The sequence below is a fragment of the Sphaerodactylus townsendi genome, linkage group LG07 (genome assembly GCF_021028975.2).
Source record: "Sphaerodactylus townsendi isolate TG3544 linkage group LG07, MPM_Stown_v2.3, whole genome shotgun sequence".
NCBI classification, from domain to species: domain Eukaryota; kingdom Metazoa; phylum Chordata; class Lepidosauria; order Squamata; family Sphaerodactylidae; genus Sphaerodactylus; species Sphaerodactylus townsendi.
This window is the reverse complement of record NC_059431.1, coordinates 77,955,205-78,236,553: the sequence shown is the minus strand read 5'-3', so window position 1 is coordinate 78,236,553 and position 281,349 is coordinate 77,955,205. Positions and strand designations below refer to the sequence as shown.

Sequence of the window (281,349 nt, the reverse complement as noted above, 5' to 3'; positions counted from 1 at the left end):
ACTTGAGGTGAAACCAAATTTAATGTGTTTCCAGTGGCAGCTGTAACCCAATAATTCCACTTCTTGTCAAAGATGCCACTCAGTAAATCCCTTCCCAACCTGAAGAGTTAATTGGGGAGGGGATGGGGAATGAAAGCTAAACATTCTTTTTTGGCTTTGATCAGCAAATGCCATTAAGCCCACTCTACAAAGTGTAGGATTAGGATGTGCTGTACCTGTGATGAGAGGCGGGAGACGCAGAGTCATGGCCTCATATGTTGCCTCCTCAGGTAGCCAGTTGGTTGGAGACAGCTGTGCCTCCAGGCAATTCCTCAGCTACTTTAAACATAGGTCAGTGGTGGCGAACCTATGGCACGCGCAAACAGAGTCGTTTCCCCCCCCTCCCGCCACACACATCTAGGCTGGCCTGAGCCACTGGCTCGATTATTAGCATTAAACCAGAGACCTAGTTTTGGGGAAGCAGTGTAGGTAACCCTGTTAAGCGCTGTTAATCCCCACTGATTTTCATGCGAAGAACTAAAGCACGATCCTTTACCTGGGAGTAAGCTTGGTTGCTGGCAGTGGGGCTTGTTTCTGAGTAAACCCTCCTAAGGTCGTGATTCACCCGTTGGGAGAGTTGACGGTTGCTTCAAAGCAAAACCACCTCGGAGTCAACCATTTTTTTTCTAAACTAAAACCACAGTATTCAGGTTAAATTGCCGTGTTGGCACTTCGCGATAAATAAGTGAGTTTTGGGCTGCAATTTGGGCACTTGGTCTCGAAAAGGTTCACCATAACTGACATAGGCTCTTGCAGGCTCCTCTCTGCAAGGGCAGTGTACAAAGCTCTTTCGGGATAGGGGCAAGGATTATACTTTAAATGCATAGAGTTTGTTGTAGGGAACAAGCAGATGTACAAAAAGAATATATACTACTATAAATTTCAGCATTGTGTTATTCTGAATAAGCCACAGTAATGAAAAGAAAATAGCTTCCCAGTTTATAGTTTAATTTCTCTCTTGCATCGCCCTTGCAGCAAATGATTTTAATCTGCAGGAACATCTACTGAGAAATTAAGAATAAAAATATTTAGAGCTGGTCTAAATTTTTCTGGTAGTTATATGAGGATTTTCTGTGCCAAAAGCACCCAAGCTTATCTTTAAAATTGCTTTTAGTTATTTTCTTTTTTCAAAGAAGAAACCATTCTAGCAGGTACCTAAGCAACCTTCAATAATACTGGAGAAAAGAATCCAAGTAGCATTTTCTCCACCTCATAAAGTGGCCATGAAACATTTATTAGTTTAAATGTAAGAGGAAAAGAGTCTTAAAGCAGGTATAAAACTATAAATGAAAGCACATCCTCTACAGAAATTTTGCATTTAAGTCACAGAAAGCAAAGATAAAGAAGAAGAGTTTGGATTTATACTCCACTTTTTTTCAACCATGAGGAGCCTCAAAACAGCTTACAAACTCCTTCCTTTCCTCTTCTCACAACTTGTGAGGTAGGTGGAGCTGAAAGAATTCTGAGAATTGTGACTGGCCCAAGGTGACCCAGCAGGCCTCATGTGGAGGAGTGGGGAACCAAACCCAATTCTCCAAATTATTGTCCACCTGTTCTTAACCACTACACCACTGCAATCCTATGCAGAGTTACTCCAACCTAGACACTGATTTTAGTGAGTATGAACTAGATTGAATCTGCCTAGAACGGTACTGGCAGTTACATATTAATGCTGGCCTAACAAAATCTCAAGAACTGTAACACTGGAAATATCCAAACATTTCTTCTCATACAATGATCCTATAAACGTTTAAGGAAAAATTATGTTATGTTGTAAGTTTATTATTTGAGCATTCATTACTTTTCTTTAGCCCTCTGCTACAGATTTCTCACCACAATCAGCAAACATCTCAGTGTTGCTATCCAAGATAGGGAGAAACAAAGAACAGATATTTCTTTCTTCTCTCTTGGCCCTACTATATGATTCATCTCATTCTTAACTCTTCAGGACATTCATTTTAGCCCCACAAAAGATAAGTTCCATACTACCTAACAGCTCTATCGAGCTCATTCGTGTGCACAATTATTGTCTGGTAACATAAATGGTTTGTCCAACAATATAGGTGACAGTGATCATCCTGCATTGCTAAACCAAGCAATGTAATTTCCCACTATTCCCCTTTTTGATAGGAAGCTACTATTTGGGGCCACTTGACGTCCCACAAGTCATCATTTTAAAAATTACAATCATGCAAGCAAAATGACACCTTATGACTCCCTTTTTTCTATCTCCCCAAATCTGTTTTTAAAAACTGTTCATGTACTCCATTCCCTCCACACACGACATAAACACATACATACACACTCTAGAACAGGGGTGTCAAACACGTGGCCATGCATGTTGAGAGGGCTTATCTGGCCTGCAAGCTTAGTCCAGGTATTCACCTACCCTCATTCTTGATCTGGCCTGGGTAACCCACTGCAGGATTACCAGTTGAGACACCCACCTCTGATCCAGCCTGGCAAGCCTGCTGAGGTATCACTAGTCGAGGCAGCCACCCCCCTGTTCCTGATCTGGAAAAAGAACCTCTGCAAGCTCACCAGTCCAGGCACCCACTCTGCCAGCTGAGGTTGCCACCTCCACCAGTGTCGATTTTGGACTGGTGAGGCCACTGTGGGCCCACCAGTCCTGATAGCCACTTCCCCCTGCTCTAAATCTGACCTGTGAACCACCACCTCAGTGCCAATTTGGGCTGGCATGCCTGCTGAGGGTTCATCAGCCAAGGCAGCCCCACACACACACACACACACACACACACACACGCGCGCGCACACACACACACACACACACACACACACACTGCTGAGGCCTCATCATTAGCTAAGGCAGCCACACACACACCCCATAGGCCTGGCCCAACCAAGCCACATTTATTTCTTATCCAGCCCTCATAACAAATGTTTTGACACCCCTGCTCTAGAATAAATATTCTACTCTTCACAGATACCTGGTGTTCCCAAGATGGATATAATTTTTTTCTTGATATTACATTAGCTTCAAAGCGTAGTCTAACTGAACAGCAGCCAGGTACCGCATGGTTCTCCAAATATCTAAATCTGTATAAAACAAATTACAGTACCATCCTGTTTGGACCCAAAGCTAACCACATCAACCAGACACACAGAGAAATGAATTACCTTCTTCAACACAGAGATAGGCTACAGTCTTGGTTTACAAGCTGGGGAGCAAAGCGTTGCTGTCTGCTCCCTAGTAACAGAAACATAATGGCGTTGTATTGATCTGCTACTGGTGGTTTCTCATTTTAATCCATGAGCCAGAACGTTATATTTACAGAGTCAAAAGACAGATGCAGTTTTAGGATTTAATTGAAACAAGAATGAAGGAATACAGTTGTTACACTCCTTCATCTTAAGTCTAGAAATAGACAAATTGGTCTCACAGGTTCTGAATATGTAAAAGGATAAGCTATTAATTTTATTCAAAACCTCATCCTCATTAAGTCTGATGATGATGATGATGATGATGATGATGAGGGGAGAGAGAGAGAGAGAGAGAGAGAGAGAGAGAGAGAGAGAGAGAGAGAGAGTTCACAGCTGCCAGATCTTTAGCTGGTTGTTGGCCTTTCATTACAATTCAAGCCTCACCCAGAGGCCTAGGAAGTTGTAATGTATCAACAAAGTATTTGTACAGATCCCAGTACGGCTGCATTCTGAATCTGACATATGTTAATTTTGTCAATTCGAAGACTGTCAAAAGACCAGGAGTGTGGAGGGTACACGCCTGGCTTGTAAATCCTGGGTTCTTTTTTCCAGATACTCAAAAACTGCTGAGTCTTTCAGATATTTTATTGAAAAACAGAAAATAAGAAAAAGTTCTAATACATAGATTTCTCAGCTACAGCACTAATTATTATTACTGTTACTGTTATTTGATTTAATAGGCAGTCCTTCCCATTCCCTGCTCTGCTACAGAAAAGTGTAATCACACAGACACACAGTGTCCTACAGTCAATTAACAATATACCATATTGCACATCTTTAAACACATTTCAAAAGACAAACATGTTTTTAGCATATATAACATGAGTACAAAACATAATCGATGGAAAAACACACATTGGAACAACAATACAGTGAATATCAACAGTTGCAAAGCCTGGCTGGATAGTCTTCCCTGGAGAGCATAACACTTCCTATGAAATCACAACATGTCAACCTCTTTCCATTCCTCCTGTTCCAAGTCACTGAACTTTACATTCACCGTCAGCTGTTAGAGTAAGCACGCAGTTTGGAAGAACTTCTGTAGTCCATAAACTGTTAGTGGCTTGAACATCCCAGCTTTCATTAAAAAAAATCTTACTGCTACAGAGGTCATATTGAGAAACATATGTTAAATTAATACTGTTGAAGCTATCAAAAGGGTAACAGGCATGTAGTTGTTTACTTTGCTCCAAAATAACATCTGCCATGCTGTGAATACAATATGCAAACTAAAGAAACCCAATGCAACTTAAAAATGCAGATCAGGCACATCCCTTTGGCTCACAATGTATTCCCTCTGTTGCTCTCAGAACCAAACAAGTTGTTTTTCTTGTACCACTGCTGATTTGCTTCAATTGTATCTAGAGGCAAGATCTGAAGGTGTGAAGGAAACACCAGAATTTGGTCAATGAGTTCTTCCTTTTGAGCTATTCAGAACAATTTTCATGTTTGAGCAAGTCATACTTTCAAAGAAACCCAGGGGTAAAATCCATGTTGACATTAGCAAGTATTCTATTCAGATAGCCTCCTGAATCTTAGCATACATTCCAAGCTATAATCAGACACTTATTCCTCTAAGGTTCAACTCTAAAGGTCAGATTTAATTACCCTGCAGTACTGGACTAAGTCCAGGCCAGACACCACTGCCAAGAATGTGTATATATCTGCAAGAATCTATGTTCTCAATAGTAAACCTACTGAATCAAGATGCCCTTTCTACAAATATTTGTTAAACATTTGTTAGCTCATCCCTCCATATAGTTCACAGAATAAAGGACATAAAGAATCCTTATTGTCCAGTTAGAATTATTTTATTAAAAGGCACTCAACACATTTAAGGTGCTTCTACCATTTCACAAAAGTCCTGTGCCTGCAACAAGCATACCTCATTAATAAGCATCACTGATTTCTATAGAATGGGGGGGACTGCTTAACAGGCATTACAGGGATGCTCTGGTATTTGGGCAAAACCCCTATGGTAGAAGTCATTTTTACTATAGAGTTTTTCCCAAAATAACAGGGTATCCCAAGTCACAGGCGGTATGGGGCTGTGCTGGCAAATTTGCCCATCCTAGCGCACTTATCCCAGCAAATCCTCTAGCTGGCAGCCAAGGCAGCTTTCCAAATCATCCAGACATGGTACTGAATGCCAGAGGCATATGGGGGGGGGGGGAATGGCACCCAGAGACAATTCCTTCTCCGGGTGCCCCGTACCCACCCATGCACCCCCCCATGCTCGGGGGCATGGGGGAGATGGGCCATGGATGAGATGGGCCATGGTCCCGAGACAAGGTCCCGGGGTGGGGAGAGGCAGGGCCACACCCCGAGCCCTTGCCCCCCCAGCATCTGTACAGGAAAGCCCGCTTTTGAAAGCTTTTGAAAGCTGGTTTTCCTCCATAGAGGCTGGGGGGCTCGAGAATGGGGCCATGCCCCTGAGCCACACCCCCAGGTACAGGGAGGCAGGTCCACACCCCGAGCCAGACCCCTGCCTCCATGCAGGAAAGCTGGCTTTTGAAAGCTGGTCTGCATGGAGGTGGGTGGGGCTTGGTGGCGGCAAGTGGCTCAGGCGGGCGCCACGGCCACCGAGCCCCTCCCTGAAGGCCAGCTCGTGGGGGTGGGGCTTGGGGCATGCGCCTGGGGACATGGGTGTCCCCATGTCCCTAGGGCTGTATGCCCCTGCTGAACACTGTGTCAGAACCTCTGTTCTGCTACTGGCCCCCACACACAGCAATCCCCTTCTTTCTGACTTTGTATGGAAGACAAACATTCATTGTTTATTTAATCAGATACATTTCAAAAATTTCTTTTGCCATGCAGTTATAGTTCAAACAGGTATAGTTATTGGGACATTTTCAAACAAAGAGTAATTTTTTTGCCATCATTTTAAAATTATTCTTCCTCACCAAGAAGTTTGCAATGAGATCCAATTCAATAAACCTTTAATTTACAACCATGATTTTCATATAACTACGCTGGATTAGAAGCGAGCCAGATCCGTAGATATCATTATCAGAGAGTTTGAACATTGACTACTTAAAGTATTTTGAATATCTTCCCTAATTTTAAGTATATATTCTGTCTTACAGTGGAATCCTAAAGATAATTACTCTGATATAGGCTTATTAATTTCAATGGGCGTAGACTGGAGTAACTCTGCATAGGATTTCCCTTCTAGTATTTCTTTATTTACCAGAGACTATTCCCCATTCTTTGCAACATTTCAAGTATTACCAAATTAAAATTATTAAGAAATTACATTATAATATAATCTGCATATAAATTTATTACTTACTAGTACCCTTTCATTTGTTTCCTATATCTAATTTTAACTGCCAAAAGGTTCTATACAAATAGAAAATGCACAAGATGAGCATCCTTGTTGCATCCCACAAGTTAATGAGAAGCTATACATTATTTGTCTGCAGGATAACTCAGCTTATTAGAAATGCATTTAACAACATGTAGACACGCAACTCTTACACTAAAACTTTTTGGAGTTTGAAGAAAAAGTTGCACCTCAAGTCAATCAAATACCTTTTTCATATCAATACGGACTAATAAGGATTTTTCTTCCTCTCAAGAATGTTTAATAATAGAAATTACACATCTGGTGTTATTAGTTAATAACCCTTCCTATAAGAAAACTGGTTTCATTTAACTTTAAAACTTGCAAGGTATTTTTGAAAATATTACTGTAAAAATCTTGTAACCTATATTTAATAGTGAGATAATTCAAGGTTAGAAGAATCTTTGTTCCTTCTATTCTAAGTAAAATCCTGCCTTTAACACCATGATCTGGAATAGACAAATTTTGCAAATTTATTACGGCAGATAAACATAGGCTTGATACTTTAATATTGCACTAGTTGTCCATCTGATCCCAGAAAACTATTAGGCTTAAGATTACTTCTTTATTCATCAGATGTCAGACTACTTAAACATCATCAGTACTTTGTGACACGTTAATTTATTTTTAACAACAATGTGTTCTTACGGCAGGACAGCATAGAAGGAAAACAAACTATGAACAAAATTAAATGAGTTGGAAAATGGATGTTATTTCAAACGAACAAGTTTATTAATTCCCTGATATCAAGCTTCCAGGTCTAGGCTCAGTTTTAAATAGCTTTTACCACATGATATGAAGCATGTTATAAAAGGTAATGGTACAGACTTTAGAGATTATTTGACTATGATTCTACTCCACTAAGTTTCTTACCTGCTGTCATCCTACAGCAGCTTGTCTCACCAACTTCTGAAAGCCAGAATTCCCAGGAAAGACAGGACGACAACAGATTATCATACCAAAATCGAGTTCCTATATCTTGAGAACGACAGTACTAACCCTCTTCTAAGTATAGCTAAATGTTATCATATGATAGCTAAAGTAAGCGGGCCTATTAGGAGACACTAACAAGAGCTATTTTCATGAGGCACTCAGAATTCATTTACCTTATGAGAAGCTAAGGCTGGGACAGAAAATAGCAGAGATCAAACCATTTAAAATGTACACTTCTCATTCCCTACCTCCTACTCCAACCTATACAAGATGGGGGTCAACTGCAACATAGCTGAATATAAAAATACTAAAATATTGAATCTAAGATACAGGGCACAGTGTTAATATCCTTCTGATGCATCCAATTACAAAATCTGGTAAAGCAGGATTTCCAGGGGGAAAGTTTTCTACATTATGCAAGGACTCTTTCTACTGAATTAGTGACCAATTCTTTCACATCTGAATGAACCAAATTGACAAACACAGCATCTTGATGTTGTGATGAAGCACATTCTTTTTCCTTCAAGAAGTCCTGAGCCAGTGGATTGACCTTGAGACATTGACATAAGAACTATGAACAAGGGCCGATTCCGCATGGTATACATATACCAGGTTGATGAAGGGAACTATCCCAGTCTAGGCAAGACCTTCAAATGGGCCCCGTCCCTAAAGGAGATCTGTTGTGATACTAGGAGATCTACAAACCCCACCTGGAGGTTAGCAACTAGCAGGAGAGAAGAAACCAGGGAAAGGGGAGAGGCTAAAGGGACTTTCAGGAAAGGAAAAGAGGAAATAGTGGTGGAGGAGGAAATGAGATGCATTCCACAAATCCTTGCAGGTTTTTATTTGTTTTATTTATAATATTTAAAACAAATATTACAAATGAACACAAACATTAGGAGAGGTACAGGAGTCTCATACATCCAGACTCTTTTTACAAAATGTCCAAGAGTTGGTTCCCTCTCTGCTTGTTCAGGTGGAACAACATGATAGAGGTGTCACCACCTGCATATTTTTGCCTTGGATCACATCCATGAAACCTGCTAGAACAAACTTCACTGTTGTCAGTCCTAGAATATTTACATATAGAGTTATTTCTGGAGGGAACCAGGTGCCTCTTACAATGAGGTCCACACAATGAGTTCAACACCTCAGCCAAGAAGCATCTGTTATCACGATAAGACTGGAGGAAACAATCAATGACGGCCCCTGCCATTCCTCTCTGACATCCAACATGAATGAAAGTCTGGAGTGCACTCAGTTTGAGATTTTGTCAGATCATAATTGTTGAAAGTGTCTTGTTAACATTGCAAATGTAGTAGGAATTACAAAAGCCAGTTTTTAAATGTTGAGGACTCTTTAAAAATTATAATGTACCTCTTACAGTCTTTCTTCTAAGAGGAAAAACTACATTTGAATATAATTCAAAACTCCCCCCAGTGTACTTGTTGCGTGGGTAGAAGTTTTAATTTTTGCTTGTTTATTCATACCCCTAAGGCTTGAGCTATGCCTACAACAATTTCTAGGTGCTACAGGTGCAGTCAGTCTGAATTTATGGTTATGAAATATTGTTTCCCAATATAATCCAATATAGTCCTCTTTCCCAATATACCCCTTGGAGAGCTCTCTGTCCATAAAACGATTTGACTGTCCTTGTCCAGAGCCAGGGCTTTTTCAGCCCCGGCCCTGGTCCCATGGAAGGTTCTATCAAATGAGACCAGGTCTCTGAGATCTAGCTCAGTTCCATAGGACCTGCAAGACAAGAGTTGTCCCACAAGGCCTAGGGTTGAGGATAGCAATGGTATTTTTTATCTTAAGCTGAATTTTCCTTTTCAGACCTTTTTCGGTTTTCAGTTTTTAATTATGGCTTAAACGTGCTGCTTCTTGTTTGGTATCTTCTTGCTTTGTTTTGGTTCTGACTGGTGTTAATTACCGTTGATTGGAAGAAATGCTGCTGTCCCAACCCTTGTTGAATGTGTTAGAAAGTTGCCATATTAGAAATTGTTTGCAGGTTGTTTTAATTGTATATTGATGGTTGATCACTGCTCTGAGCATGTTTGTGGAGAGAGTGGTACATAAGCCAAATAAATAAATAAAAAGCCAGTTCTTCAACTATAGGAAGATGATGACAACTGTGAACCTTAGGTGGGCTACAAGAATGACCATAAACTATTAAAATTCTATTATCCAAGACCAAAATAAAAAATCAGATCCAAGAAGAACTGTAGTAATTAAAGCAAGCATGTCAACAATTACCTGTTTCCAAGCAGACAATTTTTCTAGGTAAATATATACTGTACAATATAGGTGTGGAGTTTCTGATTTTTTTTCAGTAGCCTAATAAAGCTATCCCTTCAAAATAAAATACTGTTTTTATGATCTTAAGATAGTACTGATGTATACACATAACTCACTTTTCAAACAAATCAGTATACATCAGCTTGGCTATCCTTCCCCACCCAGTTTCCCAAAACAGGAAGAAACCAGCTCCAAATGCCCAGATTTTGAAGCCAAAGAAATCACTTTGAGAGATAAAGAAACAACCAGTTTCCTGTGAAAATGCAAACACTTACTCCTGCCAACTGCTAACAATTGCTACACAAAATTCTGTTATAGCAGTTAAGCTGTTAAAAGTCAGGACTATGTTCACATCTCATCTAAATTACTTCTCAGCATGATTGCCCTCCCTGATTGCCCATAAAATTTCTAAAAAATACTTTGAATACAAAAACTCTATGTATCGTCAACACACTTTTCTGCAAAAGTTTATCAATTTGCAGTCAAGGAGATGCAATCATTTTTCCATCCTTGGGTGTTAACAGAAAGTCTTCCCAAGGGCAACACCCCTTTCTTCCCATCCAATGATCTTAGTTTCCATTCTGAAATACAGGAAACTGTAGAAATACAGCGTTCTCCCTTTATCTATGCAAAAAACCCTATGCAGTTAGCTGGCATCCAGAGAACCACACAATACACAAAGCTATCTTTATACTGAGTCAAATCACTGAGTCCATTATGTGGCTCAGTACTCTCTACTTTAGAGGAAGTGGTGGCTAGAGTCTTTGGGCAGAAGAAAGTAGCCTCTGGACCTCACCAACAAAGAATCCCTCCTCCCCACTTCCAGGTGCAGGATCTAAGACTACATTTACTGGAAGAATTCCAGGGCAAATTCTAATGGCAGCAGGGCAGCATGAGTGCAACGGTGGCGGCGGGGAGGAGGAGGAGGCGCGGCTGCCAGCAAAGATAACTTGCGGGGCAGTCAGCAGGGGCACTTCCCCCATATTGGGGCCTCCAGATTTCCCACCTTGGGAGGAGGCTTTTGGGAGGTTGGGGCATGCGCAGAGCCAGCAGTGCTGCGGTGGTGGTAGAGGGCATGGGGTAGGGAGCTCAACACAAAAGGGAGGATTGGGGGGAAATTTGGAGATTTGGGGGGTATTTTGGCTGCAAATGGGGGGAAATTTAGGGAGTTGAGGAGTCTTTTGGCTGCAAATGGGGAAATCTGGGGATTTGGGGGGAAATTTGGAGGGAGATTTGGAGAGTCTTTTTGGCTGCAAATGGGGAAATCTGGGGGTTTGGGGGGTCTTTTTGGCTGGGGTGGGTGGGTGGAGGAGGCCTGCTGAGGGAGACCTTTCAATGCAACCCCATGCAAAGTTGCTACTGCCATCCTTTCCCTGAGCAGGCTGAAGTGGGGTTCCGGGAAGACCTCTTTAGGATTGCACAGTTGCTCACAGCTAAGGATGGGGGTCACTCTGCATAGGATGGGGCTGAAAGGGAAAGGGGTCTGAGGGAGGCTCCTGATCAGGAATATGGGGTTGTCCATTCACTGACTTCAAGACCTGGTGCAAAAAAATGCTGTTTGGTCGTGGTGGGGGAGGGCGGTCACCCATTGGTGGGGGACAGAAAGCTCATGTTTTGTACCAGGCTACATTTTCCCAAATACACCTCTGCTGCCATCAGAGGCAGAGCTTGTACCAAGACAGGTGTTGGTGGGGACCATGTTGGAGACTCTGACCAAGTTCATCACTTTAAACATTACAACACTGCTACTCCAAAAATGAGCACTATAACAGTGTTGAGAAGCAGAGGCATGAAGACTTGTATCTATTGTATTGTATTGTATTATTCGATTTATATACCGCCATTCCCCCGAAGGGCTCAGGGCGGTGAACAACTGCATAATAAAAAACATCAGTAATCATAACATCAAGCAACAAAACATCAACAAACACAGCAGAAATAAACCTAGCATCAATAAGCATAGCATTATAACATATCATTATAATCAACAATAAACATAGCATTATAAATATAGCATTATAAACAATAAGAACATCAGTAATCGTAACATCATAAGTTACGATAACATCTATCAGGTAAGTTACATATTTTCTGTAACTTTAAGGGAAGTAATTAAATGTGAATCCCAAAAGTCTGATTACAGGAGAGAAGTGAATGCCTATTTCCTATAATGGTAGCTGAAGGTAATTTTTTGGCAAGAATGCCACAAATTTATAGTATGACAAACTGCTTCTCTAGTGCACACTACAGTACATGTGCAGGGTATTAATTCTAAGTCCACAGTCCTCTGGAGAGGAAGGCATAAAAGTAGGTCTGACTCATGCAAGAGCCAGATCAACAGGTCCTTCTGCTCTTGTCCAATTGCTCCACAAACTCCCACTGTCTGTAACACCTGTTCTGCAGGTTGGCCTTTCATGTTCCTCAACAATATGCTATTTTAGTCAATTCTATGGAAGCCACTTGAAAGTGTATCTCAGTTCTTACCACAAAATAAACTTGCAAAAAGCAGTTAAGCTTGAATAACTCAATTAATACCCTGCTTTAGTTCTCCACATGCCTAAGGAATAGTCCGTGGTGACCTCTACTTCCCTTACTTTCTCCATTATGACTAATTAAGTACAATTATACAGTCATTTATATACAAATGTATAAACATTTTTATTTTGTAATTTTTTTAGCTCAGCACCATTTCTGTGGCTTGCTGTTGAGTGATGAGAAGATAAAAGGACCTCCTGGCACACTTAAGTTCAAACTGATCAAACTGCAATGTGCCAGAGAATCTTGGGTTACACATGAGGCTGAATGTTAGGGCCAACATTATTTAACCCAGTGGCGGAGCAGCAAGGGGGCGGGGTGTGTGTTGCGCACTGGGCGCATGCCTGGGGGTGGAAAATCGCCCCCAGCCCCTCCCCCTTTTCCTTGCGCCCCCTGCCCCCTTCCCACATTTACCTTAGTTCCTTTTCTTTTTCTAGTACTTTTTCAGGCTGAAAAAAGCAGCCTATTTACAGTTCAGGCTCAAAAACGGTCTGAGAAACTACAGTTCCCAGGAGACCTTGGGGCTCACAAGGTCTCCTGGGAAGTATAGTTCCTCAGGCAGTTTTTAGCCTGAACTGTGAAGAGGCCGCTTTTTTCAGCCTGAAAAAGTACTAGAAAAGGAAAAGAAACTAAGGTAAGTGTGGGAAGGGGGAAGAGGGGCGCCGTGGGAGGGGTCATGGGGGGCGGAAAAAACAAACTGTGCACTGGGCACAGTTTGGCCTAGCTACGCCTCTGATTTAACCTTTATATCAATAATCTTTCAAGCTGCTTCAAAGATGAGTTATTATCCCCCATACTAGGTAATAAGTAGATCACATTTCTGCTGCATACCGTTTTGCTTTCTTGAACAGAAACTGGCTTACATCAAGCTCTGTCTTTCTCAACATTTCTCAAGAAAAAAATTAATGATGATAAATCAAAGGTAACAATTTTTACCCACCGTGCAAGCCTTAACAAAGCTAATTGGTCAGTGGATGGGCAGACTTTGGAGCAGGTACAACAATTTAAATATCTAGAGATCCTTTTTTAGGTATAACTTAAGCTGGAAATACTATTCGACACTAGAGAAGGCCAGATTAACAGCTGATTCTATCTCAAGATATTGCTATAAAGGGGGAAGATGTTATGTTCCCTCAGCACTGGCTGTATTTCAGGCTAACTTATAGGGTGAAGATTTGGACTAAGGAAGTGAATAAAAAAACTGATCAACCACTTTGTAAAAAGACTCCTAACTGCTTTTCTAGTACTGTTTAGTGGGAAGAGTTTGTGCTGAGATCATCAGAAGTGCGTGCCTGGCTCCAAGCTATGAATATGAAAATAGAAGTTCTCTTTTCTATAGATGGCTTTGAGTTATTAGCCAGAGTACAGCAAGACCATTAGGGGAATAGATAGTTCCATCTGAAAGGGGGGGGGGGGGGAAGAGAGAGCGAATGCTAGGAATAGAAATGGAAAGCCTGCAGGAGTTAGGTAAAGTTGAAGCACTCTCCCTCCTAAAGAAAGGAATTAGTAGAGTGGATACAAGCTTTTTAAAAACTGTATCATATTAATTATTCCTTATTTCTCCAGATGAGGTTTTTCCCACTTGATGGAAATATTTCATTTATTTATATCCTGCTACCCTTGCCAATGGACGCCATCAAAAGCATACTTGTGCACACAGTGCTCCAACAAGCCAGGTCTACAGTTTAAAAAAGAGAAAAGAATGCTGTTCTTTTGGTCTCCTTAAAAATGAAAGCTCAGGGAAAGGTTTTTTTTAAAATGGAATTTAGAATAAAAATGTTGTGAATTGTTTATTATGAAATTGTGAAAAACTCCTGTAGATAAAGGCACTGAAGAAGATTAATTGAAATAAAGAAGATAACCAGGATTCTGTCTGCCTACAACCATCATGAATGAGCAACTTGTACTATAACAGCCTTATAAGCAATGCTTATAAGACACAACAACTGCATCTTCTCAGGACCACTGAGAACTTTACCATTTCAGCACCACTTATATGAAAAAGGTTGTACAATTTTTCAAATTATTGTATTGTATTGTATTATTTAATTTACAGGGCTCATTTGTAATTTACTGACATTAAGTATGCCTTGTATGTTGTTTATTAATCTTAAAAGAAAAGGGTTCAGGTCTCCATTTCTAGTAGAGAAGCGAGTACTTGTTTAGGTTTTTTGCTTTAGGTTTTTTTGGGAACAATAGTGAGTTTTCTGCTCTCCTATGTAAAATAATCTTTAAATATCCATACTGCCATCTAGTGAATAAAGTTGTTTTCTCTCATACACACATACACAGTAAAAGAAATATTTTTTTCTAAATGGTATGAACTGAACTGATCCTATTGTATGAACAGATCCTATTGATCTGACCAAAACCGCAGAATTTTAACCCTAGTCTGAAATACAAAATATGTAAGAAGAAAAGGCTAAAGAGCAACTTTTAGTATAGTATTTTTAAAAAATTATAAAAACACTTTTTATAAGTACTAATTAAACAAAAAAAGGTGTGTCTGGGAACAGTAGGAAACTCTTCCAACATGAGCAGACCTACAGGAAAAACAGGCAGCCTCTCCCTGGTAGGGTGGAAAATACAGATCTTAGGGTATTATTATGCATTACATCAGTGATTATGGTTAGAGTGACGCCAAAGAACCTCTAACTGTGTGATTGTCATTAGATAAAGCAAACAATATCAAGTGTAGACAGTTATATGCAGAGCAAGAAAAAACAAGCAAGACAGATGCCAGTGCAGCAGGAAATACCACCAGGAGTTCTATCGCTCTGTTCAGACACAGACTGCTTCCACACAAACACTCTAGTCCAGGGGTAGGGAACCTGCGGTTCTCCAGATGTTCAGGAACTACAATTCCCATCAGCCCCTACCAGCATGGCCAATTGGCCATGCTGACAGAGGCTGATGGGAATTGCAGTTCCTGAACATCTGGAGAGCCGCAGGTTCCCTACCCCTGCTCTAGTCTATATTATACTGTATTGTTATTGCATTATAACAGTTGGCAGGGGAACACCACCAGGGGTCCTGTCCCCACCACTAATCAACTGATATCATCACGTTGCCAGTGACATGGTGACACTCTGGTATTTATACCAGATTCTATGGTAAAAATGACCTACAATAGGGTTTTTGCCCAAATATCAGAGCATCCCTATGCTGCTGGCAACGTGGCAAATCACGGTTTGTTGTAATTTATACACAAAACGTACAGAAAGGCCATGGTTTAGAACTGCTTGTGTTTAGTATTCCAGCTTCTAGTTTGGGCCAATTGGTAGTAGAAAAATAGTTGTAAACCATTTTCCTAACTCAGACATCTATCTAGTCAATCAGTGCAATCTCACTTCAAAACATGGTTTCTGGTACAGCTGCAAATGATTTCTTGCAAATTCACAAACCCCAAGCTCTAGTTAATCTTCTTTAATCAAACCTTGGATCTAGCAGAGAGTTTCCACTGACAGAATGATTTCCACCTATGGAGAACAACTTTCTCACCTCTCCTTTCCCCTTGCAGGTCAAAATTTCTCCTGAAATGCTGCTCCCAGCATTTTGGGCTGCAGGGAGAGGCAAGAAAGTCACACACTGCATAGGAAAAATGATTCTGCACATGGGAAACACTCTGGTGTATCCAAGTCATATTGGATTTATTAAAATATCAAATCTGTGTATTCCTAAAATATATCTAAAAGCCTAGTTACATCTTAAAGAAAGAATTAATTTCTGTACACATTTAAATGCAGTTAAACTTTTCTTATAGAATAGAACTGATTGCACTGCCTTGGCTCCTGCTGTTAATTGTGGATCTACCATAGACTCCCCCCAGCAAATAAATAAATACAGATATTTTTATTGTGTTTCAAAACACTATTGCTTTAAAATTTCCTTGGGTCCCAGTCACTGAACCCCTTGATTGGGAGGAGTTCAAACAGAATTCTGAGAATGGCAGTTGAAGACTTCTGACAGTTGACTGTGAGAGAAGTTAACAGAAAGGCTTGGAAACAGTTGTGTGAGCCGCAAGCTGTCTGGTAGAGAATTTTGCTCAGGAATGAAAAGGAATACATTTAGAGTTTTTGGATCAGGACAGAATTCATAATCAGTTATGCAGGGAAAACAGTGATTCCGAAGAGTTTGATGGGAAATCACTCTTGTAAAAATGTGTGATCCCAGGCCTGTTTGAAAGAGAAACTGGGAAGTGTGTTAATATGCCTAACTCCTACTACTCAAGAATTACTGTGAAAAAGAACGAAGCTTAAGTTTAAGACAGTATAGAAGAAGCTTAAGTTTAAGAAACAAACCAGTGACTGCCCAGAGAAATCACTCTCAATAGAAAATAAAAGTTTAAACACTTGTATGTGAACTACCTTGACACATTTGGAAGTCAAAATATCACTTGTATCTCAAAATTCTCAATTCTGGTTTGTGAAACAGCATCCCTGGCTACAGTTTGTTGTAAGGAGGCAGAACACAGCAAGAACTCCACGCCCAGCAAAAAAGTTCAAGCAATGAATGAACTTCGGGTAAGATTTTCAGGTATGGTGTCACTGTAGCTGTCTTCTGTGGCTGCTACCACAAAGAAATCTCTAGCAGGGGTTTGATGCCAGGTCGCAAGGGTGGAATTTTCCCTGAGTAATGGCTGTGGCCTGCTGGTTGCCTTCACAAGAAGTGTACAACTGAACCCCAGGCACCTTTTCTAGAGAAATCCTGCCAGAAAGTGTTTAGAATCTGGAAGAGAAGAACGAGCTTCATTCCTAACCTTCACCTCTGTGTAAGAAAAAAGCCCATTCATCAGTTTCATGGCAGCAAAAAGGAAGAACATAAAGCGAGGTTCAAGGTGAAGAGGGGAGGCAGAACCTGGAGTATTTTGGATGCTGAAAGGAATGAAAGGAACAGGAGAGGTGATGAAGGTGGCATGCTGCTTATAGAAGAGGCATGGAAACATTAAAAAAGGAGCAAGATGAGATGCAGCAGAATATAAAAATGACCAAGGCTCAGCAATGCCAGTTGAAGAGTTTTCACATGTGGTTCCCAACTCTGAACACACACCCTTAAGCAGTAGTGGCAGAGTCACTGTTTCACATTGTCCCAAGACTCAAAATCTCTCCAGGCAGAACAGTGGAATGTAACTGATCTATAAAAAGGGGTTTCAAATACAGAATATATACTGATAAATACAAGATAGACTGACATTTGTGCAATTTCTAGCATTAAAGCCAGTATGGTGTTGTGGTTAAGAGAGGCAGATTCTAATCTGGAAGACAAGGTTCAGTTTCCTAGACCTCCAAATGAAGCCTGCTTGGTGACCTTGGGCCAGTCATAGTTCTCTCAGAACTCTCTCAGCCCATGCACAGCCAGACAATGGCAAACCACCTCTGAATATCTGTTGCCTGGAAGACCCTATGTTAACTGTGACTTGACCACACACACAAACACACAGGGGGGGGAGAGGGAGGGAGGGAGGGAGGGAGGGGGAGAGAGAGAGAGAGAGGGAGAGGGGGGAGAAGGAGAGAGAGGAGGAGAGAGAGGGGGGAGGGAGGGAGGGAGAGAGAGACTGTACACAGGATAGGATGCACAGTACAATTTTAGTGGCTTACTAACAAAAATCCTCAAGCTACACTAGATTCACAAACCAAATTGTACAACTATCTCAGTTTTAGCTATTGGGGGAGAAATGGAGTCAGAGACAAAGAAAAAAGTCTAAATTCTTTGTTCTTAGATGGCAGAAGGGAGAGGACAACTTGGAAAACCTGAAACAGCTAGAAATCACTCTATGCACACTATTAATTAGCAAACAAAGAGTTTGAAAAACCTAATATGACACCCACTTTGATCCATCAAAAACTGAATTGTAATGCTCATAATATAGCATGCTCTTGAAAAATTCCAATATGAGGCCACCAGCATCTGGAGCTCCTAATGAGTCAACAGCTTGAGCATTACATGCGAAAGTAGCCAGATCTGGGCACACTACTAGGATTAATTTTTAAAGCTCCCTTTTAATTTGAAAGTAAAGGGGTATATTAAACTGAATTAATCACAACTGAAGAGTCTCTTGCTGCGGTACTGGCTCTAGGCACTGTACTCCAGCTGAAATGAGAATTTCCCTCAAGATTCGTGAAGCTGATACCTGATCAAGCTGGTTTCTTTTTTCTTTGTTTTCTTTTTAAATTGTGTGTTATTGTTGAAATACTGAATTTACTTTCATTCACTGTAACTCACAAACTGATCTCCTTGAAATATTTCTCTCAAGAGTTTTTGTTTAGGCCCATCTTCTTTGGAGAAAATGTTATTCTTCCATTAAGAAGAAAAATTACTTACGAATAACATTCTTCTAAGCTAGTGGTTCTCAACTTTTTTTTCACTTGCAAACCCCTTTGCACTCCATTTCCCTAAAATGTCACCCCTATTTTACCCATTATATAATTTTTCATGTACCCCAATATGCTCTGGCATGTACCTCTAGGGTACATGTACCTAGGATGGGAACCACTGTTTTAAGATCTGCAAATTGCACTCTACAACAAAATTAAACTGTCTTGATTGTGGCCTTTTCCACATGCATAGCTTAACACAGGCTTTTCCAGTGGTCAAACCTTGTGTCTTGGGAATATTTCTGTCATTCCACAACTTCCTTTCTCCCTGTTGTTTTTGGAGCTTTCTCCCTTGTCAGTCCAGTTGCATTTATTCTACATGCTATTGCTGAAAACATATTATTCCTGATGGTGGTGGATTGTCATGTGTGATGCAGAACAACAACCCTCCCCCTTCTTTTCTTCTGTACAGGCACTCTAGTGCTACTGCGTGGCTGCTTTTTGAAACTATGATTCAAATGTCTCAATCTCCATTTCTATTCCCGAGGAACTACCAACCCAAAATGGAAGTCAAAACAACTCCTGGAGCAGGCACCCTTATCTGACGGAACAGAAAAACATAGCCCATTTTCTCCATACAGAGACCACATTTTAGTCCAATTAAAGATGCTATATCATGAGATCATTACTGTGGCTGTCAATTTCCTCCTGCAAAAGTAACTTTCTTTGTCAATTTCACTCACTCTTAATTGCAGACCCCAGTGTATCTTCCTCTTAACATTACATTGCTAATGCTAGATGAAATTGACAAAGCTGATACAATTGACCTAACTCGTGTCTGTGCCCTAATGTTACATCATTAATGTGATATGACAAAGAGAGAAAAAATCCTTTTCAAAACAGAGGATGAGGGGGAGAAGAAATGACTAAAGGGGAGGCTACGGAACTACTGAGGGGCGTAAATAAGGCTAGAAATAAATACTGTATCAACATAATTGCACGCTCAAGCGGAAGCTGGCTCAGAAGCAGATTAAAAAATATTGCAATAAAGTGTGCAGAAAACAACGGAGAAAAAATGAAGGGGAAACATTTCTGGAACCAAACAGGGAAAATTTTGCCAAATTAAAAGAAAAAGCATAGCATTGGGTAGTGAGATATGTTGTAAAGAATTCGTGTGGAAAATGCCTGAACATCTTCAGAAGAAAGATTTGTCTCAGTTATGCCCTCCTGTGGACATGTTGGTTGGTTGAAGATTCCGCAATTAGCAATAATGACTATGGTAACAATTCTGCAGATTGGTCAGTAATTAAGTATCCTAGCCTCCTTAATTCCACTGTAATCTACCAGCAAACAGCATTGTAGAGCCTGATGGAGTGTTTTCTCCTTTCTGCTCACACAACCAAGATTAAATCCTCAGCTGCTGACTGGTAGACTAGAAGCATGTCACCATCCCATTTTAAGTGTCCCTGAAAACAAGGAGCGATTTGGGGAGAAGTATAGTGTATGCCCAAATGAGATGGCCAGATGACAGAACCATGCGTTTTGAGAAAGCATGAACAGAACCTCCCTTGCTGCAGTGCCCCTGCCATCACATGGCAAATTATTCTGGAAAGTCAGCTAGCCCTTGGCCACAAATTTTTGGGGAGACCAGAAAATAACTTCCATGAACTTGATCCAGATGCAGGTGCAAGTAGCAGATTGGTGCAAAGCACAGGATACCTTAACTACTGAGGAGGGTTCCCATACTGGTTAGAGTACGGAAGCTTGTCGATTGTGAATCACTCACATACTCTCGGTCTAACTTACCACACAAGGTTGTTGTGAGGATAAAATGGAGGAAATAAAAACATCATAAACTATTTTGGATTCTCACTGGGGAGGAAGGCAGGGTATGAAGTAAAAAAATAAATATTCTAAAAGACCTGCATTGCAGAAACAACATCTTTGAGGAGTCACGGTGCTAAATATAAGCCTACAACCTCTTTTACCCAAAAAAGTAAAATGAAGAAGTTAACAGAAAACTCACTGTAAGAATCCTAATCTCATACTGGTGGCTGTGGGTTTTCCGGGCTGCATAGCCGTGGTCTGGTAGTTCTCGCTCCTAACTTTTGCCTGCATCTGCGGCTGGTATCCTCAGAGGTATATCACAGAGGGAAGTCTGTTACACACTGTGTCTCATAGTTCACATATGAAAATTCTATCCTGAGTTAGAATTGGGTTTTTTCCTTGAATACTTCAGAACAGGACTTAGTTCCATAGTAACAGAATGAGTGGTTGACCAACAGGCTGCATTCAGAGGTCACAACAAGCACAGAGACACAGATGAACATGGCCTGAAGCAGAACTCATACAATTTACTCCTTCTCCTCACCCCCTCCTTGCACAGAGTACAATTAAGAATTCCCTCTTGGAAACAAACTTCAATTCTCCAAAACAAATGCATTCGTATGATTGAGTGGTTCATTACAATTCTAAAGCACAGCTTAATCAAGTAATAGAATCCCAGTTTACTGAGGAGGGAAAAATATTAACTCAGCCAAATATCTGCATGTGTTTGTTTCAAATCAAGACTCCTTAATCATGTTCCATGACAGAAGGGAGGGGTAAGAACAAACAGGGTATCAAGTCATGTTCATGCACATCTCAGCTTAATTAAAATTTATGACATCTGAATACAGCCACAGTGTACTCTAAGGTAAAGCAACCAGCCTGGATAATCTGTGTACAGCAAGATTTATTTATTTATTATTTATAAGAATTATAGGTTTCCAACATATATGACACTGCAGCCCAGAGAATGGAGTTTCGAAGGATAACTGTGTTGGTTTGTAATAGAAAAGTTAGATTTGAGTCCAGTACTACCTCAGAGACCAACAAAAGTTTCAGTCTATAAGCTTTCAAGAGTCTTTTCCGTTGGTCTCTAAGGTACTACTGGACTGAAAATCTAACAGAATGGAGACATTAAAAAGCACCTTCTACACTGTGGGTGTGGTGTGGTGTGGTGTGGTGTGGTGTGGTGTGGTGTGGTGTGGTGTGGTGTGGTGTGTGTGTGTGTGTGTGTGTGTGGTATAAAGTGCTGTCAAGTCACAGCTGACTTAGCATCAACTAAAAAAACCTCCTTTAGAACAAGTTACCAAAATTACATATACTGATACAAGTGGAAGATTTACTAGGACACACAGAGGGTGAGGGTGATCTTACTACACTACTCCTTGATAGTGCCTACAAACTCTCCTGTATCCCTCCTTCTCTCCCACTCACCTACCTATTTTATTCTGCCTCCCCAGCAGCTTTTCCCCACTCTCTCCCTCACTCAACTCTTTTGTATGCTTCCCCCATCACCAAGTTTCCCTTTTTACCTTGTCTGCTCGTCCTCTCCTATCACATACTTTATTAATCTGGTTTCTCCCCCACCTCTCACCACAATGAAAACCATCAATACTTAAAACCCTACGCAGTGTTGGAAGTGGGCTGCCTAGCAACCTCCAAAATGGCCAATGATGCCTCAAAACATTACGAAATCTTATTGGTATATTATCATACAGAAATAGATGTTGCTTCTGCTAGTTTGTTCTTTCTCACTCCTGATAGTTTTAACTGAAAGTCTGGGGTTTCCCTACTGTCTGTTCCTGGCCCTGCTGTGCAGATTTTTTTTTTAATCCACACTATTGAATGGTTCAGAATTCCATATATTAACAAGTCTAGGACTGTGGTCCTCATCAGATTTACTTGAAAGTAAATTATGCTGGTTGCACAGTACTTCTTTCAAAACAACAGTATATAGGATTGTTGCCTGACCACAAAGAAGCGTTAGAATGCCAGAATACCAGTACTCTTACACAATTTTAAGACTTTGCCATGTAGTAAAACTTTTCAACATTATCTGTTTTGAAAAGTTTATGACTGAATTTTATAGTTAGATGACACTCCACCCAACAGACACTGCTGGGAGAATGTTGGATGAAGCATGACAAGAAAATTAAAGATGTGCATAGAACAGCTTAAGGTAATATCAACTAATTAGCCACAGTAGGCGTAGCAGCATGTATAATGAGCCAAATATATATATGCATATGGAACAAACAAGGAAAAATCCTTGTTTATTTGGCTGACTACTGGATCAAAGGGTAAGCCACCTAATTTTCATTATGTTCAAAAATCCAGTTTTTGAGATTTTCAGTGTGGCATAAAACTTAACCTTCTGATGGTGAAAAGCTTTAAGACTATTAAAGAATTCTACTCAAAACTGACTTACCGTATATACTCGCGTATAAGTCGACCCGCATATAAGTCGAGGCAACTAATTTTACCACAAAAAACTGGGAAAACTTATTGACTCGCATATAAGTCGAGGGTGGGAAATGCAGCGGCTGCTGGTAAATTTCAAAAATAAAAATAGATGGCAATAAAATTACATCAATTGAGGCATCAGTCGGTTAAATGTTTTTGAATATTTATTTCAAAGAAAAACAGTAAACTGGCTCTGTAAGTGGAAAAGAGGGTCAACAAGAACAATATGGTATCAACAATAACTTTAAAAGTACAAAAACCAAGTACCAGCAACCAAGCTAAAACACAAGAGTTAAAATCCTCCAAAACTGGATTCCTCATCATCATCTGTATGCCCAAATGTATCCCAATTTAGATTTTAAGAGGGAAATTATCAGAAATGGAAAATCTACTATTAGCTTCCATTGTAAACAATGGGGGATGGGGAATCCCCTTTGGGGGTCAATAACTTTGGATCCCCTGACCCAAACCTCACCAAACCTGGCTGGTATCATAAAGAGACTCTCCTGATGAGACCAGCCAGGTTTGGTGAAGTTTGGTTCAGATGGTCCAACGTTATGGACCCTCAAAAGGGTAGCCCCATCTACTAATAGCTCCCATTGAAAACAATGGGGAATGGGGGCACCTCATTTGGGGGTCCATAACTTTGGACCCCCTGAACCAAACTTTACCAAGCTTGGCTGGTATCATCAGGAGTGTCTTCTGAGGGTACCCTGAAATTTTGGTGCCGCTAGCATAAAACCTGCACCCCCTGCTGGCCAGCAAAGTAAAAACACACACAAAAATTTAATGACTCGCATATAAGTCGAGGGGAGCTTTTTCAGCATTAAAAATGTGCTGAAAAATTCGACTTATACATGAGTATATACGGTACTCTGTATAAAATTTTAGGTTCTATTATAGCATGTAATTTGACAGACAGAAGAATGAGAATTCTTATGCTGTAACCTGGGATATTCTTGGTGGCTACCTGCCCTCCATGACATAGGTCTCATTGAGTGTCATGCTAAAAACACTTTCCTGGGAGTAAGAGCCTTACCTGCGTGGGACTCTGACAAGATCTGCTTAGGATTGCTCTCTTGGGCACAGCTAGGTGTGATGGCTTCCTGGGTCAGATCAGGAGATGCCACTGTCATTTTAGAGCTTCATAGGGGCAAATTAAGAAAGGGTCCGATCATGTTTGGGCCTGTAGCATGGTAGGACCATGGCTGTTTCAGCACTTCAAAAGGCACTGGGGAAGAACAAGAGCTACTCCTCCTGCTATGATGCAGCCCCAACAGGATTGGGTTCTTGTGGTATTTTAAAAATGGTGGTGTGCCCAGGTTGGACCAAGAGATGCCATCATATCTGGTTTGTGCGCATAGGGACTTAAAAACTTGTCCTAATATTGAAGCTGGCTCTTTTTTATAATTATCTACAATCCAGCTACCTGTTAAGAATTGCTATAATTCCTTCTGTACAAATTTATATTTCCTTTCCAACTTGGACAGGTTGATAAATCTTAAGCACACATGCAGTCTCCTGTCATCTACAATATAGGTAGCATTATTGAGAACTTTCTATTTTCCCTCAATGTGTGTGTGTACATGCACAGGCAAACAACTCTGCCTTCAGGCTACACTAAGCACGTCTGGATTAGATGTTGCTAATCACACCTGCCTCACACTGTGAGTTCACACCTTTGAATAACTGCAACACATGTAAAAATTAAAAAACGAGAGGTTTAAGAATTAAGAATTAGATCAGCAAAATTAGACTTTTTGCAAGCTTTCATGTACACATTTTTCAAATCCATTTACTTTTTTGACTGATAAGAAGTGTTTACAGTCAGAGTGCTAGCAGACATTCTATGTGAACTTGTGGGGGGTATTACACCCAAGCATTTTAGTAAAAGTAACAAACCATTTACAGCTACTTGCATACCACATTGACACATTTGTGAAAATAAATTAAAACCATCAATGAGACAGACAGAAACTCACTGCTCTGACTCACAAATGCTTATACTGAAATAAAAGGTTGTAGTCTGTAAGGTGAAGCTTGGCTCCTGTGTAATTCTGCTAAAACATTAGCACAGCTTCTTCTTTGGAACCAAACACCTTGATTCTTTGTGTTACTTAAGAATATGTCTGATTAGAAAACCATGGACCATGGATAATTAAATGGCTGTTAATTAAGAAAGACAGCCATAATGATGGACACAAAAACAAGCAGCTAAACTATTGCTAACAGTGACGAAAATGAAGCTATCCTGCTGATTAAAGACTTGATTTAAATGGATGGTAAACTTATTGCCCTGCAAGCAGTGGTCACTTATTTTGCCTGGGTGTTGAGGAGATACCGTGGATGCACAACGCAAGCCCTTGATTAAGGAGTGTGCTTCCTCACCATGAAATGGAATTTTATCACTTTAATCCAAACCAAAATTTTCTGGTTTGAGTAAAGATGGATTCTCCCTATACCTCTGGCTGCACAGGCCCTAGGAGTGTTGAAAGCTCTAGTCGTGGTGGTAATTTTGATATTTCTGTATTGGGGGAAATGGAGATTAGTTCCTAATAAACAGCTATTATATGACTACTGCTTTTGGATTTTTCTGTGGATTAACATATAAACCTAAAATCTCCTAGCGTTCCCCTAGTTAACTACTTACTGGCTCTTATGTGCAAAGTTCTGGATACATACAATCCAACTCAATGCATACTTACACTGAATAAATTCCTTTTACTTTAAATTAGCATGCACACAATTGCAACCTTAGTCTTCCTTGTACTTGCACAGAGTGTGACAGAAGTCTGTCCTTTGCATATAAACACATACAGTTCTGCAATCCAAATGCAATGCCATCACTGTTCCTATTTAATTAAAATTAATATATTTTAATTATTATGACCATCAGCTAGTATGCATGCTTGTTGAAAGAACACATGAATTTCAGTGAGGATATTTCAACAAGTCTAAGATTTAAACTCAATTTTTTGGTAGTTTAAAATCACAGATTTTTTTCAGTATTCAATTCACCTGGTTTGTCAGCAATTCTCATCAAGAAAAGATGACACAAAGCGTGAATTAATGAGTTAAAGCCAGTCATCTCTGGGAAATATTCCTGAAAACGTTACAATAGTGTAGAAGTGGATGGAAGTACGTGCCATTAGAGTGCCATCAGTAGTTAGTAAAGATTACTTTATTACTCATAGCCAAAAGAAAGACCTTCTCTTTTGACTTATTTATATTTACCCTCAGTCTCTGAGAGCCACGCCACAAGGAGTTTAGACTCGGTCAAGAGGTTAAACCCCTAACAGATTAACTGAAGTCTCAACTGAGACACCAGATTTAATTACAGCCATCTTCTTCATGGATCAACAGCCACATCAGCAGAAGAGAACAGACAGTTCCAATGGTGATGGGGTAGAGGAATCTTTAAAGAGTGGCAACTGGACAGCAGTAGAAGTAAAAAGTGACACTGGAGGAGTATCTATTGTTGAGAACAGCAGTGACAAATGATGCTGGAATCCACCCCCAAACAGCATCATTTTCAATGGTGTTTAAACTAGGAAGCCCAGATTCTCCTTTTAAATCCAACTTAAAGGGAGAATCTGGGGGTCTCAGTTTAAACAACATTGAAAGTGATGCTATTTTGGGGTTGATTCTCCCCCACACTGAAACAGCATCACTTTCAATGTTTAAACTGGGGACCTCAGATTCTCCTTTAAATCCATTCCAAAGGGGGGGGGATTTAAAAGGAAAATCTGGGGAAATTTGGGGGGTGCCTGCTGTCAGGGGTGCAATTATTAAGCTAGCAGCACCAAACTTTCAGGGTATCTTTAGGAGACTCTCCTAATGATACCACCCAGGTTTGGTGAAGTTTGGTTCAGGAGATCCAAAGTTATGGACCCTCAAAGGTGTAGCCCCCATCTTCTATTAGCTCCCATTGGAAACAGTGGGGGATGGGGCACCCCTTGTGGGAGTCCATAGCTTTGGACCCCCTGGACCAAACTTCACAAAACCTGGGTGGTATCAGTAAGATACTCTCCTGATGATACCTCCCAGGTTTGGTGAAGTTTGGTTTAGGGGATCCAAAGTTATCGACCCTCAAAGGTGTAGCCCCCATCTCCTATTAGCTCCCATTGGAAACAATGGGGGATGGGGCACCCCCTTTGGGAGTCCATAACTTTGGACTCCCTGAACCAAACCTCACCAAACCTGGGTGATAGCATCAGGAGAGTCTCCCGAAACATCCCTGAAACTGCATCCCCTAGCCTAAAACTGCGTCCCCTGCAGGCCAAAAACGGAAAACCCACTAAAATACAAAAAAACCCACAAACGAACCCTGGATTTTTGGCGCCTGCCACAAGGGAGCGCCCTGGGCAACTGCCCACTTTGCCCAATGGGCATTACGCCACTGCCCCCAAGGTCAGATGGGACTCAACTGGCTAGTGGAGAAGAGGAGATGACAAGTCCAAGTAGAACTATTCTTAATGACGGAACTGGATTAAGGTTTCTAACGTGAATGGATGCAAGAGGAAAGTTCCAAGTTCCAAGAACAAGAAACATGAGAAATGTGAATCAAGGGAAGTTCAAAATTGTAAAATGAGAAACTGAACGTTTAAACTTTGCAATCCTGGGAGTAAATGAACTAAAAAGGACTGGATTGAGATAATCAGAAAATTATGAAGTGTTTTACTCAGGAAATAACGAACACAGAAGAAACAGAATTGTAACGCAGGCAGTCAGGGGCTATAATGCAAATATCAGACTTCATGGAAAGCCATTCATCACAACCATGATTCAAGTTTATGCCCCAATTACAGATGATGAAGAGAAAGAAATTGAAAGCTTTTATGAAAGTGTCCAGGAAGAAGTTAGATCACACATCAAAGAAAGATGTATTGCTAATTATAGGGTGACTAGAACACAAAAGTAGGAAACAAAAGTAAAATCAAATATTGTAGGAAAAATCTGGCTAGCAGCACAAAAAAAGCTGTAGAGTAATTCATAGAATTCTGTCAAAACAACAACTTGTTCATTGCAAACCCACATTTCAGGCAACTGTACAGATAAACACAGAAAAGCAATACAGAAATCCAATAGATTACAAAAACAGAAGCAGAAGATAGAAAACTTCAATTATTTTGGTGAAAACAAGATCAGGAGCTGATTTTACTAGACACAATAAATTATTAATATAAAAAATTAGAATAAAGCTAAAGAAAAACACTAAAACATTCACAATGCCCAAGTACAATCTAAACACAATTACTGAAGAGTTAAAATAAAAATTACATTTACTATTAATCAATAGTTTACAATTAATCAATTATAAAACTCAAAATTATAAAATTCAAAATTATAACTCACAATTATAAAACTCAAAAAATAACATCATATACACAATGCAATTCAGATTCGTATGTTATACACCTGGACTTCCCACTAAACCGTCAAGAGACATACTTTTCAAAAATTGTCCCACTTACCCTAAGTGTAATAATTGAAAAGAGATAATTTTCCCAAGTACAGATGTCTCTTATATAGTCAATCATAATAATATTAATTTTTCTATACCTCTTATCTGTAGTTTTTTCTCTTCTACTCCTTAAAGCTTATCAACATTAATTTGATGTATCGGCATTGGTTTTTACTGTATAATTATTGTGTGGTTTTATTGATGTTTGCCGCCCTGAGCCCTATTAGGAAGGGCAGGATATAAATAATATATATATATATATATATAAATAAATAAATTTATGTCTCTGTATATATTCAAGAAAGTTTTCTGTGTCCATTCATCCTTAATAACATTTTCCCATCAATAATTTTTGTTAATTTTGCCATTTGCCATTCAACAAGCCATTCCCTTACAGTCTGTAATTCTCATGATTTCCATTTTCATGCCCAAACAATTCTAGCAGCTGATGATAAATACCAGAAGACTTCACCAGCTATTTTCTCCATCTTCTTGTCTATGAAACCCAGAAAACATAATTCAAGTTTAAATGGTATTTTCAGTTTAATTTTTTAAAAATTTCATTATATTCATTTTGCCAGAATATTTTTGTTTTTTCCCACAACCACCTCATGTGATACAAAGTTTCCTTTTCTTTGTTACACTTCCAAAATTTATCTGAAAGTCCCTTATTAATTTTTGACATTTTGGTGGGGTCATGTATGTCTTTAATACATTTTATAGAATTTTTCTCTAAGATTGTAACTAGTCATGAACTTTAGTCCTTTTTTCCACATGTATTCCCAATGTTATAATGGTATATTATAATCTACATTTAATGCCCATTTTATCATGAACTGTTCAACTGTCTCAATTGCTGCTGTTAAACAGCAGGTCACAAATTTTACTTATAAGGTGATCTTCACTTTTGCATAATTGTTTTTCAGAATTCATTTGTTCTAGTTCAAATTATGTCTCTTTCTTCCTGCTGTCAAATCTATCTTTTAATTGCCTGTATAGACCCCAGTCACATTGCATATCTTCAAATAACATCTCTGGGGTTTCAATTTATAGTCTTACTTTTGTTCTGTAATTCTCATTTCCAGCATATCATTATTTTTAAACCAATTATGTGAGATAGTAAAATGTGTCTTAAATAAGGCTTTATGTGGGGTATTTTGAATATGATTCTTAAATTGCCTATTTACCTTAACCTTGGCAAATCATAAGGAACCATGTCAACCATATCTTAAATTTGTACCTTCTAAATTTAATCTCTCATTTTTTAAGTTATTCAATCCTTAAGCCAAACTATACATGCAGCTTCTTTCTTTACAGCCCCTTAATATTTTCATTTTAACCCTTGATATTTGTTTTGCCCTGCCTCACAAAATCTGCTAAATCTTTCTGCCATTGCTTAAATGGGTAATTTGTATCTTTTAAAGGTAAATTTTGAAATAGATATAGAACTTTTGTAAGATGTTCATTTTTATAACTGATATTCTTCCTAAGAGGCAGAATTTTAAATTATTCCAATTCCATAACTTACCTGCTTATCTTCTGCCATGTTTTCACATAATTATTTACATATATTTGTATCAGAAAAATATTTACATATATTTGTATCAGAAATTTCTATATCTAAATACTTGACTCTTAAGAATATGAACCCATGATCTTTGTTTTAAACTCATTTGAGTATTCTGATCCATATTCTTAATATTTTTGATTTGGAAAAAAAGTAAAGAACAGATTTTTATTACTATGTTTAAGTGAACATGAACCAGAAGAACTATGGGTTGAAATCGGATAAATTATCAAGGAAAATCACACAAGAAATTAAAAAACCTTAGCGGATCACTGACAAATTAAAATTGCCAAAAATAGTTAAGAAGCAAAAATAAAAGTTGACAGAAATAAATCCATTGTTCCAGTGACTTGCACATAGGGACAAAGAACTAGCAAAATTTTTATTGTAGTTAAATACCAGCAAAGAAAACTATTGCAATAACTAGTGTAAAGAAACAGAAGAGAACAATCAAAAAGGAAGAACAAGAGATCTATCTGTTTCACAAGATCCAAGAAATCAAGAAGAAATTTAATGCATGCTGAAAGATCAACATGGAAATAAATTAATTTAATAGAAGAACATAAAGGAAAGGTGGAAACAACGCACTGAAGAACTACTTGGAAAGGATGACAAATTCTTTCAATGCTTTTGAAGAAGGATCTGCAGTTTTAGAAAGTAAAGTGAACTCTTAATTCAAAGTGATAGGGAGAAACAAGAGTACATGGAATATCGGTATTTCATGCACAGAAACAGAGTCCCTCAAAATCTTATCAAGAATATGTCAACAAATATGGAAAACAAAACAATGGCCCAGAGACTGAAAAGGCTCAAACCTCATTCCAATTTCCCCTTCCCCCCAAAAGATGTCAAAGACAGCAGCAACTATCAAGCCATTACATTAATTTTTTATGCAAGTAAAGTGATGCTCAAAATCCCACAACAAATGCTGTTTTACATATAGAATGAGAAATGCCAGTTGTTCAAAGTGGATTCAGAAAATGAAGAAAAACTAGATACCATATTTCACATGTTGGTTACTGGAGCATGAGAATTTAAGAAGAACATCAGTTTGTGGTGAACAGATTACAGCAAAACCTTTGACTGTGTGGGTCATGAAAAACTGTGGACAATTTTAAAAGAAATGGGTGTGCCACAACATCTGATTGTTTTGATATACAACCTATATCGTGGACAAGAGGCTACTATTAGGACAGAATATGCAAAAACAGAATGGTTTCCAATTGGCAAAGGAATCAGACAAGGATATATTTTATCTCCCTATCTCTTCAATATATATACAGAACATATAATAATGAAAGCTGGAATTCATTTAGATGAAGGTGGAGTGAACTGGTAGAAAGAACATTGAGATATGCAGATAATGCCACATGACTCGGAAGTAATGAAGAATGAAGACCTGAAATGACTACAAATGAAGGTTAAAGCAGAAAGGTCCAAAGCACATCAAGACAAAAATGATGACTGCTGGGAAATTACACAACTTTAAGACAGATGATGAAGAGATTGAAATTGTTCAATATTTTCTGTGCCTTGGCTCTATCAATAACAAAAAGGGAAACTGCAACAAAGAAATATGAATACTGGGAAGGGCTAAAAAAAAGTGTAAGGATGGGTGAAGGAGCTAGAAAAGTATAAGCATGTGTCATTGGCAACCAAGATCAAGGTAATTCATATCACAGTGTTCCCTATTAGTATGTATGGATATGAAAGTGGGACAATGAAAAAAGCTGATAGGAAGCTGACTCATTTGAAATGTGGTATTGGGGGAGAGTTTTACATTTATCATGGTTCAACTAGATCAGCTATACTTTTTCTATAAACGATCAACTATCCATTCAAGAAGAAGCACCAAGAAGCAAAAGCCAACATGTATGGTGCAGAGTTCTTCTCTTTCTTAACTCCCCACACAGCAAAAAATATTCGCTTCATTAATATTCTGCCTGTCTCACACAGACTTGAAGCAGGGGGAGAAATCTAAGATTCTTCTCATAAATATTTGGATTTGAGGTATAATGTGGTGATTGATATATATGAATTAAAACAATGGTACTCACACTGAGGTTCATGGAGAGCCACAAACACAGTGACCATCAACTGAAAGACACACACTATTACAGTATACCATGTGCACCATCCCACTAAGCACACACACATAAGATAATATTTAACTTTTTAAATAACCAAGTATCTCTGAACATGTATGGTTTTCTCTCCCCACTGCTGAACCTTAGGTATCTGAGGGGAAGGGCTTCCCTCTCTGCCTTCTCACTTTTTCCTTTGTACGAAGCACAGTAGATCAGGCAAGATAATGAGATTGCCAAGGCACCCCAAAGAGAGTAAGCTGGCAATGAAGAAAAGGTGTAACATTGCTACTTATGACTAGGTGACTTTTTTCCTGGGTGGCTGCTGTGATGATGAAGAAGAACAAGAAGAAGAAGAGTTTGGATTTATACCCCCGTCCCTTCCTCTCCTGTAAGGAGTCTCAAGGCGGCTTACAAACTCCTTTCTCTTCCTCTCCCCACAATAGACACCTTGAGCAGTAGGTGGGTCTGAAAGAGCTCCAAAGAACTGTGACTAGCCCAAGGCCACCCAGCAGGAATATGTAGGAGTGGGGAAACAAATCTGGTTCACCAGATAAGACTCCACTGCTCATGTGGAGGAGAAGGAATCAAATTCCAGATTAGAGTCCACCTGCTGTTAACCGCTACATCACACTCGCTTTCCTGATGTTGCTTTTACACTATTCTTTGTGACCAGCTATTTCTTCTCCTGACAGTCACCCAGGTGCTGAGATGAGAAAGAGAAAGTTAAGCAGAATTGGGAGGAGGGATAGAAAGAATGTGATCTGACATCCACAACTCAGGGAAGATTGCAGGTTACCCATCTTGCAGGCCCTATAGAGTTCCAACAGGGAAACCAATACTAGGCAATAGTTTTGCCTATTTTCCTAGAACATGGGTACTGCCACATTGGGGAATGGTGCTCGTAAGAGTCACAAGTAGGGTGTCAAGGAGCCTCATGTTCTTCTCAAAACACTGAGTATCACTTAATTACAATATATTAAGAAGGATTACATTTACCATGTAATATTGGGGAGGATCACTTTCTCTGAAACTTAATCTCTCAAGACAGCTGACAGGTTAAAATGACATTCTGCACTCTGGTCCAGAATTAGCTGAATAAAGTAATACTCTCTTTTGTATTGTCAAAGGCTTTCATGGTCGGAATCACTGGGGTGCTGTGTGGTTTCCGGGCTGTATGGCCGTGTTCTAGCAGCATTCTCTCCTGACGTTTCGCCTGCATCTGTGGCTGGCATCTTCAGACGATCTCACAGATGCAGGCGAAACGTCAGAAGAGAACGCTGCTAGAACACGGCCATACAGCCCGGAAACCACACAGCACCCCAATACTCTCTTTTGTCTCCTGTTGCCCATCAATCCACTGGGTGACCCCAGAATTTAGTATCAAGAGACAGGAAGAATTGTGTTTGTTCACTTTCTTCACATAATAAAGACTTATAAAATTACACATGACAGTTACCTTTTCAGTTGGTCTATAAACTGAAAGTCCCAAACACTTTAATCTTTATTAATAAAGAAGGTACTACAAATTCTTGACAAATGGTGCATACGAGAGACTAAGAAGTTAAGGTATGAATTAAAAATCCCCAGGACAAATCTTGCTTCTTCCATGAACTCAACAGATTGCCTTAAGGCCCACCTTTTAAGCCACAGTCTCCCATCTGCAATGTGGGGATTTTCACAGTCCCTACTGGGGTCTTATCAAGTTTATAGCAAAACAATATAAAATACTTTAAAAGGTAGTACAACATATATTTTGACAATTTTGTTTGTGTGCCTGTCACTATCATGATTTCATTAACTGTTTAAACATAATACAAAGACACCTTTGGAGATGGAAGGAGGGGAAATCCAAAGTATGGAACAAATTGCTACATTAACAAATACTTTCATATATTATTCAGAATTACAATACTGTGACAACTGCCACATCTTTCACAGTCCATAAAGATATTTCAATTGCAGAGGATACATCTAAGATTAGCAATGAAGTGTATTGCCAAAGACAACATATCACATGCTGTACTGATACATCTAGGATAACAGCTTTCCTATTTCCAAAAGATTTAATCATTCTTTCAAACTATTCCCGTATCAGCTTCCCCCTTCCACATGGCAAAACTCCTCTCCCTTTCCCAGCCTGAGTTTGACTTAGGGTTATGTATTGTTAAACAGAGAGCCATTAATAAAATTAATTTTCATGCGGATTTAAATTGTGAAAAACATTCTGTATGCTAGCTGAGAGGAGATCTTTTCACATTCGGTTTTGTATTTTTAAATAAGTGATACACGCTGCAACCCTGAAAATTTTTCCACACACTCCAAAATAATCTAACCCCACAGAGAAGCTCATTCAGGCTTGAAGGCTCTCTTCCTCCATACACCATGGGTAAGAAAACATCTGAAACATAGCAAGATCTAAAAGAGAAACACTTCATTTTACCTCGGTCTTTAATTCACTTCATCAAATACAGACTCAAACATCTTTCAGCTGGTTTTATATTGCTCAATACATGTAAAATTTACGCTTACCCGATTAATCTCAACAGGGACACATCTACAGAGGGAACCTCATAAGCACTTCACATCTCAAAGCCAGAACAGTAAGACGTGTTTTTTCACTTCCAACTCTGGCAGACACCACCCTGTTCAAACACCTCAATTTCTAAAGCAACCCTGAGGCATGCATCTCATTACCTCCCTCTGTCATCACAGACACAGAGTTAAATGCTACAAATATTGGCAGAGTAGCCTGTTGTTAGAAAGGAATGATTAGTGCAATTATATCCAACTGTGGAAGAGCCAGGAATGGATCATCAATGACTGAGTGTCACAGAATTTGAGGAAAAGCTGCAAAGCAGATTCATGCCATGGTTCCTACACATGCTCTTATTCTCCATGAAGCACATAAGCACAGAGGACAGAAGTCTCCCTCATTAAGGGATAGAAATTACTCATCAAAGACCAGAAGGACCACCATCCAGGTCAACTCTCATGGATCTTAACTCAGATACGCTGCAGAACAAATTTCTGGTTTCTGTATCCTTCCTGTTCTTGAAAAGTCTTTTTATATGCAAGAGCAAACTGAAGATTTGCCAAGTTTTGTTTAAAAGAACAAACTGTAATCATTATTAGACTATTTAGACAAGTTGATCCATACTGATCAACTGCAAAGTGATCCATTAACAAAGCTCATGGAGTTTTATAACTTCTGAACCAAAGGCAAGGACTTCAGTAGTTCTGCCACGTATTTTGTCATGATGAAGCACAAGGATGTACATTTTGAGGTGGGGACTTGGTGTATATCTCCACTAAGAATGTGTGTTGCACCCAATCCAGCCGCAAGGTGGGAAATCAGTGTTTGGGACCTTTCAAAGTTGTGCACGTCATAAATGAGGAAACTGTGGAGGTGAATTTGCCTAAGACTTAAAAAATGTGCACATGTGTTTCATTTATAACTCCTGAAAAGGGTACCTGCTACCAGTCTGAGACACCTGCAAGTGGAAGTCCCTCGTCCTCTTCTTGTTGATCACCAGGAGCACCATAAAGTTGCTCACATTTTGGACTCTCACTTGTATCGTGGCCACCTACAATATCTAATCGCTTGGAAACACTTCCTTGCTGTAGACACTGAGTGGGTTAATGCCTCTGATGTTTGGGCCCCCTGTTTGGTATCTGAGTTTAACCTAAATATCCTCACCATCCTTGGTGGGGGGGGCAGGGTTGCCTTAAGGGGGGATAGAATGTCGTGATCTGCCCAAGTCTGGTTTGATCCTGCCATTTCTCCTCTTCCCTTCCTCCCTCCTGTCTGCTGCTGCTTTCGTTTTGTTTCCCAGGCAATGCCTAATCTGCTTGTTAGACATCTGCAAGCTGTTGCCCTCCACAGCCCTGGGCAGCGTGGGTTGTTTTGACCTAATTGAAGGCCACACTGTCTCTGGACTGTGGGCCTGGAGGAGGTCCAAACTCCTTGGGAACTGCTGTTCAGGGGTGGTGTTGTGTGACATGATGGGGTATGACGTGGGGTATGATGGAAGGGGTTTTGGTGCTTAACCTTTAGTTCTGGCAACAGAAATCTATATGCTTTTCTCTGGTGCTGTTCCATAATAAAGAAATCATCTGATTAGAGACTCATTATTGACCAGTCCAGGGGGAGAAGAGATTTGTTCTGTATTTCTCGCTAAAATATTGTTAACCTGTACCAAACTTCTCAAAAATATTTAGGAGCAGTTAGTATGTGGTTTGTTCTTCTTTACTTTCTTAAGTTTTTCCTTAAGCACTTCTGCTGAATTCACAATCTTCACTTTACTAAAATAAATAAATCCATTTCAAAGCATTTAAGACTTTATTTAGCACCCACTACTTTCTTATTCCTCAAGAGAACTGTTTAGGTAAGGAGAAACCTGTTAAGGGGTTTACAAAGTCAATATGAAATCATAACTTCTGCATTTTAATCATACATAGCCACTATATTTGATTTACCCTTATAACTCCAAGTAGAAAATGAAAAAAAGAGTTTTGAAGAATGAGTTATTCTTAATGTAAATCTCTAGAAAGCCTCTGTCAATCATGTTAGCTAACTGAGGAAAGGGCTATTCCTGACAGAAACTACACAGCCAGTTTAATTGCTTTGTGACTTATCTTAAAAGTCAGCAAGATAGAGAAAGGTAAAAAGTGAACACTTTGTCTTTAGTAGCTCCTTGGGCAATGCAGCCCCCCCAAAAAGCCACAATGAAGACCTCACATTTCTATACAGATCAGCATCATTTACTCTTGGGAAATGGTTTTGTGACAGTTTCATATAACCATTTGTGGTTGTATAAAAACTACTCAAGTACTATGTCTTGGCTCCTGCAGATATGTTCCACTAATGCTGGAGTTTTTGTCCTGCACAAAAACCCTTTTGCTGAACCTCTTAATTTGGCATAAGAAAAGGTCTACAATTAGTAGAATTAATCCATGTGATTCACGCTGGTGATAGATCTGCATGGCATAGGAAGTTTGAACATTCACTGAAAGAGTGGGAATTTTTGCCCCTTTTTAGAATTACTGTAATAGTGATGTAGGAATATGCCACAGAAATAGACTAAATTATTATTTTCTTCAAAGTGTTGGGTTTTTTTCTCATCTTTCCTCCTTGGAGCTCAGAGAGACCATACGGGTTTCCCTTAACATTTACAAAACCTGCAAAGTAAATTAGGTTCAGAAAGAACAACTTTCCCAAGGTCATCCAGAAAGTTTTATGGCAAGAGATTTGAATCCAAGTTTCCCCACTCCTAGGTATATGGCTTATGACCTGGGTACCTGAAACAGCGCATCCACCACATATTCCTGCCGTGGAGCTGAGATCAGAGGGGGAGGCCGGCCTGGCTGTCCTGCCCTATCACAAAATGCCTTCCCTCCAGAGGCTCATCAGGCACCTACTCTCTTGGGGTTTTGGTGCCTGGCAAAGACCATCTTCTTGTGACAGTTTTCCACCCCCCAAGGTGTTGGTGTTCCCCTCCTTTTTTGCGAGTGGGTGGGTGGGGTGGGTACGGGAGATTTTAGATTGTGTCTTGGTTTTTAGAATGGGTTTTTGTTGTGTTTTTAGAATAGAATAGAATAGAATAATCCAGTCCTCTAGCTACGCCACATTAGCTCCCTTAAGAACACTTGAGATGGCTTCATCTTTATCTTACCAATCCCTTTGAAAAGGAATTTAGACAGACCTGACAGTAATATAATCTTTGCACACAAAAAAATCTCAAGTCAGTAGCTCACGTACTCATACACACTTTCAGTTTTCAAAGCTTGGCGACTTCTTACTAAAGGCAATCAGGACAGTGGCAACTTACAAACATTTTACACAAAGTATCTACTGGGACCCTTTGCACCTTCTGTGCTTGATATTAGGAAAAGTGGAGGGATTTTCCAGGGATCCTGCTGTTTGTTTTCTTTGAAAACAAAATACCGAGGAACTGTATCTTTGTAATAGTAAATTTACAAAACGCTCAAGAACAACATAGTGGAGAGAAGTAAGCAGTATTTGAGAAGAAAACAGATTTCTAGAAGACCGGAACAGTTGGCTCTATAATACTGTCACTGGTCACATGATTTGGAGCCTTAAAATTTAGAACAGCTCCATGAGACGAAGTCACATAAAAGGCTGTTCACTGCTGTATAAGTCACACCACTTGCCTATGGTATGTATATATGTATATAAGACACTAAGGAAAGACCCAAACATTTTATACCCATCTCCTCTTTCTAGCTTGGAATTGAGCTGCAAAGGAAAAGATACAAAACCGCTTTACCTCTTAGAAATTTTCCTGTTATAAGAAGGGGTACAAGGTCCAAAAAACATGATTCAAAAACATGGTACATGCTACACCACTTTCCCTTTAGAACTATCAGTGATTAGTTTTCCTCACTAATTTCTTACTGTTTCCCCAATATGAGGCAAAGTAGCTCAAGTGGAAAGGCGAGTGAGTGAGATGGCTACAGGCCTGAAGGATGGCAAACTGATGTGGAGGAAGGGGAATAAAACCACCCCCAACTCCATTGTAACCAACTTGCTCTTTTCCTAGATGGCTGTCATGGTGGTGATTTTATCATTTTTTCCTGTAGCCAGCTGGCTTGACCTCTGCCCATAGGTTTGTTAACTCTGTGGAGGGGGCTCACAGGGGTGTGATGTGATAAAGTCCACTCTCCAAAGCTGCCATTATCTCCAAGGGAACAGATCTCTATAGTCTAGAGCAGGGGTAGGGAACCTGCGGCTCTCCAGATGTTCAGGAACTACAATTCCCATCAGCCCCTACTAGCATGGCCAATTGGCCATGCTGACAGAGGCTGATGGGAATTGTAGTTCCTGAACATCTGGAGAGCCGCAGGTTCCCTACCCCTGGTCTAGAGATCAGTTGTGATTCCAGGAGAACTCCAGGCTCCACCTGGTGGCTAGCAACCCTATGTTCATGTGCCAGTATGAGAATGCAGAGACTGCAGAGAAGGATGGGTATTACTATAGAGCAGGAGACTGCAACCTGCGGCTCTCCATATGTTTATGGACTACAAATCCAATTTGCCATGCTGACAGGGGCTGATGGGATTTGTAGTTCATGAACATCTGGAGAGCCGCAGGTTGCAGACCCTTGCTATAGAGCATTGGCCCTGAGGCATTCAGTTTAGGAGGGTCACTGCTGCCCAATCTCCAATCCCTTCAGCAACTGCTGATCCAAGATGTGAACCACATGCCAACAACCACAAGCCTTACTAGCACACTTTCCAGAAGAACTGAGAGATGCCTCATTGGACAATAGCCCTCAGGACAGCTTCAAGTGGCATGGCAAAGACTATCACTGGAATGAGAGAAATGGAAATAGCATGAAGCACCCAAATCTTTGGCTGTATAAAAATGTTTTAAGGTTTTGTGGTAAAAAAAATCTGATGTGAAATTTGAAAGTGCTATCACCCTCTAAAAATCTGCTATGGAAAGAGGAGAAAAAGAGAAAGGGAAAAGCAAAACAAACAATCAGCCAGCTGTTGTGTTGACAAGATGAAATAAAGAAAATGTGGAATTTTATTCTACCCTTTATCAATAATGCATGGATGCACACAGAAAATTTATAGCTGTTTCCATCACTGAGTATTGTGCAGTGCTAAATTAAGTCTTCAAAATTCAAGGACAGTCCACCCACACAGCTACTGTTAACCAGGTATACCACTTCTAAATTAACAGTTAAAATACTTCAAAAAAAAGTTTTATTAGCATCTTGTGACATACAACTAGTGAGCATTTTTTGCCTTTAGAAATAACAGTTATCCTCTCTCATAAACAACCAAAAGGAAATTATCTGAAGGATGCATTCAGATGTCACAATAAAGCATATTTTACAAACCATGGGTTGACTAAACTCCAGCTCAGTGTCACATCTGAATGCAAGCTGTCCAACAAACTGGATATTTCACTTTCTCTCCATCTTGTTCAGTTACTAAAATTCCATGCCAGGTATCATACAGAGCCTTTGCTTGTTACTTCCCTAGAAAAAATTTAATGCACCACAATATATAAAGCCTGGTTGTACAAAAAGTTCCTAAGTAGCAGTGATGGAGACCACACCACTTAAGACCGTTACCTAGAAAAACAACATTTAGACAGCCATCCTAAATAAGGTCTACTCAGAATCATTCCCAAATCTATTCAGTGGGGATTACTCTTAAGACAGAAAGGTATTATTAGGACAACACTATTGGTCACTAAATAATCTCTTTAAAAGTCTTAATAGCATATTTCTCAGTTTCAGCTTTCCTTATTTATAATGGGTTCCTTGGCTTTTCCTTAGTAAGTGATGTAGCACTTACAAATATATATATACAAGTTTGACAAATTTTAATAGTGGTATTACTCCAGAACTGCTGGGTTTTAGCTTTGTTTCTTTTCACGAAACTATGTTGTAAGAAATGGAAATAGCTTTCAGGGCCATAGTACACTTGGAGGTTCAACAGCCCATCAGATCAAGGGCCATCTGTTCCATGGGTGCAAACCAGGTCTCATTATACAGCTACAGTGAATAAAGCTAAGTCAGATATTATCCAAGCAGATTTCGACATTATAGAGCAATGATTGCTAATAATATACAATTAAAAAAAAACACACATGGCAAGCAACAATTAGTGATGACAGTGCTTTAACAACAGAATGCATTAACCTGTATTTACATATAACTCCCCCATTTTAAAAAATACACACAGAATCACCAACAATTTCAACCATAATAACAGACTTTGTTTGTCTCTACTTTGCTCATTTATAGAGTCATAGAGTTGAAACATTCATTATGTAGTATCCAACGTAAAACTTTAATGTACTCCTTTAAAAAAACTGCTAAGGATCGCCTAACTTCGCTAAGACTTTATCATGTGTACTGTGTGCCATATCTACAGATCAAGATATATCCCTCGAATTTTCACCTTTTATACTAAAAAAGCAAATTCAAATCACAAAGGAACAGCACAGTATCATTAACACAGCCTAAGAACAAGAGCAATCTAGCTTCAGTAGATCAAAGGGTCACCAGTCAGACACCCTATTTTAACAGTGGCACGCCAGATGCATTGGAGAATGAAATGAGAATGCAGGGAATGAAAGTGACAAGTGTCCCCCACTGCCTGCTCCCCGGTAACTACTATTCAGAGGTGCACGCTTTCCGAATATGAAGAATCAATTTAGCCATCAGGACTAACAGCCATCGATAAACCCATCCCTCCACTGACTGTCCACTTTTAAAAACTATCCAAGTCAGAGGTTTATCACCACAAGTTGTGGCACCAAATTCCATAAATTCACTATGTCTTTTTTTGTCTACCTGGAATCTATTGCCAATAAACTTTACTAAGTGCTATCAAATTCTAGTATTATAAAAGGAGAAAAAGGTCAGTTTATTTTGTACTCATTACGCATAGATTTCATAAACCTCTGTTATGACCTGCACCTCTCCCACAGCATTTTCTTTAAATCAAAACACCTTTGCCCTTTTCCCACAGTGGAAGTGCTTCCATCCCATTATCGTTTTGTTTGCCCTTTTCCTGCATCTTTTTCAAGTTCTATATAACCAGCTGAAAGACAGAGGCACTGAAAACTATAAACATTAATTCAAATGCAACCACAATGTAGAATTATAAAAAAGCATTATAATGGGCTTCAGGAAGAGAAATTAATGAATTGTCTCTGTGTTGCATGTCTTCATTTATGCATAGTTCAGAACTTCTTAAACATCCCATTTATCTTAATAAAGTAGTAGTACAGTAGAGTACTGGACTAGGATCTGAAGGAGCCAGGTTTGAATCTCCATTTCCCCATGGAAGTTTATAGGAAAATCTTAGGGTAGTCACACACTCTTAACCTAACCTACTTCAAGAGTTGTTGTGAGGACAAAATGAAAGCAAGTGGAACAGTGTAAGCCACTTTGGAGGCTCAGTGAGAAAGATGGGATATACATGAACTAAAATAGATAAACTATATCATCATGCCTCGGGGGTTGGTGGAGTCTCCTTTGGAGATTTTTAAACAGAGGTTGGATGACCATCTCTCAAGGGTGCTTTGGTTGTATATTCCTGTATGGCACAGGGTTGGACTTGATGGTCATTATGATTCTATGACAACCATCCCAGGATCTTTCCTGATTAGTCACCACTACCAGGCCAGATTCTTAATTTGTGTTTGTGATATTAGGATTTTTGGTTCTTTTAGACCTATTCACAGTAAACTTCATTTGTTATTGTGTTGCTCATATGAATATTTATATTCAAGGTCCACGCAAGATGGCATAATCAGTCCTCTCTATATATACACACACTGAGAGAAAATCTTAACTAAAAAATTCTTAACTAAAATTTGGATGCTATGGATTTTTTAAACAGTCTTTTCTGATCTTCTCACTTCCTTTTCATGAAAGTATATTTCAAAATGCTGGATTTATTTCAAGTACCATTGAACAGTATTTAAACACTTTTTAAAAAATCTGAAGTGTACTCCTTTACACTGCAACAATATGTCCCTTCCCTTGTAGTTTTTTCATTTGCATGGGGATGTGTGGAGACTCATTCCAATCAAGACACTAACACATACTTGTTGGAAATAAATCGGCCGCAGCCCAAATTTTATTTAACATAACCAAAACCTTGAAGCTGGGCGAGCATAACAGAGCACATCCTGGCCCCCAGGCAGCAAACCGCTGAACCTGGTTATAGGGCGGCGTAGAGCCCCTTAGGCCCTTGGGACAGAACCCACTGTCCGGATATCCCCCCCTGAGGGACTGGAACAGGAAGTTACTAGATGCCACATGGGCGTAAAATCAATTTTGTGTGACACCCCTCCCTGCCGGCAGCGAGCTCTCAGCACGACCCCAAAGGCTTTGCGCAGGAGCTCTGCCAGCCCGCACCGGACCTCATATGGAGGCCCCGAGGTGGGAAGGTCGGCAAGCCCTACCTTCCCAAATAGGATGTGCTCTTACCGCCCAGTGAACTGCGACAAATAACAAAGCCATAAGAAACCCCAAATCGCCAAAAACTGGGGCGGAGGAGGGCTAGCGCTTTCCGGCCTGCGACTCGAAGGCGGACCGCGCCAGCCCATGGGCTGCTCACAAACCCTTGTCGCGATGCCGTTACCCGACCCGCGATGACGAATCAGCGAGGAGAGTTTCATTCCCTCCCCTGTGACTGAAGCCTGGGGCTGATTGTGGGGATGTGGAAACTCATTCCAATCAAGACACTAACACATACTTGTTGGAAATAAATCGGCCGCAGCCCAAATTTTATTTAACATAACCAAAAGCTTGAAGCTGGGCGAGCATAACAGAGCACATCCTGGCCCCAGGCAGCAGGCAGCTGAACCTGGGTTATATAGAGACGTAAGCCGTTGCCAGGCCCGCCGGACAGAACCCTACAGTAAAGGCATATCCTGAGGGACTGGAATTGGGAAGTTACTAGATGCCATGAACAAATCCAATTTGTGACTGCCCCTCCTGCTGGGGCAGCGAGCTCTCCTTGACTGAGCTTTGCTTACCAAAGCTCTATCGCCACCACCGGACCTCATATGGAGGCCCCAGGTGGAAGGTCCGAATTGCCTGCCGCTGCAATGCGGATGTGCTCGCCCTCGCATACCCGACTGTTGAACCACGACAGCTCCCATTGCTTCGGCAGCCCAGAGTCACACACGGCTCAGTCGCGTGCGCATGGCACTGCATCAAAGCAAACGGATTTCAGCCAGCTCAGTCTTGGGGCGTAGGCCACTACGGCAGAGCATAGCGGACATCATGCAACCAGATGTCACAATAGCCCCAATCCGATAAGTGGACTCCATCCCGGGCAAAAGCAATGCTGGCAGAGCATGAGATAGATCAACATGGGGAATAACATCCCCCCCCATACTCAGCACCAACCCCGGACGTAGACCGACACAGTTTAGTTCTGGTTTTGTTAACCCTGGCGAACCAGCTGGTCAAGTCCCTGCGCTTCAGTAAGCCACGACCAGAACAGTTTGGTCTTCCGATCTTACGGTGGAGCAGCATCAAGTCGTATCATGGAGTTCTGCAGCATACCTTTAGAGGCAGGAATGTCATACCTGCCGTAAGTTGAAGCAAAACTGCATCAGGGAAGCCAAATTGCAGGACGGAGTTCGCGGCGGAACGAGCAGGGCCATCAGCGCGCAAAATGCCTCGCCAGCCAGCTTAATATCCACAGAGGTGTCCAGGCCCAGATGTTCTCCCCAGCCAGACATGGCGCGAGTGGACAATACTGTGACCAACCAGCCAAACTTGGTACGATGGGCCACGGAATATAAAGAGAACAAAGTTAAGCAGCGAGGAACGAGGCCGGACATAAACTCGTCAGGCTAGAGACCTCCAGCGCCTTCAAAGCCTGAATCTCAGTTGCAGAGTGTCCTTCCTGAGAGGCCGTGGTTGCCGCTCCGATTAGAGGTGGGGAGCCAAACTGTTCAGCGGGGAGGCCCATAACTGTGAACAATGCCGCCCAGAACCGCTGTAAATTGGTATCTGGACACTGCCAATCAATTACTATGGATGAACAGTGGACCTGCCCAGCGCGCCGGGCGAGCGGCGAAATGCAGCCATGTGTGCCACGGGCAGGGAGACCCTGTTGGGGAAAGGGCCAAAGAGATCACTCTGGTTCCTCGCTGGCCGATGGTCAGTCTTGGACCGCCCAAGCCGCCGGAAGTAAATCCCATCGACCCATGGAAACATCAACTCTTTGTAAAGCCTTAGGGGCCGATGATGAGGTGGGCCGGGCGACTAATTCGCTACACGAAAGGCCCCATAAAAGGCCAGCGTAAATAAGGCTTGAAATAGTGCCGCCTCATAAGCAGAGTCACATACTGTTTCTGTAGCATTAATTAGAGTCCCTAAGAGCTCCCTGGTGATGGGGCCACTGTCATCGTGGCCTGGAAGCGGCACCACCAGAGCACGCTCATCGCGCAGGACGGGGAGTGGTCGGTGATCCCCAGAGCCTGGCTGAAAAGGAAATGGCCGTAAATGGACCTTAATAGTCCTGGCAGCCATTACGACGGTTATTCCACCAGATACGGAGAACCAAATCCTTAGCAAACCGCTTGTAAACAGGGTTGGCGTGGAAGCTGCAAATGCAAAAAAAAGGTGCTCCAGAGCCCCTTCATGGCGAAGGCGGGTGTGGCTGGGGCCAGTGACTGCAAAAGATTTTGCCGATATGGACTGCCTCCAAGGCATACAGATGGTCTGGACACTTCTCCGAAACTGGCTGGCTGGCGGGGCTAGGGAGAAGCGCTGACCTGATGAGCAGGGCGAAACCGTGTTGTTATTGCGCACAGCAGAAAGACAGCTTTAAAAGAGATGTTGTTGAACAGGCAAACCAACCACAATTCATTATAGCAGCATTACCTGCGCTCTGACCGGCTGGACTGCCGGTTTGCCGCCTAACAACAGCCTGGTTGTCACACCAGAACTTAACTGTGTTGATTGTGAAACACATCCTTCCAGATGTGAACCGCAGCCACCAGAGGGAACAACTCCAAGAAAGTCATATCGCGAAATTCCAGTCTGATTCCACGCTGATGGCCATTTCCCTGCACACCACTGGCCCCTAAAATAAATACCAAAACCTATAGAGCCAGCTGCATCGGTGTGAACTTGAAAACTTTCTTGCAGCTCCCAAGGCACCTGCCAAATTGAAACCCCATTGTAGTTTTCCGGAAGAAAACTTGGCAAACCCTAGGTCTTGCCGCCGGCCGAAGTCACCCTGATGTGATGGTGGGGGCAGGTAACCGCTATGGACACTGGCGACGGGAACAAAAGGCCCTTCCTGGGAGGCCACCCTGCATGCAAAATTAAGGTGCCCAAGCAGGGACTGTATTTCCGCAGATGGGCACTTCCTTTTGGCCCTAATCAATCGTATTAGCAACGTCAGCTTATCAAAGGGGCGGGGAAGATGTTCCTGCTATTGTGTCCAACTGAATTCCTAAATAGGTTAAGCAAGACACAGGCCCCTTCGGTCTTGTCGACTCCCAACTTAACTCTGCGCTAAGTCCTGAAATGTTGACAACATCGCTGCACAGTCACCAGTCTGCTAAGCCTCACGAATAAAATCATCAAGGTAATGAGTAACGTGGCTGCGATCTCTGACTGCCCATTCCAAAAGGTGCTAAATTTTTTTCAAAGCTGCGCAAGCTATCGAACAACCCATGGGCATGCATTTATCGACATACCAATAGATCCCGTCAAAATGAAAACCCAAGAGTTCAAGTCCTTGGTGTGTATGGGCAGCCCGAAGGCTGACTGGTATATCACATTTTGCTAACTTTGCTGCTGTTCCCATCCTCGGATGAGACTCACTGCCTCATCCAAGGTGGCGATACCGAACAGAGCAGATGAAGATGGGTAAGGGTGTTTACCGAACCCCCCCCTGCAGGGTAGGACAAGTGCTGTATCATTCTGTACTCCCGGGGTCTTTTGGGGAGACCACCCGATGGGGAAACCCTGAGGTTGGGTAGCAGGAGGCTCAGCAAAAGGGCCTGCAATCCTACCGCCAGGCATTCTTTTGAAATTTTGGCGGCCACCACAGGCAATTCCTGGCTGATTTTAAGTTGGGAGCTGATGTTGCCTCCCTGTTCCCCAAGGAATGTGGAAACCCCATTGGAAGCCCTATGTCGTCTTCCCGACTGGCGGTACCTGTCCAGCCACTGGAAATAAAAGGCGCTTCACGCGACGGGGAGAGACTCTGCCGTCTCTGGGACTTCAAGCCTTCTGGGCGGGGAAGGATCCTCCCACAGCGCCACCGTCCGCTGGCGCCGAACTGGGGTTCCGGCCCGTTGGAAAAGGAGGCAGCGCCAGTTGAGGGCACTGTATCCTGGTGTGAGCAGGCATCTAGAGCAAGAGTGCTCAAACTTGCTTATCGACAAGAGCCTTGATTAAAGGCCCAACAAGTGGTGGCGGGTCGCTGAAAACCTTCTTCGACCTTTCCCCACTCAGCAGGTGACCTTGACCACATTTGTCATCCACGTTTGATAGTGGATTATGTCCCACACACCTCGACTGGGCGATGTACGCGCTGCTTTAATGCTTCATCATATTTCAATGCTGCTGCGTCCCTGAGAGGATCGGGCTTTCAAAAGCGTTGGCCCAGTGAGCAGCCAGGTGCCCCTTAGAGGTAGGCCAATAAGTGCCATACGCAAACCCTTTTGACCAGTTGTCAAAGAGCTTCGGCTCTTTCGAACGCGCCTTTCTGGCGGCGCGGAACCCGGACTCCTCAGGATCCTCTTCCGCCGCATAAAAACCGTGAAGAGGTCCGCGTAGTAGCCGTCCAGGGCTCTTTCTCTCAGTTTTCTCGGTAATGTGGAGCCGGATCTCCAGGATCCCATGCTGAGCAGAAAGCTGCCAGCTCTGGATTCCCCTGCACTGTCGCTACAGCAAGGTCCCCTTTCTCCTTTGAATGATCCACTGAGGGAGAGCTGGCACCTTTCCCCCGCTCCCCAGTAATCCCCTGCCGCTGGAGGCGGACTCCTCATCGTCGACTCACCCGATGAGGATGAACTAGGGGGGGGGGGGAGGCCTTCTTCCCCTGCGTCTTGCTCTGGCACGCAGGCCGATTGGCTTGAAGAGCCTGCCAACTCTGGACCCTGAACTATGGGGCCCGCCCGCTACTGCAGGCCTCCAGAAGGTGGCTGGCAACCCAAGCTCTGCTGGGCTTGAGTCCCCACAAAGGTGGGAGCGAGGAGGAACTCAAGCCCTGCTGAATGTTAGTCCCTGCAAAGGGGAACAGAGGAACCCATGCTCTGCTGGACCTGAGTCCCCTGCCAAAGCAGGCCCGAGGAACACAAGCTCTGCTGTAACTGAGTCCCCGCCAAAGGGGAACAAAGGAACCCAAACCCTGCTGTATCTGAGTTCCTGCAAAAGGGGGGAACAGAGGAACCCAAGCCCTGCTGAATCTGAGGCCCCGTAAGAGGGTGGCTGGGAGAACTGTGTCCTTGAGGAGGCCAAAACCGGGATGCACCTGTTGGCTTCCCCAAACCCCTACCCAATGTCCAAAGCCAGGGCGGGGTTAAATTGCCCTGGCCAGACCATGCCAGGATTCACATTCATGCCCATGCCATATGCCGGGCATAAGGGTAGGGACATGACATGAAAGAACTTGAATTTGTAGGCAACCCACTTTGAGCAACCCGGGCCATGAACCCTGCAGGATTGCTTTCGGCCCGCCAGCGTGGAAGGAGGCAGCGGTGTACCCTGGGGTACCAGAGGCTGGTTGCACTGGCGACACCAGGCTGGGCTCTGCCCCTCTGCCCCCAGCTGGAATTTGTGCCGGTAGGCCAGCGGATGTGCCACACACCCGCCCGAGCTGGACGGGCGGCGAGAACCCCAGCTTGACCAGGAGTGGTGGGCATCCCCAGATTGCCTTGGGGTACTCCCGCATCATCATCCCGGGTTACTCCCAAAGTGGGTCCCGTTGGTTGCTGCTCAAAAGCCCTAATGGCTGCGCCCCGGGCCGCATTCCGTGCCCTCTTTTTGGTACCCTTTGGCTTTGTGGCCATGGCACCGAATGCGCACGGGTATTATGAACTGCAAAGTAAACTTATAAGCTACAAAATAAACTTATTAAAATTAACAAAAGGAATATATATATGTATAATATATATATATATTTAGATAAGCCTGCCCTTCCACACACGAAATTGCCTTAAGTCTGCCGCCGCCAGACTACCCAAACTGACTGCTAGGCCAAATTGACGCCCGCAATGACTCAAATTAGCAGGTAAAAAGAAAAAATAAAATGGCCGTTCGTCTTTCTTGCCCGGCCAGAGCAAAGGGGAAGCCAAAATGGCCGCCGCACTGCGCTCGTGCGACGATAGCCGAAAGTCGCCCTTCGAGCCTGGCCAAACTGCTGGACCGTAGGCGCCTACCTGGACGCACGCCCCCGCAACAAGGAGGGGAGGCGAGGAAGGGGGGGGTGTCCGGAATGGGCTACGCGCCAGCCGCGCGCACTCTGCCCGGCCGCCGCACTCTGCCCGGCCGCCTCCCACCCAAGCAGGAAAAAAGGGGGGGAGGGGGGAAGGGAGTCCTGGCCGAGGCCGCTGCTCTGGGCCCGTCAAAGACGCGACCCGAAGAGACTGTCCCGGAACGGCCGCTCTAACGATCGGTCGCGCGGCCCAGCTGACAGCTGACTCGGCAAGCTCCCCAAAATGCCCTTCCCAGCACGGCCGAACAAGCGCCCGTTGCCGATGCCAAGGACTCGGGAGGGATGGAGGGAGGGGAGACGCGATGGTTCTGCTGTCTCCTCTAAGCACCCCAACGATCCCACCGAGAGTCCCGCCCTTAATCAAGGCCGCCAAAGGAGAGATCAACCAGCCTCCTCCTTTCAACCTGCCGGCCTCGAAAAGAGGCCGGACCCCGCCGGTACCCGGTACCCGGCCACGTGACAGGCTCAGCCGGCCGGCGGGGAGAGAGGTTTCCATTCCTTCCTCCCCCCCTGCAATGTCGTCCCAGGCTGAAGCCTGGGACGCGATTTACAGTTGATTATGAAAACAAAAATGTTTAGAATAATTGTCATTTCCTTGTTTTCTTCATAGAAATGACCACTGCAAAGTTTTTTTTTCCAATATGGCTGTTGATGTTTTTGTGGAAAGCAGAAGAGGAAAAAACACAAATTGGGCTAAACAAAGCAATGTGGGAATAGGTCTAATGAAGTTAGCAAGTGAAACTCAATAACAAATCATGAAAGTTGAGGTTTTAGCTTTAGCCTGATTAGCCAGTAATAATTGTTCAGGAATAATATCAATAATTACCATTAACTAGTGCACAGAGCTGTATGACCTAGCCATACTGGAATGCAAGCAAGATTAAAATTCTTAACAAGTCAGTGGACACTAATGCTTTAAATTGCTGTCCTTGTTTTATAGTTAAGCTCCTATTTATTTTAACATCCCAGAAGTTCAAATATATTTCCCTTCTCTCTAAAAAATGCTTAGGTTAATTCTGTAGGGAACCTGAAAACAAAGTGTGTTAATGTTTTTATTTTGGTGAATCTTCTCATGTGCTCAAATTTCTCTGAGGTGTTGGGTAAGCCAATTCTTCTCCAAAGTAAGAAGAATGAATTCACCAAACTGAAAGGATTACTCACTAGGTCAGAATACTACCAAAAAAAAAGAAAAAGAAGAATCTTTCCATATTTCTTAAAAAGAAAACTGACATTTTAAATAGGAAGTGTTTAACAATGTTACACAGGCACCTTGGTAACTGTGGTAAAAAGTTAGCAGCTCATCAGAAGCACACACACACATATTTGAATAGCATAATTACTGATGTTGGAAAGGACAAACAAATATACAGAGTTTTGAAGAAAGTTTGTGCTTAAAAAGTTCCTAGCTAAGAAATATAGAATCTTTGGCTGATTCCGCGTAGGTCAAAAACAGCAGTGTGAAAACGGTATGAAAATAGTGTTAAAGGGTTTAAAACTGTATAAAAGGGTTTATACTGTTTTCACACCGTTTTCACACTGCTGTTTTTGGCCCATGCGGAATCAGCCATAGAGTTGGAAGAGACCATAAGGGCCATCAAGTCCAACCCCATGCCATGAAGGAATATTTAAAATCAAAGCACCCTTGAGAGACTCTAATCTTGCATATAGAAAGGTACCTTGCCTAACCTATATTATTGAGCAACTAGAAATACCAGAAAAAGGAAAGGAAAGCTTAAACAAGTTGAAAACAAAGTTTGCAGCATCATGGGATGAGTCTCTAAGACAGGGCTTAGCAACCCCCACACAGAAAAAATCATCTGGAGCTGCAAAACATACTTGAGCCTCATAATACACATAGTCTAATAACTCTAAATTAGGGGGCACACCTGTGGCTGTCTGGAGGCGGATTCCCTAATTCCTGTTCTCTGCCAAGGCTTGACAGTGGAGGGAAGGGGGAGTGCCTTGGCTGCTGGCCAAAGCATCGCTCCTTAGAGGTCTCCCTCTCTGCTCATCTTTGTTTTGTGCTCTTTCTCTCCCTTTCTTCCATTCAGGTCTGCTCTGTCCTCTTGTCCTCTCTCTCTTTCACTTTGTCTCTCCCTTGGTTTCTTTCCCCCTCTCATTTATTCTCTCCTACTCCCTCCAGGCCAATACCAACACCACACTCTGAAGCCTCTCAACTGAGTCACTCCAGCCCCCTCCCTCCAAGTGGTTCCCTCTCCCGGACTCTGGCCAGTTCCTCCTGTGTCCCACTATTGGGTTTGGCTCACTGGTGGGATTCAAACAATTTAACAACCGGTTCTGGTGGTGGGATTCAAAAATTTAACAACTGGTTGTTTACAAGCACCATTTTAACAACCAGTTCTGCCGAAGTGGTGCGAACCTGCTGAATCCCACCACTGGTTTGGCCTCTTCATTGGGCCAGGCTGTGCTTTATGCTGCACCCTGTCTCCTCAGCCGTCTGTTCTCTGCCTATTCGGCCTAGTGTCATCAGGACACAGAGTTGCAAGGGCTGGTGGGCCTGTCAGCTGAGGGGCAGTGAAGTGGGCCACAGTGAGCCACTGTGGAGGGGCAAATGAGTCACATACAGCTCTGGAGCAGCAAGTTGTAGACCCTTGCTCTAAGAGATTAATTTTGAAGCACTGTCATCTTCACCTGAACAACTCCATACAGTCTACAGGCTAATATTTCTTCCATTTCCACCTTATCATAAACAGGATTGCTGGTATACAAACTACTGACATTCTTCACAGTGGGTAGCTTGTGCTAGTCTGTAGGAGTAGAAAAGAGCAAAGAATCCAGTAGCACCTTAGACTAACAACATTTCTGGTTGCACATGGGCATTCATGAGTTACCGCTCACTTCTTCAGAAATTCTTGTCTATCACTTCAGCAGATGCCAATTTTTCACCCTTTAAAAAGTGCTGCAAAATACTTTAAACCACAATTTTTCATCATGCCTGTAGAAGTAGCTTTTATAGGGTAGCTCACCTTCAGTAACTTTTAAAACTTGATTTGAAAACTCATTAAGATCTTCAGTCCAACTTCTCATTGACTGAAGGACAAATCTGACAGCCAAACCTGACCAATTAATTCTTCAGTTGTCTGACAGAAAACAGTGGGCATCTTGTGTATAGTTCTCTCCAAGTTCTCTAGAGCACACATACATATTTGGGGACGAAGCCTAGCTGAGCTGGCTTGACTGGCTCACTCTTCTTCTCCTAAAAGACCATGTTGCCATATGTGTATGAAAATTATCAAATAGAAGAACCCATGTAAATATTTAGAGAATTTGTGTGGTCTAAAATCCTAGTTACTCAGTGAGGAAGAGTGATTTTAATCTTGTATTTTTTTGGCTATTTTTATCATGACTAGGAGGGAGACTGGTAATTTACAATTGGCATCTGTGTGTTTTATTTCATTATTATTATAATTGTTCCAAACATTACAGCTACAAAATTAATTATAATAAATCTATTGTAACTAGCAGACAGAAATACTGAAACATATATAAAAATTCCTAAACATGGCTATCAATATTTAAGAAGAAATATTGCCATATCTTATACAATTGGGCCAAATCTTCACCTTTTTAAAGAACATGTAAAGAGACATATAAAAGGTTTTCTGAAGACCTAAATATAAAGATGGAGGCAGTTACTACAGGTTTCAAAAGTGACTAAACCAGGATCAGTCACAAGGTACACCTGGGTCAAGGATTTAGGTTCCAACACACAAAGTTCTTCATAGGAGTCCATTTCCTATATACTAACACTATCAAAACATAAAATTTCTCAATTTCTACACATTTGGAAGATAACAGTAATAGGAACTGGCCCTCTCACATTTGTTATACAAAGTGGTTTAAAAACTTAAGATCAATCCGGGGAGAGGGGGAATCAGCAGCCAGCTAGTTGACCTCCACGAACACCAAACAGGCCCAGCAGAGGCGTAGGTGGGCCATACTGCACCCAGTGCACACTCTGCGTTCCCCTCCCACGCGGCACCCCACCCACCCACCCCACACACACTTATCTTAGTTCAGCCTGAAAGTGCAGGCTGGAAAAAGCGGCCTGTTCACTTGAGGCTGAAAACGGCCTGGTGGAAAATACACTTTCCAGGAGACCTTGGGGCTCGCAAGGTCTCCTGGGAAGTATAGTTCCCACCAGGCCTTTTTCAGCCTCAAGTGAACAGGCCACTTTTTTAGCCTGCACTTTCAGGGTAAACTAAGGTAAGTATGTGGAGGGCAGGGGAGCACTGCGGGGAGGGCGGGGGTGATTTTCCGCACACCCAGGCGTGCTTCTGGGGCAATGCGCACCCCACGCCTCCTGGTAGGTCCGTCTGGACACAGCAGCCAAGGCCTGCCCGATGTTGCCCCCCAGCACTAATATTTCTATGCTGTGAGCTGCTCACAGCAGAGAGTGTGGTATTAAATCAAATATTATTAATAATAATAATAATAATATTCAGAACTTTGCTGTCTGAGCATGGAGGTTCCTTTTACACACTATAGCTAGTAATCATTGATGGGCATTCCTCCATGAACTGTCTAACCTCCTATAATTTTTATTTATTTATTTAGTAAATTTCTATCTCACCCTTCTAATACTTTCCAGGGTGAGTTACATAATATAAAATTGCATTACCATAAAAAACATAATCATAAAAATATAAAATATATCCCCAAAACATACTTATTAAAGTTATGCATACTTGTGCCCAGTGGCAGCGAACCCCTCAGGCCCTTTACTCACAGGCCAATAAAAGTGGGGTAATGACGGTATAAAACCCGTGGAGGGGAGGACCTTCGAAGGGATCCCATTCCTAATGCGAGTCCGTCCTGTGTCCCCTCCCCCAGGCCGGGTTTTCAATAATCGCACTATCTGCAATTCTTTTTTAAAAGCCCAGGGTGCAGCTGCTTCCAAGCGAATAGCCGGGCAGGAGGCACTTGTAATGCAGCTGCGTGTCCTATTTTGTTTTTCTGTCCCACCTGGCATCTGCGTAGCCACAAAGGTTCACAGGATCGTACCATGCAACAGAATGGTGAGGGTCCAACTATGCATGCCTCCAGAGCTACGCATCGGGGGGAGGTAAGGGTGTGAAAAAGACACGCCTCCATGCAAAGGCACGACAGCAACCCACATTGCTTCCATGGGCTCCGTTTGTTGCCTGCACAGAGGCATGCAAACGCTCCAACTGGACAGTGGGTAGCTTTATCCCTGCAACCCACCTAACTTTTGCTGTGCAGAAGGTGCCTCAATTTGTTGAATAAAGCAATATTTTATTTTTTGTCTCTTCTGATTCAATTGCCCATTACCTTCAATGGGTGCCCAAAGGTCAAGTATGTGGGTGGAAGAATTTCCTCTACTTTCCCAATCGCATGCTTAATTTATTAACCGGCAACTTTCTCCCCTCCCCCATCCGGTTGCCTTTTTTTCCAATCTGAAAAGTCCCAGTCTAAGACTTTCCTCGTGGGAATGGTTGCTGACTTCTAAACTTTTTTCCAGCTTTATGGTATTTTCTACAAGAAAGACACTAGTATTCCAAACAGTGGCTGATTCCGCATGGGCCAAAAACAGCAGTGTGAAAACGGTGTGAAAATGGTGTAAAGGGGTTTAAAACGGTGTAAAACGGTTTATACAGTTTTCACACCGCTGTTTTTGGCCCATGCGGAATCAGCCAGTGCTTCAAATAAGGCAAAACCGCAGATCTAACTAGGGACATTACAATATTGGCTATTTAAGTTTCAATCCCTTTCCTAATCCCTGACCTGGAGTTCACCTTTTCTACCACTGCTAAAACCTATCCGCTGCAACCCAAGGATCTCTTCCCCTTTCAGGGCCAAACAAAGGGATGTGGCTGCGGCCATTTTAAAACCTTGTGAGATCAATTTTAAAAAACTGCTACTAACAGGATGAGACTCTATTGCCCAAGGGGACATATGGGGTCAAATGTCCCCAGGCACACACCATCTTGTCACATGAAGGGGGCGGAAAATCGCCCCCACGCCCCTCCTCCTCCATGCTAACTTGGCTCCCATGTTGGTGTGGGGAGGAGGGGATGGCATCCGTGGAGGGGTGCAAGATCGCCTCCCACACCCCTCCTTCCCCACACCAACTTGGCTCGTCCAAGTCAGCAAGAGGGAGGAGGGGATGGTGTCCACGGGAGAGAGGTGCAAAATCGCACCCACACCTCTCCTCCTTTCCCCCTCAGCCAGCCCCAGGAGCTGCCTAGCAGGGCCACCGCAGGGCACCCCTCGGCCCGGCCCCTCGACCTGGCAGAGTCTGCAGCTGAGCACCCCTCGGCCCCACCCCGCCAGGCTGCCCAGGATCGCCACCAGCTCAGGCAAGTAGGGCACGGGGAGTATAGCTACCATGGGGTGGGGGCCCCCACACCATTTTCCCCCACTACACCTCTGGTGTCCATCCCCCTCTCCCTGTGTCTGGCATCTTATCAATTGCCGAACAGGTAGGTGGGGGGGTGAGAGAGATTTTGCTCTCAAGTCACAGCTGACATAACAACCCTGTATGGTTTTCAAGGAAAGAGATGTTCAGAGATGGCTTGCCATTGCCTGCCTCTGTATGGGCTGAGAGAATTCTGAGAGAACTGTGACTGGCCCACGATCGCCCAGCAGGCTTCATGTGAAGGAGTGGGGGATCAAACCAGGTACTCCAGGTTAGAGTCCTGCCACTCTTAGCTATGACACCACACCTGATTTAACTACAAGGATAACAAATATTAAATACTTTTTAAAAAGTAACTACCACCAGTTTCAATATTAGGGTCACAATCCAGCAAAGAGCATGACTTTAGGCATTACCATTCATAGAAGGGCTTTTATCTTCTTTACACAATGCTAGGGTATCTCACAGGGTACAGTCTCTCTGGCAGAAATGTATGCTTTGGGAATTGCCCAAAAAGTTATTTTTGGAAGCAGATGCTTGCAAATCTAAGTTCCTTATTTAAGTTGATTTCTATGCTTTTGTTCTGAATAAGTAGCTGGAAATTGTTTTACCCCAGTAATGTGTCCTAAATTGCACAAGGTTTTATGCCTGCTTTAAATGGCATTGCTGGATTGTATATTTTATGTCTTCAGAATTCCATCTAAAAAACCTGTACAATCTAGGCTACTAAATTCAGTCACTTAGAACACACAACACACTGTTTTATTGTATTCCTGGAGTGGTAACTTGACCTCTCTGGGAAGGTGGGTGGTATTTTACAAACTGAAATACTAGGAAGCCAATGCATAATGAGTTTGGAAATTTTCCTCTTCCTTTGATCCACAAAGTACAATTATAGCATTAATTTCTGTACTTTTGTTCTGAATAAGTAACTGGCAATCAGATTGTTGCAGTACTGTGCCCTAAACTGCCCAAGGCTGTATGTCTGATCTAAATGGCATTGCTGGATTGTATATTTTATGTATATTTTATGTCTTCAGAATTATGGTCTCTTCCAACTCTATGATTCTATGAATAGAAAGTTACATTGACACTTAAGGCTTTACATGCAAAATCCAGATGAATACAAGTGTGTGTTTTAAAAGTTGTACAGAAATTTTCACCCAAAGCAGGGATGGAAACACTCATACTATACCGTCAACATTGCAATTTATTTATTATGCTATTTAACTGAAGATCCATGTAATATTTAGTAGATACAACAAGTAGATGTACTGTATGAAGGGTACAGTAGGGGTACAGTAAGCAACTTAAAACAGAGGTGTTTGAGGTAAAGATCAGTGAGAGAAGTGGGTTTGTCACATTAGCTTTTTGTTGAAACCATCAAGGACAACAGATTTAACAAGAATTGAATTTAAAAAAAACAAAAACACATTGCCCTTTCAAGGAATGGAGTGATAGTACATTTTCCAAGTCAAGTTTCAACATTACACTCTGTCTCTCTGTCTCTGTCTCTGTCTCTCTCTCGTGTGTGTGTGTGTGTGTGTGTGTGTGTGTGTGTGTGTGTGTGTGTGTGTGTGTGTGTTAGAGAGAATAATTCAAAGTCTTTTACACACTCCAATTTATTTGGATTAAGTAGTTTAGCAAATGAAGTTAAGATCTTTGATTCTTAATGGAACTCACTGAGTGTGTGCACTTGCATTCGTTCACTGGAGTCACCCTTCTTATATGGTACCTTGAGGCTTCATAGACATTTTCTGTATTCTAGTGCAAGCCTGGACAACATTATATTGACATGAGCCACACAATAACAAGCTGTAACAGCTCAAGCATCTACATCTGAAGTCCCTGTTTCATAATATTATCACTAACTGACATAGGTGTTATGTTCACAAGACAAAAAAGCAGTGCCAGTGAGATACTTAGGTCCTCAGGCTAAGACTATTAACCTCTATAAATAACTGAAAGTAAACCATCAAGGATACAGATGGTCATTTTAGTTAGTTAAAATCTAAACTGATACCAGATCACCCAATATTGATGACAAATGCACTGATCCCACAATCTCTCTGCACAGATGGCAAGAAAACTTGATCAGCCTGTACACTGAACCACTTGTATATCAGAACACTGATGCTGATGCTGGGTTTTGTCCGCATTCCAGTCACAGTTGTCACTGCTGGTACATGAAGTATAATCACAGCATGGTGGCTGTAAATGTGGAGCAAAGGAATTTTAATGTTCGTTAATGACTATGGATGTCTCCTGAATGACGTGGCACCTGATGAGGTGGAGAAGTCCCAGTTCAATGCTCCAAAGGGTGTTTGTGGTATTAACAAACCAACAATTCCCACTTTTAAAATAAGATAAAGGAAGTTTCTGACTGGAATTAGTTGAAACTGGTAGGCTGAGCTTTCTTTCTGGAAGGCATTCGCTTCCCATATGCAGGGCCAGTTGGGAGGCGAGGGAGAAAGATGGCCGTTTGGCCTGGGTCTGAAACTCAAAGGAGGACTAAAATTTATTTACAATGATTTTGGCATTTGATAAGTTTCACAACTTACTATACACATCATGTGTCACTGATTTTAATAATGTCTAAGAGTCAAAGTACTGGACCTCTGAGGGGGCCCTGTCCTTGTATTCGGCTGGTATATTTGTAAATTAGTCAAGTACTACCAGAGACACCAACAGCCTCTAATGTTTTCTCATTCAGAGGAAACTAAAAGTGGCCATGTTGTCCCAAGAATTTCCAACAGCATGGGAAATTGAGGAAAATTTAACAGTTATGACAATTATCATGGGTATAGTTAATTCATTTCATGGCCACCCATCTGCACACCAACCACAATGCAAAAATGGAAGTTTCCTACCGTTCCCACATTGGAATGGTATTACACACACATAGTCTTCCTCTGTGAAGAACTCATAACAGTGCTAGAGTATAGATATCTGTTATTCCAATTCATTTATACAAAGGGCCAAGAGTTCTTTCCCTAATTTTGATTTTTAATTAAACATAAGACAAGGCATTATTGTATTGAAGTAGTAATATGAATATCCAAATGATATTGAAATTGGCAAAAATAAAAAAGGAAAATAAAAATGACAAATATAATGAGAAGCAATCATACAGCAGATAGAGAAACATTTGCACTTGTTTATGTCGAAGTTATTCAAATCTCTTAATAATCTCTTTTAAGAGATTTTCATAAAGCTTATCTACCATTATGGTCCCAAACATTAGAACTATAGGATTTACCTTCTATAGAGGAGTTTGGAGATATATCACTTAGTGGAAAATACCCAACAGCGTAAGTATAATTAAGAAATGAGAAAAACCTTATGTCCCATAATGGTACTTAGTTTAATTACTTCTTGGAGAAGATCTTTTTAAAAATATCATTAGTCTCCTTTATGGCTCAACTTATCTCTCAAATACTAACTGGATTAACCTCAATGGATTGGTGTATGAAATTAGACCTGTCAGATTTGTGTGAAAGGCAGAAATCACTCTTGTGTCAGGAGCACTGACAGGCCTCATAAATATGTCAGACAATATTTACATTCAGGCCAAAGTTGTGGTTTGGCAGAAGAGTTCATTCACCCCACTAGGGCTTTGATCTTCTGACAAATCATTTCCTGATACAAGTTTAAACAACAGGCAGGACTTTGGATACCGACCAGCTGTCACAGTTGCCCTGGGAATTGGCACTGGGCTCACACAGAGGGGAAAAGTGAAGAGAGACCCAGTCTTCTTACATTCACAGAACAGGATGTAAATCTTTACCAAATCAGTGATTTACTTTATAAATTAAAACAAAAAACCTCCCCAAATATACACATACACTTCTCCGTGACCTTCTTGCAGCGCTGTAAAGAACACATTTCACAGGAAATTGGACACCATTTTCTCCTCAGAGTTACAGGCAGTATGCCAGAAACACTGTTTTCATTAATTGAACAACAGCAGGCAAGCTAGAGACCAGTACTAAAGCAAACGAGATGTATCACTGGTTCTATCAGTTTTGTTTTGTTTTTAATTGTAAGGTTTGCTCTTCAACAGAACATCTCTTGGGATGTGAAAAACTCAATGCATAAAAACTGATCTCATATTCAGTGAAAGATCTCATACAGAACACCAAATAGCTCAACTGATATCTCAATATATTATAAGGTAAAGTAACAGCACTTTTGCCCACTGTACATATATGCATGCACTAATGAAAACTATTCACTTTTTCTTGTCTAAGGCACTGGCTGTTCTTCAGATATTTATTCGAGTGTCCCCATAATATCAATGTCTGCTATCACAATAGCATGTAGGCCAGAGATGTTCTGCAAGACCTATGGTTGAGGGCAGAAGTTTGCCTCTACATTCTGGTCCATATTCTTGTGCTCCACTCTCACTTGCCTCTCCCCATTCAGTCTCCCTTCGTTCCTTTGACCCAGTCTGGTTTCTTGACAGCTCCACCACACAGTTGGACTTTGATTTAATGTATTCACCAGGTTGAGGGGGGGGGGTGGTTGAGCACCATATTTTAAATGTTGTAATTTCCTGAGTTTTATGTTCTATGTTATTATTGCACTGATTATTTTTTAAATCTTGTAAACTGTCCTAAGCCCTGCTTTGTCATAGAGAGGGTGGCATATAAATTAGTACTACTACCTAATCAGAAACCAAAAACAAGGGCAGGAAGAACACAGTGAGAAATTATTATGCCAAGTTACTTTATTTTACTAAATTCTTGTGGAACCTGTAACTGCTCTAAAAACCCAGTTTAAAATTTATAAGCAATTTAGAAGCAGGGAGCTGGTATTGTGGGTTTTAAAAGGAGCTGTTTTAAAATAAATGTGAAAAGGACTTTAATGAAAGAGAGAGATTCATATTTTGGTACAAGCAAAACACTTATTCACTGGATTCTCCCAAACTCCCTTGTTGTGGGTGGCAGAGAACAGCATTCCTTACTCCCACCCACAATATATTTGTTAGCATCCAGCTTTTTCTAATTAAAGAAAAAATGTGCAACTCTAGTGCAACCAGACACCTCCAAGGAAATTATGCAAGATCAGTATAAAAGGCATAAAGTATACAAAGATACTCATATAAACACGATAAGAGAGGAACTAAGCAATGAAGTAATGAAGCAATTGCAGTACATGGAAGGACACCACAAAATGACAGTACGAGATGCTGAATAGATAGAAGATGATATTAGCATGTCACAGAAACATCAAAATGAACTAATCAAACATACATAACTTTGAACAAGGTGGGGCTTCTTGAGCCCAAGGGATATTACTCACTATCTTCTGCAACAATATAAGTCAAGTGCCATACATGTACATATTGTAAAAAGGAACAGACACTATACTTTTCCAATTTGTTTCGCTACAAAAATATTATACTGGGAGGTAGGGTTCAACTCTCCCATACTATCTTATTGCTGTCCCTGTTATGGATATTGTGTTTTTCTGTTAATTTAAAAACTGTATCATTTCTATACACTGTTTTAGGTCCTCACTAGCATAACAATAACACTTGGCACAGACTGCTATTTTTATTTTATTTTTTAAAAGCTCTTTCATCCAGCCAAATTATGTGACCACAGCATCACTGGCAGGCCCAACCAAGAAAAACGGCAACAGTCACCTCACCTGCCTGGCCAACCAGGCTACAACGGCACAGCCTCAGCCAGGAGCAACAAATCATCTAGCCAGGAAATCCCTCCATCAGGGGCTTGGTGGGAAAGAGCACACAACAGGGTCCTTGGGGACAGAACTAGGTAGGCAGTAGGACTGAAGCAGAGCATTCTAGAGCAAAAGACGGCCCAGGAAATGCCGGATGAATTCACCAATCTCCTGAAGTCTTTATCCTGAACAGGGTACAGAAGAACGACTGAATTAATCCAACAGGGCTCTTCCTACGCTCCTCTATCCAGCTACATCAGATGAGAAAGTGAACTATCTTTTATCAACATGCTTGGACCAACATAATTTGGCTCCTCTCATCCCAGAAGTGTCTCTAGCTGTGACTGTTCCATGTGATCACTGTATGGCAGTTGTACAAGTTACCCAATATTTTGTACCCAAGTGTGCTTGTTCTTCCCTTCTCCATATTGCAGACAGTTACAGGAAATGTAAACCAGTTTGAATGCATTTGGTAGAAGAAAAGTGGTACACAAGCAGCTCAAATAGATATTCATCCATCCTTTGCTTCTGCATCCAAAAACAGTTTAAAGGTTAGCGAGATTTCAATTACACAGAATTACTAGAATTAGCCAATAGCTGCTGATATTTAATCTCTTCTATTGATTTGTCAGGTCCCAACTTGACCTTGGTTAATACTGCTGGCAATCATTAGTTTGGAAGCAGTGGATTTCAATCAATTGTGCTGGGTAGCATCTTAATTGAAACCCGCTGTGCACTCAGTTCCAGTTCCTTTGACTCCTGGAATCAGGAAGAGTGATTGAACAGCTATTCTCTATTTGTTGTTTTCCCTAGGCATCCACAATATTCACTTACTCAGTCTTCCTTCTTCTTCTCTTTCCTTGGCTCAAGTGTCCAGCTTCTTATATCCACATGTCAAAGATTCTAGACCTTCATCCCTCGTAAGGTCAAAGAACACTGTATATATTCAGTTCCTTCACTGGTGACTTGCAACGCAATCAAACTTGCTGGTGAATGACTGATTTAAAGCAAGATTATTTAAATTTAAAAAGAAGACTTTTCCAGTTTTTCTAGTTGATATCCTACCAGCTCTTACATTTAATTATACTAACAGTGCAATCCTGAAGAGGAGTTTAGATTTATACGCACACACCTTTCTCTCCTGTAAGAAGACTCAAGGCTGCTTACAACTCCTTTCCTTTCCTCTCCCCACAACAGACACCTTGTAAGGTGGGTGGGGCTGAGAAAGCTTTGAACAAACTGTGACTAGTCCAAGGTCACCCAGCAGGAATGTATGAGTGGGGAAACAAATCTGGTTTACCAGATAAGAGTCTGCTGCTCATGTGGAGGAATAGGAATTCAAGGCTAGTTCTCCAGACTAGAGTCCACCTGCTCTTAACCGCTATACCACGTTGGCTCTTGCTACACCACACTGGCTCAGAAAGAAAGTTACTCCAGTTTAAGTCTACTCATTTCAATGGGTTTGCTTAGGACTGCACTGTAATTCCTAACTAGAACCATAACTGATAGAGCATTGACCCCATCTCAGAGAACTTTACATATTTTAAAAGCTGGACTTTTTTAGTATTTTAGAATTTACCTACAATATGTTGCTCATAACATAATGCCAAGTAGGGATTCTCTCAGCCTGCAACGGTTACAAATTTCTCTTTCTACTTTCCAGCAGCCCTTTTTGTTTTAGCCTTCCTTTTATCTTTTGTTATAACACTGCTCTGGTAATCCCGAAGTACTGAATTGTATCCTATAAACTCTTGAACTGATGAAAGTGGGTGGAAGGCCTTTTTGGCCACTACAAAATCTATACTGGGAACTGTGGAACCCACAGGGATAAAAACCACATGAGGGTTGGGTCTGTAGTGGGAGAGGTTGAATGAAAAAGCTGGAAAGATACAACCACTTTCTTCTTAGCAAGGCAGCAAAGATGGCATCACTTACAGTTAAGTCTACTGATATTTTATTTATGTTATTTATAATCCACTTTTCTTACCAAGGCTCGAGGTGGATTATGCAGAATAAGTCAGTACAATCAACAGAGTGAAACATTTGATAAGCAGTGTAATAGCATCTGACTTGCAGAAATCTGGAAGCAACCAGGGGTGAAGAAACATAAGTCTTAAAGTGACAAATTAAACAAATGAAAAAATTACATAGTAGGAACACTGGGTTTTTCTGCATGGGCTTTTGTTGTTATTGGTTCTGGTCCCATACTGCTTTGATTTATCCCCTGATTTCTACAAACTTTGTTTGTTTGTTTACTTCCCCGCCCCCCGGGGGTTCTGTTTCTTTTGAGACCACTTTTACCTAAAACTTTTTTGGGGAAGCTGATTTTGAGCTGCCATTTTCCTCAAGAGTAATGTTTCTGTTAGTGTTCTGTTTCTCACAAACTCCCATGCAGCTCCAGTTCACTTATCATTACAGCAATATATCAACATGGTGATATCTTAGTGTCATTTTAAAAATAAAGCCATAATACTGATCTTATATAAACCACCAATAATGTCACTGGTGACAACAGCATTTTCCTTGAAAATTCTGATTATTTAAGGCAGGTGCAGAAGAAAATGGACTGACTCCACAACTGTTGATGGGGTGCAGATGAGTGGAAGAAAGCTGACCAAACTAATTCTAATGATTATGGATCAACTGTGAATAAAATCAGGAACAGCAACTTACAGCAACAATTAGTATGAATTACACACAGTGGATAGTCTACAGTCCCTAACCCTTTACTCCTAGCTTCTTTCTGAAACACTTTGTTAACTGTGCAGTCCAAATTCTTGCGCAAAAGGCCCTCTTAAACAATCCAGTTTTGCACAGTTTGTGGAAAGTCATGAGAATGAGAGTCTTCCTAACCTCATCATGCCAGTTATTCCATAAGGTGAGGGCCCAAAAGAAAAAGATACTCTGTCTGGCTCCTGATAATACCCAAGCTGCCACATTCTACCAGCTAGTGTCCCTGATCTGATTCTGAGGGGAGGCCTTTGTAAAGTGCTTTTTTGTAGTCTGGTTTTTAAATTCCCATGTTGCCACATCATCTGTATCAAGGTAGGGGGCTATCTTCTGCAGTAGACTGAGTTGGAAGAAGGCATTTTTTGTGTGTAATTGCACTAATTTGCTTCTCATTCATTATTGTTGGATCCAGGATAACCTTCAAGCTTTTAACTGAATTATCAAGGACCAGATAAACCCCATCATATTAGGGGAGCACAATGTCCTTCAAGCTCTCCACCCTTCTTAGGGCTCTTAAATAAGTCAGCAAGGTCAACTGAACTTCATCAAAAGTGGAAAGCATAATGTCCTTCAAGACTTCTGTCTTCTCAACCAGCACTACCTCTGCTTTTTAAGATTTAGTTTCAGTTTATTCACTCTTAGCCATTTAACCACAACAGCAATTCAAGATATGAGGCTACCACTTTTGCTGCCTTGTTCATTTCCAATGAAGCAAGGAATTTTGTAGTTTATGCATGGTTTTTAGTTCACCCAATGTTCTTATGAGCAACAACTCATTGGAGAAATGCTTTTATAATAACCAAGGATTTATCTGGATTACAGCAACTCCCCTAAAAGGGGTAGGCTAGCTTTGGCTGCAACAGCATAAACTGGAGCATTCCTGGGCACCAGTTCCAATTAAAGTTTGATGATTATCTGAAGAAGCTTTCCTGACCGCCTAAAGAATTTTTTTCTAGCAGAGTATGATGTGGCCAACTTCATTCAAGAGCCGAGTTAACTGCATTCCAACGTTATACATTATACATAAACAAATGGTCATGATTAATGTGTAAGACAATCAAAACAACTCACATTTTCCGCTCTGATGTACATTCCAAAACATGAACAATTTCGCAATACTCCTTTTTAGTGCTCCCCACATTCTTCAGTGTTTCCCAGTCTGAAAAACTGAAAGAACAGGGCTCTTCCCTGGACTGCCACATCTCTAAACACAGCAAGACTAGGGTTCACCAACAGAAACCAGAGAAAAGGCGGTTCTTGTAATATCAAGAAGCAAAACTGAATCTAAATGCATACCCAAATTATAAATGTAACCTCTAACTCTGCACACAGATCCAGAATTGGCTGATTTCCACTAACAAGATATTATGGCCATTCACCTAAATAAACCATTACTACCTCTGAGTACCTGTTCAGGACATCCACAGCTGCACCTGGATTAGATGAAAAGGAGAAATATAGTTATGTTATTGGTATGCAGATAGCATATTCAAGACAAACTTTCTGAAAAATATCTGCCATCAATTTTATGCAGATATAAAACAGCATCAGAGACATGAAAGAAACTTACAAGCCTACATTAAACAAATGCCAAAAAGTTAAGCAGAGTACCCCAGAATCACTTAGAAAAACCAGTCAGGCAGATCAGAACGAAACACCTACACAATAGTGCCCATTATCCTTCTCAACCAGCAGATCATGATACCACATTCATTTAGATATCAAAAGCTATCACAAGTCCAGGGGGACCAACAGATCATTCACACATACCCCAATCTTTCTTCTAACAAAGACTGCCAATCTGAGCAAAGTTCTTCATGTATCTTAAGCAGCAGCAAGTGAACCCCATTCAAGCAAAAGTGATTTAACAATACTAGAAGAACATTTATCAGTGGTACTGCACTAATTACAGAACCAAAGATACTTATCAAGTAGTTTGTACTGACGCTAGAACCTAGGCTAATGAGAGCAAAAGTCCGATTGTGCGTTCACTGATGATACTAAAATCTTTATCTTACGCAACAGAAGTAGTATGGCTCAGATCAAAAGAAAAAAATTTGCAGACATTGCCAATGGAAGGTTTGTTACTATTTGATGCAACTTCATTCAATTATAACCACTGCTTGCATTCATCTCCCAAAAGACAGCCTTGAATCCAGAGTTCTTATTGTGTAAGCAGAAGGTACCTGTTCATGTTGGGGCAAGGATACTCTCAACAGCCCCGATTTCCATATTATGGCACTTAGAGCCCCACAGGCACATTCCATAGAACTTATGGATCCTCAGCCATGTTCCAATTGGATGAGGTATCAGTGCTTTGCTCATTTAGGATTCTGCAACTTTCTAGAAAGTCTTGCTTGCATTATCCCTGAGAAATGGCACAATAAAGAGGCTCATCTCTAAACACAGAACATTCAGAATTAAGTATTCTTCTCATTATTTCTTTCATTTCATTTCATTTCAGCAATTCTGCACATTAGATATTTCCTCAGGGAAAAGGGCAAGGTAGGTATTTTCCTCAGGAAAAAGGGCAAGGAAATGCCATTATTATAATTAAGAAATATAGTTCTCAAATTGAATAAAAAGTTTGACAGGACAAGCTGATGATATAATTCAAAGTTGAACTCTGGCTGTGCACAAAGACAGGGCTTTCTTAGCATTTTCTACTTTTCTGAGTAAACAAAATTGTAAACAGAGTGTGCTTAAAGGAACACCATCTCCCATATAAGTTCTCTAGGTCTGCAAAGAGTGCATTATTTATTCAAGTTATTTCTAATTCACCTTTTCACCTTATGTCCTCAAGGAAGCTCACAGCTACAATGCCACCTACGACAAGCAATACAAAATATAAAATCACAACATTTCAGAACCTAAACAACAGTAGCACCATCCCTGATACTTAGAGCAAAGGCCTTTTAAGAAAGAAAAGTCTTCAGCATGGACCAGAAGAGAGGGCATCAATCTCCTCTCAGGAGTGATTTCCACAAACTGGAGACAACAGCCAAAAAGGATATCCCATAGTTTCTGACAAATCTTCCTTTGGCTAAGGAACACTTCCTGAAACAAGACTAATCACCATACTCATGACTGCTAAGCCATGCACTACAGTATTGATAGCGCAGTTTAATAAATAATTATAAAGTGCAAAAATTGTGCAAAAGTACAAAGGTGATATATGTACATACAAAATTTCTATATCATAACAATAATAGCAGCACAGTTAACATGTATCTGAATTAGTCCATTTAAGGTAAAAAGAGAATACGCGTACTTTCAATCAATGGCTGAGTCCTCTCCACCATATCCACTGCTGCTGTCCTTTTATTCAACCAGTAGAGTTTCCGAAAGCAGAATCCTGGTGCATGTGCACCTTGTATAGATCTTAAAAATCTGGCTAGTCCAATCTGAGAAGAGGACCGGGACTTAAATAATTTTTCCTATTATACAACTGAGATCTACCTATAATGTTCATATATTTATAACATATCCATACCGTAAGGCTCTTTCCACTTTCCATTATCTATGAACTGACAAATGAGCATGTGAGATAGGAAAGTTTGCAGTTGTAAACTGTGAAATTCTCAAAATGAAAGAGTTTCAAAGTACCTTTCAATGAGCAGCAAAAAAAGGTATTTCAGCAGGCATTTGAACATTTCACTTGGGGATTAGCTGATGTTGGCTTTACTCCACTGAGATCTTGTCTTCTACCCTAATTACATGCTTTATTGTGTCAATTAACTATTTTCATTGTCAGTTACCCATGGGGCCTTCCAAAACAGAAAGGCAGATAGAGCTACCAGGACAACAGTCTTATATCAACATTGGTGCCTTACTAATTGTCATATCTTTGTTTTATTACAATACTTAAAAGTTGGATATGTGCTGCTGTGCAGAATTATCTGTTCAATGTCTGGGGAAACTCACGTATATTAATACAAAATATTAAACATGGAAGGAATAAAGCTTTGGATCCATAGTTCAGTAGCATTCTTAATTTTCTCCTCTTGCCACATGGGAAATCTAAATGCTTCTCTCCTTCAGTGCCAATTACTTAAGACACATTATTGACTTCAAGAATTGGATGTGGTATCATAAGAGACAATAACATAGAAAGCTTCATCATAAATAGAAGACTGGGTTAAAGGCAGTGCCTTCTGCAAAGCAAAATGCCAGAAAAGTTGTTGAGTGTTTTTAGATGCAGTGCCAATTCCACAAAGATACTAGGAATTTTTAAAAAAAAATCTTCCACAAATGATCTAATTTTTCAAACAGTTCTAAAATGCTCATTACTTTAAAAGCAGTTCCTCCTGTTTAAAAAATGGCACCATGATTTTTAACAAAGTGGAATGAACTCATCAATTGGCAATGTCATTCCAAAAAGAAGTCCATCCCATGAGATATACACAGGTTTGATTATAAGTTTAGCAATGGGGTCAGCATCAGAAATATGATATATGAGTTGAGGTGCTTTCAATCATTTGCCTCATGAGGTGCCTAGAAGTCACAGTTCACAAATAATTTTATCACAAGTGGCAAGCCAGTTGGATACAGTTCAGTGAAAATTGATAATGCTGTGCCTCTCTAGCTCCGCAGTACTTGCCACGCCCATAAAAACTATCTCAAGTATGATGACTGACAAGAAATGGAGATTTAAAAAATCAAGTTACACAGTTATAAATTAAAATTCACATACATTCAAACAGAGGCATATTTCTGCGATTTACGGGAGGGAGGGGGTTAAAAAACCAAATCCTGCTCTTATGTCAGATCACCTGTTTATATCCTGTTGAAAAAGATAGAGGACAAAATGTACTCATCCCAGCGTTTATTTTTAACATAAAAATAACACTAAATTGATTGAAACTTACAAGAAATTGACCTAAAAAGAGATCTGGAAGTTGAATATCCATTCCCTGGAATTTACATGGCAATTCTGAAAATACTCTTGTGTCCTATCCCCAATTAAAAGACATGGACAAGTACAAATGGCTCATGTCAAAATATATGTGCAGATTTAAAGCTTTCATTAAATACTGCCACTTAATTCCATTAAATAAATTAACTTTATTGAGGGTTGCTGACAGCATAAGTTTGTAAGAATTTCCAATTAACTGATTGTGCTTTTATAGCCAAAGGGATGAACTGCTGCCCATTTCTGACAGCTCCTGTCACACCGCAAACGGCAGGAAAACAGAACCTGCATCAGTTACCAAGCAAACTCTTCATCAGGGAGTTTCATTTCACTTCCTACATCTATTATTTAAGACAGACCATGCACAACAAGATTGGAAAGACCAAGAGGTAATACAGTTTATAAAGCAGAAAGGAAAGCTGACTATATAAGAAGCCATTCATGAAACCTGAAAAAAATCCACAATGGGCACATTTTCTATTTCCTTGTGAGCAAATGTGCATCTGAAAAGAGCCTGTCCTGCCAAAATTTACAGAGCTCCTCTATGCTACAAGCCAAACAATGGTTTTAGCTCTGCAATCTGAAAGGCCAGTATGGTCCCACCATACCGTTATGAACACCCAAGGATGGGAGTTACATGACCACAATTCTACAAATGTGGATCAACACAGAAAACTTTCCCATATCCTAGAGAAAGACTTTCATTTGTACTTTGATATGCTCAGTTTCAAGTTAAAGTCATCATCCTTTCCATCATTCATTTGTTATCTACTTCCATCTTTGCCAAAGCCACCCAGCTTCCTTTCTAACCAGAGCAACTGAGTATACAGTAGCAGTGTATTAGCTCAAGGCACTCTTGGATGAAACAAATTATCCAGATCATTTCAATCTGGTTTCCAGTTGCAATTGAGGATGGAAACCTCCTTCAGTGCCATGACAGATGATCTATACTGGGATAAAGACAGGAAGAGCAGGACCTTATGAATTCTCCCAGATAGCTCAGCAGCTTTTTCTGCCATGGGCCACAATATGCTTCTGGAACACCTGTTGTACATTAACCTGTTCCTATCTTGCAGATGAGTCACAAAAAGATTTACACGGAAACTATGGCTTTTTCTGTAAGGATTCCCTGATATGGTTCCAGCTTGTTTTCCATATTAATACTTCCACAGCAAACCACTGAATGGGCTACTGTTTCATCAGTATGCAGACTATATCAATTCTTCTTCTTTTTCCTGCATCAAGTGCAGGAAGGCTCTTCCTGAATTGCAAATCAAGGTCAGTCAGAAAGGAAGTAAGTAAAATAAATCTCAAAACCATGTAGACAGAGATGCCGGTGATAAGATAGGTGGATTTCACACAGGCCAAATATAACAGGTATAGGATGTTATATAAGCCGGGGGGTGGGGGGGGCTTCGAACAGGTCCAGTTCCCAAAGCACGTTTAGCCCATTTTATTCCCTTCAACCGAGTATTTTTGAAAATTGCTAAACCAATGATACTTTTGCACAATCCCAGGTTGGAGGGGCTCCTGCGTGAACACAACAGGCAGGAAACACTTTATTTCCCTCCCTTCTACCCACTGTAGGTTCCACGCTTCCAACTGTCGGGGAGAATCCAATCTTCCCGTCATTCTGTGCAGGTCGCCCAGCAGGTTGTGGGCAGATTCTCTGACCACCCAACAGTGTACAAATCCCCCAAGTATGTTTCCTCCCAAAGGCAGCAGGTATAACCGATCTACCGCAGCACAATCATTATTGTCTGGCTGTTGCAGGGAGGTCCCTTTTTCTTTCCTTTTTTTTGTGCATTGCACATGCGCAGCTATGTAGGTGCAGTCGATCAGATTATGGAACAACCAGCATGGCTACAGGGGTTCATTTCTATACCTGCGCAGCTACACATGTGTGGCAGGAAACTTTTTAAAAAGAGAAGCGTCTCCATGGGAAGGCAGAAAAACAAGCTGGATTCTTTCCATAGGCTCTGATCACTGCCTGAAAAGGTGAAGGGGACACATGTAAACAGGATAAAAGAAACAGGTTCCTTTGTAACAACTGCAATTCGTTATATGTATGCTGTGCAGAATCCACCTCTGGGTATGGTATTTCAGTGTGGTATATAGTGGTCAGAGTGATGGACCAGGGCAGAGGAGACCCAAGTTCAAATACTCATTCTACCATGAAACTTACCAGGTATCAGAGTAGCCCTTCCTGAAAAGCATCCTGTATTCTGATAGCTTTGAAACTTGAGCCGCAGTAATACACTCTACAAAAAATATCCTTAAACCGTTTTGATCTTCAGCTGGTTCAAAAGGTGTCAGCCTGATTTAGTGCACCTGCTAAACCAGTTCTTTTGAGTTTGTATTGGCTATCAGACTAGTTCCAAGAGAGGCACCATATTGACAAGCAGATTTTGAACAGTCCTGGAAGCAGTGTCTGCACACAATTATCCCAAGCCACACTACCATTGATTAATGAAGTCTTCCTTTCATTCCTACTTCAGCCAAACTTTTCACAACAGCCGCCCAGTCATTCCCAAGACTGGGCTGCATTTCCTTAAGGAGTCACAAGGCAAAATGTAGTCACCAGTTGCTGCTTCTTCAGGAGTCAGTTCTGCCTTGTCTAAAAGATATCACTTCAGCATATGTGAAGCATGCAAGAATCTTTTCAATGATAACCCCAGTGACCACCATAAGATTGCAAATTCCTTTTGCTTGTTAAATACCTGACCAATACCTGAATTGCAAAGCACGCCCCAATCCCAGATCTGAAGTCACAAGCATCACAAAGGCCCCTTCCGCACACACAAAATAATGCATTTTCAAACCACTTTCACAACTGTTTGCAAGTGGATTTTGCCATTCCGCACAGCTTCAAAGAGCACTGAAAGCAGTTTGAAAGTGCATTATTCTGCATGTGCGGAATGAGCCAAACACAAGGTACCATGACTCTTCCTGTATCACCACATCTCAGTGTCCTAGCTGGCCCAAGGGCAGAGCTAAACCATATTTAAAATCCGTCTGGAACATTAGTAGGAAAGCACAGTCAGGATGAACAGATTCATCATTCGTTTTGTATTAAACTCAGGCCACTTAGTAACACTTTGTACCCCTTTTTGTCAATACTCCACTATAGATACTAATTTCAGATGCGGTTAATAAACAGATAATAAACTAATTCTACTGGCATTTTGGAACTGGCAGTAATGATCCTCTTTACCCTTGCCAAGCCATAATCATACTCAAGTACCAAGTACCAACTATTACAAAATGGCAACACAGGAGGAACTAGGGCAATTCTTCTATTTACAAAAATCAATAGAATTTTAGCTTACTTCCCACGCACAGCTTTTATGTGCAGCTTCCTGCAGTACAGCCATATGGGTAGAGCTTCATATGGCCAGGGCTTTTCCTGAGCCATTCCTCACATCATGCGATGTGACCACCCCAGTGCAACACTGCCCCAAAATATGGGGTTGTGCTAATGAACTTAAAACTAGCTTTGTTCAAGCAAGGCTAAGAATGGTTTGCTCTAAAGTGAGTGATCTATTCACTAGCACTCCAAAGTAGATAGTCAAGTGCATGACAAAGTTTTGACTACTTTTCTCAGTGCAAGGATTGCTTCAGAACAAAAAAGGGCACAGCTGTCATGCAATATGCAGCCTCCACAAAAACAGGAGGTGGGTGGGGTCAGGGTAGATGATGAAAAATTATACTTCTTTGCATAGTTGGGGAATAACCATGAACTTTTTGGCAGGAGTGTGAATCCTCAGGTTACAAATACAATAATAAGAAGAATCAAGGTTACCAAAAAAAATTGATAGCCGGAGGAGGCAATTTTCCTGCACGCTCTCAACAGGCTGCTTAAGCCAGACCTCTGAGTAATAACTACAGATCAATAAGCTTCCAGCTATGCATAAAATGCAGCTTCATTAGTGAATTCAGGTGCACAGCAGTAATAGCAGCCGGTATGGAGAGGGGGGGGGGGGTCTGAATCTTTTCCCCTGCACCAGAAGCCAACACAACTGAAATGCTGACAGGCATCATCTTCTGGCCTCCAAAATTACACCCCCTCCCCTTCCCAAATACCTTTGATGTTTCTAGAACAAAAGCTTCCCTCATCCCTGCTGTTCCAAAGAACTGAAGGAAGAGGTGAAGTAGCAAAGGCCAGAGGGAAACAGCAGCCCTCACCTCCTCTCCCGCCCCCTCGACCTGGCTATTGCAATGTCAAGTGAAGGGGAACCAGAGTAAGGGGGGGTGGGGAGAAAAACCAAGAAGGGGGGGGGGGGGCAGCAGTCCTGCAGCCCGAGGCTGTGCAGGCAGTAACAAGACCGGCAAAGCAACAGCCCAGCTCCCCTTCCCGTCCTCTCTTCTCCCTCCCCCTCCCCCCCCTTCCCGCCTTCAAGCCCAACCCAACGCTCACCTCTCGAGCAGCAGAGCTTGACTCACCTCCCTGTTGTCTAACCGGGGGGGGGGGGGGGGCTGATTGCACGTTCCAACGCGTAGAGGCAGCTTAGGCTTCTCCAAGCTGGCGGCTCCAAAGGGAGCAGGCTGTGCCAGGTACCGCTTGCTCAACGCCAGGAAAGCCCACCCCGGCGGCTGCTGCTGCGGCGACTCCAAGGCGACGGGGAGAGCCGCCTCTTTCCAGCGACCCGGGACCGACTCAGAGTTTTCTCCTGCAAACTCCTCTCGTGCCTCTTTGTGGCAGCCGCTCCACTTGCACACACCGGCTTACCCGCACTGCGGCTGCGCGCGGCTGCCCAAAATCAACAATGTAAACTAATCCCCCCCGTCCCTTGCATCCCCGGCTTCCATAGACAAGGAGTTTCGCATCACGTGGTAGCCTGTGCTGCGGGGTCTGGAACTGGCCGGGGGTGAGGACGGAGCAGTGCACCGATGCAAGGAACAGAGTCATTCACTGGCCCGCCCGTTAAATTGCAATGACAACAAAGGCAGAGCAGCTGATAACTGGCACCGAGCAACCCTTTTTGTTCCGGTTAGGTGAAAAGTTCTATGTAACTCAAAAACTGGAATAATTCAGGCTCAGGAAGGTTGGAGGAAACATTAATTGCCTATATGGCAAAAGAATTAGATCTGAGAGGAACGTGTCTGCTATGAAAACAAGTATCAAAAGCTGCTGGGGTGCAGGACTGACCAAGTTTAGGCGTAAGGGTTTCTTGCAATTGTTTCCCACAGAATAGGTAGGGCCCAGCTTTCTGAAAGTGTCTGAATGCATGTCTTCATTTGTTATTCTGAATTCAGTCTGTCTGTTGAATATGGTATGTGAGTGTAAATGAGTGTGTAGTAATTAGTTACATGAAGAAAAATAGGAAGACTTTGCATGAGATTTTCCACCCTTTGGTGTTCTGTTAGCTATGCGCATAAAGTCACAGCCCCCTTTGTGTGACCTTTCTTCAGTGCTTCTGACTGGCTGCAACCTTGATGGAAAGCCACCCTGTTTCTGTGACAACATCAGCACTGTATTCCTGTTTCCACAGGACGCAACAGATGTCAGTGTTTTCCACCAGTCTCAATAACTGACATATTGGAGCTGTTATATATTCCTGGCTGGTACTTTTTGAAACCAGCAAATACTTCAGTTGATCCACTGAGGTCCCCTTTTCAGACTCTTGGAAACACAGAAACTGAATGTTAATTTAATTTTATTTATTTAAAATACTGATAGTCCTGCGCTTCTCCCAATCATAAGGATGTAAGTTATCAACGTTAAGATTAATATATCTAACGACCCTGAACCAGCAAAAAATAAGGGGTGTGTGTGTGCAAGAGATGGTTTTAGCATCGCTTTGCTGGGCTAGGAAAAAAAGAACTTGCCTGAGAAATCTTGGCACGTCATGTAATCCTGGGCTGGATCAGGATTTCAAATATGGTGGAGATCAAGCTTCCCTCCTATTTTGCAACCTTCAAGCAGCGAGGCAAAAACAAACTTACCAGTTAATTATGGGCAGATAACTCAAGTCATGTAGTAACTTGGATAGCCCAGGCTATCCTTTTCTCCTCAGATGTCAGAAGCTCGTATGCTTGATTCTGACAAGTGTTCAGAGGAAGACCTCCACAGAATATTGGGGCTGTGACACAGGGACAGGCAGTGGCAAAACAGAACAGCCTCTGAACATCTCTTGCCTTGAAAAACCCACTAGGGGTTGCCATGTCAGATGTGCCATGATGGGGTGGGGGGGAGCTCAAGTCATTCGGGGGTGGGACAGGTAAATTCGGCACCCTCCCTTGCTAATCATGGGAGATCTTCAAGCTTTTGAGGACCCTTGCCTTCTCTCTATATTCTGTGTCAGTCATTTTTCTCAGTCATAAAGAAATAGACACATATCTTTTCAAAAACCCTCTATATTGGTCAATTGATTTTCATATCTCTGTATGTTAAAATGTCATCCTTTAAAAACAGAAAGAGTTTATACACACACACACAGTCACACTGTTGAGTGATACTGACAGAAGTAGTTGCTGAAGGACTACTAAAGGTTAATGAGACTCGATACAGTAGACATCATTGCAGATTGTGAATTTGACCTGAGTTAGTACTTTTTCCGTGCTGTGATTGGCTGGAGTGATGGACAGATCTTCCAGCCTTATCATTCAACCTATTGATTGGCTTGGGGGCAAACAAATTGAGTCAGTGGGCTATTAATTACCGGTAAATGTGCAAAATAAGAGAGATCCCAGCACTGAAATCAGTGACCCACAAGCCAAAAGAAGGCCATTACTCCTGGTTGTCGGATTCCATTTAACTAAGAAATGTTACTACCTTGGAACACAGTACAGTTTGGTTGTGGTGGGTTTTCCAGGCTGTGTGGTCGTGGTCTGGTGGATCCACCAGACTGTAAGGCTGAACACACTCAAACAAAGTCAACTTTATGGAAAAGGAACGAACTTTATTGATATATGTCGCCCTAGATACAGGGTGCTGGAACTGAGGGTTCTTGCCCTCAGTCCTAGTATATATAGGGTGTGTGGGCGGTCCATAGAAGGGGTGGGTTTAGGGATCAGGAGAAACGAAACTAAAACTTAAAATGGAGACTGGGGTAAAAGTCTGTAGGACCTTGGTCCTGACACCAGACCACAGCCACACAGCCCGGAAAACCCACCACAACCGTTGAATCCGGCTGTGAAAGCCTTCGACAATACATAGTACAGTTTGTCAATCTGGCATTCTTCATGTGTGAGGCCTGTAGCAAGCTCCCACCCCACCTCACCCAAAGGAACTGACAGTCACTGATCCTGGTTTGAGAAAAGCTGTCCTTAAGATAAAAAGGCACAGGATTCTGCCACTGAAAAAGTACAAAAAACCTGGAAAGTAATAACATTTACTTTTCTTTGGCCAGATGTGGGATATAAAGAGAGGTTTACCTTTGTAGAAATCCATGTGGCCTCCATTTCTTAGCCCGTTTACAGACCATTGGCATATCATATGCAAATTAATGTTTCCATGTCAGCATATCTTCCTTCAGGTCATAAACTGCTGCCATTGTAGACCGCATGCAAAGTGAGTTGGCATATGAGTGAATAAATTCTTCAATGTGACAGTGAGTTGCACAACCCCTGCACAGGCAAGTACTGCTTGTGTTCCTCAAATGAGCTGTAGTGCCACAGAGAGAAACACATGTTACCGTGACATTCTTCTGAAGATGCCAGCCATAAACACAGTGGAAACATTAGCAGCAAAAACTACCAGACCACGGCCATGCAGCCTGGAAAACCCACAACAGGCAGATAATTCTGGTCGTAAACGTCTTCGACAATACATTGAGATGTATATTCCTTTAGGGATTTTTCAGGTTCAAACTGCCTCACAGCCCAATGTTCTGATCAAAATCCTGTCTGTTCTGGCATGGGCCAAATGTGCCACAGCCTGGACTTTTTCATTGGTGACTTTGCTCTCTTCAATTTATGCCTGCTTGATTCACCTTCCGCCATGCATATTCCTTGCAACCTGCAAAAATATGTTTTCCTGGATACTAATCTGTTGGCTGTTGTTGAGGAAACAGAAGTGTAGTTTTCATAGTAGTTAGAATATCAGATAAGCATTAGGGAGATTTATGTTTGATCCCCTACTCTGCTACAGAAACTCATTGTATCTTAGGTCAGTCACTCTCTTTTAATCTAATCTAATTCACACAGGATTTTTATTGTGAGAGTAAAATGGAGAAAGGTAAGAACAATGTTGAAATCTGATTTGAATCCCAGGTGTAGAAAATGTGGACTATAGGTACTTACATAAATAAATGCTTACATCCACTTCTTTCAGTATTAGAAGTTGCAAAAATGTATAAATGCAATGTTTCTGTGAAATACCATAGAGTTTTACTTCTGGAAAATCATGCTGATTTATTGCTGAATATTATGAGATCTGTGCTTGTATTTGTAATCCCCTTGCAGTATGATTTGTAATGACAACATCTGCTCATTGAGTGAACAAAGAGAGATTGCTGCCAGTCCATATAAGAAAGGGTATTGCTTTAATGCCAGTTACTACGATATACACGAGAAGAGTCACTGTGTATTTAGTTGCCATTTTGAATTCGTCCTTAGAATTGCCATCCAAAGTCCATCAAAATAAGAAACGTAGAATGAGATTATAAACAGATGCCGCATCTAGTGTCAATACATTGTGTGGGTATAAAGTGCTATTAAGTTGCAACCAATTTATAGCAACGCCTAGTGAAGTTGTCAAGGCAAGTTTGCCTTGGTTTGCCATCATCGCCTTCCTCTGCAGAGTCTTCCTTAGAGGTCTCCCTTCCAATTACTGACACAGCTTCAAAGATCTGACAAGATCACGCTATACTATACCATTTCACATCTTGTCAAAACATTTCCAGTACTTTATTATTTTATTTATTTTATTTTACAAAATTTATATCCCACCTTTCTTTCCTTCCAAAGAACCACCAGTATATTGGTAATGTATTGAATTGTTATTTTTTTTGCAGCTGTGGAGCATTTCTTCTGTTTAATGGGTATTAATATTAAATAAGGAACCAGTGACAAGTCTATTCCCTTGCTTCCTAAGCATCATTGTTTCTGAATGGAAGCTTGATGGCTAAGATAATTGCCTTTCCATGTCTGGAATCTACAAACCCATTGAGCAGTTGCATTAGGAAGTAGTTAACAAGTGAATTTACAGGCGTCGAACAAGTGATTCACAATTGGACCCAACAAATGTCAGCAGAGCGACAAGGCTTACAGTCTTTTTTCCTGAATTGGGTGCATAATGTTGTTTATTGATCAGGCAGCACACATTGTTCCATTGCTCACAAAGCCACAACTGTTATACATAGAATCTCTCTCATCTCCCTGTTCATTTCTCCACTTTACTGTCAGTCTCTGGCTTCTTGAGACTTTCTTAACTGTTCATTGTTTTCTCATTTTCATTGCTGCAGGAGATTTCTCCTGTAACTCCAATTGTTCAGCATTTTTTGCCATGAAGTAACAGCTGACTTGTGGCGACCCCATAGGGTTTTCAAGATAAGGAACATTCAGAAATTGTTTGCCATTGTCTGCCTCAGGGTAAAACACCAGCATTCCTTGGAGGTCTCTCATCCAAATACATGGCAGAGTCGAGACTGAGAGCGTGTGACTGGCCCTAGGTCACCCAGCAAATTTCCATGGCAGAGTGGCGATTTGAACCTGGGTTTCTCAGATCCAACATCTTAACCACTAAACCACACTGTCTCTCACAACTTCTATTATACCTGCAACAATTAAAACACACAAAAAACTAATTTTCCTCCCTAGTGGGAAAATTCTGGTACAAATAACCCAATTTTAATTTGAGTAACCATTCCTGCACCAGAGCTGTGGACCTAAATATATGCATCACACAATGGAAATATTTTACTGTGCTTATAGACTCAACTTTCAGCCTTTCTTGAATAGGTAGTATTAGAAATTTCTGATCCAGAAATATAGTATCAAAAACAGGCCATCATGAGTTTTTCATCCTCAGTTTAAGTTTTTTTAAAAAAAGAGATCACATTAAAGATCTGCTTACACTATACATTTTTAAAACCAAGTGATTATGAAGCTGTTGAGACATAAGGCATGCTGCTGTATGACCTGTTATGTATTTTTGGCTTTTATTTAAGATCTATAAGTGTCACAGGAAATACATTTATACTTTTTAAATCAAGAGCTCATATTTTTAGAAACCTTATGAGATGGGCTGCCATTTGTAACACTTACATTATTAGCTTTTATTATTAAATATTTAAACTCGGAGCATCCTAATGTTTTATGCATGAGTTTTCAACTGCTAAGATGAGGAAGCACCATAGCTATAAATGTCCTTAGAGCAACTGGAAGCCAGCTATATATGTGATGCTATTCAGTTTGGTCACATTCAGACTTCAAAACAAACTTCTGCTTGTTTGAGAGAGATACAGGCACAGTTGGTTTGCTATGCTCATGTGCTCCCTCTCTCTTCTTTTCAACCTCCTCCCTCATGCTTTGAGAGAGATTGACAGCTTCCTGGTTTGGTTCAATCCAACTTGTTCTAATGTCCAAAAGCACATTGGTATCTGAGGAAACAGGAGATTGTTTTCTCTCCCTAGACTGAGGCTCATTCCGCACATGCAGAATAATGCACTTTCAAACTGCTTTCAGTGCTCCTTGAAGCTGTGCGGAATAGCAAAATCCACTTGCAAACAGTTGTGAAAGTGGTTTGAAAACACATTATTTTGCATGTGCGGAAGGGGCCTGAGGGCGAATCCCCACTGAAAAAATAAACTCCCCCCCTGCTCAATAAGATACTGCACCTTTTTATCATGGTTTCTCCCTCCCCACCACAGCATGCATCTATTGAGAGGCTGGAAGTTAATCCCTGTATCAATGCAACTATTTACCACGAACCCGCAATCTGCTCTGCGGCTCTTTTGTTCTTCATTCTGTTTAGCTTTTGTGTTGTGTTGGGGCGGGAACAATACCCCTCCTCTCTACTTTTTTTTAAATTTCACGCAGCTTTGTAGAAGCGCAGGTAGTCTTTTTTACCGCTGCACCTGCGCAGTTTCGTAGAAGTGGTGACAGTCCCTGAACGTCATCCACTGGTGTCCTAGAAGAGGAGCTTTGGCAAGGACAGCTTTTCACCAAAAAAATCCTCTATGCACGCAGCTCTATACATGTAGCCATGACCAGTACACACACATACACACACAAACAGCTTCGCATGCTCTGTACCTAGTCCACTGTGTTCTGATTGGCTGGAACCAGTGGTGGGATCCAAAAATTTTAATAACAGGTTCTGATGGTGGTGGGATTCAAACAGTGGCGGCGGCGCACACATGCACCTCCAGTCCCTATTGGGCAGGGAGGTTGCTTTAGTAACCCCTTCTCAGCCCTCAGAAAAAATTAGTAACCACTTCTAGAGAAGTGGTGAGAACTGGTTGGATCCCACCTCTGCCTGGAATGTTTCACATCTCTCCCTAGGACGGGAAAAATAAACCAATTGTTTTCCCTGTGTCTCCCCACCGATCCAGCCTCAGCTCGTGTTTTTCAAAAAGGTGCACCTTCCTGCCGGTTTTTGAAAAACACAGGATGAGGGGGAGAGCACACGCCAGGGCTGAGATGGAGCCAAGTTGGGCACTGAAGCTGTGGGGACTCCATGCCCAAACCGGAATTTTTATCATATCACAGGATTTTTTTACCATGGGAAATTGCCCTGAGATTCAAACCTGAGATTATGGTTTAGAATCCCAGTTTGGATAAAAGAAATGAACCCCAGTTGACATCTGAATATACGCTTGATTTTAAGAGCTAAACCTAGATTTGTCTCCAAAATGCTACTGACCTTTACCTTATATTTAGTAATCTGGACAATTTTATACCATTGCTTCCGCTCTAAAAAGGTGCCCAATTCAGCTTCTGGATTATAAGAAGACAATAGTAAAGCTAAATAAAACCATCAATAAAAAGTTATAGTAGAACATCCATAAACCAATTGGTAATTTAAAAAGAACACCTTAAAAAGCAATAGAAGATCTAAAAGATAATAAAGACAGCCAATAATGATAATGGAGAATTCGCAAAATGAAATATTAAGTAAAACTTTTAATTAAGCTTACTTTGAAGTAAGCAGTCCTAAAAACACACGCTAGGAAATAAATCCCACCAACGGCATTGAAATTTATTTCCAAACAAAGGATTGGTCTGGGGCTGTGCTTAGGAGGGGATGCAGGCATCAAATGATCACTGAGAGGATTAATGCAATCACTCACCTGAATAAGGGCTGCCCTTGCAAGTAAGGAGGGTACAAAGGTCAAGCCCTAAGACTAATAAATAAACAAATGAGCTCTGTGCATTGAAAAGAGCCAAACAAGGCAAACAAAGCATCCTCTCTCTTTTTGGTTATGTCCTCTCATTCAGAAGCTTCCAACTATACCCTGTTCCACATGGAGACCTAAGTAAAATTGTAACTTCATCTGCTATTCTCTCCTCTCCTCTCCTGTCAATGGGAGGGGACAACAGACAACTGGAGGAACAGTATGTTGGAGGGATACTACACTATCTTTCATAGGTCACTAACAGCATAGTCAATAAAATTATACCAGTTTAAGCCCACTTCCTTCACTTAGGAGATTGTAAAAGTCTGCTTAAGACTGCATACTATTAATGAAACAGATATGAGTGGATTGAAGATACGCTGCTAAAGTCTGATACTGCATCCTGCGCCCCTGCCACACCCCAGAATGCTCCCCACTGGCTTATTGTAACATTTAGACTGACCTTTTAAATACATGCTGTCCCTATTCTCTGTTACCTTGTAGATTCCTTCTTCTCTTTTCTTCCTCTGTAGTTTTCTCAGTGAATTACAGTGTCATCTCCTTGTATGTTTCAAAGCTAAATTTTACACATGTAAGACTCTGAATGAAGGAAAGAGCAGGTCTATGCTTTCTACCCTTGTATACACAACCATTCCTGTTCTGATTACATTTGACAAGAAAATAAAATAGATACATTGCCTACAGTGATGGACTGGATTTTTTAAACAGCCCCAGCGAAAAGGAGTCAAATGGCAGTCCATATGTTTGTAATCTTATCCAAGGAAACAAACCACAATATGTGCTATCTATGGTCAAACATTATTTTTCACATCAGCAATGTGAAGTGTCTTACAGAAGTCGTTTGTACTTCATGACTGTACACCAACAACAAGGCTACCCACCCTTCACCGCAATAATTTTTGCTGCCACCTTCAGTGCTGTTGTGACACATGCTCCTGTTGTGCACTTTGAGGGCCACACCACATGTTCGTTACAATTTTGGATGTGTTGTTTCAGTGTGTGTTTATTTTTCCCAAGCTTATTTTGAATCAGTCAATAACATGTCAGCTGCAAGTTTCCAGCTGGGAATTCATTTCCCAAGAACGTGGAGCCCAAATTTGGCAGTGATGAACTCTGCAGTACCAGAATTTTCCCTTTTCAAAATCAAAATCCCTTTTCAAAATCAAAGACATAAAATAGCTTGCTTTGTTTTGCATGACTCTAAGATGGCCCACCTCTTCCCTGCATGTCCTCGTAGATTCCAGATCTGTTCTCCCCTATTACCAAAAAAAAAAAAATCCCAACACACACACCCACACACACCAGCAACTAAGGACTTCTTAGTTTCCCACAATCATGCCCCTTGTCTGCCTGCTTCTACCTGTGAGCAGCAAGATATAATAATCCAAGAACAGTATAAATATATGACACAGTTATGAATTATTGCACAGGGTGCTGTAAATCCAAGAGGAAAATTTTAAGATGACTACTTGTATTTTTAGAAATGGAAATTCTGAAGCTTTGCTCCTTCTGTTCTAACATTTCTGCTTAATTTTTAATGTCACTATTTTTCCTCCTTGTTTTGTAGGAAATAGGTGACTTCTGAAAGCACGTTCTTTGTGTTCCAGCCACAATGCAGGACTCTTCCAGTAATTTACTCTTCAAGGTTTATGTTTCCAAATGAGAACTCAATAGGCTAGATTTTCCAAGAACAAAAGATGGCAGTGTATTCCTGCTGTACTCTTTCAAAATTTGCATCTGTGACTAACATGAATGGGTTACATGTGTCTGCCAGCCAGTAGAGTTAAAATGATGAAAAGTTATCTACAAGGTTACTGACTTTCTCTTATGTGCCTTTTTGCTACTTGTGGGAAAAGGTTGGTCTGCATGCTCCATTTTATCTGAGATCCCACCAATAGTCCAGTATGCTTCAACAACTTGCTGGATTTGTGCATGAATGAACAAGGATGTCATTCTAGAAATTATTAACTAGATAGAAATTATTAACTAGAAATTATTAACTAGATAGCTGTGTTTAGATATTTGAAGGGATGTCATGTCGAAGAGGGAGCAACCTTGTTTTCTGCTGCCTCAGAGACTAGGGCCGTTTCCGCACGGCCCATTTATGACGGCCTGGGGGCGCCAAAAAAGGCGCCCCCAGGCCGCCGTTCGCACAGGCGCCGCTGCTGCAACGCAGCAGCGGTGACCTGACTCTTCTTCCCTCCCCCCAGGGCGGCGTCAAGCCACCCTAAACAACAACCCTTTAAAGGGTTGTTGTTGGGGAGGGAGCGTCTTCCGTCTCCGCCCCACTCACGGTGTCCTCCTCGTCACCTGCTGGGCGTCGCAGCCCCGCCCACACTGTCCTCCGACCTCCAGGGGTCGGAGGGCAGCGTGGGCGGGGCTGCGACGCCCCGCAGGCGGCGAGGAGGACACCGTGAGTAAAGGCGGCCAGGGCGCAGAGGCGGCTCCGTGCGGAGCTGCCTGCCGTCTGCCGGCCTCCGCTTCTCCCGTTCGCATGCAAGCATGCGAACGGGCTTGCGCCCCCACGTCGCCCGCACTCTTGGCGGCGTGGGGGCGCAAGGAGGCCGTGCGGAAACGGCCTAGGACATGGAGTTATGGGCCCCTTCTGCACACGCAAAATAATGTGTTTTCAAACCACTTTCACAACTGCTTGCAAGTGGATTTTGCTATTCCGCACAGCTTCAAAGAGCACTGAAAGCAGTTTGAAAGTGCATTATTCTGCGTGTGCGGAATGAGCTATGGATTCAAGGTGCAGGAAAGAGATTCCATCTAAACATTAGGAAGAACTTTCTGTCAGGGCTATTCGGCAGTAAAATTCATTGCCTCAGAGAGTGGTGGAGTCTCCTTCTTTGGGGGGTTTTTAAACAGAGACTTGATGAACATATGTCGAAAGTGCTTTGTGTGCTCCTGCATGGCAGGGGGTTGGACTTGATGGTCCTTGTGGTCTCCTTCAACTCTATGATTCTATGTTTCTAGAATGTAACTCTTTCCTTACAATACATAACCACACCTTGCCTAGACTTTAGGTCCCCACATTCCTGGAGTCTGATAATGGTTATGATGCTTTGTTATTACAATTGTGACTCACAAATGCAACTCCAATACAGCTGTTGAGACACTCAAAAATGGCTATAATTCCTTTCTATAAAAAGTAATATAATAAAGAGAAAGCCCTCTAGGAGAACATAATCTATATTATTTTCAAAAGGTATAATTTGATGGTTATATTAGTAAGAACATTTTTCTTCTGCTTCACAGAATTTGGTGGATGACAGTGGCAAAATGCATATATGAGTCAGCACAGGAATGTCCAGCTGTCCGATTCAAAGTTCATGGCAGGGAAACTAAACTTCCATCCAAAATAAATTATTAATTATTTTAATGCAAAAATGTTTTTACCGTACAATACCTCTCCCCATTTTGCCATTGTTATTTATTTATTATTATTTATTTATAACAGTTATAAACTGACTTTCTGCCCCCACAGTGGCCACTAAGACAGCTAACAATTTAAAATATACATGATCAAATCACATTTTAAAAGCATTAAAATTAACTACCCCAACATATATCACTAAAACAAATAAAACCAGAGTTGAAATACATACAACCATTAATGCATTTGTGGTCTGCTCTGAAGTGAGCATACATTTCCTTTGGGTCAGATTCTTGCTTGTGCAAATGTTTTTCCCCTCCAAAAATCACCACACCGCAGATCAGAGAAGCCCTATACATTTTGAAACCTGACAAAATGCAAAATTTCCCCCTCCCTTTTATCATTGAAAGCAAAGAGAAGTAGCACATGTTTTGTTTTTTTATGTGTTTCCTCACCCCTCCAGCTTTCCCAGCCACACAACAGCAGATCTTCCTCACACAGATAGAATAATGAAGTGGAGAGCAGGCAAAAAGACAGACCAGCTTGGCTGTGTTCACTTCTCAGCTGCGTGCAGAAATGGCCAAGGACATACAAAAAAATGGCCAAGGACAAAAGCAATTAAAACATTGATCAGGAAGGAGGGATCACGTACTGGTAGAAGATAGCAACAGAATGGAACAGACAAATTTCCCTGGGGAAAGGGTACCAGAGTTCTAGTTGCCAAGACTGAAAAGGGCCTCTGAAGATGACAATAGTGGTTGGGCCAGTTCATAGGGGAGTAGGGAATCCTGCAGGCATGTTGGTGCCAAACCATATGTGGTTTTGAAAGTCAAACCAGCACCTTGAATTGTGTTGATGGCAACAACAACATAGCTTTGCAGATGCTAGAGAATGATGGCTTCTATGCAAAACAGCTGAGGCTGCCTGAGTTCTGGTGGAATGAGCAGAGACTGGAAACAAGCAAGGAATCATAGAGGAGCTTAACAGTGGAGACCACCCAACATCACTTTCTTCAGAGAGCTGACAGTGTATTTATGAACTTGAATCTGAGTGCAGCCACCATTTGCGTTTAATGTTAAAAGAAAAGAAAGAAATCCTCAAGGTGATAACCAAGAACAATTGACTGCTGTCCTGCTGATAGGGTTGCTACCTGGTCTCTAGATACAGATACTTAATAGGATGCTGTTTACCAGTTTATATTATTTACTTCCATACATAATGTCTCTTTTAAAGGGACAAGATGTTTTTCTCCAGTCCAGTTGGCAGCCCTATATATACTAGTTTTCATCCAGGAGAGATCAAGAAGATCAGCTTTATTCTATCCCCAGATGCATCTTCTGTCAGCTTCAGAAAGACATTGCTTATAAGTGAATGGAAACCAAGTGTGTCCTAATATATACAAGAGACAGTCTACTTTGGTTGGTTGGTTTCCCTAGAGAAAAGGCCTTATTTCTAAATCAACCCAGGCTTGGTAGACAGGCAGGCTGGTAGCAGCAAGGAAGCAATAGTCCTTACTGTTACATGTCGCAATGGTTTTGGGCTGGCTGTTTTACTCCCACATAAACACATCTAGGCATTTAAAAGCAGTAAAAAGCAGCAGAAGTTTTAAAAAAGTCCTTCATAGCTAATATGTTTGGTTTACAATTTGTTTGGTTATTTTATTATTATTATTATTATTATTATTATTATATTTTGCTGCAGTAAATTGGATAGTATCAGTTTTACTTTACTGAAAACAGAAACATTAGCTACATCTTTTCTGTTCTTTTCTCAAAAAAAATATTACTCTGAAAGTAAAGCATGTTCTTCAGACTGCTGGGATTTCCACCACTGCCACGCACTTCAATCAGTTTTGAGTAACTGCAGTCAGTTCACCAGACTCATCAAAAGTATTGCCATTTATCTTTGTACTCCAGGACTCCACAGGTTTGCTCTCTTTGCCTGTCTTTCCCTTGGCTTTAGATCAGCAAGTGTACTTTGAGCTGTTGACATAATTATATTTTGATCTAAACTGTGATTGACTGCAAAAGGCCTTCGCCAGCAAAACTGAAATGATGTCCAAATGCATACCCAGCCTTCTAAATTCAAAGATATCATAACATATAATTAAAGTGATTTATTAAAATTGTGCAGGAATAACAATAAAAGAGCAGTGAATAAGTAGAATAAAATAATAAAGCTAAAAGATCTAACCAAGCACTTTTACAAGCATTAGTTCCTAACCAAGTGCTACCAAAAAGCTGAGTCCACCTAGGTTTCAAAGTTCATGACAGGACTTCCTATCCATAAGACCCAACAGGAACAAAGACAAGGTTAGAAGTGTTGGCCAGAAGCCATGACTAGAAAGAAAACTAGAATGAAAGATCTGAGCAATATGTTCAGTGACCTGTATTGACCTGATTCTTATGGGACAATTACAAGTGTGGTCATTGATGTCACTTGACCAACTAAATTTGTTGCTAACCATGTGACCTAAGTGAGCAGAGGAATTTTCCAATTAAGCCAGATGTTCTGCAACTGTTCCAAGCCCACTTGGTAAACCTCTGCTCCTACTTATGATCTCAGACATTAATGAGATGGAATGTACCCTTCCATCTTCTATGTCATTGAAGCTGTTATGATCAGTGGTGTGAACTGGACCTGGATTTTCCTCCCATCTGTCTTACCTGATTCTCTGAAGCTACAAATGACAAATTTTCGCTAAAAGAAACATCTATTTTTTTCCAGGGCTTAGCCTGTAGAATTGTTTGAATAAGAAATTGCTTAAAGGAACTACTTCTTTTCTATGGGTTCATCACATGATGCTGCTACATCATTGAAGGCCCTTGATCCCAATAGCAGAACTAGTTGCGTGGGAAGATTCCCAGTCAAAAGTGTCTTTTCCACCAAACCTGGAGGGTCGTGTCACATAAAGTTGTCTATGTACCGGTAATGTAAAAGAGTAATATGACTGTAAGTCTTTAAACAATAATTCATCTTTCCTTCACTGCTCTGGTCTCTGGGTTCCCTGTTCTCAGTTTTCATATTACCTAGGACCTCTTCCCAGTCCTATTTCATAAAATGATTCCCAGCCAAACTAACCACTTTCCTTTCATTCAAAGAAAGTGGATTGCAAACTTGCTGACATCTGTTTCCGGAGTGGTCAAGAGTGTTCATAAACATTCCAAGCCAACAAACCATCTCTGCCAGAGTACAATATAGACTGTGGCTAGACACAATAGCAAAAATTCTTAACATCAGAGAGGCATTTTCTCAGTCCCAGCAGTAATAAGGCTATCTTTCCTTTCCTCAGACTACAATGGATGATGACAATTTCTTTCTGGTTAATTTCATATATCACTGCACTGCATTTTCACAAGACATTAAATTCCCTGTTGGTTATTCTGCAAAGGCTTGAGAACCAGCAGTAAGTAGTCAGCTTATAGATGGCATAGTTCCAGACTACTGAAAGTTTTGCAACCTTCGCAACGAGGTACATCAGCTCATAAAGATTGTATGGCTGTTTACCCTACCAATTCCTCTCAGTCTCCTTGTATAATTCATCGAGGGGAAATGCTACTTTGTTTAGAATGGAGGAATGGATGTGTTAAACCAAGAAGCACTATGTACACCTGCAGGGAATATTTCCAGACAACACCTGACTGAAGGTTCTTTAGCTTTGACCAAAGGTGTCCTCCGAAAAAAAGTTTGCTTTGTGTTTTTATTACTGTTTTTGCAGCAATGAAAATGCATATTTATTTTGAGATAGTCTTCTAACTTTCAAATAATTAGGAATTTTAACCCATGAGGCTTCCACAAGAGCAAACCAGACAGAATATTCTAAACGGTCAAAATGAAATTTTGGATGTTCACATTACGACAAGTTTTTAAGGTTGCTATGCAACAACAGCCGCCAAATATTGTCCTAATCCCCAACCGTGACTGGGGGAGGACAATAAGAGATTGGCTGAGACGAAGCACCTTATCACTTACCACAGAAGTGATCTTCATAGATGAACAAGGCTTTCAGTTGAGATTTGTACTGCAACATCCCAGCCCCTGGTTTCTATTGCACCACACTAATTCTTTTCCAAGTTGGAGGCTTAAAAAAAAAATCTGTATTTATGTTAAAACTGATGCTGTCATTCAGTGCCTAATGATAAAAACGAGTCCATGACAGCTGGTTTGGTATAGTGGCTACTCTGCTATCCCTACTCTGCTATGAAGTTTGCTGGGTGACCTTGGACCAGTCATACTCTCTCAGTTTACCCTACCTTAGAGGACTGTTGTAAGAATAATATGTAAGAGAGGCTGCTTTGGTATCCTTTGGGCAGAAAAATGGATATAAATGAAGTGAATAAGTAAGTAAATAAATGAGGCACATCCATGCAACTCCAAATTTTGACCTGAATCTATAGGCAATGTGTTCCATCCCACACTGATCTCTAAGGAATCACAGTGTGATCTGAACAGGCTATGCACTGTATGCCTGATTAGAATGTCCAGGGAGAAAAGGGATTTTCTGGATCCAAAGATCATACTTTTCATGATTAATGTAGTATACATTGATCCTAGAAAGCAGTCATGTGCTTCAAGGCTCAGTTGTCTTGGAGGAAAAAGTGTTCCCCTTTTCAAACACCCTCATTTGTTCCTTCTAAGAACCCCACAGTGTGCCAAAGTGTACAATGAGGGATACAATGAACAATCACTCATTTTAATTCCCCCAATGACTTTATGCCTGAAGGCCTTTGAAGATGTTGAGCTGGTTCTTGCTTTAGAAGATTCTGCTGCAAGCAAGAATACTTTCATGTGAGCCATGAGCTTCACAAAGAAGGAAAAGTCCTCAATATGACTTGCAATTTCTTGTGTTCTTTGAAGACATTATGAAGATTTTTGGAGAAACTCTTATCCCCCTTCCCAAGTGCTTCCACCTGCACTTCTATATGCAGATACCTGAGAGTAGACCTCATTGTACTATGTCACTTAAAAATAATGTACTTAAAATAATTTACTTAAAAATAATATGCATAGGTTCAGGATGTACATCTTTTCAAAAAACAAATACAAGGATTGTGGCTCCTTATGATACAGAAGCATTCAACCTGCTCTTAGCATACCACATGGAAACAATTGCTTGATTGGAGGATTTGATTTTTAGTAAATGTATGTACCAAATTTAATTTGTGAGGACAGTTTGTTCTAAATATTTTTATTTTTTTTCCTTTGCAATCTGATGTAGTATTCACCATAATTCACTTCAGAACTTGCAGTGGTGAACAGGAAACTTTTTGGGATTTTAGATCGCCACTTCTTTTTTCCTTGCAAATTACAGACAATAGAGCAGAATTCTCCTATATACAAGAGCAGCAGTGGCGGACTGGCTAAGAGCAGGTGCATTCTAATCTGGAGGAACTGGGTTTGATTCCCCGCTCTGCCGCTTGAGCTGTGGAGGCTTATCTGGGGAATTCAGATTAGCCTGTGCACTCCCACACATGCCAGCTGGGTGACCTTGGGCTAGTCACAGCTTTTCGGAGCTCTCTCAGCCCACCCACCTCACAGCGTGTTTGTTGTGAGGGGGGAAGGGCAAGGAGATTGCAACCCTTTTGAGTCTCCTACAGGAGAGAAAGGGGAGATATAAAGCCAAACTCTTCTTCTTCTTCTTCTAAATTATTCACGTGGCTCCACACTTGTTGGCAGTAAATTTTTCAATCAGAAATATACTAGTCTCTCTTTCTTGATCCTAATGAAAGTTTTTCACTTTTATAGTATGCTTCCAATTTATTAATTCCAACTTAAATTATTTTCCTCCCATGGAAAACGGAAAAGTTTTGGACTGAACATATTATTATTGTTGTTGTGGTGGTGGTGGTGTTTGTTTATTTGACTTGATAAACAGCTCTACCCCCAAGGGCTCAGTAGGACAATTATTTACCATCTTCACACCTTGCTAGAATGTCACACCTGAAAGGACAGAAAGAGAGACAGCCAAATGGCTAGAAAGTAATCTCAAATGGCATGAAGATCTGAACAAACCCAAGGATGGGGGAATTGACTCTGCCAAGGGGAGATTATAAATTCTTTGAACATAGATAAGAAGCTCTTGTCTTATGGTTTCTGTTGGGGGAAACAAAAGCCACGTAGGATTTAGGCTTAACTAAGGACCTCATCTTGTCCTCATGGTGAAGAACAATTGGGGTAAGTGCCAGCCATGGGAATTAAGGTATACTTTAGGTATGCTGAACTAATGCTGAAATTTAACTTTTACTACTTCAAGAAATACTAGATTATTCTACTTTATCATTTGATTAGGATAATTTTTAAGTGAAGGGAAAGAGGATTTGTACCGTTGCTCAATCCCAAATCTTGAGCAGACCATGGGTATTCTTTTTATTGGTTTATTAAACTTCCTTATATTTAGAATTCTCTAAGATCGATCCTTGTAAACACACCATGCTGATTTGGTCTTGCTATCTGAAGTGTGGTGATGGAGAGAGACAGTGGGTAAGCTCGCCCTCTGTAGAGTCCAATAGCTCAACAGTGAGAATCTGCAACAGATGGTTCCCATGCTAACTTGGGAGGAGCAAATTGGGAGATGTGACAGACTAAGGTACAGAGTGCTAAACATGCAACTCTGCTTAGCAGGAGATACTCAGAGAGTTTCTGGTGACAGTAATTGTTATGAAGTTTGTTTTGGTGCCTACTAGGAGTCAAGGAAAGGGGTCTCTCAGGATGGCTGCAGGATTTTTTTTAACTCCCAGGGAGCAGCCTGAAGAACAGGAAGAGCTTTGTGAAGCCATTCCTTCACAAATGCCACTGGAGATAGAAATTTGTAACTAAACAACCTCTATTTAATGTTGAGTGCTGATCTCAAATGGCTACTTAGGTTTTAGCTGTCTCCTAGTGTTGAAGTACCGTACTTCCCTCCTCATGTTCACTCAACAAACTCTTTTTGTATAGTGGTTCTATCATGCTTGCTGCTTACACTTAGGCAGGGCTTTGTGATGCTAATCACAGGTATTGAGAACTGGCACTGTTTTTCATGGCTCTCCTAAAGCCTGGCCCTTGCATGCCAGCCAGTCCCTCAGCCAGAGGAAGACAGAGTGGACCCTCCCGGAACAGTCTAATGGGAATCTGCAGAGGGAGGGTGGAATTGGTGCAACCTGATACATGAATCAGCACATTTTCTTTCTTTCTTTCTTTCTTTCTTTCTTTCTTTCTTTCTTTCTTTCTTTCTTTCTTTCTTTCTTTCTTTCTTTCTTTCTTTCTTTCTTTCTTTCTTTCTTTCTTTCTAAGAGCATCACACCTATAGGGACATAAAGGCGGGTGGAAAAAGTTGTATTAAAATATTTTAAATAAAATAGAATAAAATATACTGGCTACTCCCAGCTGCTTAGAAAGTAAGAAGTCAACAATTTGGTTTAAGTTGATTATTAGATTGTGTGCAAAATTTTACCCTGCTCCTTCACTCAGTATGACTATTTGGTCCCGGCGCTCAATCACTTAGGCACTTACTTTTCTTTTGTTACTAGCTTAAGGTTGCCTGTTGCTGTCTGCAAGAGATAAATATATATACACATAGCAAAGCTAAACAGAGGATGGCTCATACTGGAACATATCCTTTAAGATACTCCAATAATCTATCAAGAGATGCACAGTGCTGAGGCATGTTAAGACTCCACTGAAGTACTGGGCTAGAGGAAATTAGGTTTGTTTGGTTTATCAAGGTCTTTTCTGAAAGGCGTGCCACTTGGAAGAGGCTTCTGTTGGCTTTTAATTAGCTTGTTTGCTGTTGTGCTTTAGTTCACAAGCAGTTGGTCCAGTGTAGCAATTCCTGAATGATACAATTGTACTTGTATCAAAACAAAAGCATGAGTTGGCTAAACCCTGGCTGAATCCAGATGCCTGACCAACTGCTATGAGGTACTCATACTCAACGCTAAGTCCTAGTTCAGTTAATTAATTTGCCATTTCTATTAGATTCAATGTGCAATACATTTCTGGCTCCAAATCCCCTGCTCTATTCAACTGGGATGGGATTTTCAAGGATTGTTAACTCTCAACCAAGGTCCCCACTCTGTCAATGTCAGGCAAAGAAGAGAAAGCATTCTTGCTTTATAGGCAGAAGGTGACATTTGAAAAGGTAACCTAAGAAAGCAGATAATGGGGTAGAGTGGACACAAGATAATACCTATAAAAGGCACTCTGTTTAGCAGGAGCGTGAAGCCCTCTGGCATATAGGGAATGGGACCAGGTGAGGATGCAGAACCATCACTCAACATTTCTGTGAAGTTCTATGCCATTAGTGTCTGAGTTTTTACTTTAAGGCAGAGCTATATGTTGTATGACTATATCAACATGTTTTTTTTTTAAAAAAACAGAACTGAGTCCTTTAGGTGGTAGAATTCAATCTGGACCAATTCATGTTACCTCCTGAATGTATGTGTTTGTCATATACTCCCATGGCCTTTGTCCATGCATCTGCTGACTGGCCCCAGTGATTCAACTTTAGAGTGCCCAGTGTCCCCATTCCCACATTTCTTGTAAATCCCTGGCAACACCGTGTTCCCCTTATACCACTGTACTTATGCCTTCCTCTGGATTCTTGGCCCCACCAGAAGTCCTGTCAGCAAGACCTCCTCTTGCTTGTTTTGGATCCCCTCTTCTGCCTCCCTTTCCAGTATATTCAAGCCTTGATAACCTGCTCAGGTCTGGAAGTCTGCCTTCTGTCACAGGTGCCTCCCTGGCCTCCTCCCCTCCACCAGGGCCCTCTGGAAGGCTGCTTCCCTTCTCTCCCCACTTCCCACCAAGTGCCACAGTATTGCAGCAATTTGGTTCCCAGCACAGATGACGGATGTTTCCCTGGAACTGTCTGTATTGCTGCTGCACTGCCTCACTGCCTTTCTGGGCATCTCCTGTCCCCACCTTTCTGGCTTTGGAGGGCACTGTACATTGGCTGTCTCAGCTTCCTCATGGCTCACGTAACTCCTCCTGACCTGCATAGCCTCCCCACCACCTCCTATGCCACCCTCCCTTCCAGGTGGCCCACGGCCGCCTTTTGACAGCCCGGGCATCATGAGCAGGCCCCAATGTTCTGGTGGCACCCAGTGTCCCTTCTAGCCTAACTGTCTTTTCTTTCGCAAGACCACAAGGAGCACCCTTGCGCCATCTGGACCTCCAGGGCTGCTCAGATGGTCACAGTTCAGTTCATACATCTACAAACGTCCATCTGACAAATGAAACTAGGGACCATTAACTGGATAAATGTGCAGTTTCAACCACACATTCAGTTGTATATGTGTTGAATATAACACAGTTTCTCTGCATATGTGTAAAAAAAATCAAGTGGAGACTATTCTTGGATTGTGTGTTCACTGTAATTTGTGAACAGGGTTCTGTATTACTCATTGTAGTGCGCACACACACTGTTGAGAGCAGGCATCAGATATTGCTTTGGGGTCTCCCACCCTCCCATCACTTGCTGACATTTGCCCTTCCTCCAGCAGGCCACTCTCAAAGTGGGGGTGCTGTATGGGGCCATGGACAGAAAGTCCTGAAGGGGGCAGTGGGACAGCCAGTGCCCCACAAAGCCAGGAACCAGCCCTAGGCACTAGGGAAGGGGGGCCTTCTGCCACTATGGCCAACCCATCTCCCCTGGGAGTTGGTTGTATACAATCCCAGTACCCAATGGTCCAAGCATCTATCACATTGAGCTGGGAAGAAATGGAGTCCAGTGAGAGGGAGATGGATAAATATGTAAAAGGAAATTGAGCAAGATAGACTGTGCTGATAGTATTCTGGGGTACTGTGTGGCTGTATGGCCGTGTTCTAGCAGCATTCTCTCCTGACGTTTCGCCTGCATCTGTGGCTCGCATCCTCAGAGGATCAGATAGTTGGAAAGGAAAGCAAGTGGAGTATATATATATATCTGTGAGTAAAGGTCAATAGGTGAGGGCATCTGAATAGGAGTGGCCTGGCAACTGAGTAACAATGAAGTGTAGCATGTAAGTAACAATGGAGATAGCAAGGTCAATAGGTGAGGCATCTGAATAGAAGTAGTCTGGCCTTTGTTCCCTTTGATTGTCTACAGCCGTGGTGGCGAACCTTTGGCACTCCAGATGTTATGGACTACAATTCCCATCAGCCCCTGCCAGCATGGCCAATTGGAGTGCCAAAGGTTCGCCACCACTGGTCTATACTCATGTGTCTGTGACTCTAGTCTTGACTCTAGTGTTTTTCAAAACTGGCAGCCAAATTCTGTTCATTTTTATGGTTTCTTCCTTTCTGTTGAAACACGGCCATACAGCCCGGAAACCACATAGCACCCCAGTGATTCCGGCCGTGAAAGCCTTTGACAATATATTGATAGTATTCTTTTTTCAACTTTTCAGCTGCTGTATAATATATTTAAAAAGCAAGAAATAACATTGGTCTTTTCTATTAATATAGCATTTTATTGAGCATTTAAAAATGCCCTAACATTAGTTTAATCCTTTTAGTACATATGTATATATAAAAACTCCTACCCATCAAGTGCTTAAATTTCCACTGGCCCTTTAAGCTCCCCCTCCCCGAGCAGGGACATTTCCCATTGCCATGTACTGCTATATTTACAGGTGTGGCTACTGAATACCACTGTGATTGCCTTTCAACAGAATCAGACAGAACCAATCAGTTGCCAAAAATGCAAGTCAGGCTGTCAGGATGTAAACCTAATTTCAAAGAAGTAAAAGTTCAGACAATATAACACAATCTTAAAACAGTAATAAAAATAAAAAAAACTTTCAACTAGAATGAATCCCTGTAGTCTCGAAGAAGAAGTAATAGCTTCAATAATAAAACGCTGGTTTATATTTGAAGGCCTCAGTTGTTGTAGCCTCCATTTTTTGCTCAGATGCCTATCTCTAGCCAGGTCTGCATAAATACTATGCACTGCTTTTCTATCCTTATGTAAACTAATCCTCAGTGTTTGAGGATGTCTTCATGAACTTCCATGAGAAAAGCTCTTATCAGGTTCATTGTAATGGCTCTCCTCAAGAGATAGGATTATTCCTCTCTAAGCACTAAAGCTATCTTATTTAAGATAGAGGCCCCTTCCACACACATCTTTTAAAATGTTTCCAGGCACTAAATGAAACATTTTCTCTGTGGAGTACCACACTGTTTCGAAGGGGTGAGGGCAGACAAATATTATGGCAAAAAGGGGATCAAAAACATTCTGCAAACATTTAAGATTACTTGTGCGGAAAGGCCCAGAATTACACATGTTCTTAACTGTCCCACAGAAATGCTGAACTTTGTCTGGATCATGTTCAATGTTTTAAAATCTACTAAACTTCTATATCTGTGGCTTGGAGAATGTGCTCTTGTAGCATACAAATCCGTGATTGAGCAGACAGTTCTTCAGAATAATTCAGGAATACTTCCAGGAAATGTTTATGATCAAAGTTTGACAGCAGAGGTTTCAAAATTAAACAAACATGCACATATAGGAAGTATTTTGTCGATGTATGCAAATATCCAAAAAAAAATTTTCAGATAAATTTCCCACTTTTTTCTTGAGTCTTGCACAGGATGTAGTAATGTGGAATTCTGGGAGAAGTTTCTTGCTGGTACAAAATTTGCACTGGATCCACTGTAACAGTTTAGTTGACTCTTATAGGGCGACTTATGTATTCTGCGGAGGCAGATTTTCATATTTCCTAAAGCTAGAATTACGGAAAGAACCCCTAAAATGAAAAATCAAGAACAAGAAACAGGAGAATATAAAGGACTAAACTTGCTCCAGACACAGAATTTAACATAAATTGTTGAGTCTTGCAAAAAACAGCGCCCTAGGAACGGAAAAAAACACTGGGGTGCTGTGCAGGCCCCCCAAATGGCGGAAAGATGCCATTTTCAAAACTCGCTCAGGAGCGAGTTTTTCCAAAAGCGGCATCTTCCTGCTGATGCAGTGCAAACCCCCTGGGGTCGGAGGGCAGCGTGGGCGTGTCTTTATAGCCATCCAGAGCTGCACAGGAAGGAAAGGTAAGTGCCTTGCAAACACCCTGGCCGGCTCTGTGTGGAGCTGCCCCTGTGGGCAGCGGTGGCAGGACTGCCTGCACGGGACTGTGCAAGCAGTCCAATGCTTCACCGGCTTTATTTAAGTCGGTGGGAAGCCGCTGCTCTGGCTGTGCTGAAACGGCCTTAGTGTTACTGCAACAGTTTAAGAAAGAAAAAGAACAGCTTTTCTTTCCTGACACAACGTGGGAGCTGGATAGAGGGAAAAAATGTTGTGGTGTTTCTCCTTGGTTAACTCGTCAATAAACAGTTTCCTGATGATTATTACATAATGTATAATTTACTATAAATCTATAATTTCTGTTGAATATGAATGTACATTACATATGAATGCCCATTCTCTTTTATAAAGGCAGCATATAGGTGACATCCAGAGCATATAAAGTAAAATATCAAGCATTCAGTGTAGTCAATAAGAAAGGCTTCTCACTGGTGCAATAAAATACACAAAGAATTTTTAAGTTGGAGCAAAAATCTGCCTTTCTGTGTTTTTTCCTGATGAACAATGAATTTCAAGACACTTATCTGTACCTAATTTGGAACAATAAGGTATAAAATTAAATTTTAAAAAGAATAAAAGTTATTTCATGTGCTTTACAATATAGCGGCTTGAGTTCTATATCTACTCTGCCACCATTTTAAGTTCTGGTTCAGGAAGTATAAGGTGAAATGAATGTGTCATCACTTCAATAATCAGGAATAGCATGGCTTCTATGCTGTCTTGGATTTTAATGCAATGACTGTATTAGAGGTTTCTGACCATCTTGGATGCAGACCCTCTGTATTAATTGGACTAATGGCCTGTTGATTTTAAACCAGAGTAGACATAACTGAGTATTCAACTCTTTGAAGATCTGACACGATAGTCCTCACTCAGCACTGTTCTACCCTTCTAAATCAACTGAAGTCAATGCTCTTAGAAAATAAAGCTGTTGCAACGCAAGTCGCTTACATACACTAGCTTAAAAGACGCTGCAACATACTGATGGTGGTTTAGAAATTGTAGAAAATGGGTGGGTGGGCTTTTGTATTACCTTGTCACACTATTCACTTTCACAATGGGTTTATACAGCTCTGGAATTTTCCGCTCAATCATTGGTCTGAGGTTCTCTTTCAACTTATTATAATTTTTTTTCAGTTCAAGTTGATATTCCCGTTGGTCAGCAGTAATCAGGCGCTTGTTTTTCTCCACAGCTTCTCCACACCTGTTCCCAAAATAATGCAAACTGATGAAGTCTACAAATTGCAGTGCATGTAAGGATGTGATGTATGTTTGAATATATCATTGAGAGGGCAAAGAAATGTCTTAACCATTGTTATTATTGTATGTGGCAGTGATCTCAACCTGTAAGGCTTTAAAGAAACATTCTGAAGCAGGAGAAAGTAGAAGGATGGTTAAAAGGCACTTTTAGGGGCAAACTTTGGAGGCCCCCCCCCAATGCCATTTTCTTAAGCTGGGGGGAGTAATATGCCCATCTTTGGAGCTGAGGGTGCACAGAATACTCCATGTGCTGCTCCATGGGAAAATTACACACCCGCCTGCCATTTTAGCTCAGGAAAATTGTACTAGGAAGGAAGCAGCCCCTCCTCCTCTGCCTTTGTCATTGTCTCAAGCTCAAGGGCTCCTAGGGACTTTTGAAATAACTTTCCTCACAGCTGTCCCAACATCAAAAAACAAAACATGTAATTTGGCCCTCAGTGTTGGTGTTACTTGGGAAAGAACTAGATGGTTGCACAAAGCAGAAATTCAATAATGTGACCATCACTAGCTGCCTATCCCACTTCCTCTCATAACCGTCTCATTTTCCTGCTGCCTCTCATTTCCTGGGGTCAGACCATTCTTCACCAGGAACCAGAACTCTTAATATGCTCGTTGCCTCCTGATTCCCCAACATTGGTTCTCATGTTGATGGTGGAGGCAGGGCTGAAGACTGCCCCCCCCTCCTGAGATAACTGGCCACTTTGTAGATGTAGTCATGGTTGCACATCTATTAAGCTAGCTTAGGGTAAAACCAGATGAGTCTATGGGAGTTATGTGTTCGTTTTTTAAAAAAAATAGCCAACAAGTGGGATCCACATTTAGAATGGCATCATAGTACAAGGCCAGGGAGTTTAAGTCTTTCTTGCACGCCATTTCCCTTATTTGAAACAGTCTTCTGGAGAGGATATTGGAGCCTGCAAGTTTACATGAACATGGAAAAATACCAACTCTATGGGCTGTTTCAGGCAAATAGCATGATAGAGACTTACAGCAAAATCCAGAGCTAGTGGGCAGGGACAGCACCGCTTGAGCACCACTCTGCCCACTCCAAAGGGCTTTCCCAAGGAGAGGGAAGACCAAAAAGGTTTTTAAAAATCCTATCTGAAACTCCACCGAAGGGGAGAATAGAGATGTGCCATGAAAATTGTGGCATATCTCAGCTGGCAGCCCCGCCAGCATACGAGGGTCGAGAAGGCTCTGGAGCACGACTGAGGTTGACCCCAACCCCTCCGGAATGCCCCTGGGACACTGGCATATATCTGAGCAGCACAGGTGTGTCAGCAGGGAGCTGTGTGCTGCAGCCAGGTGCCCAAGGACTCCGCTGTGGCTGGGCGCCAGCAGGTTTGACCCTCCACCAGTGTAAGTGCCCCGGAGAGGGCAAATCCACCGGCGTAAACCTGCACCTCTCCCCTCCAGATTGCACTATTAATATCCTCCCACCCTTCTCCTTGCACAAAATCCCAATCTGAATTTGGATCTCACACAATAGCTGTTTAAAAGGGAAAAACCAAGGAAACACTTGGCACATACCGACTTCTTGTCTGGTTTGCCACTCTCCCCATTAAAGAGTGCCAGTGCTGATGCTATCCAATGGCTTGGAATTGGTTTTGAGAGAGATAGAGAGAGAGAGACGTGTGTTTCTTCATCTGCTTACCTCATTATGAACTCTTTGAAGCATAGCCTCAGCTTGTTGTGATGTCGATAAAGTTTTGGATCTGCTGGAATTTCAGCCAGGAACACTTGGGCTACCTCTAGTGGCCCCTTATGAAAATGACATATTATTGTATAACACCAAGTATAAAGGAGCAGTAAAGACAGAAGAATGATGACACAAGATTGGAATTGGTTCTTGTGAACCAATCTTACAGGCTTGGCCGAAATGTGGAAAGTCAGAGACTGTGTGATAAGAATGTTTCTTAATGGGCTTTGGGAAATTGGTCTATCCAAGCACCCAGTGAGAACTGGAAAAAGTAACACTTCAGGTGAGTGGAAAGGGCAGATGCATGCCTGTGTGTGAAGAAACAGCAGTATAGAAACTGGAAGAGACAGACAGAGAAGAGGGCAGAGCTGTTGTAAACTGCCTGCAGCACACTGGCAGTACAAGATGCTTTTCTCTGGGACCTGATGTGAGCTAATGGATTTGCTTTGCTGTAGGAGAATATCTTGACCTTCATTTATACATAAAAATTACAAAACATAATAAGCCCATAAAGGTCTCAACCCATGCAAGTGCTACCACTGAAACTTATCACAACTCAGAGAAGTAGGAAGATTTTAACAATTTGACTGGGCATCTTCTCTAGCTTGACGATTAGAATAACAATGTAAAGCTCAACGAATGGAATACAATTACACCTGCCAAACACAGGGAAGATATAGAATCTCAATAGACAGAGCATTCCAGCTACAACAGGAAAAAGAACGCAAGACATCTGTATGGCCATCCTCAGAGGGCCTTTCCCCACTTACCTTAATCCCCCCTATGCCGCGCGCCCAGGCATCCCCACGATCCCGCGCTCTGCGCGGGGTCATCACAAGGCGCCGCTTAAAAGAGCGCCAGGGATGCCGCACGCTGAGGGGGCGTGACAGCAGCAGCATCGGGGCGGCTGCGCTGTCGCCGCCCCTGTCGTGGGGAGTGCCGGAGAACCCCGCACTACTTGAGGGGAGTAGCGCGGGGCTTAAGGTAAGTGGGGAAAGGCCCAGAGTCAGACATTACTTTATAATCAGCAGCAGCCTTTTGAAACCTATAGGACAGAGGGTCACCAAAACGAGAAGTGATGCTGTATAAACAAATGTCAGTGGGTTGATGAGATTGACTGCTAATCTTTTTGGATCTGGGAATCAATGGGGTGAGAAGAGCTAGGAGGGGATGACCCTCCATGACTAAATCACATGCTTGTGTGTGTGTGTGTGTGTGTGTGTGTGTGTGTGTGTGTGTGTGTGTGTGTGTTATGTGTGTGCATGCACTAATTTGCTATTTTGCCCAGGGTGTTAAAATGGCTGAGTGGAAGGAAGCAGAGAAGGAGGAAATAACCCACTGCCCTAGAGAGGCAAAACTTTTGTCACTTCACCCTCCCTGAATACCTGATTTACTGTTGTTCCAACAGAACCTTGAAGCACCATCTGGAGCATTTTGGCATCAGGAGGCACCTGGCTGGTGGCCACAGCTAGTTCCTGTGTTTTCTTTTGCATGTCTTCAATAGCCACTTCAATTGGCATCAAAACAAACTGAAAACAGAGAGACAACAGGCCTGTCCTAATCCCTTCACAATAAAAACACGAAGAGCAGCTGACACAAGGAAAATAGGCATTTTGGTCTCAGAAGACAAACGAGGCCTTCATTCCTGCTATCCTTTGCTTTTAGATCCAGAAATGGGTGCACATGCTTCCCAGGCAAAAATGATGTAATTTATTGCATCCCACAAATGTAACAAAAACCAAATTGGGGGGGTGGGGAGGAGGAAGGAGGTGAGTGCCTACTATCCCCATTTCAACAAAAAGAACTAAGCAGGATTGTAACTTCATCCTCCACATGCTGAATAGTCTTGGTTTTAGAATGCACTGCTTGGGTTCTAGTGCCTATCTAACAGAACAGGGTAGGGACTAGGACCCAAGCAGAGCATTCAAAAATAAAGACACTCCAGCACGTCGTGGATGAAGTTACAATTCTACAAAGATCTTTTTGTTGAAAAGGGTGCAGCAAAGATAACCAGTTCAGGATAACCAGAGAGTTACTGTTAGATATTACTAACATATCAACTGAAGGGGTACGAGGACCCTACATAATAGAAGGGTCCTAAAAATAACTTTGGGTTCATCTAATAACTTCAGTGGTGATCCTTTTAACTACTGTATGACAACCACATATTTATATTTAATTCCATCGTTTTAGAAGCATTCATTACCTCTTCCTTTTGAATAACATTGATTCTTGTTTTGATGTAAGGAAAAGCATGCATTGTGGTCAAAACAGTCTTTCTCTTGTACTGCTCACTCAGTTCTCCTCGTGGGCGTCCATCCTGAGTGAAAGGGGTTGTATACATGAATCGCCGGAGGTGGAAGTTTTTTTCAAAGTGGGTCACTCTGTCTTTCATCTCATAATCATCAAAGTAGGGCTCCACAAAGGTAATTTGTATATAGGCCTGAGGTGGAAGGAAAATGGACAGTGATGAGTGACCACTCACTAGCAAGCAGTACGTGTAAAATAGGACTTGAACCTGAGAGCCTGGCTAAATGTTACATGACTTAGGTGACATGGTACTGAGTTCTATAGGCTCCATCTACAAAATACTCCCACAGGCATGGAAGAAGCTTGAGGAAAGCTTACCCCCTTGCCTCTTCCTGTCAATAAACAAGGGGATTCTACAGTGTCAACTTCACAGAAGCAGTTCCTGCCAGGTTTGTTTTTTAAAAAGTTTCCAGTGTTTATCAGGAGAGAGATAGGGAAGATTAGCTGCTTGAGATAAATACTAGGAAGGGTGGGTGGAACTTGGCCAAAAGCAACAAGAGAGCTGCTTTTGCTTTGGGGGACAGCTGAAAGAAGAGATTTGTGTTATGTGTGTACAAGCAGAGCAGTGTTGATTGCCACATCAGCAGCAACATGTACAGCTAACCCCTTGAGAGCTATATATGCACCTTTATTATTAGTTCTGGTAAGCTGTGTACATCATAAAACAAAATCCTACAAGGGCTTTTGAGACAGTGTCTTCACAGAAAATATTTCAGTTTTTCAGAAATGAAATTGTATTTGAAAATAGGTGGATAACATACCATAACATTTTAGACTTTTCACAAGGGGAATGTACAATGAACTCAAGAGATCAATTATTAGTAGAAGGAAATTCTCATAATTGGTTTTCTACGCACAACTACTAGAAAGATTTAAAATAGATAAAACATTTTATGGTATTGATGAATTGGAAGTGGAACAATGCATAAATGACAATAATATTATTGCTAAAATGTATAAATGCTTGTTGAGATTTGACATGGAAAGAGTGAAAGACCATGATGAAATGGGCTATCAACTTTGGTTATAATATACAAATGGAACAATAGGAGAATATATGGTTAAAGCGCTTAAATTTACATTAAGTGCCAGTCTTAAAATGAACTTTTACAAAATGATGTGTCATTGGTACCTGTTGCTGAAGAAATTGGCAGAGATGTATAAAATGTTTCAAATATGTGATGGAAATGTGATCATCATGAAGAGACTTTTTACCATTTATGGTAGACTTGTAACAAAGCTAAAAAAAACCTGGATATAAATACATTCAATAATTCAAAAGATTTTAAAGACTAACATACAAAAGAAACTGGAGGCTTTCCTTTCAGATCTTACATATGACAATACCAGCAAGAATATTATATGCGCAGAAGCTGAGAACTTCATCTACACCTACAACAGAAGAATGGCTTCTGAAGTTGGTGGAGAAGACAACGCTTATTTCTTTGGTTAGAGAAAATAATTCATTGATAAAAAGCCCACAGACTTTTGCAAAACACGGGGGGGGGGGGGATGAATTGATAAGTTGTGGATTTGAGGAATACAAGAACAAGAAAATAGATATAACAGGGAGAAGTGTAAAGCTTATTAGTAATAATAATAAAGAATTAATTTTACAATTGTAACTAGAGAGCAAGGAGTAAATGTTTGTTTAAGTGTGTTCATATCCAGTGCAGATGAAATCAGGAACCAACTTTTACACATTTTATGCATTCTTGTGTTTCTCTTTTTTGTTTGTGTGACATGTTTTTAAAGTCTTAATAAAAAAGAAATGTTAAAAAACAGGAAAAAAATGCTTCAGTTTTTGTCTCTCTTTTTTATATATCTTACCTTCTTATGGCCCAATCATGTGTGTGTGTGCGCGTGCGTGTGCATGCAATCAGGCTGATGGAAGAGGTACGGGGTCTCGCCAGTGCAAATCTCTCCCCGCCGGCATAATCTCTCCCCTGTCAGCAGAGAAGGCAAAGGCACTGGTGGTCGGACGCCCCTCAGCTCCATGGCAGCGAAATCCAGAAATGGTCACTGCTGTGGAGGAACACTGGCATCTAATTGGATGCCAGCGAGGGAAGGGGGGGCAAACACCAGGGCATTCCCAGCGTAAAACCAACATCAGTCAGATTTAGGGCCAGGAATGCAGTGGCTGGGGCCTTGGACTTATACCACATAAAAGGGTGACATAACTCCATTTAGAAAATAGCTAGGTTTCTTAGTATAGTTATAAGAAAGTGCTCTTAATCAAATTTTTGCCTGGTCATTGTAAGTTCATGTTTGGTTACTGTACTGTGTATGTTTTCTTTTATTTGAATATATGCCATTAAAGGTTCTTGACTTGAACTCCATTTAGCCTTATGGAGGGCTTTCAGGTGGCTGGGTTTTTTGTTTGTTTGTTTGAGTCACTTCCCTACACTACCTAAAAGCCCTCTGGAGGCAGTGAGCCAGGGTGGCAGTGGTGACCCAGCTGCCTTGAACTTTGGATTGGATAGTTACTACCACTGGTTACCCCCACTTGGTCTCTTTCTCCCACTTGGACTATTATTCCCACTAGTTACTCCCACTTGGTCCAACAAAGACAAAAACGGCCTGTTTCTTACTGTCTTCTCAGCAAAGGTAGTGGTGGGTTTCACTTAGTTCACAATATCTTTCATCCATAGCAATCAATTATTAGCAAGCAATATGCCACCCAGTACCATCCATGAATTAAGTGCAATGGACTGAATGCCAAATCCAAGCTGACTGCAGTGAGTGGTAGCAACTTCTTATGGCAGCCTTGAATGACGCTGAAGTGACCATGAGAATAAGGATTTCAGCCTACTGCCTTCCCTCAGTGGGTCAGAATTGAACTTGTTTTGACTTACATTCATAGGACTCCAACTAAATGGTGTGTTAGTCATATCCTTGTGGTAAAAATATTATTGAATCCCTTCAAGGTACATATGAAAGAGTGAAGAATTTTCCTGTTTAATTCTCTAATTCAAAGTAGTCAAATTAAATCTTTATAAACATCATTATGCAGTTTTCCAAATGCGTAAAACTCACTGCAGGTTCAGACTTGGGTTTTTTTGGTGACAGTACTAGAGTTGGTTACAGCATCCCAAAGTCCCTGGTATCAACTGAGAACATGTCTCTACCATACCTTATTAGGATTTAGTTTATTCTTGTCTACAGGAGTAGAGTCTTTAATCACTACGACGCAATCCTCCCCAAAGCACTGACCATAAAAACCCTGAAAAGAAAACAGTGTTTATGTATAAGAGTTTTACAAGGTTTAAAAAATTTGTAGTCTGAGTCAGGTATAGAGCGTTGATAATGACACAGCCGTAGTATGAAGGATACTGTCTAGATAAATTTCTGCCTTTCCAGCCAAGTTCTATGCATGTTTATTCAAAAGTAGGTTCCACTGTGTACAACAAGATCTACTCTGAATTGGATCAGCATTGAATTGTAGACTTCATATCTAGAGGCATATGATCCAAGCAATTTAGTCTGGTCTTTGCCTGGCTGGGATACCTCCTGGGAACTTCACATGCACTGTCTTCAGTTCAATAAAAGGTGAAGTATAATATGGAAAACTTTCAGTGACATTTTCTCTGTGGCAGGGATTCTGACCACTGGTTTTCTGATCCTTTCAAAACCAGATTTGGTCTGACCAGCATACTATTCCCCATCTCTCAACCCCAGTTTGATATATGACGGTCTATAGCCAGAGCACCAGTGGCATAGTGGTTAAGAGCTACTTGGGCTAGTCACAGTACTCTAGTCTGGAAGAACTGGATTTGATTCCCTGCTCTGCTGCTTGAGCTGTGGAGGCTTATCTGGGGAATTCAGATTAGCCTGTGCACTCCAACACACACCAGCTGGGGGATCTTGGGCTAGTCACAGCTTTTCTGAGCTCTCTCAGCCCCACCTACCTCACAGGGTTTTTGTTGTGAGGGGGGAAGGGAAAGGAGATTGTAAGCCCCTTTGAATCTCCTTACAGGAGAAAAAAGGGGGATATAAATCCAACTCTTCTTCAGATACAAGGGGCATCTCCCATTGACCAACTTCTTTCATGGAAAGGGTTAGGATCAGTTATACTCCTCCATTTATAGATCTTTATAGTGCAAATATAACCACTTACCTCCAGTCTGTGAGAAATCTCAGGAAGTTTAGTAATGGCAGGTTCTTTGTATACAAATTCCTGTTCATCTAAATCTCCAAATTTAGCTCCATAAAAGCCAACACGGAAGTAAGTGCCAAACATTCTCTTCTGGCCCTGATTGATAAATATGAAATTATTTGTCCTACCTATAAAATATGCTCCTTATGTGCAGTAATAAAATTATAAAATCTATATGGTTATTTGAAATACTAATATAACAGCTGTTTTTCACCTTAGTAGGTAACTGTAACTCAATGTAAAGCTACTCCAATCACGCCCACTGAAATCAACAAGCTTAGAGTGGAATAACTTTGCCCAGGATTACATTGTTTATTAAAAAGCATTATGTAGCATTTTCAAAGAACTTCCCAGTAAATTATGTTGTATACTCTTAGTTGTATGGGTTGTCCATGATTTCAGCATATTTCAGTTTTATTCCTACCATGGAATACATGCTACATTGATTTTGTTCTGGCTAGTGAATATTTTCTTGAAACCGAAGCCTCCATATCCTCCTCAGAGAGGAATCCATCATTGGAGGGTTCGTTCCCTCAGAAGGGCTTGCTGCCATTTCCTGTTAAACACACGTGGCTACAACAAAACTCCTGCTTCACCCTCTCTCACTCCTGCTCAGCCTCTTAGATAGACTCCTAAATGGATCGATCAATAGATAAGAAAGACAAAAAGATATAGATATGTGAGGAAGTATAAGACAGAAGAAAAGAGAAAATAAATTGATTAAATTTCAGCTCAGGCAATTTGGCTTTATGGCTCTCCCTGGAAAGAACTGGGGAAAAGAGGGGTGGTCTGCCCTGTAACAGGAAGCAAAAACTCCTTGATAAAACAGCAGGAATCACCCAAATGTTCTATGGCTCAGACATGGCAGACATGATTAACACTTAATACACTGTGTGATTGCTATAAACGAAAACAGGGCTGCATTTCCTTGTAACTGTTGTTCATCAAGTGGTATTCTGTGCAGGTACACATGGGACTGCACAGGTGCAGGCCAGCCATAGAGAAGACTAATGAGCATTCAAGAAGATTTGAAGTGCTTGGACTGCTCCCTCTTCTCTCCACCTTGCGCCAACATTTCCTGCCCAAATGGGCACATGGCAGAGGTGGGGACAGCACTCCTTCCTCAAATCTCCCTTCACCACCATGGAGCACTGCAGACCCTCTTCAGGGAAAAGAGCCCACAGCAGGGAAAGGAGGGAGAGATTTGTGCCTGTACAGAAGATTCACTTGATGAATCAGAGGCCGCTTCCACACGGCCATGCTGGGGTATGTGTCAGCGTATATGACGCCGACCCCCCCCCCCCCGGACCGTTCGCACAAACAGTCCCGGTAAAGATAGGGAAGACGGCGCAGCGCTGCACCGTTGCCCGATTGACTTACCTTCCCTGCGACCTTCCAATGCGTCGCCGAGGCCTGGGGACACGCCCCCCTGCCCTGCGCGACCGCTCCGGAGTCGCAGGGCCGGGGGGGCGTGTCCCCAGGCCTCAGCGACGCATTGGAAGGTCACAGGGAAGGTAAGTCGATCGGAAAAGGGGGGGTGGCACCTTCCAGCCGCTGCCATTCGCACAGCAGTGGCTGGAAACCGCTGTTTCCAGAAAACCTCACTCGGGGAACGAGATTTGGAAAAAGTGGCTTCGTGCCGCTGGGGAGGAGCGAGGTGCTGCCGCGATGCAGATGCACCCATAGCGAACAGCTCCTTTAGACGCGCGTTTTTTGCCGTCCCCTTAGGCTGCGCGCCCGTCTTGGAAAGGGTCATAGTTCCAGGTAAGAGTCATGTTTATCGTTGTGATAAGGAAACCTTCAAAAGATGTCCTTTCTCCATGGCAACAAAGAAAGATTTGAGGAAGGAGTGATCTTCCTGCCTCCATCATGTGCCTATTTGAATGGGAAACATTAGCATGAGGTGGAGCGGGAGCTCTCTGACCGCTTCAGATGTTCTGGAAAGTTTGTTGGTCTTCTCTTTGTCTGGCCTGTGCCTGAGCAGGCCCATGTGAGTCTGCTCACAAGGCACAAAAATGAACATCCAGTTCTCCATGGGGTCATAGTCTCTCCATTAAATGTTTTTCAGTCATCTGCTTTACCATACATAGCCAACAGGCAAGATCCAAAGCCCCGTGTGTACAAGTGTTCCTGATCTCTTCTATGAAGGGAAGCACTTTGAAGCATGGATAGTATTCTTTATTGTGATGTGGAGCATTTTCCTTCTTGTAGCTGAAAATGGGTAACCATACTTGAGCACGTAGCAGGACATAGAGGTTAGAATTTAGTGATATCTGAGAATAGTGCCCTGTGTGGGCAAATATAGTTCTCAAATATACTTCCATTTTTTTACACCAAGCAGAAGGAAGTTCCATTCTTGCACAGGACTCTCTATTACAACCAGTTTCTAAGTTACACCATAAATTCCAAATGGGAATTTAAAACAGAGAACAGAAATGAAGCAATTGTGTACATTCGCATAAGACCTTATCTACGAACAGTCATGATCCACAAACTGCTTTTGTAGCACTGTAACAGAAGCTGCTGAAGGGTACCTTATTAATGATGCTTTCAAAGGCTTTCTGAAGTTTATTGTGAGTGGAAGAAAGCTTCCTGAAATCTCGATGTGCCTCTAAGATGGGAATGACAATCTTGTAGACTTCGTTTACAGTTTCCCACAATCCTCCCTTGCAAAAAAAGAACAAATTCAAAACCAAAGTGTAAATTCCCTTATCGTTTATCAGACAGGTATACCACATGTGTTTCAGTGTTGATGCATGGTGGCTTCTTAATACAAGCTCAACACTCATTGCAAACAAAGAAAATCTGAACTTTGCAAAAAAATTATTTTAGATAATGGCACAGTATTGAGTAGATAAAGTCTTGACACATGACCTTCTCTATTTCTATTTAACTGTAATCCAAGTAGTTCAGAATGACACATTAAATGTAAATTAAGTACAAGAAAACTCAGATGGCCTCTGTCTGTGCTGGAAAGGAGCTCTGAGACAAGGCAAGTTTCACCTCATGTGATGGGAATGGAATGCCTCATCTTTATTCTACCTCCTGATTTATTTCTGCTACAATTCTCCCTCACCACCACTGATCACACCTCAGGGTGCATGTTTACTCTGCCAAGAAAGAAGCAGGCAATTGTATGTGAATGTGTGGAATATGTAAGCAATTTAATAGAATGTGTAGTTTGACTCTAACCGTGTTGTTCCAAGTGAATTCCTCTATCATCTTCCACAATCATTGCAACTGCACTAAGATGAGAAAGGGCACAGAGTGACTCAGGGAACAACTATTTTGGCCTTGTATCACCTCAAACAATGGCTCATTATACATAGAACAGTTACCTCGGGTGTCAAAGCTGCACAGTGGAGCTGTAGTGAGGTCTCCTCGCATTTTTCTGTTTACAAGCTGCCTACAGCCTGCAGCGCAGCTTTCTTGCTGTACTCTGCTAGGCCTTTGGTTCTCCCGGTTCTCTTAACTCTGCCCATCACCAGCTTTAAAGGCATATTTTAAAACAGCTTTAAAGGCTTATTTTAAAACAGAGTCTAGTCTGAAATAAAGTTTTTAAAGCCCTCCAGATCATTGGGCAGGGTGGAAGCAGAGCAGGGGAGATAAGATGGGGCCAAGAAAATGCCCTGCTTGTACAGTTCCTTGAAAAACCCCTTTCTGTTATTATATTGAGACAGCAATCTCTCAATATGTACACTTAGAGAAGCAGAAAGGAGCTGGCAGCATGAAGGTGATGGGGGTGGTGGTGGTGGTGAGGGGAAAGCGTGCAAAGCAACCTGAGGAAGTGGAAGGCTGGCTGTGGGCAGAGGGAAGATGTCCAAGGAATAGCTGTGCTCACTGGCAAATCTGCCTGCTCTGGCAGTGGCTCAAATTAAAAGTCTTACTAAAAGTGGTGTCGCTTGCCATGGAGAGAATGGAAAGTGAAAGCGGGGCTCCAGGAAACAGGTCCATACAAGAAATCTTGCTGTGACTGACATTCATCTCCATCGTGCAGCAAGCACATTGTATGTAATTGGTCAATGTGGAGAGGCAGAATTAGATGTTTTAAACCATCAGTAGAGACCCTCTAATTTTACTCACTGTGCTAAAAAGCTCTGCAGCTTGTTCTAGCAGTCCCACCAAACCATTCTCTGAGAAATACATTCCAGAGCATACTCCATCTTCATCTGGAGACAGAACATCATCAGAAATGGCAGACTCCTCCAACACATTGGAAGAAATATTCTGAAAGAAAATAATGGCCGCAATGAAGCAACTTCGTATACAAATCATGTTCTTTGGCACACCAGAAAGATCCCTTGCACCAATATACCATTTCTGATTTTCCGAGCTTGTGGAATATCATGAACCATTCATAGTTCAGCATTTAATCTGGTGATCTCTTTTTAAAATTCATTTACTTCTTATTCATGACATTTTTTAAACAGGGCAATCCTTCAATAGAAGAGTAGAATTTTGCCAAGGTCTGGACACTCAGTTTGTCTTTCTTCAAAAAGCACACAAGGTGGGTCTGTTCTGTTGTATTTACCAACCCTGATATGTTTAGTAATAAATTTCATCTAAATTCTGGATGAGAATTATTCTTTGCTCAAATGCTGAAATGTACGCAGATAAATCACATAACTGTTTAATTTGATTGGCCTCATTCATTTTAACATGTTAGCATATTGCTTTGTGAAGCACACCGTGGCTTGTGTGATTGTGGAAAAATCAAGGAATCAACAAATGTCAGCAGACTAGAGAGATACCATGAACAACAGACTCAACAAAACTGAGGCAAGAATGAAGAAGCCCACAACAGATGCAGACTAGAATATCTATACAACAAAATCCCCATACAGAAAGGATCTAATCAGTATATATAAAAGGCTAGCCATGGTGGCAACAACTCACTCAGTGGTGGGATTCAACAGGTTCGCACCACTTCAGCACAACTGGTTGTTAAAATGGTGCTTGTAAACAACTAGTTATTAAATTATTTTAATCCCACCACCGGACCAGGTTGTTAAATTATTTGAATCTCACCACTGAACTCACTTCCATCAAATCACAACCAACACATGGCTTGGGGCAGAGCTTTCACAGAACAGATAAAAAATAACACAAACAAAACAGTAGAATTAGGTGGTTACTCATTCTCTCGGAGGCTGAGTGCTTGCATCTGGCCGAGTCGCTGAGGCAGTAAACTGCCTACTTCCAGAAGTGCTCACTGGTGCAGGGCAAAATCACTGAGGCAGCAATGCCCCCGGCAACCGCCATAGCACCTCCCTGAGGCCCGCCCTTCCACACTGACCCGTCCCCGTCGACGCTTTGCAAACCGGGGGGGGGGGGTGCCTACGGAGATGGGGAGAACTCTCCCCCATCTTCCCAAGCACCCAGCTGCCTCCTGTCCCCTTTGCAAAGCTGGCATCCAGCTTTCCAAATGGTGTGTGTTTGGGTGGATGCTCATGGCGATGGGGAGAACTCTCCACATTTTCACAGGCACCCTGCTCCCCCTTCCTTTTACACAGCTGAGATCCAGGTGGGGTATGCCTATGACAGGGGTCTGCAACCTGCGGCTCTCCAGATGTTTATGGACTAAAATTCCCACCAGTCCCTGCCAGCATGGCCAATTGGCCATGCTGGCAAGGGTTGATGGGATTTGTAATCCACGAACATCTGGAGAGCTGCAGGTTGCAGACCCCTGGCCTATGAAGATGGGGCAGACTCTTCCCATCTTCACAGGCACCCTGCTCCTCCTCCTGGCAAAGTGGGGATATTTCAAGGGGCACAATTTCAGTGTTTGCGCCACATACCATTTTCTGTAGATACCCTCGACATCTCTTGCCCTGGGAGGATTAGTTTTCTAAGCCTTTGTATTTTTTCACACTATGGGCTTTATTGTTAGGGAAAAATAATGTTACCATAATATTCTGTTCAAAAGTCAATCAAGAAAATCAAGAACTTTCTACCAGAGATGCAGTTTTCTTTTCCTTTCATTCCTTTATCCCCATTTTCTGATTGTAGAGAATTATACTCTCTACCATCTGTTATAGAGTTTTTCCTACAGAATTCAGTTCAGTGAACTTTGTACAATTGAAGAAGGTAAAAATAAATAAATAAATATCCCAGCCATTCAAAGACCCTCTTTTACTTTCAAGTAGTTAGGCATACAGGACTAAGAACACTCAAAGAAGTTAGTCAAACTTAACAGCTCCTTCACATTCCTGGAGAAATAAAATCTACAGAAAAGCGTCTCTCCTCTTCCTCCATTTCAAGCTATGTTTATACCTTGGTGGCTTGTTTTATTTGAAACAATATGTCTACCTTATTCAGTTTTGTTCTTCACCAATTCTTGTGGTTCACCAATTCTTGTTTCGCAAATCATTCACTAATTCTAGACCAGTATTTTACTGATTTTTTAAAAAAGTATTCAGGCATCAACTCTGGCAACAAATATTAAGCCCTGTACGCAGAAAAATAGTTGATGATCTGACAGACAATAGTAACTGCTGAAGACATGTTTGTAACTAACTCTAATGTCCTTAGGTGAAAAATATTATCATAATTATTCTTGAGCAAACCTGAGGCATAAATTCTGTTTTTAAAAGTGGTTACTTATGAAACCTGAATTCTTGCAGGAATGTAAACATGAATATTTGGGTATTACTCATCTTCTATAAAACCTGTTATTACTTAAGAATCTGATTTAAAACATGTACAGGCAACAGTGTTTTGATGTGACAAGCCAGTACAAAATATGAAATATTCCAAAACAGCTTTAAACATTTGATATACTTTTTACCCAACTGGTAAGAAATGTTTTCCTATAACTTTAAATACCTCAAATGATTATAAAATGGGAAGCAATCCACACAGAACTGAGTGAACGCAAACTCAGCTGTAGGACTGGAGATTAGTTCATCATATTTTGGTTTGGAGATCTACATTCAAATACCACCACAGCTGAAGGCTTGACAAAACTGCCATTTTACAGTCTCACATCTCCATTTGTAGAATGGAAATAATACTGTATCACAGGGTTCTTATGGGAGAACATAATAGCATCACTTCCAGAACAGCTACAAGGTGCTTTCTATCTTCATTCAAATACTGCTTGTGAACCTACCATTCTTTAAAGCCTTTCACATAACTTCTACCCCTGTCCTCAGTTGTATGTGTAATTCTTGACCCAGATTTTTCCTTGCCTTTTTTTTTTTCATTCCTTCCACTCTTCCTTATCTCTCCTAGGATTGGCAGGCTCTGAAGAGTATTCCAAACCCTGAGTGATCTTATAACATCACTGAAAATAACAGTACTAGTGTACTTCCATACAGAACAGTACTTCCATACACTACTAAGTATTGAATGATGATCTCTGTAACTGTGGGTAGTTACATGGTTTTGAAGAGATATGACTATTTACCATATACAACCACATAGACAAACATGGAGATTAATCCTGTGAACTAAAAGTAAAACATAGTTATCAGTAAGAAGAGTAGCACAGAAAATTAAAAGTGCTAGGGTGGTGGTCTCCTTGCCTGAGGTATCACCAGAACAGGTTAGAGACTGTAGAGTTTGAGAGGAAAATGATGGGGTATAAATTGAATCAACAAAATAAGATGAATAAGAGATACAAGGCTCAGGCCACATCATGGTACCTTTAAACTGTCCACTTTCTGCTGATGAGCTGGATATCATGGCCACATCTCAGATATGACTGTTTTTGTTCTGCAGTTGGTTGGAACAAGCTAGGTGCTACCCCTTGTAGCTGGCCAATCTCTACTGGACAACAGTATCTGACCAGAGATTCTGACTAAGTTCCCACTGACATGGTAAATGACCTTGTCTATTTCAGACCAGAAGATAGTAACTTACATGGCTGGATATTCCTCCACTTGCACAAAAAACTTGTACACAGGTTCTAGTCTAGTCTTCTTGAGAGTCAGTTTTTTCAGTATCATATATAATGTATGTTTTGTATGAAGCAGCAATCATTGAGTCTCCACCTGCTATCTGAAGTACTGTATGCCAGGCACAGGTCTACCACCTTAGAGAGAATAAGGCCTCTGTCTCTTTTCCTGCACTACCCCCCTTTTTCTGCTCCTGCTAAATTTCATCAATCTAGCCAAACTTCAGTGACTTTGCCCAGTACCTGAGGGACCAAAATGGCCCCAAAATGAAATTACCACAAAAACTCCACATAAAGTCCAGAAATCCACTCTTACCTGAAAGCTGACGCTGCCTACGGGCAAGTAGCTGTGATCCTCCAGCATGCTCAGATATTCTGCAACTAGCGCGGCAGCATGAACTAGACACATGGCAGCCTCTGTATAACACTTTTTCTTGGCATGCTTTTCTGCCATGTTCTGGAGCCAGGTCAACCTTAAGTCTGGCGAGGTTTGATATCCTTTTGCAATTCTAACAGTGGAACATGATTAAATGTATATTAAACTTGCTCTAGGCAAAATAAAGAGGTCTTCTGCCAAAGTTTGCTAGAAGAAATCGGTTTCATTAAATTCTTACAGGAGAAAATGTGGATTTGGAGGTGACAGATGTCTGGCAAAACCAATAATCTCTAGACATGTGGAGAACATCTTGATTGCACCAGCTTGTTTAACTGCATTCAAATGTAGCTATCAAGAGATGTATTTGCCTTTTAGACTCTTCTGCCCAACGCTAGACTTTAAAAAGTATTCTGAAAACCTTTTCAGATCAGTTAAGGTTTTTGTTTCCTATTTTTTTTTACGTCAAGTCACAGTTGACCTATGGCAATCCCATAGAGTTTTCAAGGCAAGTGACATTAGGAGATCACTTGCCATTGCCTGCCTCTGCGATCTGACTCTGATATTCTCTGGAGATCTCCCATCCAAATACTAGCCAGGGTCAGGGGGTTGAGAGTATGTGACTGGTCCAAGGTCATCCAGCAAGCTTTCATGGCATGAGCAGGAATCTGAACCTGGGTTTCCAACATCCTAGTCCAACACCTTAACCACGACACATTCTCTTGAGTCTGAACAGTGCTTCCACAGAAACTGATTAGAGAAAATAATTAATTCAAAGCAACAGCACTAAATTAACATTATTCTTTGCTTCTCATTCTCAGGACAGATCTCCACTGACTTTTGCCCCATTCACATCCGAGAAGTCTCATTTGGCAATTGAATGCCTGTATGCTAGACAGGAAATCAATTCAATAATAAAAGCAAGCCTCAGGCAGTGGGGCCAACAGGGCCAGGTGGGGTGCGATGCCCCGGGTGGAGCAGTGGGGGGGCATGGCTGGGCCACAGAGGGGGCGTGGCAGGGTGTTCCGGAGCGGACGCTGCCACCGCAGGGGCACAGAGCACGCTGGCACCTGGTGCACAGCTCCCTCGCTCTGCCTCTCTGGTTTCAGATCTCCCTATAATTAATATTTAATAATTTAATTAATACTTAAATATTCGTGATTTATAGCATCCCCCATAGGATACAAGTCACATAGAAAACAGTTTGTTTAAAACAGATTTAAACCTCAGCACCCCAGAACTTTCAGCCTAAATTCTCAAGAGAAAAATTAGAAATTCTCACCTGTACATAAGATCCATGAGCATCTCTGGATCTTCCTGGAACTCTCGCATTTTCACTGTGTCAGACAATATGCTGTTCAAATTACGCAGTAGTTCATCCACCTAAACAAAAATATATTTGTTAAAAAAATCCAACTTTGTCATGCGTTCTGCTCTTCCATCAACTAAAATGAACAAAACTGCTGAAAAACAACAAAAAATTATCTAATTTGTTACAGAGAAGACTCAACAGTCCTGTTCAGAACAGAACACGATGTTCAGTTTACACATTTATGTCTTTTAGATAACTGTGCATGCAGTTGCTTGACTTTAATGTTTCTCAGTTTACAGATGGGGCTGTACTACAACATGGTTTCTGGAGAGTTTGTTATAATTAGGAATATTTTAAAGGAAAATGGATTCTGCATAGGAAATTGACACAATTATTAACTTTGAGGTTCCAAGGCTGAGTTGTTCATCATCAAGGTTGTGATGGGGCAAAGCTGGGCTGCAGTGCCACTTACTGGCAGAGCTTCAGTGCCAGCCATTCCTTAAATAAGTTGAGTTAGCAAACAATAGAGCAAAATTGAACCTTTGCAGTACCTGGGGGAAAAGATAGATTTGCTTGTATCTTTTCCAGACCATTTCTTCACCCAAGAGGAGGTGAGGAAAATTCCTGCACCTGAACCAAGCTTCTTAGGAGGTGAATCCGAGGAACTAGCAGTGGTAGACAAGGAAGAAGTTCTGGCAGCCATTGATAAACTAAATGCTACCAAATCCCCTGGCCCAGATTGCATTCATCCAAGAGTTCTTAAAGAGCTCAAGCATGAAATTGCTGATGTTCTCACATTAATATGCAACTTATCCCTGAAATCAGGCTCCATCCCTGAAGACTGGAAGATGGCCAATGTCACACCAATCTTTAAGAAAGGGTCTAGGGGGGACCCAGGAAATTACAGGCCAGTCAGTTTGACATCTGTTCCTGGTAAATTAGTAGAATCTATCATTAAAGATAAAATTATTAAACATGTAGAAAAGCAAGACCTGCTGAGGAAGAGTCAGCATGGCTTTTGTAGAGGCAAGTCCTGTCTTACAAACTTACTAGAGTTCTTTGAGGGTGTAAACAGACATGTGGATAAGGAAGAACCAGTGGACACTGTCTACTTGGATTTCCAAAAGGCTTTTGACAAAGTTCCTCATCAGAGACTATTGAGAAAACTCAGCAATGAAGGAATAAGAGGGGAAGTCCTCCTATGGATTAAAAACTGGTTGAGAAACAGGAAACAAAGGGTGGGTATAAATGGGAAGTTCTCACAATGGAGAGATGTAGGGAGTGGTGTCCCCCAAGGATCCGTATTGGGACCAGTGCTCTTTAACTTATTCATAAAATGACCTGGAAGTAGGGGTGGGTAGCGTGGTGGCCAAGTTTGCAGATGATACCAAACTATGTAGGGTGGTGAGAACCACAAAGGATTGCGAAGAGCTCCAAGCGGACCTTGATAAATTAGGTGAGTGGGCTAAAAAATGGCAAATGCAGTTCAATGTAGCTAAATGTAAAGTGATGCACATAGGGGCAAAAAATCCAAACTTCACATACACGCTACAGGGGTCAGTGCTATCAGTCACAGACCAGGAAGGGATTTAGGCGTCTTAGTTGATAGTTCCATGGGAATGTCAACTCAATGCATGGCAGCTGTGAAAAAAGGCAAACTCTATGCTGGGGATAATTAGGAAAAGGAGTTGATAATAAAACTGCAAGGATTGTCATGCCCTTATATAAAGCAGTGGTGCTGCACCGCGACTTGGAGTAACTGTGTTCAGTTCTTGGTCGCCACATCTCAAAAAAAGGATATCAAGAGATAGAAAAGTGCAGAGAAGGGCAACGAGGATGATTGAAGGACTTGAGCACCTTCCTTATGAGGAGAGGCTGCAGCTTTGGGACTCTTTCGCTTTGGAGAGGAGACGGCAGGAGGGGGGGATATGATTGAAGTCTATAAAATTATGCATAGGATAGAAAATGTTGACAGAGAGAAATTTTTCTCTCTATCTCACTATAATGGAACCAGGGGCATTCATTGAAAATGCTGGGGAAGAATTAGGACTAATAAAAGAAAACACTTCTTCACGCAACGTGTGATTGGTGTTTGGAATATGCTGCCACAGGAGGTGGTGATGGCCACTAACCTGGATAGCTTTAAAAAGGGCTTGGACAGATTTATGGAGGAGAAGTCAATCTATGGCTACCAATCTTGATCCTCCTTGATCTGAGATTGCAAATGCCTTAGCAGACCAGGTGCTCAGGAGCAGCAGCAGCAGCAGAAGGCCATTGCTTTCACATCCTGCCTGTGAGCTCCCAAAGGCACCTGGTGGGCCACTGCGAGTAGCAGAATGCTGGACTAGATGGACTCTGGTCTGATCCAGCTGGCTTGTTCTTATGTTCTTATGTTCTTATTATCAGCAGTGGCGTAGGAGGTTAAGAGCTTGTGTATCTAATCTGGAGGAACCGGGTTTGATTCCCCGCTCTGCCGCCTGAGCTGTGGAGGCTTATCTGGGGAATTCAGATTAGCCTGTACAGTCCCACACACACCTTGGGCTAGTCACAGCTTCTTGGAGCTCTCTCAGCCCCACCCACCTCACAGGGTGTTTGTTGTGAGGGGGGAAGGGAAAGGAGATTGTAAGCCCCTTTGAGTCTCCTGCAGGAGAGAAAGGGGGGATATAAATCCAAACTCTTCTTCTTCATCATCAACAACGAGCTGCCAGGGATACTCCATCATAAGCTGTGAAGTACTGGCTTGGGTGGAGAAAAAGGAAAATCTGGCCTTTTTCATTTTGAAAACAGAGACTAACTATAGAGGCTCATCCTGGCAATGGTTGCTTGCTGTGGGAAAGAATGACATAAACAATTGTTTAAAAATGTTTCCCATTTAAGACCTAGGTTGTTATTTCTAAGCAACCTGACCAACACATAGTGAAGCTTGTGAAACTTTGAGGTCTCATCTGGTCATCACAGACTTTACATGACTTCTCGTAGCATTGTGGATGTACATTATTTAGGTTTTGTTGGATAAGTAAGGGTGTGCATTTGGATATGCCAAACTGAAGAAAAGGTAGCAATCTGGATAGAGCTGAAAAGCTGAAAACAATGGGGGTGAGGGCCTTTCAGCCTTCCCTTTTAAGGGCACAAGGAAAAAAAATTCTGAGGTGGCTGATTGGTCTTTGAATCCTGCACTCTTTAAACTTACCTTGGCTGATGCTCTGCTCAGTTGGCAAAGGTGGTTTCCCCTTTGCTGGATTGCTCTGGAAGGAGCAATCTTTTGTTGCCTTTTTCCTGCCCTATGGTTGGTTTCCAGGGCAACGGGGGAGGGGGATGAAAGGCATTGTCCGAGGATGGGGGCAAGTGCTACGCTGGACTCTCCCAGCCACCCAGGACCTGCTACCTCTTCAACCATTGCCCAGAGTTCTTCCCCCCGCCCCCTTACCTCAAGCCCTGGAATGGCCTGGGGCAGCAAAACTGAGCAGTGGGAGGTTGCCATGGCTGGCTCACCTCCAGTGAAGACCCCAGCAGCTGTGGCAAGCAGAGAGGGGCAGTGGACGGGCCAGTGAGAGCCCATTGCAGCAGGATCCAACACCCAGGACCCTTGGTGGTAAGTCAGCTGTGCCCACGCTGTCCTTGGCAAGGCAAGGGGAGGCAACCTACACCCGGCTTAAAGAGGAAAATAGGACCATGGGCCAGGCAACCAACAGGGGACCCCGCCAGGTCAGAGTGATGGCCTGTTGCCCAATGAGGAACTGGGGGAAGGGACTCAGGTGGAAGGACTTGGAGGGGGGAGGGAATAAGGAGGAGGAGGGAGCCCAAGTCAGGGGGAAAGAGAAAGGTGAGGAGATAGAAAAAGAGAAGCAGAATTGCAGAAAACAAGACACACACAGAGAGAAGGGCCTGAACCCAGAAAGACCACCCAGTCCAGGCCAAGGAATTCAGTGCCACCCTAAGCAGCCCTCCCGGGCTAGTGACCCCTGGCCGCTCACCATAGCAGGACCACTAACAGGGCCAGGTCCTGGAGCCCAAGAGGAGTACGTCATTTCAACATGAGGGGACCACTACATAGGCATTTTGAAGGGACTATTAGGAGAACTCACTGGAGCTTTTCTATTTGGCCAATGGCTGCAACGCATTTTGCTCTGAACCTTTGCCAAGCTGCTACAGACCTAAGAAAGATTGCAACAACCTATAGAGAGATGAGGGTGGAAGTGGGGACAAGAAGTTAGAGTGACCAATAGGATTTCAGGTTGGGGACAACACTGCTCTTTGGCCAATCATACAATTTTGCCTGAATTTATTCCAAATTTTTCTGCGCATGGCAAAAAAAAACCATAAAAAGGAGGTCTGGTTCCAGCAAACCACAGATTTAAGAGAGTTAAGTGCAAAGCTTGGCTTTAGCTGCTGCTCCTTTCTCTGAGTTTCTGGTGCTTTGACCATCTCTTGGGTTATGTCTGCCTGCACTGAATTCCTGTTGCCTCCCTGATGCCTGGAAAAGAAGACATGGAACAGCTTTAAATAATTGGTTTATTGTTGAATAACTTGCCTTCATGTGTGCGTGTGCACGCGCGCGCACAGTGTACCTGTTGGTGGATTGGGGAAGGCCTTAGAGCCCAGCAAGACCTAAAGGCCCTCCAATTGCCTTGAGTCTGTTTATTATAAGTTAAGTGGGTTTTTTTGTATTTTTAGGGCCTTGTGTGCAGGTGGCTCTAATGTGGTTTCTTACTAAGCTGTTCTCCTTGTGGGGGGTCTTCTTTCATCCCTTCTATCCTTTAATTGGAAATCCTTGTCTTCTGATGAAGGACAGAAGGAAGACAGCCAAAAATACTTGTGAGGCCTGAAGGATTAGTTGTCATCTTCTGTTTGATTGTGAGGTTCTTGGAAAAAATTTTTTTGATTTTTCTTTTGCAGTTTAGTTGGTTGGTTGCAGAGGATTTTTTTGGGGGGGGGGTTGCGTTTCTCACTCCAGCTTTAGGGTTTTTTTCTTTGGGCTTCTTTCTCTGGGCTTCAGGGTTTGGGGGAGAGAATATTTCAGTTTTTTAATGTCAATTCTTCCTCCCCCATGTTTCTCTTCAATTTCTGGTGCTTGCTTCTCTGTTGTGCTGAGGTGTTGTGTTCCCTATTTCTACCTCATTTGTTTAAAAAACTGGTTGTGGGGGTGTGGTTCTATTCATTTTTGCTCTGCTGGGTTGGTGGAATTTACTGTCGTTCCTTCTTGCATGTTTCATCTGAGCCATTTTCATAATAGTTGAGATTTAAAATTTTAGCACAGTTAATGTCACTATTTAAATTTTTTTGACATTCCTTCTCCAGGATAGTTGCAGGTTAACTTTAGACAGGCTGTAGAACAGCAAGTCACTGGGTAGTTGGTCTTTAAACAATGCCCCCTCCCCACCCAAAGGAAAACCACACTTTGAAGCATAACCATGTTTGGTTGAATTTTTACCAAACACCCCCCCGGCCCACACACACATACACTTTTCCTGGTGGAGGATTCTTAAAAAGCTTTCAGGCTCTGTTGGGCTGCAGTGCAAGACAGACAACTAGGTACTTAACTTCCCTGCATTAGTTAGCTAGAGTTTGGTCTGGGGGAAACAATGAGTGATGGGAAGAAAATGCAGCTGAAGAGGTGAAGAAAAAGACTAAAGAGGTGGAGGGGAGGGCTGCAACTTTCCCCCCACCAGTATGGAGACCTGCTCCTGAGCCACCTTCCAGCTCCCCTACCTCTGGCTGGAGTGGTGCAATGAAGAAGCGCCAAAAGGTACGCTTTGTTGATGCACCTGCTAGAGGAGTGCTGCCTGCATAAGTGATTACAGGTCTGGGCAAGAGTCTACTGCTCAGACTGCCCTTCCTGTAGTTGCTGAACTTTCAGCAACAGGAGGGGCTGCCTGAGCTGTCCTTTGGGTTGAGCTTTGAGGAGAAGAGTGTTGCATATCTGAAGCTTACCCCAGGTACCAAGAGGATGCTGGAGGAGATAGAGGAGGGGCTTTGTGCACCATCTCCTCCTTTGGTTCCTCCAGAGTCCAGCAGGCCTTCTAACGGGAGACAGGAGAAAAGGCCAGAGGTGGCACAAGAGGAAGAGATGAAGGAGTACCCTAAGGTGCTGCCATCTCAACTTTCCCCCCTCCATCCATCTCTTCTTCTGCCCCTAGACACAGCAAGTCTGCCCAAAGTTCCTCACAAGAGATGCCTCCAAGGGTCCCTGCATCTGCTGGTCAGCATAGGTGTCCCTTCACATCCTCAATCTGGAAGTACTTCCAGGTGACAGAGGATCCATGTTTTGTACAGTGCCAGCTGTGTAGGGCCCAGATCAGTTAAGGGAAAAACTGTTGACTTCTGGACTCCGGAACCACCTGACTAAACACCACCAGGAAATGCTTATTTGGGGGTAAATAGGCTGGTGAGGTGGCCAAGTGCCAATTCTATGAGCACCTAAATATAGAAACACCAAGTTTGGTGACGTTTGGGTCAGGAGATACAGAGGATTTTATGTACCCCCAAAGGGGGGTTCCCTCAGCTTCCATTGAAAACAACTGAAAATTCCATTGTTTGGATGGGGTTCCTCAACTGCAGCTATGTTGCAAATGTAGTGCCTCTACTTTGTAAAACAACCCCTCCCCTGAGCCTCAAAAATTCCCCATAGACTTAAACATTTTTTGGATATCCCTGGATATGGATATTTCACTCAATAAACCTGATTTTTAAAAAACACTGAAAAAAATAGTGCACTTGCCTTCTGATAAGCTTTTAAAATAATGTATAATGTGTAAATAGACCCTAAGGCAACAGTAACAAAATGTCTTACCTGTACAGGGAACAAAGTTGGCTGCATCTCTGCATCTTCCTCTGCATATGCCAAAATGGTTCGCAAAGATTTTCTGAGATACTCCTCATTGAAATCTGATGATTTACCAACTAGAGAAGCCAGCGACATCGTCACTTGCATTTTCACTCTTGCGAAATTCTTTGATAAAACAGAGAATTTAATCCTCAGATGATACAAGTCAATTGCACTGATTTTCAATTATCAGTGGCTTCTACATTCATGGGCTTTGAATCTTCACATATTTCCAACTGCATTAAGTACAGTTTGTTACAACCACCCATGGAATCCACAGTCCGAAATCCCATACATATTTACTTGGGAGTTAATACCATTGAAATAAGAACAGATACAATTGGGCTGCACAAAAGTTACCGTATATACTCACATATAAGTTGAATTTTTAGCATACTTTTTGTGCTGAAAAAGCCCCCCTCGACTCATACGCAAGTCAGGTGTATTTTAAAAAATATTTTAGGGTTTTTACTTTGTCGGCCACCAGGGGGCGCAGTTTTTAGGCTAGCGGCAGCAAAATTTCAGAGATTTTTCAATAGACTCTCCTGATGATACAACCCAAGTTTGGTAAAGTTTGGTTCAGGGGGTCCAAAGTTATGGACTCCCAAAGGGGGTGCCCCCATCCCGCATTGTTTCCAATGGGAGCTAATAGTAGATGGGGCTACATTTTGAGGGTCCATAACTTTGGACCCCTTGAACCAAACTTCACCAAACCTGGGTGGTATCATCAGGAAAAACTCTTGCTGATACAACCAAAGTTCGGTTCAGGGGGTCCAAAGTTATGGACTCCCAAAGGGGGTGCCCCATCCCCATTGTTTCCAAGAGGAGCTAATAGTAGATGGGGCTACATTTTGAGGGTCCATAACTTTGGACCCCCTGAACCAAACTTCACCAAACCTGGGTGGTATCATCAGGAGGGTCTCCTAAAGATACTCTGAAATGTTGGTACTGCTAACATAAACATTCCTCCCCTGACCAAAAATCCAGTTTTGAAGGATTTTAACTCTTATGTTTTAGCTTGGTTGCTGGTTGAGCTAAGATTTTTGTACTTTTACAGTTATTGTTGAGACCATATTGTTTTTGTTGACCCTCTTTTCCACTTATAGAGCTAGTTTACTGTTTTTCTTTGAAATAAATATTCAAAAACATTTAACTTACTGATGCCTCAATTAATGTAATTTTATTGGTATCTATTTTTATTTTTGAAATTTACCAGTAGCTGCTGCATTTCCCACCCTCAAGTTATACATGAGTCAATAAGTTTTCCTAGTTTTTTGTGGTAAAATTAGGTGCCTCGACTTATATGTGGGTCGACTTATACACGAGTATATATGGTACTTTCCTTTTCCAAAATAAAATATCTTTTTCCATATTACAGGCCTTTGAAATCCCAAATAAACTAGTTTTCAAAAACACAGTAGCAGAAATAAGGAATAAATATATTTTAAAATGATATTTAAAAAATGAAATTACACTATTTCAGTGTGATATCCTCTCAAATAATCAAACAACCCTGGTTAGAAATGCAATTACTTTCCCCTCTCTTTTGTATTCAAATTATCAAATTCAAATTAAATAACCCTTGATGGCATACAAAGTGGTTTAAATTAATGTTACGATTCTGTGTAAAGGAGGATAGCAAGACCATTTCCAGATAGAAAAAAAAATTGCTGCAAGCAGGAGTAATTATATCAGGCTCAAAGATCTTGAAGAATAATTGCAGCACTAGAAGTCCAACTAATTGTCTGACAGGAAAACAAGAAAAGCACAACACACAGGCGATGTAGCCAAAGTCTGAGACTGGTCCCAATGAGGATATCTTACGCTGGTGGAGCTGAAACTATATCTCATGAGAAGATATAGGGTGGCACAAGCTTGAATACGAGTGGTGTCTATGCTACTACTGCAGTGCTGTAGAACTCTCTGGCAGACATCAGCACACTGCTCCACTTCCTCTTCAAACAGCAAGTCTCCAAACTAAAAGAAAACAGAAAAAAGATACTGTGCATAGGGTCTAAAGTGTCAAGCTGCACATAATGCTGTAGTTCTGAGATTAGAACTCCACATACATTATTTTGTTCTAAAAAACAGCAACGTAGCTCCCAATATGGATAAAATAATACTTCTTTCACTATTCATCATCCTTCATTGCAATGAACCAATGCACCCATTCTGCCCTTTGTTTGCATCTTGTTATTTCATTAACACTGCCAGCTCTTTTCTGGAGTTCACTGGCAAAATGACTTGCATGTACATATGATGCTTAGCGATATCATCATAAAATGCAATGTCAAGATATTTGATTGGGCAGATACTATTCAACTGGTGCTGATTGTTTCAAAAAGTAAATCACTTGAATGGGGAAAGAGGCTATATAGACAACTCAAAGTAAGACCTTAATTATGAATTTCACAACAACTCTTGGGACTGCTGTATAATTAAACTTCCCAATCAAGCTACACTTCGTGCAATGTAAGAATTTACTTGGAAAGGCCATCCTGTATTTTAGTATATTATATATCATCTGTATACACACACAATGTGCTCAGAATATATATGGCTCCTCTTTTTGACAACTGGAACTTTTTTTTACAATGAAACAGCATTGCTTTTTGGGACAGTAACTTTATTTAATGGGGCGTCTCTCCTACACCTCTATTAGATGACAAGCAACAGTCTGTTGGGACTTATTTAAATAAACCATTATACAAAAATGTTGTTCTATTTTTTAACCTGGTTTGTTGCTTCATTAACATTGGTCCATATCAAACAAAATGCTAAGAATTCTGTGTATAGCAATGCCGTGTTTGTGTGTGTGTGTGTGTGTGTGTGTGTGTGCGCGCGCGCGTCTTTTAATAGTGGGTATGCAGTGCACTGGTTCAGCTCGGACATATGGTGAGGGCAGTGAGCCTTTTCCCCCTTTCCATTTTCTTGACCTGAAATGTTCTGTGAGCTGCTTGCTGTCTTACAAAAAATGTTTGGGTGCTCCATACATGGAACTCCTAGGATACTGTCTGGTTTGGCCCTGAAGAAGCATTCAGATCCTGTTGCAAATTGACAGGTTTTTCCAGTCTGTTCTATTTTGAATGTGAACAAAATCTAACAAACAATCATAGGTCTTATCTCTTCTACTCTTCTTCATTGTCAGCAACCTTTCGAGATTTTTGAAATGGAAGTCTCCACTTAATTATGGTATATGCCTGAAAAATTCTATGTGAATGGTTATTTTTATGGCAGTAGAACATGGATGAAGACACCGAGTTCTGTGGGAATGGGAGCAGATTTGTGTTCTGGTAATATGCCCCTAAGAAACAGAACAACAAAACTGAAAACAAAAATAAAGCAAGGTAAGAGTTTATGATAAATTGAGGAGCACGACATGAGTCAGCCTGTTCAGCCCTGCCTGGGACAGATCCTCCCTGTTGGTTTGCCTGCCTGCCTGCCAGCCAAGCAGAAGTCCACCTGGTGAGCTGCCACCTGCTGCCCATGGGAAGGAGTGAGAGTCCTTCCCCACCCACCCACTGGAAACACCTGCAGGGGGTGGGGTCTGGCAGCTACAACAGGAGTTCCACCAGCAGCCCAAGGCCACTGACTTGGGCAGCGGCCGAAGGGCACCACCCGTTCAGGGACTGTTTGGGAGGGTTGATGGAGCAGACTCTATGCTAGTTCAATGTATTTTAGTTTTTGTAGTTGTGGGAACTGTGATTTGGGGGTTAGCTGATATAATTGGTTATTGTTTATAGTATATCATTGTGATGCATTATTATGCTGTTGATATTGTTGTATTATGATTTATTGTTGTTGCTGTTTATTGTCTGTTCACTACTGTTGTTTGCCGCCCTGAGCCCTCCAGGGGAGGGCGGGATATAAATTAAATGTGAAATGAAATGAAATGATTTGAAGGCACATGATGCAGCAACCTTGCCGAAACAAAGTAGTTCTGGGAGACCAACCAGCATCGTGAAAGTACCATTGAACCAATAATTCGTAACTAAAGAAATAGTTTACCTTGACAATTAATGTTCGGAGAGAAGCAAAACAATGAGTCAAGAATGTTGTGCTCTGATCACAGCTCAGAGAATTGACTAGGACCTTCAGCACGCCACCCAAGAGGTTATCTCTGCAGTCCATAGATGAACTTGCCTACATCAGATAACAGCAACATTGTTAACAGCTTTGAAGATGACTCCAAAAATCAGATTTTATTTCTAAATGCCATACCATCATTAGCCTTGATTCAATGTTACAGCTTCACATAATGGTGCTGATAAAAATGCCTACTTTTGGCAGCCCCATAGGATTTTTAAGGCAAGAGACATTCAGAAGTAGTATGCCACTGCCTACCTCTGTGTGTGGTGACTCTGGGCTTTCTTGGTGATCTCCTATCCTGACACTAAGCAGGTCTTACCCTGCTTAGCTTCCAAAATCTGATAAGATCAGGCTACCTTGGGCTATCCAGGTCAGAGAAGGTAGAAATAACCTTGTTGTGTACGAGAGGAGAAAGAACATACAGTCAGGAGGAAAAGTTTTGAGTGGGGGGGGGGTCAAGTATTTATTTCAGTAATGATGAGAAGCTGTAAACTGCAGATAGAACTAAGTTGTTCAACTGAAATTTTAAAAAGTTGACTAAGAAATATTCTAGCACTGATTGACTGTTTGGCACTGCACTAGCACAGATGCTACAGTACATAAGGCACTGAAGACACAAAAATAATCATGGAAAGAAAACCAAAGTAAAAACTGATGCAGACATGGAGGCAAATATAAGTGTCAAAATCACAAATGACACTATTCACAATACTCAGGGTGGCTGTACCATGGTTGTAGCCATATTACATGAAGAATCACAAATAATAGATTTACAAGTCCAGTGGAAGAAACACACCTTAACTAATAAAAATAATGTAGAACCACAAAACATTGTGCTTGGAAAATGTGCAAAAACAGAGAAATATGAAGGGAAAATATTTAGACTTTGTGCAGTAAGTAACAACTGTACATTTATTGCACTTAAAAGTGATCATCCTTGAACACCCTCAACAGACAATCCAACCTCTAAATGAGAGGACAAAGAAGAAGCCTCTTAGAACAGAAGACCAAATGTTGACCTCTCACAAAGGAAGGCAAACTTGTATCTGAGCTATCCTGCTTCAGATTACAGGCTTCCACTCTGCCTAGAAAAATCTATGTGGAGACAATTCAGCCATTCAAGCCCTTACCTGGAGTCTGTGGTATGCCCAGATACACTTCAGTGAGAAGAATGCTAACTGACAGAACCAAGACTCCTAATCCAGCAGACTACAGTCTGTCCAAACACACCTGATATAACTTGGGATAATTGTAAGGCAGGGCTTCCAAATGAACACTTTTGCAGGTGATCAATCTGCTCTCTCTTAGTATGCCAAATGTCTGCAATTCCCATACAAACTTCTGCCAGTCCAGATATCCAAGTAGAATCAGCTGGTGGCACAGCGACTGTGGTTCTCAAAGTATGTTGGTTGCTCCAGTTCTCCACACTATTTAATAGTTCAACACTGGAAGTACGCTTATTTTTATCTGGTGTTAGTGTTACTACTGAAAGCAAAATATGGAATACCTCCTGTACACTAAAACTATTTTTAAACTAGCTGCATGGCTTCCCTAAAGCACAAGGAACTGCAGCTTTATGATGAATTCTATTATCCACCCTTAGATTCCTAACAAAATTATAGAGTTTCATTAGGAGGAAACCATTTAAACTAAGTATGTGGTGCTGTTCTCTGCCAACCTCACAGAGCTACACTGGAAATAACAGTAATGGCTTTGAAGGATGAGAACCCATGTACAGTGTGATTCTCAAGAGCACTAAAGAAGATTTGTACTAATGTAATAGTTCGGGATTCATTCCCCTAAACAGTAAACTGAAAGGCAAAGGCTCTTATTTTCTTCTATCACCACAAAAAGGACACAGTAAGTGCGTAATGAGGGAGCAATTTGCTGTTTTTTTCTGAACATGCAGCAAGGATTCAAATCACCACTCAACATGAAGCTCACTGGATGACTAATGAAGGCTAATTGCTGGACCCCTTTATAGTTCCAAACAGATCTCATTGGATGACAGGCAGTATAGTGCAGTGGTTAGTGTCAGACTAGGTTCTGGGAGGGATTCCCACTCTGCCACAGAAGCTTGCTGGGTGACCTTGAATCCGTCACAGCATAACCTATTTCACAAGGTTGTTGTGAGAATGGGAGCAAGAAGAATGATGTCTAACAGCTTCTAGGAGAAAACTGGCATAAAAATGAAGTAAATGAAAAGATAAAATAAATAAATAAATGACTTTGAGAGCCAATCATTTCATCTCAGTCCCAGAGGGTTGTTGTGAGGATCACAGGGGATAAAAGCACTGTGTCCCACGGCCCTGAGTTACCTGGGAGAAATAATAGGATTGAGATGTAAGAAGAATATATTTGAGGGATAGCTGATCATTCTTCCCCCTAAAAATATAAATCTGTCACAATCTAAATATTTTGCAATGCAATCAAGACAGACAGAGATGAATACAAATTTTCTCCATTTCCATGGTTGGAGGAACTGGCATAAAACCAGATGTGCAGTTTCTCACCTGGATGATGTTCTCTTGCATATCTAGGATGACCAGATTAGCTTCCGTAGCCAGGTTACCACTGAGTAGAGCCTCCTGATCAAACTCAGCTTTTGTCCTAGCAATAAGCAAACACCCACAGATTAGTTAATCAAGCTTCCTTTTTCTTACAGAGCAGAGGAGCAGCCTTTAAAACTGGAACACATCTTGGCCTCAAACTGCAACTTGGGACTCGATTTTAATTTCCTATCATAAAAATCCATCTTTATTTTTCTTTCTTTGCCTCAATTCAGATATACACTGAAACATGCTAAAGAAGCTTCACTGTAGTTTGATATGGCATTTGACTTGAGAAGTAAGCTTTTGTGAATAAACGAATATGGTGGCGTGTAGGTTTACAAAGTATAGTTTGGTACAGTAAGTGCCATTGCTCCACTCATGGAGGCCTCATGAATCATAGAAAAATAGAACTTCTGAAAAGATGGAAGTATACCAGCAACTCTGCTCTAAGTATTCCCTGTGTACTTGGAACTTCGAGCCCTTGTTTGGGTTCTAAACTGTGGTTAACACAAGTCCTGGTTTAGTGAAATCCCTGAAATGAGCTGAGGCTTATTAGTACTTTAGCCTTCTGTATGTCTTCGGTAGATTCCACACAGCATAATAATAGTGGGTGACATCCATTATTTTTAATCTGGGTCTGTTTTATTCCATTTTTGTCTTTCACATGGGTGCCCATTTTCCGTGAAGGAAACAATCCATTTTCTTCCTGCCCCTTTGCACGAACCAGCTATATATATTTTTTTACAATGCAAATGCGCAGGCGCAAACATTCTGTTCTTCCTGCTTACTGATTGGCTTTTCCATCACCACAGTCCCCCTTCTGCCCTCTGCTGCCCTCTGCTAAGAGAACGTTTCCAATTGGTGGAGAATCTAACGCAACCCTGAGAGCCCAAGCAAGACCTTCCCCTTCCATTTGTACAACACGGGGAAAAAGTTTAGCTTTTTGAAACCATGACACATGTAAACATGAAGCATGCAACACCCGCCCTTAACGTTGTGATATACAAAATATAAAATCTGTCCAAAAAGGAAGCCAAGCAATTATGTCCCAGCCACAATGGCCCCGTTCGTTGTGAATCCACTGCTGTTCACACTTGGGTGAGATGGCGCTCACAGTTGCTGCCAAGGGGGGAAAACATACTTGGGGAACGATCCTGAAATGGTGGGCTATCACACCAGTTGGCAGCTCAGGAGAAACTAAACTAACATGATGTAAAGTGGGTGGGGCAGGAAAAATAAAGTTGTGGGTGCCTGTGCCATTCCCTTGGTAGCAGGTTCAACCCAGGATCTTCCAAAAACCTCGCAATTTTGGCGTTTTCTTTTAAAAACCGGATTGAGGGAAATATAGCAGGTCAATCCAGCTTTGGGGAAGGGACCCATGCAAAGTTCTTCCCCAAACCAGAATGCTTCCCTAAGTCAAACTGTTATATTTCTACTGTGCAGAATCCACTTTTGTCTCTTTCCTTTAACACAAATTTCAAAAAGAAAATAGTTGTGTTTCTCCTGCTGTGACTAATTCTAGGTTGGATCATAAGCTAGTTTTAGTCAATGACATACCAAATGGAGATCAAGGAATACATCAAAACAACAAATGCAGAAAAACATCACTAACAGCTGCTTTCTTAAATGACCAATTGGGAGGCATCATTAATTCACTAATTCCCAGATATTGTCTTGCAACAATTTCATGACCATTGTGCTTGTGATGATCCTCAAAAATCTGAATTTCCCAAAGGTGGAAGAGATCCAGTCATACAATAGAATTCTTTGCTGTTCCAATCAGATCTCATCACAGAGACAAATCACAATAGAGAGGAAAAATTGTCCCTTGTCACCCTTGTGTCTTTCAATAAACACATACAAATACATGTACATTCTGCCAAAGTGTCTTCTACTATTACAGGTATCATCTGACTTTTATGACATTATTTTATATCTTGCAATTCCACATTCTGCTTTGTGTACATGATACCTTGCATTAGTCCATTTACTATTCTCACTGAATTTCATATTTCTTGTCCTACTATAGAAGAAGAAGAGTTTGGATTTATATCCCCCTTTCTCTCCTGCAAGGAGACTCAAAGGGGCTTACAATCTCCCTTCCCGCCCCCGCCCCCATCCCAACAAACACCCTGTGAGGTGGGTGGGGCTGAAAGAACTCCAAAGAACTGTGACTAGCCCAAGGTCACCCAGCTGGAATGTGGGAGTGCACAAATTAATCTGGTTCAATCAGATAAGCCTCCTCAGCTCAAGTGGCAGAGCGGGGAATCAAATCCTGTTCTCCAGATTAGAGTGCACCTGCTCTTAACCACTATACCACACTGTTTTTATGCTGTATGATTCATTTTTTAACTTTCCATCGTTACTTTGTAATCCGCCTTGAGACTCAGTGAGAAAGACAGGCTATGAATAAGCTAAGCAAATACTGTTCATGTCTCATTCAGCAAGTATACAGTACACAGCAAAATAAAAATCACCCCCACACTCACTCTTTTGAGACCTGTTTAGCAATCACAACTGCATTTTTTAAAAAAAATCTATGCTAGCTCATCAGACTGAAGGGGTTTTCCTTCTATTTTTTACATGACACACACTGATCAAAATCTCAGATCTATGTGGCAGGGTGTGTGCACTGAGAGAAGAACGAGTGCTGATAAGGGCTGAAAATCTTGTTCTGTAAATGGCTCCCATTCCCACAAAAAGGACTTGTTTAGCACAGCAATCACACAGCAGCAGCTTTTACTTTTTTAATTAAAATGGCCACCCTTTAAAAATGGAGCAGTCACTTTTCCTAGTCATTTTACCTTTGCTCATTCATTTACACAAACACACATTTGAAATGGATCCCTGATCAGCACCAGTGATAAATGTAAATAAAGTTGTCAAAATCATGAAAGTAATACTGCTCCAACAGAACCATCTGAACATAGCTGTAACAAACCATTTTTGAGACGGTTTATGAACTGAAATAAAAAATAAATTGAAATGAACTAGACAACCAGAAATACATAAACAATGACACATGCACTGATATTTAACATATGGTCTGTGATATACAGACCATAAAGCAAGAAGGAGAAACCTAAATGCAAACATGCAGTGAACTCACTGGGAAGACTCAGCAGCACTTCCATGTTCACTGAGCATTTATGAATGCAGGTGTTTGCTCTGTCTTGCACAGTATCACTAAAATCAACATACACATGGAAAACACTCATGCCACGTACACTCTAACCTTGGCACCAATAACATAATACAACCACTTTGCAACAGGCAAAAACTCAGCCCAAATTGGCTCACTCCAGAATTCTTACTATGCCAGTCATGCCAGTACCACTCAACATAAACAGCTTGGCATGCAGAGTTAAAGCTGTTAACCCCATGGAAGTTTTCCCTGCATGAAACGATCTCTAAGCTGGACTCTGAACTCCCCCTTTTGCTGCTGGGCATGTTGTTGGTTTTTACATAACGATAAAAAAAAGAGAAACAGGAATCCAGATAATATTTAATTGATCAAATAATGCATTCATATTTTTGTTGTATGCTTCACTGATAAAAATGTTTACAGATAAAAATGTTTACAAATGTTTGAACAATCAATTCATTTAAAGCTAACTTCTCATAAATATTTACCTCCTAGTGGGAATAGAAGGATTTAAGTAACTTTGGTATGAGGATTCTAGAAAGTGACAAGATATCTATGTATCCTGGATACCTTAGAGAGAGTTTCTTGGTACAGGGAGGGGAAGTAGATGGCCCCCAAGAGAAGCTGTTCAGGGGAAGGTGATAGAAATTCATTACATTACTTACTTATCTAGTCTCTCATTTGCTTGCCGCCAGTGTGTCTGCTCTCTCTTCCATCGTAAGTTCTCATTCATCCCTGAGAACCGATCGTTCCCTACAAGGGAACATTCAGATTGAAACTTTAATAGTTACATTTCTGAGGGATATTTGTTTCTGCAAGAAGCTACATCCATTGTGATATCAACAAGGAAAACTGTAACATTTTATGCCCAGAAGAAAACAACCATGTGCGATATGGAATTACTGAACTACTCCAGAACAGTACACCCTCAAGATCAGCAAGGCATGGATGGGGTCAGGGAGTGAATCAGTCCAGAAGTACAGATAGGGCACAGACAAAGCTGCAAATTCTGGACCCAACTGAAGTTGGCACACCATGGGATCAGCAACCAGGAGAAGGTCCTGACTAATATGCATTTTCACATATTCCCATTACCCCAGTTATCTCTTCTGACTCCAGGAAATATGGTTGCTGGAGTAGTGGGACCCCCCTGGACAGAAAGCAGAGTGAGTGGGTGGAGAACTGCTATGTGGAGAAGTTGTGGCCCAATTTGCTCCCCTCACAACCACCCCTGACTAGGGTGTCTTTTTATCTATGTGGATCCGATGACCCCAGGCATGGGAAAAATGCATGTTCATCAGTGCTTTCCATTTGCACTGCATTGGCAATTGATTAGGTACAGCCCACTCACCTCTAAATGAGAGAATGTATGGAACAGATTCATTTCTAAGTGCACTAATCAGAGGCCTTTGCCGCATGAGTCATTTACAGTGTATCCTGCCACCAAATACTATGTTTTTCCCCTTTGAATTCCATGTTTTTTCCTCCTTTTGGTTCCAGAAACATTACCCCTTCAAATTTCATCCACTGCTTTCCCAATGGTAAATTGTGCATGCAAAAAGGGTCAGAGGTTCCTTTAGACCAGGGGTCGGGAACGTGCGGCTCGGGAGCCGCATGCGGCTCCCCCGCCCCTGCACAGTGGCTCCGGACACAACACAGCTGTCCGGGAGCAGGGACTCTCCCCTCCCCGGACCTCACTGAGGTCATCCCCCGACTGCGGGCGCTCCGGCAAGTGAGAGCGCCATGGAGACGGCTGGCGGCAGCCCTCCTCCTTCTGCTAAGGTCGACAGCAGCAGGGAGCGGCAGGCAGCTACCGAGCCTGGCCCCAGCCAGCTGGCTGGGACCAGAGGGAGGACAGGGCCGCTGGCGGCGGCATGGTGTGGAGCCTGTAGACTTGGCCGAATCGGCCAGGGCGGTGGGCAGCAAGGAGAGCGGCGCCCGCTCAGCGGGACGACGGCCACAGCCGCAGAGGGCACCAGCAGGCACTGGAACTGACGCCCAGACAGGCGAGGAGGAGGGAGGGAAGCAGGAGGAGGAACCCAACGCCCAGATGGGGCCAAGGTGACAGCGGCGTGGCGTGGAGGCAGCAGACTTGGCCGAATCGGCCAGGGCGGTGAGCGGCAAGGGGAGTCGTGCCCGCTCAGCGGGACGACGGCCACAGCCGCAGAGGGCACCAGCAGGCACCGGAACCGATGCCTGGACAGGCGAGGAGGAGGGAGGGAAGCAGGAGGAGGAACCCAACACCCAGACGGGGCCGAGGTGGAGAGGACTTGGCAAGCTCTGGAGGGGATAAAAGGTGGAGGGCTGCACGTGGAAGAGGTCAGTGTGCTGAGTAGCGAGACGAAGAGGGAGAAGGACATGAGAAACCGGGAGAAAGAAAAAGGACGAGGTGGGGAAAACGGAGGAGAAGGTGGTGCCAGGGAAAGTCAGAAAGAGGGGAGCACTCCGTGCCAGACAACTCAGAGGTCCTGGTGTCCCAAGTCTCACCCCAACTGCCCAGGCAAGCTGTGGCCACAATGACTGCCACAGCAGGCATGCAGCTGCCGCCACTGAGCCATCCACTACAAAAAAGGGTTCCCTCCACATCTTCTCTCCCTCCAGTGCACGCGCCCACGAGGCTCCACCCTTTCCCCACACACCCCCACAGAAAATGTTCAAAATGTCTTCTCTACACAAATAAAATACAATTTTCTCTGTAGCACCTCATGGACTCCACAAGCAACACACTACAACTGTCTACTCTATAGAAAGTGTACAGGCAAAAAAACAACAACCCATATACAGGGCTATCCTCATTTCAAATGTCAAAAAGTATCTGCGGCTCCAAGTGCCCTCCCCTCTGTGGAAAATGGGTCCAAATGGCTCCCTGGGTGACAAAGGTTCCCGACCCCTGCTTTAGACAATATATAATCCTGACCCGAATAATTAAAAATCATTTCCATTATTGCTTCATGCATGGCTTGCTTTCCAAAGGTTATTTTAGTTGTTTTTATATTAACATTTTGCTTGTGGGCTCATTGATAAAAATGGAGAAACAGCATACCAGCTGGCATCCTGCAACGTCTCATCATTTCGCCCCTTGCTCCCTCTCCTCTCAATAAAGCCTCTTCCAGACGGGCTTTTACATCTCTTGACTTCTGGAGGACTTGAGTACTGACTTTGTCAGAACTCTGCTTACCCTGAATGGACATAAGGAAATAAAGTTAAGGAGCTAAATTCTCAAATTGATGTATCCTTTAGCATTCCTTTAAACACACATATACACACACAAAATCGCCAATCTAAACCCAGTTATGTGGAACCAGAATTTTGCAGAAGAAGACAACAGAAGAAATACACTTGAACTTAGCAAGCCTTTATTGGCATAGAAAGAAATACACTTGCGGAATGGATTTCCATGCTAGAAATTCAGTACCAGGCAAAATGAAATTCAAAATGAGCAAAAACCTTGACTGGATGACAGTCCACTTACCTTGTACTCAAAGGCTGAGACGCAGATGAACAGAAGGTCTAAAATTCGGTTGAGCTGCACAGATGGCAAATCTAAGATCCACTTCTTGATAAGATTCTGATCAGCATTTTTCATGATCCACAGAAAACAGATCAACAGGCAGCGGGTAGTTTCTGGACTTAAAATGTTGGATTGTTTGTATGGCTAGGAAAAGAGAAATTAAGATGTCATATAGAAGGAAACCACAAAGATAAGTGTATTTAAATAAGCTCAATCAAGAGTAAAGAGAGTAAATATTAACAGCATCATCAGACATCATAAATAACAGCACAGGCTTTTTCCTTCAACTTCCTCTAGTCTTAGTTTGATGGAGAAAAATTTCTTCAATGGAGAAAGACTTCTATTGATGCAGAAAGGATTCCATTCTTTATTGAAGTCTTTTTCCCCCTGGAATAACACTTGGTGAAAGAGAATCATATGGAGAGCTGCTGCTGCTAGTGCTGTTTGGGTTCCTGATTGCTTGGAACACCCTTTCAAGTTGCCAAATATGCAGTTGCTATGCAGATCTTTCAGCTGGGAAAGAGTCTGTATCTAGGGTCAAGCTACAGCCCCTACAGAGCAGGTTGCTTACTTATGACATGTGCCAGCAGAGAGGACTCGTCACTTCCTGTCTGAAACACAGTCATTCCCAAATGATGAAGGGCTGCAGTAAATCTGCCATCTAGAGAAGGCTCTTTTCAGGTTGAAGGCTTAAACTCTCCTGGATACATTCCTTCTTCAGGCAGGGAAGATCCCAACCTATCACTTGGTGTGGCTTCCAGCAATAGATCTGTTAGCTGGAGAGGGCTCCATTCTGAGCAGATCTGCTCATGGTCAGCTGCTTCACAACAGTTATCCCAACATGGAGCCTGTGGGTGCCATGGCTCCCACTGCCACCTTTCCTGCTGTTTTTACAAACTGGGTGGGCCAAGTGGGGCTTTTGCCCTGCAAGGCTTTTGACTGGCTGTGCAGATTTTAAAGACTTTTTTTACAGCAACAGATTCCACCACAGTACAAGGATCTTCACTGTGTGATTGAAGGAAAACTGCAGCATCCATTGCACAGCTGGCTCTGACTCATGTGGCAGCCATTTTGTGGTTGTCCCCATCATGCTGTGTCAAACTTCCAAAGGCTCAAAACTTCCAAAACAGGCTCAAAAAGGTTGGGGACCCCTGGTCTAAACTATGACTTATGAGCATTTTTGCTGCTCTTTGCAGGTGAAAACTGCAGAGCTGAAAAGAACAGTTGCAAAACATTCAGGAAGAGGATAAAAACAAAGTAATTTGTTGTTCCTTCTCTCAGAAAATTATTTCAGGTGTGAATATAACCTTGATTTCAAGCCAACCAGAAAATCAAGATGAATCCTAAAAACTGGCTCTTGTAAGACAGACCATTAAATAGAGTGCCATAAAAAGGATGTTTTTGCAAAAATGCTCTGTCAAACTTACCACAGTGGACACAGATGGGCTAGAGGTCCGTAGGACATTAAATTGGTTCCCAGCAATAGCAAGGGCAATATTCTGGTTAATTGGGTTTGAACCCTCTTGTTCTTCATCTTGAGTTCCAGTGCGTCCTTTCCCACCACGACCATCTGAAACTACATTATAAACATCTTACCACTATGCACCACCTGTAGCTTGAGATTAATTTCAGCTAATTTGTTGGGAAAATACTATGTTAAAATGTTTCCAAAAATATTTCAAACCCTTTTAAAAAGCCAGAGATAGGAGATATCTACATATTGTTGCAGCTATTTAAAGAACATTAGATAAAAACACTAGAGGATATATAAAACAGGTTTGCAAAATAATTTCTGAAGGACTATAGTCACCCATCCACCAAATCCATATCTTGATAGAATACCCACTATCCATCAAAGAATGGCAATGAATGAACAGACAAAACTCTGGCGTATTCCACACAGGCCAAAAACAGTGCCCCAGGGATGGTAAAAACACCGTCCCTGGGGTGCTGTTCGCATGGCTGCCACCTCCACAACAAGGCAGCGCCATGCTTTCCCCCGCATACCGGGGCTGAAACGCTGTTTTCCTGCCTTGCTCAATGAGCCATTTGCACAGCACCATGTTAGAAGTGCCGCTTTTCGGTGCCTCTATTTTTCCCTGTGGTGAGAAGATAAGTGTGGGGGGAAAAAGCTCTGGGGCCACTTGCACCTCAGAGTGCAAACAGCCCCAGGGCTCCACCAGCATCATATATGCTGGTGGGAAGCCGCTGTAGTGGCCCGTGCGGAATCCGCATCTGAGAAGCATCCAAGATGGAATTTCACCTCTATAGAACTAATCTAGGAAGAAAGGTGAAATGAAATGGGAAAAGATGATCTCGCTAGAGGTGAGTCTGTCTCCTTAGGGGATTCATTAACAGAGAAGCTTAGCAACTAATAAACATCTCTCTCTCTCACCCTACAGAACAGCCACAAAGGCTCTGGATAGTTAGAGAAGGAAGATAGTTTTCCCAGTGAGTATGAAGGCTACCCATCTTTTAAAGAATGTGTCTAACAGAAATATGTACAAAATTCATTAATTTGCAGCTCAAAATCAAGCTGTTCATAAAACCTGCATATATTACAAGGAAAGCTGACATAACCAAAGAAAGGTCTTTTGCTCATAGTTTTAAAATTGCCATTATCTGATCAGTTTTCACATCTGTGCAGTCTCTTTGGCAATAAAAGTTGTCAACAACAAGCCTACGATGGAGATGGAGTGGGGAGCAGGGAGTAACAGAAGGAAAGGACTTTAAACTAGGGTTTATCCTTCTTCCAAGAAATCTGGCTTTCACTAATGTAATCAGAGAGATTTTTCAATGAGAGGTAGGAACTGCAGTCCCATAAATAACACAGTGGGACTCACTTCTGGCAATACATGCATGGTATCAGTCTGCCTAGGGGTGGAGAGCAGAAAGAAAGGCAACTGAATTAATGCTTGTATTTCTACCGTGCCGTTAAAGTGCTCATTGATCAGCATAATCGGTTTCTGGTTCTGACGCAAGAGCTCAGATTGTTCATATTTCACTCCAAGGAGAACTGAGGGGAGCTTGCTCATCTCTAGAAGCCCTGGAGACATCAGCCCTGGGGCCCTGAGGTAGATTGTGGAGGTGACCAGTCAAGCTTCCTAGAGGCAAGAAGGTATTTCCAAAAAGTAAAGCAGCCCTGTATCACTGCACACAAGATTTAATGTTGGCAGCCAGTTGCAACCCAGAGAATATTTGTTTCCTTTAGTGCATGGATCAAGCAAGAGATGCGATAGCTCCAGCTCCTACTGCTCACTCTTCATGGCCACTCTTTTCCTCCTCCTGATGTAGTATACTTGCTCTATTGCAGGCAGAAAGTGGGGTCACATGGCCAAGGAACCTCAGCTCCAATCTATTCATGCATCCCTCATCCGTCTTGTCTTTACATTGCTACTTAGATAAGAACACCAACAAAATCACAACATCGTATCTTGCCTGTAAAATCGTGTAACTGTGGAAGGGCATCCAAAATTATCCCAGTCAAAGGCAGGTAAAGGGCAGCAACTTTCCTTTTCATTTCTGGTTTCATGCAGAATTTGTCCAAGTCATGAGAATTCAGTAGACTGTGGATAGCACTGACAGCTTTCCGCTGTACCTTACTTATTCTGTCGGCACAAAAAACGAACGTTTATTATTAAGACATGAGGAGGGTTATGAATAAGGCTATATTCACAAGTTCACTGTTTCCAGGGTATCCTTAGCTTCTGTCTGACTAAACATGCAGTGAAAATTCTATGTTCAGGCCTCCCAGTGATTTTTGAAACTTAATTTTCAGATGCTTGATGACTCAATTCTAACTATGGCACATGGGCAGGGAAGACACACAACCATTTCCTGACTTTGAATGATCCTGAGCAGCCACTATTTGCCCCTCACTACACAGATGTTTTCGCAGTAAGGCAAACAGCAACTCACTAATGCCACTTAAGGTCAGAAAAATGGCCCTCTGCCTTCATACAGTGGTCACAGTCCAAATCAGGCTGCCACATGCCTGAGAGTTAAAATTCAAAAATGGCTGTGAGTTCTGAATACAAAACTCCCAGGAAGTGTCTGATTTGACACAACTGGTTGGACCTGGAAACAGAGTAATGCATTCTTGCACATATTTATTTGCAGAAAGTTCCACGATCAGGCCTTGAGGTCTTGAACCACAAATCTGAGGGTCTGAAGCTGTACTCTAGCCTCATGAGCTCTCTGAAAGCCTCGGGTACAGAATAGAACATGGATGTACACTTTAAGCCTCTATGCTTAACAGGCAGTATGAAGACTCTTCACTGGCTATACTGGTACCAATATTAGGAACCGCTAGAGGAGTACTTTCTACACTTCAGGCCAAAAATTAAACAGTGCACCATCTAGGCCTGGGTTTGAGCATCGCCATCAACGGTTCAGGTGCACAGCAAATATTTTTAAGACACTTGACTGGGAATTCAGTGCACATCTTTCCCCTAATGTATCAGCAATAAGCACACAGCAAATCCTTTAGGAAAATCTAATCCTACCCTTCTGCTTCTGTATCCAGAGCAGCTGCCAACTCGGTGAAGAGAAGGCCAGTTAGAAAGTGCTGCTGTCGATAATCTGCTGTTAGGTCAAACATGCTGGCAATTTTTTGATCCTGAAAACTTGAGCAGGAGCTTGAATTCTGCAAAAGAAACAGAAGGTGGGGATGGAATAGTGATTACATTGCAAATTAAAGCATGGATTTCGCAGAACAGCACTGTTATTAGGAAGCTGTGCATCCTACCTCATCATTCTCTCTCTCTCATTATCTCAGGTCTGTCCTGAGAGGTCCCCATTCAGGGGAGGAATCACAGTGCTATATTAGAGTACAGAAAGGATTAGATTTAATTTCTAGTTTCTCCATTTAAAGGACCTTAGAGCTAAAACAACATGATACGTTTTTAAACAACCCTAGGTCCAAGTTCCCAGACATAACTTGCTTTTCCCTCAGCTAGTGGTGTTTTTAAAGCTGTGGCATTCAATATGGCTAGGGTCCACAGCATGCAGGGAGAAAAGACTCTTGCTTTCTCCCCTGCTTTTCCTGAACCAAAATGGCTCCAGATGGGAGTTATTCATCCTAGTTTGGAGCTGCACAAACAAGGAAAACTCCATGAGCTACAACAGTGTTATGCAAATAATCCCCCTGAAGGTCATTTCATAGAGATATCAGCCTCCAGTTGGGACCTGGGGTCCCCTGGAAATGCAGCTCATCTCTGGGTAGCCCTGTTCCCAGAGGTCCCAGAGATCTTTTCTCCTGGGGAAAAAATGGATGCTTTAGAGAGTGGACTTTATGACATTGTACCCCTGAGGTCCCTGTCATCCCCAGACTCCATCCTCAAATCTCCAGTTTCCCAACCTGGATCTAGCAACCCTACACTCCCCCCCAATCCATTTCCAGTGGCAGGAGCCCCCCTCCCGCTTCCCCCCTCACTGCTGCAGTCCTCAGCCATATTGAGCTCCCCAAAGATGTAAAACCAATGCTCCTTGCAGCTACTGTATGACTGCAAGGAATGAAAGTTTGCTACAAAATGTATGATAGACTTTGGTTCTCCGTTAGAAGGAACTGGGAGAAACCTTTTTCTTTCCAAGACCTTGGAGAAGAAATAGCTGACTATATGTATTGGTGATCTGATTAGCAATTCAACACTTTTTGCTGTTTTCATTGCAATCAACTAACACTACTACAAATATAAGAGACAGACACATGATTTTATATAAACCACGGGTTGTTCTCTTCCCTCCAAAGCATGAATCCTGGTATGCAGGAAAAAGAGCAAGCCGTTGTCTGCACACACTTAAAAACAATAATTTCTGTATCTCAACCACAAAGGGAGCAAAAGGGGAGGAAATGTGTGAGTCTGAAGATTCTGAAGGTTGGTTTCTGTAACCAGAAATCACAGTTTGCTGCTCCATGTGATTCAAATCATAGTGAATAATATTGTGTAAACCTTGATCCTTCCTATTGGTTTTCACTTAGGGGATGCTCTCTCTTGCCTACTTCTTGAACCAGTATGATGGGCAAGAGATAGTCCTGTTGTATATATCCTTCTCAGGAGGCTGTTAGTGTTTCATTTGACACTAGCCCTCTACAACAATCAAGAGAAATTCTACATGTCCATGTTGGAAACTTCAGGCCACAGTGGGATTTTCTGCAGACCACTTCATATCCCAAGGCAACTCTGACACACAAGATCTGCATTTTTACAAAGGCCCAACTGTTTTTGGTGAAAACAAACATGAACATGGTGTGCAACAGCTGCTTGCCAAATGATACAAAAAACTAGAGAAGAGAAAGGAATTGCTAGGGGCAAGCAAGTACTTTGAATTTGTGCAGCTGCAAATCTGCAGCTGATCCACAGGTAAGCACTATTCAGGGCTAAAGCCTGTTCCCTCTTCCTGATTCATAGAAACCGCTGTGGTTACTCAAGAAGAAAAAGACACTCTGCATGTGCTCCAAATATTCATATTATTATATTCATATTACAATAGCTCCTCATGTCCTTGAAATAAAAAAATGTACAAGTTGAAGCATTATGAGATGCAATTTGCACTGGACTCCACAAATAACCAATGGATTATTACTCAGCAACCCCCAACAGCCAACCTTGCACCAGGAAAGAATTACCTTTATTGCATGCCCAGCTTTTAGTTGGCAAATGTTCTGCAAGGGGAACCAGAATTGCTCATTGAATATCCAGAGGCAGTATTAAATTGTGCAACACAAGCAAAAGACACTGCTGACTTCAGTAAGTCTACTTTTGCAGGTTATCCTTCAGTGTAAAAGGAGATGATGCTCTTACCTAGCATTGGGATGTTCCTGTCTTGAATACAATCTCTTAGTTCTAAACTACTGGACTGCATCCCAGTGGAGTGTCAGGCCAGTGCCTGTCAGTTGATGGGTGGCGGGCATTGCAAAGGGGAATGGTTTGGTTTTGTACTCTGCAGGTGTCCAGTGCTCCCTCCTCCCTCTCTACTTTCCGTAGACGGCCTTGGCAGCCCTGGAAGACCTGATATGGGCTGAATCCCCACTGGGAAATTTAATCTAGATCAAACCAAGTTTGAAAATAAACTGCACCTTTTCATCAAGGTTTCAACCTCCCCACCGCAGAATGTTTCCAGTGAAGACATCTAGGCCTATCTCGGATTCATGAAATGTAACAATCCCCACTACCATGTGATTGGCTCGGCAGGTCTCTCCTGATTGGCTGTCGTGCCATGTTAGGGCGGAACCTTTTTTCCTCCCGCAAAAACATGCTCATGTTACGACGTCAGCACATCATCATGTCAGCACATCTCCCCCACCCAAGTTTCTGGTTGGCTATCGTTCTCTCGCGCTCTCGCAAGAACAGGACTGCACACACTGATTGGTTGTAAGGCATTTGTGTCATGCTCCACAGCGGGAAATCTGAACCAGGATTAGACCCCCGATCCTCCCCTCCAAGCTGGATCGAAGGTGTGTTTTTTGAAAAAGTAGTACTTTCAAGCAGGTTCAGCAAAGACACGGGATAAGGGGAAGAATGAGCGCCAGAACCGGGATGACTCCTTGTTCGTCGATCAAGCAGTGCAGAGTTCTTCCTGAATCATTGATATTTTGTGTGAGTATCACATGAGTAATTGACTGTGAGTATCGGCTTTTATCATGTGGGAAGCGTGTGCTGTTCCCAGGCTTGTAGTGCTTTATAGTGAGAATCATAAAAGCCATTTGGCTAAGGGGGGCGGGGGGCTTTGGGGAATATAGGCAGTAGGTTTGGCGGGGATCTCAGATTCGTCTTTGCTTCATGTTGTCCTTTAGTATGGAAATAAAAACTTTAGAACAAATCTACAGGTTCGATTATTTCTGGACCTGAGATCTGACAGGAGGTGCTAAGTTGCTTTTAAAGGGTAAAATCTAGTTTCCAAATCCTTGTGCCAAGAATCAGCAGTGAATAAGCAATTTTACAAAAAGCCTCAAGACATATTTCAAGTATTAGAAAGACAGTTTCAAGACAAGCCTTCAAAAATGGATCTCTTCACAGAAAGGTTTACAGGTTTGCAACCATCAGGAGCAACCTTTACAACTCTTGCTGACAACTTTAGGACTGAATCCATCATTAGGCATTGTAACTCAAATGGGTTTCATTAAACAGCTGAAAATTGTAATTTTTAAATTATTTTTATAATTATTTAATAATATGTGTCAGAATGATTATATGGGTGCCATATGGATTTTCTGAATCTAGCTGAAAAACATCTTAGGATGACTCTTGACAAAGGCATTTTGCACTGAGGATACTTACCGTATATACTCGCATATAAGTCGACCCGCATATAAGTCGAGGCACCTAATTTTACCACAAAAAACTGGGAAAACTTATTGACTCGCGTATAAGTCGAGGGTGGGAAATGCAGCGGCTGCTGGTAAATTTCAAAAATAAAAATAGATGCCAATAAAATTACATCAATTGAGGCATCAGTAGGTTAAATGTTTTTGAATATTTATTTCAAAGAAAAACAGTAAACTGGCTCTGTAAGTGGAAAAGTGGGTCAACAAGAACAATATGGTATCAACAATAACTTTAAAAGTACAAAAACCTTAGCTCAACCAGCAACCAAGCAAAAACACAAGAGTTAAAATCCTCCAAAACTGGATTCCTCCTCATCATCTGTATGTCCAAATGTAACCCAACTTAGATTTTAAGAGGGATATTATCAGAAATGGAAAATCTACTATTAGCTTCCATTGTAAACAATGGGGGATGGGGCATCCCCTTTGGGGGTCAATAACTTTGTATCCCCTGACCCAAACTTCACCAAACCTGGCTGGTATCATAAAGAGACTCTCCTGATGAGACCAGACAGGTTTGGTGAAGTTTGGTTCAGAGGGTCCAAAGTTATGGACCCTCAAAAGGGTAGCCCCATCTACTAATAGCTCCCATTGAAAACAATGGGGAATGGGGGCACCTCATTTGGGGGTCCATAACTTTGGACCCCCCTGAACCAAACTTTACCAAGCTTGGCTGGTATCATCAGGAGTGTCTTCTGAGGGTACCCTGAAATTTTGGTGCTGCTAGCATAAAAACTGCGCCCCCTGCTGGCCGGCAAAGTAAAAACACACAACAAATTTTAATGACCCGCATATGAGTCAAGGGGAGCTTTTTCAGCATTAAAAATGTGCTGAAAAATTCGACTTATACATGAGCATATACGGTAAATTAACCTTTCATAGCCTCTCTGTCTACACATGAAGCTGCCCTATACTGAATCAGACCAAGGTCATTATTATCTGCTGAGACTTGCAGTGATTCATCAGGGAGCAGAGATTATTCACATCACCTACCACCCAATTCTGCTAAGTGGAGATGCTAGGAACTGAATGTGGGATGTTCTACATGCCAAGCAGATGTTCTATCACTAAGTCACACAACACTTCCCAAATGCTATTAAGGCAGAACAGAATATGGAAAAGCCAATTTTGATACAGTTTTGCAGAGCGCATCAATCCCATCCCTCAGAGCACATAAAGAAGAAAGTTCTCTCTCTCTTTCTCTCCCTCTGAGAGGAGAGGCACAAACATGCTTCCAGAAGGTTCCAGAAATTGCTATGCACAATTGTGGCTCAAGGAGGACCACAAAGTCAAATTGAAGTACTTCTACCCAAATTGCTGAGGGTGAATGACAATACAGGGAAGAGAGTCAGCCTAAAATATTCTGATGCTAGCTTGATGCTGGAAATTCAAATGGCAATCCAATCCCTCAACATAGCACACAGCACAATCTAATCAACTGCATCCTCAACAGAGAGCACCTTTAAAATGCCACTCACAAAAAAGGCGGGGGGAGAGGGGAGGGAGGAGAGGAGATGGCCTTGGAAAATAGATAAATCAGGGCACAATCCAAGTACACCTTGTGCTGTCCTCTATAAAGGCAGCTTGCCAAGGGAAAGTTAATATTGTGCAGAATTTCTCTCTCTCAGCAGATATCCAGTTCAAACATCAATCTGACAGAATACAAAAGCTCCAGTCACACTACCGTACTCTTGGGATATACACATTTTGGCTCTCCCATATAAGCAATGAACTCAGAAAATCTGCTGCTTATTTTGTTTGCCATGACCTTCTAAGGTCTACCAGTTCCAGCACAGTAGACAACAAGGAAGGATAAGAAACATTTTGGTTGGAATTACTAGGTCGGCCTAGTGGCTACTGCAACTTTCTTTTATTGACTGACTGGGCTGATGGATCGACATACTCTGGTGAACAAAGAATATGACTCTCCAGTGTTTGGAAGGACTCGTCTATCATTTCTGAAAAATGCTGCAGTTTTTATGTGTTATTTGGCTAATTTCAATTCATTAGGGTAAACTTGTATGAACTATTACTCATGTAATAACTGCAAGTGTTATGTGCAAGACAGTTGCCATGAGATAACTGCAAACCAGATGTCCTAGTACATCAGTGAAGAAGGAATTCCTAAATGTAACTGAGATCAGATCTTCAGTTTATTATGGTCAGTATTGTCTACTCTCTCTGGTAGCAGCACCCCGGTGTCCAGAATAGAGATCTTTCACATTACTAAAATTATTGCTTTAATTCATTATTGTAAGTTAAAAGATAAAGTATATCAGTTTTAGGAATTCTTTGAAATGTCAATGCTGTATTGTGAAGACTGTCAGGTTTCATTTCCATTAAAATCAGATTTCTGCCCATTGTTTTCCATACAGGGAAATGAAAGATTTTCCTGAATGGACGGTTTTTCACCAAATAGTATTGAAATAACAGGGAATCTAGGTCACTCCCTCTTCTAAAGCATTCTCCCGTTTCAAGTGAATAGGGCAAAGGGGATCTGATTTTAGAGACCCTTGAATAAGGTGTCCCCAGTCATCTTCTCTGCATAGTGGGAAAAAATGCAAAAACAGCTGCAGGTTTTCCTGGATTGCCTTAAAAAACCCTTGGAACTACAAGTAAAGGTTGACCTTCCATAGCTGCTACACTCTTTCTCACCAAAAGATCTCAGATTTTTTAATTCATCCACCACCACTTCATGGACCTCCTTCCTTGTATAATGCTCCTGCTGGGTCCTAGTGCCTAGTGTTCTCCTCCCCGAACACCAAGCCGGGCTAGCTGGACAATGGCAGCAAGCTGCTGATCTCCCGCTAGACCTAGCAACAGCCCCCCATTTCCCCCTCCTCCAGCCCAAACACCAAGCAAGCCACTGCTCTCCCTCTGGGCCAGGCAACAGTCTCCCAATGGCCCCCATCCTCCCCTGGCCCAAATACTAAGCTGCTCTGAGTGCTTGTGAGGAGGGTGGTGCACAAATTGAATTAAATAAATAAATACAAATAAATAAAGTTGGACTTGGTGGGACAGCAATGGCAAGCCGCCATGCTCCCACTGACCCGGGCAACAACCTCCCCACACCCCCTCCCCCCAGCTCAAACACCAAGCCAGGTCCAGCATGACAGTGGTGGCAAGATGTTGCCCTCCCACTAGGCCTGGCAACAGCCTCCCCATTCCCCCCTTTCCCCAGTCCAAATACCAAACCCACCTCCCCCCACAACTCACCACTTGCTCGTTACCTGCTCATAGTCCTTCAAGACTATTTTCTACTGCAGAAGCACGTACTACAGTAGCATCACTAATGACCGCACTATTATCTTTCTGTGAGACAGAGTATAGGAAGGCACCCATGCACCCCAACAATCATGTTATGGAGGAATAACAATCTTCTGGTTTGTTGGGAGTAAAAAGGAGGTAGACTGCATGGTCTGTCTTTGCAGAGAAACCATTAAAAGCAAAGGCAGCCTACCAATTCAAACGTAAGCAAAAGGAAAGGCAGAATATCAAAACAAATAAGATATTAGTTTACACAGAATCAAAACAGCCGCAAAAATAATACCTCTCCAAAACTAACCCCCCTTAGTGACCAAATGGTACCTCTCCCTTACTACCTCTCCTGGGGGCGAAGGTTAAAGGAAAGGCTAGGTAGTAGCAATAAATTAATGATTGAAATGAATCAAACCAATCTTTCAAGAAAAGAGCTCAGCACAGTCCAGCCAAGCCAGGTGTGGCATCTCAGGCACAGTGAAACACACACATGATGCCCAATGGTCAAGGTAACTAATGGCTGCTGTTTAAAAATGTTCCTCCTCTTGAAGAAAAGACTGTTTGATTGAACGCCATGTTGCCAACTGTGGATAGCAGGCTAACCAGAAGTTTGCAAGTAAACCATTAAGCAACAGGTTTCTCTGATTATTTGTCTCCTAGCAGCTGAAACTACACTACTATTTAATTGCTATTGTGCATAATAGCCTTGAAAGACCTGTTGCCCATACAGCTGGTAATACTCCTATATTTCTTTACAGAGTTGTGCATTTCTGAGAATCTTCAGAAAGATTTTCCTTCATCACCTTATAGGTACATCTAGTTCCTATATATTTGGGATTACACAACTTTATCTGTGATGGCTTCGTTGTTTAAAGCTGTTATCACAGATCAGCTATTATACAACATTTCCTCATATCACTCCTAGGAGTGATGCCAACAGGAAGGTGCATCAAGCCACTCATGTGCAGTCTTGGTATACAAAGATAACAAAGATCACGCAACCTGATGCATGATAAATTTAATATCTGTCACTTGTGCATATTGGATGCTATCAGTTAAAGGTGGTTGGATTTCTATGCAAATTCTACACCAGCTTTCTCTATACAGAAGAGTTGGAAGAAATTTACCTGAGATGACAGGGAAGGGGAGGGAGATACTGGAGCAGATCCTGATGGCAAGAAGAAGAGATTCAAATTGAGGTAATGTTCATGACTGCAGAGAATTTGCAAAAACTCCAGCCTTATGGCAATCAGTGTTGGAAGAATATTGAGTTTATTTGACAACTAAAAAATAAACATTCAAAAGAGGTGCATAAGAAGAAAACATAATTTTTCAGAGAAAATCCCAGTCTCCAGCAATAAACTTGAACAATAAAGCAGTAAACTTAAAAATTGCTTTTTGTAATTCTTGCATTTAGTAAATTTGCATCTACTAGCCACTCTCTGCTAGTAGTAACATTTAATGACATTTCAGGAAAGAACCAATACAATGCTTTAGCAAATTTATATGGGAAATATTTATTTGTTTAAAATATTTCTATGCCATGTTTCTACCCAAATAGGGCTCTCAAGATAGCAAACATCCAAACATTAAAACAGTTAAAATATTTAAATGTAAATATTAATTTTTAACAATAATAATGATAATAATAATAATCTTAACAGTGTGTTTTCTAGATTGTCCTATTCAAATTTACTCCTATTCAAATTCAAAATTGTTATTTATGACAACAAACAGATTCACACTAATTATGTGTTGTGCAAACTGCATTTGATAACTGGTAATGATCACTCTTTATGGTAGTCCCTGGTATCAGGACTACCAAAAGCCTCAGTTTTCTCCTAGTAAAGTTTTCTCCTAGTCAATTTGTAAAATGGAATATTTGAATCAAAGAAAAAAGATTAGGGATTCTGTTTTATCCAAGAAGGCAAAATACAATGTGAAATGCCTACCACTTGCAGCAAAGATTCAGCTAATTCTTTCCCCTCATGACTTTTAAAGGAAACATCTCGGCTTAGGCATTCTGTTTATATTCAGACCTCATGAAGTAACTGAATTTTTCTTGCAATAAGCATGAACCTGGTGTATTTTGGATCTCACATGTGAATTGTCTCCTCTCATGTTCAAAGCTGCAATTGAATACTCTCTGGTTTAGGAAATCTTCAAAATAATTCAATATAATATAATATACTTAATATAATTCCAATTTTTGGTGATGTCCAAACAGAGTCATTGTAATATACTATTAGTTTCTTTCCCAGTAATCAAAGACGTGAACTGAAACAAAGTAAAAGTTATGTTTTAAATGAGGCTTACTTGATTGCAGTAGTGTTTGATGAGGTTAAACACAAATCCACGATCCATTAGAGAAAGAAGATCATACAAGAAAAATGCTAAGCTAATGTTGATTTTTTCTGCTTGCTCATTTTCCTTTCAAATGAAACAAAAAGATATTAATAAATAAACTCAGCTGTATTTTTATCAGTTTAATAGGAAAGTATAAAATGGGAACTGGGTGGTGATGAAAGGAGAGTGGAGAAACAAATCTGGGGGTCTCAAGATCCAATCATGGGAAGATACAATTTTGTGAATCTCATTTTTAATATTTCACCTAGGATTCTGAACAAATATTTACCTATTTTAAGTACTTTTGTTGGACTGTTCACAAAATAAAATTAAACAAAACATGAATCAGAGTGGAAGGTTACATTCAGAAATCGCTTGTTCCCCCCACCCTCCTTTATTCCATACCAGGATTGAAGACTTCCGAATTTAGAACTAACCACAATTTTGATGACTTCTGAATTATGTGCCTTAACACACTGCAGTTCATTCTGAGTCTATAGACCCAAATTATAAACAAAGATGAAACTGATTAAACTCTGGTTTAGAATCCCAATTTGAATCCAACTGCAATTTGTTACAGTACCCAATTCATACGTCACAACAAATCAAGGTTCATCAGGAGTTGGATCCAGACTAAATTAGCATTTTTTACCAATTCTCCCTTCCCACTGCAGATAATTCTTATGTCATTCTTTGGGGTCCCCTCTGTTCCAGGAGAAGCATTTTGTGGGAATCAGTGGCTGTAGTGAAAAGAGGGAGATAGGAAGTTCCCCTTTTAATATTGGAAAATTTAGTTTGGATCCAGTCCTAGGATCAATATCTGGTGCTGGTAGTATGTCCTCAATAAATGCATAAGTGAGAGACAATTATTTATCCTAGACTGGGAAATTACCTTTTGTGGCTTGACTAAAAGTGCTGCAACTTCTGAAGTGACCACATTAACTATAGTGGTGATATCATCCTTGAAACGATCAGAAAATCGACTTCTGCGGGGAATATCCTGTTTGTCCATGTTATGAACATGCTGAGCCATGCTCTTGATCTTGAGAAAAACAGATGTTGTTTATTAAAAGTGAGACTTTAAGGCATGGGTACATGGGGAATTTGATGGGTATAAATGTTCGGGAGCCTCTATCTTCATTGTATCAAAGCTGAGACAAAGAGCTTTCAATACCATGCTAATAAAATTAAGAATGCAACATAAGTGAATGAATACATTTTCTCAGAACATTTCATTACCCCTATATACTATAACAGTGTGTGAAGTTGCCAGAGGCACTGATACAATTGGAGAGCCTGGAGCAACTGGGAAAGATCTGCTAAGCATTCTCCTCTCCCTTTTTCAGGTATTTTCAAAAGACCAGCGCTCACCAGAGGTGTGACCTATTGCCTGAAGTTGAAGGGCAAAAGCCACAGGGTTCTTAGTCTTTGACTCATTACCTGTGACTCACTGCTTGTGGCTCATTTTGAGATGCTTTCTCAGGAACTTGAGTTGTCAAGACAACACAAATTAATGACCCAATCCAGAAGAGAGACGGAATGGGGCATGGGAGCAGTGTGGGGCTGTGCCAATGTGTTTTGCCCACCCTGCTGACATAAGGGGCACCTACGCCAGTGGAAAGAGCAAACACATCAGCAGGTAGGCACCGTGGAGCTGTGCAACACCCAAACCTAGAAAGGCCCATCACTCAGAGCTGCACAAGTGTCTGGAGCATGCCAGCATGGAGGGGGGAGGCTGGGGGGGGGGTGTTCCCAGGGCTTTAGTTGGCTTCCACCGGCTTTTCAGTTTGGGAATGCAACCGTGCAGCTTTCTGACAACCCCAAAGAAACACATGAAGTAAGTCATTTGCTCCAATGGAGCTTTTCTAGGTGGAAGGAGGGGTGGTCCCCCAGTGATTGCTGCACCACCCAAAGCACTATTGGAGATGGTGCACCACTGCTTCCCCCATGCCGTCTCCAGATACTGTGGAGTCCCCCACACCATTTGGACTGGGCTGTAAGCCAACTTTTCATCAAGATGTTACTCCTAAGATCTTTGGCTGCCCTGTAGGTCTCACTTATAAGGGAACAGAGCAAAGTACTGCTCTGGGCATAACCATGCACCACCAATAAGCTGAATTCTGAGGGAGTGGGAAGACTATCTAGACATTTATAAAAGAGGGTGATGACCATTATAATTTTACTCTTCCATCATTATCCTGTGGTTTTGAATTTTTTTGTATTCTTGTCGCACTTCTTGGGTCACACATTGGGATGAGAAAAGTGGAATATAAATGTTTAAATAATAAACAAATTCCATGGCTCAATTTAAAAAAATGATGCTGAATGTGGTTTCCAAAAAACCCTTACCCATATGGATTCCATTTGAGTACTCAGCCATTGCCTATACAGCAATGGGGCATATTCTTGTAAAAGTAATGCACCCTGCACTACAGACTTCATTTAAACATGCCATGTGGATCCCTATTTCTTTGTTTAGTTTTATTTATTTATTTTTTTTATTATTTTATTTATATGCTACCCTTTCCCATGGTGAGATCAGGGTGGCTTGGAGTGGACCACATGGCTGCCTTGCAGATGTCTGATAGATCAACATTAGATCAACATTGACGATAATGCAATTGACAATGTCTGCAACCTGGTGAACTTTTGCAGACAAGTAAGCTAATTGAATAGCTCTAGAAGCCCATCTAGACAGGGATTGTGTGGAAACAACCTTCCCTTTGTTATGGCTTCAAAAACACACAAAGAGATTGTTGTCAACTCTAAACAGAGCTGTTTGTTGAATGCAGAGCAATAAAATTATTTAAACATCCAATGCATGGAGTGTTCTTTCTGCCTCCACAGTGGGGTGAGGAAAAAACACAGGCAAAATGATGTCTAGGGACAGGTGGAATTGCAATACAACTTTTGGAAGGTATTCCAAACTGGAACGTAGGACTACCCTATCATTATGAAATTTAGTAAAGCGGGGTCTACCCTCAATGCCCTCAGATCCCCCACCCTCCAGGGTGATGTTATAGCCACTAGGAAAGCAGCCTTTTAGGACAGCAAACACAAATCACACTTAAACACAGGCTGAAAAGGTTTCCCTGTTAGTTTAGGTAACATCAGAGATAAGCTCCACAAGGACTTGTTGCAGAGGGCAGACAATGGGAAACATATTGTTAAGTCCTTTCAAAAATCTCTTTGCAAAAGAATGGGAAAACATAGTCAATACCAATGAAGAAATAGTCACTAAATGCAGTTTAATAGATGAGTTGTCAAGGCCACTCTCTTTCAGAGTCAACAATTATTCAAACACAGATGATATGTCACAAGTTCCCGGATTTGACACCTGCACATTCAGCCCAGGTGTACTTGGTTAGAATAGAAAGTGTAAGCGACACTCGGGTAGACAAAGCTGTCTCCAACTCAGCCACCAAGAGCCAGTCATTGAGGTAAGGATATATTTGGTAATCCTGCAGTTTAAGGTAAGCCACTACTACCGATAGGCACTTGGTGAAAACCTGAGGAGCAGTCACTAACCCAAAGTGCAGAACTGAGCACTTGTAGGAAACTTCACCACAGTGAAACCTAAGGTACTTCCTGTGAGAGTCATGGACCAAAATGTTAAGTCTTTTCAAAAATCTCTTTGCAAAAGAATGGGAAAACATGTCTAAGACAGCTAACCACATACTGCTGTTAAGGAGGGCTGAACTGCCACGGGAACATGCGGGGTCACATGTCCCTGGGCAGTGGCCATTTTGTCACATGGGGTGGAAAATCAACCTCCCACCCCTCCTCCTTCCCACCGCCCAAGAGCTTCAAAGCGGTAACGTGAGGCTGGGAGGGACACCAAAGCCAGGCAAGCCTTCCCCTCCCTCCCCCACCAGGCAGCCTGCTCCTCTCAGACAGGGTGGGGACTGGAGTCCCGCTGACCAGGCACAAAGCACGAAGCTGCTGGGGACACAGGCTCTGGAAGCCCTATGTTATCCCTGGAGCGAAGCACTCTCTAGGGGGTGTATTTACAGAAGCGGCCCTGCAGATATGTTTTTAATACACCCAGTATCATGTTTTTTACTGGCCCACCTCCTTTCAAAAAATATCCATGTTTTTTATACCTTAATTATGTTGATAAGCAACCATCAACTAACTTGACTCACTTTTCCTTCCTAGGACCTCTTACTGATAACAGCTTAAATGTATTCCTGCATTGCAGGGGGTTGGACTTGATAGCCCTTGAGGTCTCTTCCAACTCTATGATTCTATGACTGAGTCTGAAGCCAGGTGCCAAGACTCAATTTTACTCTTAGAGAACAGCTACTGATTTTTTGAAATTCAATTAATTAATCTGTTGTCATTTATTATTTGCTAGCACTTCACATTTATGTAGGCCAGCTCCCATAAAAGCACTGGGGTTAATGGTGTCTTCATGTATTTTCATTTTCACTCTACCTAAACATTATACTCAGAAAGTGCACTTCCCCTGTTGCTCAAAGCAAAATGTCATTATGGAAACTTACCAGCAGCTCAAAGAAGAACCAAGCATACTTGAAGACTGATTCTCTCACCATGCCAGTGCTCACCACCATCTGAAGTGCCAACTCTTCATGGAAATGCTATATAGAAACACTGCATATGAAAATACAAGCTGGCTTTCAACACCAGAGCTACAATCCTAACACAGAGAGGGGTAAATTTAAAATGACATCTCTTTAAGTCAGCCCAAGCATGCACATGTTGATATGCATGTGCATACAGATATACTAACACCCAATTAAGTTGAATAAAGAGGATAAGTAGAGACAAAAACCACAGCTGCCTTTAAGGACAGCATGCAGACTAACAGGGGATGGGTTGGTCACGGTCACACAAGGTTAATGGCAGCCGAAACACATATAAGACCAGTTCTAGCAAAACAAGTTAATAGCATCTGCTAAACAAGAAATGCAAAACAATATATAACTTTGTTTCTTCAAGGCTGCATTAATTAATTAATTACAATGTCATTGTTAATAGATGTACACTGTTTAAACTGGCATTGACCAAGGCCTAATGCAGACCGGAGGCGTAGCTCTAAGGGAGAAGGGGGGCAACACACACCCGGTGCACGCCCTTGTGGGGGTGTGGCGAAGGCATTCCAGGGCGTGGCAGGGGCGTTCCAGGGCAGGGTGGAGGACGCACGACTGCACTGGGCGCTTTCCCCCCTTGCTATGCCTCTGATGCAGACCATGCCTGAACTGGTTTTTGTCCAAAAAAGTCTGTCTCTGGAAATCAGGCAGAATGGCTTAGTTACTGATTCTACGATTAAAACCATGCACAAAAGGAGACTGACACATATAGCAAAACAGGAGCTCTTTAGCAGTAGTTAAAGGTTGAATTAGGTGAGCACCATATTTGAAAATAACTTTTAAGTATGGTTTAATTGAATGCATAATTCTGAGCTGGCCTCATTTACCTTTCCATAAAATGCCAACATTATAAAAACAGTCAGTTTTGCTCATCTACGGCCTGGGTGGGCTGTTTTTTGGCTTCCCTAAAACACCAAGCGTTTTATCCTGCTGTTCCTAAGCCTCAGTAACATATAGAAGTTCTACACTATTAATAAGTACTTCCTTAGAGCCTGCTCAGGATCCTCAGCCATTTAATATCTGCCTTTTCACACCTTTTCTACTACACTGGAGAAAATGACCACTAGCAGACAAAATATTAATTTAAGTCATTTAGTTATATAGAACAGCTTACTCAGAATCAAAAATCAGAAATCAAAAAATTACTTTTTAAAACTTTAGATACCTCCATTCTGATTCCAATGGGCCTTCAGAGCAACTTATTCCAGGAAGATGACCAACCCAGATATTCAGTGACTGAAACCCTGAGCTTCCACTGAAAGTTCATTTGCTTCTCATTAGTATGTCTTCTTTCCTGAAATCAAGCTTCCTCCCCTCCCATTCACACCACAGGAAAGTTTGGCATTCAAAATGGCCTGCTCACAGTGTTTACGCTAATTTGCTGAGTTTTTTGTGAATGAGCAGTGTTGCATTGTATGGCAGTCTACCTTTTTAGTGGATGGCCGCGGGCTTGTGCAGCTGCTTGATATATTACTGCTGGGTTCACTATAATATGACATCCGGCTGTAGCATCGATCAGCAACCTGGAAGCAGGAGTCAGAAACCACATGTAAAAATGTGTATATTAACAGAATGGAAGATGAAAGACAGAGCAAGACAGTCACATTACATTTCACAAGTTGAACCCAGGACTGCCATCATGTGTTTGAATTTAGTACAGCATTTCCCAGTTTTAATCCTCTCTCTCTCTCCTCTCTTTCTCTCTGAATTGCAACGCAGATCTAAACATACAGCAACTGTTTGGAAAGGAACACGCTCTTCTCTCTTGGGACATTATGTGGTCAGCGTTTATCCCCTTGGGATACAAAACAAAGCCATAAACGTTTTTAGAAGGGCATTATAAGTCAGATACAAATGTCAACTTTGGAAGATGTAACATAGAGGTAATTGACGATTTCTTTCCTGTTTGGCTGTTTGCCCTTCTGTTTCTGAAACCAGGTGAAAATGGTTTTTTTTAATTAATATAGGACATTATGTTTATAAGAGAGCATTCTTTTTTATAATATAGTCAGTAATCTTCTACACAATTTATTCCCAACAATGCTACACAATTTCTACTTTGTTCACAATGCAACAGGTTTTGAGATATCCTGCGCAGGTGCAAATGCTTCTGGGAAATGGAACTTTGTGTATCACAAAATGAAACGTGACCCTAAATATTGTAGTGTTTCCTCTTGCCTTTGAGGACATGATGTTTCTGACTTCCTCATCAGTAGCAGACTGGATCCCAGCAATATCTGGATTACTACAGCTAGTTGCCCGGCTTTGCAAGAGTCTGGAGCCCACTGAGACAGCTGAGGTACGTCCATATGTATAATAACGAGATTCAGGAAGATTAGCACTACTTGCACCACCTGCCAAGAGGAAAATGTTATTTTCACAACTAAGCATCACATATCATCAAAACAAAATTGTACAACCTTCTGAGAGGAGACCACACAGTTTAAGGTTTAGAATTAGCTTGCACTCATAACAGTTTCAGCTACTATATTTTTTCCTGGACTATGCCACCTAAGGGAAAGAGTGTTTCATGTCTAGACAATTCCACTGTGTATTGGAAAGAGGGGGAGCATCACTGGGCAGCTATGAATATCCTGGAGCCATTCCTGTACATCAGTAGTCATCACTGCTATCAGTAGCCCCAATTTGGTGGCACTGAAGGATTGGGCTCTTAGCACATGGAAAAAGCATAGGCAGGTGGCTGGTTACACAGAACCTTTCTCTCTGATTTGCTAGTTGTGTATTGCTAAGGAATCTTTTCCACAGGAGAGCATTCAAACAAATAACAAGTCAGCTGCTGTGGTTTGGTTCCCTCCCACTCTCTTGCTTGGCTCTTGGGGGTGCCCAGTAGAGAAAAAGTTGATCACCACCTTGTAAGAGTGGCTAGGTGAGGCACCTTCCACTCGGGCCAATAAATACAGATGCAGGACACTAAATAACTCATTTTTAGTGGGGGCTTCACACAGATCCTGCCCCCAAAGCAAGCCTGCCCCATGTTATTTCCCCCAACCCATGTTTTTTGAAAATCTCTAAACAAGTGATCCTTTTCAAAAATCCAGGGTTGCAGCTGCTCACAAGCAGATGGCCAGGCAGAAGGCTTCCCTTTTCCTTTTTAAAAATTTTGCGGTTTGCATCTGTATAGCTACGCAGGTGCAGCTGGTCATATTGTGGGGCATCGGCATGACTGTGGGGGTTCATTTGTGCATGCCTGCGTAGCTATGCATGTTTGGGAAGTAATTTTTTTTAAATAGATGCGTCTCCGTGTGAAGGCACAACAGCTTCCAGGGGCTCCAATCCCTGCCTGCACAGATGCATGTGAATGTAAAAACAGGAAAATATGTTCCTTTATCATGACTGCAACCCATTATACATTTGCCATAAGGAAGGGGCCTGAGTGTAACCATAGCCCATTGGAGCCAATACATTATACAATTAGTCCTTTGCAAGAAGGTGAAACAATCCCTGTTCTCTCTGATGCCATCTTAAATAATACTGGTAGCATTTTGCTTTTTGTGGGCACCTCTCAAGGCATACTCTCTTCTCTACTGATCTTGTTCTTCTTCAGCAAATGAATGAGGAAGACTGGGACCTTTACTTTCTACCCACAGCGAGAAGTTCGTCAGTGCAGTGCAGGAAGCTAAGTGACAATACCTAGTTTGACAATATCTCGTTGAACTTCTGGAAGGCGGAAGACATAGTAAACATATGATGCTAAGAGGCAGTTTCTCCCATGAGGGTCCTTGCTCAGATCTTGGCTGTTGTGGAGGCTATTCACTATTGCAACCACTGATTCAAAAGCAAATTGGGAGAAGTTGGCTGGAAGTCAAAAGAAAAGCATTCATTTCATTATTAACTGGATGCACAAAACATTTGTGAAATGTCTCAAGTTCATTTTATCACAGGTGTTGCCTTTAAAAAACCCAGCTTTCAATCATCTGATGAAGTCAGTGTAGCCCACAAAAGCTTATGCAACAATACAATTGTTGGGGGGGGGGGGGGGCACAGGACTATTCTTTGGTTTTGCAGCAAGACCAAACACAACTACCAACATGACACAGTGGAAATATGCTATTGGAAAACAAGTGGGAATAGAGAATGCTTTTCAGTTTGCCCCAACAGAATGCTTCCCATTTTTACTAGAGTAGGCAAGAGGAAGAGATGGTTCAAAAGAAGCAAAATGGCTCTGGCAGAGGGCAAAATCAAGACTTGTCATGAGCAAGCCCTTATAAACCACAGCATGGTAGATGCAATAAACTGGACAGTGAAAAGTTTTTAGATCTGTTTTCTGTGGGAAAGGAAGGCACTTTCTTTCTTGCATAATCTGAGAACAAATTATAATGTAACGCCCCCCCCCCCCCCCGGCCCCCAAATAAACTACCATTAGGCCATTGTATCTCTGATTATTCTGGCATCTACAGAAGAATTAATTGCAACCTTGTCAGTACCTGTCTGGCCTGCAATAACCATGGGCTGCACAGCCAGCTGGAAGAGCTTATCCAGCACCAAGTGTAAAAACAACACCAGTGGCTCAAGGCGAGAGGAATTCAAGCAAATAATGCTGAGTTTCAACTCATGTTCCAGCGTAGCTTCTGTGATCTTTTCATTCATCACTCTAATAGGGAAGGCAACTTGGCTTTCTAGAGCATGGCAAAGGGTGAAGAATTTCTCCAGATGATTGTCCTGTAAATATAAGACAGTTTGATGTCTGAGATGCGGAATATTTGTTACACATAGCATCATGTACATTGATGGTACTGCATAAGAAGATAAATTTCACACTTTCAGCTCAGCTACTAAACTGTTTTTGTTCTTGAATATAAATTGAATTTCTGTCCAAACAGTAGTTTTGAAATCATCAATGTTCACATCAACCCTATAGGTTTCTCCAGTCTATGTCCAAAACTGCCACACACTAGACTGAGAGAGGTGGGTGACCCTTCAAACCATGTGGGTCCCTTTGTTGGTGCTACTTTGATTGCCATATTCAGGTGAGTATAATATTTATTTCCTCAGGAGCTAAAATTCAATATATTTGATGGTAAAACAGAACCCCAAACTTCATTTTCTATAAAAGATTATAACAGTCATATAAATTCCAAGAGACAGAGGTCCATTATGCAGAAGGCATTTGCTGTGCGACGGGGGCAAACATCCACCACAGCAAGATTTCTTGTACAGACATATTTCTTCAAGCCCTGCTTCCACTTTTCATTCTCTCTGCAGCAAGCAAGACCACTTCTAGACAATTTTAATTTTGCTTCACCACCAGAACAGGCAGATTTACCAGTGAGCACAGCTATGCCCTGGACATCCTTCCTCCACCCACAATCAGTCTTCCCACTCCCTCCCACTACCACCCATACCTTCCCCCTTGCCCCCCTTCCATTTTGCCAGTTCTTTCAAGTGAAAAAAGAAGCTCACTCACCCTCTGCATTGATATATAGATATCTTGACATAATAACAGAGAGTGCTTGAAAATAACAAGCCTCTCTGTCCTCCAGTGGCAACAGCAACAGCAGGGAGTGGAGGGGGGGAATATTGGCTGAAAGGCATGGTCCCTTTCTTTAGCAGTGTGTGGTTAAGGGAACTGCTTTGATCTTTCATGGGGGGTTATTCTTGGAACAGTAATATTGATAAAAGTGCAGTTTGAAGACTAAGCCAGCAATCTGGGCTACCAAGTATAATGAAATCTGTACCTTTAGGAATAAGTGCCTTTAAGATATGTACTTTCAAGAATAAGTGCCTTTAAAGATCTATACCTTTAAAGATCTATAAACTGATTGGAAGAGTTAAGAGAACCAGGCCCGGAGAGTTCCCTGCAGAAAAACTGTGGCCTGGGAGGGAATGCCTCCTTGCATGTAAACAGAAAAATGCAAGAAGACCCCACTGCAAGCCCACTGCACAGAGAAGAGTCCCAAGGTAAGCGTTCCATGCATAATGGGCCCGAGAAGAGTAGAAGAATTTAAAGGCACAGAAAATATAAAGTCTGGTCTGATATAAATTACATATTCCTAGACTGGGGCATCATTATACATACTTTCAAGTAATTTGATGACATTACATCATATGCATATTTTAGTTTGTTTCTAAAGCTCTCCTTTAGAAACAAACAAATTGCTTCTCCTTTAGAAGCAATCCTAAGCAGGCCTAGTCAGAAGTAAGTTCCATTTTATTTATTTTGAGGAAAGTAATCTGACAACTGCAGTAGAGTCCTGAACAATTACAGCTTTCTAAACTCACTGATTTCTTTGTGCTTTGATTTTTATTAAAGATTTAATTGGTTTTATGCTCTAAACAATTATCAGGACAATCCTAAATCAAGTCACACTCTTCTAAGCCTTCCAAATTTAAGACTTCAGCAGACTTAAAAGGTGAAATTCTACCTACAATTGCACTGTAAACCTTTGTAGTGTGTAATACTATTAAGACTCCTTGCGCATTTAAATAGGAAACTGATGGTAGCTCTAACAAAGTTTAAGGGTATTTAAATAGCCATCACAACCAAATGCTGAGTTTGAAGGGAGATTTCTCCCCAAGACTTCCATGGAAGTTTAGGACTGGGATGACAGGTTGCCATTTTAAATCGCTTACCTGTGTGTGAACAGATGAGACAGCTTGCACTTCAACAGTAAACACTCCTTTGTGTCCTTCGACCCACTTAACTTGAGCAGACTGTGGAGGAACTTTCTGTATTGAAGATAAAATAACTTGGTGATAATTTTTTTTTATAATGTTAAAAATAATATGTTCCATTTAGTACATATAAATACTATGTGATATCAATTTACATTTAACACACAATCTATACCAAAACATTTCTACCTTGTCCAGCTGGTGTAATCAAGGCTCATCTTTTTCCGTAGTGAACAAGAAACAAAAAAATGACTTGCGCCTTGAGAAGTATTTCAATACCGGAATACCAACTAAGAAAGAGCCTCTGAGAAGGCCAAAGCTGCTGCTGGCCAATAACCATAAACATTCATGTATAATAATTGCTCATGCAAATATATTCTTGGAGACTGTTGGGACGTATGCAATGTTTGTACATGCACAGACCTCAGATACATTGGGTGAGGGAGTTTCCAACTACAGATTAGTTTTTAAAAACGTATTTGAATTTTTTCCTGAAAATGTGCAGAATCCATGGTGCGTGCAGAACTGTCAACGAGGGTCCAGACTAGCCCTGTTGAGTCGAGCTCTTATATATGCTCTATTCATGTGCTCAAAACAACCTCTATTTCAATTTTGTAATCAAGATGGGAAGATGGCAATAAGCCTTTGCATCATTCTGGAAAACCAGATTACATACTCCCCCAAACACACCCGTACATATTCAAAATCCCATGTAGGCTCAGACTTCTCTAAGGTTTGTAGCTGAAAAGTGCAGCTGTTCCTATTGTGAACCTCCATGAATGGGGGGGGGGGGGAAGGGGGAGGATGGTGTTCTAAAGTGTACAAACACTATTTAATGTATATATTGTATGCAGATATGTGTGTACACCTTATCTATGTATATACCATTTCTATGACAGGAAAGCAAATAACAGAATACTGGGGGCTGTGGGACTCAGTCACATCTCTTTAGCTGGCCTAACAATTTCTTCAAGTTCGTTTCCCTGTTACCTCTGCTGAGTGCATTGAATAGTTTGCAGGCAGTTTATCCAAGGCAACAGGAAGACAGTAATGACCTGTTTGGAGACGGTCATTTAACAGAATTGGCAGCCACTGAAAAAGGAACAATAGAACGTTATATCATTACTTGCATACAATAGTGTGTATTGATCTGACTTAATTGCATTCCAAAGTAAACAGGTCATATATCAGTTGTGGTATTCCCTTCATAGCAATTACTGTAAAGACCTGCCTATGTAATGCGACTTGTAGCTACTCTGTAGACATATCCTCCTGGATCTCTGCCAGATCTCCTTGCCTGCTGTAAAAACCATATTCTCTTAACTATCGTATCATGGATATTTTGAGATCCCAGCCAACTATATATAGACTACTCTTCTTGGCAAATTACATAGTTTTATTTTAGCTCTAGTGGAACTAATCCGTAGCCTAGCTGACAGACAATTTATATATAAGACATGTGAAAGATGTGTTCCTTTAAAAGCTTGCATTTAGGGATAAGGTGTTATAATAATGTGCACTATAATCAACTGCATGCTTTAGGAAATAAAATTGCTGTATCCAGTGACTTTGCTGTTTTGATAGAGAATGCTGTGAAGAAAATGCTATTTATTGATTCCCGCATGAAACTGGGATGAATCAGAAGTGACTTACCGAATACCCCAGGAGAGTTTCTACACAAGCTTCTTGTTTGGGCTGACAACTAATATGATAGAATGTGAACAACAAGTGGTGTTTTTCTGTGAGTTTAGCTGGCAACTTAATCTTTACTTCTTCATAGAAGTCAGGAGACCTGTTTTGTTTAACAAACAAATATACTCATTTTAAAATATGAACTGGAAGTGCAAATTGACCTATGTAGCTCTTTTGAAACCTCATCGTTATGTACCACCTATAACTGCTAGAAGGCAATGATCTCTTCTAGAGAAAATATCAGCGTTTTGTGGATTAGGTTTAAGACAGAAAACCAAGAGGATCTTTTGTGGATTGGGTTTAAGACAGAAAACCAAGAGGACACTTTCCATCTCCTTTCTAGAGCACAAATTCCTCCTGTCAAACCTAACGATAGATTTGGATCACATCAGCACTGATATTAGCCATGGTTACAGCAAACCATGTTTCTGATCCTTAATGAAGTATAAATCCTGTCTAATCAATAAACATTGCTGCTAGCCCAGCAATTAACTGTAATGAGGTCCAGGAAAAGAATCCTCACACCACAAGGGTTGGGGCAGCAATTCTGCAATCTACATCCAATAAACTTGGGAACTATTTCACCTCTAACAAAGGTGATTCAGTCTGCTTATCCCACCCCCTTCTGTATTTGCACTAGTCTCCTCTTGGAATTTCACATTCTTATTTGGTCAGCAAAGTACATTAAATAGATACCACAGGTAAACGTTGCGGGTGTTAGGAAAAGTAGCTCCAGTATTTCATCACAACCATAATCAAAAACATTGTCGGTTACAGTTTTGCAATCTCATTATAAATCCTTTTCCAAATGTGGGCTATCTACCTTCGATTGTTTTTCACATCTTTCTCTGCTCCAAACTCATCCCACTAGAGAGTGTGATACTTTAAAAAATTAAATACTTTAAAAATAAAATGAGCAGAACAGATCCATTGTAGATGTCAGCCTTGAAGACTGCTACCTCTCTGGCTCCCTTGTAATTTGTGATCTATTGCTCATCATGGCAGCTAAATCCACACATCAGATATGTAGAATGGTATAGGAGATTTCAGTAGCACAATGAAAGTTATTGTAGCCCCAAGCCTTTATTGGCATATAAACAAAAGTTATAAGCTTACTTGTTATGGTATGTAACAGGTGTGTAAACCTCTGAAACAAATTCTGGGCCACTTGATTTTCCAAAGATTACCTACATGATAAAACATAATAAATTAAACAAAACAATATTTTAAAAGTGACAGTGCTTTAAAGTTTATTCAATGTTACTACAATATAAACACTGTGATCAGGCTCCCATATATAACTAAAATAAATACTCAAATTAAACCATTGGTCACAGAAAATAAAGGCGTACTAAAAATGTAAAGGACCATCTTCATTGTACAAGATGTTACTGTAGAAGCTTGCAAGCTTCCAGGTTATACAGAGATCTCCATGGGGCAAAAAGGAAAGCGGCCGGTTTGTATATAACTTGAGAATTTGCTACTATTCCACTCTGCCTGGTGAAGAATTCTGTGGTGATTCTAAAGTTATTATCACCAACACAGTTATTCACTTCAGCCAAGCTGGTTCAAATCTTGCTGTCACCCTCACTACACTATATTAAATAGCGTTCAAAAACAGTCTTGTGACAGCAAAGACAGCATGACAATTCATGCACTACCTTGTTACCTGGCTTCACTGTGGTCCAAGGAGGATCAGATACTATATTCTAGAATGCTAACTCAGGATCAACAACTCAGGTTTCAGACCATTTCAAATGTAAAAAAGAACTCCTTTTTATGTATTAAAAGCCGGTTCATTGCTGAATAGCTGAAGAGCTAGCATGAATTGTTTAGTTTCAATGTTGTTGTAGCTGATATTCAGTTTTTTAAGTTACAGTCTGAAATCAAAGATCGGTCTTTCAAAGTTGAAGTCAAAGTTCAACCTTCGCCATCTAATAGATTAGATTCAGCTTCTCTGAAGAATTTCATTATATTGTTTGTAATTTTGTATATCTAGATTGATTTTAACCTTTAAACTCATTTGGAATCCACCTACTTTTCTGTTTACTTTTCCATATCAAATTAACTATACCTGCTTTTTATTATATTGATTATTTTTCATGGTCCTCCTTCTTTCTCCCAAAAACAGGCTTGCTGGACATAGATGGAGACTTTGAGAGGAAGCAGCAACCCCAGATTCACCCAAGGCTGCTTTTGCAGCTGGGAAGAGAATGAAGATTTAAGGAGTTGCTGCCAGGGCGCATATCAGTCTGAACTAGCTTTCCTGCCCACCCTCTCCTTGGTTTTGGCATTTTGTGGTGGTGGGGCTCTTGATGTATGGTATGTTCATGTCACAGGTTTTCATAAGCAATTTGGGCATCAGACCAGATCAAATCTTGGCAGGAGGCTGAACCTGCTTGCCTGCCTCCCATGGTCTGTAGAAAAATCAGAAAAAAATAAGATCTTAGAATAATAAGCTAACATTCTTTGACTTTGGTTATAAGGGAGGAAGGAGTTTTTACCTCTCGTGATCCCCTGCCTTCACAGCAATACAGCAATTTTCTGAATAAATAAATGCCATTCCTGGTTGCACTCTGGAAATATCTCAAGTGGGGAACCTAATCTGCATACTTTTACATGAATTAATATATGCAAGCAGTCTTACAGGCATTGCACAAGTAGGGTCTTCTCCACACATAAATTGTATCTTAATGGTAATGTTGCGTGCTGAGGCCAGACGGTTTGCAAAATTCAATCGCTGGGGGTACACGTAGAGAAGATTTCTGAAAGAAAATGAAACGAAAGGCAAATAATTACATTTGTTCAAGTTGAACACCTTCTCCACTGAAGCTCTGTATGACAACTTGTTTCTAACAAACAAACTGGGTGAAGCAAAGCAAAGCACAGATTTTCACTGTTCTATCTGGCACGCAAAAATCTGGCATGACTGAAATACAGAGAAGTTAACATCTCAATGAAATTCCTACTATGGAATAAGATTTTCCAGCTGCATAAAAATAATTCAGTTGGCACTCAGAAGGCCCTCTGTGTTTTTGTGAAAAAAACTATGTACTGAAACAGAAACGACAGATAGTTGGAAGAGAAAAGGAAAAAGAGAGCAGCCAGAGGTCCTTATGACCCATTTCCAGTACAGAGTCCTATAGATTGGTCCACTTTAGATGTTTCAACTATTTCTGATAAGTAGATTCAAGTTTAGTAGCATCTTAGAGACCAACAAGAGTTTCAGGGTATAAGCTTTTGAGAGTCAAAGATCCTTTGTCAGTCACAAGTAGGGTGATGGAAGCTTTGACAGTTGGAAGCGTGTACCCTGAAAATCTTGTTGATCTCTAAGGTGCTACTGGACTTGAATCTACTGTTCTACTGCACACTAACCCAGCAATTATATGACTGGCTAAGGCTGCCCCTGCTGAAGCAAGCAGTGGTTTGATCTTGCCACAGTAACCCAGTATCCCTCCGCCAGAGGTTTCCCAGCCAATGCGACTAGCAGGGGAGTGTGGGGGTTCCCTCGGAAGATCTGGGGTGGTCAGGAGGGCAACGCCAGAGACATCACTTGAATTATGTATTTACTATTCATAGATGTGAGTCACACCAGATATTTGCTTCTGTTTACTTCTTGTCAAAAGACCATTTGAATATCAAGCACGAGTCATTTCATTTCTTCTTTTTTGTCCAAGAAAATAGGACTTCCCTAGCACAACTATTGCCTGTCCTCAATTTTCTGTTCATGTAAATCCAGCTCCCTGCCACCTCCCTCCCTGTTGTGCTTTGGGTGGGAACAGAGAAGCAGCAGCAAGGCATGGGCAACTGCACCATATGCAGGTTCTTGCCTGGGATTCCCATGCTGCCACTTATAGTCTTTCCTTATTCTTCCCTCTGATCTGTGTTGGGCATCTAAAGAGAGATGGCCAAGCACCAGTTCTCTTTCCTTAATTATCCACAGGCCAGGGGATCAGCTGTCTGCAGCACAGACGGTTCCGTGCTCAAATTGTGGCAGGACCCAAGGAATCTGTAGTTAATAAAGTTGCAGCCTGATTGTCCCCACTCCTATGTGTCTGTGTTTTCCTTCTCTTCCACCCCTACTTGGTTAGTTCTTGATCAGATCACAAAGTACATACCAGCAAGAGCTACCTTTGATGCCAAGACTAATCCTCTGGTAATCCTTCAACCCCCTGGACTCAGTAAAGCAACTATGAACCACATTTATTTGGTAAAAATGAACCTCAGAAAAAATCCAAGTTCTAATTAATTGTGTGTGGAGGGGGGGGGGGCACACAGTTTGCTGCCACAATCTCGCTTCCCACTCCCAACATGCATTCATTTTATTATCTTTAATGACTGAAAAAGGCTATTGTGAGATGATTATGACTTGATTAGTTTAACCTGTAGTTGCATGTTGCCTCTTGCAATTGGGTTCTTGCTAAATTGTGAAATTCAGGAGACTACACAGAAATACATTTACCTGATCTGTTCTCTTCCTTTCCCCTTCAAAGCACACCCCTTTCTGGGCAAGTTAATTCCAACTGGGTTAAAACCAACATATTTATCAGGCACAATGTTTAACTGCTTGGATTGAATTACAACAGGGCATGGATGTTAATCTATGGAATCTGGAAGACCTTTTATTCTTCTAACTTGCTTGCTTTCATTTTTTTTTCTGCGTTTGCTCAAGAGCCTTCAAATTGATTTGTACGAACTTTTCTTAAGGCAAATGGTAAGCAAGACAGGTTGCAACGCATATGGTTTCTGTTCTTGGGGTTCCATTAACCCAGGGGTCTGCAACCTGTGGCTCTCCAGATGTTCATGGACTACAAATCCCATCAGCCCCTGCCAGCATGGTCAATTGGCCATGCTGGCAGGGACTGCTGGGATTTGTAGTCCATGAACATCTGGAGAGCCGCAGGTTGCAGACCCCTGCACTAAACTATTTGCATCTCACAAATACAGCATACAAAAATAACTTGGATTCCAGGTTTTCCATATTCTGCCCAGGAAATGCATTTGCTCTCCCAAGACTTTCTGCAGATTGGGGCTGAGCTGAAGGGACATGTGGACAAGACCAAGCATCAGATCACTCACACCTTCCAAGAGCTGAACAATTTTAATCAAAAAGTACGTTTTGGTTTTAATATTTTTTATCCTATCTTTCGAAACCAGGGTGTATTATGACAACACTGCAACATACGTAGTAAGCGTATGGTTTGCATCCATTAATTTCAGCTAGGCTCTTTCCTTGAAGGCAGACGTGTGGTGCTGACAGCATCACTGTAAACATTCTGCATGTATGCTTTTTTGTTAATGCACAGATCTCAAGAGATTTAGTCTTGCTAATAGCTAAAGGGCCCCAATTAGTCAACTAGCAGATTAATTTAAAAAAATATTAACAATCAATTATTATTACTAGTCATTTTAAAAAAACTTGTGGGGACAGGTGCCCTCTTAGAAGAGGCATTCCTTCATATCTTCTTGAGTGTGGTCATAATTGAAAAATACAACTGAAGTTGTATTGTTTTATTCATGTGAAAGCTTGAGCAAATTAAATCCACCCAGTACAATCATGTGATTTATCAGCTAAAGTTTCTTCAAATGGGTGACAGCAAAATGCTGTCATATATTAACATTTCCCTTCATAATGGGAAATAGCTCATAATATAGTTAGTCAGTTTCCGAGCTGATTGCTTCTGCAGCTACTACCATCCTACCATAATTCTCACCACTTCTTTATTATATCATTACCGTACCTTAGATGTGGTGAATCAGCTGAAAGTGCTGCAGTAAACAAGCAGTTCAAAGGTGGGAGTTTTGTTTCCTATGCTTTGCATTATGCTAAGCAGGGTTTGATAGAACATGTTGGGGTTTCTTTTTAATTAAAGTAACAAATAGTATCAGATCTGTTTTTCTCTGGAAACACACACACAAACATAAGAGTCAAAGAAGTCCCTGGCTGTGTACCCAGAACTCCATTCTAAGTGTCAAATATCCATTCATAATAATAGTGTTGGGCAGCAGGGATGGGGCCTTGTCCTGACTTTTACCTGATGTCTTGTCTCCAGGTCTCTTGTGTCTCTTGAAGAGGTAGGGGATTTACAAGAATACACTGATCCTCCTTCTCTCTCCAGTCCTGTTGCATTCAGGGATGAAGATCTGGCACCTTTTCTGTGGCCAGCTCCCTGTTCCTCTTAAGTAGTCCTCCACTGGCAACACAATCTCCATCAAAGGGGAGGCACATCTATCCCAACATGAGGTTATTTCCTGGTTCCCTTGATCCTGCCTCTCTGAAGACTGGCTGGTTCAGCTCTTGGGTAAGGCCTCCCCCCAGGCTGTTTCTACCCTGCCAAACAGCTGACTGGCAGGGCAGGCATTGCAGGGCCTGGTGCCACTGCTTTGCAGCCCAACTGTGGCCAAAGCTACCCAGGTAAGTCTTGTCCCCTGTGGTTCCATGGCCAACCTGCCAGATGTGGGGTGGAGTCACTAGTTGCTGCCACTGAGGGGATCATGCCCGGGCCCTCAAAAGACAGCTAAACATACATTTTTGATCCAGTACAGTTGTGCAGAATTAGTCAAAGGCAGCTAACTGACATGTACAAGAATACTCTAAAAGATGGATCCAGACAATTCAATATGACTTAGAGGAGCACCAGGACATAAATGTATATGCATCTTGCTTTCATCTGTTGAAGGCTGCTTCTATGTACAGATTTTCCTTGCTGAATCACCATGATACTTCTTCACAATGACTAAAACTTGTCCAGTTCAGTTCAGTCAATTTTATTTAGTCATTTGACCAACTTGTAAACTTGACTAACTAAAATAATTAACTAAACAATGACACTTGTATTGTCCCGTTTTCTAAGATTTATTAAAAAATGGATACAGCCACCCCTCTAAATATCACGTTGACATTTAGTCAGACTAAAAAGGGTATTGACACATGAATGTAAACAAAGATGTGCATCCCACCAACAGCCAAGTGCTATAAATATAAAAGACCCCCAGTGAGATGCACATTGGATTTCTGCCCATGCTTCCTAATACAGAAAGAGTTAAAGCAGTGAAAATGTTTCACTTACCTATATGCAGTATGGGGGACATAGACTTCTCGAACTGAAAACTCCAGAATCTCTTTATGAGGACGGCTGCGGTTTTCAGGGAATGGTTTCACTTGTAATAGCTCTGTGTTCAGACAACAAGGGAGAGCTTCCAGAACAGGCGAGATCTCCAATTTAAGTAACCCTTTAATACAAAATACAATTAAAACTGAATATCACATCAAAAAGAAGGAAGTAAAAAAAAATCCCAAAGAGGCAGAAAAAGCTCTAGCCTACACACAACCTGAAGAAGGTGCACAAGTGATCCTTGCTATAGCACAGTGGTGGCGAACCTATGGCATGGGTGCCAAAGGTGGCACTCAGAGCCCTCTCTGTAGGCACGTGTGCACAGAGTTCATCATATGATAATAGTGTAATTATTTCAGGGAGATTATTAGCATTAAACCGAAGACCTAGTTTTGGGGAAGCAGTGTAGGTAACCCTGTTAAGCACTGTTAAACCCTACTGATTTTCATGGGAAGAACGAAAGCGTGATCCTTTACCTGGGAGTAAGCTCGGTTGCTGGCAATGGGGCTTGCTTCTGAGTAAACCCTCCTAGGGTCATGATTCACCCGTTCGAAGAGTTGAACGGTAGCTTCAAAGCAAAGTCACCGACTACCACCAAACTTACTCCCGAGTAACGTGCACCCTGGGGAGCCAACCGTTTTTTCTAAACTAAAACCTCAGTATTCGGGTTAAATTGCCATGTTGGCGCTTTGCGATAAATGAGTGGATTTTGGGCACTTAGTCTTGAAAAGCATGTGAGTGGGCCCTTTCTGCTTGGTTTAGTGGGAAAGAGTTAAACCAATAAAATGCTGGCAAGGGAAATGACAGCTGAAGTATTGTAATGAGGGGCGGTGCGAGGAGGCTGGAGTCCTGGGCACCTTTTAGTAGATTATGTGGAGGATGTGTTGCTGAGCCACCCCCCTCTCCTCACAACTGTGTCCCTGTCTCCTCACAACTGTGGAGTTAGGAAGCAAGGGGTGCAGTTGAATGCTGGGCCAGCCAGTGCCAACTAGTCCTGCCCCAAGCAGGTGGGCTGTTTGATGCTGGGTTTGGCTTGGGCCAGGGCCAGGTTCAAAATGCAGACTTCTAGCTTGACCCAAGTCATACTGAGCCCAGGATCAAACTAAGCAGTCAGGCTGACTGGCTCCAGTTTTATACTGTTGGCTCCGCCCACCAAGCTTTCAAGCCTGAAAGCTTGCAGTTTAAAGCTGGACCACATCAAGCCAAGCCCAGGATCAAACAGCCCCACCCTGCTCTAACCTTCATATGGAGTTTGGGGTAGGGTGGGGTGAGTCAGTGCTGGCCAGCTCAGTGTTCAACCATGTCCCTGTTCCCAAACTCCACCTGCAGTTCAGGTGGGGGAACAGTTGTGAGCAGGTGCCGCCAGCACATGATCCCCACATGGTGCCTGTGACAAGCCAAGTGGTGCCTGTGGCAAGCCAAACCATTGTGCTTGCCCCAGGTGCTATTTTAGGCAGTTACGCCCCTGGCCAGCTAGAATAAAGTGATAATGGGGGCTTCAGAGATTAGGGCAAAAACAGCAACTTTAGCCCAACAGCAGAAGAAAGAAATCCCTGAAAAAGCATCCCAAGAAAATGCTCCAGCATCACTCTGATGGAAAAGTTTTGCCTGCTGCAATGTCAATGTCCCCAGAAACCTGGTCTATTGGCCACACCTGGTATAGACTTCACTCTTCTCTGCAAGGAGGAAGATCTCTTGTAGTCAGCTAGAAACTTCAGTAAGTCTTCATCACTAAGTCTATCTCCTTCCTATGAAAGGAAAACATTTGATAAAGGATATTTGTTAACTTCCCCCGCTCTCAAGTACATTACAGACTACTGAAGTAATCTGCCAGGGTTACTCTGGTGACTTCTGTTTTGTAGGCATGAACATTCCTTGCTCATTCTTTTGTTGTATACAACATTCTCAAATGAAACCCAATTTATGCCACATGTTTGCGAGCAAAAACATTCACTAACAAAAACATTGCACAAATTTTACAAAAAGTAACTCATAGAAAGGTACACCAGTAAGGTAAATTATAATGCATTTATAAACTTATCGTATTTGAAAACTATTTCTAATATTATCAGCTAAAACAGCAATCGAACACACTTAATGCAGTGAGAAAACACCATTGAACTCAGTGGGAGTTACTTCTGAGTAGGATTGTACATAGGATTGTACATGGCATAATTTTAACTAACTTCAGATCTGAACAGGGAATGGTTGGAAGGCACACAACTCTATTGGTCTGATCTATGTCTGTCTGAGAGTCTTCCTGGGACCCCTGTCAATGCTGAGTTGGGTTTTGTGATGGAATAAAAGTAAGGAAACAAATGAAGGAATAAAAACTAAGAAGGCTACACCTGTATTAATGAGGCTGACTATATGTTATTAGGCAAAATGTCCATCTTTATTTTCCAAAAAAAATCTCTATTCTGTACTTTAAGTTACTGTTAAGTATTTCTCCTTAGTGCTATTTTGCATTCTGTAGAGAGGGCTTGTTAGAGATTATGAAGGAGAAAAAAGCAAAACCTAAGAATGCTCTAAGTGTCACTGCACCTTAATGTACCTGTTTAAAAAATGTGTTGATTGTCATAGTTGTAATTTTGAAGGTGGGTGTAGCAGGAGCATTTTCTGAACCAAGGCTTCTTTCAGAAAGTCTCCTTGTTTGCATCGTCATTGATCTTCGGTCGCCAGCAGAACCTCTGCCTTCAGGAGTGAAAATTGCAAATGCATCTTACTTTTGTATTTAAACAAAGTCTGTCAGCAGGCACAACACACATGGCTGCTATGTTGCACATTTTCAGAAAATTGATTACTACATCTCTTGATTTAACTTAATGTAAGATATTTATTTATTTGATTTATTTTTAGGCTGCCCTTCCCCAACAGGCTCAGAACAGCTTACAATGACGTGGTCACTATAAGATAAGACAACAAAATCCATAAAACATTCCAATAGTACCTTAACACATAAAATTCAAGAGGTATAAAATACTCAGTATCATCCTTGGCACTAATACATTTATCAAACATGTTGTGGGGAGGGAAAGGAGAAGAAGGAAGGGAAAAGGGAGGCCAGCAAGATGGAAACTGTTGCAGTCCTCAGCCATAGGCCAGGTGCAACAATTCCATCTTAGAGACCTTGCGAAATTGCAGTAAGTCACACAGGGCCCTAATACAGTGGTGGGATTCAAGTATTTTAACAACTGGTTGTTTACAAGGACCATTTTAACAACCGGCTCTGCCGAAGTGATGCGAACCTGCTGAATCCCACCACTGCCCTAATATCACTCAGCAGAGAATTCCATCAGGCTGAACCAGTGCTGAGAAGGCCCTGGCACTAGTTGAAGACAGCTGGACTGTTCTGGGGTCAGGGATTTCCAGTAAGTTGTTATTTGCCAAGTGCAAGGCTCTTTGGTGAACATATAGGAAGAGGTGGTCTCACAGGTATGAAAGACCCAGTATTTTTAGGGTTCTGAAAGTTTAAGCAGCTGTATTTTGCATCAGCTGAAGTTTCCAGAGCAGTCTCACAGGCAACCCTGTGTATAGCAAATGTTATTTACTGGATTTACAGCCAACATCAGGAGAAGTGTCAACCCCTCCATGTCTCATTCATTCTCACAAAAACCTTGCAAGATATGGAAGTATTTCACAGAAGGCAATCTGGGGCAGCCTGTGAGTTGACGACTTATCTGACACAAATGTGAAGTGCGAGCTTTTGAGGTCATCAGGACCTTTCATCAGACAGATGTTGGCACAATAAGGAATTAAGGAAGAAAAGGAAAGATTTTATGCCAGGTTGGATGATGTTAGATGCTGTCAGGCTCACAGATTAGTTCAACTGCTATAGGTGCTGGATTCCAGCATTTGCTTTCTGGCAACAAGAAGTAAACAATGGAGTAACCTCTCACTGCTACTGCTGCTGAAAAATAAAGGGCTGGTAAAAATAGAGGGCTGCCATATGTTTCTTGAGAGAGCTGGAGCTGCCATGGAGACACCCCTTGAGATCAAGAAGTAGAATTTATTGAGCCATACTGCACAGTACAATGATGATGGAGAGAAATCATCACAATACAGCCTACACATTACATTACAGAAAAGGCCATTTTCTTGATTACATGATATATCAAAACACTGTTGTGAAACTCAATTCTTAAGCTTACCATTTAAAACGTCTAACTCTGCTACATCTCTTTCAAGTGTAGAAATATTGAAGAAATTTGCTAAGTTTATTGGGACCCAAGCAAAAGGCATACGGTATTTTCCCAAACGTTGACAAAAGGACTCAGCTTGTATCTTCAGTTTCTCAACTTTGTCTTTATTCTAAAACATAAGGAAGAGGAGGTTAGTAAGAATATTTTAAGGCACGGATGCAATATTCAAAACAAAACTTCTCTTGAAAGTCAGTTTCCAGTGTTTCTTAGAAATGAATAATGGTTAATTTCTTTGTAAATGCACCAAATGAATATAATTATTGTACTAAGTAGTACTAGTACTGTTGTACTAAGTCTCCTTTGGCAGCTTCTGCTCCAAATCCATTTTCTTTTTCTGGATAGGTTTCATCAATCTGCAAAGAGGGCTGGCATAAGATTTATGTTCTGCTAAAGTTTTCCATCATCTACAGTGCCTAGTTTGAACTCCATGACCCAAATATTCACCCCAAGCTTAACTGGCTCCTTCCTGTGCCAAGTCAACAAAAATGGAAACATGAACTGATATCAAAGTACACTATTAAACAGAAGTAAGCAAGAAAAAAAGCCTATACTGGAGAGATGGAGGAGACTGTTGTCCTACAGCTGAACTTGTATCTACTATGTCACAAGGAAAGCCTAGAAAGCTAACTGAGTCGAAGGCTCAGTTCAGATGTAACACAGAGCCATGATTTAATTAACCTAATGATGGTAAATGTGCTCAGCGACACAGGCCACATGACCTTCCACCCCACCTATGTGACATCACCTGCAAGAGATGGCTGCAGAAACTCTACCCCCTGCTCCTACCCTTCTGGAAAGCCAATCCACCCCTGTCCCCATCCTGCTGGGAAGCCAACTCAAACCACTGGCATTGACCAGCTCACAGGCTTCTCCCTTCTGGCTGCCCAGCCCTGCTCAACAAACTTGGCCCCAGCAAGTCCAGTGCTTGTTCAGGCAAACCAGGATGTTAAGAGATCATAAGCAAGTCAAATAATGTTTTCACAAACTAAGCATAACCATGGTTGTGCAGTATGCCTGAACTGAGCCAACAATGTAATGCCACGATTCTACACACCCATGCAGACAGAGGCCTCTAGCCTGCTTAATACTACATCGGATAACACCTTTTAAGGGGCTGCTATTCCTACAGTAGATTCCTTTGGGAGGAAAATACACAATTAAACTCAGTTTGCAGCAATTTGAGAGATCTCTTTCAACAGTAACATACTAATGTGTTTGCAGACTCTTCTCTCTTTCTTACAGCTGGATCTTGTGCGTTTATGCAAAGAAAATCCCATGGAATTCAATGGGACCTCCATAGTGCTTTGTTTGGAAAAAATAACAGAATTTTGCACCAACTGAAAAACTAAATAAGACTTATTTTGGCATAAACCTGTTATTCAGTGCATGGTGTTATTGGTGTATGTGTTTTCACTGAAAAACTCTCATTGCATCATACCTACCTTTCCACCTTCACTTTCTTTTAGAACCATGTAGGGTTCTGCACAGTCTCCAATTTCTCCTTGTTGAAGGACTTTTTCAATCTACCAAAAATTCACAATCCAAATAACAAAATAATATATAAAATTTTGGTTGAACAATACTACAATAATCAATGTTATATTTAACAAACACAGTAAAAAAAACAGAAAATGCTGTGACTTATACTGTCTTGGTTATTTCTACAGAAGGTAGAATAAACAAATATTATAGGTTGACACCTTTAACCTAAAAGATTCACATCTTGTGCAAATATATAGCCTGATATTGATTTCATACAATGCTGGATGTAAGTGCAGCTTGATAAACATCTAAATTTGACTGGGGGAAAATTTATGCTACACATATCAGAGTTTCAAAACAAACTGAACAGCAGATGAAATAAATCTGAAGAAATACAGTGTACAGTTCTAATACTATAATTCTCAACACTATGATTCCAGCAATTTCCAGTAGCACACAGAGGGTTTGGTGGCCCTTAGAGATTTCCTACCTGTATGCTAAAGGGCCCCCATTATGAAGCTGTGAGAAACATGCTCAGTGTAGTCAAAAGCACAGACAGGAGCTCTGTGCACATGAGACTCTGAATCAAAGTTATTGGCCACAATCCATATGGGCACCTCTGACATCATTTAAAGTGCAGCAAGCTTCTTTTTAAATTCAGTGGAGTTTTCAAAATATGAACATGAGAATGATAGTGCCTTGCTAAGCTTTTCAATTTGATATTTTTCCAGCACCAGGCATTAAACATTTTTAAATGTACAAGAAAATCTCAGAACAACAAGAATTAACCTGGAGTATCAGCTATTTCAAATTATATGATTAGAAAAAATAGAAAAATATTCTGTTTATAGAAGTTTTCCCCAGTAAATTGGAGAATCTAGAAATATCCCACGGACAGGGTAATCCAAGGGGGAGGAATCCCCCTCTGGACGCTGAGCGGGCTTCTGCCTGCATAAATGCCCGCTCTGGGGCAGTTACACAGGCAGAGAAGCAAATCCATCAGTGCCTGGCTGCTGCAGTGCCCCATGATGCTTGCGGTGATGCCTGGCCTTGCACCAGAGCTTGATTACCACCCTAGATTATGCTGGTGGAGATATTTGCAGCATATCTCTATTCTCCTGCATGAGGAAATTGGAAGGGTTTTTTTTTTAAAAAAAATGTTGGGCTTCCTGCCCTGCAGAAAAGCCCTGTGGAGCAGGCGGAGCAGCACTCAAGCAACACCATCCCCATCTGTCTCAGTCCTGGACTGCACTGTTAGTATTTGGCATAAATTAGGAAAATAGTGGCTTTGCACTTTTAACTGTATTTACTCTAAGCAGACAATGTACAATTTCCTGAAACAGATATAGCATCATGTAAAATTTCAATCACTCTGAATTCCAGTCAAACTAATATGCAAGTGACAAAAAACCTCACACATCAATAAAGTAAACACTGTCAGCTGGGCTAATTGAAACACTGCTTTTAAAATGGATATGTTGTATAAAAATGCACAACTGGTTGGACCCAGCTCAACATTTCCACCTGTGCTAGAGCTCTTGCAGTAGTGTAAACACAAAAAAGACAGAAGTAGCTGCTTGCACTAAGTCAAACTTATTGTACCCCACTTTTTCATGCTTGCACAAAATCTTGTGCAACTAACTTCTGGGCACTACAATATACAGGGAGGAAAGCACTAAATAAATATTATGCAAGCAGAACTGTGCCAAGTCTGTTATGTTTCTGCACGTGCATTGCTGGATCCAAGCCACCACACACAATTCTATTACCAGCTATGCAAATTGAAGGAACCTCTTCCAATCACAGATTTTTATGTCCCACAGACATAAATGGAAGGCCTGTATCTGTGTACCAGTAGAAATATAAGTAATAGGGGGATTTACCCTATGTATTTATTTCCCCCAAATAAAGGAAAATATTCCTCTTTTTCTAAAGTGAGTCCACTCTTAATTCATATTCTGCCAGATTTTGGATCATTATCTACCCCTGCACTAGGTGCATTTAGAAGAACCAAGAGAATCATGTGAATATCCTTCCATTATGTTGATATACATCTTGTTGCTTACCCATCATAATCACCAATCCTGGTTAGAAAATATGACTAAGAAATTGTTAGGGTGACATACCTTCAGAACTAGGTAGATATCTGGAGAGGGATACGTTATGGAAAACACAGAAGACCTTGCCTGGCTAGAGGAGTCAATGCAAGGTGTATGTGTTCGCAAGAATCCTTTGAATTGCTCAGAGTTCAAGTCACAATGAAAATTTTCTGAGATCTTAGAGAAATTAAAAATAATATTTCATAATCGATGTATGAAATGGTATGCAACCTATATATAGTCACATCTGTGATTATACTTGCATCTATGTACACGTTCATTAAAGCAGAAATGTAGAACTAGTGACTTCATGGAGATGGTACAGAGTCTAGCTTCATTATGGCTATACTTGATAAAGCAAGAATTATCTCCCACTCATTTATATACCTCATGTTTTATCTATGGCATAAGAAATAGCTAAAAAGGGAACATTTAGAAAATACTATAAGAATCATATGTATGCTGATCTCTGCCTAATAAAGAAAACATTTCACTATGATTAACAAATAGTAGATCGTTGGGGTGGTATAGAAATCTAAGTAATAAATAATAAATAAATAAAAATAAGTAGCTGGAAAAAGGTAGAAAGGCTCTGATGACCAAAAAGGCTATGCTGGAGATCATAGCCCTTGCATGGACAAAAGCTCCACGGCAGGGGTGGTGGTAAGGAGAATTGGGCAAGATGGAGCAAAAACCAGCTGTATTCTATCCAATCAGGATCTGGTGCTAATCAGTTACAATGAGGGAGCCATTTGTAAATGTACCGCAGGATGCATTTAACTACCATGTGACCACATGGTGAGGCAAACTGTACAATGCTTTTGCTATCATGATTTCCCAAATGCTAAGACACAGAGAAGTTTAGTTCACCATGTGGTCAGAGCTTAAGTTGGCTGGTTTTCCTCATGGTTGTATGTCTCCAGCAACCCTGTATATCTACCCACAGTATGAGGTCTAAAGTGCTAACAATTAAAAAATGAGTAATAAATAGAACTGCCGTTGTCAGCCAATGCATTGTGTGTATAGTTTTATACTGACTTATATTTTATTCATCACCATGCTTACCTTTTTCCTTTCTTTTATATCATAGAGGGCTAAGGTTACAAATAATGGTTCTATTTCTATCTCAAATCTGTAAAGAAGATGACAGGAAACTGCTTAATATTAACATGCAAACAAAAGGAAACAAACATCAGTATCGACTACATGAATTCTTCCTAAAACATTTGTCTGAGATATTCAGCTGCAAGACAATCAGTATTGACCAATGGCAAAGACCTCATTTTAAGTAGGGTTTCAGATGATTCCCAACTGTAGCCTCTCTATGCTGAGACAGATTATCTGAACACAATCCATTTTCAGCCTGGTTTTGGGACTGAACTGTCTTGTCATCCTGGATGACAACAATGCCTGAGAAAGAGACAGAGCAGTGCAACCCTATTGATTCTCCTGTGTGCCTCATCAGCTTTCTATGCTATTGACCAGGGTATTGTACCGACAGCACTCAAGTGGGTATTGGAAGAACTGCACTCCATTAGTTCTATTCCTACTGGTTGATTAATTATAGAAGGTAGACTACAGTGTCATCAATATGTGATGGCACCTATCTCTACTTTTCAGCTGAGTCAAGCTAAGGATGGACATCTTGAAATGGAGTCGAAAGGGGGTAATAGGCTGAATGATAGAGTGAAACTCAGTTGAGACGTTTGTTAATATTAAGGCCACCATATGAACTACAGAGTCAGCCTATCACAGATACGTTGTGCTTCCTCAAAGAGCAGGTTTACACCTTGGGGTGCTTTTCAATCTGAATGAATAGATGAAGGCTTAGACCTCCTTTGTAGTACATAGTACCCTTTTACCAGATTTAGTTGGTTTTTCCAACTCCAGCCATTCTTGGAAAGATAAAATTTGGCTACAGTTACATAGGTTCTGAGTACGTTTTGGTTACCTGGGCTACCTTTGAAGACTGTTTAGAAGCTCCAAATAGTTCAAAATTTGGTTACCTGGGCTACCTTTGAAGACTGTTTAGAAGCTCCAAATAGTTCAAAATTTGGCAGCCAGATGGCTAGCAGACACAAGTGATACAGAACATATTAAAATAAAGATAGTACCCTGTGCAAGCATCAGGTCACTACTGACCCATGGGATAATGTCACATCATAACAATTATTAGGCAGATTATGTCTGGTCTGCCATTGCCTTCCCCAGTTATCTGGGATTGAACTCAGGTCTTGAGCAGAACTTTGACTGCAGAACCACAGCTTACCATTCTGCACCAAAGGAGTCTATCATATTATGTCACTTTTAAAGAGTTACACTGACTTCTAGTATGTTTCCAAGCAAAATTCAATTTGCTACACATTAGTTTTAAAGCCCTGCATGGTGTGGAACCGGGGTATCTAAAGGAATACCTTCTCATCTATGAACCTAAACAGCAACTTATATTTCCATCCAAGGATCTAACATTACATGGCTTCATAGTCTAAAATTTTAGTACACCTCCTCAAGCAAATGAGAGTCTGTAACCCAAACCAAACTTGGAAGAATGTATTTTTCACAGTACAATCTTATGCATAGCTACCCTACTTGAAGCTCTTTGAAATTAATGATTTTAGAATGGAGTAACTCTGCACAGGATTGCTCTATTCAAAATTTAACGCATGGACTAACATTACAAAATTCAAATAGAAAACACATTTCAGGAAGTTAGCATGGTAGGTAATTTGCTGATGGTAAAAGGAACTGTTTCCAATATCACCACAGTTTGAGGGACCTGTACCTAGACTGTAAATAGGCTCCAGTTGGAACTATAGTGGAAGTCACATAGAGACTTACTTCAGGGTCTGTACTTTCACCAATATCCTATTGCCCAGATGTTCCTTGGGGCATTCAGGCACTGGTCGTATTTCCACAGCATCCTCCTATTGTTAAACATATTATTGAGTAGTTATTTCAGCATTTGGGATGATTCCATATTATTGGAAGCAACATATATTAATGCATCAGGCCACAAAAACAGCAAGACATTCATGTACTGCTTCTTCTAAACCTTGCAAGTTACTTCATTTTCAGTATAGGATGAAATATTCCAGTTTTGAATGTGGATTGTATTTGATCATGTGATCTTCTGAGCTCTCCAATAAAACCCAGGACTGGGTTTTAAACAGTCCATGCCCCTGGACTGTTCAATAATGAGACTCTGTATTCTGATGATTTCTTTATTATGAAACAGCATCAGGGAAAAGCATTTAGACTTCTATTGCCAGAACGAAAGGTTAAGTGCCAAAACACCTTCCATTATACCCTTCGTCATGCCCCATCACATCACACAACACTACCCCTGAACTCCAGTTCCCAAGGAGGCTTGGACCTCTTCCAATCCCATGGTCCAGAGACAGCATGGCCTTCAATTAGGTCAAAACAACCAACACTCCCCAGGGCTGTGGAGGGCAACAGCTTGCAGGTGTCTAATGAGAACATTAGGCTTTGATTGGAAAATGAAACTTGGAAAATGAAACTTAAGCAAAATATATATTCTGCTATATATATAATTATATATATATATAATTTCCTGTGGAATTCTGTAAGCATAGCAATATACTGAATTGGATGATTTTAGGTATATATATATATATGATCTATAGATATATAGATGATTTTAGATATATATATATATCTAAATCTCTCTCTCTCTCTCTCTCTCTCTAAAATCATCCAATTCAGTATATTGCTATGCTTACAGAATTCCACAGGAAATATATTGCTATGCTTACAGAATTCCACAGGAAATTAATTAGATGCACTCTGGCACATCTCCAGCCTATGGAATCCATACTGCATCATGTACTGGTCACATATAGTCATGGTCATCTAATGTCCATGTTAAAGGAACAGGCAGAGTTTGTTCTACTTTAAATATAATAGAAAATATACACCCACAGACCCTGTTTATGACCAGAAAATTATTATTCTTCCTTTCAGGGGAGGGGCAAAGTTTCCTTCCAGCATTAACCCCATGTTACTTGCAGCGTGGCACTACAGTGGGACCCCCAACTTTAGACATAGGGGCTGCTACTACAGCAAGAGAAAGTGATGCATAAAACCAACTGTGTGCAACCAGAGAATCAGTGGGGAATATAAACATTCCATTTCAGAGAAATTCTAATTTAACTGAAATAGAAACATGATAGCATCATCAGTGTAAACAAAGACTAGTTTGCCATGTAACAATGAGCTCAACAAAAAGAACGCAAGCCCAAGAGGAGCAATGTGGTGGTCTGAAGGAGAAGATTACACTTCTGGGGCAAGCTCACAAAGGTCATCTTCTTCTAAGCCTAGTTTTTTTCACCGTCTTATTCCAAACTGAATTATTTCTTCATAAAATGTGTACACTTTGACATTTACAGCTCACCTCATCCATACTCGGGTACAGAGCCAACAGCTCTGCCGGTCTGTTGCTTCTTCGTGCCTCCTCATTTTGCCTTTCAAAGTCTTCCGCGTTAACATGCTTTAGCAGATTTACCAGACGAGGATCAGGCTGCAAGCTGCGCAAGTCAAAGTCTCCAGAAGTCAGTGTGGTTCTACCAGATTCATCACAGAGGATCCTTAAACATGTGGGAGCTGCCTGCTTGAGAAGACATGGAGGACAGAATGAATTGCTTTAATGTACAGAAGCTAAAGACATTCTGTATTACTGTGCTAATGAAAACTTTCCTGGAACTAAGTTCTACAACCAGAAAATGTTCATTATTGGCAGATAACAAAATTTGACCTGTAGGCATGGTGGCAAGGAACTTACATGAAAAGAAAAAAATGATACCTTAGAGCAGTGATGGCGAACCTTTTCGAGACCAAGTGCCCAAATTGCAACCCAAAACCCACTTATTTATTGCAAAGTGCCAAAACGGCAATTTAACCTGAATACTGAGGTTTTAATTTAGAAAAAACGGTTGGCTCCGAGGCACATGTTACTTGGGAGTAAGCTTGGTGGTAGTTGGTGGCTTTGCTTTGAAGCAACTGTGCTTCAATGGGTGAATCACAACCCTAGGAGGGTTAACTCAGAAACAAGCCCCATTACCAGCAACCGAACTTACTCCCAAGTAAAGGGTCGCACTTTAGTTCTTCCCATGAAAATCAGTGGGATTTAACAGTGCTTAACAGGGTTACCTACACTGCTTCCCCAAAACTAGGTCTTAGGTTTGATGCTAATAATCTCCCTGAAATATTTACACTATTATCACACTGGGGGCCTGGTGGGGGGAAGGGGGAGGGGTGGGGGGGAGCGGGAAGTAAAACTTTTGCTTTCCGAAACCCAATAAACTCCCCACACAAAACAGAAATAAAAAGGCAGTCAATGAAGGCAGTCCTAAGCAAGAATGCTGTGCGAGGGGTGGGATAACTTCAGGAAAGCTAAATTGGTGGAGCAGCCATCTGATCTGTGGTTTTTCCTTCACATGTCTTCACAGCACTTGACTTCCCACAAAAATGCAACAGGAACAGAAAAAAAAGCAGTTCTAGCAAAGACCTTGGTGTGCTTTTTAAAAAATCCTAAATGCATCTCGGTTCCTCCTCCCTAGGCTTGATCTGCCCAGGAAATCGGCAAAAAACTTGTGTCTGAGCATTTCCCTGGTGTTTGGAAAGGGACACGTTTTGTTTGTTCAACCCCTCGAGCAGCTGCAGGCAGCCTGCTCCAGCCTCCAACAGGTCCTACATGCACCCGCTGCTCTGTCCTGCGATGCTCCAGTGCCTCCACCCCACCCCCTCAAGCAGAGGCCAGCCTGCTGTAGCCTCCAGCAAGTCCCCCACGCGCCACCTCCTCTGCCCTCCCCTCGAGCAGCAGCCACCCGGAGCACAGGCACCAGGCCCGCCAACCGAGTCCTCCCTGCTTGCTGTGATGCCCGCACATCGAGCCCAGCGGCCCAGGCCAGCCTAGATGTGTCTGGGAGGGGGATTTTCCCCCCACATGATTAACTCTGTGTGTGTGTGTCCACAGAGAGGGCTCTGAGTGCCACCTCTGGCACCCGTGCCATAGGTTCGCCACCACTGCCTTAGATGTAACTGAGTAAACCCACCATATTCAGAATAAAATCACACTGTAATTCTCCAGTCACAATTACTATGTCACATTAAAATCCTCATTTTGTCCATAAGCATTCATCGAAAGGAATACCTCTCACCTCTCTTACTATATTCCATAATAAAGGACAGTTGAAAGGATAATTTATTTTGTGATCTTTCTGCATTACATTGTATGCTACATCAATCACTAAAATCATTTCAGTACAATTTAGTACAATTTATTGTATGTATAATTGCCATCCACTTAATTTTCTAGTCTCTCTACCTTTCTCTTGCCTTCTTCCTGGTGAAGTGAGCTTGAGGATTTCCTTGAAGGTACCATGATACGTGCATGTTAAAATGTGAAAGGTTTCTTGCATCACAACTACAGGGAGATGCACCATCCAACAAGCGCATGGTATGTAGAGGGCATGCTAGTAAACTCAAAGGCAGTTAGTCCCACCCCTCCCTTGTTCATTGCCAACTTCTTCAATATTCCAAAGGAAAATACCTGACAATTATAATCCGAAATGTCTGATTCAAATGTTTGCTTTTGAAGACTCTTATGGAAGTCTCTTCTGGATCCTTTTTTCTTTAAGGTGAATGTCTTGTTATTTCCTTGGTTTCTTTTTTTAATATAAATATTTTATTTTTACAGATATAAACAACATAAAAAGAGAGAAAAAAACCATATTAAAACAAGTTAAAATTATATCAAAAGACAAAATAAAGAATATACATATAATATAATAAACAGACAATAAGCAATAGACAATAAATTATTATTATTATTATTATTACTACTACTACTACTACTATTATTATTATGGTTTTTTAATGTTGGTTTCTACTGAAAACATTCTAAAAATATATTCCAAACAATGGTAATTAAATTAGCATATTATTAATATCTATTCATAATAAATTTAAATATCCCCCCTGATTTTGACACCTTTTCAATACAACTTTCCTTGGTTTCTAGACAGACAGACAGACAGACAGACAGACAGACAGACAGACAGACAGACAGACAGACAGACAAAGAAATCCTTCCCCAAATCTGCACTCAAAATAAACTAAGAAACTGATGTGCAGACAATCTATATTTAGAGTCAATAAGTTGCAGTGGTTAAAATGCCCTGTCCAGGATCCGGACAATCCAGCTTCAAATCCCCAACCCTCATGACATTCAGAGTGCCTCTTAATCCAAGTTACTTTAAAGCCATGTATATGCTTTGATTTTCTTGGAGAAAAGATAAAGTAAAAATGGACTACATTCAGTTTTTGGAAATGATATTTTAGAAGAGCCAGGCATGAGGTGATCAGTCACACAGAAAACATACAAGAAGTGCCTAAACATTCTTCACCATTAAACTGTTACGTAAATGGCCCAAATGTAAATGTGCCTTAACCAAAGGAATGACATTCCTCTAAGGGAGTCATACGCCTATACACATCTGTGCTTATGGCACATCTGTGCTTACGACTGAACTGACTGAAACCCAGTGGTCTCCACAGAATGTGCAACACTCTGATTCAGAAGCATTCACTTAGAAGAGTTTAAATTTGTGAAATGGTGCCTCTATGTAGGGATTATTGGCTTGGGCTCTGAAAGCTGTATGATCTTAGCAGCTCAAAATGGAGCCACGATCCTCACAGAAATCACGATTGCCACACAGACTTACCCAAATGTTTCCTATTCGGGAGCAGAAGAGTACCAAAAGCATTTTCATGAGGCAAATTAATCCCAAAAGAAACCTCGTGGTTATAAAAGCAGCCAAATATCACACAATATGTTGTCAAAATGGATCAACCATTTGACGGAACTAGATAGCGCAGGCTAGCCAAATTCCTACCTCATCAAATCTTGGAAGTTAAACAGAGTTGGACCTGGTTAGTATTTGGATGGGAGGCCACCAAGAAGCACCAGGGCCACTATGCAGAGGCAGGCAATGACAAACCACTTCTGAACATCTCTTGACTTGAAAACCTTATGGGGCTGTCATAAGTTGGCTGTGACAAGACGGCAACCCCCCCCCCCCCACAACAACAACAACAACCTGTGAATTACAATAATCTTTAGGGACCCTGTTTCAGGGGCTGTCTGAATCTAAATGGGTGGCAACTTGAGAAAGGGTCTTCCTGTGGCACCAACACGATGGAATTCCTTTCCCTAGGGAAATTCATTTGTCCTCTTCTATCATTGTCTTCTGACAGTGGATGAAGAATTCTCCGTTTTGTTTGTCATTCCCTCAGCAATTCTCACTGCCCCTCCTTCCCATTGATGAGGCCAATGGTATAGCGCCAACGGGGCAGGGAGGGGGGCAACGCCCCGGGCACATGCCAGTGCAGGGGTATTCTGGAGGCATTCCGGGGCGGGGAGGGCGTGGCAGGGGCGCAGGGTGCGCATGTGCCCCGGGCGCAGTTCCCCCTTGCTCCGCCCTGGATGAGGCAGTGTGTTTTGGTTTTGTTTTATAAATACCTGTATATATTATTAAACTTAATGTTTTATAATTCACTGCCCTTGAAACCTATGTTGGGTAGAAAGGAGGCTTTGAAAAGTTTTAAATAAATAATAAACTGATTTACTTAATTTATACTCTGCCTTTCTACCCCAATGGGGACCCAAAGCAGCTTACTTGGTTCTTCTCTCCTCCATTTTATCCTCAGAACCACCCTGTGAGGCAAGTCAGGCTGAAAGTGTGTGACTGGCCAAAGGCACCCAGCAAACTTTCCATGACAGAGTGGGGATTCAAATGTGGGTCTCCCAGATCTTAGCCCAGTGGTGGCGAACCTATGGCACGGGTGCCAGAGGTGGCACTCAGAGCCCTCTTTGTGGGCACTCGCGCACTGAGTTCATCATGTGGGAGGGGGGTGGAAAATCACCCCCCACACACATCTAGGCTGGACTGGGCATGATCCTTTACCTGGGAGTAAGCTAAGTTGCTGGCAATGGGGCTTGCTTCTGAGTAAACCCTCCTAGGATCGTGATTCGCCCATTTGAAGCGTTGCACAGTTGCTTCACTAAGCTTACTCCAGAGTAACGCGTGCCTCAGAGCCAACCGTTTTTTCTAAACTAAAACCTCAGTATTTGGGTTAAATTGCTGTGTTGGCACTTTGTGATAAATAAGTGGGTTTTGGGTTGCAATTTGGACACTCGGTCTCGAAAAGGTTCGCCATCACTGTCTTTGCCCAACAGTTTTACCACTATACCACACTGGATAGCTAGCATCTCCCTCCAGGGGGAAACAGTTTGCAGGAGAAGAAGCACCTCTGGACAGTCCTGCAGTCCTGTCAAGCAAGCAGCCAAAATTCCCAGACAGTCTTGCTAGATCTGTCTAGCTGGTCTGTTCCAGTATTTACAACCTCAAACCAGATCCAGCAGTCATTAGAAAAAATTGTCACCCTTGGAGCTATCCAAGGTTCTGCAGTTTGCCTTCAGCTAAGCATGACTCCTTGAAGACCAGGGCCCTTTCCCCACTTACCCTTGTCGGAGGGTTGCTGCGCGCAATTCACAGCGCGCCATTCCTGGCGCGCACCCCGGCTTCCCCACGACCCCACGCTCCACGCGGGGTCATCAAAAGGCACCATTTGAAAAGGCGCCAGGAATTACGCACGCTGAGGAGGCGCGAGAGAGGCAGCGTTGGGGCGGCTGCGTTCTCGCCGTCCCTGAAGTGGAGAGTGCAGCTGGACCCCGCACTACTTTAGGAGAGTAGCACGGGGCTTAAGGTAAGTGGGGAAAGGGCCCAGGTCCAACCTGAAAAAGCTGCTTCCCTCCCAATTTAAACATTTTTTCCCATCTAACCTAATGAAGAGATATAGTGATTTCAAAACCTTGCATACATTTTTATATTATCTATGTAACAAAAGGTATTACAAGGATTGTGGTGGGGTTGGGAGGCATTTTACATAGACCAGATACTTCTGGTTACTTCTTTTCTGTACTTCAAAAATACTTGATTTCAGCTGAGAGTCGAGGGATTTGTCAACAGGAGTAAGCCCAAGAAAAGACTTTGCTTACACAAGGCAAAACTACTTCATTTAGCTTCAGTCAGCTTATACCTTGTACACCATCTTAAACTTATCTCAAACATTGTTAATTTAAAGACTACCATGTGCTTCCTCCTGCACCCAGTTTCAGAGGGATCTGTGCTTCTTGCCTGACTTTTAAGAGACATTTGACCTTTGCTGGCCATTATTTTTCCAATGAGATTACACTTTACTTCTTCCCTGGATGCAAGTGCTGCAATCTGACTCTAACAGCAATTCCAAATGATATGCCTGGTCAGTATCTCGTAAAGAATGTGAGCAAGACTAAGGCCCCTTCCACACATGCAGAATAATGCATTTTCAATCCACTTTCAATCCATTTTGCAGCTGTGCAGAATAGCAAAATCCACTTGCAAACAATTGTGAAAGTGGATTGCAAGTGCATTATTCTGCATGTGCAGAAGGGCCCCGAGTCTATGTCAGGTTCTGCTGCTGTCGGGTCTGAGTCCAGGGCTGTCGCAACCTCCAACTCCAGTGTTCCTTTTAGTTGAAAAAGTGCCTCAGGATAGAGACTTGGAATAGAGCAAGAGGAAGGGGATCCTCTTCACCCAAATTTCCCACTCTGCTCTGCCATTTACCTATTCTCAGCAGCCTTGGATTGGGTCTAGCTAGTCCTCCTTGGCTGCTCCTGGAACACACTTTAAATGCTTCCCCAAGGGATGGCGAACCCTGGGCTCAGCCAAGTCTCCCTTTCCAATCCAGCCCTGGAGACAAGCCCCTGGGTAGTGGATACTTGGCTTGGAGTAGTGAGCACACTGGCCCTAGCCCCTGGACTTCTTTAAATAGCTGGTTGTCCTGCCCAACATCCTCTAAGAAGGTCAATGCTGCTGAACTTGCTGATGAGAGGTGGCTGGGCTCCTTCAAGCTGGATAACTCTCAAGTAGACTCTGTCAAGGATAGGCTCTGCTATAACCTGACAAGCAACTAATTGCCCCAGCTGCAAAGACTGCTGACACTGTGTGTTTTTAGTGGGGCTTGCAATGCCCTGCAGTAAGTGTAGGGGATGCATTGCCCCAGACAGTCGAAAGATTTCCTGAAAAATCTGCTGTCCCTCTCCTTATTTTTAAAATTTTTGTAACATTTAGCCTAATAAAGAGTTTCGGTGAATGTGAAAACTTGTGGAATGCTTTACGTTACTTTAAAAGGTATCTGCACCTTCTGGGGTTCATGCATCAACATGATCCTGTCCAGCAGGACCCCAGCCAGGACTGGGAAGTAAGCTAAATATATTGTTTTAGTAAACTGAAATAAACATATCTCTACACTGAAGTATACATTTTACATCAAAATACCAACCATTTTTTTGCATTCTTGTCCCTATCCTACTTCACTGTATTAAAAGATTTGTTAATAACCAAGTTTGCCTCAAAATACAAGAATCATCACTGTGCAACAAGAAATAAACGCACAAATATGCAATAATACTGAAAAGCTAAATAGAATCTAAATAATTCAATGAAAGTACCATTACAATCAGCAACCCAAGCAAATGGAAAACAGAGAAAACTAGGATATTTTGCCTACTGGCAGTCTGGAAAACTTCTGTAAGTAAAGAACTTCAGAGATGTGGAGCTACCATTGAGAAAGTCCTACCTACAGTGAAATGGATTTTATAATACACAGATAAGACACTAGGAGCAATGACCCCTAAGACTGATTGTCTTTTGCCTGCCAATCAGATACTTTTCACAGACGTGCACTGCCATTAGTAAATATATAGTTCCTTCAATCCAGACTGGAGGATATGCATGGACAGAGCTACTGTTCCATATGTACAAACCTACAATGGACCCTGTTATGCACAGGTAAAGAAGTGGGTGCTATCACTGTATATTGAAAAACAAGGTCTAGCACACATCAATGTCCATCTCTACTGTTAACTGTATATTGTTAACCTATTGGAACCAAAGATGAGGGAAGATATGATATCAAATTATGGTACATAGTACTAATTGAACATAGCACTTATAAACTGAGCCTAGTAATTCAGAAAATAACAATGCAATCCTAAACAGAAATATACCCCTTTAAGGCCATTGAAGTCAATGGGTTTAGAAGGGTGCAATTCTGCTTAGGATGGCACTGTAGGTACCCTACCTATTAACTAGGTACAGTTTGTAGGACTAGTTAAAGTAACATTTTAATATTCAATTGCCAAGAAAAAATAAAAATGAATGTAAACTTACTTTCGATTCACAACCAGCCAGTCACGGATATAGATCTGTACACAATCCCGGACATGTGGATCCAACTCAGCACTAGGGAGGGGACAAAAATATTAATAATAAGCAACCAATGGTAATTCGTATATCTAATCTGAAAAATAATAGCAAAATAAGTTTTTTTAAAAAAAAAATCTGGGAAAAGCTTTGGACATAGAACAGAATTACACATTTCAACCACACACGAAGAAGTGTTTTGTGAAGTACTGATTTTTATAAGTAGTATAATGGCTGCTTCACAAAATACCTTTCTGTGTGTGGTTGACACTTACAATTCTGTGTTAACGTTGAAACCTGTTTGTTTTTTTAAATCTTATTAGAAATAACCAAAGAGAACCAGAACAATTGTTAAAAATTAAAATAATAAAAATTTAAGAGTTACACTCTGACGCAGCAGCAAAGAAGGCAAATGCAATCTTAGAGTGTCTCAATGGTGCCTAGTGGTTATGTCATGAAATGTAATAGTACCACTGTATACTGCACTGATTGAGTCACACCTGGAATACTGTATCCGGTTTCAAAGGCTGCACGTTAGGAAGGAATGCAGGTACTTTGGAGCATGTGCAGAGGACAGCTATAAGGATAATTAGGGAGTCTGGAGAATAAGCCCTATGAAGTGAGGCTGGGGGAACTGTGGATGCTCAGTCTGAAGAAGAAGGTTGGGGCCATGATTAAAATTATTAGTTTTAATATTATTATTGGTTTTATATTGTTCTACTGAATATTATCTGTTTTAAATTTTATACACCACCCAGAGCTTGACTGTGGATAGGAGTGAGCTGAATATAAATTCAATAAAATAATAAATAAAGAAATGATCAGTTTTTAAAGTATTTGATGCACTGTTTTGGGGAGGGCAGGCGTTGCAATGATGGGTTTAAATTGTGGGTGGAAAGATATTTGTGGGATATTAGGAAACACTTTTTAACAAAAAGGGCAGTTCAGTGTTGTAATCAATTGCACAGGAACATGGAGGCTTCTCCATCCTTGGTGGTTTTTAAGTGAAGACAGGATGACTACTTGTCAAGAATGTTTAGGTTATCCTGCAATGTGCAAGGGTTGGACTGGATGGTCTGTAGGCCCCATCATCTTTTAATTTCAAGAAGTGTATTCACTAGGCTCTCCAAAAAAAAGTTCATACAGTAACTAATAAACATAAAGGACAGGGGATCTTTAAAAAATATTATGTTAGGAATATGGAACAAAGCTATTTCAAACTTTTTTTTCCTCATTAGAAGGCTGGTTATATTCAGAGGTGAAGCAGCAGAGTTCCAGGAGTGACACCAGCCTGGAATTCCTCACTTCCTGACACTTACCCAGCAGTTAGGCCCTCAACAAACAGCTTATTCCTATGAAAGATGGAACAGAGTTCTAATCAGAGGTGGGATCCAGCACGTTCTCACTGGTTCCCGAGAGTAGGTTACTAATTATTTGTGTGTGCCGAGAGGGGGTTACTAATTGGTGATTTTGCCACATGATTTTTGCCTCAGCAGTAGCGCGCAGAACTTGAAACAGTCTAGCAGGAGGTGCACCGGTGTGCGTGGCAGTCTGCGCCTGCGTCCATTCGTTTCCCCGCCAAGGATCGGCGCAGCGGCTTTGTTCTTGCCACAGCCCCGCCCAGGAATGCCCCACCCCTGGAATGCCCAGCCACGCCTCCTTAGTGCCCCGCCCAGCCCCATTGGCGCTACGCCACAGTTTGAATCCCACCACCATGGGAACCTGTTACTAAAATTTTTGGATCCCACCACTGGTTCTAATATGGCCTCAGGTCTTTTAGCAGCCTTAACTATATCTGGGATTTAGTTAACTGGGATGTATCTGAGATATGTTTATTGAAATCTCATTCAGACAATGTTCTACCTGCCAAATATAGTGAGCCTTTGGTGTCTGGATCAATGGATAACAGATAAAATTATTAAAGATGGTCATTCCTTCTTCTGCAGAACATCTCTAAAATCTGACTCCCAAACATTGAGACTTTTTTCTTCCAGGAATGGAATTCAAATATGGTGAGGAGGAGTAGTAAGATCTTTCATAGATTTAGTCAGATCAATGCAAATTAAAAAACGGCTGTGGCAATTACATGTGCAGCTCCTGTCCACTAGCAACTACAAGAAAAAGCAAATTGCTGATAGAAATTATCTCCTTGCATTAAGTTCAAGGGACTCCAAAGTCACAAAAAATGCATAACAGGAACAGTTCACATCTGAAAATAATTCTTCTAGCAAGAAGCACTTATAGAGGAAAACATTATCCTTAAAGCAGCTTTTAATATGGTATTAGAAAAATTCAAAACTCGTGTAGCCAGAGATAGTATATTATTCACAGTGCAAACATATACAATCACTCCAGTGCACCCATTGAGAGTAGTGAAAAACTGAAGTAACTCTGGGACATCAAGGTCTGAGAACCTGCACCATGTGTGGTTCTGGTGAACTCATGGTGTATTTTTACACCTGTGTGAAGGATGTTACTCCGATATTTGAAATGTTATTACTAAATTCATACAATCCTTCTAACTAATCACGCTTGGATCTTGCATGCCAATGATCTATCAGACAAATCCCATAATGGAGAGTAAATTATCTTCTTCAGAACCAACTTTAATAGGTTCTAAAATTGTACAGTTAATGTAGGTGTATCACAACATTTTTGTTGGAACTTCCAGCCCAACATTTACCCTATAATGGTGTCTGCTGGCTCCAGGCTAAGAAAGGATTGCAAACCCACCTTGAGCCCTCCTGGGAGTTAAGGAACATTTAGAAATTCTTTACTAAGGAATGAGTAAATTCTTGCATATTATGGGACAGGAAAAACAACTGATGTAACAGGATAAGATTGTAAGACCTTGGGGACTGGGCGATCTATCAAATTTAATTAACAACAACAATAAAGTACTGACAAACTGGTTCTGGTGGGTTTTCCAGGCTGTGTAGCCGTGGTCTGGTGGATCTTGTTCCTAACATTTCACCTGCATCTGTGGCTGGCATCTTCAGAGGTGTATCACAGAGGGAAGTCTGTTACACACTGTGTGTAACAGTGAAAGCCTTCACAATACAATTACCACCTAACTTCTCTTTTTCTCTCTCACACACAGATATAAACTTACCGGTAATTGCAAAAGAACAAGATAGGCTTAATTAGTCATAAACAAGGTCATAGTCCTTTACGTTATCTGCCCCTGTCCTACAGTATATTAAATTACATCTAAATAGCTACATCCTATTCAGTGTAGTGTTAGGAAATTTTATAAATAAATAGAATAGTGGCAGCAAAACACCACAAGATGTCAGCAAAGAGTTAAATTTCTGATGGCAACCATATTAAAATGTGCTAGTTTGCTGTGGATGCTATCTCCCCAGGGTCAAGACAGTGGGGACAATTCATATAGCATCTGGAATAAACAAGTTTCAGCCGCAAACCTCGACTCTGATATGGAATCCTAATCTACCAAGAAGTAAAGAAACTCTCAGATTCAAGGTTTTGAGAAATTATAAACTGAATAGCCTAGATTATCTTCTGAGCTATGACAAGTTCAGAAGCTAAACAGGATTGGCCATGGTTAGTATTTGGGTGGCAGACCATAAAGGAAGACCAAGATAGCTAAACAGTGGAAGGCTATCACAAACCACCTCCACTCACCTCTTGCCTTAAAAATGCCATGAGGGGCTATTTTGAGGCCCCTTCTGCACACGCAGAATAATGCGCTTTCAATCCACTTTCACAATTGTTTGCAGTGAATTTTGCTATTTCGCACAGTAAAATCCAGCAGCAAAGTGCATTGAAAGTGAATTGAAAGTGCATTATTCTGCATATGCGGAAGGGGCCTAAGTAGCTTGCAACTTGACAATACTTAATTATCATTATTATATCTTATTTTAAGGTTAGGTGGTATTATTATGAGAGACCTCCCGTTTAAGTGGGATGTGATGGACCAGCTTCCAGTAAATCAGTCTTCAACATACATTCTCTGCTTTATAAACCTGGATGGGATGATCCTCACTGAGTTTTGTGCAGGTCCTTGGAATTTGGCACCACATAACAGGCATCCAGGTTTCTAATTCTGATACTAGGCAAGTGCTGTGTGAGAACTCTCGGAAGATTTGGTGAGCCATACTACAACAGCAGTTTGGGGATTGTGATCCTCTGCTTGTTCTAAGAGGTTTTTTTGCCATCAAGTCACAACTGACTTATAGCAACCCCATGCAGTTTCCAAGGCAAGGAATGTTCAGGAATACCAGTATTCCTTAGAGATCTTCCATCCAAATACGAGCCAGAGTCAGGGCTGAGAGAATGTGGCTGGCCCAAGGTCATCCAGCAACCTTCCACAGTGTGAGTGCAGATTTGAACCTGGATTTCTAAAATTCTGGTCTGCCACCTTAACCCAGTGCAAATCTCTGTGCCTTTGGTTCTCCAGGTAACTCAGCTTGTCTCTGGGTAACTTTCAGCTTCTGAGCTTGTGCTTGTACTTAATTTTGCAACCATATCACAGTATCAAGCACACAGTATGATGTTTCCTCCACTCAAGGCATGTTTTGATTCAGAGCAGAGGGGCTGCAACTTCATAGTCTGGCAGCACAATCCAGGGTGTGTGTGAATCCCTCTCTGGATGTGGCATGGGCTTCCGCCAGTGGAGGGCCAAATTCAGTGGTACTAGGCAACAATGCCTGGCCTCACACTATGCCGGCATTCCAGGGGCATTCTGGTAGGGGGCATGGCTAACCTTAGTCAACCACCTCCTGACCCCTCTCTGCCCCCATATGCCAGCAGAGGTGCCACAGAGATATGCCACATTTTTCCAGTGTATATCTGTTCTCCCCTATGGGAGAACTGGAAAGGGTTTTTTTTTAATTCAAGCTTCCTACACCAGAGGAAAATCTGTGGAGCAGGTGGACTGGTGCTCAAGCAACACCATCCCCATCTACCTCAGCTCTGGATTGAGCTGTAAGACAGTTTTTATCTGCAAGAGGATTTCAATAGCAATGAGAATTTCTCTAAAAGTGTTAAATAATACAAGTAGGCCATATATGCACTTCATAATCTCATGGTTATGGTGTAATACTTAGAGTTTGTAACTTAAGAATGTACACAGTTGAACAGAACAAGGGCAAGGGCGGAACAGAAAAGAAACCTCCCTTGAGTGCAACCAGAAGAGAAATTCACATGGGCATTCCACATAATAAATTGACAAATAATTAAAATAACACTAAAATCACATCATATTTTCAGCAGGGAACAATTAAGTAGATTGTTAAGGTGGCAGATTTAAAAGGCCAAGTATCACTTTGCTAAGAGGCTTAATGATGGCTTTTGACCAAGCATAGCCACATCTGTTTTAGCTTCTCACTTGCCCTGTGCCTCTAGCCTAACAACATTTTTAAATACTACTCAAGGTGAAGAAGAGAAAATTAGAGAAAAGCAACAGCTGGAGGCAGCAGCCAGCTAGTGTTGTGCATAACCCTTCATAGTATCAGCTGTCTAGTTGAACAGTGGGAGCTTGCACTTTCTACAACAGAAGTCTTTTATGTCCATGTCCATTCTTAACTTATGCAGTGGTATTTAAAAGTGGATTAGCCAAATGGAGGTTAAGTCCATCAATAGCTACTAGCCAAGATGGCTTAAGGCAGTGGTGGCAAACCTTTGGCACTCCAGATGTTATGGACTACAATTCCTATCAGCCTCTGCCAGCATGGCCAATTTGCCATGCTGGAAGGGGCTGATGGGAATTGTAGTCCAGAACATCTGGAGTGCCAAAGGTTCGCCACCACGGGCTTAAGGGAACCTCCATGTCCAGAGGTTGTAAACCTCAGATTACCAGTGTCAGAAGGCAATATCAGAGGGAGGCCTTGGTCTCTACATGCTGTTGGTTGTTTCTTCAGGGCAACTGATTGGCCACTGTATGAAATAGGAAGCTGGATGAGATGAAGTACCAGTATGAACCAAAACCTCTCATGTTCTTAGGTAGTCCTCCAGATATCCTAGACATAGAATGAGGATGTAGAATGTTACAGTATAGCCTGATCTCATCAGATCCTGGAAACTAAGCAGGGTCAGTACTTGGATGGGACATCACCAAGGAAGACTTTGCAAAGGAAAGCAATGGCAAAACACCTCCGCCTACTCACTTGCCCTGAAAACCCTATGGGATCACCATAAGTCAGCTGAAGCTTAAGAGTACTTTACATACAAATACACACACACACTAATAGAGCATTATGTATGTCAAAAACAGCACTTTGGACTATGAAACCCAACAGGGAGCCAGTGAAGCTGATAAACTATAAGGTGGATGGGGTTGCCTCTATTTCAATGAGGAACTTATCATTGTCCAAGCCTACTTTTGGTAGGTTTCCCAATGGGCCTGAAGAAAAATATCCTGTCCCTTTAATAAAGGCCTGATGTATGGAATTAGGCAGTTGATGCTCTTCATGGCATAGAGATAACTTGGCAAGAACATCCCATTAAAGCTCTATTAAAAGGACAGGATATTTTTCTCCAGGCCTGTTGCCAGCCCTACCCTCTCCTAGTCAACAATGGCAAAAGTTAAACATACAGTGGATATACTGTACTCATCCAAAAACTGTGTCCTCAGACTACAGCTGAACCTAATCTAAATAGGATAAGATGGGTCCCTTGTAATGCACCATATCAGAAGATGAATCTCAACTCTTTGTGTTTCCGGATTTTTGTTGGTAAAATACTTGACAAATAAAGTCATAGAAATAATTTTGATCACACTGAGGATCTCCACTTTAAAAATACATATGAAACATGACAGAGAAATACTCTTTTTTGCTGCCTCCCACCACAGAGTAGGCTTGAAAATGTGCTCTAACTTTCATCAGATTCAGCTTTTTCCCCCACTTTCTTTTCAGCTGTCATCTCTCCTGTTTTATTGCATCAAGTTGTTCCTTAAGGAACTATCCTAAACAGGTATACTCAGAATCCCACTCAGTCCCATTCAATGGTGCTTACTCCCAGGAAAGCCATAGAATCAGAGAGTTGGAAGGGGCCATACATGGGGTCTAGTCCAACCCCTGGTCCATACAGGATCAGCATAAAGCAAGTATTTGTCCAGCTGCTGCTTGAAGACCACCAGTGACAGAGAGGTCACCACTCCCCAATGCAGCTTAATATACAAAAAAAATCCTAATATGCACCCAGTACCTTTTCGTTTGTAATTTATACCCATTACTGCGAGTCTTAGCCTCCTCTGCCCTCCTCTAAGTGACTGACTTTCAAATACTCAAAGAGAACAATCATGTCCCCCTCAGCCTCCTCTTTTCTGAATGTGCTGACAACACACTTACTGTTATTCTGTGGTGGCCACTGGGAACTGCAGTGGGCTTGGCAATAGAGCTCAGGGGCCATAGTAGGCCCAGCAGTAAGTGCAAGAAGCTGCTCCAGGCTCAGCGCATGTCCCAGACACTGTCACTGCTGTAACCAAGCTCCAAGGTGTGGGGAGAGGCCTGGAGTCATGCCAGGCTCAGTGATGTTGGAAAGATAGGATTCCCTGTCATGAGTTTTGCAGGCCCTCTACTTGACGTATACTGTCCATTAAGTTTCAACCTTTTGTTGTTTTTAAAGAAATTTACCACTGTTCCCTTACCCTTCCTCAGGCAATGATGGTTGTAAGGTTCTGTGTTCCTTAGGAACAAAGGCCACATCCAAATCATCTTCTGGAAAATCGCCAATTTCTTGCAAGAGATCCAAATCTAAATTATTCAGCTGCATCATTAGGAAACCTTCAAAATCCACTGGATCTACTGCATCATAGAACTGAGGCTGGATAACAAAAACAAAAAAGTGGTTGGTAATTAATCTACAAGCATATTTGTTTATTACTAGATGATATTACTATCATTATTATTATTATATAAAAAGCTCTTTTAATGGATTGGGAACTTTGGACATAAAATAGACATACTACTCAGATATAATATAAATGGCATTGATACAGCATGACCCCTACGCCAGCGTCTGTGCCATCAGCACGGCTCAAAGAGGCATAGGTAGCAGTGCTGGGGCACTTAGACTGGCATGTGGCTCCACAGTGCTGGAACCCAAAAGTTTTCTTACACCTCATGAGTCACAGGAAGCTGCACTGGCATGGCAGAGGGGCATTCCCAGGGAAGTTTCGGACCAGGAACGCTCCCTTTCAATGACAGACATTTGCCACCAAAAAGCGTGATGCTTTTCTCCTTCTCCCCCAGTACCCGTGCTGCCAATTGCCTCTTTGGAGGAAGCTCCGTGGGATCGTCCCTGGCTGCTGCTCTACCCTGCCCACCATCTCCCCCCAGATTGGGCTGCTTAGCTGCCTAAGTAACAGTTCTTCAACAGATTGGTCTCTAGTACATCATTGAAAGTGCTTAACAATAAAAAGGAATGTTTCAGATGTAACTCCTAAGCTATGTCTGTATGATCAGGGTTATCCTCCAAAAACACCAAAGAAGCCTTTCAACAGCATACTTTTTTAACATCACATTCTCTCAATCAGATTCAGAGACTGAAATATATTTACCTTACTTTGCATGGATTTTAATGTCATTCATGAGATGTGACCAAGAGAAAGGATATGCAAAGAAAAGGTTCTTGTATGCCTTGGCACTGCTTGCCAAAAACCTTGTGATCACAGCCTTTCTTCAAAAGCAAGAACAATCTTGTCCAAGGGTTTTATCCAACTTCAGATAACTGAAGGAACAATCCTGCAAACAGCTGGGCTGCTTAACTCCCACTGGTTAATAAGACTTAGACTAAGAGATCATGTATAGCACTGCTCAGATGACGAGAACACAGCCCGTTACACTGATGTTTAAACTGCTTTTGGTACAATCACAGAGATCAATCTGAGATGTCCTTACTTTGAAAACTTCATCTACTTCGGTTTTTTAGTTCCCTCGAAATTCACTATGCATTACTGAAAGCAGGCTTATGTCCATCTCCATTAGCAAAACACCACACACTAATAGATATACATTTGCACAGCAGAGTCATGCTGATCTTAATCAGAGCTGTTGGGATTCAAAACAGCATAGTAAGGGCATATCACTTTAGTTTGCAAACTTAGTGCATAACAGTTAAATATGCATGTAAACGGATAAACAAAGGCCATGCTGTGTTTACATGCTGGAAAAACAAACTAATGCTTTCACTTTAAAAAATCCAAAAAAATCAATTAGAATAGATTATGGAATGTTCAAGCATTAGGACTGCCTAAATGAACTGTGCACAACTTGTACTTTAAGATTTTGCGCTTTTCACTTCTACAGTTTCACAGGCCTCCTAAGGAAGAATAATAAATTTGTGCAAAGGTTGACAATGTTTATTAATAAACTAGAGGTGAAGAACTGTTATATAAACTTAAACAATAAGGTTTGCCCTGTTAAAAGCAAACTAAGCATCATGCAAAAACAACCACAAATCACCAACATTAAACATACCTTTTCCATACAGTACAGTCAGCAACAAGGGTACATTTCGGCAGCAAGAAAATGGCGGATACTGGAACTAAGACACAACTTTTGCAAGTTGAAGACAAGCATTTTTTAGGACAAAAATGTCCCCTCCCCCTCCAATGAATAACCCACAAAGAACAAGTTAAACACCACAACTGTTCAGATTGAGGAAATGAGTAAAACATGATGGTGGTTAGCTTTGACAGACAGGAAATGAACACCCTTTTAGTGTTCCCATTTCCAAAACTGCAGCTTTCCAAATACCTGCCATCACTGAACTGTACTTATCTTTAACAAGTACCAAAACCAAAAAAGTATAATTAAACTATGAGGGCTATCAGGCTATTCTGGTACAAATTAAGACTGTTGCTATTCTGAAAGACTGTACCTTATTTCAAACCAGCAAAAGCAAAACTCTGCGAATTTATTTGGAACAATATTACTCTGTGGAGTTCCACAGAACAAATGGAGCACAACAACATCATAATATAAGACTGAAAACTGGGGTAAAAATATTCTAGCATGTCTTTAATTAAAAGAATTGAAATTTACACTCCTGATTTCCAATTGCTCAAAATACAATCTTCAAGTTAAATAGTGCATTTTTAAATCCTAAATGTTCTTTGCCTCCTGATTGTACAATGCTTGCAGGATACATCTATCTACAGCACCTACACCTTATTTCACACATGACTATGATATTAAATGTTCTTTGCCTCCTGATTGTACAATGCTTGCAGGATACATCTGTCTACAGCACCTACACTTTATTTCACACATGACTATGATATTATAGTTCACTGGCTTTACCACGGCACTTTTGCTTGATATTTCAAATCTGGTAATATTATTTTTGGTTACTTTAGGTGAAACTAACATTACCTGAGGTAATAACATTTTATAGATGTGCTGTATATGATAAAAACAATGAGCCACTTCTAACAATTTTAATCAATTTGTTCTGTACAATAAATCTGCAGGCCTCTGCCAAATTTCATATGCTTAACAAGGGTACATTAAAAATGATTAGTTTTTAATTAAAAAAATGATTGGATTTTTTAAATTAAAATTTTAATTGGATTTTAAAATTTAAATTGGATTTTTAATCAAATATTTTTGAGAAATCTATCTTAAAGATAGTTTTCTAAGATGCATCATAGTTCAGAGGTTATTCACTGATAAACAAGGATTAATTTTTCATTATGAAGCATGAGGCTGAATATTCATGCAATGTTTACATTTTTTGGTAAATGGATTCCATTAATCCATTCAAAACATCATGCTCTTTCAGAGGCTTCTATAAGATTATTTTGGGTAATTTTTTCTATCTAGAAGATGTTACCACAGATGCTTGGTTTTGCAATTCTCAAAATTGTGAATTTGTACCTGCAGGGATAACACGACTCTTTTTCACAGCAAAAAATGTTATAAAATAAGCACACAGAGGTGACAAAATGACCTTAATCCCATTGTTCTTTTGCAAATCTATGCACACGAAATCAACTCCCTACCTCTTAAGTGCTGAGTTTCAAGAAGTGCAATAAATAGAAGATTGTTTGGAGTAGAATAGATCTGCGCAAGAAGCAAAGTGTGAGAACAGAAGGGCAAACAGTAAAAATGAAAGTGAAACTTTTTGAGCAGACTACCCCACAAGTCTTGGGATCTTTGTACATAAAGCCTGAGGTTTATCATATTTTTCTCTCCCTGGAGGAGAAAATCTACAATGACAGCAGACCATAAAAGAGACCAGTTTGGGACTATTTATTTATTTGATTTTTATCCCGCTCTCCTCACAGCAGTGGACTTACAGCAGCTCAGGTTCCTCCACCTATGGGTAAGGAAGGCAGGCAGGCATGGAAAATGTAAACTCTGCTTCAAAGATATGCAAGGCCTAGTGGCCCAAATGAAACTAGTTTCTTCAGTTAATTTCATAATTATCTATTTCTAATAGTATAATCAAATCTGTAATTTTTGCTATAACTGTAAAACTAATCTGAAAAGTTATTATTCTTAAAATGAAAGCTTCATCTGATTGCAAATATTAAGATTATGCTAGCAAGAATGAATCTAAGTAGAAAACCATTGTAACCCTTTCAGTTATAAAAGGGCCAGATTAGTGGCCACAGGCGTTTAGCTGCCCTAATCAGAGCCTTAAGACACTTAAAGTAGTGTTTATTAAAAGAGGAAGAAAATAATAAGGTCAAGCTGGGAGGGTTAATAATAAATAAAAATTATAATGGCAGTGCCAAACTTAGAACAAGAAAAGAGAAGAAAGTCTTCTAGCCAGTCCCTCTAAAATCAGTGGTGGATTCTGCACAGGGCAAATATAGGGTGGAGGGCACAATATAAAGTGTTGAGGGGGGGACGACTTTGTATGGGTCCTGTCCCCATTTTATTTCCATCAACCCAGGATTTTCGAAAATCACTAAACCAGCTATTCTTTCGCAAAATCCCAAGTTGAAGCGACTCCCCTGCTAATGGCCTGACAGGGGACACTTTATTTCCCGCCCTTCCACCCGTTCACTGTAGGTTTCATTATACAAAGTCCTCCAGACACGTTTCCCCATGACCAATCTACAGCAACATGTTCATCATTGCCTGACTGTTGCAAGGAGGCCCCTTTTTCTTTTCTGTTTCCTTTGAGTGTTGTACTCCTCTGCAAACTGCCTTTTTTCTCCCCACTGTCTGTTCCCCTTCAGAGCTTCCCCTTGAATTCTCCACACCATCATTACAAGCAAAAAATGGCTTGGTTTCTTCTCTGGTTGCTTCTCCCTCTTGGAGTTCCCTCCTCATCCCCTTGCCCTGTTGGCAGGAAACCACTCACCCTGCCTCCTCTTCAGGAAGCACCCCTCTCAATAGGGCAGTGTTTCCAGGCTAGGGACAACAATGCAGGTGAAAACATGCAATACAGATTTTTATTAATAAAGAAAAATTTTACAAGGCTCACACCATGATTTAAATCTAGTCTTACTGACTTTGATTTAAATCAATTTAAATCATGATTTAAATCAATTTGATTTAAATCAAATTTTCTCTCCTTTTAAATTAATTTGATTTAAATCAAACCAACTCTGTGATTAACCCAGTTACATATATTGGGTGCTAAGCACTGGTTTCATGCAAAATGCCTTAACAGAACCTTGAAACAGTTTAAAAGAAGTCGCTTCCACATAAAAGATTTTAGGATGGAAAAGATACTGAAGGAGGTAATTAACCCTTGGCCCACCCAGCATCTCTTGACTCCAGATTTCACATGCACATCAACTTTCATCAGGTTTCAAATGTGTGTGCGCTGTACTTCATTAATGAAAACTAAGCTCATATCATTTGGCACAGAAAAAATATACAACCATCTTTATACTTACTAGAGAACTAGAAGAGAAGCCAGGGGTACTGATACTTCTTTGAGGGAACTGTCCAGTTGGATTCACAAACTGCCTTCTTATTTCTGCAGAAGAATGCCTTTAACATCAAAAAGGAGAAGTCATTCATTAGTGAGAAGGTAGCAACTGAACACCTTTAAGTATTTTGACATGGATTGCTATACTGGATTGGAGGCATGAAATACCGTCCAGTGGGAACAAGAAACATTATCTTTAGAAGTGTCAACCATATTTTGCTATGTGACAATGTAATTGAAGGTAACCAAAGCCAATATCTTGACCAAATGGATCAATGGTGCCTTTCATTCTTTAGGACCAAACACATTTTCACTCAAAGCACACTTTCATATAGACAAAGAATTCCTGCCATCCCTACGTTTTGTTTGTTTGTATCTCAGTTCTACATTTATAGCAATAATGTGAAGCATCATTTCTGTCAGATTTCACAGATCTTTGCATAAGTAGCACATTTGTGCTACATTTTGTTACATTATATTGAAATCCAACAATCATATGCTCATTATCCTTTGACAGAGAAATAATAGATATTTTCATAGCGTATTCTGGTTGGATTAACTATTTTGGCCCCACTTGTTCCTGCTAAACATAATTATGACTACTTCATTTCTGGATTAGAGCTTCTATACTGATAAATAATATAGCTTGAAATAAATTTTGATACAAGGCAGAAAAATGGTATTGCAATAACACAGCATCTTAGTTTCTACAACCTATCATTAAAGTAATAAGGTACAATGATCACTTTGTTCACCTTAGGGTTCATTTTCCCCTTACATGGTAAAAAAGAAAATGAATGGGGCCAAGGAATAAAAGTGAGAGACGTAAGTAGAACGTAAGTAATTAGCCCATTATGCATGGAACATTTACCTTGGGGCTCTTTGCTGCATAGTAGGATTGTAGTGGGGTCTCCTTGCGTTTCTTGTTTACACGCAAGGAGGCACTCACTGCACAGCTTGTCTGCTGAACTCTCCTGGGTCTACTTTTTTTGGTTCTCTTAACTCCACCCATTAACTCACTCCTAAAATCACAGATCTCATCACATCTTGTAATCTCAAGATTGCTGGCATTTTTAAAGCCCTTTAAATTACTGTTATATTGATATTGCTGTTATTGCAGTTATATCGATATTCTAGCCCATTTCTACAAATAATCTCACCCCCCCACCCCCATGAAAGAGGCAAAGCAGTTCTTTGGATCACATGCTGCGGAAGAAAGGGTCCATGTCTTAGAACTGATATTCTCTTTCTTCCTCCACAGACACATACTTCCTGCTGCTGCTGCCACAAGAGGAGAGAGAGGCTTGTTATTAAATGGTGAACCCACCATTCATTATTCAACCAACAGACATCTCCCCACCCCCAATCTGCTATTAACTGCGATGGCTCTGAAAGTGAGAGAATGAGGGAAATGGGTAATCTGCCAATTGGAGGTTTTCCAATGCAATAAAAGACAGTGATTTTGCAGTGATTCTGTTTATAGTGATATATTGATATATCAATATAATAAATAAGAAAAATTGAAGTAATAAATCTGCAAGGGGAAGGGGGAAAGTGTCACGGGAGTGCAAGGGAGTGGGAGGGGCCATTAGTGGGCAGAGGAAAGATGTCCAGGGCAAAGCTGTGCTCACTGGCAAATCTCACCATCTCTGACAATGAAGAAAATTGAAGTTGTGCTCAAAGGACTGTTGCTTGATACAAGGAGAATGGACACTGAAAGTGGGGCTTGGGGAAATACATCTACACAAGAAAACTTGATGTGACAGACATTTGCCCCTGCCGCAAGCAGATACCTTGTACATAATGGGCCACTGTTTACCAACTACCATCTTCCTCTGAGTTGAGGGACCTTTCCTCCCTTTCTACATTAACTTTCTTTATAGTTTGCACCTGTGGAAGAATACACACAGTGACAGAATAGGCCTTAGTGGCTGCAATTACATCAGAATCACTTCAGAAAATACAAGGACCCACAAGAGCTCATCAGCTCTTATATGAATAAACAGCAGGAACTGGAAGAAATGACTTGTACTTTACCTCTTCCTCTCTTTTAAGGATTCGCTAGAAGAGGCATAGTTCCTGTTGCAATTTCATGATACAAAAGTTACATCCTGACATGTTTAGAAACATTTAGAATTGCGACAAAAAATGAGATTTTTTATTTTTTGAAAAAATGCTCTTTCTTCTCAATGGCCATAATTTTAATGTGTACAATGTTCATGGAAGAGAGTCTTGTATGATGCCTACACAATGTCACACTGAATGTGTATGACTGTGCCTGTGAGAGCAATCCTGACAAGGTCTATACAAAATCCAATTCAGGTATATTCAGTGGAAAGTGTTTCTGGGATAGTACTGAATATTCATGCAGTACATTTCTGTGTGCCCTGTGCATGGATATATATTTATTTAAAATATTTATATCTTACCTTTTTAGTTTGCCCAAGGCAGCTTAAAATATAAACACGTGCAGTTAAAAGCATAGCTAAACCACATAGACCAAGTTAAAACTGCAACTCCTGCCAACAAATATCACCACCAGCTGCCAACTGCTACCCTCTCTACTTCACAGGCTCCCTATCAGTAAAATCAGTGCTCCCAGTGAAATGCTTTACTTTTTCCCAGAGGCATGAATAGAAACTGTGCTGAACAGGTGGGCAAATTTAGCTCCCTTTGAATTGTGACCCAAATAGGACAAGAGGATGAAGGCGTGCTGGAAATAGAGATTGCAACAAGTTGAGGACTTGTATAAGGTTGCCAACTTCCAGGTAGTGATGCGAGTAGAATTACAGTAGATCGCCAGACTACAGAGATCAGGTCCACTGGAGAAAATTATTGCTTTGGAAGATGGTATCTATAGCATCACTTCCTTGCTGATCTCACTACCAACCTCAGACTCCACCATCCATTCCCATAATAACAACAGCATGAGCAGGGTAAGCAATACAAGTTGATTCTTGCTCACTAAAGCATCTAGCACTATTGCTTGCTCTCTGGCACTGACTGATGAGGCCTGAAATTTAAGTGAGCAAAAGTGATATAGCACAGGAGAAGGTGTTGTATTTTAATAACTTTAGCTTGTTTCATGGTTGATATGTCTCTTTAGGCAAATCCTGGTCTACTGCTGGGCAGACCGAAATGAAAAGGGGCAGAGTAGGAGGGCCAAAGAAAGATGGACGGAAAAGTAAAGGAGCGGCTGGATAGAAGAATATGAATTTGTGTTCATAATCCCGCTTTGTCTTCTTACCTGCAACAAACTACACAATAAAGGGAGATATTGACATCTGCCTTTCTGCGAGGTATTGTGGGAGTAAGGAGAGAACTGGTGTTTGGAGATATTTATGCTGTTTAATTTCCTTGTACAATTTTCCTATTGTCTTATGCAGTTATGAGTGTTTCTGCCAGGAGCATATTTATGCAGAGAGAAATTTCACATTTTTTCAAGCATCAAAGCACAATATTTTGTACTTCAGAAAATAAAATACCACCTCCGGGTAACACATTCATTGCTGTTGTGATTGACACATGGAATATGGTTGTGTAACTGCAGTAAAAGCTACTGGGTGTTGTTTGTGACATAATGTGCGATGAATGAGAAACAATTCCAAATCCCAAAATGGCCATGCCACGTGGTGAATTGTGGAGAAATCATGGTATAGAGCAGTGGTTCTCAACCTTCCTATTGCCACGACTCTTTAATACAGTTCCTCATGTTGCGGTGACCCCCAACCATAAAATTGGTATATATAAAATATATAAAAAAGTTTTCTGATGGTCTTAGGTAACCCCTGTGAAAGAGTCATTTGACCCCCAAAGGGGTCACGACCCCCAGGTTGAGAGCTACTGGTATAGAGCATCCTTCAGTGTGTGGGAGCAAACAAAATAGCCACATTTTTTTCCAGTACTGAACAACAACAAAACTAACTTTGATCATCAATTATGGCCAAGTATTTTATGACCCTCACATCAAGGTTTTTAAAATGTTGTTGCAAGTTTGTTAACATGAGTACCATTTTAAGTCCTGGTAGCATGTATGCTGGGAGGAATGGAGACACAGCAGACATGATTTCAAGACTTGCTCTGGCTATGTTTCAGATTATATTGTAGGGGGCAGGGTAGATCTATTTTGGCAACACTTGCTGAGAAGGGTTTTTGTATATTTGAGTAACTCATGCTGAAGCTGTAACTACTCCATGGTAGCCAGAGGTAGAAGTGCTCCTGAAAAATTAGTGCTCCTAAAATATGAAGCTTCCTATGACTTATGCTCCTGCTGTCTGCTCATCTATCACTTCTGCTTGAAATCAACACAGTAGCATAGTTCCATCACTCCCCAGCTCTGAATATATTTCAAACAGACCATCATCTAATCGAAAAGTCATCTGCTGGAGTTAATGGTCAAGTTACAATTGTGTCACTTTTACTTAAAGTTATTCTGCAGAGATGTTCATATATTTAGTAAATCAGCTAACATATCAACCAGAAAGCCACATAGTTCGTTCCCATGATGTGTCAGTGTAACTAAGTTTTATCAGTAGAGTTACATCTGTCAGTGGTGCCTGAAGCAAATGCCAAATGAAAAGCCCAACCAACCCATTTTCATTTCAAAACTAGTCTATCCTTTCAAAAAGTCACAGCTTAACTTCAGTAACACATGTAGATTCTTGTGCCATGGTGGCAGCTGCTGCCAAAGGTATATTTTTAAAAACTCTGCCATTCAAAGCTCAGCTATCTCCAATAGTCAACCAGAAGCCTTGCTAAACAAAAGCTCTTCCTGGCCCAAACCACTTTCTAAAAACACTTGGTGGGTGCCAGAAAAGATGGCACCATGGCACCCACAGGCACCATCCAGCATGCCACCACAACTTAATTCCTGACCCCAGATTGTAGCGCACCTGGTGTTTTTAGCACGCACGCACACACACACACACACACAGCTAAAAATATTTCTGTAGTATCTTTGCTTTTCCAAAGGTTGTTAGTCCCTAGGCTTTTCCATCAATGATGACCTATCTTGATGAACCAATACATTCCCTCTTGAAATCCAGTCCTATGCATGTCCACTCCCCCATTACTACTGAGATTAGCAGTTCATGTTGAAAACTGAATAAGAGCTTGATCTTGTGTCCCCAATGACTGTGCTTTTCCTCTTTGCCACCCCACCCCCCCAGCAGCAGTGCTTTATCTCCTCCCATTCTCTCTAACCCACCTACCCACTTTTTTTCCTCCCCCTCTACCCTCCTCACTTACGCACTCCCTCCTCAATTACAATCTGAGGAGCTTTGAATCTTCAGTAATGGTGGTTGCCTGTCATTTAGCAACACCAAAATTTCCCAATGTAGTCTTGCAAGATCTCAGCAACATATTTTTCTTACAGAAACTGGCATTGCTTCTAGGTTTCTTGGCTTTTTCTAACCCCCCACATATTTTTTTTTACATTTCATATTTTTCTGCAAACCTAGTGCTTCCCTCAGGCCTGTAGAAAATTCCCCATCTGTCACCAGCCCCAATTTGTGCATTTATTTTGATCCACATTCTATGGCCTAGTTCAGGATTATGTATAATTATTTTTAAACTGCATACTTTGCAAGCTTTTGTTTTAAATGCATTAAAAATAACTAGTCAAACACTATCATGGATTAGAATTACTACCTCATACAGTAAGCACTGAAAGGGAACATCACTTCAATCAATTTTATTTGACAGATGTAGAAAAAACTTTTCAATAAGCTTGAATAGGCATGCTCAAGAACCATTTTAGAACATTCTCTTGTTAGACTGTGGGCTCCTGGTTTCCTTCTCCACACTTGCTCAGTTTTAGAAAAAAAATTAAAAGTGGTGCCATCTCTCAAAGACTGAAACTTTGGTTGGGTACATATTTCTATACAAGAATAGATTAGAAAATTCCTCTGTTAGTTCTAGAGTTACTGTGGAGTAGCAGTTCGAGTGAGATGGACTAGTATTGTAGAGACTTGGGAACTCCCATTCTCTTTCAACCTAACCTTTCTCACAATATTGTTATAAGGTAAAAATAGGGTGGGGAACTGTGTACATTCCTAAGAACTCACTGGAGGAAGGGTGAAATTAAAATATGAGTGATAGACTTGAAAGGAACCACTCCAGAATTTGAGAACTCAAACCATGTCTAAAAACAGCAATGCTAAACAAATATTTTTCCATGATGCTATGTAGGCTATGTCTCAGTATCATTTGCATAACAAAATGACAAAAGAATTAGATTCACACAGTTGAAAGTTAAAATGATGTGAGTGATGTATTCAAATATTAAATTGATTTATTATCCATCAATACTGTGGATATGGCAACAAAATAAAATCATATATACTAAAATGGCAGGCAAAATGAAAAGATGGGTACAAAAAATTACCATACCTTTTCTTTCTTAGGAAACATTTATCCATTATATGTTCCACTGAAATTAACAGGACTTTCAAGTAAATGAGCTCAGGACTGCAATACCAGATAATACATTAAGACCTAATCTGAACAGAACATTTTGGTAACTTTTGGTTCCCAAACCTCAACTGTGGGTTCAAGCCTTAACTATGTGACATTAAAGTATATTGCAGATGGGTCTGCAGCCATCAGCGCATTGCACCTTGGGGGAAGCTGTGTCTGCTGAATGTATGGGTGAGAGGCAGTTTAACACATTCAAACTGCCACCTACAAAACATTTCTAGACTTGGTTGCACTTTAATTGATCACATTCACTTCAAAGGGATTTTAGTAAGTGAAGTATGTCAGTTTTGTGGATTGCCACGCACTGCAATTCAGAACAACAACCAAGACAGGCTTCTCCAGAGGAATTTGTTTGCATTCACAATCCCTTATAAAGGAGGAGGGAATCTTACAGCTACCTGTTAATCATAAAACGCCTGACGTTTGTTGCCTTTTATAAAAGAACTCAGAACAAGTTCTGACTAAGCACTTGCCAGACTCATAAAAAGAACTCCACTGAAAAAATACCGTCCTATGCAAATAATGCGTCTATCGGGAGATCATTCTTTTTCAGCACACACACACACAACTAATATCTGGTCACAGTTTCATTCTATCAGTTGGAAAACCGTCAAGAGTTAATAACGTTTCCTTCCAGCGGAGGGCCTTTGACCTCTAAGGGGTTGCCTGGTGTCGAACATTCAAGTTTTGGGCCAGGATCTGTTTCAATCGAGATGAACGGGACTACACATCCCAGGGACGTACCATCCTCCACACAACCCAATGGTGGGCTAAAATCGAAGCCAAACTCAATGAGCTGGGTATTTCCTTAGAGGACCTGCAGATGCTAACAGAGCAGGAGGTCTATGGGGCTATCAAGAAGAGACTTTTTGATAGAGAGTTCCAACAGATGCTAGAGGAAGCCAATAAAACCTGTTCCCCGATCTCTCTGGGAATACCGGTGGATAGGTTAATTGCAGCCCGGTACCTCTACCTCCTGGTTGAAATGGTGAAGCAGAAACAATCACTATAGCTAAGGTGTAATGCTTTGCCCTCTTCAGCACAACCAGGACACGTCATCTTGGTATTCCACACAAAGAAAGGAAATGCCCCTGTGGCATGGGTTCTGTGGAAACAGTATCTCATATGCTGTTGAATTGTTCCCTTTATGAGAAAGATAGGAAGAAGCATATAATCCCCTCCCTGTACGGAAGTGAAGGCATAACAGATGATCAGAAGGTTATATATCTTTTAAATAGCCACAACCTTGATCTGTTGGAAGCGGTGGCTAAATTTTTAATCGGTGTTATTTCAATGCGCTTGAAATTGTAAAACTTGTTTTAAATTTGTGATGTATATGCGGTTTATATGCCATTAAAGGTATTCGAAATCGAAATCGAATCAAACCTCTAAGGGGTTCGCAGCCCACCAACCCCGCCCGCTTGTTCGTACCTGTTGAGTTTCAGCGCAAAAGCCCTCCGGTCCGAGCTGGGCAAAGTGGCCATGCGTGCGCATCGGGTGGCAGATCCGGCGGGGGGCGATGTGGGTGGGTTTCCACTAAGGTTGGAGGTTATTCGTGCAATCCTGCCCAAAGCAGCGAGGCTGGTCTGGCCATTCGGGGTAGAAACTTCCGCATTTTCCCCCCACCTTCCTCGCAGAAACCAGCTCTAAGGGAGGAACCAGCTCCTGTGTGTTGCTGCCGGTCGCCTTCCCTGCTGAAGGCAAATCACGAGCGCCGCCGTCCCAGGCTTAACACACCCCGGACGGAGCCTGGGCTGCAGCCACGCGTGGAACAGAACCAGATGATACAGTCCTGAGATCCTGTAGTACCGCCGAGGGAAATCGTTTTGGGTTTTTTTTAATGGTGATTCATTAGCAACATGACCTCCGTGCGGAAAACCCGCATAGCGGCTGGGATAAATACTTTCTCTCCGTGGTGCTAATTTTCTACGTTAAGGGACTTTTTGTTTACATACCGAGGGGGGCGTCTAACAAATGCTGACCAACTCCTTAGTCCGGGGCTCTACCACTTCATTGGACCGCATGCGTACCTGTCGTCTGTGGTTGTTTCATGTCAAGATACCCGTGCTCCTCGCTACCTGCCAAAACACACAAAACAGTTCTGAAAGACCGCGCCCATCCCCGCGCCTAATTTGTAGCTCTCTTTGAAAAAGCGTTGTTTCGGGGGGGGGGGGGATGCTCCAGTCCAATATTTGCAAACAAAGATGAGATCTGCCCTGGTAACCTGAGTTGTGTAAACACCCGTTTCAAAGCTGTTTGGAAAGTTCTGATAACATGTCAGTTCCTTGCACAAGCTGAGTTTTTGCAAGCCCCGTTTTCAGGAGGTGTCCCTCTCGCGGCGCTGGGAGCGAGCAAGCGCCAGCAAGTCTCGGCGCCTGCAGCAAAACCCGTTCCTTAACACTGATCGGCCGAGCGACAGCAAACCAGTTTCACGTCATCTCCCGGAGAGCTACATGTCAAGCGAAGAGAATCGCTCGGCTTCTTGGCTGGAGGGAGAATCAGCGGGACGTCGTGTTTGCCAACACATACTGCCAGAGGAATAGCTGGCCAAGGCGAGGTCCTTCCACCGCGGATGGAAGCGACAGATCGACATCGATTACCCGTGGTTTGCAAAGACTGCTTGTCGGTTTCTCTGCCTCAGGGGGGCATCTAAAGGCAACTAGAGAGGGGAAATATCAGACAGATAGAAGTCAATTAAATGAAAACAAATGTGAACATGTTGTGAGTAAAATATTGCAGGCAATTTGTACAGGGGATGGGAGTACAGGGAAAGAAGACATGGGCCCCTTCCGCACACGCAAAATAATGTGTTTTCAAACCACTTTCACAACTGTTTGCAAGTGGATTTTGCTATTCTGCACAGCTTCAAAGAGCACTGAAAGCAGTTTGAAAGTGCATTATTTTGCATGTGCGGAATGAGCCATGGAGAGCAGCTGTGTGATTTGATTGTGGTGTCTTTTACTCCAGATGAGCAAAAGACAGAATATTTTTTAAAACATTATGCTTGCACCAGCATTTGCACAACCTGCCACGGAAACCAACATGAGGTGGACGCTTATCCTGTTTTCCCTCAATGCACCACTTTCTGCCTTGGTTCTGATGGAGGAGCTTCGAGTGATGGAGCAAATCCAACCCAAAGGCAACCTTGCTTAACACGGAAAAACAAAATGCTATTTAAAAAACTATTAAAACTTGCAGCCTCTTGATGTTTTTGCACTGTGGACAGAATTTCCAACTCTGTCCTACAGAAGTATTTGTAGATGCCATAAAAGCAATCAATATTACACACTTTACTCCCAAATCTTTCCCAGCAATGATAAACATCTCTGTGTGTGCCATCCAGTCAGAGCAGATTTAGACCCCCTAGAGTTTTCTAGGCAAGAGAAGTTTTAAGGTTGTTTGCCATTGCCTGCCTCCATTTGGGCTGAGAGAGTTTTGAGAGAACTGTGACTGGCCCAAGATCACCCATTAGGCTTCATGTGGAGGAATGGGGAATCAAACCTTGTCTCTGGATTAAGAGTCGCCACTCACTTTAGAATTGATTGAAGCACTCCTTTTTCTGTCCTAGTGATATTACTTTACAATGGACTTCAGTAAGTAACTCTTACTATCTTTAATTTTAATCCATGGTGTATGGTGATTTTTACGAGAAACACAAAACATCCAATAGTAAGCAGGAATTGTAAACCAAAAATAAAACTCTGTCTTTCATAATTGAAGAAGGCATTGTCAGTCTGAAGTGCCATCTAGTGGGTTCTTAGACAATCTCACAAATTTGCTTTTATTTTTAGGCATAAATATTAGGAACTGCCATTATAACTCCCTAGTGAACTACATGCTCTCTGCAAAGCTAAACAACCTTATAAATACTATTTATGTAATATATGCAGTAAAATTGTAAGAATACTATAGCTTTTACATTAATTTTATATTATGTAAAATCTCTTTTTATTGTAAGTTTGACTCTCTTAGTTGTAATGTCATAAACTACACTGCAAAACAGCAATTAATAAATATTTTAAATAATAAATCCTTTAATTACATGTACCCAGAATTATCAATTTAATATGATTCCCCTCAGGTATATCTGCTGCTTTTATTTAATTTCCCCTATAAGGACTGCAATCCTAAACAAGCTGAGAAAAGAGTCTAGACTGAAAATGTAAGTTTTCTGATGTGTACCCAACTATCCATAGAGTGGGATTTGTATTTTTGTGTGTGTGTGTCCCTCCTGCTGCAGCCCACTAAACCCTCCCAACATTTTATTCGTGGGGGTCAACAGGTCCTCATGAACACCATTGGGGGCAAGGTGGAGATCTGCAGTAGGATTGGGGAATCAGTGGGAATCACCATCCCTTTTTCAAAAACTTCAGTAACCCTGTGCCTTTGGAGCTCCATTGTTGGGTACACATTTCCATCTGTTGTTCCTTCTACTAAACATGGCCTGTAAAATTTCAAGCAATGTAATGAGCAGAATATGGAGGTGAGCAAGAAAAGAAATCATCCACCTAATTTATTAAGCATATCTAGAAAGCCAGCTTGTATTGTAATCTGCTGATGCTATAGATGCCCATTTCTGGCCCTTGAAGTGTATGTTCTAGTACTTCTATCTATTCAACAAACTCTGCAGATGGGCTTTCCCATCTTTTCTCAGTTTCCCCTTCCCTACTCTTTTTTAAAACTGAACTCAAAGTTCTGGGGAATTCAAATGCTTGTTCACTACTTTCTGATGCTTTCTGTCTATGCAAAAATACTGTCAAATCTCAGCCAATTTATGGTGACCCTATAGGGTTTTCAAGGCAAGAGACTTCAGAGATGGTTTGCTGTTGCCTTTCTGCATAGCAATCCTCTTAATGATCTCCCATCCAAATACTAACCAGGACTGATCCTACTTAGCATCTGAGATTCAAAGAAATCAGGCTAGCCTGGGCCATTAAGGCCCATAATGCTTTAGCTGGTCCTAATAAAGACAACACACTATTGCTGCTTGCAGATTTAGAACTGGTTCATATTTTGTTTTCTTTGGTGAACAATATCAAATAGAAAAGCATATCAGGCAAGAATGTGGTTATCAGGTGCTAAAGAACTGCATCTGGATGTGACTTCTTAGTCCTTGTCTGTGCCACATTATAGAAATACCTGTTTATGGTATTTGGGATGCCTTGGAAAGTACATGAACCTACATGCACAACAAAGCAGGCAACACTTTCATCCCCCAGTCAAATTTAAGCAGTTAAGTCTGTGTGGTCAGGATCTTCAGTATATCAGGGACAGCGTGAAAATAACTTAGGCCGTTTCCGCACGGCCAAAAGCAGCGACGCGATTGGCGTGCGCCAAGTGCGGCGCGCATCCCAAAAGCGTTCACACAGACGAAGCGGAGCTGCGGTGATCACGCCCAGCCCCGCTTGAAATGTAAGCGGTTCGCACGGAAGCGGCTCGCGGAAGCGGCGTCACCGGCGATCATTGCGCCCTGCGCGCGAAACCGTGCAGGCCCGGCGCCATTTTTGGCGACAGCTCCGTGGCGGCTGTTACATACCCGAAGTGCTTGGCGTCGATGCGTCACATGGGGAAAAAGAGTGGTTTTAAAGCGTTTTCTGAATACCACCGTCTTGGCGCCCGGTTTAGCGTTTTCAGCGGCGAATGCGCGACTCCGCCGCTGCGCATGCGAGCAGCTCACCCGCTCTGACGCTTCTTTTTCCGTTGCGACGACGTCATATTTTGCCCGTGCGGAAACGGCCTTAGCATTTTTTTAAAGCATGGGTTGAAGCAGAAGACAGTCACTTTCCTACCAGTACTCTGTATAGCCTTACTTTCAGTACTGCTCAGGGAACAATTGGTCTTCTACCCTGCAGTTGTCAACCCTGGGTTGCGAAATTTCTTGAGCTTCTCAGGGTAGAGCCAAGGTAGGGTGGTGTTTGGAGAAGGAAGGGAACTCAGTAGGGTATTATACCATAGAGTCCACCCCCCACCCACCCCCATCCCCATAGCCATCATTTTCTTCAGGGAAACCAATCTCTATCATCTGGAGATAGTTGTAATTTCTGGAGACACTGAGGCTCCATCTGAAGGTCAGCAACCCTATCCTACTCAGACATAAGACATTGTTAGCCTTTGTTGCATTGGCCATCAGTTTGGCAGTGCTTGATAAATAGGAGAGGGGGGGGGTTCCTAAACTCTTGAACTCCCTTACCCTTTAGATCAGGTTGACATACTCTTCTTCAAAACAACAACATATCTATTTTATTGTTTCTTCTCCCTTCGATATTTTCTGATAATTGTGTGACTTTGCCTGTGTTGTTTTTATCTGATATTTGTTATTGTTGTTTTGTTGTGTTACTGCTAATTGTAATTTTAAATTATTGTTTTAATTGTGTTATTATTGTAAATTGTTTTGAGATCCATTATGATTGAAAAGCAAGAAATAAATGCTGACAAAGGGAAAAATGGATTAAAATTGATTCTAGCATTTACTGTTTTCTTTCTAGTCTCTGGAATCACTATGCAATATTCAAACAATAAAGCCATAAGTCACAGACTATGAGCAACTAATTACACAGCAGTCCTGCTATGGTTTCAAAATCAACTATTTTTGTATCAAGAAACACAACCAAAATCCGTACAGCTCATAGCTCATAGTAATGGGATTGCTTATACATTTTAACACGTAAAATATTTTATGCGTTTTAACAGCATTTAAAAACTATAGAAAAAAGAGGAACTAAGCTAATTTTGTAACTATTTGGCTTCCTTCCCTTTTTGTGCATGAACACAACAGATGGTTACACTAATGGACAGAAAACGTTTATTTCTTAAAATAAATAGGAAGAAAGAAGACAAAAACAAATGGCATGTGGTTGTCAGTCTGACTTTTTAAAGGCTCGTGCTACTGACAAAAGTCGTTTTACTAGTTGAAAGCGGGAGGCGGGGGGAGAGACAAGTGTATTTTTATGTCTGTGCTTATTCTGGTGCACTTGCAATTTCCAGAAGTATGTGGAGCTGGTATCTTGTTTGGCTGTGCTCAAAAAGAGGAACTATATGGAAGAAGCAGCATCTTCATGTGGAAGATATCTGGTAACTATGGTTTACCAGGACTCCCCAACCTTCCTGAGCTTTCAGGCACTTGTGAAATTTGCAGAAAGAGTAGTGGGTACCACATAATGGCTTCTGTGGTCCGCAGGTCTAATCACAAAACATTGAGGGGTTTCAAGGAAAGCATGCCCAGGCAGCTGATTCCCTATGGGGTTGCTCTGTGGTGGGTGCTTCTTGGAATCCTCTGAAGAATCTGCTGCACCAAATAGATGGAGGAGGACTTGGATTAGCTGTTTGCTTGGGGGGGGGGGGGGGGCGCTGTTTAGTTTTTTGGGTTTTTTTAATTACTCCAAAATGAGAGTGCACAGCTGTGATGTACCTGCATGGGTGGAGTTTAGTGTTTCACAAAATAGCCAGCTAGGAAGTGATCTGCAGCTCCCTGTTTTTTTATTCCACTCAACAGCCTTTAGACTTTAGCTCCCAAGGCCCCTTTCACACATGCAGAACAATCCATTTTCAATCCACTTTCAATGCACTTTGAAGCTGGACTTTACTGTGCGCAATAGCAAAATCCACTTTTGAACAATTGTGAAAGTGGATTGAATGTGTATTATTCTGCATGTATGGAAGGGGCCTGAGACTCAAGAAATAAGCTTCTACCTCTCCTGGTACAGCAGTGCATATATGACATTCCACCCAAACTGCATTATCCCCTCCTCATTCCCATCAATTTATATTCAATCTCACTCCCCTGACTTCCAGCAATAGGATGGTCAATGCAATGGCAGACAGTGTGCCTTTTATTTGCTTCTTCTAGGCTGCTGGTGTTTTTTACCATTCCAAGGAAAGGGGAGCAAGCTGAAGAAACTCTGCTTTACTTTCCAGTCCAAACCCTTGGAACTGCCAGCCCTTCCTCACCACTGAAATGTGAAAGCAGCCTTCTGTTCACAAACCACTTGCTGGATCAGAAACTGTGGATGTAAATCTGATGCAAATATTTGTGGATGCTATTTGTCTATAGTGCAGTTCTTTTAATGGGATGTTTCTTTGGCCGTTTCCGCACGGCCAAAAGCAGCTTAATGCTGGCTGACGCTGTAAATTGCGACGATATCAAAAAAAAAAAGCTGCCACAGACAGGCGGAGCTGCTACGTCCGGGCAGCCCCGCAGAAATGTGACGGTTCGCATCGAAGCGCCGCGGAAGCGGCGCGTCTTCGCGATGTTGCGCCTATGCGACTTCATAAGCCGCAGAAAATTGGACGCCCATTTGTGACGACAGCTCCCTTTATGGGTTGTTCGCGACGAAAAGGGCGCCGATGCGCCACAGGGGAAAAAGAGTGGGTTTTGCTGCCAATACAATCATTCGCCGTTTAGCTGACGGCGCTGACTAAGCGCACGCCATGCGCGAACGCTTCCTCATTTGACGCTTCTTCCGCTATGCATTTCCATGGCCATATTCTTACGTCTTCTTGATAACAATTTACTGACTTGCATTTATCTCGCTATATGGGTCCATGGGACTGGCTTATAGAACACCTCTGAGCCAGAAGGTACATGATTGTATTAAAAGAGTGGCAGGGTTGGTCTGAGTTGGTATATGGAGATACTTATGGAGATAACCTCCACTTCAACCACCCCTCAACAGCAATTGGGAATTGGAGAAGAGTAGCTACAGAATTATCAGCCCAGCAGCTCTGAATGACATTAGTGATGGAAGAGTATACTTTGCGATTTTGTTCTCGCAATTTGTTCCAAAGCCATTTGAGTTCTTCTCTTTGGTCCAGATGCTGAAGAGAATATTAGGCATTTGATTCAAGGTATTCTAGCCTTTGCAACCATATCCAAGTTCAAGTCTTTGTACCACATTTGTTCACTTCCTTGGTTTGCTTGCTACCCACCATTTCTGTCTCTTATTCCTTGGTTGTCTTCCTTACTGCCAACCTGCCTGCTTATTAATTTCAAAACTCTGTGAAACGTGATGCACTTTAACAGTAGAATATCCAACAGGTATTAACAATATTTTCAGTTTGAAGAGAAGTTTTGGAGACTGAAAAACAACTACTTACTGCCACATATGAAGCTTGCATTTCTTTACACTAGTGATTTTATTAGCAGGCATATTGATTTTACCATGGAAATATGTTAATTGCTTGTTGGATTCCTGATTTAAACATTTTTTGTAATCCACTGTTTTAAAGCTGTGCTCTATTGCAATAAAAATATTTTGGTGTAAAGGTAGATGGAGAAAGACAGTGATGGTTTGCTTCCCTGAATAATATGTTAACTGCTTATTCTTCACTCACATATTCCTCTTTGTTGATCTTGAGTGGAAAAAGGTAAAAGGCGGATCACACGGATCCTCTTGGATCTTCCACGTTTTAATGGAGGAACCCCCCCCCCCCCGAAACAAGTATCAAATCACATGTGGAAATCAGAGCTATGGGATGAACCATAAAAACATGGATCCAACACTTTGTGGCACTTAAAAACATCTGTGGCTGTGGTCCTGTGATTTGATCATGAATTTGGGGTGACCTGGTGCAAAAATAATGAGGACCCATGCTTTCCAACCACGTTTTTGTGCCACTGCGGCACTACGCAGCATTGGATGTGTAATTTTTGTGGTTCTGCCCGTAGACTAAGACATGTATCATGGAGCTTCCATTTCATTCCCATCATATGAATTCACGAGGATCCGTTTAAAATCATCTGGATCCAGCTTTTACCCTGTCCCTTCTTCAGTTACTGTCAGTCATGGACTTGAAGAACAGTCCGAAGAGAATCGTATGCAGGCGCGCCTCCACCTCCTGTATCAGCTGATTGCAAAAATAGAGAGCGGGCAATTGCATGCTACTGAATTGGCTTCAAACTCTGTTCTTGTTTCCCCCCCTCTCTCTCTTGTAACGCTCCTTCATAGCACCGCCTTTCACTTACGTTAGCATGGTGTCACTAAAACCGCGTCATTGCGGCGCATGAGACTGAAACATTGTGATGCCCTCAGAGTACAGTACGCCGGGAAAAGCAGTTCCCGGCTTCAGAAGTTGATACGCGCATGCGCATGGGAGGGTCGTGGTATAAGGAGGAGGATCAAAAGGGAGTGGGATTCATTGCTTCTAGGTAAGTACGTGCTGCTGGGTAGTAGGAAAATAGGTTGGAAAGTAGTAGGTTGGAAAATAGCTGCGGTAAATTGCAGAGTGTGTGGCCTAATCAGTCTTAACATTTAATATTGTACTTAACCAGTTATAGTTCGACCGTATGCATGTTTCTTCTAAAATAAGAATAGGATGGTAGCCCCAGAGCGGTGCCTTGGAATCAGAAACGTACTTCAGAATCCCTTTTCTGTTTTTGTACGTAAGACTCCTTTGGGTCGCTTGTTCGCAGCAGCATTCTTATAAAGTTAAGGGAGAGGAAATACCTCTATTCCTACTGTCTCCCTGCTGTGTGGTTTCTGACACATCTTCATTTAATCCAGTTTAAGAAATTGAAAGCCAACAGTTTTTGTATGAGTAGGGCCTGGTTTTCCTCAGTATAAATTTCTCCCTCTCCAGTCACTGAATTTCTACTTTATGCAAAGCCAGGCCTGCTGAGTGTGTGCATCTCATGTTGTTATTAAAAGTGGTGAGCACTTTGTGCAACAAGAAAAGATGGCAGGTCTAATTCCAACCATATTTTGACCTTTACATCTCATGTTTTTCTTGTTAGGAATGCACGTTTTGTTTACTGTGGCATTACTTAGAGTATGATGAATGACTTACAAGCTGTTGCTTTCAAGGATTGTTGTCAGTGAGTGTCGAGGAAAAGTTTTTCCCTCACTGCAGTATGCAATGTTTGCTCCTTAGCACAGAAGTGGCAGGTATTCAGTAATAGGAAAGGAAGGAAAAGGGTGCATTTGTGGATGCCAAACTCCACTCCTAGGGATCCCAACAATTGAAAATTGCCCCTGAGATCTAAGTCTGCTCCTGAATGCTGTGTCAAATCCAGGACTCTTGGCTATCTAGGACTTCCATTATGTGTATGTTTAGGTTAGGTTTTCAGTGACCCCTGCTTGCCATTCTCCAATTTATACTGTGTTTATAATGTTTTCTCGGTAAGTTCTAAGTTCTTCCAAAAATATTTTAAACTGTTCACTTTGGTTTACCAGATGAGTCAAATATGGAAGAAACTTTTATGGATGAAGAAGAGGATTGCCCACAATTGATTCCCATAAAGGAGCAGGAATTTAAAGACAGTACAAGGAGAGATGTTCAGTCCAATGAGGCTGCTAAAATTCCTGTTACTATTATCACTGGATATTTAGGTAATGTTGTAATAATAAATGGTCACAGTAAACATCAAAGTAACCCTATTACATTTTATATGAGGTGTTGCTTGGTTTTGTTCAAAATACTATTACATCAAGAATTTGTACATTTATCTCTCTGGCATACTGAGTACACAAGATGAAATAGTTCAGAATTCATGTAAGACTATTAGGCTGACATGAAGGCCTTTTGCAAATGCCTATGTGGCTTTGCCATCAGAAGCAATTACAAAAATTGGGTTGTTAACTAAATGCAAATAGAGAACTATCCCATTTTCACTTGTAGATGATATGAAGAAGAAGAGTTGGATTTATATCCCCCTTTCTCTTCTGTGAGGAGACTCAAAGGGGCTTACAAACTCCTTTACCTTCCCCCCTCACAACAAACATCCTGTGAGGTGGGTGGGGCTGAGAGAGCTCAAAAGAACTGTGACTAGCCCAAGATCACCCAGCTGGTGTGTGTTGGAGTGCACAGGCTAATCTGAATTCCCCAGATAAGCCTCCACAGCTCAGGCGGCAGAGTGGGGAATCAAACCCAATTCCTCCAGATTAGAATGCACCTGCTCTTAACCACTATGCCACTGCTGAAAATATTCTGTCTACTGAGTATTCCAAAGAAGATCTGTGTCCCATCGAGGCCTGAAGGATGTTGGCAGATACCTTACTTCTTTTTGGGCTTTATCCCCATGACCTGTTGATGTGGGATATTATAAGAGCACACAATCCTTGGCAATTATCATGACATTTTAGCTTTTTCTGGAGAAGGGAAATCTACAAGAGTCTTTATCAAGACTTATGTGGCTGTTATATGATATGATATCTGGAAAAAGCGCTTCCTTTTTATTAGAAGTGCTCAAGTCAAAGACATAATGGAAGCTTGATCACCTCTTCTGTGCCAATCTTATGTGCTTTGCCCAGTTTTATGTCCTGTTTTAACACCCGCTCTGTCCTGTATTTTGTATTTTTCCCTATATGCTTAATAAAGGTCAGTTGAAGTTGATATGATATTTCAAGACTGTGCTGACCTGCTCTCTTGCTAGTGGTAGGCCCACCCAATTCCCGCATAATGCTTGAATTTTGTATTTCACATTTGCAGAGGGTCTATATGTGTCGAGACCCACGCATGCTGCCCCCTCCCTTTCAAATGTGAAGTCCAGGATTCTGACATAATAGCTTAAATCGTACTTATGTTTAATGTAGTATTAAAGGATGTCTAATTTTTTAAAAAGTATAAAATGTAGGTCCCTGAGAAGCTGGAAATTTTCCTCTCCTCCAACCCTTAGCTCCCATTCCAGGATACTATCATTTTCAAAGGGCTTCAGCAAACTAAGCCTTTGACAATACATTAAATCATTTTAATTCACATTCTACAGCCTGTTTCAGAACTGGATATAATGATAATGATTAAACCTTCTTGGGAGGGGCGGGAATATGCTCCAAGTGCACGACAGTTTCTTTTCTTGTTTTGAAGCTGAACTTGTTTCACATAGCTTGTAAGATGTATTATCTTACAAGTGTTTTATTGTCTTTTGTTTTAAACTGATCATAAAGTTTGAAGCCATAATAATAATAATAGTAGTAGTAGTAACGGCAGAGTCATTTGTGCAGTTCATTATGCATAATTATATTATAGAAGAGTTGGAAGAAACCACAAGGGCCATCAAGTCCAACCCCCTGCAATGCAGGAACACACAATCAAAGCACTCCCAACATAGGCTCATCCAGCCTCTGTTTAAAAGAAGGAGACTCCACCACTCTACAAGGCAGTGAATGTTTAGGTAGAATCTGTTTTCCTTCATCTTAAATCCATTACTCCGTGTCCTAGTCTCTGAGCCAGCAGAAAACAAGCTTGCTCCCTCTTTGACATGACATCCCTTCATGGCTATCATGTCACCCCTTAACCTATGCTTCTCCAGACTAAACATCCCCAGCTCCCTAAACCTCTCTTCGTAGGGCATGGACTCCAGACTCTTTACCATTTTAGTTGCCCTCCTCTGGACCCGCTCCAGCCGGTCAATATCCCTCCCGAACTGCGGTGCCCAGAACTGTACACAATATTCCAGGTGAGGTTTAACCAATGTAGAATAGAGAGGTACAATTACATCCCTCAATCTTGACACTATACTCCTATTGATACAACCCAGAATCACATTGGCTTTCTTGGTTAAATACTTTCTTGGTTAAATACTTTAATACTTTGGTTAAATACTTGGTTAAATACTTTCTTGGTTAAATACTTTAATGAGTGTTTACTTCATATTATTATAATATATAATTAATAAATTAATTCTGATAGAATAATAAAAATAAAAGCAATGGTTGTTAAAAATCATGCATTAAACAAACAAGACACATAAATTCCTAAATGATGGCTGTATCACTAGCAATTCTGGTGTTATATAAAATGCAATAATTTTGAATGGCTCAATATGGTAAAAATTTTCTAAAAATGCAGTATAAAAGTTTGTTTTTATCTCTGTATTAAAAATCTTTAGCATAATAAAACTCATTTTTTTAGGTGCTGGAAAAACTACTCTTCTTAACTATATTCTGACAGAACAACATAACAAGAGAATAGCTGTTATCCTGAATGAATTTGGTGAAGGTAGGTAAAGACAGAAACATGCAAAATAAAAAAGCCTAAATATTAAAAAAATGAAATTTTTAAAATTTTTCTTTTTAGTAAAAGTCTGTAACTTGTAAAGCATGATGTTAGAGCAGTGATGGCGAACCTATGGCACGGGTGCCAGAGGTGGCACTCAGAGCCCTCTCTGTGGGCACGCACAGAGTTTAAATCATGTAGCAGGGGAAATGGCCCCCACATCTGAGGCTGGCCTGGGAGCCCACTGGAGGCTCGATTAATAGCATTAAACCTAAGACCTAGTTTTGGGGAAGCAGTGTAAGAGTAACCCTGTTAAGTGCTATTAAGCCCCACTGATTTTCATCGCGAAGAACTAAAGCCGCGATCCTTTACCTGGGAATGGCTTCGGTTGCTGGCAATGGGGCTTGCTTCTGAGAAAACCCACCTAGCATCGTGATTCCCCCATTGGAAGAGTTGCATGGTTGCTTCAAAGCAAAGCCACCGACTACCACTGAGCTTACTCCTGAGTAACGCACGCCTCGGAGCCAACCGTTTTTTCTAAACGAAAACCTCAGCATTCAGGTTAAATTGCCGTGTTGGCACTTTGCGATAAATAAGTGGGTTTTGGGTTGCAGTTTGGGCACTCGGCCTCGAAAAGGTTCGCCATCACTGTGTTAGAGGTTTCAGATTTGTATTTAGAAGTTATTTGGGCAAATATATATATATATTTCTTAAGTGTGGGCAGATCTGTAGATACCTAAATCCATGGATTGGGTCCACACTGATAGAAAGTAGATTTTTTTTTCCAAACTTGGGAAAACCTCCATGTTTGCAGAAAAACCTTAAAACATAAAAAAGCATTGGCAGGATTAAATCCATTCAGAATAAAAACATTCCATGTACAAGTGCAGAGCACTTACCAGAAGGGGGCCCTAGAGCTGGTGTAGTGACTCTCAGAGGCCCTGCCATAGGTGCTACTGCCACAGCTCTCGGTGGCCCTGCAGCTGCAGCCTCTGGAAGGCTGTCTGCCTGGGGCCTGACCACTACTGCTGGGGCAGGTGGGTGGCTGGGATAGCTGCTGGTGCTAGGAGGGGGGGAGAAGAAGGCATCTGGGAGATCTGATGCTGCTGGGGCTGTGAGGAGGGAGAAGCAAGTGGATTCCAACTACAGAGGCATGTGAGTGATTGAGGAGGCTTTTTCTCCAGTCATCTCTATAGCTACCAGCTCAGCTGTCCTTTTAAAACTTTCTCTTGGCTTCTAATCAGACTGAAGGGAGAAGTAGTATTGGAGGCGAGGGCAGGTCAAAGAGGATTCTTCACACACACCCTGCCTGCCTGCCCGGCCCAACCCAACCCAGCTCAGCCCATAGCTCCAGCACAGGTTCTCTCTGCAGTTTGACTTATTAAAAGCTGGGGACAACTGAGCCTGCAGCAACAGAGATGGGGGTGAGAAGGAGCCTCCTCAGCCACTCACTGGCCTTTGTGGTTGCTGGCTCAGCTGTCCTATAACCCCAGTCCCACCCCACAGTTTCTATCTAGTTAAAAGGGGGAGGGAAAGAAGGAATTGGGGGAATATTGACTGAGAAGGATAGCAGGGAAGAGAACAGGGTAAATTGTCAGAGAAGGGGAGAAATATAGGGGGGAGATGATGGAGTGGTGGGTAAGATTGTTAGCGGAGGAAGAGAAAAAGGGAGTGGAGGATCATTTGAGAGGGAAGGGAGCAGAGGTGGGAGTGGGTAGGATGCACCATCCTCACAAGTGTCTCTTGACTGAAAGAAATATGGATTCTTTCCCCTTCGTAACAATTTTGTCTGGAACCATCCTTTTTGCTTTTCTTTAAGACCCTAATTTTCTTTGGCCCTAATTTCTCTCGCCTTAAAGGAGAAACTGTGGTTAAGAGTAGATTTCAGATGTATTTTTACATTTTGTCTGGAAAGTGGACTTCAAAGAAAATGGGAATGTTTTATCTCCTGATGTCTTCCTGGTTTACCTGCTTAACAATGAATTTATCTTCAAAAGGTTAATGATATACAGCAGTGATGCCGAACCTATGGCACAGGTGCCAGAGGTGGCACTCAGAGCCCTCTCTGTGGGCACATGCAATCAGAGTGCCCCCCCCCCCCATCTAGGCTGGCCTGGGCCTCTGGGCTCGATTATTAGCATTAAACCTAAGACCTAGTTTTGGGGAAGCAGTGTAGGTAACCCTGTTAAGCACTATTAAACCCCACTGATTTTCATGCGAAGAACTAAAGCGCAATCCTTTACCTGGGAGTAAGCTCGGTTGCTCGCAATGAGGCTTGCTTCTGAGTAAACCCTCCTAGGGTCGTGATTCGCCCTTTGGAAGAGTTGCATGGTTGCTTCAAAGCAAAGCCATTGTCTACCACCAAGCTTACTCCTGAGTAACGCACGCGTCGGAGCCAACCGTTTTTTCTAAATGAAAACCTCAGTATTCGGGTTAAATTACCGTGTTGGCACTTTGTGATAAATAAGTGGGTTTTGGGTTGCAATTTGGGCACTCAGTCTCAAAAAGGTTCGCCATGGCTGATATACAGAGTACGTAGCCCTGACATTTTGAAATTCCCAAAGAATATTACTACAAGTGTAGAGAATTATTATTTATTATTTACTCCATGTATACCCCATGATTCTCCCCAGTGGGGATGCAAAACAATTTCCATCTCCTCCATTTTATCTTCAGAACAATCCTATGAGGAAGGTGAGTCTCAGAGTGTGTGACAGGCCAAGGCTCATCCATTACACTTGTACAGCAGAGCAGGAGTTTTTAACCTGGGCCTCCAAGATCTTAGAAGTATCACATATCAGTAACTTTTTCATATAATGTCTAATGAAGGACACAACAAAGCAACTGTGTGTTCTTTGATACGTGACTGATTTGGCACTATTTGCTAGTGACGTAGATTGTGTCTGAGTCCTCATCTGGGAGATTTGCAACAGGATGCACCACTGTATTTTTCTGTTGCTTGTGTTGGGCACCCTGATCCAGATTGCTTTTTTTCTGACATGAGAAGCAAAATTGCGTGTTACTGAGATTATCCTTCTGTCTTATAAAAAGGCAAGCAGTATGCTTCGTGCTGCTGCTGTCTTCACTTGGTTTAGGGGAGAAGTTCAGTAGTGGAGGGCAGAGGCAGAGCGATCACAGGGGAATGTGGGCGTCACATGTCCCCGGGCGTACGCCAGCAGGTCACATGGGTGGAGAATTTCCCCTCACACCCCTCCCCTTGGACCTGCCCTGCCAGGCTACTCTTTCAGCTGGTGGAGCCTCTGGCCAAAGGAGCAGGTTGGCTGGGCCGCCACCAGGCGCCCCTTGGCCCTGTCTGCCAGGAGGCTCCACCAGCTGAAGGAGCAGCCTGATGGGGCTGGGCTAAGGGGTGGCCTGCAGCAGGCTCTCACTAGGTAAGGTGAGTGGGGGGCAGGGAGGCAGCCAGAGCAGGTGTTTCCTCGGGCGTCATCCCCCCCCCCATGCCTCTGATGGAGGACATCTTATAGTGTCAGACTAGGATCTGGGAGAGCCAGGTTCAAATCCCTGCTCTGCTATGGAAATTTGCTGGGTGACCCTGGTCCAATTAGGCACTCTCAGCCTAACCTATCTTGCAAGCTTGTTATGAGGATAAAATGGAGAGTATGGCAATGTAAACTCCTTTGAGTCTCTATTAAGAAGAAAGCTGGGGCACAAACAAAGTAAATACGTTTCTTTTGCCTATCTGTTCTTGCAATAAGTTGTTTTCTTATCAGTAAGTTGTAATATCTGAAATACATGCATTAGCTGCAAGGTTCTGTGCTTGAAGTAGAGTTTGGACTTGAGCTGAGAAATTTTCAACCTTACCTAATAATTGAGCTCCAGGTATAAAGTCTTGAATTGAAATGGGTCTGATTCTGTTGAAGACCAGTTGACAAGCTCTTTTGACTATCTTAATAGCTGTGGAGAATAAACAGTCTAATCTAAACAATCCTCCTGTCTTTTTAACAATTAAATTCACAGTTTAAGATTCAATTTTACTGTTACATTCTTGTTTTTAGGAAGTGCAGTGGAAAAATCTTTGGCTGTAAGTCAAGGTGGAGAACTCTACGAAGAATGGCTGGAGCTCAGAAATGGTTGCCTCTGTTGTTCTGTAAAGTAAGGGTTTTTTAAACATAGAACTGGCCTCTGTACATCAGTTATCAGTTATCATGGTTTCTGTTCTGCCTGATCATTCATAAAAATTAGAAAAAAGGAAACAAAAACACTTACTTTGAATGTATTTTTTGTTGTGGTTGGTATTGCTGTTATGAAAAATGACTAGCCACCTTTTTAAAAAAAAATTCCTGTCAAGTCATAACATTGTGTCCCCCTGGTGGGGTTTTCAGGGTACGAACTGTTTGGAGGTGGTTTGCCATTGCCTACCTCTGCGTCACAATCCTAGAATTTCTTGGAGGGCTGTCATCCAAATATGAGCCAGGTTCAGGGCTGAGAGTGTGTGATTGGTCCAAGATCACCCAACAAGCTTGCATGGCATGAGTAGGGATTTGAACCCAGTTTTCCCAGGTCCTATTTCGACATCTTAATTACTACACCATCCTGGCTTTCTTGGCGATTGACTAGCTCAGTAAAAACTTTGCATAATATGTTGGGCTAAATCAAGTTGGATGCTGGATCATCTTAATTAAGATTACCACTAAAAGCGACCTTTCTTATTAATTATTTTGTTTTGAAACAACCAAACATTCTGGAGAAGATGCAAGAAAAGGGAGATTGTATTGGTCCTATGGAAGTAAAATCTTAAAATTGAGCTCACCTGTTCAAAAAGGTTTGCGGTTCAAAGAAAGAAGGGAAGTCAATGAACCTTTTTAATATACACACAGGTCTTCCCACATTTCTTGGAATAGAGTTTAAGCAACTTTCAGGATGTGACTGAGTTTGTTTAGAATATTGCCAGCATATAAATGAAAACAAATAATTGGTTGGATCCTCTGATCCATTTGTGTAAGGTGCAGTCATTGGCACTTTCTGCTCCCCCATCCCTGGCACCATGCTTTCTTTTCCCAGGAACAGTTATTCCTAAGATTTATCTTTAAAACGTGTCTCTCTTTCATTCAGGGACAATGGCTTGAAGGCTATTGAAAATCTAATGCAGAAGAAAGGAAAATTTGACTATATTCTTCTAGAGACTACTGGGTTGGCTGATCCAGGTAAGTATAATTATTGATGCCCAAATGAGAATATAGGATGGCAAAATGAAACTATTCTGTACATCTAAAGACTCCTAGAGAGGTGTGACATCACTTCCAGGTTTTTCCAAAAGTGAAATCATGCTTTTGCTGATGGCTGTTCCTCCACTCCCTCCTGGGCAGTCTCCAGCTGGTTGCCAGGCAAAACTTGGCAGAGCATACAGTTGAATATACTTCATAAGTAGGACTGGATTGTGAATATGCCTGCTTCCTTATAGAGGAATGTTTGGTGCATGAAGACCAGCTACAGATTTTACCTCAAATGTTTCAGATTTAAATATGTGTATTGGGAGCCTGGACGTAGAGGTGTAAAGGCCCAGGAAACCTTTTGGGAGTGGGATTTTTCTAACACTTTCCTGAACATTTGGGCAGGGGAAAACTCTTACAAAACATTTCCTGTGTAATGACAGAGTATTAGTCAATATGTGCAGTCTGAAGATTTTTGTGTAAGACAATCTATAGTGTAACCAGGCAACAATTCCAGTATATACTGTAGAATGCTCAGTGTTTTCAAGGAAGTAGTTCTTATATAAATGCAGCTATTTTTCCACAATTATTATGCTAATGTGCATAATATACTATTGAAGACTTAATTGTTTTCAATGTTATAACGTGTCTTAATATGCAGATATGCTTCACATCCTATTGTGACTTTATAAGACTTTACTACAAAAATTGTATTTTCTTTCGACTTTTGTTTCCTATGGCTCATTCCGCACATGCAGAATAAAGCACTTTCAAACTTCTTTCAGTGCTCTTTGAAGCTGTGCGAAATGGCAAAATCCACTTGCAAACAGTTGTAAAAGTGGTTTGAAAATGCATTATTTTACATGTGCGGAAGGGGCCTATCTGTGAAGTGGAAAAAACTAAGATGCATGTAACATAAGATGCACCATTTTGCAGCTTTAATATTGAGTATATTCATAATTTTGCTTGTAAAAAACTGAGTTTTCCCAATCTAAATGTGTTGACTTTAGTGGACTTAAATCAGTTTATCTTTTTGTACACTGTTTGACATTTATATTTTTCTATTTCATAAATATGTTAAGTAGTACTATTTCATATGCTATCTTATTTATAACAGTACATACCATGTTGTCAATGCAGTAAAATAAGTTTAGATTCTTTAAGAAAGTGTTGCATATATTTTAATTTTTTCCTGCGTGTTTTTTGGGAGGATGTGGGGACATCAGGATTTCCAGAAATTTTAATCTCTACTTGTGTGCAATCAGGATTATAATATTACAGTTAAATGGTTAGAAAAAATGTTACTATTGAATATGTCAATTTATTTTTTTAGTATGTCAGTAAATATGTTTAAATAATACGACCAATGAATTGACTTCAAAGCTGTGTAAAATATTTCCTAGACACTTTAAATTAAATTTCTGTTTTTATGAAAAGGCAATTCCCTTTGACCATTCAGTTGTTTCCTGTTAAGGAGACAAACACTGCTGTTCAAAGTTCAATAATTGTCATGGTAAAGTAATTTTCTGTAAAAGAAAGGACATTGATTCAGCACTGTTACACACCAATCCTATTTCAGTTAGCTTGGAAAACTATTAAGGCATTTTTGGAGGAAAATCAATAAATATCTTGAAACCATTAGATTTTGTCGCCCTTTCTCTACCTTGCATGGGTAATCTCTATAAATTGCTGACAGGTATTTCTGTCCTGACACCAGGCAATGTGGAAACCTCATCTTGTCAGTTCAGGTAGACAGTTTCAGACACTGGAATAGCTTTCACTATCATTGTTTTTGCCTGTGTGTGTCATTCTTTTGGACAGCCCAGACATCAACTAGATGTGTGAGTCTTTGAAAAATAAAATATTTTAATAGCTGTCAGTTTCTTACATCCTTCTTGTTGTCGCTTTTGTGCCTGTTAAATCATCTCATGTCAAAACTAATTTTGATTTCTTATTTTTCAAAATATAGTATCCTGTAGTCGTTTGGCTTTTTTATTACTTTTCACTGATAACAGTTAGTGTTAATATTTTTCAGCACCAAGCAAATATAAAGGCTGCTACAAGAAAGCAGGCAGAATAGTGTGATTGTCTCACAGTATTTTTTTAATGATAGTTCTCTTGAAAGAGGTATTCCAGTATAGTTTTAAAAACTGTAGTAATAATAAATAGAGGAGTGTCGACATCATTACAGAATGTTATAATACGAATTTTCTTCTCATATTAATAGGATTTAATTATTGACTTTAGTGGGATTCTTGGGGTTTAACCCAAGAATTTATCCCCTCTTGAAACTGGTGCTGTTTTCAATGCAGGAATATTGTGTCTGAGCATATAGACAACATAGACCAGGGGTCTGCAACCTGTGGCTTTCCAGATGCCAGTTGGCCATGCTGGCAGGGGCTGATGGGAATTGTAGTCCATGAACATCTGGAGAGCCACAGGTTGCAGACCCCTGATATAGACAATGAAAATCAAGTATTTTTCACTATCTCATGGTAAACAGTGTGGTTAGACAGAAATATATATTTAAGTTCCTGTTTTTCTTGTTATGTTTTAACTTTTAAGAACATAGAAATTGCACACTGTAATCGGCAGTTTTTAAAATCTGCTTGGTTTGACTTATAAATATGAATTTTATTTGCTAGGTGCTGTTGCCTCCATGTTCTGGGTTGATGCTGAATTAGGAAGTGACATTTATCTTGATGGTAAGAAAAATTATTCATATTGTTTATCTGTGTGTGTGTGCGTGTGTTCAATAAGTTCCACAAATTCAATAAAGAGACACAGGTAATGAAGGCTACTAAACTCAGATTTTAGTCATGAATGTGGGTTTATTTGTTTGTTTGTTCATTTACTGCTATCAACCTGTAGCCATCTTGTAGGGTTTTCAACACAAGGGTAGTTTGCCACTGCCTGCCTTTTCATAGTGATTCCAGTATTCCTTGGCGGTCTCCCATCCAAAGACTTACCAGGGTCAATCCTGCTTAGCTTCTAAGATCTGGCAAGATCAGGCTACCCTGATCTTGTATTAATATACAAGGTCAGGGCTATGGATAAATGTGCCTGGTGATACTGATTAATTTCTTGCTTGAGGATAGCTTGAGGATAAGTTATCTTCAAGCTTTGGTTTTTATTGTCACTATAATTTGCTTACTAATAATTATGCTAAATCCAAAATAATATCCATCGGAAATATCCATCACGATGAAAAGTAAATCCCTGGATTCTGGAAGGACATAAAATTGAGTAAGCACTGAATTTCAACTACCTAGGGTTTCATTTTGCCTCTTCCAATAAGTGAAAATTTCATTATTTTTATCTGTACAATTAACTGCCACTATGAGATTCTTTTATCATTCTGGAGGGCAATTTGTTCCTTTTGCTCCAGAAGTTTATAGGGCAAAAATTAAATTCGTTCTTCTTTATGGAGCTCCAATTTGGTTTCCTCTATAGTTGAAACACTGCAATCAAAATTTTCTATGTGCCATTGTTCAAGTGCTAATTGTATTTCGAGTTCCAACTAATATTTACAGGATGGTCTTCCATCTCCTTTTTGGCATGGAAAACTGTGGTAAAATTCAGATCCTGATCTTTTAAAATGGATTGAGCTTGACCCTTTTGTGTCTTCTTGGAAAAAGACAGATGAAAAACTTCCAAGCTTATAGATTTCCTGACAAAGTTTACCCTCAGGCCTACCTTTAGTTATGAGTAAGATACTTACGGATTTAGAATGGGGACCCTCTCAAATTATTTAGTAATGCCAAAAGGAACTGCGCAACATCTTTCAGGTGACTGAGCATTCCATCTATCTAGTGCTTCCAGATTATTTTAAAATTCTTAACTATTTTAACCTTTTGAAGATTTTTCTCCTTGGCCAGACATAATGCTTTACCCCTCAATGAATTAATTAGCAGATTCTCAGATGGTTTAGTTAGACAGTCTGCCCACATCGAAAGGCAAACACAAATACTTCCCCATTTTTATTTGCTTGTGATTTATAATCTTCTATAGGATCTTCCTTTATTACTCCATTAATCTCACATTTTCCCACAAGTTTACATGATTGTCATTTAATTTATTTGCTGTCTGGTAAAGATAAAGCTGTTACTCTATCTCTAGCTCATTATGTAATGGCTGGTTTGAAGATACACTCAAAGCTATAATCAATCTACTATAATCCTGCATACACTTATTTTGCACTAGAACAGGAATATAGAGTGGTAATGGCATTTGCACTCACCCTGTAGGGCAAAGCAAGTGTGGTCTGTATTATTAAGTGTCTCTTAGTCATACTTTGTTCATATACATATCTTTTTTTCAGGTATTGTCTCTGTGGTTGATGCAAAATATGGACTACAGGTAAAATAATAATAAAATATGGACTACAGGTAAAATAATAATAAAATATGGACTACAGGTAAAATAGCCTATGGCCATTAAACATAAAATACTTGACTTAATCATCATTTAGACAGCAGGTCTCCTTAGAATCCTACTCCTATGGGGATTCATTTGGGCTTACTCCCACAAAAGTGTTCTCAGTACTGCAATATTAGTATTCTGGCATGCTTAGCTAGATGTGACTCTTGTAACATAACCTTCTATATTTGCTATGCCCTGCTGATTTCTTCCATCATAAAATTTTCAACTTCTAATTTCTTATCGGATTTCTTTTTCAAAAGACGCAAGACTTTTTGAAAAATGGATTTGACCCTCAATTCTTGGAATGCTGTGGCTCACTATCTGAGCATCTGCTTAGCATGCAAAAGGCCTCAGGTTCAGTCCCCAGCATCTCCAGTTAAGTATAACGAGTAGGTGATGTGAACAACCTCTGCTGCTATCAACCTTGGTGGGCTAAGGGTCTGATTCAGTATAAGGCAGCTTCGTGTGCGTTGCCCATATTACTTCATCCCATAATGGTAATTGTTGTTCACTTTGAATCCCAACCAAGAAATGTTGAGTTTATGCTCCAACTAACAAAATACCTATCATTATCAATGATGGGAAATGTGTGAAGGACGAGGTTGTATATTGTGAGAGTTCCTGTGGGTGATAGGTTTGCACATTCCTTTGGGACTCTCATTGAGCGAGGGCCACACACTGACAGCTGTCCTCACCACAGAATTGTCCCAAGCACAATGCTTGACAAGTTCCAATAGAGAAAAGTACATATTTCATGTATATGGGAGAAAGGAAACCGGGTGCACCTTTGAAGGAGGACTAAATCTGCTTTTTGGTGGTCAGCCATTGGGAGCCATACTCCTTCCTTTCTGTATCCTGGGCTCTTCTGTTTCTTGATCTATCTAGGGTGGGCAACGGGGTTGCCAACAAGGAGGTACTGGAGGGAAAAAATTTGGGGGCTGGGGGACCCTTGAAAATAACGTCATGTTTTAGTCAAGAGATGCAGTACAAAAGAAATTCTAGTGCAGTTCTGACTACAGCCACTAGGTCACAAGGAAGACAAAGTAAACTAAAGAGAGGTGTCTGATCTGGGACTCACCAAGTCTTTCTGCAAAGTTCCTGTGAGGTTGACTTAGATTCTGGTAGATCCCTCAGCAAAACCAGCATGGAGCAAAGCAAGACCCACCAGGATGAGTTACAGACAATGCCAGGATGCAACCTTCTAATTCGGTCTATGCATTTCTTATTCCATTAGTTCCCCCCAGTTCCTGCACAGCCAGATCTTGCAAAGATGCAGCCTGGTTAGTGGGTGGTAGCAATTTCTTTTTTAAAAAAACCCCTTTCATTTCCTTTTTGAACAGTTCTCTAACATTTTGATCCTTTTCTCCTCTTTCACTCTGCTCTCTTCCTTTCATAATCTACCATTCATCTATCCCCAAGTCTAATTTTATTCCCTCCACCCCTTTATTTTTCAATTTCCACTGCTTCTCAACCATCCTGGTTGCCAACTTAGAATGAATTTATTAGAAATATAGCAGCAAAACGTTAATAATATGAACAGGAGGATGTTGATATTTCGCCATAATCTTATCAAAGTAGTAAAAGGATGTATTTCCTGCCCCCCTCCACCCTTAATATGCATGATAAGAAATGTTAAGCTCCCTCAGTGGTAACAAATTAGTGACAGAATTTAAAACTTGTTTATTTACTCTATTCATATCCTATTTTTCTTCCCAAAGAAGGTAGCCTATATTGTTCTCGTCTTCTTTTATTTATGTTCACAACAACCCTGTGAAGTAGGTTAGGCTGACAGTGTGAAATGGGCCCAGGGACTGCCAGCAAGCTTCCATGGCAGAGTGGGGATTCGAACCTGGGTTTCCAAGATTCTGGTCCAACACTTTAACCACTACATAAGTTCCACTGCACATAGCATGGGGTGTGTGGAAATAACCTGGGCCAGGATATTCTAATTCCTCTCAATTTTTTGCCCTGGATCATGATCATCCTGGTCCTGGTGGTCAATATTAAGATTCCGTGATTTATTTTCTGAGTTATGCCTGCCACAAATGGACAGATAGATAGACATAATGATCCTTTTATTATTATAGGTGTATGACAACAACCAGCCAAGTGATTTTTTCTGTTACGAAATTTGGTTTGGATCAGGATCATATGAGGGGAGGCCTTAGGTGGAATCATAGTCTGAAAGTCCTGGTGGCAGAGTAGTGTGAGATTGAAATAAAATGCTGGCAACTGCTCTTTATATTTAATGACAATTAGCTGGCAAAACCCTGAGCAAAAGAAGGCAAGGTCCTTTTCTTCATCACTGGTATGTGTAGCAGTAGTGCAGATATTTAGTACTGCTTGGTTGGTCCAAGGCAATAGGAGTTGGATGTTAGGACATAAAACCCCGAGTGCTGATTATTTCAGTTCCTTGGCCATTGCACCATATGCCAAATAGCCAAAATTTTACTGAGAGGTGCCATGTTTTGTATATATTTTGGCTAACAGTCTACTTTCTCATTGGCAATCAATTGTTAATGGTGCCAGATATTCATATAAGATGATAATGTATTACCATTGAATTAATTTCATCTTAGGGCATGTCGAATTTGAAAGCCCGTTTAACCATCAGCACTATCCATCATACTTTGATCAAGATTAAATCCCTCCATTGTCACAGCTAAGCCCACCCCACACCCCTTCACAACATAATTGGTGGACAGGTCACATCCTTTCAATGGACTTAGAAGGGCTTACCTCCGTTCGGGATTGCACTGTTAACTAAGCAATCAGAGGACTTTAACTTGCCCATATGTTTAATTATTTCATACAGTCGAAATTTGCACAACAGTTTGTCCCACTGCACTTCTTTTGTTCATTTCAAGCATATTTTCTGTCTTAATTTTTGTAAGCCACTACATGAAGAGCAGCTAATGCAAACCTATAGAATGATGTTATGAGCACCTTAGTATGTAGTAGCTGTTGATGGTGGTGGATAATGTTTTGCAGTCAGCTAAGAGGTTGCAAACAAAATCCTGCCAAAACTTTTTGAAGTGATAAATACATAATGTTCAATATTTTCAAGGCAACTTTTATATTATTAAATCAATAAACGTTGTGAAGCTTGACATGCTGTCAGTACAATAGAAGCTTTTAAGTGTTCTCAGTCGTATGCCAAATAAATAACTTTTGCTTTGTATAGAAAATTTGCGAACTTGTTCCATTCCCTGGATTTCAAAGCTTGACCTCCTTCTCTGCCTGTGAATTAAATAATTCTAGAGGCAATACAAGTTGTGACACTGGGATAATAGGCAGCAATTTCGGGGTGTCACGCTTCAAGAATCCTACCTAGTCTATGGAAAACTGAGAGAATGTGGCTAGCAAGCCAAATTGAAACTGAAGTGGTAATTGATATCATGGACTATCACTCTAATGGGATTGTCACCGAGCAGTCTGAAATATTCATGTTTTAATCAAAAGGCAAACGATTGGACAACTTGCAATGACAGGACAGAAGTCTGCGGATCTAAACTGAGGCCACTGACACTGTTCTTTGCAAATCTACAAAGCTTGACAGCATCTCATGCAACAGAATCGATGAATGCTGAGTTACAGAGAGAAGGTCAAAAGAGAGGGCTCTTTCAAGTCCTCCTGTTATTACACAAGCTCTTCAAACCATTTAGGGTCAGAAAAGGATTTTGACTGAAGAAGTCCAATAAATAAATAGACATTGAGCAATGAAATATTCTACCACACACCCCAGGACCTTTTAGTGGTACACATGCTGAACAGTTGGTATTAGTCAAAAAAGGTTTGCTGTTTTACATGTTACAGGCATATGGAATAGTCTGTATCCGTACTTTAACCATATGTATAGCCCAATACTGAAACTGAAATAATTGATACAAATTATTTATGCCTTACTTAAAGAGAGAAATCTGTTAAGTTACAACCTGCAGGTTTCTTGTTTCAAAATCTTTTTTAAAAAAAATTCTGAGAAAGAAATTGCAATCAGTTGGTGAGTTGAACTTGCTTTATTAAGCATTAGTAGGAATTGCCAAGCTGATGGAATATCAGTGCTGAGCCAAATCTCTGTTGAAAAGGGTTGAAGTAGATGCAAAATCCCAAACTACATTCATTGTTAGGGACTATTGATAATTATGTGTATGAAACATTACTAAACTATGAAATATTTAAATAATTGAAGCTACTTAGATTTTTTGCATTAACACCCAAACCACCCATGGATTCCTTAACAAAAATTGTCTACAGACTTTATATTCTCAAGTTAAGAAGTTAGTAACGTACCAATTTTTGGTGTGTGTTTATAATCATTATGGAAGCTGGATGTCTGGAGTTTTTTTTATCCAGCATGTGGTACTGTAAACTTTGAAGCAACTTTGTTTTGTGTGATCTTTTTTGTGTGGAAGTATATTGTTATAGCTCAAATGTTACTTTTTAATGCATTTTTTAATTTCCGTGTATGGGCTCTGAATTTGGAACATTTAGAACAAGTAAATGATAATCTTGGTATGTGCCATGTAAAGCCCCTTCATTTTTGCATTAATGATGTAAACAGGTGTCCTCTGTTTTTTTTTCAGCATCTGAAAGAAGAAAAACCCAGCGGACTTATCAATGAAGCTGCAAGGTATCAGTGCAAAGTTTGGTTTTCTCTGTGTTAGTTTATTGGAAAGAACAGCACTGAGCATATTAAGAAAGCCTTTTCCAAAAAGCAACTTTGCCCATTTCAATTTTAATCCATAAATCAGTATTGCTTATTGCATCCACTTCAGTTTTGCAGACTAGTTGTGTGTATCTTTTTTATTATTATTATTATTATTATTATTATTATTATTATTATTATTATTATTATTATTATTATTATTACTATTACTATTACTATTACTATTACTATTACTACTATTACTATTACTTCTATTACTATTACTATTACTATTACTATTGCTATTAATTCGATTTGATAAACTGCCCTACCCCCAAAGGGCTCAGGGTGGTGTACAATAGCAAATGACAAGACAATAAAACAAATCGAATAGCCCCAATTAAAAACAATACAAAACCTTAAAACTATAGCAGCACTACCCTGTGGTAGTCCATTGGGTTAATGTTGGGTTGCTTGAATTTTACACCCTAACATTTAAAAGGAGAAAATGTCGTTGGAAAGTTCAGTACACATCTAAAGTAGCCCTTTATAAGCTTAAAAAAAATAATTCCAGAACCCAAAGGACAGATGATGTGGGAATTTTTTTGCTGTCTTATTTGTACATTTTGCAGATGAATGTGAAGTTTTAGTCATGGACACAGAGTAAGTTTTTTAAAAAAATGGTAATTAGATGTTCTGTGAACTCTGAACATAATCTTGTTAAATATTTGTCAAGATATCTCATCTGTAAGAATTATATAAATGATTAGTGTGACGGATTAGGCCCAGGTAAAAGGGTTAATTTTTAGAAGGGGCAGAAAAGCTGGCCTTAGCAACACTTAATGTAAATGTAGACACCTCCTGATTGGCTGGCAGAGACGCAGTTAGCCTAGAGCCACAGGTGGGGGGAGCTAGATGCTAGGAAAGCAGGAAGAAGCCTGTCAGAAAGGAATTGGGGAATTGAGACTGTGTGAAGATAGAGAGACAGTTTTGAGTAGTCAGACACAGATCGATCGTGTCAGCCCACAGATCCTTCAGTCTGAGATCTTGTCTAGTGGCAGTGAGGTCAGTGAGAGACAGAGAGAGGAAGGCTAGGTGGCCAGATCTCTGAGAGACTGAGAGGAAGGATCAGAGTTCACCAGAGGCGACAGGCCTAGGTGGTGGGAGACAAAAGGGAAACTTATTACACAGAGACCCTCCTAAGCCAGTGTAAAATCCTTCTGGAGATAAGGGTGGGCATTTTAGGAGTGGGTTCGGGACCATGTGTGGAAGGTTTGCCCTTACAGAGTCACCTGTGCGTGTTAACACTAAAGTTTGTTCTGAAAGCCATCTTACTGAAACTGCTTACTCTGTAACCACTAAGTATCTGCCTAAAGTAACGTTATGTGCCTCTCTGAACCATCCTCCTGAGAAGAGAAGTATGTTAAAATAAAATCTAGTTTTTGTGTTTTAAACTTTCCAGAGCCTCTCTTTAAGGTTCAGTTATTTTGCTTCAGCTTATGGTGGCAGCATTTATAACTATAGATTGGTTTGCCTTGACAGGATCCCTGTTTTAAAGGCCTTTGTGTGCGTGAGTTGAGGGGAGTGCCTTAGGCCAACAAAGTCAGCTATCCAAATATCCACCCTCAGTAACAGGCTTTCCTCCCTTTTGGGGGCTGCTGTCTTCCCTCAGGGAGTGGGTGCTGTTACAATTAGCATTTGAACTCTGCTATTTTTTTCCTAGCTTAGTATAAGCAGTGTTGGGGAGAGGAGAAATAACATCCTCGCTACTTAAACAGAATTTCAGTCAGAAAGGGGGCAAAAAAATCAAACCTATACTGATAGTCAAGTCAAGTCTTTCCATTAATTTATCTTTTCTTTCATTGTGTAGACAGATTGCACTAGCAGATCTTATTATCATCAATAAGACTGATTTGGTTCCACAGGAAGGACTGATGAAACTGAGAAAAGCTGTCAGGTGAGCATAAATAAATTATAGAGGCCGGCAGATTTTTGTTTAAATATTTACTACAGCTGGAAGCTGCTGGAATTGCATATAGCATGTTAGGATTCAAAATAAAGAATATCTGTTTGGTTTGGAAAGTGGTTGGCTGTTGTGTTGAGCTTGATGATTTGCTTGTGACAAGCAAACTTCACCAAGTCTGTGTAGTAGCTGTTCAGCCCTTTCTTAATTCTAATAGTTGCCCTCAATCTGAGTATCTCAAGAAGAAGAAATGATCAGTTGTCAGTTTAGTCTGAGACATTTATTTATTTTATTTGACTTGATACCTTGCCTTCCCCAGCAAAGGCCAGGCTCAGGGCAGCTAACGCACATCTATATATATAAAAAGCTAACAGTGACTTTGTTAGTTATGCTCTAACGCTGTAACGGCTGGATGGATTGCCCCCAAATGTTCACATGACGTCCCTCCTTGTTGCGGGCAGGTAATCGGACCTTCAAATCGCCCAAAGTCCATACCTGAGCCAGGTAAAACATCTTTTTCCTGGCGCACCAGGCCATGAAGCTGGCTGTGTTTAACTGTCACCCTTAGAATGTTTGTGCAGCATGTCTGTGGCCTGAGGGCTTGGTATGCCCTTAGAATGTTCGCGCAGATGGCCAGAGATGAGCAGTGAAAACAGTAAATAGGTAATACTGTTAGGTAATACGAGTGGAAGTGAAACACATACACACTTTGCCGTGTGAGACGTCAGGTGGTGTTCCCCGCCCCCACACGCAGGTAACTTTCACTCTCTGTGCCTCACCCACTGCTACCACATAACACACATACTCTCATACACACCCAGCTCATCCTCACACACCTCACTCTGCCCTCCCTCACATCCAACCACCACTTACCCACTTCCTCACCCATATTCGCCACAGCTCTCTTTTACTAAAAGCAAGCTGGAGTTTGCCTTTTTCTTCTAGGAAAATCCGCGGGGTGGGGGCAAACCAACACTACTGGCTCCGCTTCTTTAGCAAATGGCCCTTTAAGAACCCAGGGAGTTGGCCTTGATCTGAGCGCCTCACCACCCTGCCTCTGCTGCCTGACTGGGATAGCCTCCTTGCCCCAGTTCTGCCTTACCCAAGCCAGGACTGTGCGTGTCAACCAGCCTCATGGATAGCGGGATTCGCACTCTGGACAGTTCTGTTGTGGAATGGAAAGGGTTACCTTATACTAAAAAAAAAAGACACTACTACATAACAATGTGAATTGAAAAGGGAAAGAGGGATTCCATTTGACCACCCCAAAAGGCTATGCTGCGGATCATTGGACCTGCATGGACATCTATGTGGGTTGCGGACTATGATGAGAAGGACAATTGCCACAGCAACGTGTGGCTGGGCCCCGTTAGTAATTAAGATATAATCTTAAAACTCTGTATGAATAATTAATAATTAAAACATTCCAATATAATAATTACACAGATGGTGATTTAACAGGACCTTACCCACATATCACCAATTCTCACCCTGGTTTTATCAAATCTTATGGGTGGAAGAGGAGGGGGCACAAACTCGGCGTGGGGGGGCAGGGGGGCAAGATGACACTATTTTGGACTAGCACTTTCAGTTATAGGCCCAGTGGGATAATTCAGTCTTGCATGCCCTGCAGAATTGATTTATATCCTGCAAGCCCTGAATGTCTGCTGGGAGTGAGTTCCACCAGAAGGAGCCGGTGCTGAAAAAGCCCTGGCTCTGGTGGAAGACAGCTAGATGTCCTTGGGACAAGGAACCACCAGTAAATTACTCTTGGAGGAACAAAGTGTCCTTTGTGGGTGAAATTGGGAGATGTGGTCCCGAAGAGCATGCAGGTTTTGGTTTAATGATAAAATGGTAATCCTAAACAGTTATACCCTTTTGAGACCATTCAGTGGATTTAGAAGGGCTTAGAAAGGTGTAACATATTTAGGATTGTACTGTTGGGCACAGTCTGTTGTTCCACTATGTACCATGATGCACAACACAGTAAAATCTGGTTCTGCAACTGCTTCTTTCTATTTATAATCTTGTCTTAGGTTCTGGAGTTCCCTGAAGGCCTGTGTTGTGGCTATAACTAACTGGAAACTTGAAGCAAAGCTGCAAAACTGGGTACAGTCAGTGGACTGTAAACCAATGTCATCCGAGTTGTTCCCTCAGTGGCTGGCATAACTGTTTCATCCTCACCTGAGAGAAGAGGCAATTCTTGGACCTGGCTTCTTTGGGGTCCAGTCTTTTGTCTGCAGATTAGGATAAGGCTATGCAGCTTAGCTGCAGTCCTGGGAAGGTGTTGAAAAGAAATATGGGAAAGTGGTTAGAAGTTACACCTAGATTAAATGATTAGTGTAAGCTACAAAGTCCTCAAGCCATGATGTTTTGGCATTCTGGTCACTTCGATCAACGTCAACCTTTATACTTCACCCAGGCTTGATTCTAATGGGAAATGAAGCACTGTGCACAAGAATTTCTCCAGACCAGAATCTCTGCTACCAAACAGGACAAACTTTTAACCTCTTGTTTCATATTACAGCAGAGATCCTTCCAGCTCTCCAAGAACACATTTTGTTGGGAATCTCCCCACTGGAGCCTATGAAATGCAGAAATACTATTTTGCTGAGGGATCAAAAAAATAGAAATGTTGTCACCTTCAGGACAGTAATTCTATTTACCTATTTATAGGGTTCACATCCTTACAAGCTGTAGATTTTTTTAAGTGCATACTAAGAATTTTGACAAGAGTTATGTTTAGTACAAAGTCTTTTAAGTAGAAAAATCATCTGGATTTTCCACTTCTATCTTTGTTAATTTTATGAACGAGAGTGCTTCATATCTATGTGTTTGAGTGAATACAATGGTTTTTCCATATCTTAAGTTTTTAATTTTTCTTCTCCTCTTTGATCCTAGGTCAATAAATGGACTCACCAAAATTATAGAAACTCAAAGATCAAGGTAATAGTATTATGACAAAATTGGTTATTGCAACTCCTATACAGTCTTCTCAAATACTACTATATTTTACCAAGGAGGGCTCTTTATGACCCACAGATCATATGTGGTCGGTTTATGCTTTGCTCTGGGTTCTTCCTGCCTTTCTTCTCCTAGGTTGCAGAATAGGGGTTATGGGCAGAAACCCATGGAATCTGCAATCTGTCTTTCTTTAGCAATGACCTCAGCTGTGCCAGTGCTGCTTATTGGGTATATGTGGCCCAATTCATTCATTCATTCATTCATTCATTCATTCATTCATTCATTCATTCATTCATTCATTCATTCATTCATTCATTCACTCTACGTTCCATTAGGCTAAGCCATGGAATTCACTACAAATTGGATTCTATTAAATGTCAGTCATACTGAACATCCAACCTGGTAGAGTTCTAAGAACTTGCAAATTTAATCACTGCGTCATTTTGTGGTCTGGTAATAAAAAGATATTACAATACTACTGGGAAGGGAAGGGATCTGTAGGTCAACATGGCTACCTCCGGTCTATGTCTCTTAAACATACAATATATCTCAAGCATTTTGAAATACTGTGTTTGGTTCCTTTGCCTGGATTTCAGTTCCATTTCACGATAATTTGAATAAAGCCCAGTGCGTGAATTAGAAAAGCTAGAAGATAAGAGAGCCGAGATAGCAACTGACTGAAAGTACATTTCTTATGTGCCTTCATGCTTTTCCTACATCAAGGGCATTAATTGCCAGGCAGGGTTGAAAATAACTCAAGCCCCCTTGCACTTATATTGCCATATATTCCTTCTGATTACTTGGCTAAAATCATGTAATTGAATCAAAGAGAGTTTTATTGATTCAAACTGAAAGAAGCCAATAGAGTTCACTTCGTTCAATAGGCAGATCCCAGTCTGTGTAGCTGTCAATGTTGGAAGTCTTTGCAACATTACTTGTTTTAGACTGAAACTTCCCAAAAAAGCAGCATAGGACTGATGAAAAAGAAAGCTTCTTGTTAGCTAGTGATTTATTGTTCATTTCCTGACTTGTTTAAAAGGAAGTTTGTATCTATTTCTATCTGTTTACTAATTTAAAACATTTATATGCCACCTGTTCAGAGACCAGGTCAGGGAGGCTCACAAAATAAATTGGGATAAATCATAATAAAGCAAAATCTTGAACATTAGCAACCATCAAAAATATCCTGAAGCAGAAATCATTTGCTATATTTTTTAATGACTTGTTTTCAAGTATTAGTCTTGGAACCAACTTGAATAAATGGATATATTGGTATAACTTAGGGGTAAACCTTTCGGCTATGTAAAGCTTATGGGTATAAAGTATCAAGAGATTAGGCAAAAACACAACCAGACTTGTTCACATAATATATTAGAACAGTTATCCTGTTGCTGACTGTGTAATCAGTTCAGAGGTGTAAGTGGGGACCCTTAACCTCTTGGCACCTCCTGCTTATCTCAATCAATTACTCATGTGCATGATAAGTGACATTTTTCATATCTGCTCTCTTATTTGCTCTGGGAAGTCTGTTCCCTCCTGTGCTACTAGCAGTGCTGTTATGGAGCTCACTGTTACTGTTGAACCCTTCTTGAGTTAGAAATGTGGCCAATACAATCTTGCTTCCCTCCTTCATTGTAAAGTAGAACCACATGATGTATTTTTATGACTATTCTTCGGTAGAGAAGCAGGACAGTATCATCTTATGTGCAAGAGTTTTATGTTTTACCTGGCAGCAACATAAAAATGTAGTGAAGCACACTTTTCTGTTTGCATGTCAGGCTTTAAGAAGGTCAAATACGAAAAGGTCACCAGCTGAGTACTTTCCATTTCCAATTTATTTACACCAAATAAAATGATTTTATACTCAGAAGTAGTAGAAATGAGACAGTGTAGCGTAGTGGTTAAGAGCAGTGGACGCTAAATCTGGAGAACTGGGTTTGATTCCCCACTCTTCCACAGGCAGCCTGCTGGGTGACCTTGGACCAGTCACAGGTTTCTCAGAACTGTCTTAGCCCGCTCAGAGGGAGGCAGTGGCAACCCACTTCTGAGCATCTCTTGCCTTGAAAACTCTATGTTTTCACCACATCACCATGAGTCAGCTTTGACTTGATCACACACACACACGGAGAAATGGATACAAATCACCTAGCAGAGCTCAGGATCTGTCTTTGTTGTTCAGGTGTCCAGAAAGCATTACCATATATACTTGTGTATAAGCTGACCCGTGTATAAGCCGAGGCACCTAATTTTACTGCCCAAACCTGGGAAAACTTATTGACTCGCATATAAGCCGAGGGTGGGAAGCCGGGAGGCAGAGGGAGCCCCTTATTTGGGCAGTGACATCAGGGGGAGTCACTGCCCAAATAAGGAGCTCCCTCTGCCCCCGGGGTTTGAGGAAGCCCAGCCAGCCAGGGTGCCTTTGGGTTCCCCCTTCACCCTCCGGGAGGGCAGCAACAAGCGGCTTTGCGCTGCAGGGAGGTTCTCCTGGCCCTGCCCCTGGCCTCGTTAGAGGCCTGAAGACCCTGCCGGCTGTGGAGGTTCCCCCGTTCGCCCTCCAGGAGGGCAGCAACAAGCGGTTTCGCGACTGCAGGGAGGTTGTCCTGCCCCTGGCCTCGTTACAGGCCTGAAGACCCTGCTGGCTGCGGGGGTTCCTCCGTTCGCCCTGCAGGCGGGCAGCAACAAGTGGCTTCGCAGCCACAGAGAGGTTGTCCCGGCTCCACCCCCGGCCTCCTTAGAGCCTGCCGGCTGCGGCTTGTGATTGCTAGAGAATGGTGACTCATGTATAAGCCGAGGGGGCTTTTCTCAGCCTTTAAACAGGGCTGAAAAACTCTACCTCTACGTAGTCTCCTCTGAGTGCCCCATGAGAGACCTGCAGAACTTGTGTGTTGGACCAATGTTTTTTTTAAAAATCTAGTCCATGATATAATTTTCATATATATACAGATGCTTGAGGAATTGTCTTCAGCATTTGTCCTTTAAAAGTCAAAAGACAACAAGAATCAGAGCAAGAAAACAGCATGTGGCACCTTCGCTTCAGTTGCCCTAACGTGAAAGAGTGTAGAGTCATAGTGGACTGAGACAGGCAACTAGTTCAGTGCTGGGGAAAGGAACAGGAGAAGGGAACGGGGGCTTACTTCTCCCCACAGATATTCACAAGTTATGTGTTCCAAACAATGGCATGCCTTTCTGGCTCCTGTATTCCATCTTCATACTGTGTTTGCTTCTAGAGTACTGCAGAGAGCAGACAATTCAAACTCAGCTGGTCATAAATTAAAGAGGAGATTTGCCTACACCATTCCTGAGCATTAAAATGTTTCCTCTTGGAAACAAAGCTTTGGCAGACTTCTTGAAGGATATAAAAGGACTTTCATAGGACTTTCTCCATGTTTTGCAGCACTGGTTTTTAAAAAAATTCTAAGGTATATGCACACTTTTTGCTACTTATCTTTAATAACTGAACAAATTTATTAATGCTATCATTACTGGCATCAACACCCACATTTGAACCCTTACTTCATATTTTGAATAAACAGAAAAAAGTGATTTGAATGAAAGTATCCAAGGTGTGGTCCTGTGCACGCTCACCTGGGAAATAAACCCTGTTGAATAGAAGTTGATTTTGCTTATGAATAAATATGCATATGATCATGCATAACTTCAATGGGTCTAGTCTTAATACATATATTCCAGATAGCTATCGCTCTTGATTTCTCATCATCTAGGTAGCAAAAACAATACATACCTTGATCAGTGTCCTTCATACTTTGACGTAGAAAACCTGCTCAAAACTATCAGCATCCTTCTAAACAAATACTTCTGTTTAACCAGAAGACATTTCCCATGACTGATCTTCAGTGTCAAGATGTTCCAGTACCAGCAGCTTCCTAACAAATTCCATGTAGAGGGTAATTCACAAGCAAAAAGCAGGATTAAAGGTACTGCATCTAGATGCACCTGCAACACAAAGAATAAGCAAAAAACACAGATTATCCGAGCAGGTCAGTTCAGTCATACCTTAAGGTGGTAATGCAAGGATGCTGTCCTAGGGGAAAAAATTGCTGTCATTTGGCAATGCATGAAAGAATTGGAAATAGTTTCCTTGTCTCCCTTACAGACTGGACATCTACTGAGAGTCTGTTCTCAGAATTTAATTCCCAATCTGGATCCAGGACCATTGCATGTGAGGAGAAGCTTAAGCTTTCCTTCCCTCCCTCCCTCCCTCCCACACACACACACAGAGCTGCTATTTGCCCCTTTGGGGAACTTTTTTGTATACTGATAGGCTACAAATGAATTGGCCCAGTTGAGGCAGATGGCAGATGTTCAAGGGAAGACCCACGCATGCCTGGGGATTAAGGCCAGAGCACAGAACTTCCAAAAGATGTCTGTCTGCAGGACACATGGTGAACACAATTACTTTGTAACATGTGAATTTGCCTTTAGTAAGTACAAGGAAAATGTTGCTGTTCATTAATCTTATGTCCTATGCTGGTAAAATGAGCACTTTCTATTAGATTACCTGTTATTACTTTTACCAGCGTGTACTAAAAACTAGGGTCAGACTAAATTCTAGAAGTGCTGGAATTCTTTTTTATCTTTTTATGGAGATCCGTCTCTGGGTACACCATGCCATGTTCAAATGATAATTTGACTTTAATCTTAAGGATTGATATGGTAATTAAATTTAGTACTAAGCATCTTTGCTTTCTGATTTCCATTTTGTATTCTAAGATTTTGTAATTGTAATTCTAAGATTTTGTAATTGACAAATCCAGGGTTGCTGATGCAAACAGGTCCATTTTTATTGAAACTGAATCAGTTGGTTGGTCCTCGCTTAATACTGGAGACCTCATGAAAAAAGTTAGTGGGTGCAGGTCAGCATTCTGTTTTGAAGTGTCTGTCCAGTTTAAGAAAAAGCTGCATATATTCAGCCAATCTTCAGCTCATTTTCTTCACAATCTAGACATCTGTAAATTTAGTTTTAAAATTGTTGCAATGTGGAAAATGGGAAATACTTATGAAAGCAGCTAAAAACATTACAAACAACTTGCCTGTTTTTGGTGTTTAGAATGGTTGAATTGACCTAGATTTTAAGTTCTACAAAATACACATTGCCTCTAGGTGAGACACCGATTGCACGTATTTAAAAATAATATTATTTTCCTTTTTCACAGAGTTGATCTTTCTGATGTGTTAGACCTGCATGCTTTTGACAGTGTCTCCGGAAAAAGGTAACATTCAGTTTTACAACATTCTTTATAATAATTAGCATAGTGTAACTATTTCTGTAGGACCTAGGCAGATTAGCCTTGCATTACTGTCTATTACATGGCTAATCAAAGCCATTGCCATAATTACCTGTGTTCCTAGCACTTTCAAACACTCAGTGGTCAGAAAAACCTAGATAATCATATTAAATCAATTTTACTACAACCCAGAATCAGCAACAAAATACATATGCAAGGCAGATAAAAATATCCAGTGACTAGCCTTCGCAGGGGGACGGGGGACAAAGGGTTTTCATCGCCATCTGAGTTTTATTCTGTTTTTATTTTAATATTGCATTGCTATAGATTTTAATACAGTGGAACCTCGGTTTTCATTGGTAATATGTCTGAAAAGAATCTATGAAAACCGAAACCGATTAAAACCGAGGCAAACTTTTCCATAGGAATCAATGTAAATCCAATTAATCTGTTCTAGGCACTCCAAAAAACATACCAAAAACACATTTTTTTGGTGAATAAACATAGTGTTTAATGCTGAAAACAGTAACAAACACTAACACTAGGACCAGCTTCAGAGCCAGTGGACCAATGTTGCACCAGAAAGCTGTCCAAAGAGGTCTGTTTCTGACGCCTCTTTAAGATTTGTCTGAAATGGGGCAAGACATTGTCATTAAACAAGTTGCAGACATGGCCTGCAACAGCTTTGTCCGGGTGATTTTTCTCCACAAACCCCTGCACCTTACTGCAAATCGATGAAAACCGAGGCAAATCAATGAAAACCGAGACAAATTTTTTACTGAAAAAATCAATGAAAACAAAAACCGATGAAAACTGAAGGCAATGAAAACCGAGGTTCCACTGTATTGTTCTTATTATATTATTATATTATGTTGTAAGCTGCCCTGAGCCCTTTGGGGGAGGGTGGCTAATAAGCCCAAAGAATAAAAAATAAAATAAATCTGTAAAGGACTCCATGAAAAGCTCATACTCAGGGAGCAGGGGGTTATACCTTGTTATCAGTTATTTCATAGCAACTAACCAATAGTGACAGTTGAATAATCACCTTATAGGTAATAATCTTAACAGCAAAGGAGTTTGAAAAGAATTGCATCTGACCAGAATTGCATCTAAGAATTGCATCTATATATGGAGCCACGTTTTACTGGGCATTATATTCTACCCCCCACAATCAGTTCTAGATTCCCTGCAGTTTAAATGGATGTAACTCACTCAGGGACGTAGGCATAGATTTTTTATGGGGGGGTTCGGGGGTGGGGCCACACTCCCACCTGCCCCTAGCGCATGGCCACGCCTCCCCAAGCCCCGCCCCTGGCCTAGCGCTTATAAAAGCAGCTCTCCAAGGTCGGGGATGGCTGACTCCCCTGCCCTGCCCCCCTGCCCCTCCCCTCTGGGCAGAGGCATAGAGGGAAAATGGAACCTAGTGCAAAATCTGAGTTTTGCGCCCCCCCCCCCCCCGGGCAGCTGCTGTGATGCTGGAATCCACCCCCAAACAGCATCACTTTCAATGGCATTTAAACTAGAGAGCCCAAATTCTCCTTTTAAATCCACCTTAAAGGGAGAATCTGGGGCCCCTAGTTAAACAACATTGAAAGTGATGCTGTTTTGGGGTGGACTATCCCCCACCCTGAAACAGCATCATTTCAATGTGGCGTGGTGGTTAAGAGCAGGTGCATTCTAATCTGGAGGAACCACTTGAACTGTGAAGACTTATCTGTGAAGACTTATCTGGGGAATTCAGATTAGCCTGTGCACTCCCACACATGCCAGCTGGGTGACCTTGGGCTAGTCACAGCTTTTCGGAGCTCTCTCAGCCCCACCCACCTCACAGGGTGTTTGTTGTGAGGGAGCAAGGGCAAGGAGATTGTAAGCCCCTTTGAGTCTCCTACAGGAGAGAAAGGGGGGCTATAAATCCAAACTCTTCTTCTTCTAAACTGGGGACCTCAGATTCTCCCTTTAAATCCATGCCGAAGAGGGTGGATTTAAAACAAGAATCTGGAAAAAATTGGCGGGTGCCTGCTGTCAGGGGTGCAATTGTTAAGCTAGAAGCACCAAACTTTCAGGGTATCTTTAGGAGTCTCTCCAGTAATGTAATTACCCACCAGGTTTGGTGAATTGTTTGGTTCCAGGGGTCTAAAGAGTTTATGGACCCATGAGGTGTAGCCCCCATCTTCTATTAGCTCCCATTGAAAACAATGGAGGGATGGGGCACTCCTTTGGGAGTCCCATAGCTTTGGACCCTCTGGATAAACTTCTAAAACCTGAGGTAATTATCGAAAGACTCCCCTGATAATACATCCCAAGGTTTGGTGAGAGAGTTTGGTCCAGGGGGGCCACAGTTATGGACCATCAAAGGTGAATCCCCCATCTTCTATTAGCTCCTATTGGAAACAATGGAGGATGGGGGCACCCCCTTTGGGAGTCCATAACTTTGGACCCCCTGAACCAAACCTCACCAAACCTGGGTAGTATCATCAGGAGAGTCCCCCAAACAATCCCTGAAAGTTTGGTGCAGCTAGCTAGCCCAAACAATGCGCCCCCTGCAGGCCAAAAACCTAAAAAGCACAAAAATGTTTTTAAAACCCACAAACGGGTGGGCAGAGCTTCGGACATGAATGGGGGGGGGGTTCAAACCCGAGAACCCCCCCCTTACCTACGTGCATGAACTCGCTGTACGCTGGCCTGCCTTTGACTGTGATCTGGAAGTTAAAACTCGATCAACACATGGCAGCCTTACAGGGACACCTCCACTGGCTGCCCATCGAGTTCCAGGTCATGTTCAAGGTGATGGTTTTAACCTTTAAGGGTATAAGCAGGCCTTGGGACTGCATCTTCCCATATTGCCCCATTAGGACCCTCCGATCTTCGGAGGAGTACCTATTAGAGGTCCTTGGCCCAAAACACATTTGGCTGACCTCCACTAGGGCCAGGGCCTTTATGGTCCTGGTCCCCCTCTGGTGGAACAGGCTCCCTAAAGAGACCAGGGCCCTGCGGGACTTGTGAAGTATCCGCAGGGCCTGTAAAAACGGACCTGTTCCGCCAGGCATTTGGCAGCCAGGTTGAGAGTGATTCCATCATTCAGGCCTCTGGTTGTGTGTGTGTGTGGGGGGGGTGTCATCGCCATTTGAATTATCTGGTTTTAAACTCTAAAATATGTATTTTATGGTTTTAATAATGTTTTATTATATTTAATTATTGTATTAAATGTTCGCCGCCCTGAGCCCTTCGGGGGATGGTGGCCAATGAATGAATGAATGAATGAATGAATGAATGAATGAATGAATGAATGAATGAATGAATGAATGAATGAATGAATGAATGAAATTTTAAAAAGACTTTAAAAATGACACTTATGCGTAACCATAGCATTAACAAGCTATTTTTCTTCATGCATTTTTTTTAATGGAGCACATTAACTGGAATCATGACACTATATGTTCTGGCTATGGTTGGTACTTTCGGTATGCTATACAGAAAATTATTGTTTAAAATATATTCTAAAAACATCTATCTGCTTATATTTTTCTTTATCCATTGTAAGTGATAGAGACTGTATAATCCAATCCAAAAACCTTTATTAGGCATAAAGATAGAGACTATATATGGAGCCACGTTTTACTGGGCATTATATTCTACCCCCCACAATTATTTTATGATGCGTGGTAAATTATTATTTCATGATTTGATCAGAGGTGTGTGGGAGCCAAATGGTGCCCAGAGTCGAAATCCCCTCCAGGTGCCCCCCACACCGTGCAGGCCCCCATCCCCCTTACCTGAGCTGGTGGCGGTCTCAAGCAGCCTGGCAGGCTGGTGCCAAGGGGTGCCCGGCAAGCCTGTGGAAGGCTGCTGCCCCGCCCCCCACCTTTGAGCTGGCACCTTCTTAGAGCAGGCTCCAATGGAACTGGAGTGGGGTGGGATGGTCTGGCCACAGCCTGCTGCGCCCTGGCTGGGCATTCCTCAACCCCACTTCCATTGTACCCTGCTCCAAGAAGGCACCAGCTAGAAGGTTGGTGGCAGCCTCCCCAAGCTGCTGCTCGATCTCCAGCTGACTGGAGGCCAAGCAGCTTGCTCTCGAGTTGGGCTCTAGGAAGCGGCACGGCGGTGAATGGAGCACTACAGCCATCACTGCGCCACTTCCTGGAGCCTGACTTGTGAGTAAGCTGCTCGGCCTTTGGCCATCCAGAGACCAAGCAGCTACTTGGGGAAGATATCATCCACCCTACCTCAGAGCTCATGCTTTCTCTTCCTGGAGCCTCCACCATGGCTCCAGTGCCTAGTCCCTATGGAGCAGGGCGCTGCCTTGTCTATCTTCGGCTTCTAATCCTCGGCCCCACCCACATTGTCCTGCTCAGCTTCCTTGTCTCTTTTTAGCCTCTCTTGGATGATGTGGGCAGGGCCAAGGGACGGAGGCCAAAGAGAGACGAGCAGGGAGGCAGTTGGCTGCTGGCTCAGCTGTGCTGATGGAGTTTGGGCAGGGAGACCAAGAGAGGGGTGGGGTGTTGGCTGCGGGCACACATCTTTGGTCATGTAGGGGGCCTTCCACGCCCCCCCCCCCACATGTCTGAAAGGCATGTGTGCCTAGGGACAAGGGGATGCCCATGTCCCTAGGTTGGTACGCCTCTGGATTTGTGCATTCTCTATGCAAAGAGAGAATATGCTTTGCATAGAGAATGCACACAATTTATGATGTGTGCATTCTCTATGCAAAACAGATAACATTTTCAGTTCCTCTGTTGTTCTATGATCAAGCTTTCGTTTTGTTTTGCTTCCTTACATTTTCAACAGTTGTATGATGTATAAAAATACAGGTGTATTTCATTCATTCATTCATTTGATGACACTTCTCACATCCCCAGCCACAGCATGATTAAAATAAAGTGCTCTTGGATGCCAAAAGCCCAAACTGCAATAAAATGTCTGCTGTTTAGAACTAATTGCACAAACTGTACAAACGATCCATGGATAAGCAATTGTATGTTGCAAAAACACATGTACTATCAAGTGTACAGTGCTGAACAATAACAAAGGCACAGAACAATCTTATAATTCTGCAGTTCACTAAGATGTTTCATCACAGCACGGTAGATAACTTAGTGTTTCTGCTTAATGTAATGCTACATTTATTATATTTGTTCTAAGTTTGCAACAGATGCTGCAGCTTCAAGATGCACCAAAGCCACACCTAGATAAGGTAACTATTTTAGTTTCTAGCTGTGAAGTGGTTCCATGATCTGCTAGACAGACATCTTTTGTGGCTTGCACATTGTATAGTAATACTTTTGTATCACACATTTCATTTGTTCCCACTTACGTTGATCAGTCTTCCTCACAGTGCCTTGTACCCTACTTTAAAAAAGCTGATAGTATGCTAGGCAAGGTTGCTTTCATTAAAATACTTTACAGTTCTGTGGAACTTCTCACTACATGTTCACAATGTGCATATTAGCCCTCAGGCTTAAGTTTAAAAGACTGATATCTATTAGTAGCTTCATGTTCTCCTGGACAGGGAAGTGGAAATAAACCTGAAGAAAGTTATTTGCAAAGATTGTAAGGCTTGATTAGATAGCTGCTATCAAACCAATTATATAGATATCAGTCTTTTAAACTTAAGCAGTATGTTAATTCCTACAGCTAGCATGTTGTACTTCAAGAAAAAGTCTGTCTAAAAACATTTATGATTTTAAAATGAAATGTCATAATTGACAGCACTGGTCACATCATGGCATCCAGGGTTGCATCGGCACATCTGGGTTTGCTCAGCACCATCACTCTTGGATTAGCTACAGTCATCTTGATAGAAATGCGTAAGAATGGAATTCAAGCTAACATAAAAGCACAGCGCAGTGGAGCTGCTACATTAGGTCATGTACAGATAGCCCATTTTGTATTGTGTTTGTGTTCTTTATGATTTGAACAAATTCAATTGTGGGGTTGTGAAGGAGTGTTCAGATTGTTGCAAATACAACATGAATTATTCAGGATGTCAAGAGAAAACACAACTGATTTTCAAATAAGACATATTTGTTCCAATCAAAGAGCTGATAATAGCCCTTTATGTGTTTATTTCAGAGTATTGTCACATCTACAGTTGAAGTACAAGGAAGCACAACTGAAGAAGACTTAAATGAGTTTGTTCAAGTAAGTGTTTCATACTTTGTATCTAAAGCCCAGTTCCCTACAAGGTAAGACAGCTGGAAAGGGATCTGTATGCCTATCATTTTTGGTGGATTGAACTTTCCCCATGGGAACAGTGATTGGAGTTTTAATATTTTCTTAAGGAAAATATTCTATTTTCCATCCGTCATTCTTAAAAACCTCTTGTTTTCTGTTCATAGAACTTGCTGTGGGAGAAGACTTTGAAAGACCAGAGGGGTAACCCCATGGAAGTCTTAAGACTCAAGGTTCAGTACTCAGTTTCAGCAAGTTTTGTTATCAGAAGCATTTTGCTTGACATGATATGTCTGCATATGTGGCAAAAAGAAGCCTAATCCACCAGCATTCATTTGAAGCATATAGCTCTGGCAATGACACATGAAATGTCACATAGAGCCCATTCTGAGCTTATCTTCATAGGATGGGCAATGTTTAAGATGTTTTTTCCTTTGCTTCCAAACTCCCAATCTCTTTAGAAGGATTCCATAATGCAACTGCATCTCAAGCCATTGTATCCCACGTAAAACCAGAGCAGTTAGTATAGGAGAAGAAGCGACTCCATGAATTCCCTCCCTTACAGTTCAGAGCTTTTGATGTTGTGTGTCATACTCAGTGGCTCACACGCCTCATATTGGGCCTATGTAACAAACAGTTGTGTAATGATAAATTGTCTCAGTCATAGAACCTTGAGTGACAGGAGGTTTCAAAAGAAAAAAATGGAGAGTTCTACAAGTGGCAGTTAGGAGAGGCCGTCAAAGAAACTGACAGTTAATGACTAACTGTTGAAGCTGATAGCAGCTGGAGTGAGAGAAATAAATTTATTTAGGAAAAAGAAGGATGCTATGTGTGGAGGAAGTGATTAGAGTATCCTTCCCTAAGGGAAATATCTCCTAAGTCAAAGAAGTGATTCCTAACCAGTGTTAAGGAAAATAGCTCTTGAGTAGAGGGGTGATCTCTAAACAGTTCCAAGGAAGAAAACTGAGAAATCATATTTGTTCCTAACTTCTCCAACTTAAGAAATTTTGATTCAAGAAATTTATGTTTATAAACTAAGTACCAACTACTCACTGTGCTACAGCACAAAACCCATCCTACTGTAATGAACCTCTGAAAAGATGCAGGCAAAATGTTAGGCACTAAAACTACCAGGCCATGGCCATACAGCCCAGAAAACCCATAACATGAGAAAGATCCACTCAGCAGCGGTCGTGGTACCAGCAGAAGCAGTTAAGGAAAAGAAAACGCAGGAATCCAGGCACTGTTCACTTCAAAGAACAGAAGGGTTTTATTCCTTGTTTCCAAAATCACAAAACAGTCTGACAGAGTGCAGCGCAGCAACTGGATAACCAAAGCACGGGCAGAGCAAACTGTCCTGTGCACATATATACAGATATACAACCAATCAGGGAGTAGTGATAATCACACTAGATGTGCTTAGTCATGGTTGCATCACCCACCTAGGTGAAAGGTGGAGGATTGCATCAGCCAAGCTGTCAAGTAGATTTTGCTGATCTAATTGTCAAGTCCTAACATAACAGCCAGTTGATTCCAGCTACGAAAGCCTTTGACAATACATTAAACAGTGACTACCAACTGAAATCTACCAAAACTATCAACACGTTTGTGAAATACATCAGAGTTAAACTGATTACAGGATATCTATTTCTTACAAGAATTCTAAGTTTCATCATTCCTGTTGTTCTGTTAATCTACCCAGTTTATTTTCTGAAATAATTTTCTGATTTTACAATTTTACCGAAAGAGACAAAAAACCCAGTGCCGAGTGTTTATTTCTTTTAGTCTATCTTGTGCCTTATTTCTGACTTTTATGTAGTTTTTGGCATATCCCCCAACCATCTTGTGGGACAGAAACAACAAGAGAAGTCACGAGTCACAAGAATGATAATGGTGGTAGTTGAGATAAAAATCAATAAAATGAAAGGACATCCATTATATCCCTTCTTTACTGGAAGATGGTTACATAGCAGTGAAAGCTGGGGAGAATTTATAGACACATTTGTTTCAACTCACTTTTGAAATCTATGCTAAATCCATTATTCTAATGTGGGACAGTATGCTTCAAGAATATTAGGATTACTAAAATAACCAAAATATTATTGTTGAAGAAATCTTTTTAAAGTGATTTAGACAACACTTAGGTTTCTCTCATGTACCAATTTAAACATTATAAATGTGTTTATGATACAAGTACTAATTTATATTGTTTGTTATTAGGGGCTGGTGTCCATCAAAGATAAACCTCATCAAGTGATAGTGCAAGGTGTTCATGAACTGTATGATCTAGAAGACACCACTGTAAGATGGAAGGAGGAGGTTGAAAGAACAAATAGATTGATTTTAATAGGTATGGGAAACATATAATCTGTTTGTTTTACAAACAGTTGATTATTTTTGTAATAGAGAGGGCACGTACCATAGGAGATATGGATTCTGAGAATGCTTGAGACACGTGCGGTTCTTACCAAGATTTATAGTGATTAGTATTTACTGCTTCTATAAAAACTCCCAAAAAAGTATTTACTATTTCTTGGTATATATGTGGATCTATATTTTTCATTTTTACAATTCTAGATTTATCTGTAAACATGTGAGAGACATTTCTCCCCTCCCCCACTATTTCCTCTTTCTCTTTCCTAAAACCTCCCATAGCTTCTCCCCTTCTACTTCCCTCTCCGTCTCTACCCAACAGTGAACCTTCCTTTTTCTGCCTCTGTCTTCAATTTTTCCTCTACCCCTCCAGCAAGCTCTACCTAAGAAAACTATGTCCCAACTATATGGTGTTGGCTATTAGGTGAGGCCTACTTGCATAGTGGGAACCCTTCAAGAACTTGTGAGGTGAGGGGAGACCTCACTTTCACCTATATCTCTCCCCTCCTCAAATGCTGCTCTCTTCAGATTCTACCACAGAATCTCCAGAAATTTCCCAACCTGGAACTGGCAACCCTAGCCAGGCCTAGCCCCAGTGAGTCTTCCCTCAAAAGCCAAAATAGATCTGGAAAGAACCCTGCCCTCTCCTTTTGCCTTTTAACAAGAGATCCAACCAGGGGTGTATCTATGGAAAATGGTGCCCGGGTCAAGCTCTCAAATTTCACCATTCCACCTTTGGCCGCCTTGCCCACTCCAGCTTCCGCTTGCCAAAAAAATTTCCATTTGTTACTGTACCTTTAAAATTTGCAGTCACTGGGTCTCGGAGGCGGCTGGCTGCTTCCACATCCCCTATGGCCCTCAGGAGAGGTGTAGAGCTGGGCGAAACAGCAAGTGAGCGAGGCAAGTTTGGGCTCAAGGCAATCTCTGGCCGGCTACTCGGCCGGGCTCTTCTGGGCGGGGTAGTGAGCACCACTCTGTTGGTGTTGGACTTTCATGCAGCTGCTTCAGCCAGCTTGCTCGTTTGTCTTCCCTTTATCCTGCTTCTCCATCCAGGGAAAGGGAAAAGAACTGGCAAGCCTGCTGAAGAAATGGCTGCGCTTCGCAGAAGTCCAGCACTGTGGCCCTGTGTCTAAACTCGCCTTGTTCACTAGCTGCTTTACCTGGCTCATGCCTCTCCTGTGGGCCAGAGGGGGCAGGGAAGCAGCTGGCCGCCACCAGGACCCACTCTGGAAATTTTAAAGGTACAGTAACAAAAGAGGTTTTTTGGTGGAGGCAGCGGGCGGGGGACCAGCCCAATGGCGCCCCCACATGGGGCCTGGGTTGTCTGACCCCTCTGCCCCCCCCCCCACTGCTGGATCTAACCCTGAAATATTGAGGTTGCCTAGGAACAGCCACTGATGGAATCCATTGCTTTAAAACTCCTTTTATCATTTCTTGGGTTTTTTTAGATTTCAGGTTTTCCTGGTGACTTGGGGTATTTTACTGGTTTGTAGAAAATCTGTTGACAGCTCCAGTTACCAGATTTAAGGATCCTTATATTCGGCTGACTTCGCTATTAGAAATATAGATTGTGATTACTTGAATGAATGGTTGGAAGTAAGATTGGTGCAGGATTAGGTCCAATCAAATTATTAGTTCAGCATCATAGGAATGTTTCAAACATTGTATCTGTGTAGAGAGTACTGTGTACATATATCGATTATGAGGGCTGACAATTCATGTGTTGACTTTGAGATCAAACTGCCTGGGATAGTTGTGGAGTCTTGCCTTCACATTCAGGATTTCCCCAATCACACACAAATCTGCTTTAAGGAGAAAAGGAGTACTGAGCCCTCCCCCAATTGCAACTGTTCCTCAGTTGATCTCTGATCGTAAAAATAAGCACAGCTGGATGGAGTGGGGGTAGAGAATAAATATTTCTGGAGTTATTTGTGATTTCCTTATCCACACCTCTTTTTGTCCTTTAAATTACTCCCTTGACCAGCTGTAGATGTGACTGGAGCAGTCCCACATCATGTGTAGCTTGGCTTTCAGATTTACCTTTCCAAACCTTCAAGCACCTAATCAGTAGCATTTGTTAATGCATTTTACAGAATAGCTTTGCTGATAACCTTACACATGCCCTTCATTAGGAAGAAACATAGCTTCTGTAAATTGTTCTATGCAGTAGCTTTTCTACCGGCATTGTGGTGAGAGGATTGTGGTGAGAAGAACATTAATTTGGAAGAGGATAAGGAGCAAGCAGCCCTCCTGCTGAACTGCTTGGCATGCACCCCTACCCTTCTGCATATAAAATTAGAAGGGCACCTGATTATATTGTACTAAGCATTTGTCTTTGAGAAGCATCAATAAAGTAATTTCTCCTTTAATATGCTTTAATTTTTTCTTCTTCTTTTTATGTTAATCTCCCTGCAGGTAGGAACTTAGATAAAGATATCCTTCAGGATGCCTTTGTAGCAACTGTGACAAAGAGAGAGGAAAATGGTTCATTTTGCCTTCCGAACAGTGGATTTTCAACACATGATTTTAAAATGGAGGAATCTTGAACTGTGTTCATTTTCTACTGGTCAGCATATTTGTTTTTACTTCCCAAAATAAAAATTGGTAAATCTGTGTGTGTGTGCAGTCATTGCAGTGAAAAAGGGAGGGGAAACTATGCCCGGGACGTGAACTGCTCTCCCGTCCCTTCCCTGCCTCACCCAGCCCGTCACGCCCCCGACATGTGACTGCAATGGCAGTGCCCGGGGCAAACCGCCCCAGATGTCCCCATTGCAGCTCTTCCTCTGAGTCACTGGGATTTGTGCTAAGTAGCACAATAATTAAATTGCTAATTGGAAGGGGAAGACTTAATATGCAACCACACTCTAATTCCCTCTTACTTGCCATAGTCACCAGAGACTAGTACTTCTTTGTACTGGTTATTCCGTTGAAAGTTAGTGATTAAAAGAGATCACCCTTGCTATCAGTCACTGGTTATCACAGTGGAGTGTCCTAGAATCATAAAGCTTGAAGGAAGTCAGTGATTATGTGGAGTGTCTACATTTATAGCAGGATTCGCCTTCCCGCTAAACCTATCAGTTCTCAGGGACAGACTTACCATTTGTCTTATTGGAAAGTTCCTGGTGGACTACTGTCATAAGAAGGGCTACTGACATCCAGGAACAAGCTGAGCCAAGTATTTTAGCATCACAGCTCCTGCCCATGTTGCACAGCTGTCCTGTTACAGCTTAACACTCTCCTAGTAATTATAGTGAGAACCAGTGAGAAGCGATTAAAGTGTTGAACTAGGACCTGGGAAACCCAGGTTCAAATCCCCATTCGTGCAATGGAAGCTTGCTGGGTTATCTTGGGCCAGTCATACACTCTCAGCCCTGAACCCAGAGGCGTAGCTAGGGAAAATGGAGCCCGGGACAAAATCTGAGTTTTGTGCCCCCCACCCCATATGGGCAGCCACCCTCCCCCACCACAACCGAACAACATTTTTTGCACCCAGTCATCTCAAAGTCGCTGTCACAGTATAGAACATGCCCCAACACACAAATCTGAACACACCCAGGGCTCCCTAGTTTAAACAATATTGAAAGTGATGCTATTTTTGAAGATGGGGAAATCCACCCTGAAACAGCATCACTATTAATGTTGTTTAGAGAGCCCAGATTCTCCTTTTAAATCCACCTTAAAGGGAGACTCTGGGCTCCCTAGTTTAAACAACATTGAAAGTGATGCTGTTCCAGGGTAGATTCCCAACCCCCCCCCCCAAACAGCCTCATTTTCAGTGTTGATTGCTGTGGGTTTTCTACAGACTCTTGCGTGGCTGTGGTCTGGTAGATCTTGTTCCTAATGTTTCACCTTCATCTGTGGCTGGTATCTTCAGAGGTCTGGAGATGTTTTTAATACATTCCCAAAGACTACCGAGTCAATTGCAGATCTCCCTACTATCTGGTTTATTTCCTTGACAGACTGATCTGCAGCTGTCAAATGCAAGTCTTCCTCTTCTACCCTCCCTCTCGGTTCTTTCTGATGGGGTTGTAGGAGGGAATTTTTCTCCTCAGTAACCAACTGTTGCTCTCCTATCTCTCTACGTTTACATCTGGTAACTATTGGGAGCTGGCAAACATGACCCTGTGCCTCACTCATCTTAAACCAAATATCCATTCCTACCAGAAATGCTGGGTTATTCCCCCGATGTACTAGCACAGGTATAGTTGCGGTTCAGTCCCCTATGGTAACTTCCACATGGGTAACCAATTGTACTTTTGACTGTGTGTCATATGCTTTGATTTCTACCTTTCCATCTGGCTTTAAACCCAGCGCATAGAAAGCTTCCTCGCATATAGAAGACATATCTGCCCCTGTCTCCAACATTGCTATGAGCCTCCTTAATTTTTGTACGGTTACATGCATTGCTCTTTCCTGCAAACACCAGTTGGCCTGTTCTGGGCTAATGTAACATGAAATTGATTTCTGTTGAACATTAGTTACATCAATTTGATTCATTTCTATTACATCTTCTATATTTACATCCTGACTGGACCGTATGGCTCCTAGCCCACCCTCATCACCCAAATTGGTGTCATTTTTGTACAACATTTGATTACAATCAATGTCCCCAGCCATTTCATCCCCCATACCGCTTACACCCTCTGTCCTCGTTGCAGATTGAAATTGAGTAGACACAGTTTGACCTGCAGGTATGAAAATTTATAATTATAAATTATAAATTTATAATCTGCTGCTGTTGTTTCAAATAATGAGAAAAATGTGGGTATATCATCGCCCTGTCGCAGTTCTGGAAACTTCAGTTGAAGCCATCTGTCTTCCGTCCCTGAGTTAACTGTTTTTGAAAAAAGTTAATCTATTGCTGATTCTGTCCTAGGACTTCTCTCAACAGAGAACAAAGCTGGGTGTTGTGGAAACATGATGATGTGGAGGTGGTGCCAATAATACTGTTTCTGGGGGGCAATTTTCAGTCCTGAATCTTGCTTCTACATCCCCACTATTAGTCACTTGTGACTGCTGAAAAAAGTTCCCACCACCTCGTGGATGTAGGTAAGGGGGAGGTCTCGGGTTTGACCCCCCCCCCCATTCATGTCTGAAGCTCCGCCCCTCTGTGGGTTTTTAAAACATTTTAGTGCTTTTTAGGTTTTTGGCCTGCAGGGGGCGCATTGTTTATATAGCAGCACGCAAACTTTCCAGGGAGTTGTTTGGGGGGACGCTCCTGATGATACTACCCAGGTTTGGTGAGGGTTGGTTCAGGGGATCCAAAATTATGGATTCCCAAAGGGGGTGCCCCCCAGTCTCCATTGTTTCTGTAGGACTAATAGAAGATGAGGGGCTACCTTTGAGGGTCTGAACCCCTGAATAGCTCCTGGCTCCCTGAGATGAAGATGCAATGTCTCCACCAGGTTTTTTGTGAAGTTTGATTACAGGGGTCCCAAAGCTATGGATTCTCAAGGGAGTTGCCCCATCCTCCATTGAGCAATGGGAGCTAATAGAAGATGAGGGGCTACACCTTTGAGGGTCCATGGCACTTTGTGAACCCCTAGACCAAACTTCACCAAGCCTAGGATGTATTATCAGGGGAGTCTCTTATTGATACCACACCCAGGTTTTGTGTAGTTTGGTCTAGGGGGTCCAAAGCTATGGACTCTCCCAAAGGAGGGTGCCCCATCCCCATTGACTTCCAATGGGAGCTAATAGGAGATGGGGGCTACACCTTTGAGGAGTCCATAACTTTGGACCCCTGGCTAAACTTCCTGGAAACCAACCGTTGAGTGGTATCATTAGGAGGAGACTCCTAAAGATACCCTGAAAGTTTGGTGCTTCTAGCAGCTTAACAATTGCATCCCTGACAGCAGGCACCCCAAATTTCCCCAGATTCTCCTTTTAAATCCACCCCTTCAGCCAGCATGGATTTAAAGGGAGAATCTGAGTCCCCACTAGAAGAAGAAGAAGAGTTTGGATTTATAGCCCCCCCTTTCTACTCTCCTGTAGGAGACTCCAAAGGGGCTTACAATCTCCCTTGCCCTTGCTCCCTCACAAGCAAACACCCTGTGAGGGTGGGTGGGGAGCTGAGAGAGCTCCAAAAAGCTGTGACTAGCCCAAGGTCACCCAGCTGGCATGGCTGTGAGAGGTGCACAGGCTAATCTGAATTCCCCAGATAAGCCTCCACAGCTCAGAGGTGTGGCAGAGCAGGGGGAATCAAACCCGGTTCCTCCAGATTAGAGAATGCACCCCTTGCTCTTAACCACTACATACATTGAAAGTGATGCTGTTTCAGGGGGTGGGATAATCCACCCAAAACAGCATCACTTTCACTGGTGTTTAAACTAGAGACCCCAGATTCTCCCTTTAAGGTGGATTTAAAAGGAGAATTTGGGCTCTCTAGACCCCAAGCTTACCATTGAAAGTGATAGCATTTTGGGATGGTTCCCAGCATCACCGTGGCTGCTTGGGGGGCAGGGGAATTCAGATTTTGCACCAGGCTCCATTTTCCCTCTATGCCTTTGCCCGGAGGGGAGGGGCAGGGCAGGGCAGGGGAGTCTGCCATCCCTGACCTCGGAGAGCTGCTTTTATAAGCGCTAGTCCAGGGGTGGGGCTTGGGAAGGCATGGCCATGCCCTAGGGGCGGGTAGGGGTGTGGCCCCCCCAACCCCCCCATAAAAATTCTATACCTACGTCCCTGCACCACCTCCTCTTTCATTTATATATTGTCCATCAACTTGCCACGAAACTGGAGCTGAATTGGCCTGCAATGTCTGTCTCCGAAGAGAATTTGGCAAGAGTCTATATGGTAGCTCCATCATATTATAGTCATATAAATCATCCTGTGCTCCATCATTGCCAGCCTTTGTATTGTCAAATTCAGTTCTTGGGTGCTACTGAAGAGGGGGAAAAACCTAGTGGAGAAACAGTCAAAAAGGAAGACAATTAGCTACCAGTACATCCTTTCCCCCTTTATTCCCTTAGAAAATCATTGATTTACAAATCTTGACCAGCAGAAAAAAATCATACTCTTCATTTTTTGGCTGTAAAGGATAAAAATGACTGAAACAAATTTTGGTACTGATAAACTAATAATTGCATCGTTATCTCTAAACAGATTTTTAAAACATATTCCACAGTATAGGGTAGAGCCTAATCCATAAAAAGCAGCTTATTACAGTAATCCCTAATATTCTTTTTAAAAAGGCACTCAAGCAGAACATGAAATGATATGTTAATCTTATTAAGGTCACAAGGGCAAATTCTATCAGAATAAGGCTTATTCAAAATCTTCCTTGTAGAACCATGGAGGGTGAACTATATCATCTTACAAACAGAAAAGGTCTACAGTAGTGCCAAGCAGCTAAATAATATGTATAAGCAAATAAATACCTTGGGAGATAAATACCCAATAAATTCCAATAAATAAATACTCAATAAATTCTGAACACAAACTTCCATGATCAATTTCTACAGCTGACCTCTTAATCAGAGGAAGAGCTTTTGTTTTATTCTAGTCTGTACTAAAAAAGGAGAAATAGCTACAAATGCACATATCTGTTTATTTTTACTTCCCATTCTGCTTGCAAACATAGTAACTTCCCAGGATACCATGAGACATTAACAGGAAATTGTGTATTATTTTAATAGACAAAGTGCTGTAGCCAGAAATGTTGGACTTTACAGCCCTGGCTGACCCAAAACATTATATATACCTGAATATACCTGAACATATAACTGAATATAGGCATGCTATGTTTGAATATGCACAATACTTTGATGCAAGAAACAGCAGTAAATAGATCTGACATGTCCTTTGGAACAAGTAACACTAGATTAGGGTTCCAGTTATACTAAACCTGTATCACTGTATCAGATATCAATCTGAAATAATATCCAGCTTTACTTTTCCTGCCTGGGTCCTGGACGTTCCTGTTCGGGATGAGGAGAGACCTGATTGAAGACTGGCTTTTTGCATTTTCAAAGGGGAAGTACTCAACTTTGGCTTCTGTGTCACTTTACTACACCCTGAAGTCCACTATAATTGAGGATTTTCTATCCTATTCACCAACACCGTTTTTTGCAAACCCCAACCTCCCTCCCCCTTTACCTACTTTCCCCCTCCTGCCTAGCACTCAGTCTGAAGAAGAGTTCTGGTGAGCTCGAAATATTTCTGCTTTGCGATGGTCCTCAGACAGTTGGTCCCTAACATATTATCCTTGCGCTATTTTTGGATTTCATTCCTCATCGAACTAAACCTTCAGCGCACATTTTGCAGATTATTTGAAGCAAGGGGGATGGGGCGATATATCAAAACTGATACATAAAATATCAGTGTACAGAAATGCGGGGGAGGGGGGGATATTATCTGATTGACAACTTTTTAATCTCCATGACAGTAAACGAAATTTGCCAACGTTTTCAAACCGGCTTCATGCCAAGATACCTTTGGCTTTGCCAGGGGCCACCTGGGTGATAACACTGAGATTGATCGATTGCGTCCCTTCCAAGAGTACGTGGGGATTTCCTTGCTCCCTCTCAAGAGCTTGCAATGTTCATTGTGCCCGGGAGAGAGGATGACGGAGGGGAGAAAAAGAGGTGGCGAGTGATGGAGCTGTGACTTGGCAGGTCCCAGTTTTTAACTCTCCACTGTGTCGGGATTCGGGAGCTCATCAAGTCAGCCAGCCAACCGCAAGGAACATTTTGCTCCAGTTTGGGAAACCTGGCATTCCTGATGGGTGTTGTCAAGGCATTTTGTGGGGGTGGGGCAATGCTTTCCCAAGGAGAGCGCTAGGGCCTGGGGACCGTACCGTTGATGCCGGAGATTCATTCCTTGCAGCGGGACTTGGTGCCGGGACTTCCAGGACGCTATGCTCGGCTTCTTTAAACCTTAGCTTTGATTTGCCTCTGATACCTGCAGGCACCTGAAAGGCGAACCGACACCTGGCCCTGACGATTGCATGCTGCAGTTGCAGGCTCGCCTGACGATTTGACACACGGGACGCGTCGCCTTGGGGCTTGGACCCTGCAGGCAACATGAGAACGCTGCATGAATGCCTATAGCACACAAAGCTTTGGTCCTTAGTCTTTTGAGAACGGAATGGAAAGACCTTTCCTGAAAGGGAATTAAAATATGTGCATTCTCCAGGAATCGTATTGGTATTAGGCAGTCGGGGAAAATGTAAATTGTTGGTATAGTTTATACACACATAAAAATATTGAAAGGATTCGGATCCTTGCTTGAACTTTTCTTTGAAATCATCCCTTGAACAAAGCATCCTCCGTTAATATTTACTAATGATTTTGTATACATTCTTGCTGAACGCGCTGGTTTTTCAAGATATCGCCGCATCAAGCAGTCAAAGAGTAACATGTTTCTTTAAGAAAGACTGCTTAATTAATAGCCGCCAATAAGATAAGCATATAAATTTCATTTTTTTAAAAAAAGATTTGCAGGTGTGTGCAATATTCCAAGCAGAAAATGACACGTTTTCCCAACAGCGTATAGCAAGAACTGGGCATACATTGATGTTGGCCTGGGAGGGCAATGCCTATCCAGGGTTAGGGCTGTCCCTCTGTTATGTGTACTTTAGGGCAGCATGCCCACCCACAGGCAGACTTCATTCGTGTTAGCTGCTTTTGTATGTATTACATTTAAGACTAGGGCTTGGCATTCGCACCAGTTATGCCCTTGCCACGTTCTTCTATCCACCCCCTCCCCCCGGTAAAATGCTGGAAGCAACGTTTTGTTTGTTTTAGAAGGGAGTCTTTCCCCAAGTTTTCGGTCACGGATCCAGGGGTAGGGAACCTGCGGCTCTCCAGATGTTCAGGAACTACAATTCCCATCAGCCTCTGTCAGCATGGCCAATTGGCCATGCTGGTAGGGGCTGATGGGAATTGTAGTTCCAGAACATCTGGAGAGCCGCGGGTTCGCCGCATTACAGCTAACTATAGTAATCGAGATCCTTAATTATTTCCTCATGCGTGTTTTCTTCCTAAGAATTAAGAAGCATATGGGGAAGCGCAAGTTTCCATTGTTTTCGTCCTCTTTTGAGGGTCACGGATACATTTATTTAGCATATCCATTGCGCATAGGCTTGATAGAAGGCTGCCCGGCTTCTCTTGCTCTCAGGTAGGAACGAGCGTTTGCTGGCGCGGATATGCGGCAGGTGTGAATATTGTTTGCCTCAGGTACACAACTTATGTCTATAGTTCTGCTTTTATTTTTTAAAGCACAATGTCTGTGGGGGCGGGGGGCGCGCCAAAATTTTTATTTCGGATTAAACCCTTGAAGGCTCCCCAAACTTCCCCAGAATCATTTCAGTTATGCCCTAGTCCCAGCCACTCACTACTACTGGTCTTTTAAGGAAAGGTAATTACAGAACATGTGGGCGACCACTTTTGCAGGAGTTTTGCCCCTTACGTCCATCCCCCCCCCCGCTCCGCATCTGCCAAGGCTGCAGCCAATGGGCTGGTCGAGAAACTGACCCCGCCGGGACCACCACGGGCAATAAAAGGCCGGACAGCTCTGCAGACGGAGCCAGAGAAGCCCAGGGCGGGCAAGCTGGTGCGGCCGTCTCCTCAGTGCCCGCTGCCCTTATGAGGCTGCCCGTCGCAGAGGCGCCTTTGGAGCAGCTGCAGCTCCGAGCCCGGGGCTCCGATGGGGAGGACGAGGAGGAGGAGGACGAGATTTTGGGCGAAGGCAACCAGAGATCCCTCCGTCGGCAGCAGGAGCCCTCGAGCCGCTCCGGCGAGACCCCCGAAGTAGCCGCGCCCGCGCAGGGGCCTGCCGGGACTGGCGATGCGGCGCAGGCGGGGCTCTGCAAGCCTCCCTACTCGTACATCGCGCTGATCACTATGGCCATCCTGCAAAGCCCGCAGCAGAAGCTGCCTCTGCGCGGGATCTGCGCCTTCATCCGCGGCCGCTTCCCCTACTACCGCCAGCGCTGCCCCGCCTGGCAGAACTCCGTCCGCCACAATCTGTCGCTCAACGACTGCTTCGTCAAGGTGCCTCGCGAGCCCGGCAGCCCCGGCAAGGGCAACTACTGGAGCCTGCACCCGGCCGCGCGGGACATGTTCCAAAACGGCAGCTTCCTCCGCCGCAGAAAGCGCTTCAAGCGGCCCCCGGCCCCGCCTCCGTTGCCCTCGGTCGCCGCCAGCCTGCTCCTCTTCCCGCCCTCTTGCCCCCTCGGCCACCCCGCCGCCCTGCGCTCCTACGCCGTGTGGCCGCCGGAACAGCAGGGAGCGCTGTGCTCCTGGCAGCTGGCGCAGGAGAGACGCTCCGAGCCAGCTCCGCAGGGCAGCACGTGCTCGTTTAGCATCGAGAGCTTAGTGCTGGGCGCCAAAACGGCTCCTCCTGCTTCAGCCACCCAATTCAGCGCGCTAATCCCGCCCCCGGTGGCCACCACATGGAGCCGTTGCCCGGCCTTGCTCTCCCGCCCGCTACGCCTCTGGCCCGCCGCAGCCAGGAGGACCTTGGCAGGAGCCGCCGGCCACTCCCCACCCTCCGCGCTTCTCGCTGCTCAGCCGGTCTCTGGGACGGGCGCCCCGCCTGTCGCTTTCTAAACGCGCCGGTGTTTCTTGTCCGAAGGCTGCGGCCAAATGCGCTCGTTCGGGGTATGCGTGGGCCAAGAGCCGACTTGGCCTCCTCTTCCCGCCTAGGCTGGCGAGCGGCTGCGGTTTCGCTGTCAAGGCATGATGAAAGCCCTTTGCATACAAAACTCGGCTAGGCATTGCTGTGACTTTGAAACAATTATTGAGCTCTCTGCATTCCAGTTTTCTCCCCAGTGGGGGCACAAAGCAAGCAGCTCACGTCATGACCGTCTCCATTAAATTGACGGCTTCCTAAACTTTTGCGAGGAATTAATCGGATTAATGTATCAGCGACGAAGTCACGCTGCGTCGAGTTAATCAAAGATCAACATTTGTCACATGGAATTTACATGTTGGTTTTCTTTCGGGAAATGTATTAATCTGACTAGAACGTCCAGCTAAATATGTGTGGCCTCTGTTTTCTTGGCAGTTTGCTATAATGCAATGTAAAGGTGATCTTGTTTTGAGTAATAAAGTATGTTTTGTTTTTCATTTGAATGCATGCGGGAGACTGAATATGAATTCATCAGTTTATGAAAGGGTGCTGCTCTGGGCTAATCTCCCCCCTTCACTGTGGAATGAATTTGCTCCTTGTAGCCCTGAACAAGATATCTGAAGAAATGTTCATACTCCTGAAAGCTTATACCAAGAATAAAACTTTGTTGGTCTTAAAGGCGGCACTGGACTAAAAAATTTTTTTCTGCTGGTTCAGATCAACACAGCTATCCACCTGAATACCTCTGAAGTCAAGGCAGTAGAACTGGCAAAACAAAATATTGGCTAGAAATATTGGCTAAGGCAGATAGTCAAAGGCCACTATGAAAAGTACAGACTGACACCTTTGTTTTGCTGTGGTCTACAGACATGAGTCTTTATATATAGACTTTATGAAGGATTAAGTTAGAGAGTGTTTCAATTGTTTTTGCATCCATTTTGGGATAATCCATAAATCTTCCCTGAAGTTAACCTTGAATTGCTGGGAAATCACATTTTCCCAGAGTGTAATTTGCTTTTTGAGGTCACTGAGCAGAGGTAAGATTCTCAGAAGACAGAATGGCAAAGTAATGTTTTGTTAGTTCAGAACTTAGTTATTTAAGGCTGAGGATAGATGACTATGTTTCAGAATTTAAGATGTTAAAACATGGTCGTCTATCCTCATCCTTCAGAATTTAAGATGTTAGACTTCTGGAGAAATGGCGCTTCAGCTGGTTTGAGCGCTCAAGAGTTCCACGCCACGCACTACTGAAAGGAGTGTTATCACCAGCATGAAGAGCAGGCACAGCTTAGCTCTAGCCTCCCCAGGATTTGAACATCTGGGGGACCTTCAACAGGTGGACCAGCTGGATTTTGTCAATAGACCCACCATTTCTGAAAACACCTAGGATCAGTAAATATGTGCTTTCCTGCAGGATCCTAGAAACTGCCTTCTCTCCCCCTTTCCCCAGTTGTTATTTTGTTTTGGCCTTTTAAAAGCTTTTTTAAAAATCTTGGATCTGCATTACATAAAGAAGGCTAAGTATAATGACAGATTTTTAAAATTCAGTTTACTAGTTAATAACAGCCTATTTTTTTAAAAAATGATCAAGAAACTTATAAGATCATTAATACAGATCCATGTAATGTTTACTTACTTTCCATTTTTCAAATTCTTTGCTGTAGTTTTTGGTCTATAAAATAAATATTTCAAAAAAGAATTCAAGATGTTTGATCTAAAATAGTGTGTTTATTTTTGAGCTAAATGAAAAAAACTACCTGTTTCTGAAGCTCAATTCACAAATGATGTTCTTGAGTAGTTCTAGACAGGTTGATAATGACATGCTGACTTGGAGAGAAAGGAAGATGTGTCCTCTTTGAGCGTTAAACCAGGATCTGGGAGACCCCAATTTGAATCCTAATTCTCTTGTGGAAGCTTGCTAGGTAGCCTTGGTCCAGTCACACACTCTCAGCCTAACCTACCTCACAGGATTGTCACGAGCATATACTGGAGAATAATGTAAGCCACTTTGGGGTTTTTTTGAGGCGAAAGGGAGGGTACACATGAAGTAAGTATGGCTGATTCTCTTAACAGTTGCAACCCTGTTCCTACTTCAGTCCCGTACAATTTAGTGTCTCCAGTCACCACATAGGTTACATTCTCCAGGATACATCTCAGCACAGGACTTTACTAATATCAGGAAAGGTCTCTGAATGCTGGGGAATACTATATTGTGTGTTGTCCTTGTTCCAACCCCTTTTGGAATCCAACCACCCTTTTCTTTTATAATCAACCTTTTTAGAAAGCCTCGCTTCGCTTAGCACAATTTATTTATCTGGGATTTTTTCTTAATCTCTTCCACATGTGCTAGACTACATGGGAGCTCCTCTGTCGGTTACAAGGTATGTTCTAGGTTTTGAGCCCTGTCACTTTGGAAGTGTTCTAGTGTTGTGCAGGTAGGGTGTATTTTCAGTGCATCAGTCTGGATGTACTCAGGAGATCCCAAGTGGTGGTAGCAGGAGACTGATATATTTTCCAGGGAACTCTCAGTCTGAAGGAGTTTCCCAGCAAGGAAAGACACAATTTCCCACTTTCTATCATAACATACAGTATTTAAAATTATTATATAAAGAGGATCAATAAAAATATGGTATCATTCCATATAAATTAGTTGTTCATTTTCTCCATGAGTTATCCACACATTCAGATTTTTATGATTTAATGCCAACTCATGTTTTAGGATAAATGGGATGCAAGGCACGTAAAGAAACTTTCTAGTAGTTGTATTTGCTGCTGATCTCCAAAGCAACTATGCAAACTTTCTGGCAAATTAGCTTTCCCTTATCTCTGGGGAGTGTTCTGTATGTGTAAAAAAAAGTCTCCATTAACTCCAACAGGCTCAAATAATTTAGCCAGTACACTTCAAAAGATCCTCTGGGTATCAAGGGGCCCCGACATATGTAAAAACTGGCAGCACACTGAATGGATCTTTTAGCTTGGAACAGATTGGAGGTAGTTTGTACAAAACTAGCAAATATCTGTTCTAGTTTGCACAGGAAAAAATAAAATGATCCTTATAGGCTCCACCTTTTACAGCTTCTTAAGCATAACCAAAATTTCTTCAGCAGGAAGAATGTGACTGAATGCCAAATCAAAGATGATTTACACCACCCACTTCAGAAGCATGCAATTGGTGAAAATGAAAACAGTCAGACAATAACTGTCTGGGGAAAAAAATCAGGGTAGAGTAATGTGTGCTACCCTTTAGAATCACCATGAATTCATTCCCAGAGGTACAGGTATCACTGCCTGAATTTTTAAAAAAAATGCTTTTGAATTGGAGGGTGTGGTTGGAATGTAGGGGTGAGCCCGCGAACCCGGCAGAACCGTAGAAGGAGCGCTAGGCATGCCGGTGCCGGCTACGGCCTTCCGGGTGCACACGCTCCCCCAACCCCCGCTCCCCCATGAGTCACAGGTCATGAACTGCCTGACTCGCGGTCACCAGGTGTCCCACACAAAGGAACACAAAGGCTCCTGCCCTCAGGTGAAGATTAGGCCCAGACATGGATGCTTCCTCCCGCATGTAGCAGCCCGATGAGATCATGCATCACATGATGATCTCCCGCCCTCCCGATCTCCCGACCTCCCGTTCTCCCGCCTGCCCGACCCCTTTTACACGCCCCCGTTGAAACCCTAATAAAAGGTGTGAGGGGCGAGCGCACGGCAGAGTTGCCAGGATCACGGGATCCCGCGCTTCCTGCTTGCTGGCTCTCTCCACCAGATGAAATCTCCGCGTGTCGTCTCTTCCCTGGGACCTCGTGGGTACGACTACAAGCTGGTGCCGAAACCCGGGAATCCTCGAACCTCTGCCGTGACTTACCGTCGCCTGGGAAAGGGCTTCTCGGTACCGATTGTCCGCTGGATCGGCGCATCCAGGGACCCACCCCCTCGGTACCGACCATCCGCTGGATCGGCGCATCCAGGGAGCTGCGTTCTCGGACACTCTCTCGTCTGATCGAACCAACCAGTAAGCATGGGCGCTTGTAAAAGCACGGCTTTTGACAAGCAAGTTAGCGAACTGAAAGCGCTAGCGAAACGCGGCAGGGTCTCCGTAAAGAGAGGGGAGCTGCGCGAATTGGTTGAGGAGATTGATAGGCAATGTCCATGGTACCCAGAAAGGGGGACATTCAATCTTAAGGACTGGGAAAACATCGGGTGCACTCTGCACAGAGAGCCTCGCGTGCCGATGTCGCTGCTACTGACGTGGAGACAGTGTTATGTCGCCATCAGCCTGCAGGTCCATGGTGTCTTTGCCATGGATCTCCCTCCTTTTGATCTTTCACCTTCAATTTCAAGCCCGGAATTTTCTCTATCCACTAAACAGGACGCCTGTCCTACTCCCGTTTCGCTTGCTTCCTCCTCTCATTCAAACTCTCCCGCTCGTGCTCTCGCGGCCAGGCCGCCTCCTCCTCTTGGTCTGCCTTCTGCTCCGCTTCCCCCTCCCGTTTCTGAAGCCACCGCACCTCCGTCAATGCCACGTAATGGCGCGAGTTTCAAAACTCTAGCAGAGCGTATTACCCACGATCTGCAGAGGAAGGAAACCCTGACGGAAGACGATGCCGACCTCCTCGCCGTCTGCCCAGCCCACTACACTGACCACGTGGGGGAGGACGGCGCCGTCCAACGGGTCGTCGAGTATCGCCCCATAGGCTATAACGTTCTCACTGAGCTCCGCAAGGCAATACAGGACGTGGGGATCACCAGCCCCTATGTGAGAGGCATGTTGGAAGCCGTCATGTGGAATCACATAATGGTTCCGGAGGACTGGAAGACCACTTTTCACATGCTCTTGAACCCTGCGCAATTTGTTGTTTGGGAAAGCGAATACCGCCAACAATGCATAAGCAGAGGAGCAGCCTCTGGGGGCGCCTATACCGCCACGCAGCTCTATGGCTGCGAAGGCTTTGCCCTTCCCGACGCGCAGATCGTCCTGCCGGAGGCCACCCTTAAGGTTGCCTCTGACTGCGCCTACAAGGCGTTTGTAAGAGTGCCCGCTGCCGGACAGCCGACCCAGAGCTTTTCCAACGTTCGGCAGAAGCCTCAGGAGCCTTACGCTGAATTCCTGAACAGGCTCCAGGAGGCCCTGCAGAGGCAGGTCGACAACGACGCAGCCCAACACGAGCTCCTCATGCGCCTCGCCAAGGAGAACGCCTCCGCTGAGTGCCACAGGGCGATCATGGGCTTAGGGAAGAACCCTGAGCTGGCCGACATGCTTAAGGCTTGCCAGGATATCGGATCTTCCACCCATCAGGCCAGCCTCCTAGCCGCAGCACTCTCCACCACCCGGGGACAACCCCAAGACAAGTGCTTCAACTGCGGCAAGCGGGGACACTTCCGGAGGGATTGTAGGTTGCCCGGTGGGGGGGGCTTACAACCCCGATGGAGGAGGGTTCTCCCCTGGGAGACGAAGGCCCCCAGGAAAGCCCTGAACCAAATGCCCCCGATGCCGGGAGGGCTTCCATTGGAGAAGCGAGTGCCCGTCGGGAAACTCTTACCCGGGCCTCTCCCCAGCCCAGGACCAAGGAGGAGAATATTGAATCAGCCCCGAGAGCCAAGACCCGAACCCAAGCCACCTCCTCCCAGCGGTATCTCCCTCTCCTGCACTCAGCCTCTTTCCCTCAAGTTTCCTAATGAGATCCTCGTTCCAACCCACTACAGCGATCCCATCCCCCCAGAGGCCGTCGGGTTGATCTTGCCCAAGGCCTCCGCCGCTGAGCAGGGACTGTTTGTTGTTCCGGGAGTCATTGACTCTACACACCAAGGAGCCGTTCACATTCAGGTGTGGACAAACATCCCGCAGGAGTTGCCCAGTGGAACCAGCTGCGCACAGCTGATCCTCCTGCCCCACATGCTGCCTGCTGCTGATTCAATAAAGGCCACGAGCCCAGATCACCATCGGGGCACAGCCGGCACCACCGTGGCAGCGGTAGAAACGCCCATCGGTAGCTCCCGCCCGTACCTGGAGCTCACTTTAGAGGGGTGTCCATTCAAGGGACTTGTGGACACCGGCGCTGACGTAACCGTCATCAGAGCAGCCGAGTGGCCTGATCAGTGGCCGACCGAGGCTTGCCAGCGCATTTGGGGGGTGAGGGGGAAGCAGACCGCGAGACGAAGCACCCGCCTGCTCACGGTCCACAGTCCAGGGCTCGAGCGACAGCTCACAGTCCACCCCATCGTTTTGGACATCCATGTTAACTTATGGGGAAGGGATCTCATGAGTCAAGTAAAGACGACTCTAGTCTGGGATGGATAAATCCACTCCCGCCATGGCCGCTACCCAGAAGAAGAACAGATAGCAGCTGGCCACATTGAGATCCCCACCCCCCAGCTTTGACTGTGTTTCCTTCCTCCACCCCAGAGCCCCCGCTCTGGAACACCCTCCTTCTCTCTCACTTCGTTCTATTTTTTCGACCAGCAAAGGCGGGAGGGCCAATTGGCTGACTGGCCCTCCCTGGATTAAAATCTGGGCCCGTCCTGGTACCGCAGCACTGCCAGGACAGGCCCCAGGTTAGAACTATAGTTTAAGCACTATCATCACTTCTAAATCTATTAAAGACCCTAGGCTATTCCGGCATCTCTGGCTGAGACCGCCCCTTAAGGAACGGTCTCTGGCCAGCGCCAAGCCAAGATACTCAAATTTGGTCCCAAATTCTGAACGCCATGCCTGCCTCGACCTCTGCGATCACGGTAAGTATACCTGCCCCAGGGTGGAACCTCCCCCAGCCCTTTGTCCCAAAGACCAACTCCCAAATGTGTGATTGTCTTGCTCTTCTGATGCATCCCCTTCTCTGAAATGCACCCCCTGCTCTCAGGCCCACTCCCACCGGAGCCAAGACCAAGCTTGGCGGGGCCCGGCCCCCTCATAACCTGGGGAAAGGGGGATGCTTCAATCCCTCTCCCTACAGGTCTCCAATGGATTCCAGCTTCGCCATGTCCAGCTAACCCATGGAATGGCACCAGAAGGAAACCAACCCAATCCCGGAGATGGAGCAGATCTCCCTGGAAGATCCAGCCCCGCGGCCTCGGCGGAACCGCTGCCAGCGCCAGAACGGCTTGAGGACCCGGATGACTTGGGGAGACGTCAAGGCAACGACCGGCCGGGCTCGAGAGCTGCTGCAACAGCAAGGCTGCCCCGAGACACCCGAGGGTCTCTGCGCTGCCATCTTTGCGATCATCACTGCAAACTCCGCAGTCACCATCATCTGCCTGCTCTGCTGCCTCTTGCCGGTGACGCTCGGTCACCCCCTTTTGGAGATCAACCAAGTCAACATCTGGGAGCGGTTCGCTGCCGCTGCCAACGTCTCATCCTTCTGCCTGGGCCAGTATCTCGGAGTGGGAAGCTTGCTAAGCTCCTGCCTGCTCCCTGTCTGCAAAGCCCCTGGAGATTTCCTGGAAGAGTCGGGCCTGAGCCCTTTCATGAACGCCTCGTCCATCCGGTACTCCATGAGCGCCGATTGGGGACCCGTTGTTCAAACCCTCCCCGCTGGCGCTCTTTCTCTCATCACCCAAACCGTCGCCAACCACGAGTCCAACACTTGCGCCCGCATTGCTGATGTGGCGGGACAGGAAACTGGCCCGAGCCCAGTCACCGGCTCGGCCAACTGGAACTGCACGCACATTGAGGACATTCCCCCCATATATGGGAAACATCCTCCTCCCTAGAGGCTGGTTCTGCACTTAAGTGGTAACCTTCAACTACATCCCCGCTCGCCTTTCTATGGAACTCTTTGTTGCCTTAGCTGCCTTTACTATCATCATTCCTGCCTCAGGTTCCACCCCGGGAGCCTAAACGCCGCCGCCGGGCTCCGCTTCTTTCCCTCGAATTCCTAAGCCGGAGCGACGCAAACGCTCTTTTCCAAAGCCGAAGTATATGTTTCCCTCAGGATCTCCCCTGGTGGGAGAGTCCCCGGACTCGCCACCTATAACGCTTAAGACTATTGGCCGGCTGGCCTGTGCCTCATGCGAAGTCCATTAATTCCACCTCCACCGCTTTGGATGCTCTGGCCCTCCGAAAGCAACAAGAGCTTCAGTCAGTTTACTCCTTAGATAATCGCGTACGCTTATTGATTATTTGTTATTACTGCATCACCAAGGAAGTGAGAATGTACATAATATGTGCTGTTTTAATCTCTCTGATAATCTCTAATTTGATTCATATGAAAGTTCGTGGAGTTACAAGATGTTGTATCTAATCTGAAATGCGATGTGTTGCCTCACTGGTGGTCAGCCCTTTGGAGCTGGCTGTCAAAGATGGTTAAGTGCCATTGTACAATTCTTTCATTGGTTTGATTGTGTGCCTTGCTGTTGGATCTTGCCTTGTTCAGTGTGTATCTGCCTTTGCCTGTAACATTTGTAAGAAACCCTCTTTGACTTTCCCCTACGCCGCAAATCTCAGGGTCTCATGCTGCACAAACAACTCAGCCAGCTTGAGCAAGTCCCTCGGGAGGCAAGCATCCCCCCCTAAATTGCCCTAACTAATCTCGGCTTCCTTCCTAAAATATAAGAAACGGGGAGATGTAGGGGTGATTCCTCCGCTAACCCGGCATAACCGTCGAAGGCGCGCTCGGCACGCCGGTGCCGGCCACGGCCTTCCGGGCGCGCACGCTCTTCTAACCCCCGCTTCCTATGAGTCACGGGTCATGAACTGCCTGACTCAAGGTCACCAGGTGTCCCACGGCCACAAAGGGACACAAAGGCTCCTGCCCCTCAGGTGAAGATTAGGCCCAGACATGGATGCTTCCTCCCGCATGTAGCAGCCCGATGAGATCATGCATCACATGATGATCTCCCGCCCTCCCGATCTCCCGACCTCCCGTTCTCCCACCTGCCCGACCCCTTTTACACGCCCCTGTTGAAACCCTAATAAAAGGTGTGAGGGGCGAGCGCACGGCAGAGTTGCCAGGATCACGGGATCCCGCGCTTCCTGCTTGCTGGCTCTCTCCACCAGATGAAATCTCCGCGTGTCGTCTCTTCCCTGGGACCTCGTGGGTACAACTACATTGGAATCCTCTGATTGATTCAAGAAGTTTAAAATAGTGAGATTGTGCATACAAATCATTAGGCTAATCAATAGCTCTTGGGCACATTTCTTGGTTCCAACTGTCATAGCCACTAAAGTAATTATCACCTGGAATTATCCATCAGGGGTCTCATAAGTGAACATCCTCTGATACACTTCACTTCAGAGCTTTATGCTGGATCTCAGAAAATGCATACAGTTTCACAGAATATAGTTTTAGGAAGAATAAGCATGACTGATATGAATGAACAAATATAACTGGTTTTTAAAAAAATTCATGTCCATTCTAAATAATGTTGAAACCACAGTAGGTTGAAATTAAGATCATTATCTTTCGACTGAAGGTTAAAAACATCTGAGTTACTTGATAGTGTTTTTTTTAATACAGTGGAAACCTCAAGGATGGAGAACAGACAAAGTACTTGTTAATATGTGTTAATATTTTGGCAACAGAATCCATGAATATCAAGGGTGGACTGACTGGTACGCACACACTCTGGCACTGTTTCAGGTTGGGAAAATAGTGCAGGAGGGAAGGCAGGAGCCTCTGTTATCTCCTGCACCATGATGGTCCCAACTAGAATTGAATCCCCATAGTGCTGTTAAAAGGAGTTTACTGGCAGGAACTCATTTCTACAGAATGGTGTATTGTGTAGTTTGCCCTGTGTCTAATATTCCGATTGATGCCAACTCCTGCCTAATAATCTGCAACCACAGGGCCATGCCAACAGTGGCAATAGGACATACTGTCCAGAAGAAGGGTCTGGAGGAGTGCAACTACTCCTGGTCCCTCTTCTGCAGGCACCAGCACACCCCTCTTGGCCTGCAAGTCCCTCGCTTACTAAGGACAGCTCATCTCTCCAGCTCGTAAGTATATTCATGCAGAACAATTCTGGCCTTTAAGATAGAGATCACACATAGATGTGACACCAACATGTAAATGCCATTCTGGATGAGATGTTGTATGTAGCCACAGCCTCAATGCTCTTCTGCAGTTTTCCACCAGTTTACCATGGGTGGATGGTGCCAGTTGCCAGCATGACCTGGTTCAGAAGCAGAGATCAATTTCTCCTTGAGCAACCGGATAAAGGAAATTATCTGATCTAAGGTGGTTGTGTTGCCCCAGAGTGCCCCAGTGTAGTCCTTAAAAGCCCCCAGGACAATAACTGTCTGGGAGACAGTCAGCCAATGATTGTTGCTGAATAGACTCTCTCCCTACCTGATGTCAGTCATTAAGGCCAGCTCGTGCAAGGTGCTCTTCTGCTCCACAAGATACTGGAGCATGCTGTAGGTGAAAGTCCAATTGGTGGCTGCATCACTGATCAGCCAGTGCTCTAGAGTGCCAACCAGTGTCTGCTTCTTATGCAGCAGATAGTTAGCCTTCACACTGTGTGAGAAGTGATCTGTGATTATGTGGCAGGTCTGCAATGAACCTGAAGATGATGGGTGGCAGTGTCCCAGCTGGGCTTCTCTGAGGACAGGTTGAGAGAACCAGTAGGTGGAGGAGTTGAGTCATGTAACAAATGCCTTCTTGGCACACAATGGCCATTGCTGCATCACCATCAATCACCATGAAGCCTATGGTGATGTCCTGGCTTACTCAATCCTCTAACTGCTGGATGGAACTAGGAAGGTTCTTTGCCATATGATCATGTCCACAATCTGGATGTGGAACAAAGCTTGCTGGTAGCTGGCCTGCAGGTCCCTCTCACTCTTCCTCTCACTATCTTGTGACCACCCATGGTCTCCTCAGATTGCCACCAGTGTATACTCACTGACATACACACATATTGTGACTTGTAGCTGTTTCAGAGGGCTGATGTGAAGTGCACAGCCAAACCCATAGCTCTGGATGACTTTACATAGTCCCTGAAAGAGTGATCACCACAGTCCTTCTCAGCTTCATGCAACAAGGGATTGTGTAGCAGAGAAAATGGAATAACCTATAGAAACCAATGTCTTCAAGAGAGGGAGAATATCCTATTGTCCAGAGTGGTCATCTTGCTGATCAGGTTAAAGACCTTCTTCTCTGCCTGCTTCTGTTGTCCTCTTGGCACACTAGTGCCATCACCAAATATCTCCATCAGAATTGTTTGGCGACCTAGAGGGCAGAGAGTCAGCGGAGGCACTGGAGCAACTCCCCTCTTTTCAAGTTGGTGGCTGTACAGCCACTCCACTGGCACATCTTTCCTGGTGAAGAAGAGCCACCTGGTGGTGATTTATTTGGTTCTTGCTATGGCTGTACGTTTCAGTCAGCCTTCTTATACAAAATATTCGGAGTGCCACATTGCATTCCTTATGCTGCATTCTGTTTGGAAGCGGGACAACATCTTCTGGTTATGAAAGCTTGGCTGGCCACCCTTAAGTTCTGGGTTCGCCTGTGCTTTAATTCGGACACTGGTAGCCTTATCAATCAAATCCTCCCCCAGCTCCATGGATCTAAGTGGTGGTGGGCAGTTGAAATTAAAATACTTTCCCTGGGATTCTCCTGGGATTCTTTGCAAATGCTACCTCCTTCCGAACCCTTTTTTTAGCTAAAAAGGCGACTCCTTGACCAGGAGCTACAAGTTCTACAAGATCAAGCGCGAAGTAACTGTTCCCCCTTCTTTTTAAACATCATATTCAAAACCAATCTGATGGCAGACTATCTGAGTATACTCCAAGAGCCCAAGCTTAGATGGATATACACAAGGGCTCGTTGTAATTCCTTCCCTTGTTCTGTACTCCAAGGGAGGTTTCTTAAAATTGACTCGCAAGAGTGGAAATACCCCCACTGTACTATAGTGGTGCAATCCATGGAACATATAATGCTTAACTGCCCCAAATACGAAGAAGCTAGGACCAGGCTTTTGACTCTTCTTCCTGCTAAGTTTAAGGAATACTCTGTTGCTGGGAAGGTTGCATTCCTACTAAACAACTCTTCTTCTGTGATTTTAAATTCTGTAGCTAGGTTCCTTTTAGGAACTTTGGAATAATACCTGTGATGGTTTTATGTATGGAACATTTGTCTGGATAATGCTGGTTGTTATATTGGTATTATGCCTAATAAAGGTTTTATGTATGTATAAAAGTCCTATATGATGCTCTTGCAGCTTTGCCATGAATATGCTGTCATATTCTCCTTAGTTGTATCTGTTTGCAGACCATTCTGTAACTGAATTCAGCATAAATTAAGAATAGTTGTATGCATCCAAGAATCAGTTGCCAGGCCTTTTTCAGACATCATTTTTTTGCTAGGCCACCAACCGCTCAACAAAGTAAATGATTTCTGATAGTATCTTCATTACTATAACAACTTTTCGTGTGCTTAATTCTTTTTGGCAAGTATGGGGGCAATTCTAAACAGGTCTACTCAGAAAAAAAATCCATTTACATCAATGTGGTTTGCTTCTGGAAAAGGATTGCACCGTATGTTGCTTCTGATTTAATTGCACCACAGTTGGTACTCATTTGAATCTAAGGACTTCCTTCTGTCTGGGAACATGAGAAATCTCCAGTGTGGATACCTGTTATGCTTTACTTAAGCTTTACTTATTTTATTTTAGTACATTTCTAAAATTTATAATATGCTGAGATCTAGATTTATATTGTTGTATGTCACTGTTAGTAGTAAATTTCAGTTTCTTCAGTGAAACTTGCTTTCTGTTATTGGATAGTAGATTGCAGATTTCGACTGCCATTGTAGATATAGCAATCAAATATCATCACTACTATGAGTAATTGAATTAAATATTCTTGCATTCTTTTTGCAGGTCTTATAAAAACAAAACAGGAAAATGCATCTGGATTTAGGCAAGTGTGGGTTATTTTTTTTTTTTTTGCTGGTATAGTGTGTCAAGTCCAAAATATGAAATAATTGCCCAATAGTGCATTCATAATGCTCCTTATAATGTATAGTTTGGTTATGTGTTTGTGTATGTATTGATGGATTGAAGTGATGTAATCAACAATGTATTAATGATTGATGGATCTACTACTATATAATGAAGAGCCTGAGATATATTCATTGCTTCTGTCTTGGACAGAGAGCCTATTTTCCTTGTAGTTAGAATATTTTCTTATTCCCCTCTCACCCGCAGAGTCTCTTATTAGGTCTGACATCTCTGGGGACATGATCCTGAGTCACAAATTGTGATATCATGTAAAATGAAGTCTAGTCACAGCCAACATGGCAACCTCTTTGAGTTTTCAAGGCAAGAGACTAATAGGTGGTTTGCCATTGCCTTCCTCTGCATGGTGACTCTGGAATTCTTTGGTGGTCTCCCATCCAAATACTAGCCAGGGCTGATTAGTTTTTGAGTTTTGACAAGATCACACCAGTTAGGGCAGTTATGTTATTAGCAACCAATGAGCATAGTAGTAGGGAATAGTATGAAACATTCTCACTCCAGGTGGCGCTATTGAACCATTTTCCACAAAGATAAAAAGATAAAAACCATGCACTGAAGATCAGTCTTCTCTGAATTTTTGATAGCATAGAAGAAGGAGGAGTTTGGATTTATACCCCTCTTTCTCTCCATTAAGGAGACTCAGAGAGGTTCACAAACTCCTTCCCTTCCTCTCCCCACAACAGACACCTTGTGAGGTAGGTGGGGCTGAGAGAGTCCTGAAAGAACTATGGCAGGTCCGAAGTCACCCAGCAGGCTTCATGTGTAGGAGTGGGGAAACAAATTCAGTTCACTAGATAAGACTCCACTTCTCAGGTGGAGCAGTGGGAAATAAAACCTGGTTCTCCAGGTTAGAGTCCACCTGCTCTTAACCACTACACCACGCT

At 42.0% G+C, this 281,349-nt stretch overlaps 3 protein-coding genes across 4 annotated transcripts; 2 read left to right on the top strand and 1 right to left on the bottom strand.

Annotated features, from left to right (window-relative positions):
• Positions 1-94,878: 94,878 nt before the first annotated feature.
• Positions 94,879-211,402, bottom strand: DOCK8 (dedicator of cytokinesis 8). The gene is made up of 48 exons (XM_048503898.1): positions 210,497-211,402; positions 202,554-202,650; positions 197,343-197,518; positions 189,698-189,769; positions 183,973-184,087; positions 181,816-182,028; positions 180,240-180,325; positions 178,467-178,533; positions 177,429-177,578; positions 175,263-175,343; positions 173,770-173,929; positions 172,173-172,312; positions 171,273-171,366; positions 169,574-169,736; positions 165,151-165,268; positions 163,620-163,690; positions 162,465-162,603; positions 161,802-161,903; positions 160,770-160,865; positions 158,624-158,858; positions 157,830-157,994; positions 156,357-156,532; positions 155,606-155,701; positions 154,071-154,166; positions 150,458-150,607; positions 149,536-149,649; positions 148,347-148,502; positions 140,141-140,280; positions 139,074-139,243; positions 137,063-137,211; positions 135,597-135,779; positions 135,168-135,303; positions 132,790-132,877; positions 128,941-129,037; positions 126,347-126,481; positions 124,163-124,315; positions 122,306-122,464; positions 115,486-115,586; positions 114,147-114,339; positions 110,017-110,160; positions 108,468-108,599; positions 105,895-106,029; positions 104,911-105,000; positions 101,674-101,910; positions 100,853-100,996; positions 99,423-99,529; positions 97,542-97,712; positions 94,879-96,176 (listed from the first exon to the last, which is right to left on the bottom strand). The coding sequence occupies exons 1-48, from the start codon at positions 210,547-210,549 to the stop codon at positions 96,116-96,118; spliced, it is 6,306 nt and encodes a 2,101-aa protein (XP_048359855.1). The 5' UTR covers positions 210,550-211,402; the 3' UTR covers positions 94,879-96,115.
• Positions 211,403-219,076: 7,674 nt separating this feature from the next.
• On the top strand, positions 219,077-258,559 carry LOC125437192 (COBW domain-containing protein 1-like). 2 transcript variants are annotated; one of them, XM_048504614.1, is made up of 16 exons: positions 219,077-219,209; positions 220,234-220,389; positions 222,911-222,997; positions 227,011-227,107; positions 228,068-228,159; positions 230,811-230,870; positions 232,487-232,524; positions 237,171-237,217; positions 239,103-239,189; positions 242,097-242,141; positions 247,334-247,390; positions 252,545-252,596; positions 253,475-253,543; positions 253,741-253,806; positions 255,794-255,923; positions 258,362-258,559. In XM_048504614.1, the coding sequence occupies exons 2-16, from the start codon at positions 220,245-220,247 to the stop codon at positions 258,490-258,492; spliced, it is 1,203 nt and encodes a 400-aa protein (XP_048360571.1). In that variant the 5' UTR covers positions 219,077-219,209; positions 220,234-220,244; the 3' UTR covers positions 258,493-258,559. The 2 variants fall into 2 exon arrangements, with proteins under 2 accessions (XP_048360571.1, XP_048360572.1); XM_048504615.1 differs by lacking the exon at positions 253,741-253,806.
• Positions 258,560-266,497: 7,938 nt separating this feature from the next.
• On the top strand, positions 266,498-268,195 carry LOC125437193 (forkhead box protein D4-like 1). Its single transcript, XM_048504616.1, has one exon. It carries the CDS (start codon positions 266,530-266,532, stop codon positions 267,493-267,495), a length of 966 nt encoding a protein of 321 aa, XP_048360573.1. The 5' UTR covers positions 266,498-266,529; the 3' UTR covers positions 267,496-268,195.
• Positions 268,196-281,349: the final 13,154 nt, after the last annotated feature.

What these genes read in the sequence shown, in the direction of transcription:
- DOCK8 (XM_048503898.1), bottom strand. Translation starts at nt 210,549, where the DNA reads ATGGCCACTTTGCCCAGCTCGGACCGGAGGGCTTTTGCGCTGAAACTC. An exon ending in ATATAAAAGAAAGGAAAAAG is followed by an intron (nt 177,579 to 178,466) that starts GTAAGCATGGTG and finishes AATTTCTCTAAG; the next exon opens with ATCTCAGAAAATTTTCATTG. An exon ending in CCTGTTACATACCATAACAA is followed by an intron (nt 162,604 to 163,619) that starts GTAAGCTTATAA and finishes TAAACAAAACAG; the next exon opens with GTCTCCTGACTTCTATGAAG.
- LOC125437192 (XM_048504614.1), top strand. Translation starts at nt 220,245, where the DNA reads ATGGAAGAAACTTTTATGGATGAAGAAGAGGATTGCCCACAATTGATT. An exon ending in AAACTGAGAAAAGCTGTCAG is followed by an intron (nt 239,190 to 242,096) that starts GTGAGCATAAAT and finishes CTTTGATCCTAG; the next exon opens with GTCAATAAATGGACTCACCA. An exon ending in TGGAAGTCTTAAGACTCAAG is followed by an intron (nt 253,807 to 255,793) that starts GTTCAGTACTCA and finishes GTTTGTTATTAG; the next exon opens with GGGCTGGTGTCCATCAAAGA.
- LOC125437193 (XM_048504616.1), top strand. Translation starts at nt 266,530, where the DNA reads ATGAGGCTGCCCGTCGCAGAGGCGCCTTTGGAGCAGCTGCAGCTCCGA.